At 37.6% G+C, this 241602-nt stretch overlaps 2 long non-coding RNA genes across 2 annotated transcripts, besides 2 other annotated features; both read right to left on the bottom strand.

Annotated features, from left to right (window-relative positions):
* Positions 1 to 68310: 68310 nt before the first annotated feature.
* On the bottom strand, positions 68311 to 234805 carry LOC105370476 (uncharacterized). The gene is made up of 5 exons (XR_943820.3): positions 234764 to 234805; positions 219818 to 219940; positions 70063 to 70161; positions 69575 to 69632; positions 68311 to 69188 (listed from the first exon to the last, which is right to left on the bottom strand). It is a non-coding gene; the product is annotated as an uncharacterized LOC105370476 (long non-coding RNA).
* Positions 85540 to 86322: an enhancer, noted in NCBI's record as "NANOG-H3K27ac hESC enhancer chr14:46021039-46021821 (GRCh37/hg19 assembly coordinates)". NCBI's record gives its function as "activates a minimal SCP1, AML or CMV promoter by ChIP-STARR-seq in primed H9 embryonic stem cells {active_cell/tissue: H9 hESC(primed)}" and the evidence as "EXISTENCE:reporter gene assay evidence [ECO:0000049][PMID:30033119]".
* Positions 121164 to 128907, bottom strand: LOC124903308 (uncharacterized). Its single transcript, XR_007064138.1, has 2 exons — positions 128892 to 128907; positions 121164 to 121572 (listed from the first exon to the last, which is right to left on the bottom strand). It is a non-coding gene; the product is annotated as an uncharacterized LOC124903308 (long non-coding RNA).
* Positions 142705 to 143208: an enhancer, noted in NCBI's record as "NANOG hESC enhancer chr14:45964153-45964656 (GRCh37/hg19 assembly coordinates)". NCBI's record gives its function as "activates a minimal SCP1, AML or CMV promoter by ChIP-STARR-seq in primed H9 embryonic stem cells {active_cell/tissue: H9 hESC(primed)}" and the evidence as "EXISTENCE:reporter gene assay evidence [ECO:0000049][PMID:30033119]".
* Positions 234806 to 241602: the final 6797 nt, after the last annotated feature.

Here is a 241602-nt window from a genome sequence, read left to right as displayed (position 1 = left end):
GATATTGGATTAGACTGGCCTTCCTTCAGGAAGAATTATGTTAGGTCAATTTAGCAAGAATCAACCCACCTTCTTAATAATTTTTCATCCACCAACCCCATTAATCTAATCCTTGGCTATAAATCTCCTCTTCCCTGTTGCAGTTAGAATGGACCCCAGTCCTATACTGAGGTCTCTTTTCCCCTATTGCAGTTTTTCCTCAATAGTGTAAGTTTTTAACCATTTCAACTACTGTCAAGCTCTGGTTTTTCTTTAACACTTGTTCTCCCTTACTATATGAAAAGGAGTTTCTGACATGGATTTTATTTTATTTTTTCATTTTTAGAGATGGGGTCTTGCTCTGTCACCCAGGCTTGAATGCAGTGGCACAATCACAGCTCACTGCAGCCTCAACCTCCCAGAAACAAATGATGCTGCCACCTCAGCCTCCAGAGTAGCTGGGACTACAGGCACATGCTACCATGCTTGGCTAATTTTTTTTTAATCTTTTATAGAGTCAGGGTCTCGCTGTGTTGCACAGGTTGGTCTCAAACTCATGGACTGAAGTAGTCATCCCTCTTTGGCCTCCCAAAGTGCTAGAACTCCAGATGTGAGCCACTGCACCTAGCTAGGTTGACATATTTTGAGGGAGCGATACCAGACTATCGAGGAGGCTCCTGTACAGTTGTTGATGCTGATTGCTACAGTATATAAGCAGTTGGCATTAGATAACTAAAAACAGGATGTGGAAGAAAAAGAGCAGATGTATCAGCCAGGCTTTACTCAAGATGTGCTGTGAGGCCTTGAGATTTCACTCAGACTTTGATTTGGTAAAATAAAATAATCATTGTATCTTACATTTTTAAATGTCTGTCTTATGATGAGTGTACAATAATTATTCACTGAATGACTAATGCTTTGCACTAGTCTGTTTTTAAGTTCTCACTGTTTCAAAGAGATTTAGTTTTGTTTGTCTGAATAGTGATTATTATGTATTTTATAAGCATTAATGAAAACATGAAATTCATTATTCATGCTCAATGTTTAGAAGAGGCTTCAAGGTAAGGAAAGGAAAGACATAAGACAGTAATGCAAAAGGAACTAATAGAAAGAAAGAATAAGAAACTAAGAATGTATTTCTCTGAGATTTTGGGATAAGAATGATGGTGTGAAAGGATGGAGGAATGGAGGAAACCAAGGGATATTAATGAGATTAGTTAGAAAAACTGTTTTCCACTTGGGATATAACATAACCACTTCTGAATACTAAGTTTAGGGTAAGCTTTTATTAATTTTGATTCTTTCAATTTAAAAATCATAAGCTCTTTGAGAACACAAAAACATTTTTTTTATTTCATACATTTCTCAGTTAAACCAAGGGGTTTAATACATGTTACTGAAGTATTCTGTTCTCCATGTAAAGTGCTTTATCTTTCAAATGCATTATGTCATACCAAATGAAATGAATACCAAAGCATGAATATGTCTTCATCAGGCAGGTGACATACTCACATATTTTTTTAAAGCATCATAAAGCATGGCTATATTAAGGTTGGCAGTTATCACAAAGAAAATGCCAAAATTTTTTCACCAAAGGAATTTCAAAATCTATGTGAATTTGCATTTTCATATCATGTTATAATAAATATTACATCATTTTAATATAGTGCCATTCATTTACAGTCACTTAATTATACCCAAAAATAGTTTCCTGTACTACTTTTTTTTTTTTTTTTTGTATTTATTGATCATTCTTGGGTGTTTCTCAGAGAGGGGGATGTGGCAGGGTCATAGGATAATAGTGGAGAGAAGGTCAGCAGATAAACACGTGAACAAAGGTCTCTGGTTTTCCTAGGCAGAGGTCCCTGCGGCCTTCGGCAGTGTTTGTGTCCCTGGGTACTTGAGATTAGGGAGTGGTGATGACTCTTAACGAGCATGCTGCCTTCAAGCATCTGTTTAACAAAGCACATCTTGCACCGCCCTTAATCCATTTAACCCTGAGTTGACACAGCACATGTTTCAGAGAGCACGGGGTTGGGGGTAAGGTTATAGATTAACAGCATCCCAAGGCAGAAAAATTTTTCTTAGTACAGAACAAAATGGTGTCTCCTATGTCAACTTCTTTCTACACAGACACAGTAACAATCTGATCTCTCTTTCTTTTCCCCACATTTCCCCCTTTTCTTTTCGACAAAACTGCCATCGTCATCATGGCCCATTCTCGATGGTCGCTGTCTCTTCGGAGCTGTTGGGTACACTTCCCAGACAGGGCGGCCTGGCAGAGGCGCTCCCCACCTCCCAGACGAAGGGCTGCCGGGCAGAGGCGCTCCCCACCTCCCAGACGGGGCGGCCGGGCAGAGGCGCTCCCCACCTCCCAGACGGGGCGGCCCGGCAGAGGCGCTCCCCACCTCCCAGACGGGGCGGCCGGGCAGAGGCGCTCCCCACCTCCCAGACGGGGCGGCCGGGCAGAGGCGCTCCCCACCTCCCAGACGGGGCGGCCGGGCAGAGGCGCTCCCCACCTCCCAGACGGGGCGGCCGGGCAGAGGCGCTCCCCACCTCCCAGACGGGGCGGCCGGGCAGAGGCGCTCCCCACCTCCCAGACGAAGGGCCGCCGGGCAGAGGCGCCCCCCACTTCCCAGACGGGGCGTCCAGGCAGATGCGCTCCCACCTCCCAGACGGGGCAGCCAGGCAGAGGCGCTCCCCACCTCCCAGACGAAGGGCGGCTGGGCAGAGACGCCCCTCACTTCCCAGACGGGGCGGCCAGGCAGAGGCGCTCCCCACCTCCCATACAGGGTGGCTGGGCAGAGGCACTCCCCGCCTCCCAGACGAAGGGCGGCCGGGCAGAAGTGCTCCTCACTTCCCAGGCAGAGTGGCCGGGCAGAGACGCCCCTCACCTCCCAGATGGAGTGGCCGGGCAGAGGCGCCCACTTCCCAGATGGGGCGGCCAGGCAGAGGCGCTCCCCACCTCCCAGATGGGGCAGCCAGGCAGAGGCGCTCCCCACCTCCCAGACGAAGGGCGGCTGGGCAGAGACGCCCCTCACTTCCCAGACGGGGTGGCCGGGCAGAGACGCCCCTCACTTCCCAGACGGGGCGGCCAGGCAGAGGCGCTCCCCGCCTCCCAGGCAGGGCGGCCGGGCAGAGGGGCTACCCGCTTCCCAGACGGGGCAGCCGGGCAGAGGGGCTCCCCACATCCCAGATGATGGACGGCCAGGCAGAGACGCTCCCCACTTCCCAGAAGGGGTAGCGGCCGGGCGGAGGCTGTAATCTTAGCACTTTGGGAGGCCAAGGCAGGCGGCTGGAAGATGGAGGTTGTGGCAAACCGAGATCATGCCACTGAACTCCAGCCTGGGCAACAATGAGCATTGAGTGAGCCAGACTCCGTCTGCAATCCCAGCACCCCGGGAGGCCGAGGCGGGCAGACCACTTGAGGTCAGGAGCTGGAGACCAGCCCGGTCAACAGGGCGAAACCCTGATTCCTCCAAAAATACAAAAACCAGTCAGGTGTGGCGGCGCGCACCCGCAATCCCAGGCACTCAGCAGGCTGAGGCAGGAGAACCACAGGAGCCCAGGGCAGGGAGGCTGCAGCGAGCCGAGACCATGGCAGTACAGTCCAGCCTCGGCAACAGAGGGAGACCGAAGAAAGAAGAGGGGAGAGGGAGACGGAGAGGGAGGGGGAGGGGAGGGGGAGGGGAAGGGGGAGGGAAGGAGGAGGGGAGGGGGAGGGGGAGGGGAGGGGGAGAGGGAGAGGGAGGGGGAGAGGGAGAGGGAGATGGAGAGGGCTACTTCTTTACTTTCAGCTACAAGGAGGAGGGGGACGATTGGCCAGCCATTGCAGTGGAACTAAAGAACAGTGTGTGTCAAAAAGAGACTATTTAGAATTAAAACTGTTGGTGAAATTGGAAGTGGCAGTTAAAATTGTAGGTGGAATTTCTGTGAGAAGAATGTAATTATCCAAACTGGATTTTAACCAACACACCTGAGCACTTCAAAAAAATATTTTTAATACCACAAATAAATACCTCCTTTGTCCCATCTCTCAGTGGAAAGACACCTATTCTTGGGGCAGGTTGAATTCCTGAGGTTTTGCTTTAGTTCTGGCTCAGTAGAAAAAGTGCCACCTACTGAATTGCCAATCTCCTTCCTGTGGAGATCTTTGATAGAGCAAAGAAAACCATTATTAGGTATTTTATGGTTCTTATTAGCATTTGATATCTTAGAATCTGTATTCAAATACTTTTCATTATGTAGGTCAAAAGTTTTAAGTTCAAAAACTCTACCAAGGTCACAACTAAAGATCACTGATGTCATTTGGCCTGGGGCGGGGAGTGGTTTGAAAATTATTTTCCTCTTGTATCTCAACCAAGAACATATTTCTCCAATTACACAAAACACGTTAGAACTCCTTTCCAGGATGGCAGCTAGGGCAGAACACCTACAGGGCAGAACGTTAAGGAATACTGAAAGCTGAGGTTAGAGAGCAAAGAGGCAGTGCCAAGCAGAAGTTGATGATCCCTCACGATATTATGTGAAGCACACAACAAGTATTCCTTTGAGCATTTTGGAGGAAACAAAACTCTCCTTTGAACATAATTGTGAAAAAATAAAAACTTAGACAATTAAATTTAACAGACTGAGTAAGAATGATTTACAAATCGGTCAGCCCTCAGAAGCAGAAACTGTTCAGAAAGCTCGACTCTGCAATGTGGGTAGGTAGCATTTATGAACAAAAAAGAGGTACTGAAACAGCTTGATTGGTTACAGCCCAGTGTTTGCCTTATTTGAACAAGTTCCAATCAGTTGGTAGCCTATGATTGGCTGAAGCTTAGCTGCTATGATTGGCTAAGACGTCCTAAATTAGACTCTCAGTTTATGTGTTAAATTAGGTTGCATTCCTTGCATAGGAACTCAAGGTATGAAGGCATCCTAGTGCCAAGTATAGTTTACTAGTTGTTATTCAAAACCTGTGTTTCAAGTACTTTTCACATATGAACTAAAAATGTAGTAATTTAGTTATACGGACTCTAAAACCATAAAGCCACATCTTTATGGCTAACTACTAATAAGGTAGAAAAGTTCATAGTCTCTACACTGCCCCTTACAGGATGTGTGACTCATTTTCCTCATTTGTTTTCAGGGACATTAATAACAGAGGCCATCCAACAGAATTGTTGTATTAGGTTAACTATAAAACACCTAGAAGGGGACTGGGCCATAATGAGTGCTGTATAATTATTTGGTATTATTAAAAGGAAAACTTTAGACAAATAAATTTTAACAGAGTTAAACTGAGCAAAAAATGATTCACAAATCAGGCAGGCCCCAGAACCAGAATAGGTTCAAAGTGACTCCAAGACTGTCACATGGTCAGACAACATTTACGGACAGCAAAAGAAAAGTGATGTACAGAAACAGAAGTGCAATACAAAAACAGCTGGATTGGTTACAGCTCAGCATTTATCTTATTTGAACATGGTTTGAACAGCTGGTCACCTGTGATTGGCTGAAATTCAGCTGCTGCGACTGGCTCAAACAGCTACTTGTTACTAGAGTAGGTTATAGTCTGTTTATACATCAAGGTAGGTTACAATTCACTATGAATAAGGAAGCCTTTGGAACAGTATGTACTTTCTCCATACATACCTAAAATATGTATGGAGAAAGCTTTAGAACAAACTTAATTCAATTTGAGATGACTATTATTATCTCAAAATGGACTAGCCCTTTCCAAGAAACTCAATGTACACTCAGAAGAGGATACCAGGAATTGAAGACCACAAGAAGAGAAACTCAGGGCTAGGAGAACAGAAATACTTATCTTGGTCATATCTGCCTAAAAACCTTATCAATTCCATAATGACATATATGCCAATATCAGAATTTCCCTCTATATTATGTATAGACTATAATATTAACTTCTACTTTAGCCAATAAAAAGTATGTAATTCTCATTTTGGCACATGAGTTTAGGCATTCTCAACAACGTTTCCCACTTTTTTTTTTTTTTTTTTTTTTGAGACAGAGCCTCATTCTGCTGCCAGACTGGAGTGCAATGGCGCGATCTCGGCTCACTGCAACCTCCGACTCCCTGGTTCAAGCGATTCTCCTGCCTCAGCCTCCTGAGTAGCTGGGATTACAAGCACGCACCACCATGCCCAGCTAATTTTTGTATTTTTAGTAGAGACAGGGTTTCACCGTGTTGGCCAGGATGGTCTCGAGCTTCTGGCCTCATCATCCACCCACTTCAACCTCCCAAAGTGCTGGGATTACAGGCGTGAGCCACCGCGCCCAGCCTCTTCTACTTTTTAATAAAGTTTTCTGTTTAAAAAAATCCATTCAGGTATTTTAAGGGCATAAGCTGCTGGGCAGCCAAAATGAATGGCAGACATACTGTTTGCTAAATCAATATTATCTAGCCTAGGTGGTCCTTTCATATTCTAGTGCCCAGAGTAGATAAAACCAGGTAAAAGTACGCTTTACAATGTTTTTAAATAAATGATTTATATTACAATATTATTTTTGATTACCAAAAATTAGAGAAGATAGTAAAAAGAGTTTCTATATAACTCCCTCCCAGTTTCTTCTCTTAACATCTTACATTTGTCATAATTAATAAGCCAGTATTGACATAACATTATTAACTAAAGAGTCCATACCCTGTTCGTGTTTCCTTAGTTTATGCCTAATATTCTTTTTTTCTGTTCCAAGATTCCATCTGGAGTCCTACATTAGATTTGGTAGCCATTTCTTCTTAGGCTGCTCTTGAATGTGACAGTTTTCAGACTTTCTTTGTTTTTGATGATCGTAACAGTTTTGAAAAGTTCTGGTCAGATATTTTACAGAATGTCCTTCAATTGGCATTTTCTGATATTTTTCTCATGATTCAAATGGGATTATGTGTTTTGGAAAAGAAGAAATTTATGCAGTTACTTAATCAGTAAAAACTCATGGATATTTATTTTTTACTTTAGATTGTAATCCAATACAACTTTATTTTGCTGCTCAAATTGTTCCAGCTTTCGTAATTGGGAGCTGTTTCTCTTGGCTCCTGTGTCCTTTTGAAATACCCTTGTCATTGTGAGGTTGTTATTTTGTTGGAACAGGGTGGGCTTTTTTAGTTCTCCCTTACTTTTTTGCACCATACTATGTTCCAGGCTCATCTTGTATATTTCCTACTCCAGTACTAAAATAAGCCATGAAGCCCTGGTTTATTTTATTGGACAATGGTATTAGAAACAAAGACCTGGGTGCTAGCTGTGCTTATTGCTACAAGCATGTCATTGTTTCTAGGTTCTCTCAGCTGAAGCAACAAGAAAAAAATATATATATAGGTGTATCCTAACTTTGAATCTGTATAGATAAAGTTGGGAAGAACTTCTATTTTTATCAATATTTGATTTTCCAATCCATAAACTACAAATATCTCATATTTATTTGAATTTTCCTTGATTCCTTTCATCAATGTTTTATAGTTTTCTGCATACACAACCTGTACATATTTTCTTGGATATATACCTAAGTAAAATTTTTTGTGCTATTGTATATGGTCTGTTTTTTTTTTTAATTTCAAGTTCCAATTGTTCATTGCTGCTACACAGGAAAACAACTGCCTTTTGTATATTAAGCTCGTGGCTCACAATTTTATGGGTTTTACCTGCAAACATGCCACCAGGTACTCACAAGAACCAAAAAAAATCACCATGTGTTTGACTGATGGATGGGGAAAGTGATCATTTTGGAATGCTAAAACAAAAGCCTACTCTCCAATGAAAAAGCCATTACTAAAGTTGTATCTCCCATAGGCAGGAGAGTAATACCCAACTCCAGCCCCCTCTAGCCTTTCATCTAAGTGGTGAAGAAAATGAATGTTAAGAATTACTTGTGAAGGTCACTCCAGGGACATAGGCCCATTAAAAGACTAAGATTTGATCATAAGATTATACAGCATTTTCCTCCCCAACTCTTTTTCATCACATTAACAATAAAACAGTGAATTATAGCTGAAAGAGCTGCAAAGCTCAGACTCCATGAAAGATCTTAAGAAAACCCAAAGCCAACAGAGAAAACAAAAACAAGGACACTAGTGAAATTTATTATCTGACACCAATAGCTACAACAAATATTGAACATAGTCCAACTGCTAGTCAGATTCAGATAAATCTCACACTAATGTCCTATTAACTTCAATACCTGTTACCCAATATATCATGTCCACATTACAACAAAAATTTGTAAGGCATTCTAAAAGGCATGAAAAAAATTGAATTGAATTCAAAATTTAAAAAGAAATACACTGTCAAAGAAACAAAAACTGAGGTAATTCATAGCCAGCAGACCTTCCTGAAAAGAAATGTGAAAAGAAGTTCTTCAGAGAGAAGGGAAATATGTCAGAAACTCAGATCTACACTTTCACAAAAGAAAAAGTATCAGAGAGAAAATAACTGAAGGTAAAATAAAACCTTTTATTATTATTCTTAATTGTTCTAATACATAATATTTTTTCAAAGTGATAACAGTAACTTTGTATACATTCTATCTAATTCTACTTCTTTATTAGTTCCAGGAGATTTTTGGTAAATTGTTTGGTATTTTTCTACACAGATAATCATGTCATCTGCAATTGAAGATGGTTTTACTTCTTTTCCAATCTGTATATTTTCTATTTATTTTTTCTTGTCTTATTGCATTAGCTAGAACTTTCAGTAACATATTAACAGCAGAGGTGAGAGAAGACATTCTTGCCTTGTTCCTAATCTAAGGGAAAAAGCATGCACTGTCCCAACAATAAGCATGATGTTATATGTTGGTCTTTTGTAGACTGTTTTATGAACTTAAGAAATTTTTCCTGAATCTTGTTTGCTGAGAGTTTTTATTATGAATGGGAATTGGATTTTCTCAAATGTTTGTGTTGTGTCAGTTGATATGATGCTTTACACTGATTAATTTTTAAATGTTGAACCAGCCTGGCACACCTGGAATAAATCTCCCTTTTTCAGGATTTATCATTCTGTTTATACATTGTTGGATTTTGTTTACTACTATTTTGTTGATTTTCTTGAACAGTTTTTGTCTGGCTAGGCATAGTGGCTCACGTCTGTAATTTCAACACTTTGGGAGGCCAAGACTGGCAGATCACCTGAGCTCAGGCGTCCAAGACCAACCTGGCTAACACGGTGAAACCCCGTCTCTATTAAAAATACAAAAAAACTAGCTGGGTGTAGTGTCAGGAGCCTGTAGTCCCAACTTCTCAGGAGGCTGAGGCACAAGAATCGCTTGATCCACGGAGGCAGAGGTTGCAGTAAGTGGAGATCACACCACTGTACTCCAGCCTGAGCAACAGAGCGAGAGGCTGTCTAAAAACACACACACACACACACACACACACACACACACACGCACACACACAAAAAGTAGATTTTGTGTCTGTGCTCATGAGAGATAACGGATTATAGTTTAGTTTTCAGGAGTTTTAAAATAAACTTTAAGATATTTCTTTCAAGTACATTCTACATTATTCAGTTAGCCATTTTATACAAAGATTAAGCTATGTACAGTCCTTCAACAGAGAATCCAATGGGATATGGTATAAAATGGAAGGCAGGGCAGTCTGATTATTATGACTTAGGAAGTAGTCAAACCCATATATTTATTTTTTAAATTACCATTATGATAAAAAATTAATAATCTTCCTTACATAGAAGTTGCTTTTTATTTCAGTTTAGCTCTCTAAATAATAAAGTTGATTAATCCAAAAGTGAAGAAATTTTTTAAGCCATCTTTTTTAAAATAAAAATATTTTAGCTCTTTGAGCACTTTTTGCAAGGAGATAGTGATATATCAAAATAAAAACTCTAAAATATACATTCCCTTTGAGACAGTATTTGGAACACTTGGGTCAAAGAAGGAAAAAATATAAGAATGGAACAGAATCCTGAAATTGAAATTTGGAGAAACAATTTTAGCACTAAATCTTAATTACATATATGCAAATATTTGTGTGTGCATGCACATATATACATATATCTGGGTTTTTTTCAAGGATATGTATATTCTAAACCTATTACAACAAGTTTAATAAAGTTTTCTATGAAATTAGTTACATGTGCTAAAATCTTATATATTTTATCTTTGTTCCTAAACTGATGAGTCCATCATTAATTTTCCTACCAAACAATATTTGAGAAATGATTTCTACTTTAAGTGAATTTCATCACATGTAGAAGAATTATAATCTTCCTTTTTAAAGGAAGAACTATAGTAAAATTAAAAGCTTTAGTGTGAAAATTAGTGATTCATTTCCCAGCAACTCCTATTATTGTCAGTTAGGAATAATTGAAATTCACAATGTTTTTTATGATTTATATTGATATCTTAGGTACTTAGAATGGACTTGGAAGGAAATGTTTTGAGAATAGCTAGCATTAGCTAATGTTATGTATCTCCCTATCCAGAAGAGAAAAAGAGTACAAAAATTGAATAAATTTAAGGACTCTTAGCCCTCATTTTAGTTACCTTGAGTATAATCCAGTTACAAACATCATGCAACACATGCTGTATACTTAGTATAAGATGTTTATTTGTCTTTGTCAGTCTGGTCATGCAAAAGAACTGTTAAGAATTATAGAAACAGTCAGGCACGGTGGCTCACGCCTGTAATCTCAGCACTTTGGGAGGCTGAGGTGGGAGGATCACCTGAGGTCAGAATTTTGAGACCAGCCTGGCCAACATGGTGAAACTCTGTCTCTACTAAAAATAGAAAAATTAGCCGGGCATGGTGGCAGGCACCTGTAATCCCAGCTCCTTAGGAGGCTAAGGCATGAGAATCGCTTGAACCCAGGAGGCAGAGATTGCAGTGAGCCGAGATCACGGAATTGAACTCCAGCCTGGGCGACAGAGTGAGACTGTCGAAAAAAAAAAAAAAGAATTATAGAAACAAACTCATCAATGAAGTCTCCTAACAATCTCTTCTTATGTGTTTACAACTTACTTATCATATCACATCTCCAAATAGTAATTTGTTCTAATTGTTGGTGAGGCATTCAGAAGTCTACTTTATATCTCTGTCCACCTATAAGATTCCAAATTAAGTTCATTTGTGCTATGATTACATGAGAGAGAATAAATCCCAAACAGGGATATTTTATTGGAGAGCATTTAAAAATATAAGATAGTATACTGAAATGTTAAGAATGCAAAGCATTTGATTTCAAATCAATGTTTGGCAACAATAGCACTTCAATACCACGAAATCTGCCTGCAACTAACAGCACAGATGTGTAAACAATTAGAATAGTAGTATTTCTAAGATGCTTCTTTCAATGTCAATATATTGTTTCCTTCTTCCCCTTCTATGAAAATTTCCTTTTACCTTTTTGTCTAACCTCCTGATTTCCTTTTGTGTCCATACAGAGAGACTGAATGCCAAGAATAAAATTGACATCAAATCTCACACGGCTTTCCTAACACTCGAGAATAGCCCACTATTAAAAAGAAATGGCTGCACTCCCAAATACAGTTTTACAGATATATTGCCTGACACTTCAGATATGTTCAGTTCTACAACGATTCTGCCTGCAGACTGTTCACTTTACTTCTTCTTTTTTCCCTCCTCTATAGTGTTTCTCTCCCTTTTCAACATTTCCCTCTGGCTTCATTTTAGCATGTTCTCTTGAGTTCTCACCTTTTCCCCTCTTTCCGTTCTCATTTTTTCTTTTATAGTTTGTTGCTCTCTCGTGCTCTGCTGGGATTCTTCCCAGTCACTCTTTGGCTTCATGTACATGCAATACGGCAAACTAAATCTGACAAAAGCCTGTCTATTGTTCATCACAGCACCTTTTCAACACATACCAAGTGGTGGGAGAGCTAGGGAATGGAGCTTCCTTGCATGTTAGTATGAATTATTCGGAATGTTATCATTGAAGGCTAGTGATTCCACATTTTCCATTTTAGCACTTGTTTCTGACACCTACGTCAGGCAAATTTTGTAAGCTTCAGATACAATCCTTTGATCTTCTGTAATGAAGGCAGCCATAAATAAAGAAGAAAAAGTTTGGTTCATATGTAAGATTTAGAGGGTAATAAAATATTGATATACTTATATATGTCCTACATATACAAGGAGTTGTCCTTGTGAAAACTGTATATAAAAGGTAAAGCATATAAGTATAAATATTCAATGTGGTCATAGCAAAGAAAAAAGTATCTCTCTAGATTCAAAATCCTGAAAAAAAGACAACAAAACAAAAATAAATAAATAAATAAATAAATAAATAAATAAATAAATAAATCATGGAAGAGGTGGTAGAATTAAGACCTGAATTATGATAACAGAATTAGAATGGGAATTCCAACCATACATATCAACAATAAGCTAAAATTTTACTTTTGTGCTAGTCAAAACAATAGAAATAGTCTGCTTGTGTTTCTGCAACTAGAACCTCTTAGTCATTAAAATAAATCTATTTTACTAGTCATGTGAGGGGCTTCCAAGTGCAAAGTGTACCAAAACAAGATGAAAATACTGATCATGCGTAGAGGTGACATCTCTGGTGTCCTGACCTCTGAAATTTTATGATATATTCAGGACACATACCAATGGAAATTTCTGTATCTATTTGATCTATTCTATGGTTTGCTATCTATTTTCCTAAGTGAAGAAGTTAGGGAAGTGGGTGAAAAGAATGAGGGTCAGAAAAATACACCTAAAAATAAAACTTAAATAGATCCCCTTTGTAAAGTACATGAAACAACTCACAGGGCCATGAGAATACACTATCGGTCAATCTTAACCTTACTTTATTGTGAGGTTTTGTGCTATCAGCTTCACTGACAACTAGACTAGCAATCAACAGTATCAATCTACAGTTATTTGTTTTCTTAGCAGTTTCATGAGTATCGGTTTTTAAGCAGAATACTAGCAGGAGTTATTTTTCAAGATCGCTTTAAAGCTACCAAAGGTGCCTTTTGCCAGAGTAAAGCTAATTAACTCTAAAATATCAAGTCAATATTCTTATTAATATTGTATTCATTATTTGTGGGGAAGAAATCAATGTGTCCTGATCAAAATGTAAATATGCACAGTGATGCACTCACACCGGGGAACTTACTATTTTTTCTAAGCAAGCACATTTGAATCAGTAAGACATGTATTAGGCAATTGTCTTTGAATTCACTGAAACAATGCCCTCTTTGCTATGACTATGTCTAGTAAGATTTTTTTTTTGATGTTTTAGAACTGAATTTATTCTCAGCATAGATGAGCCTGGTGCCACCTTGAATATCCACCATTCACAGACTGCCACTTTGGCCATGGGAACTCACATGTGCAACTTGTTTCCATGACAGCCTGTAAATTACAGGTCCCAAAGTCAGCTGCAAGGAAAAGAGAAAATAAATTAAAAAAAAAAAAAGACCCTCGCCCTAGTTTTTGGCAGACTTATCCCGATATTGCTGATGGTTTTTTGGTTTGGTTTCAGAAACCACCTCTGTCATAAGGGAGACACTGAGATTGTGCTTTCTCCTGCAAATTAGCAATTAGAGGCAAGCTGTCTTCTGTTAGGCAAAAATCTAATACAAGACTCAGGGAGGAAAGAAAGTATTTTCAAAAGCCATGCACTAAATGAGGGTCTCTTCAGGAACAGGCCACCCTGTCCTACTGTTATCTACTTTTAAATCTCTTCTTATGGACAACAACTGCTTCAATGAAGGCAAAAGCATCAAAACTCTAACTTTCTAATAAATAATATGAATATAAAACATTTGAATATTCAGAAAAAGTCTAAAATTCAAATAAAGTTTAAGACCTACAATCATCTTTAATTTATGTTTTGACAAACAAACATATTTCTCTGTAGGACTATCTACTCTGGCAGCAAACCAAATGTTGAAACCAAAACAATTCAAATATGGCATTTTGTAGGCAGGGCAGTTAGAAGCTGACATGAACCCAGCATCTACCTCCACCCTATATATTATCATATTTAATTTTCACACGGGTCCTAGAAGGGACCCGTTTTATTTCCATTTTCCAGTTGAGTTGAGGAAACTAAGGCTCAGAAGTGCTAAGTAAATTGTTCAGATCAATAAGTGGAACAATCAGAATTCAAAGTAAAAGAATCAACTCAAATTCATCCACTCAACCTACCATTGTCATCTTTAAATATGGAATTCAGAGGAAAAGTATTATTTACTTTTATACTTTGAAAAAAACTCTCTTCAAGGTAATTTATATATTAGGATTTCTTTTACCATACACATATACTTTGCAATAAAAGACAATATAAACAGATTAATGCACCCAGCTGCCTGGCTTATTATGGATTTCACTCATTTAAAAAAAAAGGAAAGGAAATAAATGCAGTCATTTGCCACATAGCAGGCCACTGTGCTTTTATTATCAATTCAGTTTCTGTGCATGTAGTTCAAGGACAACATAGGGCCTGATATAGAGCCCCTTCTTGATTTATACTTTATTTCCTGTAGAACAACAGATTACAGTATGCCTTTGTTTCAGATAAAATCAGGACGTATAATGCAGTGTTGTACTGACCTCCACATGATGCTAACATTTTTGCTTCAAATTTATACAGATTTTAAATTTATTGCCAAGTCTGAAAAGCCTGGCTAAGATAGTCATTGTGTCATACTAGCTTTCTGTTTGGATCCTGTGTTGATCCAAACATCACCCCTAAATAATCATAAAAGCAGTGCTTTTGCAGATGTATTTGTGCTGGTCTGAGTTCTTAGTTCATTTAAATAACAATGAGCTGAAAATGTACTGAAAATCATACCTCAGCTTTTTGTCCTTTTCAGCATGTTTCACTAAATTATACTTTAGTTTAAGTCTATGTAGGTAAGTATATCCAGTTACCATGAGCCAATTTAATTATATTTTGTACTTGCCCAATTACTGACTTGAAGCAAGTCTTTGACTAATAATAACGACTGCACATTACTAATGTTAGCAAAGGAAGTCCTGAAAGCACTATTCTTTCTCTGTCTATATGGTGGACGTTCCTTTTCTGTTGCTTAAAATATTTCTTTGAATTCTTACTGCATACACATAAAATTCAAATTCCCACTGCATTCAAGGTCTTCACAAGTAGTCTTCCCCCTGACCATTCACTCTTCTATGAATCAGAACACAAATGTTAAAGCCTATTAGATCTGAATTCAATTACTGGCTCTGCCATTTTCTATCTATATATATTTAGAAAATTTTTATTTTTGTTTTTACATTACCTGGGCTGATTCCTTTTTTGCAAAATAAGGGTAATAGTACTTGACTCACAATTTTCGTGAAGAGTAAATGTGAAAAAAACATAAAACACTGAGAACAGTGATTGGTCATTTCTGCCAATGCAAGACTTCATCCAGTCCTTCCCCACCCACCCCCAGTTCTTTACCAAATTTTCTATGTACCCTGTCCTTTAGCAACACTGAACAATTTACCTTTCCCCAAATAATAAATGTATTCCTCATCCATTCCTTGACACATAGCACACACACTGCCTGGAATAGCCTTTATACCCTTCTTTTTGCTGCACTACTCCTTTGTTTCTGGGTATCACTTCCTTTATGACACCTTTCTTGACCTCTCTCCCCATGAGTTCCGAGTTCTTATTCTGTATGAGTTCTTGTTTTGAACTCATGCAGAATTTTGTACATACTTCAATTATAACACTTAGGATTCTAATTGCATGTTTCTAATAGTACTTCCCTAATAACCTGAGCCCTTCAAGGGCAGAGTTGGCACCTAAACCATCATTGTGTCCCGAGTACCTGGTGTTTAATATTTGTTGAATAAAATAATTATGTGCTTAATAAATCATGAACACTATATTCCACTTCTTTTTAATGTGCATTCCTATCCACACCTAAAACAAGACTGCTCTATTGTTCTAGGACTTGAACTTAATAAGAACTGGACAGATATCTGTGTGATTAAACATAATGTGAACAACAGGAACTGGTGTTGTTAAGGGTGAAATATTGATCAGTGAAGACAGGAGGAGAATTAAGTGGACTTAAAAAGAGAAGGGAACATGGGAACACCACCTTCATTTATCATTCCCATTTTAATTTTACTTTTGGAAACTTGACAAATGTGTAGCAGTAATGTCTTGCAGAAGACAGATTTCATTTTCCCCTTTTAACTTTTAAAAATCAGGCTCTAGGAGGTAAAAATCCAATCGGAAAATGTGTTTTGTGTTAAAATTATGAGATGGATTGTCTTAAAAAGCCTTGGTGACGAAAAACAGCATAAGAGAAGGTAGACAGTTTGCCTGAGATAAGAACATCAACCTTCCTTCTTAAAAACAATAAGAGGAGTCCAGAGTTGAAATTAGAAAGCACTCTGGAGGGAGAGCTATATATTCCCATGTCAAAAGTCTCTTCTGGTCTGCTGACCCAGGCAGATGCTCAGGTTGATTGACTTCATCTCTATCACCAGCAAATGGAAAGGCAGTGGTGACTAATGACTTTCCCAATATCCATCTTTTTTATTTAAAGAAGTTAGAAATATACCTTGACATAGATGCTGAAGTAGGTATCATCTGTCTTTTTGGCCTGATATAAGGTTCATAGTTTCTTAAGAATCTGAAGTCAAGGGAATTGAAAAATTGAAATAGGTGTTCTCAAAGATCAGATTAAAATTTTTTGCTGACTCCTAATCGTCTTGAGATCTTGAAATTTCTTTAAGTGTGTACAAGAGATAGCAGTAACTAAGGTGGGAAATGTATATGCTTACATCTATACTATAAGTTTTATGTAGAATTGAGATATGAGATGTATTTATATATTGTGTAGTGTACTCAAAGTTATTTCTACTATCTGACCACTAGTAGTATATTTGTAAGTTGGTTTTATGAGACATGTATCTTAACACATGCCTTCTCCCTGAAATTGTCTCTCTCTCTCTCTCTCTCTCACACACACACACACACACAACACATACACACACACAAACTCTTCTGTCTCTTTCTTTCCAATTCATCCTGTACAAAAAATAAAACTTTGTAAAATACAGATCTAATAATCTCCTATCTCTGCTTAAAATTTAATGATAAAATTTAGTCCAACTTTAAAAACCATTAGCAAACACTTCCAATTAAGTTTGTCCCATTTTTCTTCTCTATTCTCAAACAATGATCTGTGCTTCAAACAAATCTGACTAGACACTAACTTCTGGTGCTTTGAAGAACTCAGTTTCTGTAATACTCTCAGCTGCTCATTTAGCTGCTCATTTACTTCTTTCTATTTCCTGTAATTGTCTGCATTTAAAACAACTTTATACAATTATTAAATGAATTCATTTTTGCATAGAATTTCAAATAAGTTAGGTGATGATAAATTTCCTCTGGACTTCTGTCCAATTCCTCTTCCCTTTCCAGATGGGCAACCACTGTTGCATACTCTTTTATATACAGTGACATAAATATGTGTAAAACATATAACCACATGTCATATATACTTATAAAATATATGACTTTTGTATGATTACATGTTTGTTTTACATAAATAATATCATACATCAATACTTTTTAAATTTTTTTCTTATCCATTTTCCTGAGGATCTTTTCACATCAGTAATAAAGATTTCCTATGATCAAAGTTTCAGTATATAAAATCAATGTATAAAAATCAGTAGCATTTCTATACACCAATAACATCCAGGCTGAGAGTCAAATAAAGAACACAATCTCACTTAGAATAGACACAAAGAAAATAAAATACCTAGGAATGCAGCTAACCAAGAAAGTGAAAGATCTTTATAAGAAGAACCATAAAACACTGCTGAAAGAAAGCAGAGATGGAACAAATACATGGAAAAACACCCCATGCTCACGGAATTAAAAGACTCGATATCATTAAAATGGTCATATTGCCCAAAGCAATTTACAGATTTGATGCTATTCCTACCAAACTACCAACATCATTCTTCACAGAATTAGAAAAAAATTATTCTAAAATTCATATGGAACCAAAAAAGAGCCTGAATAGCTAAAGCAATCCTGAGCAAAAAGAACAGAGCCAGTCATCACACTGCCTGACTGCAAACTATACTATAAAGCTACAAAATATATAGCTACATACACAAACAGCAGGGTACTGATTCAAAAATAGACGCAGAGACCAATGGAACAGAAAAGTCAGAAATAAAGCTGTGCGCCTATAACCATCTGATCGTCCATAAGGCCATCAAAAACAAGCAATGAAGGAAGAATTCCATATTCTATAAATATTGCAGGGCCAACTGGCTAGCTATGGCTATGTATGGAAGAATGAAACTAGACCCTTACCTTTTACCGTATTTAAAAACAAACCCAAGATGGATTTTAAATGTCAGACCTCAAACTATAAAAATCCTAGAAGAAACTCTAGGAAATAACCTTCTCAACATCAGCCTTGGCAAAGAATTTATGGCCAAGTCTTCAAAAGCAATTGCAACAAAAACAAAAATAGACAAATGGAACTTAATTAAATGAAAGCGCTTCTGCACTGCAAAAGAAATCATCAACAGACTAATCAGACAACCTACAGAATGGGAGAAAACATTCACAAACTATGCATCTGACAAAGGTTCACTATCCAGAATCTATAGAGAACTTAAACAAATCAACAAGCAAAACACAAATAACCCCATTAAAAATGTGCAAAAGTCATGAACAGATACTTTTCAAAAGAAGACATATAAGCAGTCAACAAACTTTTCAAAAATGATCATCATGAATCATCAGAGAAATACAAATCAAAACTACAATAAGATACCATCTCACACCAATCAGAAAGTCTATTATTAAAAAGTCAAAAAAACAACAGATGCCTACAAGGCTGCAGGGAAAAGGGGACACTTATATGCTGTTGGTGGAAATGTAAATTAGTTCAGCTACTGTGGAAAGCAGTTTGGAGATTTCTCAAAAAACTTAGTACTAATGTAAGACCCAGCAATCCCATTACTGGGTATATACACAAGGGAATACAGATCATTATACCAAAAGACACACATAATCATATGTTCATCACCATGCTATTCACAATAGCAAAGACATGGAATCAACCTAAGCACCCATCAATGGTGAATTGGATAAAGAAAATGTGGTAGATATACACCTTGGAATACCACACAGACATAAAAAAATAAGGAAATCATGTCCTTTTCAGCAACATGGATGGAGCTTGAGACTATAATCCTAAGAAAATTAGCACAGGAACAGAAAACCAAATGTCACATGCTCTCATTTATAAATGTGAGCTAAACATTTAGCACACACAGACATAAACATGGGAACATTAGACTGCAAACTACTAGAGAGAGGAAGAAGGGAGGAGGTTGTGGGTTAAAAAAACACTACCTATTGAGTACTATGCTCACTACCTGGGTCCAATATACTCAGGTAAAAATTTTATGAATGTACCCCTTGCATTTAAAATAAATGCTGAAATATTAAAAAGTGAATAAATAAATAAAAGGTTTGCTATAATCTTCCAAGTGTGACCATGCCATGCTTTATTTTACCATCCGCCCCCAATGGATAGTTGGATTACCTGCGTTTTTGCCATTGAAAAAAAATGCTACAAAAACCCAATGAACATGACTGTGCACTATGTTTTCTAAGATACTGCTATAGTTTTAATGTGTCCCCCAGAATTCATGTGTTAAATATTAGTCCCTAATGCAACAGCATTGGGAGGTGGGGCCTAGGGGAAGTGTTTAGATTATGAGGGCTCTGCCTTCATGAATAGATTAATGTAACTATAAAAAGGGCTTGTGGCAATGGGTTGTCTCCTTTTTATTACTTTTATTTTTAAGTTCTGGGGCACATGTGCAGGATGTGCAGGTTTGTTACATAGGTAAACGTGTGCCATGGTGGTTTGCTGCAGCTAACAACCCATCACCTAAGTATTAAGCCCAGCATGCGGGTTCCCTCTCTTGCACTCTTGCCCTTTTGCCTTCCGCCATGTAATGATGTAACAAAAAAGTTGTCAGATACATGTTGGTGCCTTGATTTAGACTTCTAGCCTCCAAAATTGGAGCCAGTAAGTTTCTTTTCATCATAACTTGCCCAGTCTCAGGTATCCTGTTATATCAGCACAAAACAGACTAAGACAGAAACTGGTACCAGAGAAGTGGAGTGTTGCTATAATAAATACTTGAAAATGTGGAAGCAGCTATGGAACTACATATAATGGATAAAGGCTGGAAGAATTTAGAGGAGCAGGCTAGAAAATGCCTATATTGCCGTGAACATAGCAATAATGGCACTTGTGGTGAGGGATTAGAAGAAGAGGAGAACTGTAGGGAAAGTATAAAATGTCTTAAAAATTACTTAGGTGGTTATAAACAGAATATTGGTAGAAATACGGACAGTAGAGGCCATTCTGATGAGGTCTTCGACAGAAATGAGGAAGAAAGTATTGGAAACTGGGGGAAGGCCATCCTTGTTGTAAAGTGGCAAAGTACTTGGCTGCATTATGTCTATGTCGTGGGCTTTATGGAAGGCAGAATTTAAGAGAATTGAGCTAGGATATCTGGCAGAAGAAATCTCTAAGCAGCAAATATGGAAGGGACTGTGTGGCTTCTCTTAACTGCATATAGTAAAATGTGAGAAGACAGAAATGATTTAAAGATGGAATTAATAATTAAAAGGGCAGAACATAGAGATTTGGAAAATCCCAAGCATGAACATGTAAACAATGAAAAGGCATATTTAGAAGAGAAAATCAAGGGATTGAGCAGTGACTGTTTGGTAAGGAGATTACCATAGAGAGAAGAAAGCCCGGTGCCATTCATCAAGACAATGGGAGAATTATCCTAAAAGCATTTCAGAGATCTTCAAGGCTTCCAAAACCTTTCTACCCTCAAGTCCCTTGCACTTTGAGGTTTTGAGGGAGAGACCTAGGAAACTCTTGAGAATTTGGGTTTCATTGCCCAGAGCTGTCTCAGTCCTCTGCTCCCACATTCTGGTGCTGCTATCTTCAGCCACCTCAGCTGTGGCTCAAGCAGGCCCAGGTGTAACTCTGGCCCTGTGGAGGCATGGCTGCCTCCACCTAGATTTCAAAGGATGCTTCAGAGGCCTGCTGCTTGGGCAGAGCCACTGCAAAGAGTCCTGACTAGGGTAATGCCTTGTAGAGCCATCAGATGAGGGCCACTCCTAAGACTTTAGACCTGTAGTGCCACCAGCATGCCACATCAGCCTACAGAGGTGCAGGCATGAGACTCCAACCCATGAGAGCTGCTCAGTGAGATGAGTTCAGCAAAGGCACAGGGTTAGAGCTGCCTGAGGCCTTGGGGGCCCAACTCCAGTTTTAATGTGCCTAGAAGACAGGACACAAAGTCAAAGATTATTCTCAAGCCTTAAGATTTAGTATTGTCTACCCTATTAGCTTCTGAACTTGGTTGGAACCTGTTACTCCATTCTTCTTGCCTATTTCTCCTTTCGGAATGGAAAAATCTGTCCTATGCCTGTCCCACCACTGTATTTTGAAAGCAAATAACTTGTTTTAATTTCACAGGTTTACATCTAGAACATAATTTGCATCAGGATGAATGGTACTGTGTCTCAGTCATACAATGCTTAGATTTGAGACTTTGGACTTACATTTTAAAGTTGCTGCTGAAAGACATTGAGACTTTCAGGGCTTTGAGATGGAATGAATGAATTTTTCATATGAGAAGAGCATGAATTTTGGGTACCTGGGCAGAATAGTGTGTTTTGAATGTGCGCCCCAGAATTCATCTGTTGGAAATTTGATCTCCAATGCAACAGTGTTGGGAGGTGGCGCCTAATGGGAGGTGTTTAGATTATGAGGGCTCTTCCCTCATGAATTGATTAATGCCATTATAAAAAGGGCCCTCTGGAGTGAGTTTGCTCTCTTGTGCTCTCACCCTTCCACATTTTGTCATGTGATGACATAGCAAAAACAGCCTCACCAGATGTCTGTGCCTTGACCTTCTCGGCCTCCAGAACTGTGAACCAATAAATTTTCATTCATTATAAATTACCCAATCTCAGATATTCTGTTACAGCAGCACAAAATGGACTAAAACGGAAGCTGTATTAGCTTGAGCTAACATCACAAAATACCACAAACTGTGTAGCTTAAACAAGAGAAAATTATTTTTCACAGTTCTGGAGACTGGAAGTCTGAGATCATGGTGACAGCATTGTTGGGTTCTTGGTAAGGGCCCTCTACCTGGCTTGCAGATAGCTAATTCCACCATGAGGTTCCCACTCTCATGACCTAATTATTTCCCAAAGGCACCATCTCCAAATACCATCACATTGGGGATTAGGGTTTTAACATATGAACTTTGGGGACACACATGCAGTCTATAGTAGATATATGGCTAAGAAAGGAGTTTCAGAGAGGAAAGTTCTATCAGATTGTCTCCTGAAAGACTGTCTCCATTTACATGCTCACCTAAGTGCTTGAAACTGCCCATTATCCTCTAACAACGCTACCACCTATCCTATACCAGCACTGGCACCCTGACCTGAGACTTTCAGCCTCCAGAACTGTGAAAAATAAATTTCTCTTGTTTAAGCCACCCACTGTGTGGTATTTTGTTATGTCAGCTCAAGCTAATACAGCTTGTTTTAGTCGATTTTGTGCCGTTACAACAGAATACCTGAGACTAGGTAATTTAAAATGAATGGAAATTTACTGTTTCATAGTTCTGAAGGCTGGAGAGTTCAAGATCAAGGCATTGACATCTGGGGAGGGCCTTTGTGCTGTGTTATCATATGGCAATGGTAATCTATCTTTTTCCTAATTTTTGAGAAAAATTTGCTATCTCATTTTTTAATTTGTGTCTTCCAGTTACTACTGAAGTTTTAAAAGAGGAACAATATTTATTGGCCATTTGTACTTTCTCTTTTTTTAATTACCTGCTCATTTTCTTTGCTAATTTTCCTATTGGGCTTTTGCTTTTTTTTAATTTGAAGCAGTTTTTTATATCTTCTGAACACTAATCCACTGTAATCTTTATGAAAGCAAAGGGTTTTTTTATCTGTTTTGCTCATTACCAGACCCTAGGGTCTAAAAGAGCACATGGTACATAGTATGTGCTTGATCAATGTTTACTGAAAGAATGAAAAGGCATATAAATAAATAAAGAGGTTGTAAACATTTTCCATTGTACTGCTTAACTTGACATTATTGTATCAAATTTAAATAAAAGTTTTAAATTTGAATATGATCACATTTATCAATCTCCTTACTAAATATCCTACATTTTGTGTTTAATCTTATAACCATTCCCACCATGGGTTAAAAACAGATTATCCTTCATCCACCTCAAACTATATGCTTCTGTTTTATTCATTTTCACTCAATTTAATACATTCTTCTCGATTCTGATGTCTATAGTCTCAATGAAACAGTAACTTTATCAATATTTATCAATTAAGAAGTTGGTCCATATGCAACATCATAAGACGAATTTTAGAGAATATCATATTCCAGGCCAGGCACAGTGGCTCACACCTGTAATCCCAGCACTTTGGGAGGCCAACAGAGGTGAATTTCTTGAGCTCAGGAGTTTGAGACCAATCTGGGCAACTTGGCAAAACCCCATCTCTACAAAAAAAAATTTTTTTTAATTAGCCAGGTGCAGTGGCACACCTGAGGTGAGAGGATTACTTGAGCCTGGGAGGTCAAGGCTACAGTGAGCCATGTTTGCACCATTGCACTCCAGCCTGGATGACAAAAGAATATCATACTCCAGATACACTGAATTTTTTAATTTCTGAAAGACTTAAAATACAATGTAACTACCCACTATCTTGAGTCACTGCCCTTCAAAAACACATTCAAACATGGGTCAGTAAATGAGGTAATGTTTCTGTAACAGTGTCCTCTCAGCAATCTCAAGAAAAGGGCTCTAGGAAGTATGTTTTGGAAGGCAGCACACTATTTTCATTTCTATTCAATTTATTATTTAAAATTAAATTACACAGTACAATGGGCCCTGGATAAAATATTCTAAATAAGATAGAGAATGTCAACACCACAATTCTTTGTATGCATGCTAAGCAAAACTCAGAGAAGCAAAAACCCTAGGATATGATGTCAAACAAAGCTTTCAGAAACATAGCAACAATACGTTTGGAAAATAAAAAGTAAGATGTACACACCAAAGTAACCTTGGGAGCTAAAACAAAAAAGGCCCCTGTGAATGTTTCTTATCACAGCAATATTCTCTGGAAAGGATGGACAGTCATATCTGTCTTTTTGACCACATTCCCACTCCTGAGTAGTAGCATTGTCAACATATAATATGAAAGCCATCAATTCATTCTGACAGTGTTTGCACTTCAGGTGGTAAGAAACTCTGTCGGCTAAAAGAAGGAAAAAGAAAGAAATCAGGGAGTAATATCTTGGACCAAGATTAGAAGTATAGCAAACTATGAAAGAAGACAGTTGCAAATAAAAAGTGTTCTAAATAAGAGAGAACTGAACTTTTAAAGAACAGAGGCAATAGGCCTATGCTCATTTAAATAAAAGCAAAATCCTCTATGATTTATTACTAAACTTTGCATACAAAGATGGTTGTGACAGATTATAGTACTCATTTTACTCACCCACTGAATAGGCCAGCATATGACTAAGAACATTTTCCTTGTTGAATATTCATCTACATAGTACTTTTCTTCTATAAGCAGAAATTATTAATCAAATATAGCCTCCTTAATTCTGAACTATAATTGTGCAGAAGTCAGTGGAGGAAGTCATTTCACAGAGAAGTAACTCAGACACAGGGATATAAAATGAACCCTCCAAGAAGATTCTGGACGCATACATAGTACATAACAGAGTACAAACAAAAGTTTACTAGTTGCTTGTCAGGCATTTATTGATCATGAGTCTAGCAAGCCTTTGTTGTAGATTCAAAAATTAAGACTAAAATTCTACCCTTAATATATTTAACGCTTGTTGATGACCCATAATTCACACACAGATACACACACCAAATCAAAAAGCAAAGGTAGTGTGCATTTAAGAGAGTGATTTAGCAAGTAAAGTATCATTTTCACCAGTTTTAAAATCAAGTCTGCTTCTAATTCAGCTTTACAAATGGAAAGTATATAAATTGGAGTAATCCTAAATCACCACAAAAACTTAAAAACACAAAATGTCTTACTTTGGAAAATGAAATTTAGACTCAACAAATTTTATTGGACAACTACTGTATGCTAAGTGATAAGAATACAAAACTATGTTGGAAAATGGTCCTTGTTATTAAGATGCTCTCGATCTAATGAAGTCTACTCGGAGGGAATTTAGAGAATTCAAGACCCAGTGGACCACAGAAGAGAGATATTAAACTATACTTGAACCATAGAGGATCTGAAAGAAAAACCTTCTAATATTGAGGACACCATATGCCAAAATACAGGATATGAATAGCATTTGGTAACAGTTCTAAAATGGTGGTGTAGCACGTTGAAGGAGTAGGACATTAAAACTGAGGAATTAGTTAAGGGATTTATGTGTCACATATGAGAATTCAGAATGTATTTAATAGCCTCTGGCCACACTATTTTTTCCGTGAAGCAAAAAGTTTCTCCTTCAATACTCTACACCCACAATCTTATTCTCGTGTCACCTTCCTACTTTCCAATCTTCATTGCACTGGATGACTAATCCCTTTTAGCCTCTGGCTACATTCACTATTATCACCTCCCTGACCATCACTCACCTCTCATTCTCTGGCTTCAGCTCTATTGGCAGCTTCCTCAATACTATCAATGCACTCCCATCCCTAAGAGAAAAACACATGCATATACACACAATAAAAATGATTACGATGACACCTTTGGGGCTGCCTCTCTTCTCTCTCTTCATAATGAAGAATGTCAACTCCTCAAAGAAGCAGTCTAAATTCCCTCTCACACAATACACCTCACAGTCACTCTTCAACCTACTACCACACAGTGTCTATTCCCACTCCTCCACCAACACTCTTCTGACAGTGGTCTACATTCTATTCCATTTCTTTTCTGCACTTGTCATTGCTAATCACTCCCTTGAGTTCACTCAGCCATCATGCCTGTGCCTTTCCCAAAATATCCTATTGCTTTCTCCTTTCCTTCATCTGTTTCTTTTCACTCTCCTTTGCTGACTATAATTCTTCAAACTACTACTGTGTTCCCTCCTCTAAACTAAAAGAAACCCCTCAGTTAATATTTGAAATTTTTTTAATTAGCCTTAAGTCACACTTATTAATTGTCTTCTATGGGTCACAACTATCTTTCACTCTTTGCCAAAGGAGACAGGTGGTGTTCATGATAACCCATAAGTAATTTTCTATTGCATAACAAATAAAGATTAAACCCTTGGCCAAGCATCAGAAGGCTTCTGCTCTGGGCCCCTACCATCCTTAAGTCACTGAAGCTCCTTTCCACCCACTCACCACACAGACTGATTACAATCAACTTATTATATAAAAAGTGAAAAATGAAGCAGAAAAAAAGATAGACTTGGCCTGAGTACAAACCTATTCTGTAATATCTTTAGCAAGTTAATTTATCTACCTAAACCTAAATGTTGTTACTTGTACAACTGTGATGATACCTAATTCTTAGTCTCCTGATAGAATTAGAATTCTCCTTGTAGAATGACTGGCATAAAATGTGCCCATCCAATATTTATTTTTATAATGACAGTAATATTTGTTACTATGGTCAGGCACTATATATATGTTAGCTCATTTAATCCTCTCAGAAACCTTTTCAGGGAGGTAGTCTTACTACCCTCCATTAGAAACAAGGAAACAAAGGCACAGTGAGGTTAACTAACATGCCCAGGAGCCCAAAATTAGAAAGTGGTATAGAGTCATATTTTAGAGCAACTTACAGGGAGCCTTGAGTGTATCAGTCCTTAAATAAATCATTAAACCCAAACAGAATACTGTTCTCTACTATGCCTTTGCTCGTACAGTTCCCTTATTGAAAATTCTTACTTTGTCTCTTCCCCACTTCATATTCCACTGAATATTCCCTTCTTTCACAGCCCATCTCAAATCCTCTTTGATACCCCTCCCTTACTCCAATAACATCTTACTGGTAATTTTTATATCACTTACCAAACTAACTTGCATCTCACATCTTTGCGCTTATGTCTGTTTTTGCAATTATCTTGAGAGATCTGAGGAGATACAGATCATGTTTGTTTTCTGTTTTTCATCTTTGAACCTTCTGTAGCAATTTGGCACAATGCATTGCCTTACATAAGTGTTCAATAAATCTTTGTCGAATTCACTTTTAAGATTACCAGAATAAATCTCCCAGGATTTTATCAGAATAACATATTTTTACTTTAAAAAATCATGATATCTCCCTTCAAACCCCTGTGATATTTATGCATTCTCAGACTAGGCCGGATTTTTCAAGCAGATGCAACTGGGAGACTGGTCCTGGAGGTTTACTTTTTTATGTGATTTTAGTGGTAGGTCTCTTCCCTAGTCAAAAAGAGTACTGCATCAGATTTTATTGTCCATGTGAATGCATTCATTGAAAAGCAGACCTCCAAAAGGACGGGTTGAACCATGCTGGGGTTCAATCATGCACAGATAAGTGAGCACTTATTACAAAACATCTACTTAGTTTCCTGGTATGTATGAGCCTTTCCAGTGTGCACAATGTACTAAAAGCTGCTGAACACAAAAATGTTCTTTATCCAAGTAACACCAGTGCCATCTGCAGGAAGAGCTCAAGCAGCAGTTGTGTTTTTATTTATATATTTCTCTTCAGTCTCATCAGAAGGCTTTGTCATGCTTTCACCTGATGAAAACCATTATAGAGCTCACCTACTATGGAAGGTTTCCATCCATTTTCCTTGGTGGATGGAGAAGGTATTGTTAAAATATAAGAAACCATAACATAGCTGAACTAGAACAATCTAGTTCATTCAGTTCCCCCAATAACACTAGAAATGAACAAACAACCTCAAACAGTGATAAACAAAAGGGTCAAAATCACTACTTAAAACAAAATCAAGAGCAATGAAATGATGAGAGTGAACATTCTGTGCATATGAGCACTAATGCTAAAATCATCTCAACAAGGAGGAAAAAAGAGAGGAAAAGCATCTACTGAGATAATGTCTATTTCTAAAGATAAACTGGTCATGATCCTCAAAAGCATGAATTATAATATTGAACTAGTGTTTATCAAGAATAATCTACATCATTCCACTTGATCAAATAAATCAGGTTTTTAAACTACCAATAAATTAAATAGTAATTAATGGTCATCTGTAGCAGAACCACTCTAACTGAACCTACTTATATAAGCAAAAGCAAATTTCATAAGACCATGCCAAAATGAACAAGTCATACTACATCTCATTTCTTTCATATTTCTCTTCAAATACATTCGTTACAGTTTTAGTTTTGTTTTGCGATGGATGAATATAATTGTGTACCTCAGTCTGGTGGGGTCCCCAACTGTGATCCACAAAGGAGAAAAATTAATCAAGTTTTATCACATGTGAAGCATGCCAAATCCCCAAGGGTGTGCAAGACTAGCAAACTTTCCCACTTTTTTCTCATGTTTTCTGCCACTCTTTTTAAAAGAGGCCTCTCAACTGAACTTCTACATTATGAATGCTTAACTCTGCACACAGAGTAGAAAATCATTTCTATGTCTATTGAGAAATGCTGAAAATTCTATCCTGCCCAACATATCTCTCCCATCGGCCTACCAGAAAATCTAACTGGAGAGTATGTATCTAACAATTACCATGAGGAAACAACTTTAAAGATCATAGATGCTACTTATAGTTGCTGAAGTTAACATAGCTGCAGAACTATGTAAATAGCCCTGAAAATCAAGATTGAATTGAAATAATCAAGCTTAAATTTGTAATGTAGCCTAATTACTATGACAATATAGGTAGTATTGATAATTGCTAGAATATGCCTATATTTCAAATATAACAATAAAATGAGTTACCCTATTAAAAAAATAAACAAGCAAACAAAAAACTCACTGGGCAGGTAGAAGGTAATTGCAATAGAAATAAATCAACAAAGAATAATATTTTACTAGAAATTAGTGGGAGGAAGGAAATGAAAAGTATTGTGATGATATTGTAACATTCCTGAGCCCATTCTAGAATACACTACTGAGACAGGACACAAAATAGACACAGTTGTAACGAGGAACTCTATCAGCTCTTGTGTCTCATTCAGTGCAAACAAAGCATGGGACAAGTCTTCATAGTTTGAGCACCAAGAAAGTCTAGAAACTATTTAGAGACTTAAGGTCAAAAAATGAATGGGTTGGTGAAGCAAAAGTGACATGAATTTAAGGGTTCAAGGGCCCTGTCACACAGAGGCTTACGATGACCAGCAAGGGAAAGGTTGAAGTAGACGGCTTGATATAAGTCCAGACTAGAGTAAGTCAAGAATTTGAAAGTTCAGAGAGATATTCAGGATTTTATGGCATGCAATCCTAAAAGGGAAGATAGGCTGAAAGGACTAGAGCCTCCCCAGGAATCATTCTGATTATTCAATCAAAAATTATTTTATTAGGAAAGAAGAATGTGAAGCACCAAAATAAACACAGTGGTCCAAGCAAGTCATAGACTAAGACAGTAACACATGGTTTTAATGACTACATGACAAAAATTAAAATATTATCCCAGACTAGGAACAAAGGCATAACCACCAAGGGTAAATATGAAAGCTGCAAAGCACTTTGTTTAACAAAGAGGATAAGAAGAAACAAAATTTATACAATATGTATATTAACGCTGACTGAAATGAAGATAAGGATTCCAAAGCCCCATTCCCTCCCACTACCACACAGGTGCCTGAAAGGGCTCTTGGAGCACTGTCTGAAACCGCAGGCCTAGGTCAATGTACAAGTTGCTCTGCATAGATAAAAAGACCTTTCTCCTAATGCTATCCCTCCCCGCTCCCCTCACCCCACAACAGTCCCCAGAGTGTGATGTTCCCCTTCCTGTGTCCATGTGTTCTCGTTGTTCAATTCCCACCTATGAGTGAGAACATGCAGTGTTTGGTTTTTTGTCCTTGCGATAGTTTACTGAGAATGATGATTTCCAATTTCATCCATGTCCCTACAAAGGACATGAACTCATCCTTTTTTATGGCTGCATAGTATTCCATGGTGTATATGTGCCACATTTTCTTAATCCAGTCTATCGTTGTTGGACATTTGGGTTGGTTCCAAGTCTTTGCTATTGTGAATAGTGCTGCAATAAACATACGTGTGCATGTGTCTTTATAGCAGCATGATTTATAGTCCTTTGGGTATATACCCAGTAATGGGATGGCTGGGTCAAATGGTATTTCTAGTTCTAGATCCCTGAGGAATCACCACACTGACTTCCACAATGGTTGAACTAGTTTAGAGTCCCACCAACAGTGTAAAAGTGTTCCTGTTTCTCCACATCCTCTCCAGCACCTGTTGTTTCCTTACTTTTTAATGATTGCCATTCTAACTGGTGTGAGATGGTATCTCATTGTGGTTTTGATTTGCATTTCTCTGATGGCCAGTGATGATGAGCATTTTTTCATGTGTCTTTTGGCTGCATAAATGTCTTCTTTTCAGAAGTGTCTGTTCATATCCTTTGCCCACTTTTTGATGGGGTTGTTTGTTTTTTTCTTGTAAATTTGTTTGAGTTCATTGTAGATTCTGGATATTAGCCCTTTGTCAGATGAGTAGGTTGTGAAAATGTTCTCCCATTTTGTAGGTTGCCTGTTCACTCTGATGGTAGTTTCTTTTGCTGTGCAGAAGTTCTTTAGTTTAATTAGATCCCATTTGTCAATTTTGGCTTTTGGTGTTTTAGACATGAAGTCCTTGCCCATGCCTATGTCCTGAATGGTAATGCCTAGGTTTTCTTCTAGGGTTTTTATGGTTTTAGGTCTAACGTTTAAGTCTTTAATCCATCTTGAATTAATTTTTGTATAAGGTGTAAGGAAGGGATCCAGTTTCAGCTTTCTACATATGGCTAGCCAGTTTTCCCAGCACCATTTATTAAATAGGGAATTCTTTCCCCATTGCTTGTTTTTCTCAGGTTTGTCAAAGACCAGATAGTTGTAGATATGCAGCGTTATTTCTGAGGGCTCTGTTCTGTTCCATTGATCTATATCTCTGTTTTGGTACCAGTACCATGCTGTTTTGGTTACTGTAGCTTTGTAGTATAGTTTGAAGTCAGGTAGTGTGATGCCTCCAGCTTTGTTCTTTTGGCTTAGGATTGACTTGGCAATGCGGGCTCTTTTTTGGTTCCATATGAACTTTAAAGTAGTTTTCTCCAATTCTGTGAAGAAAGGCATTGGTAGCTTGATGGGGATGGCATTGAATCTATAAATTACCTTGGGCAGTATGGCCATTTTCACGATATTGATTATTCGTACCCATGAGCATGGAATGTTCTTCCATTTCTTTGTATCCTCTTTTATTTCATTGAGCAGTGGCTTGTAGTTCTCCTTGAAGAGGTCCTTCACATCCCTTGTAAGTTGGATTCCTAAGTATTTTATTCTCTTTGAAGCAATTGTGAATGGGAGTTCACTCATGATTTGGCTCTCTGACTGTTATTGGTGTATAAGAATGCTTGTGATTTTTGTACATTGATTTTGTATCCTGAGACTTTGCTGAAGTTGCTTATCAGCTTAAGGAGATTTTGGGCTGAGACAATGGGGTTTTCTAGATATACAATCATGTCGTCTGCAAACAGGGACAATTTGACTTCCTCTTTTCCTAATTGAATACCCTTTATTTCCTTCTCCTGCCTAATTGCCCTGGCCAGAACTTCCAACAGTATGTTGAATAGGAGTGGTGGGAGAGGGCATCCCTGTCTTGTGCCAATTTTCAAAGGGAATGCTTCCAGTTTTTGCCCATTCAGTATGATATTGGCTGTGGGTTTGTCATAGACAGCTCTTATTATTTTGAGATACGTCCCATCAATACCTAATTTCTTGAGAGTTTTTAGCATGAAGGTTGTTGAATTTTGTCAAAGGCCTTTTCTGCATCTATTGAGATAATCATGTGGTTTTTGTCTTTGGTTCTGTTTATATGCTGGATTACATTTATTGATTTGCGTATATTGAACCAGCCTTGCATCCCAGGGATGAAGCCCACTTGATCATGGTGGATAAGCTTTTTGATGTGCTGCTGGATTTGGTTTGCCAGTATTTTACTGAGGATTTTTGCATCAATGTTCATCAAGGATATTGGTCTAAAATTCTCTTTTTTGGTGGTGTCTCTGCCCGGCTTTGGTATCAGGATGATGCTGGCCTCATAAAATGAGTTAGGGAGGATTCCCTCTTTTTCTATTGATTGGAATAGTTTCAGAAGGAATGGTACCAGTTCCTCCTTGTACCTCTGGTAGAATTCGGCTGTGAATCCATCTGGTCCTGGACTCTTTTTGGTTGGTAAATGACGAGTTAATGGGTGCAGCACACCAGCATGGCACATGTATACATATGTAACTAACCTGCACATTGTGCACATGTACCCTAAAACTTAAAGTATAATAATAATAAAAAAAGAAATAAGAATTAGTAAATTTTCCTAAAACTATATAATTATGTTTTCTTTCCTAGAGAACAAAATTTCTATGACTCAGATAAAGCATTGGGATTGTATTTGTTTTGTATTACTGTGTAATAAATTATCACAAATTTAATGGGAAAAAAAGTTGGCATTCTTACTTCTATTGTAGCCTTATTTGAATTTAGTACTTGACCATACATCAACATGTGTGTGAAAATTTTGGTTGATATATGAAACATTCAGAATTTGAATCAGACGAACCCAGTGAAAAGCCCTCAGGGAAAATGATTGTATTAACATTGTATAGTTGGCAATCAGGTAACAATTCGAATGAGACAGTGATATCCATTGGGGTCTGGCTTCTTAAAGAAAGCATTACCTGTTCCGTCTTCTGTAACAAGAGCATGCACTTTGAGGAACCTCCAGTATCCTTCCCGATTTAACTCAAAAGCATCTCTGTTAATAAACTTGGAGACACAGCCATCTTTCCCTAACTGAAAAGAATAATGAAAAAAAGTTATATTTTAAAAGAAGACTGTAAGAAATAGCTATAATAGGGAAAATGTGTGACCTCACTGAAGCAACTTTAAGAATATTGTGGCCGGGCGCGGTGGCTCACGCCTGTAATCCCAGCACTTTGGGAGGCCGAGACGGGCGGATCACGAGGTCAGGAGATCGAGACCATCCTGGCTAACACGGTGAAACCCCGTCTCTACTAAAAATACAAAAAAAAATTAGCCGGGCATGGTGACGCGCGCCTGTAGTCCCAGCTACACGGGAGGCTGAGGCAGGAGAATGGCGTGAACCCGGGAGGCGGAGCTTGCAGTGAGTCGAGATAACGCCACTGCACTCCAGCCTGGGCGACAGAGCAAAACTCCATCTCAAAAAAAAAAAAAAAAAAAAAAAAAGAATATTGTATTACCCGTTTTAGTTTTATAAAATAATCCATTGTTTCTATAATTATATTTTCAGTTCATGTATTTACTATAACTACATGTGAATTTTTAATAAATATTAACTCTTACAATATTGTGTTTTTAAAAAAAAAAAAAAAACACCTTTCTTATTTCATTCCTGACCCACATTTCCAGCTCTCCTGCTCCCTACACGCATACATGTGCATGCACACATGCATCACCCACACTGCCCTGCTGATTTCTGCCCTTGTGCAGTTCCTCACTTCCTCCTCTACGCTATTTTCTTTCAAGTGAATTGTATTCTCCTACAGGAAGCTGAAGACTATAAAATAAACTAGCATGAACAGAACCAGAATTTACACTTTCATGTGTAATCATTTCCCTCACAGAAAAGTCTTTCTGGTGCTTCCATTCAAACATTTTCTGACCTTATCAGTGAGGTAAAGAAGCTAGGAGAGTGTTCTCTAGTTTATGTTTGGTTGCAAACAGATGGGCAATGACAATGTATACGTCCAACATTTAATTCACTATTAAGTTTTCCAGCTGCATGATCAAACGTGGAAGTTTACCTATCTAATTAAACACTGTTGGGGTTTTCCTCCTGAAGACTCAGCCTGATGCTCTTTTTACCAAGCAGAGACAGGCACTCCAACAAGTAGCAGGCAATATAAAAGGAATGGGCTCCACAGGGCAGCATAGCTTCCAACTTTAGTGTGAACTTCTGAGTTACAGAAGAATTAGTGAGAAATGTTCTCTCATAGCATTATTAATTAATTACACTACTAATTCTTTAATTTGTTCTATATTTACAAAGACCAGAGCCACTGTGAACACATTTTCTGCCTAACTCAGAAACTCAAAGCAAGTGTTTCTCCTATGGTTCTTCTGTCTAAATTCCTTGCCTTGAATAAAACGCAAAAACTTGCAAAATTCACCTTTATCAGGTCCACAAGAGTGCTTCTCTTTTAAGGTAGTTTAACCCAAAGAGTCTTTAGAAGAGGTCCTTTCCTGATTCTGTTTCCAAAGAAGATTACTAATATGGACAGATCTAAAGCCCATAAAGAGGCTTAGAAACATATTTGAACAAAATCTTTATTGAGACCTTAATATGTAAACGTTGTGTAATCTCACAAGATCAACATTTCGAGAGATTTCAATTCTTAAAAATTTTTTAAATTATGTAGTTATGTAGAACTTTTGCTGGTAGTTACTAAAACAAAGCCAATTTATTGCCTACACTACCGAGCATACTATGTCCTAGCAATAAAGAAAACTATGCCAAAAATGCATCGATGTTGTTCTTTCATGAGACAAATTCTACAGAGACTAATAATAGGTGAGTAAAAATTAAACTATGTGAAAATTAAGAGAAGCAATGAAAGTTTCAAAAAGTGTGAAACGTCTTCGACTTTGTATTATCTAGCTAAGGTGTAGACAGTAAAACGACCAAAAATATATCAGAAAGGTTTTATATTATTAACTGAGTGAACATTTGACTATAAAGCCAAGTCAAATTAACAGATAAAATAATGGGAGGAGTAAAATGATCCACCAAATAGAGAAGGAGAAAAAAGACAAAGGCTGAAAGATAATGCAATAGTAATTAGTCAATTAAATAAACTTAGTACACTACATTTTTATGTAGATAAATGCAGAACATGAGAAGAGAATTTCAATATGCATAAATGTATTTACTCTAAACAGATCATATCAACTATGATGTATAGGCATACCTCCTTTCATTGCACTTCACAGATATTCAGCTTTTTACAAATTGAAGTTTTGTGGCAACTCAGCCTTAAGCCAAGCCGATCAGTGCCATTTTTTCAACATGTGCACACTTCCTGTCTCTGTGTCACATTCTGGTAATTCTCACAATAATTCCAACATTTTCATTACTATTATGTATAATGATCTGTGGGCAGTGATCTTTGATGACACTATTACAATTGTTTGTGGGAGCCATGAATGATGTCCATATAGAATGAGGAACTTCATAAATGTTGAGTGTGTTCTGACTGTTCCACCTACCGGCTGTTCCCCCATCTGTCTCCCTCTCCTCAGGCCTCTCTATTCCCTGGAACACAACACTATTGAAATTAGGCCACTTAATAACCCTACAATAGCCCCTAAGTGTTCAAGTGAAAGGGAGGGTTGCACATCTCTCACCTTAAATCAAAGCTAGAAATAAGCTTAATAGGGATGGCATGTCGAAAACCAAGATAAGCAGAAAGCTAGGCCTCTTGCACCAAACACCCAAGTTCAGAATGCAAAGAAAAAGTTCTTAAAATAAATTCAGGCCAGGCACGGTGGCTCACGCCTGTAATCCCAGCACTTTGGGAAGCCGAGGCAGGTGGATCACGAGGTCAGGAGTTCAAGACCAGCCTGGCCAAGATGGTGAAACCCCATCTCTACTGAAAATACAAAAATTAGCCGGGCGTGGTGGCAAACGCCTGTAATCCCAGCTACTCAGAAGGCTGAGGCAAGGAATTGCTTGAACCCGGGAGGCAGAGGTTACAGTGAGCCAAGATCACACAACTGCGCTCTAGCCTGGATGACAAAGCGAGACTCCGTCTCAAAAAAAATTAAATAAATAAAATAAAATAAATAAATTCTAAGTGCTACTCCAGTAAATACAAATAATAAGAAAGCAAAACAACCATATTACTGATATGGAGAAAGTTTTAGCGGTCTAGATGGAAAATCAAACCAGCCACATTTCCTTAAGCCAAAGTCCAATCCAGTGCAAGTCTCTAACTCTCTTCAATTCAGTCAAGGCTGAGAGAGGTGAGGAAGGTGCAAAAGAAAAGTATGAAGCTAGCACAGGTTGGTTCTTGAGGTTTAAGGAAAGAAGCCATCTTCGTATCATACAAGTGCAAGTTAAGCAACAGGTGCTGATGCAGAAGTTGCAGCAAGTTATCCCAAAAAATCTAGCTAAGATCATTGATGAAGGTGGCTACACTAAACAATAGATTTTTAATATAGACAAAACAGCCTTCGATTGGAAGAAGATGTTGTCTAGGACTTTCATAGCTAAAGAAGAGAAGTCAATGCCTGGATTTAAAGCTTCAAATAACAGGCCGACTCTCTTGATAGGGGCTAATGCAGCTTGTGACCTGAAGTTGATGCAATGCTCATTTACCATTCTGAAAATCCTAGGGCCCTTAAAAATTAACCTAAATCTACTCTGCATGTGCTCTGTAAACAGAAAAACAAAGCCTGGATGACCACACATCTGATTACAGGATGGTCTCCTGAATATTTTTAAGCCCACTATGGAGACCTACTGCTTAGAAAAAAGATTTTTTTTCAAAATGTTACTGCTCATTGACAATATACCTTGTTACCCAAGGGTTCTGATGGAGGGGTACAAGAAGATTAATGTTGTTTTCATACCTGCTAATACAATATCCATTCTTCAGCCCATGGATCCAGGAGGAATTTTGACTTTCCAATATTATAATTTAAGACATACACTTTGTAAAGCTATAGTTGCCCTAGATAGAAAACTACGGGAAAGCCTGGGTGTGAGGCTCAAATATCGGTGTTTACCAATCCCTCCAAGAGAGTCCTATGCATGCCAGTTTGCAAACCGCCACACTAGGGTAACTGGTCTCAGCCACACACAAACTGTTAGAAAACCAGTTGTCTTTCACAAACCTTTGGTCCTTTATGTTAGGCCTGTCCAACCAGGACTCTATCTTTCTTAAAGGTCATTTTATTTCTTAAGCCCTATTTCCTGCCTTTGCCGCTGAACCTTGACTGAGGCTACCCTAATATTCTCCAATTTGAAATCCTGGGGAGAAGGAATGAGAAAAATTCATTATTCAAGCAACTATTTTGTCTCCTGCAATTACTTTCTTCACACCTGGTATTTCAGGGAATAGCCACTTAAGTCCCTCACAAAATTTTTTGCAACCAAATCCTAGAACACATGCTACAAATGTCACCTATATTTGTATAACAAACAAAGCCAGGCAAGTAATCCTTTATAAATCAAAGAAAATCCAGGCAAAATTATACCCTCAAACAAATTTTTTTTTTTTGCAGTGGAAGTACATGATTCCCACTTGTCCTTCAGCTCTAGGAAAGCTTTTGTATTTTGTCAAAATGGCAGGCCGAAGGCCCAAGAGGCTGAATCTGTACATCAACCCTCTTTTTCTTACATATTTGCCCACAAATGCCACCAGCAACAAATTAGTGGTAATAGGATTATTTAATCTCATCAAATACTTTGTAAATACTTAGATATTTTCTCTATCCCTTATATACCTTCAAAGAGACAAATGTTCTACACACATGAACAATTTATTGTATAATTTCATAAGTCAGTAATAACATGTAGTCAATATCAATCCATAAAGAAAACTGAAAAACACTTACCTTATTTTAATATAAAGAGAAAAAACTCAAGAGTTTGATTATTGCTTTCTTCAAACTGCATTAGCTGGAACAATATAATAAATGAAATTCCAAATTAATTGTCAATTCAAAGTTTCCACAGAGGATAGCCAGTAAGGGCATACATTTTTTATAGCTACTAAAATAGTCAATGTTGCTTTGCCTTTATGTAAAATTTAGCAAATGACAAATTTCTTTGAAGTAGAAACTTTAGAGTATACTGCAGTATGTGTGTTACTATTAATGGTGATATAATCTTATGAATACTGCTAAGGATTTTAAGCATCAACTGTACAAATAGCCAGGTCAGCCATCAAGTGTACCAAGATGACCTTCCATTGAGACTCTGCCACACTCAGCCGTCCCAGATCGAAGACTACTATTTTGTGGCTATTGGCCCTCTTCACCTAGCAACACAGTTGGTTGCTTTAAAGATTTACAGTCATGTGTCACTTAACAACGGGGATACATTCTGAGAAATGCATTGTTAGGCAATTTCTTCATTATGCAAACATCATGGAGTATACTCACACAAACCTAGGTAGTATAATTTACACACTTAGGCTATATAGTATATATTGCTCCTAGGCTATAAATCTGTACAGCAAATTAAATACTGTAGGGAATGTTGCAGGCAATTGTGTGCAATGGTAAGTATTTGTGCATCTAAACATATCTAAACATAGAAAATGTACAGTTAAAATATGATATTATAACCTTATGGGACCACCGTCGTATGTGCGGTCAGTCCGTCATTGAATAAAATGCCATTCTGCAGCACATGACTGTACTTTATTTCTTTGTGTGACCATTAGGGTAATTATAAACCATTATAAGCAAATATAATTTAGTTTTCTTATTTGTATAAACAATCCTGTATTCATTTGCTTAAATGCGAGCAATTTCAAGGGTTTTTTTAAAACTAAGTCAATTCAAGAAATCATGGGGATGAAGAATGGTAATGTACCATTAAATGAAATTGAAAGATAACAAAGTTCATTTTAATAAGTAATTTCCATTTCCTTCCACATCAAAACTTTTGCCAAAGCAATTAATAATAAAAAAATTAATTAACTGTATTCTTTCTTCAACCATATATGAAGTAGTCAAAGAGTAGGAGCAAGAAAGAGAAGGATGTGGTATCCGGACACATCAAAACAAACCACAGTCAGTGATCCAGAGTTGTTTACAAGCAGCAATTTAGTCTTTAATATTCCTGAAGTTCTATAAAACAGATTTCTGTCATAGATAGCTCTTATTATTTTGCGATACATTCCATCAATACCCAATTGATTGAGAGTTTTTAGCATGAAGGGTTGTTGAATTTTGCCAAAGGCCTTTTCTGCATCTATTGAGATAATCATGTGGTTTTTGTCTTTGGTTCTGTTTACATGCTGGATTACATTTATTGATTTGCGTATGTTGAACCAGCCTTGCATCCCAGGGATGAAGCCCACTTGATCATGGTGGATAAGCTTTTTGATGTGCTGCTGGATTCGGTTTGCCAGTATTTTATTGAGGATTTTTGACAAACCCACAGCCAATATCATACTGAATGGGCAAAAACTGGAAGCATTCCCTTGAAAACTGGTACAACACAGGGATGCCCTCTCTCACCACTCCTATTCAACATAGTGTTGGAAGTTCTGGCCAGGGCAATTAGGCAGGAGAAGGAAAGAAAGGGTATTCAATTAGGAAAAGAGGAAGTCAAATTGTCCCTGTCTGCAGATGACATGATTGTATATCTAGAAAACCCCATTGTCTCAGCCCAAAATCTCCTTAAGCTGATAAGCAACTTCAGCAAAGTCTCAGCATACAAAATCAATGTACAAAAATCACAAGCATTCTTATACACCAACAACAGACAAACAGAGAGCCAAATCATGAGTGAACTCCCATTCACAATTGCTTCAAAGAGAATAAAATACTTAGGAATCCAACTTACAAGGGATGTGAAGGACCTCTTCAAGGAGAACTACAAACCACTGCTCAATGAGATAAGAGAGGATACAAACAAATGGAAGAACATTCCATGTTCATGGATAGGAAGAATTAATATCATGAAAATGGCCATACTGCCCAAGGTAATTTATAGATTCAATGCCATCCCCATCAAGCTACCAATGACTTTCTTCACAGAATTGGAGAAAACTACTTTAAAGTTCATATGGAACCAAAAAAGAGCCTGCATCGCCAAGTCAATCCTAAGCCAAAAGAACAAAGCTGGAGGCATCATGCTACCCGACTTCAATCTATACTACAAGGCTACAGTAACCAAAACAGCATGGTACTGGTACCAAAACAGAGATATAGATCAATGGAACAGAACAGAGCCCTCAGAAATAATGCCGCATATGTACAACCATCTGATCTTTGACAAACCTTAGAAAAACAAGCAATGGGGAAAGGATTCCCTATTTAATAAATGGTGCTGGGAAAACTGGCTAGCCATATGTAGAAAGCTGAAACTGGATCCCTTCCTTACACCTTATACAAAAATTAATTCCAGATGGATTAAAGATTTACATGTTAGACCTAAAACCATAAAAACCCTAGAAGAAAACCTAGGCATTACCATTCAGGACACAGGCATGGGCAAGGACTTCATGTCTAAAACACCAAAAGCAATGGCAACAAAAGCCAAAATTGACAAATGGGATCTAATTAAACTAAAGAGCTTCTGCACAGCAAAAGAAACTACCATCAGAGTGAACAGGCTACCTACAGAATGGGAGAACATTTTCACAATCTACTCATCTGACAAAGGGCTGATATCCAGAATCTACAATGAACTCAAACAAATTTACAAGAAATAAACAAACAACCCCATCAAAAAGTGGGCGAAGTATATGAACAGACACTTCTCAAAAGAAGACATTTACACAGCCAAAAAACACATGAAAAAATGCTCATCATCACTGGCCATCAGAGAAATGCAAATCAAAACCACAATTAGATACCATCTCACACCAGTTAGAATGGCGATCATTAAAAAGTCAGGAAACAACAGGTGCTGGAGAGGATGTGGAGAAATAGGAACACTTTTACACTGTTGGTGGGACTCTAAACTAGTTCATCCATTGTGGATGTCAGTGTGGCGATTCCTCAGGGATCTAGAACTAGAAATACCATTTGACCCAGCCATCCCATTACTGGGTATATACTCAAAGGATTATAAATCAGCTGCTGTAAAGACACACGCACACGTATGTTTATTGCGGCACTATTCACAATAGCAAAGACTTGGAACCAACCCAAATGTCCAACAACGATAGACTGGATTAAGAAAATGTGGCACATATACACCATGGAATACTATGCAGCCATAAAAAATGAAGAGTTCATGTCCTTTGTAGGGACATGGATGAAACTGGAAACCGTCATTCTCAGCAAACTATCGCAAGGACAAAAAACCAAACACCACATGTTCTCACTCATAGGTGGGAATTGAACAATGAGAACACATGGACACAGGAAGGGGAACATCATACTCTGGGGACAGTTGTGGGGTCAGGGGAGGGGGGAGGGGGGAGGGATAACATTAGGAGATATACCTAATGCTAAATGACAAGTTAATGGGTGCAGCACACCAACATGGCACATGTATACATATGTAACAAACCTGCACATTGTGCACATGTACCCTAAAACTTAAAATATAATAATAATAAAATTAAAAAAAAAGAAAAAGAAGAAAAAAACAGATTTCTGTTCAAAATATTCCAAAGCACTGAATACTTTGTCATGGAATTATAAAAATGAAAGAGCCTGCACTTTGGAGACAGATCTGTACATAAATTCCCACTGTGTGACCTTTGGCAATTCAATCAATGTCATGAACATCATCATATTTACAAATTGTGCTCTACCTCATAGGGGCTGGTACAAGGGTTGTCTCAAATGAGAGAAGTAAAGTACATCATGTGGCATCTGGCACCTAATAGGCATTCAATAAATGGTAAATATCCACCTAATTTTGAATAGACTAAGCAACCCTTTCCATTCATACCTACCCTCTCGTAATCCACTCCCAATCACACTCACAAATAAAACGATTTTATAGTCTTTTATCTCTGCAATCTATATTAATTCTGAAACAAAAACATCTACATAAGCTAATGCACACTGCTGTCTTCACTACTTGAAAATTAGCCCGGAAGTTAGCAGGTAAGTGTTCCTTTTAGGTCACCAGTTAATACAGGTGTTTTAGGTTCCCAGAAACTTTGCTCTCAGAGGAAAAATATTTCAGAGAATCTAAGAGAGCATCAGGTCAACCATAATGAGTCTGAGACCAGATGCCAGTCATAATTTTAGGCCAGCTGTTACCTCCTTTCGATTTTGAACAAAGACCTACCCTCTGAGAGAATAGTTCTCCCTCTACCTAGGAATTGTTATCAGAGAGAACTATATGAAACAGATTTTGGCAAGATTTAAAAGTCTTACTGGGCTGTAGCACAACTGTAGTAGAATGAGGTGTTGGGTAGGATAGGGATTTGTCAAAACAGTATGTGAGTGAAGACAAGCCGAGAAGCACACTTGGTCAATGATAAAGTTGTTAAACTTAGAGAAACATAGTAGCTTCAAATAAGACTCTCAGAACTTCAATTAAGTTTTATCCCCACCTGACAGCATACTGTAGTAGGTAATACCCAAGCACTAAAATCAAACAAACAAGTTTGAAGCTCATCTCTGCTACACACCAACTGTGTGATTTGGGGCAATTTATGTACATCTTCTAAGTTTCATTTTTCTCCTCTTTAAATCATAGCACCTATGGCATAGGATTGCTGTGATTATTAATTGAGCTAATAATACAAATTTCTTAGCACTGTGCCTGAAATGTGATAGGGCTCAATAAATAGTGGCTGTAGTTATCACATGGCAGATATTAGCATAGACAGAAAACCTAAATTCATTGTGACTTAAATAAAAAATAAATTTATTTTTCCTCCACATAAAACAAGTGTTGAGATAGGAAGCCCAGGGCTCTTCCTATGTTTTGTTCCATGATCCTAGCAGTTACAGTCCATCTTCAAGGGCATTTAATGGTCAAAAATGACGACAGAAGCCCCAACCATCATAGTATATTCAACTTCTTAGAGACAGAAAAAAAGGGGAAAAAACAAAGTAACTAATCCCAAATGTCTGCTCAGTTTTCAGGCTCTTTCCCATTCTGCAACAACTTTCATCCAACATCTGCTTACATCTCATTGGCCAGAACTGAGTCAAGTCTTGTTGCAAAGGGAGGATAGAGAATACAGTATTTTAGACATCCAATAAAAATTAGAGTTCTGTAAAAATGAAGTGGAAATGTGGATTTGATAGAAAACAAGCGGAATCTGCCACAATGTGCTACATTGCTTCTCATTTATCATTCCATCTTTCACTGCCTTTACTAAATTGACCATCTCTTTCTTCTATCTGGAATAATTAATGAAGTACAGACCTCTTCTCCCTTGTGTTTTTCCTCCAAGGACCCCTCTAGTATTCATCATCTCTATGAGGAGTGGTTCAAAAATGTAAATCTCTCAAGTCAGAAGTCAGATGAAGGTTTCAAGTCTCTTGCAATCTAGATAAGGTTTGTTCAATTCCCAGTTTCAAGATTCAAAGCCTTATCCAAGACTAATGCCAACTCCCATAGCTTCTATTTTCCTGATGATGTTTGATTTCAAGCTTCTGTTACCCTGTGGACCCTCTTTTCTGAACAATTCCAACCCAGTTGTAACACCCAGAACCTTTCTTGATTAAAAAAAAAGATGATTGATTGATTGATTGAGCTACTGATATTGATATAGCTCTACCTGTCTACTCTCTTATACAATGTATTTGTAAGCAAAAATAGGCATGACTAGAAATCTGCAGAAAAACCAGAAACATGACAATAATTTCAAAGGTAATATTTGACATCCACCTTCTTAAAATGTCCATTATTCACCCTACAATGATAAATCTTCACTGGCCATGTCACCATTACAGCCCCTTTTCATATAGCTCCTGTGTCTACTGCCCTTTCCTCTCCTATCTGTAACCTTTTCATCTTGGGAGAAAAATGAACTCATCACGTTTTTTACCTCGATTATTGAGACAGCCTCCTAACTGGTCTCTCTGTTTCCACTTTGCCCTCCTGCTGTCCACTTCCATCATAGCAGTCAGAAAGGTCATTTGAAAACTCATCAGTTCATGCCACTCTTCTCTCAGAATCTTTTAATAGAGTCTCATCACACTATGAGTAAATGCCAAAGTATTCACAGTTTGTCCTACATAACCTGGTCCCCTAGAAACTATTAAACGAAAGATTTAATATAATTACCATTCTTGCCTTTTTCATCAGCTCCAGCCACAAAGGCCTCCTTGCTCGAAGACATTCCTCCCCAGAGTCTTCTTCCCCTCTGCTTACAAGAGTTTTCCCTCAGTTATCAATCTGCCTAATTCTCACACTTTCTTCAGGTTTCTCCTCAATTGCCACCTCAGTGAAACCTTCCTAGATACCATTTATTTATTTTTTTTATTTTACTTTAAGTTCTGGGATACATGTGCATCTGCACAGGTTTGTTACATAGGTATACATGTGCCACGGTGGTTTCCTGCACCTGTCAACCTGTCTTCTAGGTTTTAAGCCCCACATGTATTAGGTATTTGTTTTAATGCTCTCCCTCTCCTTGCTCCCCACCCCACAACCGGTCCCAGTGTGTGTTGTTCCCCTCACTTTGTCCATGTGTTATCATTGTTCAACTCCCACTTATGAGTGAGAACAAGCAGTGTTTGGTTTTCTGTTCTTGTGTAAGTTTGCTGAGGATGACGGCTTCCAGTTTGATCCATGTCTCTGCGAAGGACATGATCTCATTCTTTTTTATGGTTGCATGGTATTCCACGGTGTATATGTAGCAGCTTTTCTTTATCCCATCTATTATCGATGGGCATTTGGGTTGGTTCCCTGTCTTTGCTTTTGTAAATAGTGCTGCAATAAACATACATGTGCATGTATCTTTATAGTAGAATGATTTATAATCCTTTGGGTATATACCCAATAATGGGATTGCTGGGTCAAATGGTATTTCTGGTTCTAGATCCTTGAGGACTCACCACACTGTCTTCCACAATGGTTGAACTAATTTACGTTCCCACCAACAGTGTAAAAGCATTCCTATTTCTTCACAGCCTCGTCAGCATCTATTGTTTCCTGACTTTTTAAATAATCACCATTCTGACTGGCGTGAGACGGTATCTCATTGTGATTTGCATTTATTTAATGATCTTTTTGATTTTAATGAATTTATTTGATGAGCTTTTTTCATGTTTGTTGGCCACATAAATGTCTTCTTTTGAGAAATGTCTGTTCATATCCTTCACCCACTTTTTCACAGGGTTATTTGTTTTATTTGTTTTTTTCTTGCAAATTCCTTGTAGATTCTGGATATTAGACATTTGTCACATGGGTAGATTGCAAAAAATTTCTCCCATTCTGTAGGTTGCCTGTTCACTCTGATGATAGTTCTTTTGCTGTACAGAAGCTCTTTGTTTTAATTAGATCTCACTTGTCAATTTTTTGCTTTTGTTGCAATTGGTTTTGGTGTTTTCATCATGAAGTCTTTGCCCATGCCTATGTACTGAATGGTTTGCCTAGGTTTTCTTCTAGAGTTTTTTATGGTTTAGGGTTTTACTTTTAAGTCTTTGATCCATCTTAAGTTAATTTTTGTATAAGGTGTAAAGAAGGGGTCTAGTTTCAGTTTTTTGCATATGGCTAGCCAGTTTTCCCAGCACCATTTACTAAATAGGCAATCCTTTCCTCATTGCTTGTTTGTGTCAGGTTTGTCGAAGATCAGATGGCTGTAGACGTGTGGTGTTATTTCTGAGGCCTCTGTTCTGTTCCATTGGTCTATGTCTGTTTTGGTATCAGTACCATGCTGTTTTGGTTACTGTAGCCTTGTAGTATAGTTTGAAGTCAGGTAGAGTGATGCCTTTAGCTTTCTTCTTTTTGCTTCGGTTTGTCTTGGCTATATGGGCTCATTTTTTGTTCCACTGGAAATTTAAAGTCGTTTTTTCTAATTTTTTGAAGAAATCAATGGTAATTTGATGGGAATAGCACTGAATCTATAAATTACTTTGGGTAGTATGGCCATTTTCATGATATTAATTCTTCCTATCCATGAGCATGGAATGTTTTTCCATTTGTTTGTGTCCTCTCTTATTTCCTTGAATAGTGGTTTGTAGTTCTCCTTGAAGAGGTCCTTCACACACCTTGTAAGCTGTATCCCTAGGTATTTTACTCTCTTTGTAGCAATTGTGAATGGGAATTCATTCAGGATTTGGCTCTCTGCTTGTCTATTGTTGGTGTATTGGAATGCTTGTGATTTTTGCACACTGATTTTGTATTCTGAGACTTTGTTGAAGTTGCTTATCAGCTTAAGGAGTTTTTGGGCTGAGATGATGGGGTTTCTACACATAGGATCATGCCATCTGCAAACAGAGACAGTTTGACTTCCTCTTTTCCTATTTGAATATGCTTCATTTCTTCCCTTGCCTGATTGCCTGTGCCAGAACTTCCAATACTTTGTTGAACAGGAGTGATAAGAGAGGGCATCCTTGTCTTGTGCCAGTTTTCAAAGGGAATGCTTCCAGCTTTTGTCTATTCAGTGTGATATTGGCTATGGGTTTGTCGTAAATAGCTCTTATTATTTTGAGATATGTTCCATCAATACCTAGTTTATTGACAGTTTTTAACATGAAGGGATGTTGAATTTTTTCAAAAGCCTTTTCTACGTCTGTTGAGATAATCATGTGGTTTTGTCATTGGTTCTGTTTATGTGATGGATTACTTTTATTGATTTGTATATGTTGAACCAGCCTTGCATCCGAAGGATGAAGCTGACTTGATCGTGGTAGATAAGCTTTTTGATGTGCTGCTGCATTCGGTTTGCCAGTATTATATTGAGGATTTTTGCATCAATGTTCATTAGAGATATTGGCCTGAAGTTTTCTTTTTTTGTCTCTGCCAGGTTTTGGTATCAGGATGATGCTGGCCTCATAGAATGAGTTAGGGAGGAGTCCCTCCTTTTCAATTTTTTGGAATAGTTTCAGAAGGAATGGTACCAGCTCTTCTTTGTACCTCTGGTAGAATTCAACTGTGAATCTGTCTGGTCCTGGGCCTTTTTTGTTGGGTAGGCTATTAATTACTGCCTCAATTTCAGAACGTGTTATTGGCCTAGACACCATTTTTACAATAGCAACCCTTCACCTCCCAATTACTCATCCACTTTCCCTGCTTTATTTCTCTACAGAATACTTAACTTCTGACAGTCTATATAACTTGTTTATATATTTGCTTACTTTCTCTCCTGTCTAGAATGTAAACCTTGTGAGGGAAAAAACTGTAGTCTGTTTTGATTATGCTTTATCTTCACAATATCTGAAATACCATAAGTTCTCAATAAATATTCATTAAGTACACCATAAAAGGAGTTTTTTCACACAGATAATCTTAGCTATCATTTGTATGTTTGTAGTGATTGGGCTTCTGCAGGGATTCTCTTTACATCGATTGGCTTATTAAATTAGTTTTCCATATCAACTCCCTAAAATGAATGCTTTGCCAGCTCTTAAGAAAACAACTTTCCCAAGTTCCACTTTAAACCAAGTTCCACATGCCTTTGTGGAGGCCATGGAGGAGTATGGCTCAGATTCCAATTCGAGTAAGAACCAGCTACAAGGAATATAGGTAGCTGATGACCTTCACCTTTAGGATCCACCACAACAGCATTCATGCAGAAGTGACATCTCTCCTGATTGCTCCCTGCCAGTGACCAAACACAATGGGAATACTAGTGACAGGACACTCATGCTCAATGCAGGACTTCTCTGGTGGACAGTCTTTTCTCTGGAGCTCTCACTGGCCTTCCCAAAATTTGTTCAAGACAGCACTATGGTCAGGCTGTTCCTACCAATCCACCTCTTTTCCCTTTCTCTTTTTACAGGTATCACATCTGCATCTGTAAGATTCCCTATGGGCTCCTGCTCCCTCCGCTTTTATCTTTCACAGGTATTGACTTAATAATTCTCTTACACTTCAAATTCTGTCTTAGTGATTGCTTCTCAGAGAACTTGGTCTGATACAGTCATTTAGATATTTCCATTTGGATACGCCCGCTAGTCAGCTTAAATCCAGTATGTTCGAAACAAACTCAAGAAGGTCTCATGAAAGTTGGCCCAAAACATTGTGGATTAAGTTGAAACCACTTTCAACAGAGACCTGTTATGGTGGGGAAAATGATACAAAAAGTACTGAAAACTATCTCCTGGGACTAAGCACAGCAGCATCCCCAGACCAGAACACCTATAGTCAGATTGAACCACTCTGGTGATTGATTAATTAGATATGAAGAACATCTTCTAGATTTTGTACAAAAGGCCCCAGACACTTGAAGTAGCCATTTTTTTTTTTTTTGGAGTATAATGACTTTAAATAATCTTTGACCCTAAAATTTACTAAAAGTAACAGTAGAAAATTAAGGTTGAAAAGACCCAGTTTGGGATAATTTTTACCCTGAAGTTTATTAAAATATAATAATAGCAAAATATTAGCTTTTTAGAGGCCCAGGCATTTCTTCTATATTTTGGTTCAAAACAGATTATACAAGTAGTAAAGTATTTAAGCTGGTGAAATTTTTGCTCTTTTTTTCTTCAGCCAGAGCTGTGAGATATGGTTGATCTGTGTACTAAGTGGTTGAAACAGCTTCAAGTTACTGTTTAAATGTTGCTAAAGTTTCAAGATAGACATTTTTACCTTTACTTTAAAAATACAGGAATTTCTGATGTTAGCTCATTCTATGTCACAACGGGACATCATTTCTAAATAAAGACATTGAAAGAGTAAAAATAAGATGTTGCTGTTTCACAGGAGCATGATAGCAATGGTATAGCTACATGTCTCCCTGATGATTAGGAGGGCTCTTTCCTTCAGATGTAAAATTTTCTTTCGGTTTTTGCTTTTTGGCTCCTGAAAGAATTATTTCATCTGGAGAGGATATACCAATTCTGCAAACACAAGGAACAAGAAAAAAACGGGCTTCAGAAAAGTCTATAATCTTAAATATAATGAACTTGGCTAATTTTGGAGATAGCCATATAACAATGTAGACTAGAAGTATGAGCAGCTGACTTGAAATAACTCTACATCAAATAGCCACATGTTAAGTATCTTCAAAACACTTGGGCACTATTTCAAAGGAAATACAATTTTTAAATGCACAAACTAGATTATGTTTTCAGCATCATTTATTCCTTGCATATATCATCCTTTTTTTTTTTTTTTTTTTTTTTTTTTGAGACCAGATTTCCCTCTGTCACTCAGGCTGGAGTACACTGGCGTGATCTTGACTCATTGCAACCTCCACCTCCCAGACTCACATGATCCTCCCACCTCAGCCTCCTGAGTACCTGGGACTACAGGTGTGTGTCACTACACCCAGCTAATTTTTTGTACTTTTTATAAAGATGGGGTTTCACCATGTTGCCCAGGCTGGTCTCAAACGCATGGACTCAAGTAATCCACCTGCCTCAGCCTCTCAAAGTTTTAGGATTACTAGAGTGAGCCACAGCTCCCAGCCACTATCCAATTTTTCTTACCTTCCCCAGTTACCTCCATTAGAATGACCAATACCAATCAAAGTGATCTGAAGAATTTTGTCATCTACGATTCATATCTTAATAATTTTATCTTAATAAAGAGTTTTCATAATGCTCCTCAAAATTTTGTGATGATTTTTTTGATGGTAGAGAAGAAAAATTAACTCAGGCTGAAGCAAAGTTATGCTGTATCATTTTAGGAACACTCTTTCTGACTCAATGAAAACAGACTTAAACAATTCACACTAAGTACAATAATAGGAAATATTTGGTCACAGCCAGTAAAGAACAAGACCAGTCCAAATGGTATAAAGGCTTAGTGCCTAAAGTAGCTACTGCTAAAGTTCACCATGGAAAAACTAAACCAACAGAATTGAAGTTGGGACTTCTTTCACTAATAACTCTACTTATAGTATTGGCAATTTTAATACTTGCAAATCCACTACCAAAAATGTTAGTGCAACAAATTTGGTGACAGAGTATAATCACTCAAATTCCTCTTTTTCCTTTCCTTTTTTTTTCCTTTGTGTGTGTGTGTGTGTGTGTGTGTGTGTTTGTGTGAGAGACAGGGTCTTGCTCTGTCACCCAGGCTGGAGTGTTAGATTGCAGTGGTATGATCATAGCTCACTGTAGCCTCAACCTCCTGGGCTCAAGCAATTCTCCCACCTCAGCCTTCCAAGTAACTGGGACTACAAGTATGTGTGTGCCACCACACCCAACTAATTTTTTTACTTGTATTTGTAGAGACAGGGACTCACTACCTTGCCCAGGCTTGTTTTGAACTCCTGCGCTCAAGCGATCATTCTGTACTTTTCAACTGCATAATGTTTACTCTTTAACCCCCTTTGAACAATGAAGTCTGATTAATATAAGGCAAACTCACAGAAATACAAAAATGTAAGCTATTTTTAGAACCAAGAATTGATTTAGGAAACCAAACAAATGTCACATCCTTCCTACATATTTGGATTTCTATAATGGACTCAAAGTGAATTGGACTTTTGAGTTTTGTGGGATGATAGAATATTCCAAATCTTGGAAAAGCATAAGAAGACTCATTCAGGCAAATTACTGCCATGTGTTATTTCTTGCAGCAAATTTATTAATATGTTACCTTGAGCTTTCTGTGGTCTGTCCTTAGCAGGACCAATCTGCAAAATAGATTTTGCTCTTAAAATCCAAAACCCATACACTGATCATTTCTCTATACGCTTTTCTGTAATGAGACAGGTGCATCCCTGATTATTTACACAGAGTGCCAGGAAAAGGGAATTGTAGACAGGGCCAGCATGCCTTCCCAGAAATTCTTCAAGAGTATCATCATTGGCTGACCCCAGGGATCTGGAAATGGGATGAGAGTGAGCAGAAGGAGAGCAATATAAACACAAGGTTAGAATCATTACTATAAAAAGAACTGAAAAGACGGCTGACTACAGGCACCTGGCATTTGTCTCTCTCACAAAACAAAAAGGCAATAAATAAACAACTAAAATTCAACTAAAGTGTCTGAGGGAGAGTGCTAGAGTAGAGCAAGGGAGTGGCAAGATCGCTGCAGAATACACAGGCCCAGGATGGCAGCACAAAGAGAGGAGTGAGGCACCCTGCCTCTGGCAACCCAGTTCTCCCAATAGAATTGGTTCAGAGCTGGGTAGGGCTTCCCTTTGTGGAGAAAAGGTAAGCAGAAGACCCTCTACCAACCCCACTACCACCGCAGACACCAGTAGTCCTTACTACAAGAGAATTCCACTGTCCTCATAAGTCCTGAGCCCAGGTTGGAGAGTTTCCTGGAATTCACACAGCTGTGTTGCTCCAAATTAGGAGTACAAATTGTGTACCCTCCACCACCCCCATGGCAAAATATGTTGCAACATGATAGACACTGCCAGAGTGCACCCTGCTCTGGGAGCCAGTAGCCACTGTGCCTCTCCACCCTTGGAGCTCCAAGGTCACTCCATGAAGCCTACATGGCTGGCTGCAATACCGTAATTCCAAATTCTTAGAGCCTGAACCCAGGAATGGCTGTGACTCTGGTCCTGAACAGTGGGGAAGCCAAATCTGGACTGGCTAAGCTGCTATGCACCCATGTTTCCAGCCAGAGAAATAGCCGCTGGAGCTGCCTAGGGTATCCAAACTTAAGTTAGCCAAGCAGCCTCATGTCTGCATCCCTAGCTGGAACCCCAGGACCTGCCCTTAGTGAACCTTCCAAGAACCCCAGCTAGAGAAAAAGCCTAGTAGTCCTGTTTCCAGAAGACCTTCCCCCAAGGTGCCAAGACATCATGTGCCCACACATAGCAGAGAAACAGCCTGGCGAAATCACCCCCGATTGACACACTCACAATGCATCTGGCCTCCAGCATGCACATGCACAACCCCAGTTTGAGAAACAGCTTGCCTAGCCCATTCCCAAAAAAGGCACATGACCACCACTACACACTTCTATAGCATAGGACACTGAGGCACTTTCAAACATTGCTAACATGATTACAGCAGAAGAAATGGTATAGAGACTACACTACTCTGTTCTACCAGGACCAAAGCCAACACACCCCACTCAATCAAGATCCTAGGACACATCAATAAAAATAAGTTTTTCCCTACAAAAATGACTTCATAAAATTGGATGAGGCAACTATTCTACCAGATGTGGAGATATTAATGTAGAAATACAATAAACATGAAAAAGAAAGGAAACATGACACCTCCAAAAGAAAACAATAATCTCTAGTAGCAGACTCCAAAGAAAATGAAATATAAAAAATGCCAAAAAAGGAATTCCAAATAATAATCTTAAGAAAACTTGGCGAGATACAAAAGAATATAGGCAAATAATTCGATAAAATCAGGAATGCAATAGATGATATGAATGAGGAATTCAACAGAGATAGCTATCAAGAAAAAAAATCAGACAGAAATCTTGGAGCTGAGGAATTTAATTTAATTAATGAAATAAAAAAATACAATTGAGAGATTCAATAACAGAACAGACCAAGCAGAAGAAAGAACACCTGAACTTGAAGACAGTTTATTTGAAATAACACAGGCAAACAAGAAAAAAAGGATGAAGAAAATATACAGAAATTATGGGACACTATTAAGAAAACAAATATTCATATTATGGGAGTTACAGAAGGAGAAGAGATGGGGAAGGTTGAAGAAATTGTATATAATAAAATCATAGCTGCAAACTTTCCGAGTCTTAGAAGAAATATGGATATCCAGATCCAGGAAGCTTAGTCTTCAAATAGATTCAACCCAAAAAAGTCCTCCTTGTGTCCCCACTATAGTCAAATTGTCAAAAGCTAAAAACAAACAGAGAATTCTAAAAACAGCAAGTTACATACAAGGAAATTACTATAAGACTAAAAACAGATTTGTTAACAGAAACCCTAAAGGCCAGGAGAAAATAGATGAAATATTCAAACTGGTAAAGGAAAGAAACCGTCAACACAGAGTATTGCACCCAACAAAACTATCCCTTGGAAATGAAGATGAAATAAAGTCTTTCCTAGAAAAGCAAAAATTAGAGAGAATACATCACCACTAGACAACCCTTACAAGAAATACTCAAGGGAGTTTTATATCTGGAAGGAAAAAGACAGTAACTACCATCATGAAAACATGTGAAGATATAAGACTCACTGGTAGAGCAGAAACATGAATAAGAAAAAGAAAGGCATCAAATTTTATCATAACAGAAAATGATCAAACTGCAAAATTAAACAATAAAAGAGGAAGATAGTAACAAAAGATAAAACAACCAGAAAGCAATTAACAAAATGACAGAAGTAAGTCCTCACCTATCAATAATAAACTACAATGTAAACAGATTAAATTCCTCAATTAAAAGATGTAGACCGATAAAGTATATTAAAAAAACTAATCCTAATTATATGCTGCCCACAAAAAAATTCATTTCACCTGTAAAGATACGCATAGACTGATAGTGAAGGGATGAAAAAAATTCCATGCAAATGCTACCCAAAAGCAAGCAGGATTAGCTATAGTTAAATAAATAAAACAGACGTTAAGTAAAAATCTGTACACAGAGAGAAAGAAAGACATTATATAATGATAAATGGATCAATTCAGCAAGGGAATATAATAATTGTAAATAAAAATGCATCCAACACTGGAGCATGCAGATATATAAATCAAATATTATTAGAGCTAAGGGGAAAGATATGCGGCAATACAATGATAGTTAAGTACCACAACACCACTCTCTCAGCATTAACAGATTATCTGGACATAAAATTAACAAAGAAGCATCTAATTTCAACTGCATCATAGAGCAAATGGACCCTACAGACATTTACAAAACATTTCACCAAACAGCTGCAGAGTACTCATTCTTTTTATTAGCTCATGGAACATTCTCTAGGATTGACCATATGTTAGGCCACAAAAACTCTCAAAAAAATTTTTTTACTCAAAATCATGTAATATATCTTCTCAGGCAACGATGGAGCAAAACTGGAAATCAATAGCAAGAGGAATGCAAAACGCTGTACAAATACATGGAAATTAAGCACCATGCTCCTGTACAACCAAGGACTCAATGAAAAATTAAGAAGAAAATTGTAAAATTTCTTGAAACAAATAAAAATAAATACAGAACATACTAAAACTTATGGGACACAGCAAAGCCAATATTAAGAGGTAAGTTTATAGCAATAAATATATAAAACAAAAACTTAGAAAGATTTCAAATAAACAATCCAATAACGCACCTCAAGGAACTAGAAAAGCAAGAGCAAACTAAAACAAAATTAGTAGATGGAAAGAAATAATAAAGGTTAGAGCAGAAAGAAATTAAATTAAAACTAAAAAAATACAAAAAAATTCCTGAAGTGAAAAGTTGTTTTTTTGAAAACATAACCAAATTCAACAAACTATTTGCTAGGCTAAGAAAAGAAAAGAGAAGATCCAAATAAATAGAATCAGAAATGAAAAAGGCGTCATCACAACTGATACCACAGAAATATAAAGGTGCCTTAGAGGCTGTTATGAACAACTATATGCCAACAGACTGGAAAGTCTAGAAAAAATGGATAAATGTCTGGATACATACAACCTACCAAGAGTAAACCAAGAATAATAGAAAATCTGAATAGGCCAATAACAAGTTACAAGATTGAGTCAGTAATAAAAAGTCTTCAATCAAAAAACAACAACAACAACAAAAAGCTCAAGACCAGAAAACTTCACTGCTGAATTCTACCAAACTTTTGAAGGAGAATTAATTCCAATTCTTTTCAAACTATTTCAGAAAATTTAAGGAGAAGAAATTGTTTCAAACCCATTTTATGAGACCAGCATTACACTCATACCAAAATCAAAGGACACCCAGAACCACGTGACCTTTAGGTATGACCAAGCACATTCTCAGCTCTGGTGGCTATCAGGACAGATGCCTTCTGCTTAAGGAATGGAGAGGGAAGAGACAAAGGGGACTCTGTCTTGCAACTTGGGTACCAGCTCAGCCACAGTGGGGTACAATACCAAGCAAGCCTGGTTTCCCCACTTCTGGGCCTTGTTTCCTAGATGGCATTTCTGGACCTACCTTGGGAAGCCCACTGTCCTGAAGGGACAGACTCAGGACTGGCAGCATTAACCACAAACTGACTGAGGAGCTCTTGGGCCTTGACTGAATATTGGCAGTAGCTAAGCAGCACTCGCCATGGGCTTGGGGTGAGGATGGCCATGGAGAGAGACTCCTCTGCCTGAGGAAAGTGGAGGGAAGAGTGGAAAGGACTTTGTCTTGCAGCCTAGGTGCCAGCTCAGATGCAGTAAAATAGAGCACCAGGTAGATTCCTAAGGTACCCAATCCCAGGCCCTGGCTCCTGGATGGAATATCTAGACACACCCAGGGCGAGGGGAAATCACTTCCCTGAAAAATACGAAACAAGTGTAACTGGATTTGCTGCCAGTTAATTTTAGAGCCATTAGGCCCTTAGTAAACATGCATGGTAGCCAGGCAGTGCTCACTGCAGGCCTTGGGAGAGACCCAGTGCTGCACTGGCTTTGGGACTGGCCCAGTGCAGTCCCAGTGGTTGTGGCCATAGGGGTGCTTGTGCCACCTCTCCCCTAGCTCCAGGCAGCTCAGCACAGGGGAAGACACTATTACTTTCAGGGAATGTAAGAGAAGAGAACAAGAGTCTCTGCCTAGAAATCCAGGAAATTCTCCCAGATCTTACCCAAGACCACCATGATGGTACCTCTACAAGTCTGCAAGAGCCACAGTGTTACTTGGCTTGAGGTGCCCCCTAAAGTGGATATGGCTACAATGACCAAAGACTTATATCAAAACACCCACATCCCTTGGAATACCAGGAAATACTTAAGAAACATGGGTACAAACAAGCACAGACTGCAAAGACTACAACAAATGCCTAACTCTTCAATGCCAAGCCACTGATGAACATCTACAAGCCTAAGAAACATTCAGGAAAACATGAGCTCACCAAACATACTAAATGAGGTACCATTGACCAATCCCAAAGAGTCAGAAATATGCGACCCTTTAGACAGATAATTCAAAATAGCTATTTTGAGGAAGCTCAATGCAATCCAAGATAACACAAAGGAGCAATTTAGAATCCTATCACAAACATTTAACAAAGAGATTAAAATAACTAAAAAGAATCAAGCAGAAATTATAGAATGGAAATATGCAATTGACATACTGAAGAATGCATCAGAGTTTCTTAATAGCAGAATTGATTAAGTAGAAAAAAAGAATTAGTGAGCTTGAAGACAGGCTATTTGAAAATACACAATTAGAGGAGAAAAAACAAAAATGAATGAAGCATGCCTGCAAGATCTAGAAAACAGCTCCAATAAAAGAAAATCTAAGATTTGTTCACCTTAAAAGAAGTTAGAGAGGAAGATCAGGGTAGACAGTTTACTCAAAGGGATAATAATAGACAACTTCCCAAACCTAGAGAAAGATATCAATATTCAAGTACAAGAAGGTTATAGAACATCAAGAATATTTAACCCAAAGAAGACTACATCCAGACGTTTAATAATCAAACTCTCAAACTTTAAGAACAAAGAAAGAATCCTAAAACTAGCAAGAGAAAAGAAACAACAACATAAAAAGAAGCTCCAATATGTCTGGCAGCAGACTTCTCAGTGGATACCCTAGAGGCCAGGAAAGAGTGGCATGACATATTTAAAGTGCTGAAAGGAAAAAACTTTTCTCCTAGAATAGTACATGCAGCAAAAATATCATTCAAACATGACAGAAAAATAAAGACCTTCCCAGACTAATAAAAGCTGAGTAATGTCATCCACACGAGACTTTCCCTACAAGAAATGCTAAAGGGAGTTCTTCAGTCTAAAAGAAAAAGATGTTGATGAGTAATAAAATATTATCTGAAGGTACAAAACTCACTGGTAATAGTAAGCAAAAAGAAAAACATAGAATATAACAGTGTAATTATGATATGTAAAGTACTCATACCATGAGTAAAAAGACTAAAAGATGAATGGATCAAAAATAATAGCTACAACTTTTCAAGAAAAAGAAAATAGAATAAAATAAATAAGACAACAAAAACTTTAAAAGTAGGTGGATAAAGCATAGAGATTTTAGTAGTTTCCTCTTTGCTTATCTGTTAGTTTGTTTATATAATTGTGTCAAGTTGCCATCAGTTGAAAATAATGTGTTATAAGCCATTATTTGCAAGTTTCATGGTAGCATTCAATCAAAAGACCTACAATAGAAAAAATAAAAGCAATAAATTAAAACATACCACCTGATACTTTGGGAGGCCGAGGCGGGCGGATCACAAGGTCAGGAGATCGAGACCATCCTGGCTAACACGGTGAAACCCCGTCTATACTGAAAATACAAAAAATTCGCCGAGCGTGGTGGCAGGCACCTGTAGTCCCAGCTACTCGGGAGGCTGAGGCAGGAGAATGGCATGAACCCGGGAGGCGGAGCTTGCAGTGAGCCAAGATCGCGCCACTGCACTCCAGCCTGGGGGAGAGAGCAAGACTCCTCTCAAAAAAAAAAAAAAGAAAACATACCACCTGAGAAAATCATCTTCACTACTAAAAAGACAGGAAACAAGGAAGAGAAAACCACAAAACAACCAGAAAACAAATAACAAAACAGAAGGAATAAGTACTTACTTATCAATAAAAACATTAAATGCAAAAGAACTACATTCTCCAATAAAAAGAGTGGTTGAATGGATTTAAAAAACACACACACACACACACAACCCCCCAATGATCTGTTACCTACAAGAAACACACTTCACCTATGAAGACAGAAGTAGTCTGAAAATAAAAGAATAAAAAAGTGTTTCATGCCAATGGAAACCAAAAAAGAGCATGAATACCTATACTTATATGAGAAAAAATAGATTTCAAGACAAAAACTATAAAAAGAGACAAAGAAGGTCATTATTTAATGATAAAGCAGTCAACTCAACATGAGGATATAACAACTGTAAATATATATGCACCCAACACTGGAGCACCCAGATATATAAGGAGAATATTATTAGAGCTAAAGAGAGATCTAGACCTAATACAATTATATCTGGAGACTTCAACAGCCTGCTTTTCACATTGTACAGATTATCCAGACAGAAAATCCACAAATAAATGATGGAGTTAATTGGTACTGTAGACCAAAGGGACCTAAGAGATATTTACAGAACATTTCATCCAATTAATGCAGAATTTACATCCTTCTCTATAGCACATGTATCATTCTCATGATATGGATATGGATATATGTACAGACTATATTTCAGGCAACAAAACAACTATTAAATTTTAAAAAAAGAAATTATATCAAGCAAATTCTCTGATCACAATGGAATAAAACTTGACATTCATAATAAAAGGAATCTTGGAAACCATGCAAACACATAAAAATTGCACATTGTGCATTTGAGTTACCAGTGGGTCAATGAAAAACAATAAGAAGGAAATTAAATACTTTCTTCAAACAAATGATAATAGAAACACAGCATATAAAAACCTATGGGATACAGAGAAAGCAGTACTAAAAGGGAAGTTTATAGCAATAAGCACTACATTAAAAAAGTAGAAAAACTTCAAATAAACAATCTATTGATATATCTTAAAGAATTAGAAAAGCAAAAGTAAATCAAACCCAAAATTAATAGAAGGAAATAAATAATAAAAATTAGAGCTGCAATAAATGAAATGAAAATTAGAAAACAATACAAAAAATCAATGAAATGAAAAGTTGGTTTTTTGAAATGAGTAACAAAGTTGACAAGTCTGTAGCCAGAGGAACTAAGAAAAAAAGAGAAAAGACCCAAAAAAACAAAATTAGAGATGAATAAAGAGACATTACAACTGATATTGCAGAAATTAAAAGAATCATTAGAGACTACTAAGAGCAAATTAGTTGGAAGCACTAGAAGAAATAGATAAATCTCTAGACACATACAACATATCAAGACTGAACCATGAAGAAATCTAAAATCTGAACAGACCAGTAACAAGTAATAAGATCAAAGCCATAATAAAAATTTTCCCAGCAAAGAAAAACTCAGGACCTGAAGGCTTCAGTGCTGAATTTTATCAAACATTTAAAGAAGAACTAATACTAATACTACTCGACCTATTCCAAAAAATCAAGGACAGGGAACACCTCCAAACTGATTCTGAGACCAGTATTATCCTGATACCAAAACTAGACAAAGACACATGAAAAAAGGAAACTACAGGCCAGTACTCATGATGAACATTGATGCGAAAATTGACAACAAAATACTAGCAAGCCAAATTCAACAATGCCTTAAAAAATCATTCATTATGACCAAGTGGGATTTATCCCTGGGATGAAAGGGTGGTTCAATATATGCAGATCAATCAGTGTGATCCATTATATAAACAGAATGAAGGAGAAAAAGCATATGATTATTTCAATTGATGCTGAAGAAGCATTTGATAAAATTCAACACCACTTAATAACAACACTCAAAAAACTGCATATATAAGGAACATACCTCAACACAATAAAAGCAGTAGTATCATATTGAATGGGGAAAAACTGAAAGCCTTTCTTCTAAGATCTTGAATAAGACAATGATGCCCAGTTTCACCAATTTTATTCAACATAGTACCAGAAGTCCTAGCTAGAGCAATCAGACAAGAGAAATAAATAAATGACATCCAAACTGGAAAGGAAGAAGTCAAATTATTTTTGTTTGTAGATGATATAATCTTGTATTTGGAAAAACCAAACAACTCCACCAGAAATGTGTTGGAGCTGATGAATTCAATAAAGTTGCAGGATACAAAATCAACATACAAAACTCACAAACACATCTACATGGCAATAGCAATCTGAGAAAGAAATCAAGAAAGTAATCCCATTTACAACAGCTACAAATAAATACCTAGGAATTAACTTAGCCAAAGATGGGTAAGATCTCTACAATGAAAATATAAAACATTGGTGAAAGAAATTGAAGATAACACCAAAAAAAAAAGGAAAGATAGTCCATGTTCATGGATTGAAAGAATTGATATTGTTAAAATGTCTATACTACCCAAAGCAATCTACAGGTTCAATGCAATCCCTTTCAAAATACCAACATTCTTCACAGAAATAGAATAAATAATCCTAAAATTTATATAGAACCACAAAAGACCCAGAATAGCCAAAACTATCTTAAGCAAAAAGAACACAACTGGATAAATCACATTACCTGACTTCAAATTATGCTACAGAGCTACAGTAACCAAAACAGCATGATACTGGCATAAAAAAATATAGACCAATGGAACAGAAGAGAGAACACAGAAACAAATCTACTCACTTACAGTGAACTCATTTTTGACAAAGTTGCTAAGAATATAAACTGGGGAAAAGATAGTATATTCAATACCTGGTGCTGGGAAAATTGAATATCCATATGCAGAAGAATAAAAGTAGACCCCGATCACTCACCATACACAAAAATCAAATCAAAATAAGTTAAAGACTTAAATCTAAGACCTCAAACTATGAACTACTCAAAGAAAACGCTGGAGAAACTCTCCAAAACATTGGACTGGGTGAAGATTTCTCGAGTAATACTTTACAAGTACAGGCAACCAAAACAAAAATGGGCAAATGGGATCACATCAAGTTAAAAAGCTTCTGTACAGTGAGAAAAACAATAAACAAAGTGAAGAAACAAGCCATAGAATGGCAGAAAATACTTGGACACTATCCAACTGACGAGAGATCAAAAACCAGAATATATAAGCTCAAACAACTCTATAGGAAAAAAAAATCTAATAATGCAATTTAAAAATGGGCAAAAGGTCAGAAGAGATATTTCTCAAAAAGAGACAAACAAATGGTGAACAGGTATCTATATGAAAGGTGCTCAACATCATTGATCATCAGAGAAATGCAAATCAAAACTACAATGGGTTATCATCTCATGCCAGTTAAAATGGCTTTTATCCAAAATCAGGCAATAACAAATGCTGGTGAGTATGTGGAGAAAAGAGAATCCTCATACGCTGTTGGTGGAGATGTAAATTGGTACAACCACTGTGGAGAACAGTATAGAAGTTCCTCAAAAAACTAAAAATAGGGCTACTATTTTATCCAGCAATCCCACTGCCAGATATATACCCAAAAGAAAGGAAATCAGTATACTGAAGAAATATCTGCTCCCCCATGTTTATTGCAGCACCATACACAATAGACAAATTTGGAAGCATCAGCAGATGAATGTATAAAGAAAGGAGATATATAGCTTTTGCAACAACGTGGATGGTATTGGAGGTCATTACGTAAAGTGAAATAAGCCAGGCACAGAAAGACAGACTTTGCATGTTTTTACTTATTTGTGGGAGCTAAAAAAAAAAATGGAAACAATTGAATCCATGGAGAGAGTAGAAGAATGATGATTACCAGAGGCTGGGAAGGGTAGTTGGGGGAAGAAGGAAGTGGGGATAGTTAATGGGTACAAAAATATAGTTAGATAGAATGAATAACATCTAGTATTTGTTAGCATAACAGGATACCTACAGTCAACAAAATAGGGTGACTACAGTCAACAATAATTTATTACACATTTTTAAATAACTAAAGGAGTATAATTGGAATGTTCATAAAAGAAATGATAAATTCCTGGGATAACAGATATCCCAGTTATCCTGTTATTATTATTATAACAGGATAATCCCAGTTATCCTGTTATTATTATTATGCACTGTATGCCCATATCAAAATATCTCATTTACCCCATAAATATATATACCAACTATGTACCCACATAAATTAAAAATAATTTAAAAACTTAAAAAAAGTTTCCGAAATAATAACTTGACACTAACAAACTTAAGTTTGTAACTCTTTTATTAGCTTCTAAATAGATCAAGAAACAACATCTTCATTCTAAAACCTTAAAAATAAACACAATGTTTTGTTTTCTATTTCCTATGAAAAGAGAAACATGGTTTGAATGTTTAGGCTCATTTGAATAAAAATACAACCATGACTTTTGAATTCTAAGACTCAGCATATTTAATTGGCTGAAGTCTAAGCAAATACTTCCTTTAAACTACTTACTTTAAACTCCTGCTTGAGGAAACAAGCAAGTTTGAATTATTCTGAGGTGCAGCCAGAAACAGAACATTTTCAACAGCATATTTTATTTGCATTTGGCAATTTGCTGTCTGCGCCATCCAGAATTCTCACTAACAGAAGAGTTAGTGCAACTGGTAGGTTTCCTGCTCTGGAGATTTAAGTGAAAATAAAACGTAGATCACAAGTGAAGTCAATATGATGGATTCTTTCAAACTAAGTCTAAACCCATCTATCTTTACTGAAAAATAATGGCCTATAGAGGAATGAAAAGACAAAGCTTACGTATATTTTCCAGGTGGAAAAATAGAACACTATCTGGAAAACCAAAATATATAAGACTAGTGGTAAAGATTGAGTCCATAAGGTATTAAGAAAATTTTACACAGATGAGTTTCCTAATACAGATAAACTTACAAGCATTCAGAATTAGAATCATTATTGTTTATATTTTGACAATCACAAGTTAATAGTTATGTAGACATATGCAGAAACAAAATGACCTCTGTTCTTTAGACTTTTTGTCATAAGTTAGCACAACACATCCTTCAGATACAGTCATTTTCCCTTGCCCAGTTTCTAACACACAACAATAGTTTGAGGATGGCAATGATAATATTTATTGACTGAGATTCTTTCAGCTACAAAGTGCAGAGACTGAACTCAAACTGACCTAAGTCTTCTTCCTCTTCTAGTATTCCTTTACATTGGCTTCATTTTTATGAACACTTTGTCTGCATGAAGGCAAAGATGGCTTCCAGACAATCCAGGCTTACTTATTTCAGGAGAGAGTGCCTCCTTTCCAGTAATTCTAGCAAAAATAGCAAGGGGGAGGAAAGATTCTGATCCTGAGCCCACCCATAAACCAATAACTCAATCTAGGGCTATGGATACTCTGGCAGAGTCTGATTCATGTGTCAATCCCTGGAGTAGTGGGATGGGATCAGCCCCATAAATTACACATGGTGGCAGTCTGTTCTTGAAAGTAAAAAAGGAATTTCATAAAAGAAAAAAGGCAGAATCATTGCTGGATTTACCAGTTAGTATCCTAAAAAGAAACAAATGGGACATTCAAACTAGGGTAATTCAAAAAAAAATTTTTTTAAAGGGACTAATTACAAAGGTATAACTAAGGTGTAGAGAAACCACAAAAGATGGTGTAGTATAGTAACTTAGAAGCGTTGACCAAAGGGATGAGGGAAGGGAGTAGTTACTATATCCAAGAAGGAAGGAATCCTGTAGAGAAACTACCTTGAGGGGAGCAAAGATCTTCAATGAGGAGTACAACTAACCTGAAGTGACCTCACAAGAAAAGAGCCAGAAATAAACCCTCCCTCTCTCCAATCTCCTTCCAGGATTCCCCATTGATAAACCTCAACCAGGAGCCAGAGGACAAGAGAGCCCATTAACGTAAGCCTTAAAAGTCAGGCCCCCAGGGCAGACAGAAGAGTAGGTAAGGGCAGAGAATAGACCTGGAGGGGCAAATGGGAAATACACAGCACATTAAGCAAGGAAATCAACAAAATTACACTATATACCACAATCTCTGAGTGCTCATGCATTCATTCAGCAAACATCTGTTGAATTCCTCTATATATAAGATACCTTTCTAAGGAGAAAAAAATTAAAAAATGAATGAGACATACTCCCTCTTCTCAAGTAGTTCACAATGAAGAAAACAAAGGTCCACTGTGGGGGGCAGTTGATCAGTTAATATTTTATATTCTTCCCTACAGATTTTGGCAAATAAGTGTTTTTCTATATAGAAAATTACCTAATACATAATGAAGTCCATAAATGATCACAGACACACAACTCCTTTTTTGCTGTTGCAGATCTTTAGAGCAATCAAATGGTCCCAGCTCTAACAAAAGGTGTATGTATACAGTACAGAAGGATCACAGAGAAAGGGACTATTTTTAATGGTGCATTAAGGGAAGGAGTTACTAGGAAGGACTGCAATAAAGGAAGTGACCCTTCAACTGAATCTTTACAGCTAGGTAAGCAATCAAGTAGGTAAATCAGGAGAGAAAAGGGGGAGTGATGTTCTAGACAGAGGGAACATTACAGGAAAAGGCATGAATTTGTATTATAATATAGTGTTTTAAAGTAACTGTATAAAATCCAGTATGACTATAAATTTTACAGGCCAATGAGGCTATGACTTGATGAATGAGAAGGCCAGAAAATGTCAGTATTTGTGCATTAGTGAGTGTGTGTGTGTCACTTTTTTATCCTTGTATCTATGCCTTACATATATCTTTTCTGTATGCCCACATATCCCAGGATGGTAAGTAATGGTACTTAATACAATTAGATTAAGTTAGTGTTTTTTCCTTCATCAATAAATGAATACTCTTAATTGGTTGTTTTTTTATATTCAAATTAATCTTATTTTTTAAAAAATACTATGTAGAAGTTTAAGAGGAACACAAATTGTGTATATTTCTACAATTATTTTAGAACTCATTTGTCCGTACTATTCTGGACATAGGAAAAAGCAAAGATTTCATGACAAAGACACCAAAAGCAATTGCAACAAAAGCAAAAATTGACAATGGGATCTAATTAAACTTAAGAACTTCTGCACAGCAAAAAAAAAAAAAAAAAAAAAAGCCTATCAGCAGAGTAAACAGACAAACTACAGAATGGGAGAAAATGTACTATGCATCTGACTAAGGTCTAATATCTAGCATCTATAAAGAACTTAAATTTACAAAGGAAAAACAAACTACCCCCATTAAAAAGTGGGCAAAGGACATGAACAGACACATCTCAAAAAAAGACATACATGTTGCCATAAGACATATGGAAAAAAGCTCAATATCACTGACCCTTAGAGAAGCACAAATCAAAATCACAATGAGATACCATCTCACACCAGCCAAAATGGCCATTATTAAAAAGTCAAAAAAAAAAAAAAAAAACCAGATGCTGGCAAGGCTGCAGAGAAAGGGGAGCCCTTATACACTGTTTTTGGGAGTTTAAATTAGTTCAGTCATTGTGGAAAGCAGTATGGTGATTCCTCAAAGAGCTAAAAGTTGAACTACCATTCAACCTAGCAACCCCATTACTGGGTATATACCCAGAGGAATATAAAACATTCTACCATAAAGACACATGCATGTGAATGTTCATTGCAGCACTCTTTACAATAGCAAATACATGGAATCAACCTAAATGCCCATCAATGACAGACTGGATAAAGAAAATGTAGTACATATATACCATGGAATATTATGCAGCCAAAAAAAAGAACAAGATCATGTCTTTTGCATGATCCCTGCAGGTACATGGATGGAACTGGGGGCCATCATCCTTAGCAAACTAACACAGGAACAGAAAATGAAATACTGCATGTTTTCACATATAAGTAGAAGTTAAATGATAAGAACTTATGAACACAAAGAAAGAAACAACAGACACTGGGGTCTACTTGAGAGGGGAGGATGGGAGGAGGGAGAGGAGCAGAAAAGGTAACTACTGGGTACTGAGCTTAATACCTGGGTAATGTAATATGTACAAAAAAAACCTCTGTGAAACGTGTTTGTCTATGTAATAAACCTTTACATGTACCCCCAAACCTAAAATAAATATTTAAAAATAACTCACCCAACTAGACAACAAATTCTTCTAAAATAAAAGCATCCCCATATAAGATTGAAATAATAACGTTAATGAGAAGTTACTTCCGAATAAAGTAAGTCATACCAGAAGATTAAAAATTCACAATAACATTAAGGTTATTTTTGGTTTGGGGTATTTTTTTTCTTTTACATCTAGGAAGAAGTTTTTAAAAACCACTTTTTTACAAAATCATTTATACTGCCACCATTTGTAATATAGGAAATTTTTAAATCATCAAATTATAGTATAAGTAAAATGAAATTCATCATAAAATATATATAATATTTTACAGAATTCGAGGTTAAGAAAACTAAATATTAACACATTGATGATAAAAATTTACCTTGCCCTAAAAAATATTTTAAAAATTTTTTAAATAAGGACACAGTTAAACATTTATGGGTGCTCATTTTCCTTCTCTCTCTTTCTCTCTTAGTTTAAGTAAAAAATAAATTGTTTTTAACTATTTGCAGAAACTTCAAAGGACATGAGGGAAAGGTACAGACTGCTCAAGACAAGTGGAGAAGAAATGGAATCTAATTACAGCAGCAGATAATAGTGGTGCCAAGAAACCAGTTACAAAAATGCTTTGATATGCTTGCTACTAAAACTTTGTGCAGAAGCGTAGTTTTAAATGTACAAAAATTACTCTAGGATGCAAAAGACATGGTATCTCATTTTAAGTCTGTCATCAATTTAGTTTCCTTGAATAAGTTATTCAACCTTGAACAAGTCTCTCAACCTTGCTAAGCCTAAAAATATCTTCACTTCTAACAGGAGGATGTTGAACCAACCCATATTTAGTTTCCCTCTGAAGCATTCTTTTTCTATTACTACCTATTATTCTCACCATCTGAACTAAATTCCTTTATCACTCCACCAAGAGCACAAGTTATCTCTGCATCTCAAGATCCTCACAGATCTTGGGACCCTTCCCCCAAATTAAAATTCTAGGCTGGCCAGGTGCAGTAGCTCACGCCTGTAATCCCAGCACTTTGGGAGACCAAGGGGGGCAAATTGCTTGAGTCCAGAAGTTTGACGCCAGCCTGGGTGACATGGTGAAACCTTGTCTCTAAATTGAAAAAAAAAAAGTAATTAGATACCACATTACCAGTGCAATCTAAAAGGAAAAGAATCAATACTTAAATTAGAGATAATTAGAGATAATAAGATAATAAGAAAATAAGGGTTTTTCCTTTTCCCTCAGACTATAATTTTAAAAGCTTGAAAAAAAATTTATAAAAATGTAAAAAGGATAGAATTGATACTACAAAGAGAGTAAAAAGCAACAGAGTTTTCTCTTCAAAAGTAGAAGAATATTTCAAAACCTGGAACGATTCTTACAGACGTAATAGTCAAAATAATAAAGCATGGGAGTTAGAAGATGAAAAATATTAATAAAAGATAAACAGATTTGAAAATGAGGAAAACTAAGGTAAACATTATTTAATTAAACATTTATTAAATAACATAGCTTCACTAACATAAAATTTGAACATTTAATTTCAGATAAATTTAAGACTATCAAGATAAAACAATGAAGAACAGACAGGGGACTGGAAATGTACATACAAGCAATTATTATTTTTAGATTCTCTTGGGGGTGTGCATTATTTGCTTGGTGACAGCATAAATAGCAGAAGTTACAAAAATAGCCATTTTGAAATATATCAATGATAATTACTTTAAAAATTTATGGAGCATTTCTATATCAAGATTTCTAAGTATACAAAATTTACCTCCTCTCCCTAAAAATGAAAGACTATTAACAAATATATATATATATACATTTGTTAGTATATATATATATACTTTAGTATATATATATACTTTAAGTTCTGGGATACACGTGCAGAACGTGCAGGTTTGTTACACAGGTATTCATGTGCCATGGTGGTTTGCTGCAGCCATCAAACTGTCATCTACATTAGGTATTTCTCCTAATACTATCCCTCCCCTAGCCCCCCACCCCCCAACAGGCCCCCGTGTGTGACGTTCCCCTCCCTGCGTCCATGTGTTCTCATTGTTCAACTCCTACTTATGAGTGAGAACATGCAGTGTTTGGTTTTCTGTTCCTGTGTTAGTTTGCTGAGAATGATGGTTTCCAGCTTCATCCATGTCCCTGCAAAGGACATGAACTCATCATTTTTATGGCTGCATAGTATTCCATGGTGTATATGTGCCACATTTTCTTTATCCAGTGTATCACTGATGGGCATTTGGATTGGTTCCAAGTCTGCTATTGTGAATAGTGCTGCAATAAACTTATGTGTGTGTATGTCTTTATAGTAGAATGATTTATAACCCTTTGGGTATATACCCAGTAATGGGATTGCTGGGTCAAATGGTATTTCTGGTTCTAGATCCTTGAGGAATCGCCACACTGTCTTCCACAATGGTTGAACTAATTTACACTCCCATCAACAGTGTAAAAGCACTTCTATTTCTCAACATCCTCTCCAGCATCTGTTGTTTCCTGGCTTTTTAATGATAGCCATTCTAACTGGCGTGAGACGGTATCTCATTGCAATTTTGATTTGCATTTCTCTAATGAGCAGTGATGATGAGCTTTATTTCATATGTTTGTTGGCTGCATAAATGTCTTCTTCTGATAAGTGTCTGTTCTTATCCTTTGCCCCACTTTTTGATGGGGTTGTTTGTTTTTTCTTGTACATTTGTTTAAGTTCTCTGTAGATTCTGGATATTAGACCTTTGTCAGATGGATAAATTACAAAAATTTTCTCCCATTCTGTAGGTTGCCTGTTCACTCTGATGATAGTTTCTTTTGCTGTGCAGAAGCTCTTTCATTTAATTAGATCCCATTTGTCAGTTTTGGCTTTTGTTGCAATTGCTTTTGGTGTTTTAGTCATGAAGTCTTTGCCCATGCCTGTATCCTGAATGGTATTGCCTAGGCTTTCTTCCAGGGTTTTCATGGTTTTAGGTCTTATGTTTAAGTCTTTAATCCATGTTGAGTCAATTTTTGTATAAGGTGTAAAGAAGGGGTCCAGTTTCAGCTTTCTGCATATGGCTAGCCAGTTTTCCCGACATCATTTATTAAATAGGGAATCCTTTCCCCATTGCTTGTTTTTGTCAGTTTTGTCAAAGATCAGATGGCTATAGATGCATGGTGTTATTTCTGAGGACTCTGTTCTGTTCCATTGGTCTATATGTCTGTTTTGGTACTAGTAACATGTTGTTTTGGTTACTGTAACCTTGTAGTATAGTTTGAAGTCAGGTAGCGTGATGCCTCCAACTTTGTTCTTTTTGCTTAGGATTGCCCTGGTTATACAGGCTCTTTTTTGATTCCATATGAAATTTAAAGTAGTTTTTTCTAATTCTGTGAAGAAAGTCAGTGGTAGCTTGATGGGAATAGCATTGAATCTATAAATTACTTTGGGCAGTATGGCCATTTTCACGATATTGATTCTTCCCATCCATGAGCATGGAATGTTTTTTCATTTGTTTGTGACAAATATTTTATTTTAAAACACTGGAAGTAACCAAATGAATGCTAGAAAAAACAATGAAGAATTCCTGGAAAATATATAACAAATGAGAATAAATTAATGGGCAAATCCAATGACTAAAAACCCATGACTACACACAACTGACAAGAGGGAACTTCCAATTGAGGTCGTTTTCCCAGCCAACCATAGAAATTGTGAGAAGGATACAGACATGGGCTGGGGAGCTGAAGACAGGAGAGGGCCATGGGGTCCTACCAGGTAATTATTGAAGAACAGAATATTTGAGGGTAATACTAGCATTTATCCCCAGGATAATATTCTAAATAAGTTCTGAAGATAAGTTCCGATGATACATTTTGAGTAGGCACTGGTGCCAGAAAACCAGGCAATATTTTTATAGCTCTTAATGTAAGCCAGAAGCCTGCATGAACCCCCGCCAAAAAAGCTACTTACCTATTTCACCAGGCCATATGCCATCTCCCCTCCCATCCACACATCAGAAGTTCAGCTCCTATAACGAAGACAGAATCCATTGTTTTACACACAAGATAGTTTTCAGGGATTCTTAGCCAGGCAAACAAGGTTAAAGAAATACGCAAGGAAGAACTGTAACTTTCATTTAATGCTAGTGGAAGTGCCAATGGGTATATCTGCTTTGGAAACCATTTGGTGTTAACTATATGTTCTTCCCCTCCTCCAGTCTATCCTCTACACTTCTTTAAGAATCATCTTACTATTAAAAACATACTTAAGTAGAAAATAAAAGAAAGCAAAATTGAACTTCCACATTCAGAAATGATAAATGAGTGAGTTCAGATCAACTCTCTTAGGTCAATTAGAAGAGCTTCAAAATATAAAATGCATTAAAACTATCTACATGAATGCATAAGAGAGCTAACATTGTAGTGAAGAATTATAGCCATGATATATGACAGACATACCCAGAAAAGTAAACCCGTTATTGGTGGTTGCTTGACCCCTGAGGGCATTTGCCAATTCCAGAAGAGATGGATGAGAAGGGAAGCAGTACTTTTGAAAACCTGGAGTTAGAAGCCAGAATCCACAATGGGATGGAGCCCCAATATGTTTGTTTCAGTGATCCAAAAAAAAAAAAAAAAGAAAGAAAGAAAGAAAAAGAAAATTAGAGTGAATCAGAAGTAACATAAACCTTGCACAGACTGCAGTCCAACTTTCATTTCTATGCATGGCCCCAAGAAAAACAATTACTAAATATCCAAATTGCTACTGTACCCACATGCTTTGGCAGAATGAACCAGTCATCTCTAAAGAAAAATAACATCATGATAGGACTTAAATTTTTTGCAAAGGGTTTTTTCAATATGATGTCTGACAAACAATAAAAAATGGCAAATGAAAATACCAAGACAACATAAACAAGAATGAATAGAATTGGCAGACCATAAAAACAAAGCCACCAAGGCTATAGATATGAGAATTACCAGGCATAGATTTTAAAATAACTATGCTTATCAAATAAATAAAAGATTCACTTTTAAGCAAAGAATGAGAAACTATAAAAATGACATAGTTATGAAGCAAAACTAAATAGCAATTTTAACACTGAGAAATACAATTAAAATTAAGAACATAGAGGATGCATTTTAAAACAAAACAGACACTGGTGAAATGAGAATTAGTTAACTGGAAGATATACTGGAATATCTTGAACATAATGAAGGAGAGAGGAAAAGCATGAAAAATATAGAAGAGAGGATAAGAGAGAAGGCATTGTAACAAGTTATAATATACATTATAATTAATTGTAGGACCATGAGCAGAGAACAAAGACAATGGAGTAGAATTAATATTTGAAAAGACAATGACCAAGAATTTTCTAAAAATTTTTCTAAAACTGTTGAAAAGACATCAATACACATGCTTTTGTCTCTTTGGGCTAGATAGATCATAAACAACAGAAATTTATTTCTCAGAGTTCCAGAGGCTAGGAAGTCCAAGTTTAAAGTTGCTGGCAGATCAAGTGTCTGGTGAGGGCCAAACATCAATCCAGTGTCATAGAAGGCTGTATTCTTCTTGTGTCCTCACATAGTGGAGGAACAATAAAGCTCTCTGAAGTTCCTTTTGTAAGAGCACCAATCCCATATTGAGGGCTGTACCTTATTACTTAGTTATTTCCCAAAGTCCCCACCTACTAATACCATCACAATGGAGATTTGGTTTCAACACATGAATTTGGGGGCAATACAGACATTCAGTCTACAGAAGAAATAGAGGCGACATGTAATTATGTTGGGGACTCTTGGGAAGCATACCTAGGAACATCTGGCAGAAAATACATAGAAAAATACCCACAATTGTTCAGGGTGTCAAGCATAATCTTGCAGGAGAAGGGTTTTCTAAGCAGAGCTCTAAAGGATAAGGATAATTTAGCAAGGTGAAAGGTGAGGAGAGATGAATAGGGAAAAGAGTATTTTGAGGCAAGGAGAACAATATGTTATCTTTTCCAAAGAAAGAGGATGCAATGACTTCCAGGAACTGAAGGCAACTCAGTATTGCTGAAATATAGAATATGGGGTGGGAAAGTGGTGAGTGATAAGAAAAGGTCAGTGACAGCATCATGATGGTGGGCCCTATAAACCATAAGTTATTTGATTATTTGATAATTATTTTTTCATATATTAAAAGTCTCTGTTGGTATTAATAAATAAATAGATTGGGACAAGATTAGAGTTAGGATGCTAGTTAGAAGGCTATTACAGTAACTCAGTCAAGAGACGGTGGTGGCACAAGATAGTAGAGCAGAAATGGAGAACATTAGGTGGATTTGGAAGTATAAATTTGAGGTTTATAACAAGTGGATTTGGGTGATAAAAGAGAACAAAGTCTTAAAGATGATCCCCCAACTTCTGGATTAGGCAACTGTGAGGAAAGTGGTATGAATCACTGAGATAGAGGTAAACTGAAGCTGCAGCAGGTTTTTGGGGAGATGATTTTATGTGGGACATCCTGTATGTGAGGTGCAAATAGCCCAGTGAAATGTAGATGTATATGGTATATGGGTCTGAGCACAAGAGCAAGATGTGGGTAGAGCTGTAGAGGAAGAATAGCTACATAGATAGCTACTGAAGTCATAGAAGGGAGCTTCGGACACGTGTCTGAGGAAATGTCAACATTCAGGAGAGATGCAGAGGCTGAGAATCCAGTAAAGCAGATGGAGCTGAAATGATTTGAGAAGTTTAGCTCTGAAGAAAAGGAAGAGATTCATTTATCATACTGTTAAATATACCAGGAGCTAAGATCATATTATTAATACCTGTGTTTTAATGTGGGTTCTGCCACTTACTAGTTTTACAAAGCTGGTCAAATCAGTCTCTCCAAGACTCATTTTTCCTCACCTATAAAATAGGGATGACAATATACCTACTGAATAGGGTGGTTTGAGAATTATATGAAACATACTATACTTTCAATTATTATGAATACACTTAGCAGAAAGCAGGATAGTTATAGGAAGTGTGAGAGGCAGTCAGCATTGGTTGGGTGGGAGCTCAGATCTAGACTCAGGTCCTTTGCTCACTTGCTGGGTAAGCTTGTAAGTTACCTGACTTCTTTCCCAAACTGGGTCACAGTAGGACCTATGTCACTGAACAGTTGTAAGGATTAAATAAATAATATTTAAAAGGGGGTTAGGACAGTGTGGTGTTTTCTGCATGTTTAATGCATGTAAAAGTCTTATTGTTTTACATATAATATGCATGCAATAAATATTAATAGTTATAATTATTATCATCATCATTATTGACCAAACAGTGTCAACATGGGCATGGGTTCATGTCAAAGAGACATTAAAATTGAACTACATGATGGGAGTAGGGCTTTAAGGACCACCATGGAGTATGTGAGCCGTCAGAAACTCTATCAGATAAAGGAATCTAATTGAGTGAAGTATTTATTATCAAAGATTCTTTTGATATAATTTTAGTCAAAAGAAAAATGATTCAATTAAAACCTTCTTTGGGCCAGGTGTTGGCGGCTTATGCCTTTATCCCAGCACTTTGGAAAGCTGAGGCAGGAAGATCCCTTGAAGCCAGGAGTTCAAGACCAGCCTGGGCTGGTGAGACCCCCATCTCCACAAAAACAATTTAAAAATTAGCCAGACGTGATGGCACACACATGTATTCCTAGTTACTCAGTAGGTAAGATGGGAGGATTACTTGAACCCGGGAATTTGAGGTTGCAATGAGCTGTGATTGAACCACTGTATGTACTCCAGCCAGCCTGGGTGACAGAGTGAGACCCTATCTCAAAAAAAAAAAAAAAAAAGAAAAGAAAAAAAACCACACAAACAACAACAAAAATCTTCTTAGAATCTCCATTTTAAGGGAAAAAGTCTTAAGCCTTTTGTGGTGTTAAAGCGGGCTAACTATCAAATCTAGAAGCCTAAGAGAGGCCAGAGGGGCTTGTAAGATTTATGCTGAGAACATATAGCACATATAGCAGCTGGCAGGAAAACAAAACAAAAACGAGAATCAGTTAAGAAAGTGAGAGATGAACCATGAAAAATTCAAGAGCTAAGAAAACTAGTGGGAGAAAGAGCAGGGAGGGTAGGAGTTTAGAGGAAACAAATTTGAGATATTTTAAACCTTACTATGTGCCAGATACAATTCTAAAAATTTATGTATATTAACTTTTTACTCACTATAACAAGGCCATGAGGAAGGTAAAAGTAAAGAAATCAATGCATAGAGAGTCTATATTACAACTCATTTAAGTACATAAAAAGAGAGTTGGGGAAAGCAGGATGCATGAAGTTATAAATGGTATTCTACTTTGGTGTTATTTTAGTGACTTTGTTAAATACTTAAATTGTCTTGTTCTAATTTTGTGTGAAATGAAGTTTCTTTGCTGCCGAAAGTGAGTCATACAATGGCTGTCACATATGCATTAGTGGTTCTCAAACCTTGTCATCTATTAGAATTACCTGGAAATTGACTTGGCAAAATCCAGAGGTATGTGCCCTATTCTACCTCAGTAAGCCTCATTTTTATGTCTGGATTAGCTCTCCAAGTGACTCTGAATCACATCAAAGTTTGAGAACCACTGGGTTACATAGTATTTGCTGTTGTCATTCACACCATTTGCCTGTTTGCCCCCAGATTGTCACAAGGAGTTCTGGTAAACCCTGCTGACCCTCTATTGTCCACAGGCTAAAGCTCAAGTTTCTTTAATGACACAGGATCTCTCACAGCCTATGAATCCAGTCTCATTCCCCACAGTTCCCAAACTTTTCACTGTTCCTCCATGTATGTCAGGGTTGTCCAGAGAAACAGAACCAATAAGATAAATAGAGATATATAGGAGGAAAGTTATTAAAGAAATTTGCTCATGCAACTATGGAAGCCAAGAAGTCCCACAATATGCTGTCTGCAAACTGGAGAACCAGGGAAGAAGATGGTATAATTTAGTCTGATTCCAAGTCCAAAGGCCTGAGAACCAGGAAAGCCAACGATATAACTCTCAGTCCAAGGCCACGAGAAACTGATGGGTCACTGTTGTCAAGTCCAAGAGTCTGAAGACCTGAGAACCTGGCGTTCTGATGTCCAAGAGTAGGAGAAAATGGATGTCTCATCTCCAGAAGAAAGAGAACAAATTTACTCTTCCTCCACTTTTTTGTTCTATCTGGGGCCTCAGTAGATTAGATGATACCCACCCACGTTGCTGAGGGTGACCTTTACTTCATCTACTGATTCAAACGCTAATCTCTTCTAGAAACACCTTCACAGACACACCCAGCAATAATATTTTACCACCTATCTGGGCATCCCTTAGTCCAGTTAAATTGACACAGAAAATTAACCACCACAAGACCCACCTGAAAAGACATTTTCCTTTGTCTTACATTTTTTTTGTCTTTTATTTTACTATGTTATATTTCTTTGCTATCACACCTCCTCTAGGAACCAAAAGAACAGATATTTTTCACATCTGTTATGGCACTTGGCATTTTGCATCAAGTATTTGTTTTCTATCTTACATGTATATTCCCCTACCCTCATTAATCATACTAAGAACTGCAAGCAAGAATTATACTTCATTTACATCTATAACCTTAGTGACTAGGCACAGATGGTGTTCAGCAATTGCTTATTGGATGAAAGAAACAAGTATTATAACATTTCTTCTATGCACCAATCCAATTCTTCTTTGCACACTGTGACTTAAAGATATTATCCAAAAACAAAGAAAAAATCAACTTCTCCAATGAGTGTTAGCTACATCCCTATTCTTTGACATATGGATCATTTTCAACATTTTTTTTAAAGTTATAAATTTTTTTAAATGTTGAAAATGATCCATGTCAAAGAACAGGGTTATGGCTAACACACACACACCATGGAATACTAAAGACTTATTAAAAATAAATATTTCAGGGGATTTGCAGAGCAGTGAAATTATTCTAATATGACATTATAATGCTGAATGCATGTCATTATACATTTGTCAAAACCTATACGGTGGCTCACACCTGTAATTCCAGCACTTTGGGAGGCCAAGGCGGGCAGATCATGAGGTCAGGAGATCAAGACCATCCTGGCCAACATGGGCCCTATCTCTACTAAAAATACAAAAATTAGCCAGGCTTGGCAGCACTTGCCTGTAGTCCCAGCTACTCGGGAGGCTGAAGCAGGAAAATTGCTTGAACCTGGGAGGTGGAGGCTGCAGCGAGCCAAGATCATGCCATTGCACTCCAGCCTGGGCGACAGAGTGAGACTTCATCTCAAAAAAAAAAAAAAAAAAAAAAAAAAACAACCTATAGAATTACAACATCAAGAGTGAACCAATGTAAACAATGGATTTTGGGTGATAATTTATTCTGGTGTGAGATGTTGATAGTGAAGGGGATTGTGCAAGCGTGGAGGCAGAGGTATGTAGGAACTCTCTGTGCTTTCTCCTCAATGTTGATGTGAACTTAAAACTCCTCTAAAAATAGTCTTTTTAAAAAATAAATAAATAAACATTTTAAATATGTATGTTGGAAGTATGTGTACAAATCACACTGATTTTATGGGATACAAATTGGTTCTTACACTGGAATTTATATACCATACAGTTACTTAGAAAATAAATTAATGTAAACTAAGGAAAATAAAGTTTAAATTTTACTTTTTACATTTTCATCAGAGTTGCTTAACCTCACCAAACGCAGGGAAAGAAAGGAGGAATATAGGACAGAGGAGGGGAGGAGGATGGAAAAGCAATTATGCCATATTTCTATATGTGAAAAATTCACATCAAAACCCTAAGAATCACTTTTTTAGGGAGCAGTTCTCAACCTTCATTCCATTGTTAATATGATGAAGGGCTGAAATATACTTTTTGAAGAATGTTCTGATTATTTTTGTCCATAAGGAGGGCTGTGTTTTGGGCCTAACTGGAAAAGTCACTCTTCTCAAGTAAAGAAATACAAACTTCAATATTCATTTCAATCTGGTGCTCACAGAAACCACCCATGTCCATTACATGAATAAAAGCCAAGAAAATAATTATAAGCTAGGTTGAGCCGGCTCTAAAATGCAATTGCAAAATTTACAATCTGCTCTGCAGGCCTCCAATCCTACTTAAGTAACAATTCTACGTTCACATAAGTTTTTCAGTATATTCAGAGACAATTAACAGAAATGTTACTAACATATGCTTGATAAAACATTTTAAAGATGCAAAGAGCAAAGAGTTGTCTGGATTTAACATTGAAAAAGTGACTCTTATCCAAGATCAAACTACAGACAAGATGAATATTAGAAACTAGGTGAGTGGATATGTTAGATCTTAATTTTTCTTAACATGCAATACTGGTATAAGTTATTTTTTATTTTTGGTTTACTTTTTCTCAAAACAATATAGATATTGTTAGTAGCATTTTTAATCAACCATGTGCCTCAAATATCTATATAATATATGGTAGAGAGAATCCATAGATCTGTTTATTCCTAGTTTATTTTCCTACTTGGACTGAATGGGAGAAACTATAATATTTCAAAGAGAAATAGTAACATACATGTGCACACCATTTAGAATGTACATTATAAGTGATTACATTTTCTTTCTTGCACCAATTTATAATCGCCAGTGTTTAAAATCATTTCTGTGCAGTATAGAACTGAGATAAAGCAACAAGGGGTTAGTATTTGAACTGACTTTTACTATAAGGATTTCTAAACTAGTCATTTGCTTCAAAACACAGACTGACGAACAGATTGACAAGCTTTCATCATGTCCCTCTACAAGATTCTGGCCAACTGTCTGGATGACACAGCTGTCCCACCTGGGGCAAGAGGACAAAGAAATGACCTCTCTACATGGACCTTCTTCACCCACAATGCTACAAGCAAGCTAAAATAATGAGAGAAAATGATGAAAAGTCAAGATTGAAACTTTGAGAAGATATATTAGCTTACACATAAAAGCCAAAACTGTTTAACCCAAAATTGATATTTCAGCGAAGAAATTTTAAAAAATAGAAATGTAAGATTAAAAATGCCTATTCTCAGGAAATCAATCACATTGTCTCTTATGCCACACATATAAAAATAAAGACACGATCATTCAGGTTATTTAATTGCAGATATGTACAAAATAATGCCTTCAAAGAATAATTATCTGAGCTTAGGAACAGATCCTGGAAACAGCATCTTCAACAACACCATCTGGGATACTACTACATAGTCCACACGTGGTTCTTTGCCTCCCCTCAAAACCTCTGTCACCTGCCCCAAAATTTTCTCTACTAGTCTTCCCACCATAGACAGCATGTTCTTGCAACATGTTAATACTGGGTTGATTACCTACAAGGTTCCAAGTGATGTGCAAAGTGCTAGTAATTCAAAATAAAGAGAGCATGGGCCTTCTCTGAAGGAGTTTCAAGAATGGTGGGAACATAGGAGTAGACAGTTCAGTCTGTACAAAATCAGACCCAAATGTTTAAAGCCCTGTGATAGAAGAGTGTGCATGGTTCTCTGCCACATAAATCACGTATAACTGACCCAGCACAGTGTCAGGAAAGATGTGTAGGCTAGGTACTGACAATTAGACCAGGACAAGAAAGGTGTTCCTGATAGATAGAGCGGAAAGCAAAAACAAAGACTGGCAGAGGAAGTTAGTGCCCATAGAGAGCTACCTGTGTGGCTACCAGGATGTGAAAACTTTCTATGAACTGCTCTTCCTCTGAGACCCAGTAGGGGCTTAAGGCCGCCTTGAGGACACTGCTTAGCAACAGGCGAGCATGGTAACTTAGATTTTAGTCCTCTCTGATAACATGCTAATACACATAGTCCATGAATTTGTCTGACATTTTTCAACAGGGCTCAGGAGAGGTCTTAGCACAAAAAGGTTCAGTGAAGTGAGCTGCGGGCCTGCCGCTCAGGAGGATGCCAGACATTGAGTCAGAGCATCGTGAGATGGATCTTCACTGCCAGGCTGGGATGGGGTGTGGTGGCAAAGGTCTAAACAGCCAGAGTCAGACAGCAGCTCACTAGGACCACTGCGAACCAGGGGAAGCAGGTCAGGTAAATGGTCTCCCTACATGAAAAATAAATGGTCCTGTGATGGAGCAAATCTGAACTCTGGGAGTGCAACAGTAATTTATCAGCTAAATAAATATAAAATTATAAAATAAAGACAAACAGGGGAGAGGCTCTTCCAGAGATTTTACCTCCTTTTTTTCTGATCTCATTCTGTCCCTTTTCTTCTATGTTCTTGATGAAAAGAAAAAGAAAAAAAAGAGAGAAACAAAAATCAGCCTAATTAGAAATAGTGAATTATAATACACAAATCATCTCAAACAAATAGAAGATTAAACATGTTTATGTCCAAGAAATGCACAGCAAAAGCCGGAGTTGAGGATTCAGTGCATAAGCCAGATATATTTAATGTGTCTCTTAGGACCACCTCTCCCTTTTTGCTACATTTTGCTCTTTTCCTTCTCTCTCCTTACTTCTGGCCCAAGCTAACATTTCCCATTTCTCTCTTCAATATGAAGAAAAGATAGGCAGGATTCAGAGAAAGGAGGACACAGATTAAGATGATGAGAAAGTATAGGATCTAAGAAGGCAGTCGAGGAGCAAGGACAACAGGAAAGGTTTGAAGAAGGAATAAAAGGAGGACAGTAAATAGGGAGCAGATGATAACTAGTATATCATGGTTTTATTTTTAAATATTTTAGAGATTTTTTAAAAAGGAAATGAGAAAGATGAGGGATTGAGTATAGGTAGGATCAACAAATCTCACCTTTTGTTATTTTATCTAAGCCTAAATTCAAAGAAATCACAGCCTCTTGTGGGATCAACACTCATATCCTGTAGTAAGACAGGAACAAGTATAAGCCTCCTCTACATATCAATCCTGAACAAAGCTTCACATTCCCTGATTCACTGAACTTGAGTTTGTAAAATTAGCAAGGCATAATCTGAATGTTTTTATTTCATAAAATATTTTAAGGTGGGGGGCCATTAACTATAGTTTCTACAGAAAATAAAACAATAGCAGCACTACCAGCCTTTCATCTGACCACTATTAAATTTATGTCACCTCTCAAGGCTGTAAGAGAGACCTCTTTCTCCTCCCTGGTTTATTGTACCAGACTTACACTGTACTAGTGCATGCACCTGAGCAGACACAGGAAGTCTAAGGTCTTTTTGCAGTTAATGTTTACTTTTTGCTTACTATATGCCAGGCACTCCTCTATGCATTACATATTATCTCATTTAATCCTCATCACTGACTCCATGAAGTAGGTATAATATTTATCCCTTTTAAACAAAAAGGATTCAAGAAGCTTGTCCAAGGGCACACAGCCAGTAATTGGAGGAGCCAGGATAGGACCCCCAGCAATCTATGGTCAGAGTCTTTTTCTAACTTGTAAGCTATATTGCCTCTGTCTCTGCCTAGCCTGTGAGAAGCAGTTTGTAAAAGTAATACAGCAGGAAGCATAATGGAAATTTAATCACAATTCTTTGACAATAAATTGAAGTTTATACAGCATGAAATGTTTTTCAGTTTTTTAAAAAAGAACATATTCTACTTTCTGACATATTTTAAAATAGTCCTGCCCAAAAGTAGACTAGACTCTGTAGGTACAATGTGGCAGATTTGGCCTGAGACAAACACCATTTAGCCTGCCTGTTTTTTCTGCAAATTTAAGTCTGTGGGCAAATTAGAATCTATACCTAAATGTTCAAGCTTTGAAAATCCTGGTTCATATTTTGTGATGTCTTCCCTGACTTCAGTTAAAAAAAATACAAAAAAGATAATTCCCACTCCTCCTTGTATAATTTCTTCTATTTTCATCTTTTCCTGGAAAGCTTTTTACATTTCATTCTTGTGAAACAGTCCAATTTAAATCCCAGTTTTTCATGATTCTTTGGAAGCAAGCAAATTTTCATGATCTTCAATGTTTGGCATAAGAGAAGAAAAGGCAGTGAAAATAACATTTTTTTTTATTTTTCTCAATCTGTTAAGTAAAAAGAACCTAAAAAAATCTTAACAACAAATTTAATATCTGAAGAGAAAGAATCTCTGCAGGTAGAGTGGTGAAGGTGGCAATACTTGACTTTTGGTGGCTCTCACTCACTGGCCTCTGCCTAGAATTTTTAGTCCCTTGACCTGATCCCACTTCCCTCCACTTCAAGGCCTTTCCTCAAGGGCTCCTCCCACTTAGCCCATTTTTCTTTTGTAATTATCTGCAGCTTTCTGCTTAAATGTAGTTTACAGAAGAAAGATTTTTCTGGGTGCCCTCACCCGCTCAGGACCACACCAAATAAAGCTAGTTCCCTTTCTTCATGTGTTCTTGTAAACTTGATACTGTATTTTAAATAATTAGTTAAAATGTCTTTCTCTCCACCCAGACTGTAAGTCTCATGAGCATAAATATCATTCCTGTCTTGATAAGCTCCTGACTGTGCTGTAGTGCCCAATACAGCACCTGGCCGTCGATTGATGCTCACTACAAAGTCCATCTGCATCTGCACCTGTTTGAGACATGACCCCATATTAGAAACATGTGAATACCTAAATAATAAATTTATCTGGGAAGTATAAAAAATAACAAATATTCAATTTGACTCCTACACTGGTAATGGGATGTGTTATCATATGACTACCAGTTTTTCAAAAAAGAGTATAATAAAAACCAGTTAAAAGTAACCATATTATTACTATTTAAGGCTGGGCAATACAGGGATTTTTATTTAATATTATTAAGTTTGCAAATAAAATGCATTAGTAAATTTATGTCATTAAAAATAGAGCTAAACTATTTTTAATGGCTGACTTTTCATCAGAAAATTGTATTTAAAAGTTTCAGTCACAAGTTTTACTCCCTTTGGTTGCTTGATCATCTCCTATCATTACTTCAATAGCCAGTTAGTATATATTTCCCAGCAGCACCTATGGCAAACTACTCTGAAGTTTGAGACATGAATCAACCAATTTAGAGTTAAATAACTTTTAAAATTATTTTCAAACTGACAAGTTGCAATCTTTCAGAATATAATCAACCAAGAGTAAGAAAAATGAGGAAAATGTTGAATGAATAAACAAAGCTAATTCAATAATAATGAATTATTAGAAAAGAAAAAATCAAGTATGTCTCATCTTGGGGAAAGGACGGTGATAACTAAAATCAATCTGTTTCATTATTTAATGCACTCCATTATAAGTTAGGCATGTGTTACATTTGCTTGTAAATAAAATAATTGATCTTTCTTGATTTTGAAATATACTCATTCATAAAATATCAACTAATTAACTAATTTATCAAGCCTATTATTAACTTCACACATCAATATATTCTTTCCTAATATTCTCTCAGTTAATCTCTCTTCAGTGAAATATTTAGAAGTACAAAACCTTTAATTTAAAATGTCATTCCACTATATTCTTTAAAAATCAAACTGCCTCAAATACATATACATCTATAGTTTATTAAATATCTGATTACTAAGCATCATCTGATGATCACTCTCATGAGCCTCTTTTCTGGCCATTCCTGTTCTTTTTTCTGCTTCCCAGCTATAATAACCTTTTCTGTTTCTTAAATAAGCCATATTCCTTTATACTTTGAGATCTTTGCCCTTTGCTGGAAAGGTCTTCCTCTGTTCTGTGCCTCTTTATTTCCTACTACTTTCTCAGTTTGAGGTTAGCTCAAGTGCCACTTTGTGAAGGAAGCCAGCTGTGGTTTTGCCCTCTCAAGGTGCTCCAGGATTCTCCTACAAAGTACACATAACCGTAACTTTTCAAATAATTGTCAATGGTTGCTTAACAGCTATCTCTAAGGAATCACTAGTTAAAATCACTAATGAAGAATCACCAAATTGCCTGTAATCCCAGCTACCTAGAAGGCTGACACTGGAGGAATGCTTGAGCCAGGAGTTTGAGGCTGCAGTGAGCTGCAATCATGCCACTGCACTCCAGCCTGGGAAACAAAGCACGACCCCCTTTCAAAATATATATATTTAATTAATAAATCACTAAATTAAGATGTTCTGCCTTCTCCTGGAGTTGCTTACTCTTACCCACACTTAATTTTATGGAAAGGAAACATGAGAAATGAAGCCTATATCAACAGTTTCCAATGGAAATGTTTCACTAAAATGTGTAATGCTCTACAAAATAAAATTTAACATTTCAAACTCTTTAGTTCTTTCATTATGCAGTTGATCTAGGACCAACAAGCAGGCCACTCCCAAATACCATGATTAGTTAAATATCCAGGCTAGCAGGCCTCTGCTGACCTCACTAATCCACTGCCCCAAGCTTTCCTTGTCCCTATCCTACAATGGCCAGAAAGAACATGTTCCCAGGCAGTCACCTGATTACCCTCCTGGAAAAGGGATAGTCCAATACTGTTTCAGAAGGCATTTTCTTCTATCCCACCAAAATCTTTTTATTTATATGAGAAGAGCATTCTACTGTTAATTTGGGTTAGTTTTGCCAGTGAAACAAAAAACTAGTTAACATTTCACCCTCATTTGAAGAACAAGGTACATGGTGATTGATATGGTTTGGATTTGTGTCCTAACCCAAATCTCATGTCAAACTGAATCCCCAATGTTGGAGGAGGGGCCTGGTGGGAGGTGGTTTGATGATGGGGGCAGATTTCCCCCTTGCTGTTCTCATGATAGTGAGTTCTCACAAGATCTGGTTGTTCAAAAGTGTGTGGCACCTCTCCCCACTCTCCCCACTCTTTCCTCCTCTTGCTCTTACCATGTAAGACATGCCCCCTTCCTCTTCACCTTCCACCATGATTGTAAGTTTCCTGTAGCCTCACTAGCCATGCTTCCTGTACAGTCTGCAGAATCCTGAGCCAATTAAACTTCTTTTTTTTAATAAATTACCTAGTTTGAGGTATTTCTTTACAGCAGAGTAAAAACAGACTGATAAAATGATTAAGATTTTATAAGAGGACAGGGAATAAGACTTTCCCCAAAATGGAGAAACAACATGTATTTTAGAACAACTATATTTACTTGAAGTCACTTTGTTGCTGAATGGGAATTATCTAGTGAAAGAAATTCTGAACAGAAGTCAAGCCTCAAATTCTAGTTCTGGTTAGGCCATTAGCTGTGAAACCTCAAGTAAGTTATTTAACCTACCTGTGCCTCTTCCTCTTTTCTCAAAAGTAAAAGGGATGAGCTAAATGACTATTTAGGCCCTTGTAGGTTTGTGGTTCTACTTTAATTCTTAAACTAAAATACAAACAATTTGCTTCCTTATTCCCTACTCATTTAGCAAAGAAGGAAGGCAGTGTCTTCAACACCACTTCTTCAGCAGCTTGTTATATCCACACTATTATATTTAGTTTGTTTGAGGTAGCTTAATTTAACAGCACAGCTTGTCAGAAGCACTTGCATATTTACATTGTAATGGCTCTTCAGAGCAATTATGATATCAACAGAACTATTATAATTGCAATGCCGCCATAACATCTTATAGGTATAGTAGCACTAGAGATCAAATTTTTATGGCACATACTCAAGCTACTGCACAAAGCAGCAGTTTTTCCAAACATAAACAGTTGAGTATTTTTTAAACATTTTGGATTTAAAAGACTAACAGCCACTGACATACACCAGACCATGTTTCCAGTGTGGAAAGAAGATATCTTACTTAATTTTTTTTAGCTGGGGGGGTGAAGCAAGATGGCTGAATAGAACCCTCCAACAGCTGTCCCCCAACAGGAACACCATATTGAACAAACATCCACACAACACCTTCATAAGAACCAAAAATCAGATGAGTTATCACATTGCCTGGTTTTAACATTATATCAAGGAAAGAGGCACTGAAGAGGTTAGGAAGGAAAGTCTTGCATTAATCTTGCATTAACTATACCACTTTTTCTACATCTCCCAGCAGCACCACACTGCATGAAAAGAGAATCTGTGTGTACAGGGGAAGTAGAGTGAACAGATTCTGGGACTTTGCACTGGAACTCAGCATAGCCCTGTCACAGCAGAACACAACACAGGGAAGAATTCTGTCAGTGCCCACAGAGGGAGCATTTAAACTAGCACCAGCTAAAAGGAATTCTCTGTCACAGCAGCAGGAATCCAAGTTCTGGCTAGCTACAACACCAACTAACTAAAGAGCTCTGAGGTCTTGAATATATTTGAAAGGTAGTGTGGCTACAAGGACTGCAATCTTGGGAAAGTCCAGTTGCTGCACTAGATTCACAGCCAGTGGAATTGGAATGCATGCAATCCAGCGAGACACCAGTTGTGTTAGCCAAGGAAGTGCTTGGATCACCTCTACCTCATCTCCAGGAAGTGCAGCTCAGGAGAGACTCCTTTCACTTGTAGAAAGGAGAGGGAAGAGTAAAGAGAACTTTGTCTTGCAACTTGGGTACCAGGTCAGCCACATTAAAGCACCAAGCAGATTCCTGAAGCCCCCAATTCCAAGCCCTAGCTCCTGGACAGCATTTCTAGACTTACCCTGGGCCAGAAGGGAACGTCCTGCATGGAAGGAAAGGATCCATTACTGGCAGGATTTACTACTGGCTTACTAAAGAGCTCTTAGGCTTTGAATAAAATCAGCAGTATCTAGGCAGTAGTCACCATGGGCCTTGGACAGGACCCAGAAATGTGCAGGCTTCAGGTGTGACCCACTGCAGTCCCAGCTATAGTGGCCATGAGGGTGCTTGGGTCACCTATCCCCCAACTTCAGGCACTCCAGCATGGAGAGAGAGACTCTTTCTCTTTGGGGGAATGCGAATGAAAAGAATGAAAGACTGCCAGGTAATGTGGGGAATTCTCCTCAATGGTATCGAAGCAACCCAAGGTGTAAGAGTCTGCAAGAGCCACAGTATTCCTGGCCTTGGAGCACTTCATACTGCAGATAGACCTGCAGTGACCAAAGACTTAGATCACAACACAAAATTCCCTTTGAATTTCTGGAAAGCATTCTTAAGAAGGATGAAGTCCAGACTTCAAAGATTAAATACCTAATTCTTTAATACCCAGACATTGACAATTATCCAAAAGCATAAAAAAATCCAGGAAAACATGACCTCACCAAATGAACTAAATAAGGCACCAACAACCAATCATGGAGAGACAGAGATATGTGACCTTTCAGACAGAGAATTCAAACTAGCCATTCTGAGAAAGCTCAATGAGCTTCAAGAAAACAAAGAGAAGGAATTTAGAATCCTATCAGAGGAATTTAACGGAGATTGAAATAACAAAAAAAATTCAAGCAGAAATTCTGGAGCTGGAAAACTCAATTGATACATTAAAAATGCATCAGGGTCTCTCATTAGCAGAAATGGTCAAGCAAAGGAAAGAATTAGTGATCTTGCAGGCAGTCTATTTGAAAATACACAGCCAGAGGAAACAAAAGAGAAAAGAATAAAAAAGAATTAAACACATTTCCAGGATTTAAAAAATAACTTCAAAAGGAAAATCCAATAGTTATTGGCCTGAAAGAGAAACTAGAGAGACAGATCAGGGTAGAAATGTATTCAAATAAATAATAACAGAAAATTCTCCCAACTTAAGAGAAAGATATCCAGCTACAAGAAGGTCATGGAACACCAAGCAATTTTAACCCAAAGAAGACTATTTCAAGGCATTTACTAATCAAACTCTCAAAAGTCATGGATAAGAAAGGATCCTGGCTGGAGCCAAGACGGCCGAATAGAAACAGCTCCGGTCTACAGCTCCCTGCATGAGCGACGCAGAAGACGGGTGATTTCTGCATTTCCATATGAGGTACCGGGTTCATCTCACTAGGGAGTGCCAGACAGTGGGCGCAGGACAGGGGGTGCAGCACACTGTGCGCGAGCTGAAGCAGGGTGAGGCATTGCCTCACTCGGGAAGCGCAAGGGGTCAGGAAGTTCCCTTTCCTAATCAAAGAAAGGGGTGGCAGACAGCACCTGGAAAATTAGGTCACTCCCAACCTAATACTGCGCTTTTCCGATGGGCTTAAAAAACGGCGCAGAAGGAGATTATATCCCACACATGGCTCTGAGGATCCTACACCCAAGGAGTCTCGCTGATTCCTAGCACAGCAGTCTGAGATCAAACTGCAAGGTGGCAGCGAGGCTGGGGGAGGGGCGCCTGCCATTGCCCAGGCTTGCTTAGGTAAACAAAGCAGCCCGGCAGCTCGAACTGGGTGGAGCCCACCACAGCTCAAGGAGGCCTGCCTGCCTCTGTAGGCTCCACCTCTGGGGGCAGGGCACAGACAAACAAAAAGACAGCAGTAAACTCTGCAGACTTTAATGTCCCTGTCTGACAGCTTTGAAGAGAGCAGTGGTTCTCCCAGCACGCAGCTGGAGATCTGACAATGGGCAGACTGCCTCCTCAAGTGGGTCCCTGACCCCTGACCCCCGAGCAGCCTAACTGGGAGGCACCCACCAGTAGGGGCAGACTGACACCTCACACGGCTGGCCGGGTACTCCTCTGAGATAAAACTTCCAGTGGAAGGATCAGACAGCAGCATTCGCGGTTCACGAAAATCCGCTGTTCTGCAGCCACCACTGCTGGTACCCAGGCAAACAGGGTCTGGAGTGGACCTCTAGCAAACTCCAACAGACCTGCAGCTGAGGGTCCTGTCTGTTAGAAGGAAAACTAACAAACAGAAAGGACATCCACACCAAAAACCCATCTGTACATCACCATCATCAGAGACCAAAAGTAGATAAAACCACAAAGATGGGGAAAAAACAGAGCGGAAAAACTGGAAACTCTAAAAAGCAGAGCGCCTCTCCTCCTCCAAAGGAAAGCAGCTCCTCATCAGCAACAGAACAAAGCTGGATGGAGAATGACTTTGACGAGTTGAGAGAAGAAGGCTTCAGACGATCAAATTACTCTGAGCTACAGGAGGAAACTCAAACCAAAGGCAAAGAATTTGAAAACTTTGAAAAAAATTTAGACGAATGTATAACTAGAATAACCAATACAGAGAAGTGCTTAAAGGAGATGATGGAGCTGAAAGCCAAGGCTCGAGAACTACGTGAAGAATGCAGAAGCCTCAGGAGCCGATGTGATCAACTGGAAGAAAGGGTATCAGTGATGGCAGGTGAAATGAATGAAATGAAGTGAGAAAGGAAGTTTAGAGAAAAAAGAATAAAAAGAAAAGAACAAAGCCTCCAAGAAATATGGGACTATGTGAAAAGACCAAATCTACATCTGATTGGTGTACCTGAAAGTGATGGGGAGAATGCAACCAAGTTGGAAAACACGCTGCAGGATATTATCCAGGAGAACTTCCCCAATCTAGCAAGGCAGGCCAACATTCAGATTCAGGAAATACACAGAATGCCACAAAGATACTCCTCGAGAAGAGCAACCCCAAGACACATAATTGTCAGATTCACCAAAGTTGAAATGAAGGAAAAAATGTTAAGGGCAGCCAGAGAGAAAGGTCGGGTTACCCACAAAGGGAAGCCCATCAGACTAACAGTGGATCTCTCGGCAGAAACTCTACAAGCAAGAAGAGAGTGGGGGCCAATATTCAACATTCTTAAAGAAAATAATTTTCAACCCAGAATTTCATATCCAGCCAAACTAAGCTTTGTAAGTGGAGGAGAAATAAAATACTTTACAGACAAGCAAATGCTGAGAGATTTTGTCATCACCAGGCCTGCCCTAAAAGAGGTCCTGAAGGAAGCACTAAACGTGGAAAGGAACAAGTGGTACCAGCCACTGAAAAATCATGCCAAATTGTAAAGACCATCGAGGCTAGGAAGAAACTGCATCACCTAACGAGCAAAATAACCAGCTAACATCATAATGACAGGATCAAATTCACACATAACAATATTAACTTTAAATGTAAATGGGTTCAATGCTCCAATTAAAAGACACAGACTGGCAAATTGGATAAAGAGTCAAGACCCATCAGTGTGCTGTATTCAGGAAACACATCTCATGTGCAGAGACACACATAGGCTCAAAATAAAAGGATGGAGGAAGATCTACCAAGCAAATGGAAAGCAAAAAAAGGTGGGGGTTGCAATCCTAGTCTCTGATAAAACAGACTTTAAACCAACAAAGATAAAAAGAGACAAAGAAGGCCATTACATAATGGTAAAGGGATCAATTCAACAAGAAGAGCTAACTATCCTAAATATATATGCACCCAATACAGGAGCACCCAGATTCACAAAGCAAGTCCTGAGTGACCTACAAAGAGACTTAGACTCCCACACAATAATAATGGGAGACTTTAACACCCCACTGTCAACATTAGACAGATCAACGAGACAGAAAATTAACAAGGATACTCAGGAATTGAACTCAGCTCTGCACCAAGCACACCTAATAGACATCTACAGAACTCTCCATCCTAAATCAAAAGAACATACATTTTTTTCAGCACCACACCATACCTATTCCAAAACTGACCACATACTTGGAAGTAAAGCTCTCCTCAGCAAATGTAAAAGAACAGAAATTATAACAAACTGTCTCTCAGACCACAGTGCAATCAAACTAGAACTTAGGATTCAGAAAATCACTCAAAACCGCTCAACTACATGGAAACTGAACAACCTGCTCCTGAATGACTACTGGGTACATAAAGAAATGAAGGCAGAAATGAAGATGTTCTTTGAAACCAATGAGAACAAAGACACAACATACCAGAATCTCTGGGACACATTTAAAGCAGTGTGTAGAGGGAAATTTATAGCACTAAATGCCCACAAGAGAAAGCAGGAAAGATCCAAAATTGACAGCCTAACATCACAATTAAAAGAACTAGAAAAGCAAGAGCAAACACGTTCAAAAGCTAGCAGAAGGCAAGAAATAACTAAAATCAGAGCAGAACTGAAGGAAATAGAGACACAAAAAACCCTTCAAAAAATTAATGAATCCAGGAGCTGGTTTTTTGAAAGGATCAACAAAATTCATAGACTGCTAGCAAGACTAATAAAGAAGAAAAGAGAAAAGAATCAAATAGACGCAATACAAAATGATAAAGGGGATATCACCACTGATCCCATAGAAATACAAACTACCATCAGAGAATACTACAAACACCTCTACGCAAATAAACTAGAAAATCTAGAAGAAACGGATAAATTCCTCGACACATACACCCTCCCAACACTAAACCAGGAAGAAGTTGAATCTCTGAATAGACCAATAACAGGATCTGAAATTGAGGCAATAATCAATAGCTTACCAACCAAAAAGAGTCCAGGACCAGATGGATTCACAGCCGAATTCTACCAGAGGTACAAGGAGGAACTGGTACCATTCCTTCTGAAACTATTCCAATCAATAGAAAAAGAGGGAATCCTCCCTAACTCATTTTATGAGGCCAGCATCATCCTGATACCAAAGCCAGGCAGAGACACAACGAAAAAAGAGAATTTTAGACCAATATCCTTGATGAACATTGATGCAAAAATCCTCAGTAAAATACTGGCAAACTGAATCCAGCAGAACATCAAAAAGCTTATCCAGCATGATCAACTCAGCTTCATCCCTGGGATGCAAGGCTGGTTCAACAAATGCAAATCAATAAATGTAATCCAGCATATAAACAGAACCAAAGACAAAAACCACATGATTATCTCAATAGATGCAGAAAAGGCCTTTGACAAAATTCAACAACCCTTCATGCTAAAAACTCTCAATAAATTAGGTATTCATGGGACGTATCTCAAAATAATAAGAGCTATCTATGACAAACCCATAGCCAATATCATACTGAATGGGCAAAAACTGGAAGCATTCCCTTTGAAAACTGGCACAAGACAGGGATGCCCTCTCTCACCACTCCTATTCAACATAGTGTTGGAAGTTCTGGCCAGGGCAATCAGGCAGGAGAAGGAAATAAAGGGTATTCAATTAGGAAAAGAGGAAGTCAAATTGTCCCTGTTTGCAGATGACATGATTGTATATCTAGAAAACCCCATTGTCTCAGCCCAAAATCTCCTTAAGCTGATAAGCAACTTCGGCAAAGTCTCAGGATACAAAATCAATGTGCAAAAATCACAAGCATTCTTATACAGCAATAACAGACAAACAGAGAGCCAAATCATGAGTGAACTCCCATTCACAATTGCTTCAAAGAGAATAAAATACTTAGGAATCCAACTTACAAGGGATGTGAAGGACCTCTTCAAGGAGAATTACAAACCACTGCTCAATGAAATAAGAGAGGATACAAAGAAATGGAAGAACATTCCATGCTCATGGGTAGGAAGAATCAATATTGTGAAAATGGCCATACTGCCCAAGGTAATTTATAGATTCAATGCCATCCCCATCAAGCTACCAATGCCTTTCTTCACAGAATTGGAAAAAGCTACTTTAAAGTTCATATGGAACCAAAAAAGAGCCCGCATCGCCAAGTCAATCCTAAGCCAAAAGAACAAAGCTGGAGGCATCACACTACCTGACTTCAAACTATACTACAAGGCTACAGTAACCAAAACAGCACGGTACTGGTACCAAAACAGAGATATAGATCAATGGAACAGAACAGAGCCCTCAGAAATAACGCTGCATATCTACAACTATCTGATCTTTGACAAACCTGAGAAAAATAAGCAATGGGGAAAGGATTCCCTATTTAATAAATGGTGCTGGGAAAACTGGCTAGCCATATGTAGAAAGCTGAAACTGGATCCCTTCCTTACACCTTATACAAAAATTAATTCAAGATGGATTAAAGACTTACATGTTAGACCTAAAACCATAAAAACCCTAGAAGAAAACCTAGGCATTACCATTCAGGACATAGGCATGGGCAAGGACTTCATGTCTAAAACACCAAAAGCAATGGCAACAAAAGCCAAAATTGAAAAATGGGATCTAATTAAACTAAAGAACTTCTGCACAGCAAAAGAAACTACCATCAAAGTGAACAGGCAACCTACAGAATGGGAGAACATTTTCGCAACCTACTCATCTGATAAAGGACTAATATCCAGAATCTACAATGAACTCAAACAAATTTACAAGAAAAAAACAAACAACCCCATCAAAAAGTGGGTGAAGGACATGAACAGACACTTCTCAAAAAGTGGTAAAAGACATTTATGCAGCCAACAGACACATGAAAAAATGCTCATCATCACTGGCCATCAGAGAAATGCAAATCAAAACCACAATGAGATACCATCTCACACCAGTTAGAATGGCAATCATTAAAAAGTCAGGAAACAACAGGTGCTGGAGAGGATGTGGAGAAATAGGAACACTTTTACACTGTTGGTGGGACTCTAAACTAGTTCAACCATTGTGGAAGTCAGTGTGGCGATTCTTCAGGGATCTAGAACTAGAAATACCATTTGACCCAGCCATCCCATTACTGGGTATATACCCAAAGGACTATAAATCATGCTGCTATAAAGACACATGCACACGTATGTTTACTGCGGCACTATTCACAATAGCAAAGACTTGGAACCAACCCAAATGTCCAACAACGATAGACTGGATTAAGAAAATGTGGCACATATACACCATGGAATACTATGCAGCCATAAAAAATGATGAGTTCATGTCCTTTGTAGAGACATGGATGAAATTGGAAATCATCATTCTCAGTAAACTATCGCAAGAACAAAAAACCAAACACCGCATATCCTCACTCATAGGTGGGAACTGAAGAATGAGAACACATGGACACAGGAAGGGGAACATCACACTCTGGGGACTGTTGTGGGGTGGGGGGAGGGACGAGGGATAGCTTTAGGCGATATGCCTAATGCTAAATGACGACTTAATGGGTGCAGCACACCAGCATGGCACATGTATACATATGTAACTAACCTGCACATTGTGCACATGTACCCTAAAACTTAAAGTATAATAATAATAATTAAAAAAATAAAAAAAGATGTAAAACATTCAAAATAAAAAAAAAAAAGAAAGGATCCTAAAGTAGCAAGAGAAAGAAACAAATAACATACAAATGAGCTTCAATATATCTGGCAGCAGACTTCTCAGCAGAAAACTTATGGTCCAGGAAAGAATGGCATGACATATTCAAAGTGCTAGAATATTCTATTTTTGTCTCCATAATTCCGATTACCAGTGAGCTTTGCACCTTCAGGTAATTTCTTATTGCTCATTAACATAATTTTCTTTCAGACTGATAAACTCTCTTTAGCATTTCTTATAGGACATGTCCTATAAGTTTGAGATATCAAAATATACCACCTGAGAAAATCATATTCACTAAAAGAAAGACAAAAAGGAGGAGAAGACCATAAAATAACCAGAAAACAAATAACAAAATGAGAGGAGTAATTCCTTACTTATCAATAACAACACTGAATGTAAATGGACTAAACTAACCAATCAAAGGACATAGAGTGGCTGGATAATTTTTTTAATAAAAGACCCAACAATCTATAGCCTACAAGAAACATAGTTTGCCTACCAAGACACACAGATTGAAATAAAGAAATAAAAAAAGATATTTCATGCCAACAGAAACCAAAAAAGAGCAGGGTTATCTATGTTTATGAGACAAAATAGATTTCACAAAGAAAACTGAGACAGAGAAGCTTATTATATAATGATAAAGCAGTCAGTTCAACAAAAGGTTGAATTTCTTTATAAATTAGGAAACACAATCATGACAAAAGGGAAAGCAGGCATCTTCTTCAAAGGCAGCAGGAGAGAGAGAGAGAGAGCACCCTCTGAAGCAACGGCCAGAGCAGTACCTTGGCCCGTTTCAGCCACAGCTGGGATGAAGGGCACCAAGCCCCAAGGCTGCACTAAGCATCAAGGGCCTAGGCCTGGATTATGAAACAGTTTTTTCCTCCTATACCTCCAGGTCAGTTTTTTCCTCCTATGCCTCCAGGTCTCTGATGGCCTGAAGACATTTTCCCCATTGTCTTGGTAATTAACATTCAATTTCTCATTACTTATGCAAATTTCTGCAGCTGGCTTAAATTTCTCCCCAGAATATAGGTTTTTCTTTTCTATCTCATCATCAGGCTGCAAATTTTCCAAACTTTTATGTTCTGTTTCCCTTTTAAACATAAGTTCCAATTTCAAACTCTTTCTCTGTGAATATGTACAACTGAATACTTTCAGAATAATCCAGGTCACGTCTTGAATACTTTGCTACTTAGAAATGTCTTCCTCCAGATACCCTAAATCATCTCACTCAAGTTGTTCAAAGTTCCACAGATTTCTAGGGCAGGGGCAAAATGCCACAAGTCACTCTACTAAAGCATAGCATAAGTGACTTTCACTCTGGTTTCCAAGAAATTCTTCATCTCCATCTGAGACCACTCAGCCTGGACTTCATTGTTCGTATCACTATCAGCATTTTGGTCAAAACCATTCAACAGGTCTTTAAGAAGCTCCAAACTTTCCCACATCTTCCTGTCTTCTTCTGAGCCATCCAAACTGTTCCAACCTCTGCCTGTTACCCAGTTCCAAAGTCACTTCCACATTTTCTTTTATTATTATTATTATTATTATTATTATACTTTAAGTTTTAGGGTACATGTGCACAACGTGCAGGTTTGTTACATATGTATACATGTGCCATGTTGGTGTGTTGCACCCATTAACTCATCATTTAGCATTAGGTATATCTCCTAATGCTATCCCTCCCCCCACCCCACAACAGTCCCCGGTGTGTGATGTTCCCCTGCCTGTGTCCATGTGTTCTCATTGTTCAATTCCCACCTATGAGTGAGAACATGCGGTGTTTGGTTTTTTGTCCTTGCGATAGTTTGCTGAGAATGATAGTTTCCAGCTTCATCCATGTCCCTACAAAGGACATGAACTCATCATTTTTTATGGCTGCATAGTATTCCATGGTGTATATGTGCCACATTTTCTTAACATTTTCAAGTATCTTCATAGCAGTGCCCACTACCTCAGTGCCAATTTACTGTATTAGTTCATTCTCACACTGCTATAAAGACACTATCCAGGACTGGGTAATTTATAAAGAAAGGATATTTAATTGACTTACAGTTTTGTCAATTCCTAGTGACAAATTTTCTTTATAAATTTGGAAACACAATCATGACAAAAGGGAAAGCAGGCATCTTCTTCAAAGGCAGCAGGAGAGAGAGTGTGAGCGAGTGAAGAAGGAACTGTCACACACTTATAAAACCAATCAGATCTTGTGAGAACTCACTCACTACCACAACAACAGCATAGGGGAAACTGCCCCCATGATCCAATCGCTTCCCACCAGGTCCCTCCCTTGACATGTGGGGATTACAGGTCTCTCCCCTTGACACATGGGGATTACAATTCAAGATGAGATTTGGATGGGGACACAGAGCCAAACCATATCAGGAATTATGGAAACTATACAAACACATGGAAATTAAACAATATGCTCTTGAATGACCAGTGGGTCGATGAAGAAATTAAGAAGAAAATTTAAAAATTTCTTGGAACAAATGAAAATAGAAATGCAGCATACCAAAACCTATAAGATACAGCAGAAGCGTAGTAAGAGGACAGTTTATATCAATAAACACCTACATTAAAAAGTAGGAAACATCAAATAAACAACCTAACAATGTATCTTGAAGAAATAAAAAAAAAAACAAAGCAAAGCAAACTCAAAATTAGTAGAAAAAAAGAAATTGTAACAAAGATGAGAGCAGAAATAAATGATATTAAAAAAATACAAAAGATCAATGAAACAAAAAGTTGATTTTAAAAAAGATAAACAAAATAAAACACTTTAGCCAGTCTTAGAAAAAAAGAAGACCCAAATAAATAAAATCAAAGATGAAAAAGGAGACACATACATATATGTTGCATATGTCTATGTATATGTACATAGACTAAGATTGAACCATAAAGAAATCCAATACCTGAACAGGCTAATAACAAGTAATGAGATTGAAGTCATAATACATGTTTTGCCAAACATTTATTGGAAAGACTAATACAAATTCTACTCAAACTATTCCAAAATACTGAAGAAGAGGTAATCATTCCAAACTTATTCACCGAGGCTAGTATTACCCTGATACCAAAACCAGACAAAGACACATTTAAAAAAAAAAGAAAACTATAGATCAGTATCCCTGATGAACATAGATGCAAATATTCTCAACAAAATACTAGTAAACCAAATTCATCAACACAGTAAAAGGACCAGTCATCATAACCAAGTGGGATTTATTCCAGGAATGCAAAAATGGTTCAACATAGACAAATCAACAAATGTGGTACTTCACATCAACAGTATGAAGGACAAAAACCATATGATTATCTTAACTAATGCTGAAAAAGCATTTGATAAAATCCAACAATCCTTCATGATAAAAACTGTCAAAAAAACCTGTTATAAAAGAAACATACCTCAACACAATAAAAGCCATATATGACAGACCCACATACTGAATGGGGAAAAACTAAAAGCCTTTTTTCTAAGATCTGAAACAAGACAAGGATGCCCTCTATCACCATTGTTATTCAGCATTGTACTGAAAGTCCTAGCTATAGCAATTGGAGAGGAGAAAGAAAAAAAAGACATCCAAATTGAAATAGAAGAAGTGAAATTATCCTTGTTTTCAGCTGACAGGATCTTTATCTAGAAAAACCTAAAGACCACCAAAAAACTATTAGAAGTGATAAACAAATCTGGTAAAGTTGGAGAATACAAAATCAACATACAAAAATCAGTAGCATTTCTATATGGCAACAGTGAACTATTAAAAAAAGAAATCCAAAAAGTAATGCCATTTGCATTAGCTACAAATAAAATCAAATTCTTAAGAATAAACTTAACCAAGGAAGTGAAAAATCTCTACAATGAAAACTATAAAACTTGAATAAAGAAATTAAAGAATACACAAAAATATGCAAAGATATTCCATGTTCATAGATTAGAAAAATTAATATTGTTAAAATATCCATACTTCCCAAAGCAATCTATAGATTCACTGCAATCTCTATCAAAATACCAATGAAATTCCTAACAGAAATAGATAAAATAAAACTAAAATTTATATGAAACCACAAAAAGCCCAGAATAGCCAGAGCCATTCTGAGCAAAAAGTATAAAATTGGATGAATCACAGTACCTGACTTCAAATTATACTACAGAGCCATAGTAGTCAAAACAGCATGGTACTGGCATTTTGTGATAGACAAATGGAACAGAATAGAGAGCCTAGAAATAAATCCACACATTTACAGTGTGCTCATTTTCAACAAAAGTGCCAAGAACATATATTGGGGTAAAACAGTGTCTTCTATCAATGGTCCTTGGAACACTGGCTATCCATATGAGAATAATGAAACTAGACACCTATGTCTTGCCATATACCAAAATCAAATTGAAATAGATTAAAGAGAAATATAAGCCCTGAAACTATGAAACTACTAGAATAAAACATTGGGAAATTTATCTAGGACATTTGACTGGGCAAAAAGTTCTTGAGTAAAACCTCAGAAGCACAGGCAACCAAAGCAAAAATGGACAAATGAGATCACATCAAGCTAAAAAGCTTCTGCACAGCAAAGGACAAATATCAGCAAAGTGAAGAGACAACACAGAATGAGAGAAAATATTTGCAAACTACTCATCTGACAAGGGATTAATAACCAGAATACATAAAGAGCTCAAACAACTCTATAGGAAAAAACTAATAATCTGATTTTAAAATGGGCTAAGATATAAATAGAAATTTCTTAAAAGAAGACATATAAATGGCAACCAGTTTTTTTTTAATTTTTAATTTCCATAGGTTTTTGGGGAACAGATGGTATTTGGTTAGATGAGTAAGTTCTTTAGCGGTGATTTGTGAGATTTTGGTGCACCCATCTCCTGAGCAATATACACTCAACCCTATTTGTAGTCTTTTATCCCTCATCCCCGTTTCACCCTTTTACCCCGAATCCCCAAAGTTCATTATGTCATTCTTATGCCTTTGCATCCACTTATATCATTATAATTATGATCATTATATCATTATATCACCCACTTGTATCATTCTTATACCTTAGCTCCCAGTTATGAGTGAGAACATATGATGTTTGGTTCTCCATTCCTGAGTTACTTCACTTCGAATAATAGTCTCCAACCCCATCCAGGTTGCTGCAAATGCCATTAATTCATTCCATCTTGTGGCTGAGTAGTATGCCATCATATATACATATACCACAGTTTATTCACTCACAACCAGGTATATTTTTTTAAATGCTCAACATCATTGATCATCAATGATCAATGATCAGTCTTCAGAAATGCAGATCAGAACTAAAATAAGAGATTATTTTATCCCAGTTAAAATCACTTTCATCCAAAAGACAGCCAATAATGAATGCTGAAAAGGATGTGAAGAAAGGGGAACCCTTGTACACTGTTGGTGGAAATGGAAAAGTACAGCTACTATGGAGAACAATAAAGAGGTTCCTCAAAAAAACTGTGAACAGTATTAACATTTCCAGCAAGCTCACTGCTAAGTACATACTAAAAAGAAAATTAAAAAGAAAGGAGGCCAGCCATGGTGGTGCATGCCTGAAATCCCACCACTTTGGGAGGCCGAGACAGGCAGATCACCTGAGGTCAGGAGTTCGAGACCAGCCTGACAAACATAGTGAAACCTCACCTCTACTAAAATATAAAAACATTAGCCGGGCATGGTGGCAGGTGCCTGTAATCCCAGCTACTTGGGAGGCTGAGGCAGGAGAATCGCTTGAACCCAGGAGACAGAGGTTGCAGTGAGCCGAGATGTGCCACTGCACTCCAACCTGGGTGACAGACAAGACTGTCAAAAAAAAAAAAAGAGAGAGAGAAGAAAGAAAGAGAGAGAGGGAGAAAGAAAGAAAGAGAGAAAAAAGGAAACAAGTATGTCAAAGCGATATCTGCACCCCCATGTTTTTTGTAGCACTATTCACAATAGCCAAGATTTGGAATCAAGCTATGTGTACATCAACAGATGAATGGGTAAAGAAACTGTAGTACGTATACACTATGGAATACTATTCAGCCATTAAATAAAATACAGTCCTGTCATTTGCAACAACATGGTAGAACTGGAGAACATTATGTTAAGTAAAATAAATGAGGCAAAGAAAGACAAATTTCTCATGTTCTCACTCATATGTGAAAGATAAAAATTAAAACAATTGATCTCACGCAGATAGAGACTAGAATGATGCTTACCAGTGGCTAGGAAGAGTAGAGGGAGGCAGGAGAAAAAAAAGTGGGGATGGTTAATGGGTCCAAAAATATAGTTAAATAGAATGAATAAGATTTAGTGTTTGATAGCATAACAAGGTGACTATAGTGAACAATAATTATTGTACGTTTTTTAATAACTAAAAGAGTTGAATTGGAATGTCCCTAATACAAAGAAATGGTAAATGCTTGAGATGATATATACCCCAATTACCATGATGTGATTATTATACATGATATGCCTTTATCAGAATACATGTACCCCATGCGTATATACACCTATTACGTACTCATAGTAATTAAAAATTTAAAAGTTATTTTAAAATAAATTTGTTTATGAAACAATCATAATACATATATCATAGCCTACTTGGCTGTTCCACAACTGCAAAATGGTTTAGCCTAGGCATACTGCTTTGGGCCAAGGTTATGAAGGTCTAAACCAAAAGAAAATTATTATATTCAATTCATTAATATTAAGTGACTGGAACAATAAACTAATTTATGTTTTAGATTTGACAATATATTTTTCTCAGATTTTCAGATATCCTAGAAATCTAACTCAAATACTCTTTCGTAAGTTTCATGCTACAGAAAACAAAGTATGTGGGGAGGTGATGGTATGGGAGAAAAAGGATGTGTGTGTCCCTTACTAAAGGAAGATTCTATCTCTATGACATGTCTTTTTTTGGCCCAAGTCAATGGAGTGAGCAAGGGAAGAACTGAGGAACTCTGACAAGTCAGAGTTACTGGGAAAAAGAATATGGAGATATAGAAGGGAGAAATCAAGAGCTGAAGAAATTTTTAGGGCATTCAGAGAGAGGGAGCTCAGAGATTTAAGGGACGGAGTTCATTCGTGTGAGAAGTGGTGGGAGTGGGAGATTTAGCTGAGATTTATTATTTCAATCCCACTTGGCATGCTTCAAGAGACTCAAGTGAATATTTTATTGCTTTTCAGAATATTTGGCAATTGATCTGGTTTTGTTCTTGACGGCTAACATCTCAAGCGTGGGCCTTAAAACTGCTTAAATTTATCTGTATTATATTTATATTTTACAAAGTAATAAAACCAGTTACTAAGAGACTAAGAGTTCTGCAATACAACAAGTTTCTGGAGGGATGGTATTATTCATCTCACCACATATTTCCAGTTCTTAGCCAGACAAGGTGTTCAATAAACATTTGTAGAATAGAAGATGGATGAGTGGAAGGTTTCCTTATACACACAGCAGATAAAGCAATTGAACAGAAAATGTAAGCAAAACAAAAAGTTCACATAATATTTTTCTCCATTATTTCAAAATTTAGGTGAAAGTTACTCTAGGTCTGAATTATTGCAGATAATTTTCTCAATTCTTTATTTCACTTTTTATGACTTAAATAAATGTTTTATTTCATTAATTTCTCTGTGTGCTAAATTTGTATTAGATAATAGAAATCACTCACAAATAACAACCTTGTTTGTCAAGTGGGACCAAATTAGTCTGCTTCTTCAGTAAATTATGAATACAAAGAATGGGTTTAATTCAAGTCACACAGTGGGTCTGTGGCAAAATAAGGATCCAAAGGACGAACTTCGATTACATCTAAACCTGGTTTGCCCCTGAGGCACAATTTTCTGCAAAAGGCAGCAGATGTTTTGTATCTTTATCACAATTTCAGAAATCACTACATGACGTGGAATTAGTATTAAGCAGTCACTTAAAAGAAAAATATCCTTGATGGCAACAATACAACACTGGTAGATTTGAAAGTCATAATTTGGAGGGGGTCAAAATGGCCAAGTGGAAGCAGTGGTGTGTGGCTCTCACAGAGAGAAACAGAAGAGGCGAGTGAATACAGCACCTTCAACTGAGATATCCAGGTATTCACATTGGGACTGACCAGGAAAACAGCTCAACCCATGGAGAATGAAGAAAAACAGGGGGAGGTGACAGCCCACCAGGGAGTGATACAGAGCCAAAGGACCCCCACTCCCAGTGAATGGAAGCTGTGAGAGAATGTGCAAGCCTGGGAAGCCACAATTCTCCCATGGATCTTCGCAACCCTCAGATCAGGAGATACCCTCATGAGTCCATGCCACCAGGGCCTTGGGTCTAACACACAGAGCTGTGTGGAGTCTCAGCAAATCAGCTGCTCATGTATGCACAGAGAGCCAGGGGCTTTACATACTCCAGCCCCAGGATCCCTGGCAAAGTGGGAGGTCCATATATGCCCCTAGGAAAGAGACTGAATCCAGGAGGCCAAGCAGCATCAGTCTGCAGGCCCCACTTCTACCACAACTCACATGATAAGACCCACTGGCTTGGAATTCCAGCCAGCCACCGGCAACAGGGTGAGGCCTGCCTGAGATGGGACAGAGTGCCTGGGGGTAGAGGCAGGCCGCCATCTCTGCTGTTTTGCCAACTCAGCCATTCCAGCCTGTGGGCTTTGGAGAGTCCAAATGGTCCAGATGAGAAAGGGTCCCCCCAGCACAGCACAGCTGCTTTGCTAGAACGTGGCTAAACTGCTTCTTTGAGTGGATCCCTGATCCATTCCTTCTCACTGAGTGGGGCCTCCCAGCCACGGCCTTCAGCTACCCCACCTGCCCATATTCTACAGATGGAGCTCTGATCTCTCTGTGAATGGAGTGTCCAGGGAGAGGGGTAGGCCACAACCTTGGTTGTTTGGACCACTCAGCTGTTCTAGCCTGTGGGCTTTGGAGAGTCCAAGCCAACCAGGGCAGAAGTGGTCACCCAGCACAGCACAGCTGCTTTGTCAAGGCATGGCCAGACTTCTTCTTTAAATGGGACCCCAATCCACTCTTCCTTATGGGGTGGGTCCTCCCAGCTGGGATAACCTCCAGCTATCCCCACCTGTATTCTACAGACACAGTTCTGATTTCTCCCTGGTACCAAGCGCCTGAGGGGAGAAGCTAGTGGCCATCTTTGGCAGCTCTGCCGTTTCAGCCTGCAGGCTTTGGAAGTCCAAGCCAACCCGGGGCAGAGGTGGTTCATCAGCTGTTTGTCAAGGTGTGGCCAGACTGCTTCTATAAATGCTACCCAGATCCATTCCTCCTGAGTCCTCCCAGCTAAGGCCCCCAGCCACCCCAACCCATGTTCTACAGCTAACAGAGATCTAATTTCTCCTTGGGACAGAGTGCCTGGGAGTGCAGGGCAGGCCACCTCCTTTGCTGTTTCAGCATCTCAGCCAGTCCATCATGTGGCCTTGGAGAGCCCAAACTGATCAGAAGCTGAAGGGATCCTCAACACTGCACAGCTGCTCTACCAAAATGCAGCCAGACTGCTCCTTTAAGCAGGTCCTAATCCTGTTCCTCCTGACTGGATGAGACCTTCCAACTGGGATCTCCAGCCACCTCCTACAGGCATGTTCAGGCCAGCAATAGGTCAATACCCCTATGGGACAGAGCTTCCAGCAGAAGGGGCAGGCTGCCAACTTTGCTGTTTCACATCCTTCACTAATGATACCTCCAGGTAATGGAAAAACTGAGGTGACTAGGGTCTGGAGGGGACTCTCAGAAAACCATAGCAGCCCCACAGAAGAGTATTAAAACAAAAACAAACAAACAACAACGACAAACACAAAAACCTCACCCAAAGGTCAGCAACCTCAAAGATCGAAGGTAGATAAGCCAAAAATATGAGAAAGGATCAGGCAAAATGCTGAAAACTTGAAAAGCCAGAGTGGTCCCTTTCCTCTAAATGACCACAACACCTCTCCAGCAAGGGTTCAGAAATGGGTTGAGGCTGAGATGGCTAAAAAGGCAGAAGTAGGCATCAGAATGTGGATAAGGAAAAACTTTGCTGAGCTAAAGGACCATATTGTAACCCAATGCAAAGAAGCTAAGAAACATGACAAAACAATGCAGGAGCTAACAATCAAAATAGCCAGTAGAGAGAGGAACATAATCTACCTGATAGAGCTGAGAAACACACTACAAGAACTTCACAATGTAATCACAAATATTAATAGCAGAATAGACCAAGCAGAGGAAAGAATATCAGAGCTTGAAGACCATATTTCTGAAATAAGACAGGAAGACAAGAATGGAGAGAAAAGAATGAAAAGGAATAAACAAAGCCTACAAGAAATATGGAATTATGTAAAACAAATTGAATCTACAATTGATTAGGGTACATGAAAGAGATGGGGAAAATGGAACAAATTTGGAAAACATATTTTCAGTACATCATCCAGGAGAACCTCCTCAACCTAGCTAGACAGGCTAACATTCAAATTTAGGAAATACAGAGAACCCCAGTAAGATACTCCATGAGATCATCCCCAACACACATAATCATCAGATTCTCTAAGGTCAAAATAGAAGAAAAAATATTAGGGACAGTCTGAGAGAAAAGCCAGGACACCTAAAAAGGGAAGCCCATCAGACTCACTGTGGCCCTTTCAGTGAAAACCCTACAAGCCAGAAGAGATTGAGGGCAAATAATAAACATTCTTAAAGAAAAGAATTTCCAGCCCAGAATTTTATATCTGGCCAAACTAAGCCTCATAAATGAAGGAGAAATAAGATCCCTTTCAGACAAGCAAATGCAGAGGGAAGTTGTTACCATCAGTCCTGCCTTATAAGAGCTCCTGAAGGAAGCACTAACTATGGAAAGGAAAAACCTTTACCAGCCACTACAAAAACACATTGAGGTACACAGACATGTGATGCTATGAAGCAACCACATAAGCCAGTCTGCAAAATAATCAATTAGCATCACGATGACAGGATCAAATCCACACATAACAATATTAACCTTAAATGTAAATGAGCTAAATGTCCCAATTAAAAGACACAGAACTGAAAGCTGAATAAAGAACCAACACCCAATGATATGCTGTCTTCTAGAGACCCATCTCACATGATAGGACACACTTAGGCTCAAAATAAAGGGATGGAAGAATATTTCCAGAGCAAAAGGAAAACAGCAAAAAGCAGGGGTTGCAGTCCTAGTTTTTGACAAACAGACTTTAAACCAACAAAGATCAAAAAAGACAAAGAAAGGTATTATGTAATAGTAAAGGGTTCAATTCAACAAAAAAAAAAGGTAACTATCCTAAATATATATGCACCCAATACGGGAGCAAGCAGATTCATAAAGCAAGTTCTTAGAAACCTTCCAAGAGAAATAGACTACCACAAAATAATAGTGGAAGACTTTAACACCCCACTGACAATAAACAAAGAAATTTAGGACCCGAACTCAGCTCTGGATCAAGTGGACTTGATAGATGATATGGTTTGGCTTTGTGTCTCCACCCAAATCTCATCTTGAATTATAATCCCCAGGTGTTGAGGAAAGAACCTGGTGGGAGTTTGTTGGATCATGGGAGTGGTTTCTCCCACGCTGTTCTCATGATAGTGAGTTTTCGTGAGATCTGATAGTTTTATAAGTGTTTGGTGAGTTTCTTCTTTGCTCGCTCTTCTCTCTCCTGTTGCCATGTGAAGAATGTCCTTCCTTCCACTTCGCTTTCTTCCATGATTGTAAGTTTCCTGAGGCCTCCCCAGCCACACAGAACTGTGAGTCAATTAAATCTCCTTTGTTTATAAATTACTCAGTCTCAGGTAGCATGTTTACAGCAGTTTGAGAATGGACTAATAAAATATATATCTACAGAACTCTCCACCCAAAAAAACAGAATATACATTCTTCTCATTGCCACATGGCACCAACTCTAAAATTAATCACATAATCAGAAGTAAAACACTCCTCAGCAAATGCAAAAGAACTGAAATCATAACAGTCTCTCAGACCTCAGTGCAATCAAATTAGAAATCAAGATTAAGAAAGTCGCTCAAAACCATACAACTACATGGAAATTGAACAACCTGCTCTTGAATGACTTTGGGGTAAAAAATGAAATTAGGAAGAAATCAGTAAGTTCTTTGAAACTAATGAGAACAAAGATATAACATACCAGAATCTCTGGGATGCAGCTAAGGCAGTGCTAAGAGAGGAATTTATAGCACTAAATGCCTACATCGAAAAGCTAGAAAGATCTCAAGTTAGCAACCTAACATCACAACTAAAGGAACTAGAGAACCAAGAGTAAACAAATCCCAAAGCTAGCTGGAGACAAGAAATAACCAATATCAGAACTGAAATGAAGGAGACAGAGACATAAAAAGCCCTTCAAAAAATCAACAAATCCAGGAGCTGATTTTTTTGGAAAAAAATAATAAAATAGACTGCTAGCTAGACTAATAAAGAAGAAAAGAGAGAAGATTCAAATAAACACAATTGGAAGTGACAAGGGGGATATCAGCACTGACCCCCAGAAATACAAATAAACATCAGAGAGTATTATGAACACTTCTATTCACTTAAATAAAAAATCTAGAAGAAATGGATAAATTACTGGACACACACACCCTCCCAAGACTGAACCAGGTAGAAATTGAATGCCATCCCTGAATAAACCAATAACAAGTTCTGAAATCGAGGGAGTATCAATAGCTTACCAACCAAAAAAAGTCCAGGACCAGATGGATTCAGAGTTGAATTCTACCAGATGTACAATGATGAGCTGGTACCATTTCTACTGAAACTGTTCCAAAAAATTAAAAAGGAGGGACTCCTCCCTAACTCACTGTACGAGGACAGCATCACCCTGATAACAAAACCTTGTAGAGTATCTTTATTCCACCTTCTACCACATCCCCCACCTAATCAACACACACAAACTTTTAGCCAAAATGCAAAACTTTACTTTCAATGTCCTCCCTTGGTGAACCTTGTATTCACCTGTTCTTTTTCCTACTTCTCTAGAGATTAGTGCCTTTCTTATTACCTGAATGCCTCTCTCTAGGTCCTATCCTCTCCCCATTTTGATGGCAATATGAGAGTAAACAAACACATGTATTAAGACATTCATTCTAGTTAACATCATTGGCTAAGAGTAGCTTGATATAGTTAGGATTATCAGAGGTATTTTGTATTTTAACCTAAAGTAGTAATGTATTACAGGGATCAACACGTTGGCAGCTGGGATGCATTTGGACACCTTCATGTCACATTATCCTTCATTTACTTACGTCTACGGTATTTCTATATATGTCCTATCTATCTCTCTGCTACCAACAAAGGATTATAGGAAGTTATTTGTTCATTTAAAACAGTCAATATATCTCAAGTGTAATTACATAACTTACCACAACCTCATAATTCAGACTGAAAAAACAATAAGAATTACTAAAATTTATTTTTAAAAATATGTTAAGTACTTGAAAGCTTATTAATATCCAGTAAAAATATAAATGGTACCACATCCAGATCTTTTAATAAAAAGTTGAAACTGATTTCTAATTCTAAAAATTATTGATATATAACTTATGCTTAAAAGTTTGGAAAAAATTAGTTATTTCACTGTGTTCATTAATAATTTCTCTAAGAAACACACTTTAGATTCAAGGACACACATGGGCTGAAAGTGGAAGGAGGGAAAAAGATATTCCATGCAAATGGTAATGAAAAGGAAGCAAGAGTGGCTGTATTTATATCAGACAAAGTAGACTTTAAGTCAAAAACTGTCTGTAGAGACAAAGAAGATATAATGATAATTATATAATGATTACATACTGATAAAAGGGTCAATTCAATAGGAAGACATGGTGATTATAAATATATGTGCAGCCAACATCAGAGCACTTAAGTATATAAAACAAATATTAACAAATCTGAAAGGAGAAATTGACAGCAATACAATGATAGTTGGCTACTCCAGTACCCCACTTTCAATAATAGACAGAACATCCAGACAACATCAATTTAAAAAACAGCAGACTTAACACTGTAGACTAAATATATCTAACAGACATATACAGAACTTTTCACAAAAAGCAAAACAGTAAACATTCTTCTCCAGCACACATGGAAAATTCTCCAGGATATATCACATGCTAGAACACAACACAAACCTTAATCAATTTTTTATTTCAACTTTTATTTTAAATACAGGGGTTACATGTGCAGAATTGTTATGTCAGACTATTGCATAATGCTGAGGTTTGGCGGACAAATCCCAACATTCTGGTGGTGAGCAAAATGCCCAATAGGTAGTTTTTAAACCCACCCTCTAGTAGTGCATAGTGTCTATTTTTCTCATATTTATGTCCATGTGTGCTGAATGCTTCACTCCTACTTACAAGTAAGAACATGTAGCATTTGGTTTTCTGTTTCTGCATTAATTTGTTTATGATTCATGGCCCCCAGCTCTATCTACGTTGCTGAAAAGGACATGACTTCATTCTTTGTTATGGCTACATAGTAGTCCATAGTATATATCTACCACATTTCCTTTATCCAATCTACCATTGATAGGAGCCTGGGTTGATTTCATGTCCTCACTATTGTGAATAGTGTAGAAATAAGCATATGAGTGCATGTGTCTTTTTAGTACAATAATTTATTTTCTTTTAGATATATACCCAGTAACGGGATTGTTGGGTCAAATGGTGACTCTGTTTTAAGTTCTTTGAGGAATCTTCAGACTGCTTTCCACAGTGAAATAACTAATTCATATTCCCATTAACCGTGTGTAAGTGTTCCCCTTTCTCCACAACCTCTCTAGGATCTGTTATTTTTCTGACTTTTTAATAGTAGCCTTCCTGACTAGTGTGAGATGGCATCTCATTGTGGTTTTGATTTGCATTTCTCTAATGATTACTGATGCTGAGCATTTTTTCATATGTTTGTTGGCCACATGTATGTCTTCTTTTGAGAAGCGTCTCTTTATATCCTTTGCTCACTTTTTAATGGGGTTATTTGTTTTTCGCTTCTTGATTTGTTTAAGTTCCTTATAGATTCTGGATACTAGGCCTTTGTCAGATTCACAGTTTGCAAATATCTTCTCTCATTCTGTAGATCATCTGTTTCTTTTGCTGTGCAGAAGCAATGTTTAATTAGGTTCTACTTGTCTACTTTTGGCTTTGTTGCAATTGCTTTTGGGGACTTAGTCAAAAATTCCTTGCCAAGGCTAACATCAAGAAGAGTATTTCCTAAATTTTCTTCTAGGATTTTTATAGCTTGAGGTCTTACACTTACAACATTAATCCATTTGAGTTAATTTTTGTATATGTTGAAATGTAGGGGTACAGCTTCAAAATTCTAAATATGGCTAGCCAGTTATCCCAGTACCATTTGTTGAATAGGGATTCCTTTTCCCCTTGCTTGGTTTTATCAACTGTGTTAAAGATCAGATTGTTGTAGGTGTGTGGCTTTATTTCTGAGTTTTCTATTCTGTTCCATTGGTATGTGTCTGTTTTTGTACCTGCACCAAGCTGTTTTGGTTTCTGTAGCTTTATGGTATGGTTTAAAATCAGGTAGTGTGATGCCTCCAGCTTTGTTCCTTTTGCTTAGGATTGCTTTGGCTGTTCTGGCTATTTTTTGGTTCTATATGAATTTTACAATAGCTTTTTTTTTAATTCTGTGAAGAATGACATTGGTAGATTGGCAAGAATAACACTGAATCTGTAAATTGCTTTGGGGAGTATGACAATTTTTACAATATAAATTCTTCCAATCAATGAGCATGGGATGTTTTTTCATTTATTTTCATCATCTCTGATTTCTTTCAACAGTGTTTTGTAGTTGTCCTTGTACAGCTCTTTCACCTTCTAGGTTAGTTGTATTCCTAGGAATTTGATTTTCTTAGTAACAGTTGTGAGTGGGATTGGGTTCTTGATTCACTCTCAGCTTAGATGTTTGTAGCGTATAGACATGCTACTGAATTTTGTACATTGATTTTGTATCCCAAAACGCTATTGAAATCATGTATTTAAATGATTAAATAATCATTTAGGAGCCATTAAATCTTCTTGGAGCCTCTTGACTGAATCTATGCGGTTTTCTAGGTATAGAATTCTATCATCTGTGAATATAGATCTTTTAACTTCCTCTATTCCTATTTGGATGCCTTTCATTTATTTTTCTTGCCTGATCGCTCTGGCTAAAATTTTCAGTGCTGTGTTGAATACAAATGGTGAAAGTGGGCATTCTTGTCTTGTTCCAGTTCTCAAGGAAAATAGTTCAAGCTTTTGCCCATTCAGTATGACGCTGGTTGGCTCTGGATTTGTCATAGATAGCTCTTATTATTTTGAGGTATGTTCCTTTGATGTCTAGTCTGTTGAGGGTTTTTATCATGGAAGAATGTTGGATTTTATCAAAGGCTTTTTCTACATCTGCTGATATGATCATATGATTTTTGCTCTTTATGTGGTGATGTTGACCCAGCCTTGCATTCCAGGAATAAAGCCTGCTTGATCATGGTGTATTAACTTTTTGATGTGCTGCTGGATTTGATTTGCTAAGGATTTTTGCATTTATGTTCATGAGGAAAACGGGTCTGAAGTTTTCTTTCTTCATTGTGTCTTTGCCAGACTTTGGTATCAAGCTGATGCTGGCTTCATAGAATGAGTTATGAGGGAACTGCTCACTTTTAATTTTTTGAACAGTTTCAGCAGGATGGGTATCAGTTCTTTGTAGGTGTGGTAGAATTTAACTATGAATCCATCCATCTGGCCCAGGGCTTTTTTTGGTTGGTACGTTCTTTGTTGCTAATTGAATTTCAAAAATAGATAATGGTCTATTCGGATTTCAATCCCTTCCTGATTCCATTTTGGGAGACTGTGCACTTCCAGGAATTTATCCATTTCTTCTAGATTTTCTATTATTGATACGTGTGCATAAACTTGTTCACAGTAGTCTCTGAGGATCTTCCGTATTTCTGTGGGATCAGTTGTAATATCATCTTTGTCATTTCTCATTGTGCTTATTTGGATTTACTCTTTCTTTTTCTTTGTTAATCTAAATAGGGTTCTATCAATTTGAATTATTTTTTCAAAGAACCAACTCTTGGTTTCACTGATCTTTTGTATGGATTTTTGCATCTCAATTTCATTAAGGTCTTCTCTAATTTTAGTTATTTCTTTTCTTCTGCTAGCTTTGGAGTTGGTTTGTTCTTTTTTTTCCATAGTTCCTTTAGGTGAAAAGTTAGATTGTTAATTTCACATGTTTCTAATGTCTTTATGAAGGCATTTAGGGCTATAAATGTTTCTCTTAACACTGCTTTGGCTCCATCTCAGAGATTCTGGTTCTCTGTATTTCTTGGATTTGCATGTTGAACTCTCTTACAAGATTATGAAAATTTTCATGGACTATATTCTCAAATATATTTTCCAAGTTGCTTATTATCTCTCCTTCTGCCTCAGGAATGCCAATGAGTTGTAGATTTGGTCTCTTTACATAATTTCAAATTTCTGGAGGTTTTATTCATTTTTCTTAATTTTTGTCTGAGTTGATTCAAAGAACCGGTCTTTGAGCTCTGAGATTCTTTCCTCAGCTTGGTCTATTCTGCTGATACTTCTGATTGTATTCTGAAATTTTTCCACTCAGGAAGTTCAATTGGGTATTTTTTTTTTTTTTTTGAGACGGAGTTTCACTCTTGTCACCCGGGCTGGAGTGCAATAACGCGATCTCGGCTCACTGCAACCTCCGACTCCCGGGTTCAAGTGATGCTCCTGCCTCAGCCTCCTGAGTAGCTGGGATTACAGGCACCTGTCACAAAGCCGGCTAATTTTTTGTATTTTTGGTAGAGATGGGGTTTCACCATGTTGGCCAGGCTGGGCCTCGAATTCCTGACCTCAGGTGATCCACCCGCCTTGGCCTCCCAAAGTGTTGGGATTACAGGCGTGAGCCACTGCACCCTGCCATTGCTAAAGTTCTTATGCTGATTATTTCTCATTTGGAGGGCTGGTATTCTTTTAATTGTGGTGTAAATTGCGTATAGTCTGTTGGCTTCATTTGTGGACGTTTTCAGGGAATTAAGACTCTGTACAGGGTCTTTGTGGTAGAATTTATGTTCTTGGTTTTGTAGGAAGGAGAATTAGTAAAGTGATTTTTTTGTGTGTGTTGTAGTTTGGGCGGCAATCCAGTAGATGGTGCTTGAGAGCAATGGACAATAGGCTCCTATTCAGCCATTTGGCTCCTCTGGTGTTTGTAGCTGTGTCATGCGGTTTGAAGGGGAGACAGATGACACCCTCGCCAGGTCTACTCTGGGACTTAAGGCGGCCACCTCCAATCACTGGCACTATGCCCGTCATGTTGCTACTGTTGTTCTTATGTCTTTGGGGTCGCTGGTCTCCCTTGGGCAGAGGTCTGGTAGGGAAATACACCACACCCTTACCATACCAACTCTGTGGAGGGAGGCATGGCTAGGTCCCATATCAGTTTGCAAACCTGTGTGACTCAGCCATCTCAGATTTCTGAAAGTGTAGTCTCCTCCCCCATTCAACTGCCAAGTGCAGATCCCAGGTTGGCACTCCTGAACCACAGGCTGCAGTTCTGAGGCTACAGGACCCACTTGGGCTCCTTCCTCCAGATGCACTGGGTTGAGTTTCAGGTGCAGTGTGGGATCTGAAGGGCTCCCATGCTGCGGGAATGCACTCAGGTGGTGCAAAGCACCAAGGCTGGGCAGGAGGCTGCGCTGTGTACATGCTTCTACCCCACAGCGAGGCAGGAGCCCTGGGAAGGGCTGGCGGGCCGTCATCGGGCCTGCAGGACAGATGTGCTCCAATCCTGCAGGGAAGCAGGCTCTGCTTTGTCCCCAGCAGTTAGCTGGAGCCATAGCCTCTCTGAGGGAGGCTGGTAGCCCTGGCGTTGGGCACGTATGTCCAGGCTTTACCAGAGCTGACCCATGTTCCAATATTCCTGGCTCTGTGCCTACTACAGCTTCATCTCTGTCTAATCTCCAGGGAGATGCCCCTGCCAGCTCACAAGTCAGTGTGGGTGTGGTGTCCCTTGCAGCTAGAACCCCAGAGGTCAATGATGGGAATGAGCAGACCCTCAGTCCCTTCACTCACCCCTTCTCCCAGGTTTCATTCAGGACAGGGGACGGGCCATAGCATTCAGGCACTCCACCTGGGATTCCCAACTTCCTCCCTCTTCAGCCTTAACAGCTGCATATTTTTTTCCATCCACATTCAGTGTTATCTCTCCAAAGATCTGTTCAAATTATGTTGGTGTAGTTGAAATTGTGTTCTCTCTCTATAGGAGCAGCACTTCCTGGCTGCATCTAGTTGGCCATTTTGGAAACAGTCAATCAAATCACTCTTAAACTAGAAACATTTCCCAGATTCTGAGGTGTCCTGACTTCATAGTATGAATCTCCCTGTACCATTTCCCAGCTTCCAGGTGTCCTATCATTCTCCCTATGGATCTTCCAGTACCTGCAGGTCACAGGGCAACAGAGGCTGCAGGAGAGTTACCTAAGGCCTCCTGGATCAGAGGACATGGAATAGTCTTAAAAATCTAAGATAATAAAATTATACCAAGTATCTTTTCCAATCACAATGGAATGAAACTAGAAATTGTAACAGCAAGAAAATTGACAAATATATGAAAATTAAGTAAGACATTCAAACAACCATTGGGTCAATTAGAAAATCAACTGGGGAATTTTTAAAATATCTGTAATCAAACCAAAACAAAAACGCAACTTTCCAAAATTTTGGGGATGCAGCAAAGGCAGTTATTAGAGAAAGATTTATACCAATAAATGCTTACATCTAAAAAGAAAAACATCTCAAAGAAACAAACTAATTGTATACCTCAAGGAACTAAAAAGCAAACAAAACATTAAACTCAAAGTAAGCAAAAGGAAGGAAATAATTATAATCAGAGAAAAAACAAATAGAGAAAACAAAGACTACAGAAAAAATTCAAAAGTGAGTTTTTTTAAAAAAAAGTATATATATATATACACACTAAATCAACAAACCATTAGGTAGACTAAAAGAAAGAAAAAAGAGAGAAGACTCAAATAAGTAAAATCAGAAATGAGAGAGGAGACATTACAACAGATGCCTCAGAAATAAAAAGGATCATAAGGGACTATTATGAACAATTATAGTCCAACAAATTGGGTAACCTATAGGAAATAGATAAATTCCTAGAAGCATACAACTCATCTAGACTAAATCAAGGAGAAACAGAAAGCCTGAACAGACCAATAACAAATAGAGATGAAGTAGTAATCAAAAGCCTTTCAACAAAGAAAAGCCCAGGGCCAGATGGCTTCACAGCTGAATTCTACCAAAATTCAAGGAAGAATTCATACCAATACTTCTTAATCTCTTCAAAAAATAGAAGTAGAGGGTATATTTCCAAATTCATTTTATGAAGGCAGCATCACCCTAAAACCAAAGCCAGGCAAAGATACCACAAGAAAAAAACCTTCAGGCCAATATCTCTAATGAACATTGACGCAAAAATCCTCAATAAAATACTAGCCAACTAAATTCAACAACACATCAAAAAGATTATATACATGATCAAATGAGACTTATCCATGGGATGCAAGGTTGGTTTAACATATGCAAATCAATCAATGTGATATACCACTTTAACAAAAAGAAAGACAAAAACCACACGATCATCTGAATAGATGCATAAAAAGCATTTGACAAAGTTCAACAAACCTTTATGATAGAAACCCTCAACAAAATAGGTATAGAAGAAAAGTGCTTCAACCTAATAAAGGTCATTAATAAGAAGCTTACATGTAATATCATAATGAATGGGAAAAACTGAAAGCTTTTACTCTAAGACCCAGTACAAGGCAAGAATGTCCCTCTTGCCACTTCTATTCAATATAGTACTGGAAGAACTAGCAAGAACAATTAGACAAGAAAAAGAAATAATATAAATCCAAATCAGAAAGGAGTAAGCTTATCCCTATTTGCAGGTGATATGATCCTATACATAGAAAAGCCCAAAGATGCCACCCACAGCAAAACTTTTGGAATAAATGAATTCAGTAGAGTAGCAGGACACAAAATTAACACCAAAAAAATTTTTACATTTCTTTACACCAGTATTATTCTACCCGAGAAAGCAATCAAGAAAACAATCCTAATTACAATAGCATCAAAAAGATTAAAGAATTTAGGAAATAAGTTTAAGCAAGGAAGTGAAAGATCTGTGTAATGAAAACTATAATACACTAATAAAAGAAATTGAAGAAGAAACAAATAAATGGAAAGCTATCTCATGTGTATAGATTGGAAGAATTAATTTTGTCAAAATGCTCATATTACCTGAAGCAATCTATAGATTCAATGCAATCCCTATACCCCATCAAAATTTCAATAACCTTTTCACAGAAATAGAAAAAAATCCTAAAACTTGTATGGAACCATAAAAGACCCCAAGTATCCAGAACAATCTTAAGAAAAACAAATTTGGAGGTATCGCACTTCCTAATTTCAAATCATATTACAAATCTATAGTAATCAAAACATTATGGTGCTGGCTTAAAAACAAATACATAGATCAATAGAATAGGATAGAGTTCAGAAATGAACCCAAGCATATACAGTCAACTAATTTTTGACAAGGCCACCAAGAAGACACAATGGGGAAAGGACAGCCTCTTCAGTAAATGGTACTGGAGAAACTGGATTTCCACATGCAAAAGAATGAAACTGGACCTTATCTTATGCTATACACAAAAATCAACTCAAAAACAGATTAAAGACCTAAACATAAGACCTGAAGCCCTAAAACTCCCAGAAGAAAGCATAATGGAAAAAGCTCCTTGATATTGGCCTTGGCAATGATTTTTTGGAAATCACACCAAAATTCCAGGCAATCATAACAAAAATAAACAAGTGAGATTATATCAAACTGAAAAGCAAAGGAAACAACAGAATGAAAAGGCAGCTTTCAGATTGTGAGAAAATATTTGCAAACCATATATCTAATAAGGGGTGAATATTCAAATTATATAAAGAATTCACACAACAGCAAAAAACAATTAATTCTATTTAAAAATGGGCTAAGGACCCAAATAGACATATCTCCAAGGAAGACACACAAATAGCCCACAGGTTTATAAAAAGTGCTCAACATCACTAATCATCAGGGAAATGTAAATAAAAACCACAGCGATGTATTACCTCACACCTGTTAGAATGGGTATCACTAAAAAGACAAGATAAGTGTCAGCAAGGGTGTGGAGAAAGTGGAACCCTTGTGTACTATTGGTGAGAATGTAAATTATTATGACCATTGTAGAAAACAGTATGGACTGTCTGCAAAAAACTAAAAATAGAACTATCATATGACCCTACAATCCCTCTGCTGGGTGTATACCCAAGAAAATGAAATCAGCATGCCATAGAGATATCTGCACTCCCATCTTTCTTGCAGTGTTACTCAAAGTAGCTAAGATATGGAAACAAGCTAAGTGTCCACCAATGAAATAGAAAAACTGATAAAGAAGTTGAGATATATGAACTGTTATTCAGCTTTTAAAAAGAAGATACTGCCATATGTAACAACATGGATGAGCCTAGAGGACATTATGCTAAGTGAAATAAGCCACATACAGAAAGAAAACTACTGCATGATCTCACTTATGTGTAGAAATTTTAAAAAGCTGGACACATAAAAACAGAGTAGAATGGTGGTTATTATGGTATAGAAAAGGAGGAAATAGGGATAAACAGGTCAAAGATACAAATTTTCAATTATGTAGGACAAATAAGTCTAGGGATTTAAGGGACAGCATGAGGACTATAGTTAATAATATTCTATTATATACTGAAAATTTGCTAAGAGAGTAGATTTTAGATGCTCTTACCACACACATAAAAGGTAACTATAGAAGGTGATAGATTGATTCGTTTGCTCAACAATAGCATTATTTCACTATGTATATCAAAACTACATGTGTACATCTTAAAATATATAATAAAAAATTCCCTACATCTTTATTTATATTATTAATTTGTTTATTCCAACTTTCACAGATAATCAAAAAATAAATTTCAGTTTGGTTTATGTCTGAATATTCCAAATTTTTTAAGCTTACAATAATCTTGTTAGTTATTAATGTGCATCTTTTTCACAGAGCAAAGTTTATATCAAAAGTGCTTATACCTTGAAACCAAATGAAATGTTTTACTGAAACTGCCTAACTTGACTCTTATCTTAACAGGAGATTAAACATTGAGTTTTCACATTCAGACTGAACTACAGCTACCTAGACTATCTATCCAGAAAAGAAATCCCCATGATAATCCAGTTTCTAAGGGGGTGTCATAGAGTCTGAGCAAGAAGGTCAGACATCAAATAACCTTGCTAAGGTTTCTTTAATTTTTTCCTTGGCTCTCCTTACACCTGCCAGATTGAGGGGAGGAAAATAGTCCTATGGTTACAAGATGATTGCCAAATTATTTGAGCTGCTCTGATAATTATGTAGCTTGACATGTCTTTTAAGTTTTTATCTTGTAGAATTAATGTTTATGTTGTATTCTTCTGAAGCCACCATCCTCTTAACTGGGGTTGGGAATGAGAGTTTTCTTGCCGGAAAAGTAAATACAAATATCTAACTAATTGACCTAGATAACTGTTTCTGAAACTTTATCCCAGTCAACTTCTAAGAGAATGAATTATGTTAGATAGCCAAATCAAATCTTCTAGCCAATTTCTCTTCATTTTAAAATCCTCTGTTCCCCACTATCTCACATTTAAGCCTATTGCTTTATCCCACAACTATGAAGGAAAATTTTATTCAACTCACAAATAAGCTCTCCACTTAAAAAAAAAAAAAAAAAAAAAACCAGAAGGAAGGCAATGCAGTGAGAAGGGAAGCTTTTGGATCCTCTGGTCAGATCCAGCCTTAATACAAGATTTTAGGATTATAGCTCATAGGCGCAACATCTCTACTAGGTGAAAACTAGGATCCTATTTTAGGAATAGGTGTTATCTGTGTTATTTTGTACAAATTCCTTAAGTGCACATAAATATTTAATCTTGTCATCTTTCTATCATTTGAACTGGCATAGTAATACCAGCCAATTTTTTATCTATCATCTCATGGAGCTATGTATAAATATTCAGAGAGACAGAGAGCCCTAATGCCATTTCAAAAAGCTCTAAGAATATTCCATTCCATAGCAGTGTTCAGAAGTAATAAAGTCATATTGAGGTACTAAATGAGACTCAAAATGCCAGATGAGTTGCATAATACCTCTTGCTACTAACCTTTGCTAGCCTAGTGAATATCCTTAAAAAGAAGATAAGTGAAAAAGTAATGTCCTTCAAACCTAGGAAATACAGCAGTAGACAGATTTAATGCAAGGAAATAATATCAAAAGCAAAACTTCTATTTGAAGCAATAAATTAAATTATTATCATTAAATTGAATAGCTAGAAATTAGCTAAAATTTCAAAATAAGGTTCTCATTTTTAAAAATGAAGTGATTAGAATATATCATTGAGAAGATTTTATCCAGTTTTTAGATTCAATGATGATGTCAGGTGTCCCACAAGACAGTATAATATGAGTAAAAGGTAAAATTTTAAATTCTACATTTATATATGGCCCTAAAAATGGTTACAGAGTACTTTTAAAATATCACAACTATGCGGTGGCTCATGCCTGTAATCCCAGCACTTTGGGAGGCTGAGGCAGGCGCATCACGAGGTCAACAGATCGAGATCATCCTGGCCAACATGGTGAAACGCTGTCTCTACTAAAAATATAAAAATTAGCTGGGTGTGGTGGCGTGCGCCTGTAGTCTCAGCTACTCGGGAGGCTGAGGCAGGAGAATTGCTTGAACCAGGGAGGTGGAGGTTGCAGTGAGCCAAGATCATGCCACTGCACTCCAGCCTTGTGACAAGAGTGAGACTCCATCTCAAAAAATAAATAAATAAATAAATAAATAAATAAATAAATAAATCACAACTATGAAGTCTCCAAAGCCAGTCATATTTCTATCAGCATGGCAGTCATTTATATGATTGTCCTGATGCACGACCCAGTTCAATTAACATGTCACTCAACCCTTAGTTCATTTCCACTATAAAAATATAAGTTGATAATATATGCACATGGTGTCTCTGGGACATTTAGTAAAACATAAAATCCTACATTCAAAAACAGCATAGAATATGCTCTATGCTTCAGTGTTTGTGCATGTAAAGAAATAATGATCTGGCCTAGTTTTTAATTTAAAATTAGCGGAGTACCTAGTGATTTAGAATGCACTTCTCCTTGTGCCTTTCACTAAGTAATTCTTTAGCTGATACCTACTTTGGGTAAATTATCCTTTATATTTATACCAGTACTTCAGAATAAATGTTTTAATCTTCAAAGAACTTTATAAAGTGAACAAAATACCTATATCAACATCCTCAAAAAGAAAGGCTTCTGTGCATAATGATTTTCATGCATCTTGCCTATCATTTTGAAGTCATAATAGCAATATTTATAGATTCAAAGCCATTCTCTTTCAAGAATTAAATGGAGACTTCAATTCCAATTGAAAACTGCTGAGGAATTTAACTTTGTTTCATTAATATTCCCTCTTAACAGAAATTCTCATTCATAGCAGAGGGCCAAGCTAAGGTCACCAATTATGACGGCAGAGTAACAGAGACTATTAATGACAGGCAATATTGTAGCTGCCTTAATGCCTGGTGACAGCAATTCATGTCTAGTTGTTAAAGAGATATAAAAGCACACAGTCTGAGGCAAGCAGCTTTCTAAAAGCATCTGCTTGAGCATTCTATTTCATAATGTAAAGACTTCATGATAAGATATGCAAAGGCCTGATGAATGGAGAAAATTTATCCTGGCTAATAAATAAACAAATAAATAAAACCCTCAAATTGCTAGGCAGTTCATTGGGATATTTTGGTTTTGAAGTGAAGAGAATATGTGGTATAAAATCAAGGTGAAATGATTAAGAGACTAAGAAGAATAGAGGTTGAGTGGAATCATTGGTATCTGAATCCAAAGAGACAGTCTTAAAAGCTTTTCCAGAAGGAGTCAAATGCATATTCAACTTAATACCATTCACCATCATTAGTACGGGGGAGTCTTTTTAATACAAAAGAGACACTGCCACATTTCTCACTTAGCAAAAAGTGAAGCAGATTCATGTCATCTTTTTGTACTTTAGTTTCCTCATCTACAAATGAAAACACTTCTCACCGTCCCAAAGTAAAAGTTAATTAAAGTAATAAACAAATATATGATACAGTAGCATCTCAATTTTCCCAAGTATTCTAAAACATTTTTACAAATCATGAACTCAGAAATATTTCCCAAAGTGTCCAAGCATAGGAAGCAACAAAAACAAATAGAAGTAAGTAAAAATGAAATAATTTAAGTAAGATGCCTGACAATTTCACTAATCAAGAAAAAAAAATCACTCCATAGCACGTTGTGATGATTTCATTTATTTAAAGTTAAGTCAAAGAGCAAAGGAACAATGTGTAGAAGGGGGAGAAACGGGATGAGGAGAAGAGAAAGGAGAAGGTAATAAGGAAGAGAAGGAGAGAATAAAGAAAAAGAAAATACAATGTATAAGTCTTAGGATAAATAAATGTAAAAAACTCCAATGAAGTTGAAGTCTAGATTATTGTCCAGCCTTAGACTGTGTCCTTAGGCTTTGTCCCCCAACACATAGGTAGGTGTGTGCTCTAGAACACGGTGTTGTGACTCAGCAAGAGAATGAGGACAGTCTAGTACAGTGAGTTTCAAATTCTTTTGATCATGAAGCATAGTTTTTTTGTTTTTTAATCTAGAATAAAACAAGAGTTTAACAAAGCAATAAAAAGCCTTACCAAATGTGATGGTCTCTAATATAATGTATTAACTTGAATAATGTGAAATTACTGGTTATTTGGTCAAATATGGTAAAATATTGGCAATTTCACATGATTCAAGTAGCTAATACTTCAGATTACTATGTTTTTCCCTTTTTAAATGCTTCTTTTCCTCTCTCCTGCATAGCAATTAGATATGCATGTCGATCTGAAGACTCTCTCCATGTTCTGTGCCTCCTTGGGCATTTTTCTTCACAGATCTTTCTCCTTGTTGCTCCTCTGCTATCTGCCCATTCCATCTCCATCCGCTTTCCTGGCTCCTCAGCCTCCGTATCTCTCCTGGATGTCAGTATTTCCTGTATTTCCTGAGACATCTGTCCAGAGCTCCCTTCTGTGACTTCAATTGCTACATATGTACTTACTCTTCCTATATTCACAACTCTACCCACATCTAGCTCTTGGGCTCAGACCCCTTTGCCATATACATCTACATTTCACTGGGCTATTTGCACTTCACATACAGAATGTCCCACATGAAATCATCTCCTCAAAAACCTGCTGCAGCTTCAGGTTACCTCGGTCTCAGTGACTCAGACCACTTTCCTTGCAGTTGCCTAGCCCAGAAACTGAGGGTGCCATCTTTCCTACCTTGTTGTCTTTCATCACCCTAATGTAGCTACGATAAATTTAAAATGACCTTCCAAATTCATCTAATGTTTTCCATTTCCACTGTTTTATCTTTATTTAAACCACCACCATCTCTTGACTGAATTGGTATGCTAATTGGTATGCTAACTCTAATCTTGCCCCAATCCAATCTATTTACTAATCAATACCAATAGTGACTTTTAATACAAAAACATGATTATCAAATAATCAAATAACTTATGCTTTATAAGGCCCATCAGGCTGTCACTGACCTTTCCTTGTCTCACCACTTTGCTACTCCACAATCTATATTTCAGCAATTCTGAGTTGTCTTCAACTCTCTGAAGTTGCTGCATTCTCCTTTGGGATTGTATACATACTGTTCTCTCTGCCTCAAAACACTCTTCTCCCTGTTCATATCCACCTTTCACCTTGCTAAACTATCTTCATCCTTTAGGCCTCGGCTTAAAAAACCTTTCTGGGCCAGGCGCAGTGGCTCACGCCTGTAATCCCAGCACTCTGGGAGGCCGAGGCAGGCCGATCACAAGGTCAGGAGATCGAGACCATCCTGGCTAAGACGGTGAAACCCCATCTCTACTAAAAATACAAAAAATTAGCTGGGCATGGTGGTGGGCGCCTGTAGTTCCAGCTACTTGGGAGGCTGAGGCAGGAGAATGGAGTGAACCCGGGAGGCGGAGCTTGCAGTGAGCCGAGATCGCGCCACTGCACTCTAGCCTGGGCAAGAGAGGGAGACTCTGTCTCAAAAAAAAAAAAAAAAAACCAAAAGAAAAAAAAACCTTTCTGCTAGAAAGCTATGCTTGACACCCTGGGCAATAGTGGGTAGTTTTCCCAAGAATTGTCTGCAAGATTTTCCTAAGTACTATTCCCAAGATTCCCCTAACATAATTATGCACGACATTTTAATTCTTTTTTTCCTATCTCCCATATTGAAGCACTATTCTAGCATGTCAAGAATCATCTCTTGCAATCTCAATACCTGGAACAGTGTCTGGAATAGTGTAAGTGCTTAACAAATATGTGTTGTGAAAATGAAAGAGATTAATCTTTACAGGACATATTACCAAAATGGAAAGATTAGAACCAGAGGGCCAAATAACCAACAGAGATCTTAAACTTTACTTTTAAAGCCACATAGATGAATTTATCCAATTCTAAATATTTTATTAAAACTCTGAGCCTTTAAATTATATTTTGCTGTTGTTGATTTATAATTACAAACATAACACACTAATTATAAAAATAAACTATTATAAAAATCTATCATGTAGAATATTTAAGTCTCCTATAATTTTCCACACATACCCCACAGATAATCACTATTTACAGATTGATGAATATTCTTTCGGTATTTTCTTTTCTGTGTAACAGGTTTGGTTGAAAAGTCTCAGTTCAGTGACAAGGGTGAAGTTGGCTTTATGTTTTTTGACAAGCTCTTCAATCCCATTCACATCAGGAAGACTGCATTCATCAGCCCAGTGAGTTTCCACATGATATTTGTCTGAGTTGTTTCACTTAAGATAATGGTCTTCAGTTTCATCCATGTCTCTGCAAAAGACATGATTTCATTTTTATGTCTAAATAGTATTTCATTGTATATATCTACCACATTTTCTTTATACATTCATCCATTGATGGACACTTCGGTTGATTCCCTTTCTTTGTCATAGTGAATAGTGCTGCAATAACAAGAAAGGCCAGGTATCAAAAAGATATAATGATTTCTTTTCCTTTGGGTTGAAACCAAGCACTGGAATTGCCAGATCAAATGGTAGTCCTATTTTCAGTTCATTGAGTAATCAATACACTATTTTCCATAGAGGTTATACTAATTTACATTCCCATCAACAGTGTATAAGTGATCCCTTTTCTACACATCCTTGCCAAAATGTTATTTTTTATCTTTTTAATAAAAGCCACCCTGACTGGTATAAGATGATATCTTATAATGGTTTTAATTTATAGTTCTTTGATGATTAGTGATGTTGAGCATTGTTTATATACTTGACCATTTGTATGTCTTCTTTTGAAAAACGTCTGTTCACGTCCTTTGTGCACTTTTTAAATTTTTGAATTTTGTGGGTACATGTTGGTGTGCTGCACCCATTAACTCGTCATTTAACATTAGGCATATCTGCTAATGCTATCCCTCCCCCCTCTCCCCACCCCACCACAGGCCCCGGTGTGTGATGTTCCCCTTCCTGTGTCCATGTGTTCTCATTGTTCAATTCCCACCTATGAGTGAGAACATGCAGTGTTTGTTTTTTTGTCCTTGCGATAGTTTGCTGAGAATGATGGTTTCCAACATGGCACATGTATACATATGTAACAAACCTGCACGTTGTGCACATGTACCCTAAAACTTAAAGTATAACAAAAAAAATTTTGTGGGTACATAGTAGGTGTATATATTTATGGGATACATGAGATATTTTGATACAGGCATACAATGTGTAATAATCACATCAGGGTACAATGGATCTTCATCATCTCAAGCATTTATCCTTTGTGTTAGAAACAACCCAAATATACTCTTTTAATTATTTTAAAATGTACAGTTAAATTATTTTTTACTATAGTCACCCTGTTACGCTATCAAATACTAGGTCTTATTCACTCTTTCTAACTTTTTTTGAACCCCTTAAACATCCCAAATTCCTCCTTCCCCCCACTACCCTTCCCAGCCTCTGGTAGCTGTCCTCCCATTCTCTATCTCCATGAGTTCAATTGTTTTAATTTTTAGCTCCCACAAATAAGTGAGAACATGCAATGTTTGTATTTCTGTGCCTGGCTTATTTCACTTTACATAATGATCTCCAGTTACTTCTATGCTGTTGCCAATGACAGAATCTCATTCTATTTTGTGGCTGAAAAATATTACATTGTTTGTAAGTACCACATTTTCTTTATTCATTCATCTGTTTATAGACACTTAGGTTGCTTCCAAATCTTAGCTATTGTGAATAATGCTGCAATAAACATGGTAATGCAGCTATCTTTTCGATATACTGATTTCCTTTCTTTTGGGTATATACCTAGGAGTGGGATTGCTGGACTGTATGGTAGCTCTATTTTTAGTTTATTTTTTAGGAACCTCCAAACTGTTCTCCATAGTGGCTGTACTAATTTACATTCCTACCAACAGTGTATGAGGGCTGCCTTTGCTCCACATCCTCTCCAGCATTTTTTATTGTCTGTCTTTGAATATAAGCCATTTTAACTGGGGTAAGAGGATATCTCATTGTAGTTTTGATTTACATTTCTCTGATGCTCAATGATTTTGTACAGCTTTTTATATACCTGTTTGCCATTTGCATGTCTTCTTTTGAGAAATGTCTATTCATATCCTCTGTCCATTTTTTAATTGAATTATTAGATTTTTTCCTATAGAGTTGGTTTGTGCTTCTTATATATTCTGGTTATTAATCTCTTGTCAGATGGGTAGTTCTCAAATATTTTCTCCAATTCTTCAGGTTGTCTCTTTACTTTGTTAATTATTTATGTTGCTGTGCAGAAGCTTTTTAGCTTGATGTGACTCCATTTGTCAATTTTTGCTTTGGTTGCTTGTGTTTGTGGGGTATTACTCAAGAAATCTTTGCCCCATCCAATTTCCTGGAGAGTTTCCTCAATGTTTTTACTTAGACATTTCATAGCTTGAGGTCTTAGATTTAGGTCTTTAACACATTTTGATTTGATTTTTGTATATGGTGAGCAATAGCAGTCTAGTTTTATTCTTCTCATATGGATATCCAGCTTCTCCAGCACCATTTATTTAAGAGACTGTCCTTTCCCCAATGTGTATTCTTGGCCTTTTTATCAAAAATGAGTTCACTGTAGGTCTATGAATTTATCTCTGAGTTCTCTATTTTGTTCAACTGATCTATGTGTCTGTTTTTATGCCAGTATAGTGCCATTTTGGTTACTATAGCTCTGTAGTATAATTTAAAGTCAGGTAATGTAATTCTTCTAGTTTTATTCCTTTTGCTCAAGATTACCTTTGGCTATTCTGGAGCTTTTGTGGTTCTGCATACATTTTAGGATTAATTTTTCTATTTTTGTGAAGAATGTCATTGCTATTTTCATATGCATTGCATTAAATTTGTAGATTGCTTTAGATGGTATGGACATTTTAACAATATTGATTTCTCCAATCCATGAACATGGAATATCTTTCCATTTTATTTTGTGCCCTCTTCAATTTCTTGCATCGATGTTTTATAGTTTTCATTATAGAGATCTTTCACTTCTTTGGGTAAGTTTATTCTTGGGTATTTTATTTTATTTTATTTTATGCTATTGTAAATGGGATTACTTTCTTGATTTTTTTTCAGATTGTTCACTGTTGGAGTATGGACATGTTATTGTTTCTCGTATGTTGATTTTGTATCCTGCAACTACTGATTTTTTTATCAGTTCTAGTAGATTTTTTGGTGGAGTCTTTAGATTTTTCCAAATGTAAGACCATACCACCTGAAAGCAAGGATAATTTGACTTTTTTCATTCCTATTTGGATGCCCTTTATTTCCTTCTCTTGTCTGATTGCTCTAGCTAGAACTTCCAGTACTATGTCAAATAACAGCGGTGAAAGTGGGCATCCTTGTTGTGGTCCTAATCTTAGAGGAAAGGCTTTCAGTTTTTCTTCATTCAATATAATACTAGCTCTGGGTCTGTCATATATGGCTTTTATTGTGTTGAGGTATGTTCCTTCTACATCCAGTTTTTTTAAGGATTTTTTTTTTATCATGAAGGGATATTGAATTTCATCAAATGCTTTCTCAGCAGCAAATAAAATGATCATATGGTTTTTGTCCTTCATTCTGTTGATATAATGTATTACATTAATTTATCTGTGAATGTTGAACCATCCTTGCATCCCTGGGACAAATCTGATGTGGCCATGATGAATAATCTTTTTAATGTGCTGTTGAATTCAGTTTACTAGTATTTGGTTGAGAATTTTACATCAATATTCATAAGGAATATTGGCCTATAGTTTTGTTTTTCTGATGTGTCTTTGTCTGGTTTTGGTATCAGGGTAATACTGGCCTTGTAGAACGAGTTTGGACGTATTCCCTCCTCCTTTATTTTTCAGAATATTAATTCTTTTTATAAAAGAAATGATTGAAACTTGAAGCTACTAAAAGAAATTAAGAGTTCTCAAATTAGCAAAAATAAAGGATAATTTTAAAAGATACTTTTTTCTTATTCTCAATCACTTTAATGGATAATAGTATTTTTGCTTTAGACAATATATTCTGAACTTAGAACATGTAAAATAAAATACATGACAACTATAGTACAAAGAATGAGAGAAACAAATGGGAAGTATACAGTTCTAAGATTTTTATACTCCTCATGAAATTGTATATTAGTCTATGATAAACTTAAAATGTGATAAATTAACAATGTATATTTTAAACTCTAGGGCATCCAACTAAAAATTAAGAATAGAGGTATAACTAGTAAGTCAATAATGGAGATAAAATGGAAGCATAAACAGTACTCAAATAATCCATGAGTAGATAGCGAAGGAGGGTAAAGAAAAGGAACAGTTGGAACAAATAGAAAACAACTAGCGAGCTCTTAGACATCATACCAAAACCACAATTCATAGAAAAAAAAGTAAAAATTTTTATCTGCAAAAGACACAATTAAGGTAATGAAAAGACAAGCAAAAGACTAGAGAATATATTTGCAAATCATATCCAACAAAGGATATATATATATATGTATGTATATTTCAGAACATATATTAAAAATTCTCACAGCTCAACTGTAAGAAAACAAATAATCCAGTCTTTAAAATGGGCAAAAAAAAAACTTGAACAGGCATGTCATGGAAAAGGACACAGAGATGGCAAATAAACACATGAAAAAATGTTCAACATCATTAGCCATTTGGAAAATGAAAATTAAACCATGCTAAGATATCATTACTTATGTATTAGAATGGCTAAAATAAAAATTACTGACAATACCAAGTGCCGAGATGGATCCAAAGCAATTGGAATTCTCATACATAGCTTTTGGGGACGTTACATGGTATAGCCACTCTTGAAACAGTTTTACGGTTTCTAATAAATAAACATTTATCATGTGCCCAACAATACTTATCTTGAGTATTTACCTTAGAGAAATGAAAACTTATGTTCACACAAAAACCTGTACCACTGGAATGCTTATAGCAATTCTATTTATAACCACAAAAATCTGGGAGCAAACCAAAAGCCCATCACAGGTGACTGGATTAAACAAAGAAACAAACAAAACACCTGTGATGTATCCATACAATGGAATACTATTCTGCAATTTAAAAAAATACTGATTCACAGAATAACTTGACTGAATCGCAAAGGCATAAGCCTAAGTGGAAGAAACCAAAGATTTCTCAAAAGGTTACATACTGCATGCTTCCATTTACTTAATATTCTCAGGAAGACAGATAGTGATCATAAATAAATCAGTGATTAGCCAGAGATTAGGGGTAGAAGGAAGATGTGACTACAAATGCATTACTCAGGAAAATTTTTTGTAGTGATGAAACTGTTCTGTATCATGAAAACATTGGTAGTTTTTATTTTCAATTTTTATTTTTTATTTCAGCAGTTTTAAAAATTGCTTTTAAAAATACTGGCTCACCAGGCATAGTGGCTCACGCCTGTAATCCCAGCACTTCAGGAGGCCAAGGCAGGTGGATCACCTGAGGTCAGCAGTTCAAGACCAGCCTGTCCAACATGGTGAAATCCTGTCTCTACTAAAAATACAAAAATTAGCCGGATGTGGTGGCGCATGCCTGTAATCCCAGCTACTCGGGAGGCTGAGGCAGGAGAATTGCTTGAACCTGGGAGGCAGAGTTGCAGTGAGCCATGATCGTGCCATTGCACTCCAGCCTAGGAAACAAGAGCGAAACTCCATCTCAAAATAAATAAATAAATAAATAAATACAATAAAAATACTGGCCCTAGAGCAGTGGTGTGATCTTCAGAGCAGCAACATCAGTGTTTCTAGGATGTGTTATATTTTCAGGTCCCATCCAGACATCCTGAATCAGAAACTCTAATTCTGACTCTAGACCCCCACATAGGAATATGTTTTAACAAACTCTCCAGGTGATTCTGATGCACACCAAAATGTAAGAGGCTCTTTCTAAAGAAGCGTTTCTCTACCTTGGTACTATTAACATTTTGGATCAGATAGCTGTTTGTTTTGGGGAGCTATCTTGTGCACTGCAGAAGGGTTAACAGCATCCCCAGCTCTACCTACTAGATGACAGTAGAAATCCATCACCTGTCATGACAATCAAAAATATCTCCACATATTGTCAAATGTCCCCTGGAAAGCACAATTTCTCCTGGTTAAGAACCATGGCCGTAAAGTAAAACCCTATTTACAAAAGTGAGCATTTTCTTTCTACCTTGATGCACATCCATTTTCTTCATTAACTTCCCACTTCCACATTTCTTCTCCTTTGGGCCGAAATACATATGAGACATTAGTTTTTCTATACCATAGTAAATTTCAGTTTCATGAGCAAATAATAAGTTCTGTTAGGAGTGGATGTTAATTAAATGGAAGCTATAATCAGAGTTTATCTCCCAGTTATTTATAGTAGGTGTTCTGTCAGTGAAAAATTTAAGAGTTAGATCCATGATAGCAGAGGATGACTTTTAAAAGCCTGTAAATATAACTCTTAGGTTTGGGGATTTTTCCTGTGCTTTCTGGGAGAAAAGCATAGTGCATAAACTCTCTGTATCCCAAAATATTGCTGGTTACTCTCACTTTGCAGGATACAATTATTCACTAAGATAAATTCAGGTATATATTTCCAAAGCCTGCTCTACTTAAGAGCTGGATTTAAATTGACACCACTCTGGCTAACCAATCTTCTGAGGACAAGCTTTCAGCTGCCTCTTAATCTTGCCTTCTCATTCAGCCTACATTTTGCTATTTTATTGGCACAAAGATCATAAGATACTTTGTCAAGTGCCCTAATAATATAAAGGTACAGTACACCTATTGTTAGGCATTCTTTATCAATCTCATAAGCATATTAATAGTGAAAAGAGAATAATACAGTGACTTACCTGTATTAAGTACTTATTAAGAATAATATACCTGTATTAAGTACTTATTAAGAATAATAAGTACAGTGACTTACCCTGTACTTATGTCTATTGATCCTCTAATTCCTAACAAAAAATCCTGAGCATAAGAACCATGTTATCAACTGTTTTTAGTCCCCAAATCTCCTAACATTGTGACTTGCATATATAACTGGGACTTACGATACTTGTAGAAAGAATTGTCTAAACTCAATGCTTTCAATTCCTTGCCTCTTATTCACTTTACAGTGAAAAGTTTTCCCCCTTACGCCATTTGAACTACTTTTATCAGGGTCTCTAATAACTTCTGCGTTCATTCATTTATTTAAAAATGTACTGCGCACCTACCAAGTACGCAATATTCTAAGAACTATTCTAAGAACTGGGAATACAGCAGTGAACAAAGGAAAGCCACTGACTTCATGGAACATACATTCTTAGAGGCGAGACAGACTTTAAGTGTAAGTAAATAATTTTGTGCAATGGTAAGTACTATGAGAAAAAATATAAAACAAAAACAGTGTGGGGCATGGACATAGGGAGGGGAATATCACACACTGGGGCCTGTCAGGGGGTGGGCGTCTAGGGGAGGGATAGCATTAGGAGAAATACCTAATGTAGGTGATGACGGGTTGATGGGTACGGCAAACCACCATGGCACGTGTATACCTATGTAACAAAACTGCACGCCCTGCACATGCACCCCAGAACTTAAAAGTATTAAAAAAACAGTGTGGGGATAGAAAGTAAATGGAAGACACTAACTTAGATTAAATGATCACAGAAATTCTCTTTGAGGAGGAAAAACTAGACCTGAGCCCAAAATGATGAGAAGGAGTTGTCCACCTGATGATCTGGAGGAAGAACATCTCAGGCAGGGAAAACAGCTAGGAAAAAAAAACAAATGTTATTAATAGAAGAAATGTAAATGTAGTGAACCACACAGGAAACTGTAAGAGGAGAGCACAGAAAGGCATGCAAGGACATATATGATCTTATGGGCCATAGTAAGAAGGGCGGGTTTTATCCTATTTGTAACGCACAGTCATTAGATGGTTTTAAGTAGGGTGACCATATATCTTATTGTCTAAAACATGATTATTTTAAGAGTGAAAAGAACACTATTGATAATTACACCAGGATAAAAGTGATAAACTGGGACTGTAGAGAGCAAACAGAACATATGATTGTCCTAGTGTTAGACCAAGAAAGTTACATGATCTGATTTTTCCTTTTAGAAGTCCAACCTGGTTACTTTGAGAGAAATAGAGAATAGTGATACAAGAGCAAAAATGATAAAACAGGAAGATATGGTCTAGGCATATGAGAACATAAGCTTAGCTTGTACAAATTTATAAAATAGAAATAATTTGTAAATGATAAAATTCAGGGAATATTTTGAAGAAGAGCCAACATACCTTACTGATGAATTGGAAATAACTCTAAAATTTTTGGCTTAATCAAAGAGATGAATGGTGGAGATTTTAATTGAAATGGGAAAGCCCAATGAAGACAAGTTTTTATGCAGATTTGGAAAGCCAGTAAGTTAAGTGCTCTGTTTTGGACATGATAATTTTGAGATAACGGTTGGAAATCTAGGTTTAAATGTTAAAGAAAATTGATTCTGGAGTTTAGCAAAAAAGTTAGGGTTAAAGATACATATTTAGTATTATAGGTGATATTTAAGGACAAACGCCCAGGATTTATCCCTTAAGCACTCCAAATTTAGAGATGAGAAAGAGGAGAAGATACCAGCAAAAGATAAAAAGAGTAAAAACCAATGAGATAGGAGAAAAACCTGGATAACATGGTATTAAGAAAGCAAAGAGAAATGTTTTAAGAAAGTACATTGAACATTGTTGCGAGTTTCACTTTAAATAAAGACAGAATTCTTCAATCTATATGCCGAAGTGTAAGTCATTTGACCATAATAATAGCCAGTTCAATAGAATAATGGGAATGAAGGACCAATTGTGCAATTAATTCTAATAAAATATGCTATAAAAAGAATCAGTGATAAATGGAAGTAGCTGAGAAGAACAAGCATTTCAGGGATATTCTTTCTTCTTGTTGGTGGCTGATATTATGGCATGTTTGAATGATTAGGATTCTGACAGAAACTCATAATGCATAAGAGAGGGCCCTGAACAGCAAAAGGAGATGAGATCCACAGCCTAAGTGGAAACAATGATGGATTTTTCCCTGTATTCTTACTCAGTATATCAGCAGCCATTGACAACTGACTATGCCTTCCTCTTGATAAACACCCTTCTCTTAGCTTCCATGCCTCCACCTTTCCTGATTTGCCTGTTCCTTTCCAGCTGTACCTTTTTAGTGTCCTCATTCCCCAACTTCTAAAAACTGGATACATCCTGAGCTCTCTTGTCTAATTTCTCACACTCATGGGTGTCCTCATTGAGTGCCATTTCCTTAAACACATCTTATATGCTCCCAAATATATGTTCCATTTGTACTCCAAATATACATCTTTAGTCTTGAACTTTCTCCTGAGTTTCAGACTCCTATATACAACTGCCCACTTGATATCTCTACCTAAATGTTTAATGGGCTACTCTAACTTAAACATTATCCAACTCTTGAGTCCTCTCTTGCCTCCTGTACCCAACAAACCTGATTCTACCTGTCTTCCTCCATCATGGGAAATGGCATCATTGTTCAACTAGTTCCTCAGGCCAAAAGACTAAGAGCTACCCTTGATTTCTTTATCTCCTATCAATCATCTGAACTTCTTTGTTCTATCTCCAATATATATGTTTAAGTCATCACTTTTTTCTCTACACTGCCATTACCTTAGTCTAAACCACCATCACTTCTCACATAAGTCTTTATAATGACCTTCTATCTAGTTTTCCTGCCTCCATTCTTCCCCAGACCTACCTTGGAATTTATTCTATACAAAATGTTATATAAATCATGTCATATCACTCTCCTACTGGAAACATTCATGGCTTCCCACACCTCTTGGAATAAAATTCAAATTCCCTTTGTCATTGCATGGTTTGCTCCTTCTCATTCTCTTAGATCAGCTCAAATTTATCTCCTTAGAAAGTGATTTCCTGGGTCAGGTGTGGTGGCTCACACCTCTAATCCCAGCACTTTGGGAGACCAAGGTGGGCAGATCGCTTGAACCCGAGAGGCAGAGGCTGCAGTGAGCCAAGATGCACCATTGCACTTCAGCCTGGACAACAGAGCAAGACTCCACCTCAAAAAAAAAAAAAAAAAAAAAGGTTCAGGACCAACCTGGCCAACATGGTGAAAACCTGTCTCTACTAAAAATACAAAAATTACCCAGGCATGGTGGTGCTCACCTGTAGTCCCAGCTACTCGGGAGGCTGAGGCAGGAGAATCGCTTGAACCCAGGAGGCAAATGTTGCAGTGAGCCGAGATTGCGCCACTGCACTCCAGCCTGGGCAACAGAGCAAGACTCTGTCTCAAAAAAAAAAAAAAAAAAAAAAAAGTCATTATCTAAACACCCTATCTTATCCTCTCACCAAGTGAATGTATTCTCTACCCAGCTTATTTTCTTCATAATATGTACCATAATATGTGATTATCTTCCTGACTCATTATTTTATCTGTTTATTGTGTTTACCCACTTGTCTCTTCCCTTCTCTCCCAACAGCATCCAAAACAATGCCTGGGACAGTCTGATATTCAGTAACCATGTGCTGAGAATAAATGAACAAAAAACTGAACAAATTTGTAAAATAAATTGTTCTTGGAAAACTCATGACTGTTCATCACTTCCTTCTAACTGTTCAAACTAATTATTTTAATATCTATTTTATCATGATAACCATCCATGTCAAGCTCACCTATCATAGATTACAAAATCCAGTGTTCACCTTTTAGAAAGCCAGGAAAACATTTATTCATAATTTGTTTCCCATTTTATTTCTCACAAAATGAAGAACAACAGAGAATTGGTAATTGGGGTGAGTCATGATCTTAAAATCCTTTCAGATCTCTAGGATGTACTTCCTCGGGGCCTACAGACCCGAACTTACTGAAAGAAAGTGTATGCTCCCTATTTCCTCACCTTCCTGAGATTTCAGTTTCTGCATGACACACTATGATCTGCCCTTTCCAATTTTAAGATTTCTCCTCTTCATGTAAAACGAAAGTTCAATTAGAATTGAATCACTCTATTCTAACTCATCTATGAGTATTACATAATGTTCGGCAGAAGGGGTGGGAGGAGGGGGGAGGGATAGCATTAGGAGATATACCTAATGTAAATGACGAGTTAATGGGTGCAGCACACCAACATGGCACATATATACATACGTAACAAACCTGCACGTTGTGCACATGTACCCTAAAACTTAAAGTATAATTAAAAAAAAGAAGTGTTGTCTTGCCCCATGCTCTTCAAAATAGAACTTAGAAGTTTAATATTTCTTTAGCAATTCTGTGAACTTTAGTTTATTCTGAGCTCTAGCTACTCTAAAAAAAAAACAACTTTTATGTTTCCTCTTTATTCATAAGCCTTTTCTTCCATGTGCACACGTGTATGTATTAGATTTGTATCAAAGATTATCTAGTACAGTTATAATAACTTCCATAGGTCTTCTCTTTTTCCCTTTCTTTATATTTTTTCAGGAATTTAAAGCAAAAATATATTTTTTGAACCTTTTATCCCTCATAGCAACGATTTGCTTTTAGAATCCTAAATCACAAGATTGTACTTATTTTTCCTACCAGTTTTTAAATTTTCCCTATACTCCAAGAAGCAAGTATATTAATCTAGCATTCCCTTGCTTTTTTCCATAACATTAAAGCCTAATCTAAGAAAATTCAGTATCTTACTGCTAACACATCTATCTCCAAAAATAATACTATTAGAACAAAGCATATATTACAAAGAGACCCATGTTGCTTTGCTGCTCAAATAAATCAGACAGCAGACACCTTGTGTTATTGGGGAATAGTTGTTACTGAAGTGTAGAAAAATAAAACAGAACATAAAAGAAAAAATCATTTTCTTCTTTCAGTCTTGCCAGAAAGCTGGTGAATTCTTGTCAGTATTTAATGCCCATGACCTGTGATGTAAATGCAATTGGGAGAAGTATCCTCTCAAGAAAGTAATTGTGACACTGGTGCTCCACATCCAAAGGGAGAAAATCCTCCTGCCATCTTTCCTCTTCTCTGGAGGAATAAAATCTAAACATTTGTATCTTATTTAAATTTTGTAGAAATTCACAATGGTGACGATAGGATTCAGGATTTACACCAAGGCTTTATTTTATCCTTTGATGTCTACTTCATATATGGACAACTTAATTTGTAAGTTATAAGTTTCTTGGCACACTAGTGGCTTCCACTCTCTGTTACAAATAGAGTACCTTCCACTTTCCTCCAAGCAAATTTCATGTCTTGCATTTCCCACAGTCTAAGTCACGTGTTTTTCTCTGTGTCATAGCCTTAGAAAGACTCCTATATCAAAAAGGCAGGTGTTATTACTTCCTGGTCTAGAAATCCTTGAGCTTACTAATTCTCATTCAAAGCAGAATGTTATCCCTGGTTCCCACATTTGTACCACTAGATAATCATCTCAAATTTCTATGTTTTTAAATCTTATGACCCCATAAGACTGTCTGTGTCTGACATCTGATATATTTTTGTCCCCAAAGTTTTTCATTAGTTCAGTTTTTAACTTATCAACATTTTTTAACCTGTACTAGTTCATTAGAAATAGAAACTCCTTTTTTTCATCTTGAAAGAGCTATTTACTTTTTTCCAAATATTATCCCAAATAGGTGTTTTACAGATAAGTGTCAACAAGAAGTCAAACATTCTATAAAAGAAAGTCATTTTTACAGACATTAAGAAAAATTTTAACAGACGAAAAAGCTCACATCTATCTAGATGTGTCTATGTTCCATGGGAAATTTTCAGCATCCAAAGTTCAAAGAAAAAATGACTATGGCTTTTCTTACCACACAAAATATTGACAATTTTCTCTTATAGCCTACTCTTTATTGTTAATTGGGATGCCAAAGGACGACATATTGACCTTTAGAAGTTTGGCTCCACTGGACAAGGTTGGGGGTATGGGAGTCAAGCATCAGAATGAATTCAATTTTAAAAGAAAAACTGGCTTTGATCCCAAATGAACCCAAAGTTCAGCCAGCAGCACATTAGAGATAAATACAAGTTGTACTTTCACATTTACAAGGTTGTGCCACTCAACACTATTAAGACCTAATCATCCAAATTAAAGCTACACACACTCCCATCACTAGTTCTGTCCTCAATGTATCCCATTTTTATGAAAGTTCCATGTTATAGCTCAGTTCATAATGGGGAATGAGAACTTCCGGTTCTTAGAAGGAGGCATCCTAAATCCTCTGGTCTAATCCTTTCTTTGCCCTGCCCTCCCACTTTCCACCGTGAGATAAGCCAATCTTATCAGATAGGTACCGTTTCTGTCACTGTCTCATGGAAATTAGTTCTAAATGAAACTAGAGAAAGACCATTCATTCCATGAGCAGCATTTGGCTTTAAGCCAAAGGGATAATAACCCCCTTCCCCAAAAAGAATCACAACCAATTCCATACTAACCCTTCTACTCCTGGAAAGATCTCTCATCTAAAAGTTCCCAACAATGACCAGCACAAGGTACTGATATTATGTGACTCAAGGAGAAGGAAGGGGAGATATATGTAGTTTTATTAAAACCCTCATGCACAATTAAAGTTGATTAAAAGCCTGGAGAACGCTAAAAGTAGTAATGAGTACAGGAGGCTGCAGAGCAGAGAGTACAGGTATGTTCTTTCTTATAGTCAGTCAATGCTGGGAAGTAATAGGCAGATGTGACTTCACTTGAGCATTGGAGAAGCAAAAGAGTTGCCTTGTTGTCCTAGGTTGGTGCAGAGTGTGGCTCAGATTTCACATACTAAAATGGATGTTGCCAATCTGGTTAAAGTCTTTGGCCCTACAGTAGTGGCCCATGCTGTGCCCAGTCCAGACCCAGTGACAATGTTACAGGACATCAAGTGTCAACTCAAGGTGATCAAGCGCCTGCTTTCCCTGCCCCTGGTGTACTGGAGTCAGTTCATGATGGTGGAGCAAGAAAACATTGACCCCAAACACCTTTTCAACACCACAGACATCAGATATTAAAGTGAGTTTACTGGGACCTGTGACCATTCCTGAACATCAGCTTCTCAAGAGTCCTTCATCTAGTCCCCTGTCACAGAGATTCCATTCCACCCTCACAAAGAACACTCCCAGATTTGGGAACAGAAACTCCTCTTTCTACCATCTTGTTTCCTGTAATAATGGAATGGATCTCCAGCCTCACACCTTTTTCTACAGTTCTATTCCTTTTAAGCAAGTTTCAACAATTTCACATGATCCTTAAGTTATACCTGTTCCCTCTCTATCCCAAGAAGTAATAATAATAATATTCATTTCTCGTTGATACTGATTTAATATCCTTTTCATTATTTCTAGCTCTCAAATTTGCTCTTTTTAACTCCATATTCTGCCTTATGGAGTCCTCCACAACAGTGAGAGATATGAAATCATAAAGTGTAAGGTATGCTATGAGCTACAATGTATTGTTCAAATACATTCTACCCTCCTTCAACTTCCTAAGCAGGATGACTCCACACAGTAAATAGCCTTCCATTAGTATAATTTGTAACCCAATGCTTTACTTGTCTATACTGGTCTTGCCCGACTCACTTTTAATATGCTTCATAATTAATGTGCATTCTCATAGAGTTGAAAATTTTATAATTTCATGGCAATGTTTCCCCCAAGAGACTTAAAAATATGTGCTTCCCTACCTGCAGTTACTGCAGTCACCCTGAAACTCATCAAATAATGTCCAAGGTTGGTGCTGAAATTTCCAGCTTAGCCATCTCAAGCCTGTCCAAATTTTCTATAATGACTAGCAAAGTCTTTCTGGTCATCAAAAGAAGACTCCCTAAATGCTCTTGTATTGACTCCCTATCTGCAACTTTCAAAAGATATTCCTTTATTTTTTCATGATCCTTGTAAACTCTGGGTCTAAGGGTGATATATTTTCTTTACCCTATGAACCTATGTACATGGACATATATCTTAATCCTTCTCCCCAAAAGAATTCCTCTCTTCCTTCAGCTAAGGGACATGTCATCCTTCCTTTTCTTTCCATATTTCTTTGTTTCTCTTATGACTGCCAGATTTATAATTATTTTTTAGCTTATTCTACTCTTCCCACGTTTCTAAGCAAATCTGAGTCTTGCAGTCACTGTGTCCCATATGTGTTTCAGATAACCTTTTTAACTTTTAATTTATAAAAATTCCATGGAGTTACTCCTCTCTACCTCAATCTAAGAAATTGACCTAGACTCTGTATAATTAAGGCTAGTATTCTTTATATGTTCCTTGATACATTACACTAAAGTTTTTGTCCCTGAAATGCCCAACTATTAAGTCCATTGGAGCAACACAAAGCTAACAACTCCTTTTAAAGAAAAATAGAAACAAACATATTAGTTTTAATAATTTTATAATAATATTTGACATTAACATTTGAATTTTGTCTGAAGATATACTCAAACAAAAATGTTTCAGCAATACGGCAATTTCTTTTTTTCAGATGGGATTGAAAGTTCGTTCATTCATCTAGCAAATCTTTATTTGCATTCCTCCTAAGGTGTACTAAGCACAGCATTAAGTGATTGTAATATAACAATGCACGAGGCACTGGCGCAGCCCTTGGGACACAGAGAAATAAATAGGCAGAAGCAATTTGCTGTGGTAAATGTTATTAAAGATAAAGTGCAGGATGCCAAAGAAGCACAGAGGAAGCACATCTCATTTGAATGAAGGTGATGGTGTTGCAGGCAAAATAAGCATTGAGCAGGAAAGTGTCTTAAAGGAGCAGAATCTCTAGAATAAGGGCTAAGACGATAAGCAGGTATCAGAAACATGAGATAACAAAAGGAAGGCAGGCAGGCAAAATGTTCCACAGCCACATAAAACACATGCAGTCCTAGAAAGAAAGGAGGAGGGAGGAGAGCAAGAGAGCTCAGGAGAACAGAACATCCTATCTGACTGGAGGACTGAGTGAACTGCAGAACAGTGATTAGATCCAGATAATGAAGGAATTTTTATTTTATCCTGAGAACATACGAGAGTCATGAACATATTTTTAGAGGGACAGTGACACAATTACACGAAGATTCCTCTCATTGCAAGAGAAATGATAGAAATCAAATTGAATTGCAGGTAGGCTGGAGGCAAGGAGGCCCATTAGGAAACTGTGGCAGGCACCCAGGTAAGCAATGAAAGCAGCCTGGACTAATTGCACAGCCACATTAATAGAGACAAGTGGATGGATTCTGTTGTGAGGTAGGTATGTCAATGGGAATTTGTGATGGGCTACAGGTGGGGAGAGAGAAGACTGTCAGTCACTAATGGCACCTTAGTTCCTAACTGAAACAACCTGGTGAAGACAGGTGGCATTCACTAAGAATATAAATACCAAAGAGAAACAGATAAGTCACAGAAGATCACTATTAGTTTCTAAAGAGGTAAAGAGGGACATTATTTTTCACTCAGTACCTATTTCTATAAACGTGATAATTATATTGGCAAGGTTGTTGTAAGAACGAAAATGAGAATACATTTAGGAAAACCACATGACACAGTGCCTTAATGGCATACAAAAACTTCTTGTTAATGTCTTAGAATCATTACTTTGATATCTGTAAAAAATATACTTTGGCCAAATGTTTGTTTTGTAATGCTTAGCATTGTTTAAGATTTCAGGACTATTTCAAACACTTCTAAACAATTTGAATTTAAGTATCTACAAAAGAAAGTATTTTCCCACCTATAAACTTTTTTAAAATACAAAATTTCTTATCAACGATCTTTAAAATAAAAGTATGGAGTTATCTACTTTGTTCCAGGAGATGCGTGGGGATATTATAAATCAGAGGTGAACAAAAGAATCCCACTGTGAAGGATGTTAAATAAAAGACAAACAGATAAAAAATAAATGTGATTATAGGCATATGCACTGGTTGGTGCAGAAGTGCAGAAAAGGACCACCTATTCCTATCTGGGAAGGGTGTGGGTGGTCAGCTGGGACCTACCAGGGAAGATGGCATTTACCTGAGCTGAGTCAAGAAGGACAAGTAGAGGTTTGCTGGAAGAGGAAGAGGGGAAATGGTATACCAGTCAAACAAAAGATCATTGCAAAAGTGAAACAAAATGAAAAAACTTTTACTTTGGTGGAGATGAAAAATGGTGAGAGAAATAGAAAAAATAATAAATAAAAAATGGCACTTACAATGTTTCCATCCTACAAGATCAAAATAATTCTTGTCGTAAAATGCGCAAACGGTCTGACGTGCCTGACGTCCAGGCATTCTTTTACACATCGGTCCCTCCCTAGTCTCTGTGCCCAATGCAACTTGTCCCAAATCTTCCTTCTTTCCCTCCCGCCTGTCCCCTCAGTCCCAACCCCAAGCGTCGCTGAGTCTAATCTTCCTTTTCTACAGACCCATCTGACCTCTCCCCTCCTCCCCAGGCTGCTCCTCGCCAGGCCGAGCTAGGTCCCAATTCTTCCTCAGCCTCTGCTCCTCCACCCTATAATCTTTTTATCACCTCCCCTCCTCACACCTGGTCCCGCTTACAGTTTCGTTCCGTGACCAGCCCTCCCCCACCTGCCCAGCAATTTCCTCTTAAAAAGGTGGCTGGAGCTAAAGGCATAGTCAAGGTTAATGCTCCTTTTTCTTTATCTGACCTCTCCCAAATCAGTTAGCATTTAGGCTCTTTTTCATCAAATATGAAAAACCCAGCCCAGTTCATGGCTCGTTTGGCAGCAACCCTGAGATGCTTTACAGCCCTAGACCCTAAAAGATCAAAAGGCCGTCTTATTCTCAATATACATTTTATTACCCAATCTGCCCCCGACATTAAATAAAACTCCAAAAATTAAATTCCGGCCCTCAAACCCCACAACAGGACTTAATTAACCTCGCCTTCAAGATGTACAATAATAGAGTAGAGGCAGCCAAGTAGCAACATATTTCTGAGTTGCAATTCCTTGCCTCCACTGTGAGACAAACCCCAGCCACATCTCCAGCACACGAACTTCCAAACGCCTAAACCGCAGTGGCCAGGCATTCCTCCAGGCCTGCCTTCCCCAGAAGCTTGCTACAAGTGCCAGAAATCTGGCCACCAGGCCAAGGAATGCCCGCAACCCAGGATTCCTCCCAAGCCTCGTCCCATCTGGGCGGGACCCCACTGGAAATCAGACTGTCCAACTCACCTGGCAGCCACTCCCAGAGCCCCTGGAACTCTGGCCCAAGGCTCTCTGACTGACTCCTTCCCAGATCTTCTCGGCTTAGCGGCTGAAGACTGACACTGCCCAATCGCCTCAGAAGCCCCTAGACCATCACGGACGCCGAGCTTTAGGTAACTCTCACAGTGGAGGGCAAGTCCATCCCCTTCTTAATCAATACGGAGGCTACCCACTCCACATTACCTTCTTTTCAAGGGCCTGTTTCCCTTGCCTCCGTAACTGTTGTGGGTATTGACAGCCAGGCTTCTAAACCTCTTAAAACTCTCCAACTCTGGTGCCAACTTAGACAATACTCTTTTAAGCACTCCTTTTTAGTTATCCCCACCTGCCCAGTTCCCTTATTAGGCTGAGACACTTTAACTAAATTATCTGCTTCCCTGACTATTCCTGGACTACAGCCACATCTCATTGCCACCCTTCTTCCCAATCCAAAGCCTCCTTTATGTCCTCCTCTTGCATCCCCCCACCTTAACCCACAAGTATAGGATACCTCTACTCCCTCCTTGGTGACCGATCATGCACCCCTTACCATCTCATTAAAACCTAATCACCCTTACCCCACTCAATGCCAATATCCCATCCCACAGCACGCTTTAAAAGGATTAAAGCCTGTTATCACTCGCCTGCTACAGCATGGCCTTTTAAAGCCTATAAACTCTCCTTACAATTCCCCCATTTTACCTGTCCTAGAACCAAACAAGCCTTACAGGTTAGTTCAGGATCTGTGCCTTATCAACCAAACTGTTTTGCCTATGCACCCCGTGGTGCCAAACCCATATACTCTCATATCCTCAATACCTCCCTCCACAATCCATTATTCTGTTCTAGAACTCAAACATGCTTTCTTTACTATTCCTTTGCACCCTTCATCCCAGCCTCTCTTTGCTTTCACTTGGACTGACCCTGACACCCATCAGGCTCAGCAAATTACCTAGGCTGTACTGCTGCAAAGCTTCACAGACAGCCCCCATTACTTCAGTCAAGCCCAAATTTCTTCCTCATCTGTTACCTATCTCAGCATAATTCTCGTAAAAACACATGTGCTCTCCCTGCTGATTGTGTCCGAATAATCTCCCAAACCTCAATCCCTTCCACAAAACAACAACTTCTTTCCTTCCTAGGCATGGTTACTGCGGTCAGAATTCTTACACAAGAGCCAGGACCGCACCCTGCAGCGTTTCTGTCCAAACAACTTGACCTTACTGTTTTAGCCTAGCCCTCATGTCTGCATGCAGTGGCTGCCACTGCTTTAATACTTTTAGAGGCCCTAAAAATCACAAACTATGCTCAACTCACTCTCTACAGTTCTTATAACTTCCAATATCTATTTTCTTCCTCATACCTGACGCATATACTTTCTGCTTCCCGGCTCCTTCAGCTATATTCACTCTTCGTTGAGTCTTCCACAATTACCATTGTTCCTGGCATGGACTTCAATCTGGCCTCCCACATTATTCTGGATACCACACCTGACCCTCATGACTGTATCTCTCTGATCCACCTGACATTCACCCCATTTCCCCATATTTCCTTATTTCCTGTTCCTCACCCTGAACACATTTAGTTTATTGATGGCAGTTCCACCAGGCCTAATCACCACTCACCAGCAAAGGCAGGCTATGCTATATTATCTTCCACATCTATCATTGAGGCCACTGCTCTGCCCACCTCCACTACCTCTCAGCAAGCCGAACTAGTTGCCTTAACTGAAGCCCTCACTCTTGCAAAAACACTACGTGTCAATATTTATACTGACTGTAAATATGTCTTTCATATTTTGCACCAACATGCTGTTACATAGGCTGAAAGAGGTTTCCTCACTATGCAAAGGTCCTCCATTATTAATGCCTCTTTAATAAAAACTCTGCTCAAGGCCACTTTACTTCCAAAGGAAGCTGGAGTCATTCACTACAAAGGCCATCAAAAGGCGTCAGATCCCATTGCTCTAAGCAACGCTTATGCTGATAAGGTGGCTAGACAAGCAGCTAGCTTTCCAAATTCTGTCCCTCACAGCCAGTTTTTCTCCTTCACATCGGTCACTCTCACCTACTCCCCCGCTGAAACTGCCACCTATCAATCTCTTCCCATACAAGTGAAATAGTTCTTAGACCAAGGAAAATATCTCCTTCCAGCCTCACAGGCCCATTCTATTCTGTCGTCATTTCATAACCTCTTCCATGTAGGTTACAAGCCACTAGCCCGTCTCGTAGAACCGCTCATTTCCTTTCCATCCTAGAAATATATCCTCAAAGAAATCACTTATCAGTGTTCCATGTGCTATTCTACTACCCCTCCCTTTCCTGCACATCAGGCTCAGGGATTTGCCCCTGCCCCGGACTGGCAAATTGACTTTACTCACATGCCCCAAGTCAGAAAACTAATACCTCTTGGTCTGGGTAAACACTTTCACTGGATAGGTAGAGGCCTTTCCTACAGGGTCTGAGAAGGCCACCACGGTCATTTCTTCCCTTCTGTCAGACATAATTCCTCAGTTTGGCCTTCCCACCTCTATACAGTCTGATAGTAGACTGGCCTTTATTAGTCAAATCAGCCAAGCATTTTTTCAGGCTCTTGGTATTCAGTGAAACCTTTATATCCCTTAAAGTCCTCAGTCTTCAGGAAAGGTAGAACAGACAAATGGTCTTTTAAAAACACACCTCACCAAGCTCAGCCACCAACTTAAAAAGGACTGGACAATACTTTTACCACTTCCCCTTCCCAGAAGTCAGACCTGTTCTCGGAATACTACAGGGTACAGCCTATTTGAGCTCCTGTATGGACGCTCCTTTTTATTAGGCCCCAGTTTCATTCCAGACACCAGACCAAATTGGACCGTGCCCCAAAAAACTTGTCATCCCTACTATCTTGTCTAGTCATACTCCTATTCACTGTTCTCAACTACTCATACTTGCCCTGCTCTTGTTTACACTGCCAGTTTACACTGTTTCTCCAAGCCATCACAGCTGATATCTCCTGGTGCTATCCCCAAACTGCCACTCTTAACTCTTAAAGTAAATAAATAATCTTTGCTGGCAGGACTATGCTGAATCTCCTTAGGCACTCTCTAATTAAATGTCCTAGGTCCTCCCCAATTCTTAGACCTTTAATACCTGTTATTCTCCTTCTCTTATTCCGTTTTTCAATTCATACAAAACCGTATCCAGGCCATCACCAATAATTCTAAATGACAAATGTTTACCACAAAATCTTCCTTCAGCTTATTCTCTCCCACTCTAGGTTCCCATGCCACCCCTATCCCGCTCGAAGCAGCCCTGAGAAACATCGCCCATTATCTCTCCATATCACCCCCAAAAATTTTTGCCGTCCCAACACCTTACCACTATTTCATTTTATTTTTCTTATTAACATAAGAAGACAGGAATGTCAGGCCTCTGAGCCCAAGCTAAGTCATCATATCCCCTGTGACCTGCATGTACACATCCAGATGGCCAGTTCTTGCCTTAGCTGATGACATTCCACCACAAAAGAAGTGAAAATGGCCTGTTCCTGCCTTAACTGATGACATTATCTTGTGAAATTCCTTCTCCTGGCTCATCCTGGCTCAAAAGCTCCCCTGCTGAGCACCTTGTGACCCCCATTCCTGCCCCCCATAGAACAACCCCCCTTTTTCCTTTACCTACCCAAATCCTATAAAACAGCTGCACCCCATCTCCCTTTGCTGACTCTCTTTTCGGACTTAGCCCACCTGTACCCAGGTGATTAAAAAGCTTTATTGTTCACACACACACACACACTCACACGCACGCACACACACACACACACACAGTGTTATTAAGAATTGCAAGTACAAATAATGAAACTTTAAAAATCCACTTGTGGCAAATTAAATGGGTAAAAATAAATCGAGCTTGATATACATAAAACATAAGGAAAAAAGTAGAGAAAGTCAAAATGTACCAGATAAAAAAAAATATGAGAAAATAAAAATTGCTTTTGAAAAAAACAACACACTGGTCAAGTAGAAACAGAAGACTAAGGAAATACCTAAGCAATAATATGTAAATAGATTGAAGAACCAGGTATATCCATAGACATATAGAAAAGAAAATAGAAATATATATATGCTTACACACTTACATATATACATTCACTTACAGTCTTATTTTTGTATCAGCTTATATTCTGTCCTAGAGTTTATTCAAATCTCAGCAGAGAGTTAAGAAAGGATTTTTATTTGCAATTCCATTTATCATATTCCTTATTTTATTTGGATTAGTATAGGCCACACTGAATTTTCAAGTGAATATCAAATCTCTGTAATTTTTAAAAGAATGTACTCTCTATTTGTAAATACAATGTTGTAGGATAAATATACTAATGCTGGTCCTTCAGAAAGAAATTTAAAATATACCAAAATCTAAAAATGCACTTACTTGAAAATCAAATGAATCCACTAAGTGTATTTACTCTCCCACCAACCCACTCCCATTTGTCTCACATAAAGCCCTTTTTTATCATATAAAATAGCATGGTTGCATTACATATATTCTACTATATCCCATAAAATGGTGCATGTGAAATTATTTTAAAAGAACACCTCTGAGCTGCTGTATTCAAGAAAGCCAAGAAATAACAGTATTTACATTTCTTTCCAGCCTAGAATGTATTTATTATAGGAAGCAATTCCTTTTCCCTCCAAAAGTAAAATTAACGTTTATATATCACTTAGTATGTACCAAGATTGTCCTAGGTACATTATATCTAACAACTCACAAAATACAAATAACCCTGAACAATAGCTATTAAAAGAATTTAAAATACTTCCATGAACTATATAGCACTACAGAAAACGCAGCACATGAAAATATAGTAAGAGCACTGCATAACACATTGTATGCAGTAAAATATTTTGGAATAAATGAATGAATCCATTAGAAAATATTTGAAGACTTCCTACAGGCCACACACTGTTCTATTAAACAAGACATACAAATGTTGCTACATTTATAATGCTAGTGAGGGGTGAGGGGAAATACATAATACTTAAAAGTAAGTAAATTATTTGGTATATTAGAAGATAATTTTGGTATGAAAAATAAACAGGAGAAGATAAAGATCAGGAGTGGGGAGGTGGAACAAGATGGTGAAATAGAAGGGTCTGCCAATCATCCCTCCTGCAAGGACACCAATTTAACAACTATCTACACACACACATACACACAAAGCACCTTCATAAGAGTCAAAAACCAGGGAACACTCACAGTACCTGATTTTAACTTCATATTGCCGAAACAGACACTGAAAAGGTAGAAAAACAGTCCTGAATCACTGACACCACCCTTTTCTCATCCCCTGACAGAAGTGCCAGAGTGGTCCAGAGAGGTTTCTGTGCACTGAGGCAGGGAAAGCACAGCAATTTGAGGCATTGAACTCAGTGCTGACCTGTTAAAACAGAAATGAAAAGTGAACCAAACTCAGCTTATGCTCACCGGTGGAGGGAGCCCTACCTGGGGGGGAAACTGTTAATCCCAGTGGACAGTACTTCAGTTCTCACAAGCCTCACCACGATGGGCTAATGTGTTCTGGCACTCTAAATAAACTTGAAAGGCAGTCTAGGCTGCAACACCTAGGCGAGTCCTAGTGATAAACTGGGCCAAGAGCCAGAGGACAGGAGGACACGTGACATACTGAGACATCAGCCAGAGAGGCTAAGGGAATGTTGGCATCACCCCTCCCCTAATTCCAGGCTGAACAGCTCATGTCTCCAAAAGAGATCCATTCCTTCTGCTTGAGGAGAGGAGTGGGAATAGTGGGGAGGACTTTGTCTTGCATCCTGAATACCAGCTCAGCCACAGCAGAATAGGGTACCAGTCAGAGTCATGAGGCCTCCTCTCCATGCCCAAACTGCTAGATAACACTCCTAGACACACCCTGGGCCAGAAAGAAACCTGCTACCTTAAACGGAAGGACTGAGTCTTGGCACCATTCATTGCCTGCTAACTGAAGAGCCCTTGGGCCCTGAATAACCAGCAGCAATACCCAGGTATTATGTTGAGGGACTTGAGTGAGATTCTGAGATTTACTGGCTTCAGGTGAGACTCAACACATTCCCAGCTGTGGTGGCTATGGGAAAAGACCCCTTCTGCTTAATAAAATTGGAGGGAAAAATAAAGGGGACTTTTTCTTGAACCTTAGGTTCCAGCTTGGCCATAGGGCGGTAGAGCACCAAGTGGATTCTTGTGTTCTCCAATTATAAGACTTTGCCCTTGGAAGACATTGCTGGACCTGCCCTGGGCCAGAGGAGTACCCGCTGCCCTGAACGGTGCGTCCCAAGCCAGGCAACATTCACCCAAAGCAGACTAAAGAGCTCTTGGGCCTTAAAGGAACATCAGTGGTAGTCTGGCAGTATTCCCTATGGGCCTGTGGAAGTGGTGGCCACAGGCTGAGGTTCCTCAGTCTTTGGAAAGGGGAGGGAAGAGTGGGAAGGACTGCACCTGGTGGTTTGACTGCCAGCTCAGCCACAGTAGAGCAGAACACCAGATAGACTTCTAAGGTTTTTTACGGTACTCCTTGTCTCCCGGAGAGTACCTCTGGACTCACCCAGGGCCTGGGTGAACGTGTGACCCTGAAGGAAAGGACACAAGCCTGGCTGGCTTTGTCACCTGCTGATTGTAAAATCTCATACCCTTGAGCAAACATAGGCAGCAGCCAGGGAGTTGGTTTGAGCAATCCTTGGGCAAGACCCAATGCTGTGCTGGCTTCAGGTCTAACCTAGCACAGTCACCATGGTGGTGGTCAAAAGGTTGCTTGTGACACTACACCCCCAGCTTCAGGTAGCTCAGAGCAAAGAAAGAAACTCCATTTGTTTGGGAGAAAGTAAGGGAAGAGAACAAGAGTCTCTGCCTGTTAATTCTGAGAATTCACCCAGATCTTGTCCAAGACCATCAAGGTGGTACCTCTATGCATCTGCAAGAACCACAGGTTTACCAGGTTTGGGGTGACCCTTAAAGTAGATACAGCTTAGATTACAACACACAAGTCCTTCTGAATATCTGGGAAAGTCTTCCCAAGAAGGACAGGCACAAACAAGCCCAGACAGTGATGACTACAATAAATACTTAACTCTTCAATTTCCAGACACAGACAAACATCTACAAGCATTAAGACAACCCAGGAAAACATGACCTCACCAAAGAAGGCAATAGGGACTAATTTTGGCAACACAGAGATATGTGACTTTTCAGACAGAGAATTCCAAATAGCTGTTTTGAGGAAACTCAAAGAAATTCAGAATAACATGGAGAAGGAATGCCTCCAGCTTTGTTCTCTTTGCTTAGGATTATCTTGGCTATTTGGGCTCTTTTTGGTTTCATATAAATTTTAAAATCGTTTTTTTTTCTAGTAGTGTGAAGAATGTCATAGGTAGTTTGCTAAAAACAGAATTGAATCTATAAATTCCTTTGGGCAGTATGGCCATTTTAACAATATTGATTCTTCCTATCCTTGAGCATGTAATGTTTTTCTATTTGTTTGTGTCATCTCTGATTTCTTTGAGTAGTGTTCTATAGTTCTCATGGTAAAGATCTTTCACCTCCCTGATTAGCTGTATTCCTAGGTATTTTATTCTTTTTGTGGAAACTATAAATAGGATCGCATTCTTGATTTGGCTCTCGGATTCACTGTTGTTGGTGTATAGAAATGCTAGTGATTTTTCTAGGTTGACTTTGTAAGGGATTTTCACTTTTACCACTGTTATTCAACATAGTAGTGGAAGTCCTAGCTAGAGCAATCAGACAAAGAAATAATAAAGTGCATCCAAATTGGAAAGAAAGAAATCAAATTATCCTTATTTGCAGATGATATGATCTTATATTTGGAAAAACCTGAAGACTCCACCAGAAAACTGACATGAGTATCAGTTTATGAGAATTAAAAAACAAATTCAGGAAAGTTGCAGGATACAAAATGAACATATAAAAATCAGTAGCATTTCTATATGGCAACAGCAAACAATCTGAAAAAGAAATCCTAAAAGTAATCTCATTTAAAATGCCACAAATAAAATTAAATACTTAGGAATTAACCAAAGAAGTGAATGATATCTATAGGGAAAACTAAAAAACACTGATAAAAGAAATGGAAGAGGATATCAAAAAATGAAAATATATTCCATGTTCATGGATTGGGAGAATCGATATTGTTAAAATCTCCATACTACCCAATGCAATCTACAGATTTAATTCAATCCCTGTCAAAATACCAAGGACGTTCTTCACAGAAATAGGGGAAAAAAATCCTAAAATTTATATGGAATCACAAAAGACCCAGAATAGCCAAAGCTATCCAGAGCAAAAGAATAAAACTGGGGGAATCACATTACCTAACTTCAAATTATACTACAGAGCTATATTAAATAAAAGACCTTGGTTCTGGCATAAAAACAGACACAAAGACCAATGGAACAGAATAGAGAGCTCAGAAACAGATCCATATACCTATAGTAAATTCATTTTCTTTTTCTTTTAAGTTCTGGGGTACATATGCAGGATGTGCAGGTTTGTTACATAGGTAAACGTGTGCCATGGAGGTTTGCTGCACCTATCAACCAACCACCTAGGTAATACGCCCAACATGCATTAGCTATTTTTCCTAATGCCTTCCCTCCTCCCACCCCAGCCCCAACAGGCCCTGGTGTGTGTAGTTTCCCTCCCTGTGCCCATGTGATCAGCTCCCACTTATAAGTGAGAACATGTGGTGTTTGGGGTTTTTTTTTTCTTGCATCAGTTTGTTGAGGATAATGGCTTCCAGCTCCATCCATGTCCCTGCAAAAGACATGATCTTGTTAATTTTTATGGCGGCATAGTATTCCACAGTGTGGTGTATATATACCACATTTTCTTTATCCAGTCTATCACTGATAGGCATTCGGGTTGATCCCATGTCTTTGCTATTGTAAATAGTGCTGCAATGAATATCCGAGTGCATGTATCTTTGTGATGGAATGATTTATATTCCTTTGGGTATATACCTAGTAGTGGGATTGCTGGGTCAAATGGTATTTCTGGTTCTAGATCACTGAGGAATCACCACACCGCCTTCCACAATGGTTGAACTAATTTACATTCCCACCAACAGTGTAAAAGCATTCCTATTTCTCCGCAACCTCACCAACATCTGTTGTTTAGTAAATTCATTTTCAACAAACGTGCCAAGAACATACACTGGAGAAAAGGTTGTCTCTCAATAAATGGTGCTGGGAAAACTGGATATCTATATGTAGAAGAATGGAACTAGACCCTCATCTCTCACCATATACAACAATTAAATATAAATGGACTACAGATTTAAAGCTAAGACCTCAAACTATAAAACTACTACAAGAAAACGTTAGTGGAAATCTCCAGGACATTGGTCTGGGCAAAAATATCTTGGGTAATACCCCATAAGCACAGGCAACCAAAGCAAAAATAAACAAATGGGATTACATGAAGTTAAAAAGCTTCTGCACAGCACGGAAAACAATCAACAAAGTGAAGAGATAACCCACAGAATGGGGGACAATATTTGCAAACTACCAATCTAACAAGGGATTTATATTCAATACCTATAAAGAACTCAAACAACTCTATAGGAAAGAACTCAATTACAAGAACTCTGATTAAAAAATGGCCAAAATACCTGACTAGATATTTCTTAAAAGAAGACATACAAATGGCAAACAGGCATATGATCAACATCAACATCAACATCATTGATCATCAGAGAACTGCAAATCAAAATCACAATGAGATATTGTCTCACCCCAGTTAAAATGGCTTATATCCAATGACAGGCAATAACAAAGGCTGGTGAGGATGTGGAGAACAAAGGCTGACGGGATGTGAGGATGTGTATGCTGTTGGCGGAATGTAAATTAGTACAACCACTATGGAGAGCAATTTGGAGGTTTCTCAAAAAACTAAAAATAGTGTGACCATATGATCCAGTAATCCCACTGCTGGGTATATACCCAACATAAAGGAAATCAGTAAGTATATCAAAGAGATATCTCCATTCTCATGTTTGTTCCAGCACTGTTCACAACAGCCAAGATCTGGAAGCAACCTAAGTGCCCATCAACATGTTACTGGATAAAGAAAATACGGTACATATACAAAATTGAGTACTATTCAGCCATAAAAATGAATGAGATTCTGTCATTTGCAACAACATGGATGGAACTAGAGATTGTTATATTAACCGAAATAAGCCAGGCACACAAAGACAAAAATCACATGTTCTCACTTACATGTGTGATTTAAAAATCAAAATAATTGAACTCACAGAGATAGTTGAAGCAGAAGGATGGTTACCAGAGGCTGGGAAGGGTAGTGGGCAGTTGAATCAGGCGAAGGTGGGGATGGTTAATGGGTACAAAAAAAATAGTTAGAAAGGATGAATAAGATCTACTGTTTGATAATACAACAGGGTGACTATAGTCAATAATAATTTAACTGAACATTTTTAAATAACTAAAAGAGTATAATTGGATTTTTTTTTAACACAAAAGATAAATATTTGAGGGATGGATACTTCATGCTCCATGATGCGATTATTGCACATTATCATGCTCCATGATGTGATTAGTACACATTTCATGCCTGTACCAAAACATGTCATTTACTCTATAAATATACACACCTACTATGTACCCACAGAAATTAAAAATAAATAACTTTTGGCCTGGTGCAGTGGCTCACTCCTGTAATCCCAGCACTTTGGGAGGCCAAGACGGTTGTATCACAAGGTCAGGAGATCAAGACCATCCTGGCTAACATGATGAAACCCTGTCTCTACTAAAAATACAAAAAATTAGCCAGGCGTGGTGGTGGGCGCCTGTAGTCCCAGCTACTCAGGAGGCTGAGGCAGGAGAATGGTGTGAACCCAGGAGGCGGAGCTTGCAGTGAGCTGAGATTGCACCATTGCACTCCAGCCAGGGTGACAGTGCGAGACTCGGTCTCAAAAAATAAATAAATAAATAAATAAATAAATAAATAAATAAATAAATAAAATAACTTTTAAAAAAAGACCAGGAGTGGGGTCAGAGCAGGGAGCAGGTTATGATTTTAAATATGGTGGTCAGGCTGGGCCTCATTAAGAAGATGACATTTGTGCAATGACTGTAAAGGAATGAGAGAGATAACACTTCTGCCATCTGGCTGCTCTACGAAAATCAGACATAGTGAGTGTATTAATCTCCTAGGGCTTTCATAATAAAGTACCACAAACTGGGTGACTTAAACAATAGAAATTCATTCTCTCATAGTTCTGGAGACTAGAAGTACAAAATCAGTGTTGGTAGGGACACTCTCTCTGCAAACTCAAGAAGATTCATCCTTGACTCTTCCAGCTTATAGTGCTAATGGCAGTCCTTGGCAGTCCTTTGCTTATAATAGATAGAGGTTCTTTTCACCTCCATTCTCCCACAGCTTTCTCACTCTCTGTGTGTCTCTGCTTACTTATCTTATAAGGACACCAGCCATTGGATTCTAACCCATTTTAATCCAGTAAGACCTCATCTTAATTAATTATCTCGGCAAAGACCCTATTTCCAAATAAGGTCACATTCTGAGGTTCCAGGTGGATATGAATTTTTTGGGGGGGGAACACAATTCAACCCAGTACACTAAGTCAAGGATATAAGCAAGAAGACCTGTTAGGAAATGATAGCAATAATTCATTAGTAAAAATTAATTGTGCTTCAAAATGGTTTGTTAGCAGTAGAGGTAGTAAGGAATGTTAGATTTTTATTACATCTTAAAGGTAAACTAACAAGATTTGTGAGTAGACTAAAAGTAAAACATGGAAGACAGAAGTCAAAGATCAGTTCAAGCTTTTGGCCTGAACAATCTAGAAGGAATGAGTTGCCATCAACTAAGCAAAACAAATAAACAAACAAAACTGCTGACAAATCATGTTTCAGTATCTTTGCTGTAAGAATTAGGAGGGGGACATTCCAACATAGCCAAATAGGAACAGCTCAGTCTACAGCTCCCAGAGTGAGTGATGCAGAAGACGGGTGATTTCTGCATTTCCAACTAAGGTACTGGGCTCATCTCACTGGGGCTTGTTGGACAGTGGGTGTGGGACAGTGGGTGCAGTCCATGGACCGTGAGCTGAAGCAGGGTGAGGTAGTGCCTCGCCCAGGAAGCAGAAGGGGTCGGGGAATTCCCTTTCCTAGCCAAGGGAAGCTGTGACAGACAGCACCTGGAAATTCGGGTCACTCCCACCCTAATACTGGGCTTTTCCAATGGTCTTAGCAAACGGCACACCAGGAGATTATATCCCATGCCTGGCTCAGAGGGTCCCACACCCATGGAGCCTCACTCATTGTTAGCACAGTGGTCTGAGATAGAACTGCAAGGTGGCAGCGAGGCTGGGGAAGGGGTGCCCATCATTGCTCAGGCTTGAGTAGGTAAACAAAGCAGCCAGGAAGCTCGAACTGGGTGGAGCCCACCACAGCTCAAGGAGGCCTGCCTGCCTCTGTAGACTCCACCTCTGTGGGCACGGCACAGCTGAATAAAAGGCAGCAGAAACTTCTGCAGACTTAAACATCCCTGTCTGACAGCTTTGAAGAGAGTAGTGGTTCTCCCAGCACGGACAAACTGCCTCCTCAAGTGGGTCCCTGACCCCTGAGTAGCCTAACTGGGAGGCACCTCCCAGTAGGGGCCAACTGACACCTCATACGGACAGGTCCCCCTCTGAGATGAAGCTTCCAGAGGAACGATCAGGCAGCAACATTTGCTGTTCTGCAATATTTGTGGTCCTACAGTGATGCCCAGGCAAACAGGGTCAGGAGTGGACCTTCAGCAAACTCCAACAGACCTGCAGCTGAGGGTCCTGACTGTTAGAAGGAAAATTAACAAACAGAAAGGACATCCACACCAAAACCCCATCATATGTTACCATCATCAAAGACCAACAGTAGATAAAACCACAAAGATGGGGAGAAACCAGATGAGAAAAGCTGAAAATTCTAAAAATCAGAGTGCCTCTTCTCCTCCAAAGGAATGCAGCCCCTCACCAGCAACAGAACAAAGCTGGATGGAGAATGACTTTGATGAGTTGAGAGAAGAAGGTTTCAGAAGATCGGTAATAACAAACTTCTCCAAGCTAAAGCAAGATGTTTGAACCCATTGCAAAGAAGCTAAAAACCTTGATAAAACATTAGACAAATGGCTAACTAGAATAAACAGTGTAGAGAAGATCTTAAATGACCTGATGGAGCTGAAAACCATGGCATGAGAACTACGCGACACATGCACAAGCTTCAGTAGCCAATTAGATCAAATGGAAGAAAGGGTATCAGCGATGGAAGATCAAATGAATGAAATGAAGCAAGAAGTTTAGAGAAAAAAAGAGTAAAAAGAAATCAACAAAGCCTCCAACAAATATGGGACTATGTGAAAAGACCAAATCTACGTCTGATTGGTGTACCTGAAAGTGACGGGGAGAATGCAACCAAGTTGGAATACACTCTACAGGATATTATCCAGGAGAACATCCCCAACCTAGCAAGGCAGGCTAACATTCAAATTCAGCAAATACAGAGAATGTGACAAAGATACTCCTTGAGAAGAGCAACCCCAAGACACATAATTGTCAGACTCACCAAAGTTGAAATGAAGGAAAAAATGTTAAGGGCAGCCAGAGAGAAAGGTCAGGTTACCCACAAAGGGAAGCCCATCAGACTAGCAGCAGATCTCTCAGCAGAAACTCTACAAGCCAGAAGAGAGTGGGGGCCAATATGCAACATTCTTAAAGAAAAGAATTTTCAACCCAGAATTTCATATCCAGCCAAACTAGCTTCACAAGTAAAAGAGAAATAAAATCCTTTACAGACAAGCAAATGCTGAGAGATTTTGTCATCACCAGGCCAGCCTTACCAGAGCTCCTGAAAGAAGCACTAAACATGTAAAGGAACAACCAGTACCAGCCACTGCAACAACATGCCAAATTGTAAAGACCATCAATGCTAGGAAGAAACTGCATCAACTAACGAGCAAAATAACCAGCTAACATCATAATGACAGGATCAAATTCACACATAACAATATTAACCTTAAATGTAAATGGGATAAATGCTCCAAATAAAAGACACAGACTGGAAAATTGGATAAAGAGTCAGGACCCATCAGTGTGCTGTATTCAGGAGACCCATCTCACATGCAGAGTCACACATAGGCTCAAAATAAAGGGATGGAGGAAGATCTACCAAGAAAATGGAAAACAAATAAAAGCAGGGGTTGCAATCCTCATCTCTGATAAACAGACTTTAAACCAACAAAGATCAAAAGAACAAAGAGAGCCATCACATAATGGTAAAGGGATCAATTCAACAAGAAGAGCTAACTATCCTAAATATATATTCACCCAATACAGGAGCACCAAGATTCATAAAGCAAGTCCTTAGAGACCTACAAAGAGACTTAGACTCCCACACAATAATAATGGGAGACTTTAACACGCCACTGGCAACATTAGACAGATCCATGAGATGGAAAGTTAACAAGGACATCGAGGAATGAACTCAACTCTGCACCAAGCAGACCTAATACACAGCTCCAGAACTCTCCACCCCAGATCAACAGAATATATATTCTTCTCGGCACCACATCGCACTTATTCCAAAATTGACCACATAGTTGGAAGTAAAGCATTCCTCAGCAAATGTAAAAGAACAGAAATTATAACAAACTGTCTCTCAGACCACAGTGCAATCAAACTAGAACTCAGGATTAAGAAATCAGTCAAAACTGCTCAAATACATGGAAAATGAACAACCTGCTCCTGAATGACTACTGGGTACATAACAAAATGAACATAGAAATAAAGATGTTCTTTGAAACCAGTGAGAACAAAGACACAACATACCAGAATCTCTGGGACACATTTAAAGCAGTGTGTAGAGGGAAATTTATAGCACTAAATGCCCACAAGAGAAAGCAGGAAAGATCTAAAATTGACACCCTAACATCACAATTAAAAGAACTAGAGAAGCAAGAGAAAACACATTCAAAAGCTAGCAGAAGGCAAGAAATAACTAAGATCAGAGCAGAAAGGAAGGAAATAGAGACACAAAAAAACCCTTCAAAAAAATCATTGAATCCAGGAGCTGTTTTTTTGAAAAGATCAACAAAATTGATAAAGCACTAGCAAGACTAATAAAGAAGAAAAGAGAAAAGAATCAAATAGATGCAATAAAAAATGATAAAGGGGATATCACCACTGATCCCACAGAGATACAAACTACCATCAGAGAATACCATAAACACCTCTACGCAAATAAACTAGAAAATCTACAAGAAATGGATGGATTCCTGGACACATACACCCTACCAAGACTAAACCAGGAAGAACTGGATAGACCAATAACGGGCTCTGAAATTGAGGCAATAATTAAGAGCCTAACAACCAAAAAAAGTCCAGGACCAGATGGATTCACAGCCGAATTCTACCAGAGGTGCAAAGAGGAGCTGGTACCATTCCTCCTGAAACTATTCCAATCAATAGAAAAAGAGGGAATCCGAGAGGGAGGAGCCAAGATGGCCGAATAGGAACAGCTCCGGTCTACAGCTCCCAGCGTGAGCGACGCAGAAGATGGGTGATTTCTGCATTTCCATCTGAGGTACCGGGTTCATCTCACTAGGGAGTGCCAGACAGTGGGCGCAGGCCAGTGTGTGTGCGCACCGTGTGCGAGCCGAAGCAGGGCGAGGCATTGCCTCACCTGGGAAGTGCAAGGGGTCAGGGAGTTCCCTTTCCGAGTCAAAGAAAGGGGTGGCAGACAGCACCTGGAAAATTAGGTCACTCCCACCCGAATATTGCGCTTTTCAGACCAGCTTAAGAAACGGCGCACCACGAGACTATATCCCACACCTGGCTCAGAGGGTCCTACGCCCACGGAATCTCGCTGATTGCTAGCACAGCAGTCTGAGATCAAACTGCAAGGCGGCAACGAGGCTGGGGGAGGGGCGCCCGCCATTGCCCAGGCTTGCTTAGGTAAACAAAGCAGCCAGGAAGCTCGAACTGGGTGGAGCCCACCACAGCTCAAGGAGGCCTGCCTGCCTCTGTAGGCTCCACCTCTGGGGGCAGGGCACAGACAAACAAAAAGACAGCAGTAACCTCTGCAGACTTAAGTGTCCCTGTCTGACAGCTTTGAAGAGAGTAGTGGTTCTCCCAGCACGCAGCTGGAGATCTGAGAACTGGCAGACTGCCTCCTCAAGTGGGTCCCTGACCCCTGACCCCCGAGCAGCCTAACTGGGAGGCACCCCCCAGCAGGGGCACACTGACACCTCACACGGCAGGGTATTCCAACAGACCTGCAGCTGAGGGTGCTGTCTGTTAGAAGGAAAACTAACAACCAGAAAGGACATCTACACCGAAAACCCATCTGTACATCACCATCATCAAAGACCAAAAGTAGATAAAACCACAAAGATGGGGAAAAAACAGAACAGAAAAACTGGAAACTCTAAAACGCACAGCACCTCTCCTCCTCCAAAGGAACGCAGTTCCTCACCAGCAACAGAACAAAGCTGGATGGAGAATGATTTTGACGAGCTGAGAGAAGAAGGCTTCAGACGATCAAATTACTCTGAGCTACGGGAGGACATTCAAACCAAAGGCAAAGAAGTTGAAAACTTTGAAAAAAATTTAGAAGAATGTATAACTAGAATAACCAATACAGAGAAGTGCTTAAAGGAGCTGATGGAGCTGAAAACCAAGGCTCGAGAACTACGTGAAGAATGCAGAAGCCTCAGGAGCCGATGCGATCAACTGGAAGAAAGGGTATCAGCAATGGAAGATGAAATGAATGAAATGAAGCGAGAAGGGAAGTTTAGAGAAAAAAGAATAAAAAGAAATGAGCAAAGCCTCCAAGAAATATGGGACTATGTGAAAAGAGCAAATCTACGTCTGATTGGTGTACCTGAAAGTGATGTGGAGAATGAAACCAAGTTGGAAAACACTCTGCAGGATATTATCCAGGAGAACTTCCCCAATCTAGCAAGGCAGGCCAACGTTCAGATTCAGGAAATACAGAGAACGCCACAAAGATACTCCTTGAGAAGAGCAACTCCAAGACACATAATTGTCAGATTCACCAAAGTTGAAATGAAGGAAAAAATGTTAAGGGCAGCCAGAGAGAAAGGTCGGGTTACCCTCAAAGGAAAGCCCATCAGACTAACAGCGGATCTCTCGGCAGAAACCCTACAAGCCAGAAGAGAGTGGGGGCCAATATTCAACATTCTTAAAGAAAAGAATTTTCAACCCAGAATTTCATATCCAGCCAAACTAAGCTTCATAAGTGAAGGAGAAATAAAATACTTTATAGACAAGCAAATGCTGAGAGATTTTGTCACCACCAGGCCTGCCTTACAAGAGCTCCTGAAGGAAGCGATAAACATGGAAAGGAACAACCGGTACCAGCCACTGCAAAATCATGCTTAAATGTAAAGACCATCGAGACTAGGAAGAAACTGCATCAACTAATGAGCAAAATCACCAGCTAACATCATAATGACAGGATCAAATTCACACATAACAATATTAACTTTAAATATAAATGGAATAAATTCTGCAATTAAAAGACACAGACTGGCAAGTTGGATAAAGAGTCAAGACCCATCAGTGTGCTGTATTCAGGAAACCCATCTCATGTGCAGAGACACACATAGGCTCAAAATAAAAGGATGGAGGAAGATCTACCAAGCCAATGGAAAACAAAAAAAGGCAGGGGTTGCAATCCTAGTCTCTGATAAAACAGACTTTAAACCAACAAAGATCAAAAGAGACAAAGAAGGCCATTACATAATGGTAAAGGGATCAATTCAACAAGAGGACCTAACTATCCTAAATATTTATGCACCCAATACAGGAGCACCCAGATTCATAAAGCAAGTCCTCAGTGACCTACAAAGAGACTTAGACTCCCACACATTAATAATGGGAGACTTTAACACCCCACTGTCAACATTAGACAGATCAACGAGACAGAAAGTCAACAAGGATACCCAGGAATTGAACTCAGCTCTGCACCAAGCAGACCTAATAGACATCTACAGAACTCTCCACCCCAAATCAACAGAATATACATTTTTTTCAGCACCACACCACACCTATTCCAAAATTGACCACATAGTTGGAAGTAAAGCTCTCCTCAGCAAGTGTAAAAGAACAGAAATTATAACAAACTATCTCTCAGACCACAGTGCAATCAAACTAGAACTCCGGATTAAGAATCTCACTCAAAGCCGCTCAACTACATGGAAACTGAACAACCTGCTCCTGAATGACTACTGGGTACATAACGAAATGAAGGCAGAAGTAAAGATGTTCTTTGAAACCAACGAGAACAAAGACACCACATACCAGAATCTCTGGGACGCATTCAAAGCAGTGTGTAGAGGGAAATTTATAGCACTAAATGCCTACAAGAGAAAGCAGGAAAGATCCAAAATTGACACCCTAACATCACAATTAAAAGAACTAGAAAAGCAAGAGCAAACACATTCAAAAGCTAGCAGAAGGCAAGAAATAACTAAAATCAGAGCAGAACTGAAGGAAATAGAGACACAAAAAACCCTTCAAAAAATCAATGAATCCAGGAGCTGGTTTTTTGAAAGGATCAACAAAATTGATAGACCGCTAGCAAGACTAATAAAGAAAAAAAGAGAGAAGAATCAAATAGACACAATAAAAAATGATAAAGGGGATATCACCACCGATCCCACAGAAATACAAACTACCATCAGAGAATACTACAAACACCTCTACGCAAATAAACTAGAAAATCTAGAAGAAATGGATACATTCCTCGACACATACACTCTCCCAAGACTAAACCAGGAAGAAGTTGAATCTCTGAATAGACCAATAACAGGCTCTGAAATTGTGTCAATAATCAATAGTTTACCAACCAAAAAGAGTCCAGGACCAGATGGATTCACAGCCGAATTCTACCAGAGGTACAAGGAGGAACTGGTACCATTCCTTCTAAAACTATTCCAATCAATAGAAAAAGAGGGAATCCTCCCTAACTCATTTTATGAGGCCAGCATCATTCTGATACCAAAGCCGGGCAGAGACACAACCAAAAAAGAGAATTTTAGACCAATATCCTTGATGAACATTGATGCAAAAATCCTCAATAAAATACTGGCAAACCGAATCCAGCAGCACATCAAAAAGCTTACCCACCATGATCAAGTGGGCTTCATCCCTGGGATGCAAGGCTGGTTCAATATACGAAAATCAATAAATGTAATCCAGCATATAAACAGAGCCAAAGACAAAAACCACATGATTATCTCAATAGATGCAGAAAAAGCCTTTGACAAAATTCAACAACGCTTCATGCTAAAAACTCTCAATAAATTAGGTATTGATGGGACGTATTTCAAAATAATAAGAGCTATCTATGACAAACCCACAGCCAATATCATACTGAATGGGCAAAAACTGGAAGCATTCCCTTTGAAAACTGGCACAAGACAGGGATGCCCTCACTCACCGCTCCTATTCAACATAGTGTTGGAAGTTCTGGCCAGGGCAATCAGGCAGGAGAAGGAAATAAAGGGTATTCAATTAGGAAAAGAGGAAGTCAAATTGTCCCTGTTTGCAGACGACATGATTGTTTATCTAGAAAACCCCATTGTCTCAGCCCAAAATCTCCTTAAGCTGATAAGCAACTTCAGCAAAGTCTCAGGATACAAAATCAATGTACAAAAATCACAAGCATTCTTATACACCAACAACAGACAAACAGAGAGCCAAATCATGGGTGAACTCCCATTCACAATTGCTTCAAAGAGAATAAAATACCTAGGAATCCAACTTACAAGGGATGTGAAGGACCTCTTCAAGGAGAACTACAAACCACTGCTCAAGGAAATAATAGAGGACACAAACAAATGGAAGAACATTCCATGCTCATGGGTAGGAAGAATCAATATCGTGAAAATGGCCATACTGCCCAAGGTAATTTACAGATTCAATGCCATCCCCATCAAGCTACCAATGACTTTCTTCACAGAATTGGAAAAAACTACTTTAAAGTTCATATGGAACCAAAAAAGAGCCCGCATTGCCAAGTCAATCCTAAGCCAAAAGAACAAAGCTGGAGGCATCACACTACCTGACTTCAAACTATACTACAAGGCTACAGTAACCAAAACAGCATGGTACTGGTACCAAAACAGAGATATAGATCAATGGAACAGAACAGAGCCCTCAGAAATAATGCCGCATATCTACAACTATCTGATCTTTGACAAACCTGAGAAAAACAAGCAATGGGGAAAGGATTCCCTATTTAATAAATGGTGCTGGGAAAACTGGCTAGCCATATGTAGAAAGCTGAAACTGGATCCCTTCCTTACACCTTATACAAAAATCAATTCAAGATGGATTAAAGATTTAAACGTTAAACCTGAAACCATAAAAACCCTAGAAGAAAACCTAGGCATTACCATTCAGGACATAGGCGGGGCAAGGACTTCATGTCCAAAACACCAAAAGCAATGGCAACAAAAGACAAAATTGACAAATGGGATCTAATTAAACTAAAGAGCTTCTGCACAGCAAAAGAAACTACCATCAGAGTGAACAGGCAACCTACAACATGGGAGAACATTTTCGCAACCTACTCATCTGACAAAGGGCTAATATCCAGAATCTACAATGAACTCAAACAAATTTACAAGAAAAAAACAAACAACCCCATCAAAAAGTGGGCGAAGGACATGAACAGACACTTCTCAAAAGAAGACATTTATGCAGCCAAAAAACACATGAAAAAATGCTCATCATCACTGGCCATCAGAGAAATGCAAATCAAAACCACTATGAGATATCATCTCACACCAGTTAGAATGGCAATCATTAAAAAGTCAGGAAACAACAGGTGCTGGAGAGGATGCGGAGAAATAGGAACACTTTTACACTGTTGGTGGGACTGTAAACTAGTTCAACCATTGTGGAAGTCAGTGTGGCGATTCCTCAGGGATCTAGAACTAGAAATACCATTTGACCCAGCCATCCCATTACTGGGTATATACCCAAATGAGTATAAATCATGCTGCTATAAAAACACATGCACATGTATGTTTATTGTGGCACTATTCACAATAGCAAAGACTTGGAACCAACCCAAATGTCCAACAATGATAGACTGGATTAAGAAAATGTGGCACATATACACCATGGAATACTATGCAGCCATAAAAAATGATGAGTTCATATCCTTTGTAGGGACATGGATGAAATTGGAAACCATCATTCTCAGTAAACTATCGCAAGAACAAAAAACCAAACACCGCATATTCTCACTCATAGGTGGGAATTGAACAATGAGATCACATGGACACAGGAAGGGGAATATCACACTCTGGGGACTGTGGTGGGGTCGGGGGAGGGGGGAGGGATAGCATTGGGAGATATACCTAATGCTAGATGACACATTAGTGGGTGCAGCGCACCAGCATGGCACATGTATACATATGTAACTAACCTGCACAATGTGCACATGTACCCTAAAACTTAGAGTATAATAAAAAAAAAAAAAAAAGAAAGAAAAAAAAAAAAAGAAAAAGAGGGAATCCTCCCTAACTCATTTTATGAGGCCAGCATCATCCTGATACCAAAGCCTGGCAGAGACACAACCAAAAAAGAGAATTTTAGACCAATATCCCTGATGAACATTGATGCAAAAATCCTCAATAAAATACTGGCAAACCGAATCCAGCAGAACATCAAAAAACTTATCCACCATGATCAAGTGGGCTTCATCCTTGGGATGCAAGGCTGGTTCAAAATATGCAAATCAATAAACGTAATCCAGCATATAAACAGAACCAAAGACAAAAACTACATGATTATCTCAATAGTTGCAGAAAAGGCCTTCGACAAAATTCAGCAGCAGAAAAGGCCTTCGACAAAATTCAGCAGCCCCTCGTGCTAAAAACTCTCAATAAACTAGGTATTGATGGGACGTATCTCAAAATAATAAGAGCTATCTATGACAAACCCATAGCCAATACCATACCGAATGGGCCAAAACTGGAAGCATTCCCTTTGAAAACTGGCACAAGATAGGGATGCCCTCTCTCACCACTCCTATTCAACATAGTGTTGGAAGTTCTGGCCAGGGCAATCAGGCAGGAGAAAGAAATAAAGGGTATTTAATTAGGAAAACAGGAAGTCAAATTGTCCCTGTTTGCAGATGACATGATTGTATATTTAGAAAACTGCATCATCTCAGCTCAAAATCTCCTTAAGCTGATAAGCAACTTCAGCAAAGTCTCAGGATACAAAATCAATGTGCAAAAATCACAAGCATTCTTATACACCAATAACAGACAAACAGAGAGCCAAATCATGAGTGAACTCCCATTCACAATTGCTTCAAAGAGAATAAAATATCTCGGAATCCAATTTACAAGGGATGTGAAGGACCTCTTCAAGGAGAATTACAAACCACTGCTCAATGAAATAAAAGTGGACACAAACAAATGGAAGAACATTCCATGCTCATGGGTAGGAAGAATCAATATCGTGAAAATGGCCACACTGCCCAAGGTAATTTATAGATTCAATGCCATCCCCATCAAGCTACCAATGACTTTCTTCACAGAATTGGAAAAAACTACTTTAAAATTCATATGGAACCAAAAAAAGAGCACGCATTGTCACGACAATCCTAAGCCAAAAGAACAAAGCTGGAGGCATCACGCTACCTGACTTCAAACTATACTACAAAGGTACAGTAACCAAAACAGCATGGTACTGGCACCAAAACAGAGATAGACCAATGGAACAGAACAGAGCCCTCAGAAATAATACCATACATCTACAACCATCTGATCTTTGACAAATCTGACAAAAACAAGAAATGGAGAAAGGATTCCCTATTTAATAAATGGTGCTGGGAAAACTGGCTAGCTATATTTAGAAAGCTGAAACTGGATCCCTTCCTTACACCTTATACAAAAATTAATTCAAGATGGATTAAAGACTTAAATATCAGACCTAAAACCATAAAAATCCTAGAAGAAAACCTAGGCAATACCATGCAGGACATAGGCATGGGCAAGGACTTCATGTCTAAAACACCAAAAGCAATGGTAACAAAAGCCAAAATTGACAAATGGGATCTAATTAAACTAAAAAGCTTCCACACAGCAAAAGAAACTACCATCAGAGTGAACAGGCAACCTACAGAATGGGAGAAAATTTTTGCAATCTACCCATCTGACAAAGGGCTAATATCCAGAATCTACAAAGAACTTAAACAAATTTACAAGAAAAAATCAAACAACCCCATAAAAAAGTGGTCAAAGGATATGAACAGACACTTCTCAAAAGAAGACATTTATACAGCCAAAAGACACATGAAAAAATGCTCATCATCACTGGCCATCAGAGAAATGCAAATCAAAACCACAATTAGATACCATCTCACACCAGTTAGAATGGCGATCATTAAAAAGTCAGGAAACAACAGGTGCTGGAGAGGATGTGGAGAAATAGGAACACTTTTATACTGTTGGTGGGACTGTAAACTAGTTCAACCGTTGTGGAAGACAGTGTGGCGATTACTCAAGGATCTAGAACTAGAAATACCATTTGACCCAGCCATCCCATTACTGGGTATATACCCAAAGGATTATAATTCATGCTGCTATAAAGACACGTGCACATGTATGTTTATTGCAGCAGTATTCATAATAGCAAAGACTTGGAACCAACCCAAATGTTCATCAATGATAGACTGGATTAAGGAAATGTGGCACATATACACCATGGAATACTATGCTGCCATAGAAAAGGATGAGTTCATGTCCTTTGTAGGGACATGGATGAAGCTGCAAACCATCATTCTCAGCAAACTATCGCAAGGACAGAAAACCAAACACTGCATGTTCTCACTCATAGGTGGGAATTGAACAATGAAGACACTTGGACACAGGGTGGGGAACATCATACACTGGGGCCTGTCGTGGGGTGAGGGGAGGGGGGAGGGATAGCATTAGGAGCTATATGTAATGTAAATGACAAGTTAATGGGTGGATAACACCAACATGGCACATGTATACATATGTAACAAACCTGCACGTTGTGCACATGTACCCTAGAACTTAAAATATAATAATAATAAAAAACAGAATTAAGAATAGGGAGGTTAGAAGTTCAGTTTTACATATATGAAGTTTAAGATGCTCATTCAACATCTCAGTGAAAACATCAATTAAGCAGCTGGATATACAAATATGAAGTGGGGAGAGAGCCTGGCAAATCTGGAGTTGGGGGAGACCTGGAAAGGAGTTGAAAATTTGGGAGTTATTGGCTAGCATTTAAATAAATGCAATATTTAAAACAGTAGCTAGAGATAACCATTCAGAATGTGAGCAGGTGAGTTACCGGGCAATAAGAAAATGAATAAGACACAGAGAGAGAGCAGGAAGAAGCAATTCCCAAGGAATGAGTAAAGCATGCTACCAAAAACATAATGGCAAAAGCAACACTTCTTATCTAATGTGTCAACAAACATCTATGACTTTAAGAAATTTTTTGGTATTTAGAAATAACAAAAACAAGAAATTCTTGCAAATAGTAAGAAGAATCCTTCAATAATAAAAGGACCAAGTGCTGAGAGGGAGTTAGGAAAGAGGATGGAACATGCAAAAGAGTATTTTGGTCTTTGGACAGGGAAATTTTAGAGAGAGCTCACACTGAAAGAGCAACCATTCTCTTGGCATAATAAACAAAGGATGTTTCCTGATTCCTTAGACAGTAACAACTGGAAATGGATATTACAACAATATTTATAGTATTCATGGTTTTTATATTTAATATGTGCTTAAATTAATTACAGAGTAAATGTACTATCACTCATTTGTATGCTGGTAAGGGCAGTCTTTCTTGTTTCATCATAAAGTTTCAAATAAAAATATCTCAGACAGATAATCATAAATATATGTTAAAGTACATTTATATCTAATAGATGCTTCCTAACAAGCATAGTCACAATCTTGACATCACTACCAGTAATTGCTTCATATGTATACCATATGCTGCTACAGTGGAAAGCACTTTGGAAATACACATTAAGAACTTTAAAATGTTCATTTAAAAAAATTTTTTTGAGATGGGGTCTTGGGGGTCTTGTTATGTTTCCCAGGCTGGTCTCAAACTAAGCTCAAGCAATTGTTCCACCTCAGCCTCCTGAATAAATGGGATTACAGGCATGTGCCACTTCACCCAGCTCTGACAAATTTTCATCTGGTAATTTTATTTCAGGAAATATATCCTAAGAATGAATGCCAACACACAACAACAACAACAAAAAATTCAAGGATGCTCATATTACATAATGCTAGAAAATTATAGTATCTTCATACACTGGAATATATTAGGTAATGTGTTAGATGGTATTGATCAGAGATATCAATACTGGAGGATAAGTTGTTATTAAGTATTGTTACAAACAAAAGAAGTCATCAGTCAGTAAATTCAGGGTAGAATAGAGTAATAAGTGTAACCCTATACAAAATCAGATGAAACAAGAAAAACTCAACAGAAAATTTACAGTGTTAAAATTATAGAAGTGAGGTCAGCCAAGACCTCTGTGGGAGTTTAACCTAGTAGGGTAAGATGTAAGCAAAAATGGAGTTGAAAATGTACCTTTTTCTGTTGTCCTAAGATTGGTTCCTTCTTTTATGCCTTCTATATTTTGATAAAATTCCATATATAAATGTGGTAATTGTTAACTAGAAATAAAGCAAAATGTCCTAGTTAGTTTCATCTTAAGGAAAGTTCTGAGAGGGGCCCATTGAATTAGTCAAGTAAAAGGTTCTAAATGACAAAGAGAATAAATTTGGGTTTTATATTTCAGGAATTTCACTGCAGCTGGATGCTTGGGAATGTCTTAGGTATGGTAGACCCGTTGTTCCTATTGCTGAATTTGGTGATAACCTGTATAAACAAAAGGAGTTTTGTGCATTCATAAAATGTATTATACTCTTCTGCATCATTACCAGAAAGAGACTTTTAGCTGGAAAAACACAAAGCTCATTTTCCTGATGGCCTGGGTAAATTGGCTTGGGATTGGATCAATTGCAGCAGCCTGCCATTTAGAATGCTTACTCCATTGCTTGCTAATACCCAGAAGGGTCAACTCTGCTCAAAGTAGGTTGTGGGCATTAAATCAGGAACCAACAGATTACGTAAGCATTAAACATGTTCATGAAGAATTTGCAATAAACCTGGAAAATGCTTATATTAAAAGCAGGAAAATTTTATATATTCAGTAGTATCTCAATAATGTAAAAATTATGAATGAGAAAAAACATTGAGTAGTTCTATCTAGAGTGGCAATGTAAGGATTTTTGTTTTCTTTGTATTTAAAAAAATTACATAAAGAGTACATAGTACTTGTACAAATAGGGAGTGTGGAGAGTTTCTGGGGCTCAGAGTGAAAAATAGCCATTAAGCAGTTTCCTTTAACAAGGTTCATTTCTTTCTGACTATGCTTTATCACTGTTAAACACTAAACTAATTGAGGTCCACAACAAAGAAAATAATTAACAAATTAGTGAATTGTGCTTCTGCTTATACTTCATTCCCCAAATGCCTAATCAACCTTATTAAAAGTAGCTTTTTTTATTAACAGTAAGCAAAAAGCTAACTTGTAAATTTTATTATTGTCCTTCCTTGATACAAATGTTTCCTGGCCCATGGGAAACTATGACAAGTTTTTCTTCTTCCTTTCTTAATCTTTGCTCACTGTGAACCTCTCATTTCAAGTAGAATGCATGACATAGAACTCTCTAAAATTTCATTCAGAACATAGAAAGATGCTGCCACCTGCCTTTCCCTATGTTCATAGATACCCAGCCAACAAAGAAGCAGAGGATGACCACCACTGACACTACCAACTAGAACATATATGTGTGCTCCAGAATCCACCCTTTTTCTAATGACTTGGAGCTGCATACTTTTGAAATGTATGTGATTCTCAAAGACACATTGTTGTATCTCCGCTGTTTCTTTCATAAACCAAGGGATGTTTAATTATAAAAAAGAATCAACAGACCCAATTCACTTTACCTTTGAGCAACCAAGTCCTCAGATGTAGAAGCCACAGAGCATGTTGTGCCAACCTCTCTCTGCTCATGTCCCTACACTTTAGAATTAAGCTATGCATCCATTATCGATTGCCCTGTAGGCATTCACTGACTGATATCTTTGAAAAGTTTTCTAAATCACCTGATTAAAATTGGTTTCTGAGCCCATCAGCATATATCATTAGGTTCCTGAACTTATTCCAAGAACAGTTGTGGCACAGACATCTTGAACAGTCTTCCTGTGTGGGGTCTAAAAAGAGAACACCTTCTGGGTCAACCATTACTTCTAGTGCTCAAAGGTAAGGTTAATTAGGAGCCACAGAACTGGTAAAGTCAAAGGTCCTTTAAAAAAGTGATTAATTACTAAAACCTCTCGAACCCTTTATCACAGCCTCAAAATAGTAGAATGTGAAAATTTTTTATAGGATCAAAAATATTATGTTGACCTGGAGACCTGGAAGAAGGCAACTTCTGCGATAGAATAAAATCTTGAGAAGCAGAAACTGAAGGATCATCATGTATAATCAAAAATCTAGAGCAAATTAAAACTTACATTGGAGGGTTTTACTCTTTCTTAAAACTACTAAGCAAGAGAGCACTCTCAGATGATTAGTTCTGTATAATGGTGTCTTCACTGTTTGTTTATTTGAATGTTCTCTGACAACATTTATCTACAGTTTCACATATTTTTCCATATTCAAATCTTCCTTGCTACTTTATGCTACTCCCAAAAGATGAAATGGAGAACTTAGAAACTTTTACCCCAATCTTCTACTGTAGATTTCAGGATTGAGTAAGGATGATGAAGAGGAAATAAATGGTATTATTGTCAGCCCAGAAGATACTGCAGGAGTATCACATTTTATCAGGACTACCCTGTCTTCATGTAACCTGTACCCTATCTTCGTGTAACCTGAAAATCCACCTAGGCAATTAACCTTAAAACATTCTTCTGCATCTCCTTAGCATATTTCTAATTCTTTGAGAATTTCTTTTTATCCATTGCTAAGGAATCTCCCTTAAAGCTTTCCTTATTTGAACATGATCATGGATTTAGGAAAAATAAAAGCATCAACTAATTTATGGGAAAGATTTTAGGTTTTACTTTTCCCTGAAGAAACTTTATTAGACATAAAACATGATCAAAAGCTTTAAAAGAATCTAAATCCACCTAATAATAAAGATTTTTTATTGGCACATTCTGAGAGCCTTGTTTATCCCACAAATAAAGCTATTCATTTTGTGCTTTTGTTTCCCAGTATCTCATTAGCTTACCTTGCACAAGCACATCTAAAATAATCTCTTCTGCTCTTTCTTTACAATTCAAAATTATCCTTGATAATGGCTTTTAAATGCCAATATCAGATATCTACCACACTTTGTGATCAAAGTGAAATATTGAAAATATAAATATGGTCTCAGGAAGTACCAGGAAAATAATCTCTCCCCTGTGTTTACCACTATATTATTGCTACACAATATAAAATACACAGCATGCCTCCTATCTTCAAGAACTTGTATTATCACCAAGCTGAGGAGAAAAGAAACATATAAAACAACAGTGAGCAATACAAATAGCATAGACTAAAGCTCTATTGATACACTATTGATATTATAGTGGATAATATCATGATTCGGAGAGGAAAGTCAGCATGTATCAGAGTCCACAATAAATTTCAAGAAAATAAATGTGCCTCAAGAGAGCTAATATGTGGAGAGAGTGACTCAAGACATAGGGATCCACCTCAGAGAGGACCAACAGTGTGTTTGTAGAACAGTGAGATTTTTCTGCTCAGAGCCAAGGGTACTACAGAAAGTCCAGGAGTACCTTGAAACAGATAAATGCAAAAATAGAAAGCTCAGTATTCCCATTACTATTACTGTATAACAAATTTCCCTAAAACTTAATGGCTTAAAAAAAACCATTTTATTATGCTCATGGATTTGGTGGGTCAGAAAATTTAGAAAGGGTCATGCAGGGATGGCTCATCTTTGCTCCACAGTGACACTGCTCTCAACTGGGAAGACTTAAAGGCTACATATTGGGGTCATCTAAAGGCTTGTTCACTCACATACATCTACTCTGAGATGACTTGAAGACTAGGACTGCTGACCAGAACACCAGCATGTGACCTGTAATATCTGTGGCTTTGCTTCTTCATGGCATGATGGTCCCAGGGTCATTAGATTTCCTATGTGGCAGCTCAGGGCTCCAAACAGGAGTGCCCCAGAAACAAGGCAAAAGCTACATCATCTATTGACTCAGCCTTGTAAATCACACAGCATCACCTCCATCATACTCTATTGTTCAAAGAAGCCATAGGCCCACTCAGATTCAAGGGGTGGTGTCATAGAGAAAATAATACCCCACCTCTCAATGGGTTAAGTAACAAAGAATTTTGAGGCCATGTTTTAGTATCAACTAACACAGGTTTGCTGATTATTTTCTCCCACATTTAAAATACTTCACAATCTCACAAATACCCATAATACCCATGAAAGGAAAAAGAGTAGAAAATAAGTGTTCAGTGTTGAGATGACCACATGTCTCAGTTCTCTCAGGAATAATCCCAGTTTATACATTATACATTATACATTTTATCCCAATGTAATTATCAATAGCTTTCCCTTTGACTCTCAAAAGTGTCCTGTTGCATGACAAGTTATATGATCATCCTATTTGATCTAATTCAAAGACCTATCTCTACATAAAAAGGGAAAGTAACACCCTCACCTCTCTCCAAATAATTCATCTTAATCTAAAATATCCAAACTAATCAGCTCTATCACATATTCCAAATGCATTTGCTTTTTGAGCAACATGCCAGTTACCTTATCAGTATGTGAAGACACCAACCAGTAGTCGATAGTAAGAACAAGGCAGAACTGGAACCACACAACTTCAAGATTCCCCCTTAATTTAGGTCCTACCTCTGGTAACAGGGCAGTGTATAAATCCAGTTTTGTTTGTTCATGTAAGAAATCATTACCTTCACTGTTAGTTTTCATAGAGTTCTAAATGTAGCAGAGTAGCAGCTATCCATGCTTTCATAAACCTTTTGAGTGTCAAAACACCAAAAAGGGCTATATAAATAAACTGCATATAAAAAATAAACAGTTTCAAAGGCATATTTTCCTACTTCAGTTTGAGAATGAATAGACAAAACAAAAGTCAAATATTCTTTTAAATAGTCTTTGAAAAGATTGAAATTTTTTTGTTGCAACTTTTTTAAGCAAAGGGATTTATTTCCCCAAATGGAGGCTTTGTCCCACTTGGACACATTGTACAAGCCAGACTATGTCCTAACACTAAATTGTATGCATTTACAATTCAGTTAGCACTTTCTTTTAGATGTAAGGGCATTTTTCCTTGGATTTCTAACAGAGTTTGCTGTCCAACTCTAACATTTAAAAATGTTCAGCAAAGAAGAAAGGCGAAAGGAACTTGGTTTGCATTTAACTAAGAAAAATTTATCATATTAACTATGGATGCTTAACACCAGGCCATAAAATTCTTGTCATGCTGTCAGTGGGGCTCTCTCCCTTTATTTGTGCCTGCACTGCTAGAACTAGGAGTTTTCTACCAAAAGGTCCATTTAGGGATTTTCCATTAACAGATTATTAACTACTCTTCTAGTAGATTAAATTCACAAGACTCCATTTATATTGAGAGCAGGGGAAGATTATATGGGCTCCACTTCCCTTAATCTGATTTTATTGTTCTTATGTTAGAAGGACCTCAGTCCACATGTGCTAATTTCTGGATACAGTTGTCAAGAGTTAAAATGCTAGTAAAGAGTTATTTCAAACATCCCTAGTTTAAGTTCCAGAATGTACCATATCCCACATTACAACTTTTATTTCACCTGTAAGTCTATTCCAGTTATGGTTCTGTGCCTGGAGTCCCCAAGTCCATCCCCAGATTTGGTGATGTGCTAGGCAGACTCACAGAACTCACAGTTATGATATACTACAGCCAAAGGGTACAAGCAAAATCAGTAAAGGGAAAAAATACATGGGACAGAGTCTGAGGAAAACCAAGTACACATTTCTAAACATCTTGTCCCTGTAGAGTCATATAGGGCAACTTAAATTGCTTCAGCATTGAACTATGACACTTGTAAAATGTTGCCTCCTAGGACATCTCATTAGAGACTTAGTGCCCAAGGTTTTACTGGGAGCTGGCCATATAAGAACCTCTGCCTAGGACATACCTAAATTCTAGATTCTCAGAATGAAGGCAGGTGCTTAACGTAAGCCACATTGTTTGCACAAATAGTTTAGGCACAATAAACTACTCTTATAAGTCAGAGAATGGTGGGAAACATGCCCAAAATCTAAGTACCAAGATGCCAGCCAAAGGCCAACCCTGCAGCCAGGCCTTTCTAAAAATAGTCTCAGCCCAGCTATGTTAGCTCTTTTCCCTGCCACCTGAGATCTAGATAAGTTTGACTTGAACCCCTTTGCCAATCTTATACACTCTGGAAGATTAAGCCCTCTTAAAGTTTTTTAAACTTCCTGGGGCCATGTCTTAAGGTCTTTAGCTGGATTTTTCAGTTTTTGTGTGTTTTTTGGTTTTGTTTTGTTTTGTTTGTTTTGTTTTGTTTTGTTTGTTTTGTTTTGTTTTGCCTTAGCTGCCTGACCTCACCTACTTGGTAAACAAAGAAGGGCAGTCTTGTGCTCCTTCTTTTATCAGTATTCAAAGTACAATGATGGCAGTGAGCAAGTACACAAGAGCCTCCCCACATTTGTGACAGTACTGTTCATTTCCCCTAGCTCTTTTCTAGGGCTGCTGTCCCTCTCATCACTTTCTACTCTCACTTCTAGCAGTGCTTTTCCCATTGAAATAGAGGTGCCAAGCCAGACAGGATGATTTTAAGATTCAAACCATGCCCAAGTGATTCCCATCAGTGAACCAACAGCCATACTATATATACTGGTTTGCTTATGCAATTCCCTAAAAATACATATCTAAAACAAGGAAAGTTCACCTATTTAATGTTACTTATGAGCCCTTATGTGTTGTCCTTCCCTTATGAGTTCTGGTCAGCCTCCCAGAAGGTGAAAAAAGATTGGAATATTTTAATACATTCTACATAAAATTATCCTTCAAGGAATTTCCTAGATGCTCCTAAATTTGAAAGCAAGAAATGAACCTTCCATAGGGCTCTGCGCCACTGGAAAGAAACCTTCAGCATTAAGTTTTCTGCCCTGTGAAGCACTATTTGACATTGTAATTTTGCACAAATATAACATTTAGGAATATCTACATCAGTGTGTCTCAAAATTCCATCCTTGCAATGTTAGATCTTTGTAACACATCTCTGATTCCTCTCATTTTCATGAAACTCTAGTTGTGCTTTAGAAACTGTTTCCCCCATAGATCATTTTTAATTCAATTTAAATTAAGCAAATGCTCACTTGAGCAGCTAAAGCGCCTTAAGGACACTTAAATTAATGATAATTATTTAAACATTCATATTCTCATATGCAGTTCTCCTGATTTACCCTCTAATCAACATAATTCAAAATTACATCCATGGAGAGAGAGTTAATTCACATATTTTATAGGAGGAAAAAAGTATTTATTTTGAGGGTTATTATTTTAAAGGAAAATGAAACAATTTTAATTGACTTGTGAATTCATTACCTCTATATCATTCAGTTGCAAGATAGTCTATGCAACCTTAAGTAAAATTTTAAAACCTAAGATCCTTGCTAAAACAAAACATATTCATGTAAAGCCTCTTGGTAAAGTCTCATAAATGCCACATTCAAAGCCTTGGGTTTTTCTTTGAACTCTGTCTCCACATGTCCAAGCTTCACTGTCTTAATCTATAAAGAAGAATCATAAATATTAAATAAGAATATCTATGTAAGCTGTGAACGCATTCTGCAAACTATAGCAGGTGACACAGTCATTAGACTAATACTACAAGACAGAAACTTAAGGTCAAGAAATCTTCATGATCCTTTCAGGTTTCCATTAGCCTTATCAGTATCTTGCATTAGATAAGATAACCCTGTCTTATGTTTGCTGTTAGAACATGTTCCTTGAAGGCCAACTCATCTCCATGGCCATCACAACATTTGGCATGGTGACTTACATAACATAAGTGCTCAATAAATACTTATTGAATTAATATAGAAATTGAAGTGCTATTCACCCTTCTCTTCATAAAAACTCAGGCTCATAGTTTAAAAGAAAAGGTGCATATTCCTCAGTCAAATACATCACAGTACTACACAGATTTTAGTTTTAAACCCTCACTGGCCAGTGAATTTAAATGGGCTTTGATGCGGTGGATACACAATAACAAAAAGGAGAATTGAGTTAAATGTGGGTAGGTCTCAAGGTCACTATAGGCCGTACAAGAGGAAACCAGTGAGGCAACTTACATACCTACAATCAAACATAGTAAGAGGATCAGTAATTGAAAACCTGTAAAGCAAATTGAGGCCAAGCAATACATAAAGAATATATCCTTTTTTTGTTTTAATAAAACCAACCACTTGCATCAAGAAAAAAAAACCTTATAAGCTTCCTGGTTCAACAGGAGGCAATTCACAAATTTGACCTACGTGAGGTTTACAGCAGAAGATAAGTGGTGACACTTGGTTAGAGTCGAGAATAAGCAGCCAAGAGAAAAACTATTTGAGATTCATCCATAAGATATAAAAGATAAACATGACATTTCTCGTGACTGTCTGTCTTTGTTTCTTTTGTAAAACTGAACCACGCTTGCTTACATAGCAACACCTCTTAAAATTCAAGACAATGTACATGGGATGAAAGCATTTTTTCTCCTGCAAAGGACTGTATCTCATCCAGTTACAGGAAATACCATGGCAGCATCATCTGAAACACCGTCAGTGAGATCAAGCATAAAATGGAAGTGTAGGTTTCCTACTATCATATACTTACATGGTGTAACCAAAAAGAAACTTAAGATCATACCTTTCCCTAAAATCCTCTAGTCTTTATCAACTTATGTTCTCAACATTAAATTCTCTACTTTTGAATTAGGACATTGACTGCTGGTAGCCATTATTAAAATGCACATATTTCTTAAGAGGCGTAAAATATCAACCCATTCAATGGTTAATCAAACTGTAGTACACCCAAAACATGGAATGGTACTCAGCAATAAAAAGGACTGGAGTATTGACAGATGCATCTTGAATGAATCTCTACAGAATTATGATGAATGGGGAGGGGGAAGGCAATCCCAAAGATATATACTGTATGATCCCATGTATATAATATTTTTGAAATAACAAAATTATAGAAATGGAGAACAGATTAGTGATTGCCAGGTGTTAAGAATGCAAGGCATTTGGAGGCAGGGAGAAATGAGTGTAGTTGTAAAAAAGCAACATGAAGGATTTTTATGTGATGGGACTGTTCTGTATCTTGACTGTGCTGATAGATACACAAACCTGTACATGTGATAAAATTGCACAGAACTAAACACATATACACATGTGCATGCACACACACATACACACACACAAGTACAGGTAAAACAAAGGAAATTGGAACGAGATCAATGAATTGTGTCAATGTTAAATCCTTGTATTATGTTATAGTTGTGTGCAATGGTTAGGACTTGCCTCAATTCTTCTCTTCCTAATTGTACCATAGTTTTTCAAGATGTTATCATTATGAAAAGTAGGATAAAGGATACACAAGATCTCCTCTGTATTTTTCCTTGCAATTACATGTGAATCTACAATTATCTCAAAATAAAACATTTAAATTAAAAAAATATCCATTTTGGGTATTAGATACACATGCTCTTACCTGAAAGCAAGGTTGTAGGACATAGATAAGCCAAATTAATATTCAGAAACCATGTAAAATGAAAAAAAAATGAGCTTCATAATTATAAAGCCTCCATTCAATGCCAAGATCTGCCACTGCTACCAAATTATGTGAACTCTTGGGCACTCATTTTTCTCATTTTCAAAATGGAGCTAGCAAAGCCTATTTTGCATAGTTGTTGTGAGAATTAAATTAAATAACCCGCATCTGGGGACTTGGTTGGAACTGAGTAAATGAGAGATACTATTCTTAACAGGTAAGCAACGAAGAGGAACATCACTGGAGTTTTTCCAAGAAGACAGAAAGTTGGGATATATTGGTAAGGTCCTAGAAGCTCAAGGCAGCTTGCTGGCAAACAGATACTGAGGTACTATGGGGACCAAGTTTGCAGCAGCTACCTCTTCATTTCCCTCTGGAATGCTCTCACCAGATATCTACTGTGCCACGTTCCTCACTTCATTCAGTTCTGTTCAAATATAAGCCTATTTCAAGGTTTAACCTGACTATCATAGGTAGCCATTTTTCCTAGTATGTAGCAAGGTAGAAAGGGAGGTAATCTAAAAAACAGACAAAATGATTATGGCCACTGCCCTCTAAAACAAAATAATTTTCTGCATTCACCTTCTTCTCCTAGTCTCTTCTTTCTACATACCATTTCATTCATTCATTCAGTATAGTATCTACTGTGTGAAAGGCACTCAGGATATGAAGTGCCTTTCATAAACATCTCAATGTTTAAAGCTGCCTCTTCTGATTGGCTTTGGTCCTCAGTAGAATCTAGGATGTTACTCCTTATTTTCTGGTTCTTAGTGAAAGCAAATGGACAAGTCAAACACTTGTGCAAAATTATAAAGCAGGTCCTATTTTATCTTTGATATTATTCTACCTCCATTCCCACCCCATCACTACAAAATGATCATCAAACCATTCCTTGGCTGCCTAAACCAGCATAACATCTTATCCATGTCTGATCATTCATAAAGGTTACCCCATGCCCATAACTTTCCTAAATTTTACAATTACATTAATTTTAGTATCCTTCAAATTACACCAATAAGGAGGTCACATATTTCCCCCTTTTATATAATGTTAAGCCTCTTACTAAATCTTTTCTACTTAAGCTTACCTAAGTACAGCACAAGTATTCTGACAAAAAGTAACTCAGAATACTGTTTAAAAAAAAAGGATGTAGGAAATTAGGAAATTACCATTTCAATTTCAGATTAACTTCCATTCTGATTTGCAACAACTGTATTTCTCTAGTAGAACACAGTAATTTTTAATGTCTTTCACTGTTACATTTATACCACAGTCTGTCTTGTAAAAATGCAAATATCAAATGAAACTTTCAAATCTAGTGAAACACTGTACCATCATTTTTGGGAAAGCATACCTGATTCCATTTCAAAAAGTAAAATATTAGAGAAGTAACATCAAGTTGAAATTATCTATAACAAACCCATGGATGCAATTTCTGTGCAATTAATCCTGCCAATACAATTTTAGATGCTAGCTAAAGTTCTTAATAAGATAAAGCAATATCCACTAAAACAATCTCCGGAGCTAATTGAAGTGGGAAACAAATCTGGACATGTTACACAGAAAGAATGCTTTACTCTAACATTTATCTTTAAACATTTCTAAGAAAACAAAAGCCCTTTTACAAATTTACTAAGAATAGGGGTATGAGGAATTGGTAAGGTTTTTGTTGTGCATTAAAGGTTGAAACTTGGTATGCCAAGGAAAGAGAAATATTAAGATCGTAGACAGAAAAACAGTCGGGCATGCTATGTTTTTAAATTCATTCTTAGTGAACTGAATTATTGAAAGCATGAGAAATGAGTAAGTCAGAGCCCAAAATGGAAAGCTAGAATTTTTCCGATCTGATTTGTTTTACACAAATGCTATATCTCAACAGATTAGGTAACAGATTAGAATATTCAACAAGGTACTTGTTGCATAAACCACCATAAAGCATCAAAAAAGTAAGGGAAAGTAGGAAAACCACCCAACTAGCTCGTCTGCTAAACAAAGGCACTTCATTTTCCTTGGAGAGCTTTGGCAATTAACTTTTGGGAGATTTAGAAGGTTGAGTCTGAATGGGCACAGTTTTTTTTTTTTTTACATAGCCGTAAGTGAATTAAGTGCTTGATTTAATGCTTTCAATGCTGCCTTTCTTTCAGTTTACTTAAAAATGACATAATAATGCAGCATGTACTCATGAATATTCTACCTACAGGGGACCAAGAGCAGCCCACTACGTTACTGTTTTCATCTAAAAGAGTCCTAAAGAACTTTTTGCAATTCATTCATTCCACCTTCTCAAATAAATACTATTAGTGGGTGATAGAATGGGTTCCAATCTTAGCTCTGCTACTTACTAGCTGCATATCCACGACTCAAGTTACATAACTTCTCTGTGCTTCAAGTTTCATATTTGTACAGTAGGGATAGTAACGTTACCTACTTCATAAGTTTGTTTTAAGAATTAAGTAAGTTAATATACCTGATATACTTACAACAATCAGTGGCACATAGTAGTAACTAGTAAGCTTTTCTTGTTGTTTGCCAGGCTAATACTAAGTGCTAAAAATATTATGGCAACCAAAAGCAGAAAAGATTCTGGCTCACGTTGTATTTTCAACCATTAATTTAATACATATATAATTTGCAACTGAAATAGTGGTTCCTGAAGGAACCATTATTTGGTACCAATACTGGTACCAAAACAGATATATAGACCAATGGAACAGAACAGAGCCCTCAGAAATAACACCACACATCTACAACCATCTGATCTTTGACAAACCTGACCAAAACAAGCAATGGAGAAAGGATTCTTGATTTAATAAATGGTGTTCGGAAAACTGGCTAGCCATATGCAGAAAACTGAAACTGGACCCCTTCCTAACACCCTATACAAAAATTAACTCAAGATGGGTTAAAGACTTAAACGTAAGACCTAAAACCATAAAAACCCTAGCAGAAAACCTAAGCAATGCCATTCAGAACACAGGCATGGGCAAAGACTTCATGACTAAAACACCAAAAGCAATGGCAACAAATGCCAAAATTGACAAATGGGATCTAATTAAACTAAAGAGCTTCTGCACAGTAAAAGAAACTATCAGCAGAGTGAACAGGCAACCTACAGAATGGGAGAAAATTTTTGCAGTCTATCCATCTGACAAAGGTCTAATATCCAGAATCTACAAAGAACTTAAACAAATTTGTAAGAAAAAGAACAAACAACTCCATCAAAAAGTGGGTGAAGGATACGAACAGACACTTATCAAAAGAAGACAATTATGCAGCCAACAAACATATGAAATAAAGCTCCTCATCACTGGTCATTAGAGAAATGCAAATCAAAACCACAATGAGATACCATCTCACGCCAGTTAGAATGGCGATCATTAAAAAGTCAGGAAACAACAGATGCTGGAGAGGATGTGGAGAGATAGGAACGCTTTTACACTGTTGGTGGGAGTGTAAATTAGTTCAACCATTGTGGAAGACAGTGTGGTGATTCCTCAAGGATCTAGAACTAGAAATACCATTTGACCCAGCAATCCCATTACTGGGTATATACCCAAAGCATTATAAATCATTCTACTATAAAAACACATGCACACATATGTTTATTGCAGCACTACTCACAATAGCGAAGACTTGGAACCAACCCAAATGCCCATCAATGATAGACTGGATTAAGAAAATGTGGCAAATATACACCATGGAATACTATTAAGCCATCAAAAAGAATGAGTTCATGTCCTTTGCAGGGACATGGATGAAGCTGGAAACCATCATTCTCAGCAAACTACCACAGGAACAGAAAAAACAAACACTGCATGTTCTCACTCATAAGTGGGAGTGGAACAATGAGAACACAGGGACACAGGGAGGGGAACATCACACACTGGGGCCTGTTGGGGGGTGGGGAACTACGGGAGGGATAGTTTTAGGAGAAATACCTAATGTAGATGATGGTTTGATGGCTGCAGCAAACTACTATGGCACATGTATACCTATGTAACAAACCTGCACGTTCTGCACATGTATCCCAGAACTTAAAGTATAATAAAAAATAACATTTAATTTAATTTAATTTTTTAAAAAAGAGGCCATGTGCAGTGGCTCATGCCTGTAATCCCAGCACTTTGGGAGGCAGAGGCGGGTGGACCACGAGGTCAGGAGTTCCAGACCAGCCTGACCAACACGGTGAAACCCCGTCTCTACTAAAAATACAAAAATTAGCCTGATGTGGTGGTGTGCGCCTGTAATCCCAGCTACTCAGGAGGCTGAGGCAGAAGAATCACTTGAACTTGGGAGGCAGAGGTTGCAGTGAGCCAAGATCACACCACTGCACTCCCACCTGGGCAACAGAGCAAGACTCCGTCTCAAAAAAAAAAAGAAAAGAAAAAAAGAAGCCTGGAAGGCTTCTTGAAGACAATCATGTACAGAGACTTTGTAGTAAAAAGCTTCAGGATGAGTAAGTAATAAAACACATCACAAAAAAGGATAATCAACTTGGCTAGTTGCGGTGGCTCACCCCTGTAATCCCAGCACTTTTGGAAGCCAAGGCAGGCAGATCACTTGAAGTCAGGAGTTCGAGACCAGCCAGGCCAACATGACAAAACTCTGTCTCTATTAAAAAATTAAAAAATTAGCCAGGTGTGGTGGTGCACGCCTGTAGTCCCAGCAACTAGGGAGCCTGAAGCATGAGAATTGCTTGAACCCAGGAGACAGAGCTTGCAGTGAGCCAAGATTGCACCACTGCACTCCAGCCTGGGTGACAAAGACAGACTCTGTCTCAAAAAAAAGATAATTAATTCCAGGGAGAATTAAGTTTTTTAAGAAAAAAATGTAACCATAGTACACTACTTGGCTCAGTTGTTAATAATATTTACAAAGCTATAATAATATAAACACTGAATAAATGACCAAAGCTTATGTATGTATGGTAAGAAAATCAAGGAGGAAAACTTGTTGTAGAAAAGGGGTGGTTGGGGAATATGTAAATGAGTTAAAACTTTATCTTCCATAATAGGATAACAGAGGCTAAATGTACAGTGAACAAAATCTAGAAATAGCGGCATATGTCATTTAAAAATATGTAAATCCCAGAAGAATTAGCTAAAGGACTTAAAAGTGCTTGACTATGGGGAAAAGAATTAGATAAGGGTAGGAATAGGCATAGGACAGCTTTTTTCATTGTAAGATTGTAGTACCATTTTATTTTTAAACTGTGTGCATGCAATAGCATGGCAGTCATGGAGGTATACCACTGAGATCTCTTTTAAGAGAACCTGCTATGAAAAGTGTAGTTGACTGACAGCACTAGCTGCTGCTCCCAGGAGCCTAGTGGGGTTCTAGTGCCAGCCAATCCTGCCTAAAACACAACTCCTCTAATGGGCAGTTTTGACTCAGGGATTCCCACTGGCCTAGCTGAAACGTCATAAGAACTGCGCTTAGCTCTGAGGCTCTTCCTACCCAATCTTTTCTTCCTTCTTTCCTTTTGCAGGTGTCCAATCTATATCACATTCTGAATGCTTTCCCTGTCTACTCCTGTTCCTTCCCCTTTATGCTTCACAGGAATCTCCCTGAAGAAATCTCTTGCTTATTGAATCCCATCTTGGTTCCTGCTTCTGAGAGAAGTAACACTGGCAAAATAATTTTGATAAAATTGTTTAAACTTAAAAGTGTAAAAAAGACCTATGAAAAAATCTTTAATGTTCAAATAGAGCTTTGCCACTTAAAAAAAAAAAAAAAAAGAAAAAATTTGACAATATGTGATACCTGAGTTCAAAATCATTTCATTAGATGAAACAGCATGAACTTTGGAGTCAGAGAGGCCAAGCTCAGGTCAACTGTGTAAAAGCCTGGTTTTTTAACTTATGTAGTCTATGATCTTGGGCACAATCAAGACTCTCATTATTTGTAAAAAGTACCTCCTTTTTAAGTTGTTGTTGCATATTAAGTAAAATAACTCAGGTCAAATGTTGCAAAATAACAATAATAATAGCATGAACCACTTAAGGAACTGAAAATAGGCCAATATAGGTGAGAGTTAAATTGGTAGTGTAGTTTTGTTTTATATATATATATATATATATATATATATATATATATATATATCCTCATTATGTTTAGAACTTTTGTCCCTGCAATTCCATTTATAGGTATCTAAACCAAGAATGTAAACAGAAATGCAGCAAAGTTTATAAACAAGTATGTTTATTATCGAATAATCACAATCTAAAAAATGTTAGAAACAACTAAAATATACAAAAATAAGAGGTTATATTCAAATATATGAGTGAAATATATTTCTCAACTATTAGAAAATATTTATAATTTGGGAGTGACAGGAAAGTGGCCACAACATAATACTAAATGAAAAAAGTCAGGTTTATAACTATACATTACATAATTATACAAATATTATGTTTATTTTACATATTATACAGCATGTTAAACAATATCAAATTATTTCTTGTCGGGATATATGTATATGTGGGGGAAGGAGAGAGAGACAGAGAAAGAGAATTTTTTAAATGGCAAATGTTAACAGTACATAACTGAGCAGTAAGATTATGGGTCATCTTTCTTTTCTTAAATGAGGAAATCTGAAAACCATCAGAATAGTATGACAATGCAATAATGCCATCATCCAAAAGCTTAGCACTGAATAGACACTGAGCATACAAAGGGTAAATCTCACTAAGTGACAGTGATGAATACCTACTCTTGAATAAATCATTCAAAATTTAAAAAACAAAAAAACAAAAAACCTAGTTCTCCACCAGTGAATCTATCATATAGAAGAAGCTTACAAGCAGTTGTCAAGAGCATCAAATGTCATAATTGAAAATTGGAATTTACTATGATTGAGAAAAAGAAAAGAGAAATTAAAGTAGAAAATGAGAGTTTTATAATCTGTCATAGGGTTACAGAAAATTTAAAAAGAGTTTTAAGACAGTAGATTAAAGTGATGTACATGCATTCCCTCATAAATTCTACTTCTGCACTTAGGTAAGTAATTTACACTCCACTCAATATAGCATCAGAGTTAATTAAATTTCTGCCTCTCTGACAGTTAAATAGACATACTTAGTTTTCATCAAAGCTAACAAGTTAGAGCACTGAGTATTATTTTATTGAAATAATTAGCAACTGTCATGGATAATGTTCCCCAAACTTCTTTTTCTACCAGACATGAATGGAAAGTGGCAAGAATAAGAAGAAGTTAAAAAAAATCCTGAATGGAGTCCTTTAAAACCCAGCTCACGGAGGCTATTATTCTTAGCAAACTGACACAGGAACAGAAAACCAAATACCATATGATTCACTTATAAGCAGGAGCTAAATGATAAGAACTTATGAACACAAAGAAGGAAACAACAGACACTGGAGTCTACTTGAGGGGTTGGGTGGGAGCAGAGAGACAAGCAGAAAAGAAAACTATTGGGTATTGGGCTTAATACCTGGGCGATAAAATAGTATGTACAATAAACCCCCATGACACGGGTTTACATATGTAGAAACCTTTACATGTACCCCCAAACCTGAAATAAAAGCTTTTAAAAAGCTCAAAATAGCTAATTCCTTTCAGCTATATGTACAGAGATTCTCCCGATTTGTTCTCTATTTTCCTTTTTCAAATTTACAATCTATAGCTGGATTAAAGCATTCAAGCAACAACCCAGGATTCCAGTCTACAAAGAGTGCTAAAATGACACAGGTGTCCTTCCTATAAATCGAAGAGCAAATTTTCTTTCTTCAGTACTTTCTTGTGTAAAGTTTCTTTATGTGGAGGTCTCAAAGAAGCAGATGAAAGGAAAACAGGCATATACATTAAAAATAAAGAGCTATACAATATTTACTTAGTATATAAAATATGATTTTTAATTATGCATAATTTATAAAGAAAATAGGGAATCCAATTGCTTTGGTCTAAATCCTTCTCTCCCTTCTCCCACTTGCTAATCGACCTAGGCAAGTCATTTAACCACTCCATGCCCTCAATTTCTTCATCAATAAAATGAGAATGATAATGCTACCTGTCTCATTGACTTGACATGAGAATTAAATGAGTAAATACCATAAAGAGCCTATAACAATAATGCCCGGAATTATTGTTACTTCTGTTAGTAATAAAAAATATTTATACTCTGCTTCAAAAAATAAATGTTAAAACAAATATTTAAAGAACGTTGGTTTAAAAGGCATTGACTATTTTCTTCTGTTTAAAATGTGCAGTCTCTCAGTTGTCCCAAAACTTTTATCTCCTCCCCCATTGCTGCCCCTCCCCACTTTTCAGTTTCAGCTAATTCAGCTTTGATTGTTAAAAAGCACACTCAGACTGGTTTTCTTCAATGATGCTTTCCCTTAACCTATCACCAGTCCTTGCACGTGCCCTCCCTGTTAGGAATTCTGGATCCCATTTTTGAAAAGGCTTTCCTTGATGTAATATCAGTATGTATTTGGAAAACTTTTACTTTCCATGACCCAAGACCTCCACAGCTGCACTTGAACCAAAGCACACAGAGGCAGTCAAATATATGACTCGAACCTACCTTTCCTCCATGTTATAGAAATTGTAATAACTACATCTAATGCCTCAAATTTTTGCCTGCTCTTTTCCCATTGTTGCAATTTTTATCTTTAGCCCTTTGGGTTTTAGTAGTCCATCCACAGGTTGCAGCAACTACATTCATTGGCGCCATGGTAAACACTAAGTCAAAATGCATTACACAACAAGGAGATAATATATGCCTTAATCTAAAATAATGAGCAAATAAAAACAATCTGAATTATTTACTGGCAATTGTGTCATACGTACTGTATACTTTGTTTTTTATTGATTTAAACCTATACTATTAAAAAGGTATTTATACTGACATTTTCTATTCAATGTCCTCTTTAAAATTAACGGTAAAACTTTTGTTCATCAGCAAATGAATGGATAAACAAAATGTGACATATACATGCAAAGGAATAATATATTTAAAAAGAAAGGAAATTCTGATACATACTACAACACGGATAAAACTTGAAGAGATTATTCTAAGTAAAATAAGCCAGTCTCAAACAAAAAACAAAAACTGTATGATTCTACTTATATGAGGCACCCAGAGTAGTCAAATTCAGAGAGACAGAACATGGAATGGTGGTTGCCAGGGCCCAAAAGGAGTGGGGAATGGAGAGTTGTTTGATGAGGACAGAGTTTCAGTTTTGCCAGATGAAAAGAGTTCTGGAGACTGACTGCACAACAATGTGAATGTAATTTGGGGTATAACTGAACTTTACACTAAAAAAACGTTTAAGATGGAAAATTGTACGTTATGTGTATGCTACAACAATTAAATATTTTTAAGTAAAACAAAATAAATTTTTTAAAATGCCTATGCTCCCAAATGGACAATCCCAACCTTGAAGTTTATCCTAAAGAAATAGTAAGAAATTCCAAACAAGATTTATGGGAAAGAATGTTCACAACAGTATTATTTACAATATGAAAAATTGGAAGGAACTTCAGTACCCAAGAGTAAGAACATAATAACATAAGTGATAATATGGCAATATGATGTAATTTAATTGACATAGAAGCTTAGTCATTAAAGAAAATTTAATGCCAGAAAATACTAATAATATAATTCTAAATGAGAAAAAAAGCAATCTAACATTACTTATACTATATTTCCATTTTTAAAAAATAAAATATATCTTTTAAAGTAAGCATGTAATCTTGTGGTGAGAAATACTTTCTAACTATACTAGTAAAAGCATAACCCAAAAGGAGAGACCGATCCATCTGAGAACATAAATATGTAATAGTTTAGTACCTCAAAATATATCATAAGCAAAATTTAAAGGAAAATTGCAAACTGGGAAAATGTTTACAACATATATGTGATAAAGGATTAATATAATTTACATATAAAGAGCTTTTACAACAAATAAAAATAAACATGACTACTGTTACCTCCATAAAAATGCCACAGCACCTCAACAGGCAATTTGAAGAATCATAACGAAAAATAAGCTTTAAAATATATTCTGTTTACAGTGGCTTTCAAGATGGCTGAATAGAAGCATTTCATGCTGGCCTCCTCCACTTAGAAGAACCAGGTAGTGTATAGACAGTCATACTTCAAGTACATTTCCGAGAGAGAACACTGGAATTGAACAGAGAAATGAACAGAGGACACCAAAAGCAGAGAAAAGGAAGCAGGAGAGGAAGCCTCCCTGGTCAGGATTGACAGAGAGCCAGTAGTGACTTCCCAGCACAGAGAAAGGGTGAGTGAGAGACTTGCAAGAGCCCACATCTCCACTTAGAATTATGCTGTCCTGGCCATGGGAGAATCCTTCATCCCTCCTCACCCCTGAAACTAACCTAGGGAGCTGCTGGGAGACTGTGGGATGTACCTGCTCCATAGAGGGTGCTCATGCTGGGTCCCACACCCTTTCTGAGACCTAAGCAGCTACAGAAAGGTGCTATTTTCAAACCTAGCCTTCAGCAAACTGCACACTGTCCTGGGATCCAGCAGCACCAGGACTGGGTACCTCAGAAACTCAGGCTGTCACTGCTGGGACAGGGGAGTGAGCCAGAAGCAGTCTGACAGCCAGAGCTAGGAAGTGAGTAAGGCCTAGGCAGCAACAGCTGATCTCAAAAAGTGAGCACTACCTTGCCAAGACCTCAGACGGGGACATGAGCAGAGCATGAGCTGCCAATGAGACTTGGTCATGAGCTGGGCGTCTGTTCTTGTAGCTAGGGAAGGTGGTGAGCACCACCAAGACTGGGTCATGAAGGGTACATGCATTTCCCACGCACCAGCCCAGACTGTAACCACTGAGGAAGGACCCACCCTCTCTGGTGGCAGGTCCTTAGCACAGCTGCTACTTCCCCTCCAAACACTCTGTCTATGACCTGAGGATTGCCCCACACCTGCCCTTCACAGTTGATGCCCACTCTTAGCATTGCGGGGCCTAAGCACAATCCCACCTAGCCCAGCTTTGCCCCGCAACTCTGAGACAGAGCACATAGCTCAGAGTCCTGGGGATTTCCCAACCCAATCCACCATCTTGGGCACCTAATTACTCCTCTCAAAGGCCTAAGTTTGTGCCTAAACTCTCACCTGTTAACCATCGTAGCTAGCACCTACCTGCAAGCACCACCTGTGGGTCTGGAGACTGGCCTGCCCAGCCATCACAGGCACTGCCAACACCAATGCACACTGCTTGGGACCCAAGAATCATCTGACATTCCTGCTCTCTTTAGCTATAACACACCATCTGCCCATGTGCCCAAGAACCTACCTACCCTCCAGTCGACAGCTGCCACTACTGGCATCTGAGCAAGCCACCTGGAGGTCCAAGAATCAACCTGCTAATAACCACCAACACAGGTGCCAGGGTATACCACCATGAGTCACAAATATAGGCATACTCAGTCCACTGCTGCCATTACTGTGGCCTAAAGAATGGTGCACCTGGGATCCCAGTCCTGAGCACAAACTCACCAGAGCCTCCACTAAAAACTGCACTCTAATCCACTAAGGAAAGCACAGATACCACTAATGCTATATATAGCCAACAAAATCATACAGAGGCTACAATATTGCATGCACCCAGAATCAAAGCCAAGTACCCTATCCAGCCAAAACCAAAGATAGATCTTTAGGAAAATATCCTTCCCTATGAAAGTAAATTCCAAAAGAGGAAGAAGCAATTATTACACCAGATGCAAACATATCAACATAAGGACATAGGAAACATGAAAAAGCAAGGAAATGGGACACCTCCAAAGGAACAGAATAAATCTCCAGCAATAAAACTTAAAGAGAAATTTTCAAAATCCCAGATAAAGAATTCAAAATATTGATTTTAAAGAAATTCATTGCAATACAATAAAATTCTAACAAACGATACAAAGATATCAGAAAATTCAGAATATGAATGATATATATACCAAAAACACAGATTTTTTTTTAAAGAACCAAATAGAAATTGTGGAACTGAACAATTCATTGAAGAAAATACAAAAGACATTTGAAAGCTGCAACGGACTAGATTAGGCAGAAGAATAATCTCAGAACTTGAAGACAGAAATTTTGAAATAATCCAGTCAGACAAAAACAAAGAAAAGAGAATTTTTTAAAAAATAAGCAAAGCCTTTTAGACATTTGGAAAAACATAAAGTGACTGAATTAACAAATTATTGGTATCCCTGAGGGCAAAGGAATAAATAAATAAATAATTGTAAAACCTATTTAACAAAATAATAGATGAAAACTTTCCAAGTCCAGCAAGAGATTTAGACATTCACATACGGGAGGCTCAACGATTCCCAGGCAGATGTAATGCATAAAGGTCTCCTCCACAACACATTGTAATCAGATTGTCTAAAGACAAAGTTAAAGAGGAAATCCTAAAAACAGCAAGAGAAAAGCATCCAGTCACCTACAAAGAACACCTCATTAAACTAACAGCAGATTTCTCACAGAAATTGTACAGGCCAGGAAAGAATGAAATAATATATTCAAAGTGCTAAAAGAAAAAACTGTCACCCAAGAATATTATATCTAGCAAAATTATCCTTCATTAAAAAAAAAGGGAAGTAAAGTCATTCCTAGACAGAGAAGGGCTGAGGGAATTTGTTACCACTAGGCCAGTACTACAATAAATACTCAAAGGAGTCTAAATCTGGAAGTAAAAGGGTAGGATGACATTTACCATTATGAAACGTATGAAAGTATAAAACTCACTGGTAAAGCAATCATGCAAAGAAGAAAGAAAAAGGACTTAAATAGTACCACTACAGAAATTCACCATTCACAATGACAAACTATGAGAGAAAAAGAAAGGAACAAGAAATAGATAAAACAACCAGAAAATAATTACAATATACCAGAAACAAAGCCTCATATATCAATAATAACCTTGAATGTAAATGGATTAAATTCTCTTCTTAAAAGATACAGAATGGCTGAATGAATTTAAAAACATAATCCAGGTATATACTACTTAAAAGAAACTGACCTTACCAACAAAGTCACAAATAGACTGAAAGTAAAGGTATAGAAAAAGATATTCCATGCAAATGAATACCAAAAGCAAGCAGGAGTAGCTATAATTATATCAGATAAAACAGACTGTAAGTCATAAATAGTAAAAACACACAAAAAAAGGTCACTATATAATGATAAAGGGATCATTCCAGCAAGAGAATATAACAATTCTAAATGCATGTACACCCAACACTGAAGCACCTAGATTCATAAAGCAAACATTACTAGATCTAAAGAAAGAGATGACAATAAAACAATAGTGGAGGATTTCAACACCCCACTCAGCATTAGACAGATTATCCAGACAGAAAATCAACAAAAAAACACTAGACTTAAATTATACATTAGACCAAATGGATCTAGCAGACATTACAGAACATTCTATCCAACAACCACAGAATATACATTCTTTTCATCAGCATATGCAACATTCTCCAGGATAGACCGTATGTTAGGCCACAAAATAAGTTTCAAGAAATTTTGAAAAATCAAATTATATCAATTATCTTCTCATACCATAATGGAATAAAACTAGAAATCAACACCAAGACAAACTCTGGAAAGCATACAAATACATGAAAATTAAACAACATGTTCCTGAATTGCCATTGTGTCAATAAGGAAGTTAACATGAATATCAAAAAATTCCTTGAAATAAATGAAAATGGAAACACAGCATAACAAAACCTGTGGAACACAGTAAAAGCAGTGCTAACAGGAAAGTTTATAGCAATAAATGCCTATGTCAAAAAAGTAAAAAGATTACAAACTACAACTTAACAATGAACCTCATGAAACTAGAAAAGTAAGATCAAACCAAACCCCAAATTAGTAGAAAAACAAGAAATAATTAAGATCACAGCAGAACTAGATGAAATAGAAACTAAAACACACAAAAGATCAGCAAAATGAAAAATTGGTTCTTCAAAGACATAAAGAAAATTGACAAACTTCTAGCTAAAATAACCAAGAAGAGAGAAGACCCAAATAAAAAAATTCAGAAATGAAAAAGTAGACATTATAACTTATATCGTAGAATACAAAAGACCATTAGAGACTATTACAAACAACTATATGCTGACAAACTGGAAAACCTTGAGGAAAGGTGAATATATAATGAATGAATGAATATGCAAACCTCTTAAGATTAACCAAAAAACTAATCACACAGAAATAGAAAACCTGCAGATCAACAATGAGTAGTGAGATTTAAGCAATAATAAAAAGTCTCCCAACAAAGAAAAATTCAGGACTGGATAGACTCACAGCCAAATTCTACCAAACATACATACAAAGAAGAACTAATATCAATCTTCCTGAAACTATTCTTAAAAAAAAATGGAAGAGAAAGATTTTTTCCTATTTTATTCTTTGAGGTCAGCATTACTCTGATACCAAAACCAGACAAAGACACATACACACATACCCACACACAAGAAAACTAAAGACCAACATACCTGATGAACATATATGTAAATATCCTCAACAAAATAATGGTAACCCAAATCCAACAGCACATCAAAAAGATAGCATACCACAATCAGGTGAGATTTATCCCAAGGATGCAAGAATGTTTCAACAAATGCAAATCAATAAATGTGATACATCACATCATCAGAATGAAAAGCAGAAACCATATGATCATCTCAATTGAGGCAGAAAAAACATTTTATAAAATTCAACATCCCTTCATCATAACAACTCTCAACAAACCAGACACAGAAGGAATATATCTGGAAATAATAAAGGCCACATATGACAAACCCACAGCTAACATCATTCTAGCTGGCAAAAAGTTGAAAGCTTTTTCTCTAAGAACTGGAACAAGGCAAGGATACTCACTTTCACCACACTCATTTAACATAGTACTGGAAGTCCCACCCAGAGCAATCAGGAAAGATAAAGAAATAAAAGGAATCCAAAATGGAAAAAAGGAAGTTAAATTGTCCCTCTTTGCTAATGATATGATCTTATACCTAGAAAAGTGTGAAGACTCTACCAAAAAACTCTTAGATTTGATCAATGAATTCAATGATGTTTCAGAATACAAAATAAATGTACAAATCAGTAGCATTTCTATACGCCAATAATGATACAGCCAAGACGGAAATCAAGAAGGCAATTTGACTTTCAATTCCTACCAAAAAATACCTAGAAATAAATTTAACCAAGGAGGTGAAGTACCTCTACAAGGAAAACCTCAAAATACTAATGAGAGAAATGATCGATGATACAAACAAGTGGAAAAACTTCCCATACTAATACATTGGAAGAATTAATATTGTTAAAATGATCATACTGGGCCAGGTGCGGTGGTTCACGCCTATAATCCCAACACTTTGGGAGGCCGAGGTGAGCGGATCACCTGAGATCAAGAGTTCGAGACCAGCCTGGCCAATATGGTGAAACCCTGTCTCTACTAATAATACAAAAGTTAGCTGGGTGTGGTGGCACATGCCTATAATCCCAGGTACTCGGGAGGCTGATGCAGGAGAATAGCTTGATCCCGGGAGGCAGAAGTTGCAGTGAGCCAAAACCACACCATTGCACTCCAGCCTGGGCAATAAGAGCAAAACTCCATCTAGAAAAACAACAACAACAACAAAACAACAACAACAAAAAACCATACTGCTGCCCAAAGCCGTCTACAGATTCAATGTAATTTCACCAAAATAGCAACATCGTTCTTCACAGAATTAGAACAAACAATCCTAAAATTCATACAGAACCAAAAAGAGTCCAAATAGCCAAAGCAATTATGAGCAAAAAGAACAAAGCTTTAGGTATCACATTATCTGACTTAAAAATATCTTAAAAGTCTATAGTAAACAAAGCAGCATGGTATTGATATGAAAATAGGCATGTGAACCAATGGAACAGAATAGAGAACCCAGAAATACAGCCACATATTTACAGCCAACTGATCTTCCACAAAGTTGACATGAAGTTACATTAGGGAAAAGATGCCTTCTTTAATAAATGATGCTGAGAAAATTGGACAGCTACATGCAGAAGAATGAAACTAGACCGCTGTCTCACACCACATACAAAAATCAATCCCAAATAAATTAAAGACTTAATTATAAGGCCCTAAACTATAAAAATACTGGAAGAAAATCTAAGAAAAACTCTTGCACATTAGTCTAGGCAAAGAATTTATCACTGAGATCTCAAAAGCATACACAACAACAGCAAAAATAAACAAATGAGACAATTAGACCTAAAAGCTTGTGCAGAGCAAACAAAATAATCAACAGAGTAAAGAGACAACCTGTTGAATGGGAGAAAATATTTGCAAACTATTCATCTGATAGGTGACTAATATCCAGAATATACAAGGAACACAACTCAGCAGGAACAAAACAAGTAGTCCCATTTAAAAGTGGGCAAAGTACATGAGTAGGCATTTCTTAAAATAAGACATATAAATGACCAACAGGTATATGAAAAAATGCTCAACATTACTAATCATCAGAGATGTGCAAGACAAAACCACAATGAAATATCATCTTACCCCAGTTAAAATGGCTATTATTTAAAGACAAAAAATTAACAGATGTTGGTAAGGATGCAGAGAAATTCCTAACTGTTGTTAGGAATGTAAACTAGTACAGCCACTACTGAAAAAAGGATGGAGATTTCTCAAAAAACTAAAAATAGAATTACCATTTGATTCAGCAATCCCACTACTGGCTATCTACCTAAAGGAAAAAAATATTTCAAAGAGACACCTGAACTCACATGTTTATTGTATTAGGTTGGTGCAAATGTAATTGTAAATGTAAAAAAAAAAAAACACCATTACTTTCACACCAACCTAATAGCACTATTCACAATAGCAAAAATATGGAATCTACGTAAGTGTCCTTCAACAAAAGAATGAATAAAGAAAATGTGATGTATATATATGCAATGGAATACTATTCAACCATAAAAAAGAATGAAAACATGTCATTTGCAGCAATATGGATGGAACGGGAGGTCATTGTCTTAAGTGAAATAAGCCAGGCACAAAAACATAAGTATTGCAAGTTCTCACCTATATGTAAGAGCTAAAAAATTTGAATCCATGGAGGTAGAGAGTGGATAAATAGATAACAGAGACTGGGGAAGGTGCATGGGGGAAAGGAAGAAGGATGCAGAGAAATGGGTTAGAGGGTACAAACATACAGTAAAATAGAAGGAATAAATTCAATGTTTGATAGTAGAGCAGGATGACTATACTTAAATGTGTCATACTCAGGTGATGGACACCCACAGCTATCAAAGATGGAAAACAAAAGGTAAATACATATAGCTTAGGACAGTGTAGCATTACGGATCAAGAGCCCCCAAAAATATGCATTCCTTTTACCCACTAATTATACCATTAGAAATTAAAGCTAAAGAAATATTAAGGGTATACAAAATAACATAAATAAAAAGGATGCTCATCCTAAAGTTCAACAAATGTATACAGTTTAAACGACTTGAAAATATGTTTTTGTTAAATTTTGAATGACATAGTAGAATCTTCTGTGCTCTTGGAGGAGGGTAGGCTTTCACCCAGGGAGTAAAGGAAAGATTACTCTTCTATTCACTTTCCATCTTGATTATCTCTCCCCACTCATGCCCTTAGGACTTGCTAATTAGTTTAATCAGATTCCTGGATGCTTCTTGGGTATATGAAAGGCCATCATACTTGAATTTTTTTTATATCTCCTACTTTTATTCCAAGCTGCTAGATTTATAAATGGAGCCAGGCCCACTTGGTATCTGGCCAGTATACTCCCTCTACTTTGCCCACTCAAGCACCTGACTGAGTTATTGTTTCAGGCTTGGCAGCTAACTGGGGTTAATATGGAACTTAAGGCTGGAAAGAGAAGCTCCATTTAAATCCGAAGGATAAATCCTATGCACAACTTACCAGGCATTTGCTTAGATAAAAATATAAATTTTTTCCCACTTAACCCTGTCTTCTTTGTGTATACTTTAAGATGCTGTCCAAGGAGAGGTGATTATGCCTGTCTGGAATTCATGCCTTTTTGTATTAACTTTCATGATATAGATGTTAAGTAAGAAAAAGTTTCTATAAAACAGTGAGAACTGTGACCACCTATATTAAGATGACCTTAGGACTAAGAAGTAAGACTACATGATCAACATGACTCAGTTATTTGCCCAGGAAAATTAAGACTGTAAACCAACAAGTAATTTTCCTGCCATGGAAATCCCTGAAAATTGATTTCTGAGGCAACACTCTCCTCACCTGAGCAGACCACTCACTTATCAAATACAGTTTACTTATCAAATCTCCATTCAAGACTTATGCCATGCTCTGTTAATCAATCCAAAGCTATTATGTTATAAAACTTGCCTAATTAATGTTTCCACTTTGCAAGGCCCATCTTAAAATCATCTAGTCTACCTTTATAAAACTGACTTTAAAAAATTAAAACTCACTTATCCCAAGAACTGATGTAGTGTGTCTACAAACTACGATTCAATTGACACTTATTTTTCCTTTGGTTTGCTTGACATCCTTAAATATACAATTCTGTTAGCCCATTTTCAGAGTGCTATAAAGAACTACCTGAGACTGGGTAATTTATAAAGAAAAGAAGTTTAATTGACTCAAAGTTCCACATGGCTGGGGAGGCCTCAAGAAACTAACAAGCATGGCAGAAGACAAAGGAGAAGCAGGCATCTTCTTCAAAAGGCAACAGGTGAGAGAAAGAGAATGGGCAAGGAAGTGCCACACTTCTAAACCATCAGATCTCATGAGAAGTCACTCACTATCACAAGAACAGCATGGGGGAAACTGCTCCCATGATCCAATCACCTCCCACCAGGTCCCTCCCTCAACATGTGGGGATTACAATTCAAGATGAGATCTGGGTGGGAACACAGCACCAAACCATATCATAACCCCTTTGGCCCCTCCAAAATCTCATGTCCTTCTCACATTTCAAAACACAGTCATGCTTTCCCAACAGTCCCCCAAAGTCTTAACTCATTCCAGCATTAACCCAAAAGTCCAAGTCCAAAGTCTCATCTGAGACAAGGTAAGTTCCTCCCACCTGAGAGCCTGTAAAATCCAAAACAAGTTAGTTACTTCCAAGATACAATGAAAGTACAGGCATTGAGTAAATGTTCCCATTTCAAAAGAAGAAATTCACCAAAATCAAGGGGCTACAGGCCCCGTGCAAGTCTGAAACCCAGCGGGACAGTCGTTAAATCTTAAAGCTCCAAAATGATGTCCTTTGACACCATGTCTCACAACAGGGCATGTTGATGCAAGGGGTGGGCTCCCATGGTCTTGGGCAGCTCTGCTTCTGTGGTTCTGCAGGGTACACCCCCCACAGCTTTCACAGGCTGGCGTTGAGTACCTGTGGCTTTTCCAGGTGCATGGTGTAAGATGTCAGTGGATCTACCAATTCGGGGGTCTGAATGACAGTGGTCCTTTTCTCACAGATCCATTAGGCAGTGCCCCAGTGTGGGGACTCTTTGGGTGGGTTCCAACCTTCCAACCCCATATTTTCCTTTGCATTGCCCAAGTCAAGGGTCACCATGAAGGCCCCATCCCTGCCGCAGACTTCTGCCTGGACATCTAGGCATGTCCATACATCCTCTGAAATCTAGGTGGAGGTTCCCAATCTTCAACTCTTCTCTTCTGCATACCCACAGACCCAACACCACATGGAAACCACCAATACTTGGGACTGGCACCCTCTGGAGCAACAGCCTGAGCTGTACCTTGGCTCCTTTTAGCCATGGCTAGAGCTGGAGTGGCTGAGATGCAAGGAGCAATGTCCCAAGGCTGCACAAAGTGGTAAGGCTCTGGGATCCACCAAAAAAACCATTCTTTCCTGCTAGGCCTCCAGGCCTGTGATCGGAGGAGCTGCCATGAAGATCCCTGAAATGCTCTGGAGGTATATTCTACATTTTCTTGGCTATTAACATTCAGCTCCTTGTTACTTGTGCAAATTTCTGCAGCTGGCTTGAATTTCTCTCCAGAAAATGGGTTTTTCTTTTCAACCACATGGTCAGGCAACAAGTTTTTCAAACTTTCATGTTCTTCTTCCCTTTTAAACATAAGTTTCCATTTCAAATCATCTCTTTGTGAACACATATGACTATACACTTCCAGGAAAAAACAAGTCACCTCTTGAATGCTTTGCTGCTTAGAAATTTCTTCTGCCAAATACCCTAAATCACCTCTCTCAAGTTCAAAGTTCCACAGAACTCTAGGGCAGAGGCAAAATGCCACCAGTCTCTTTACTAAAGCATAGCAAGAGTGACCTTTGCTCCAGTTCCCAATAAGTTCCTTATGTCCATCTGAGACCACCTCACCCTGGACTTCATTGTCCATATCACTATTAGCATTTTGGTCAAAACCATTCAACAAGTCTCTAGGAAGTTTCAAACTTTCCCATATCTTTCTGTCTTCTTCCAAGCCCTACAAACTGTTCCATCCTCTGCCTGTTACCCAGTTCCAAAGTCATATCCACATTTTTAGGTATCTTTATAGCAATACCCTACTCTTGGTAGCAATTTTCTGTATTAGTCCATTTTCAGACTGCTATAAAGAACTTCGTGACACTGAGTGCTTTATAAAGAAAAGGGGTTTAATTGACTCACAGTTCTGCATGGCTGGGGAGGCCTCAGGAAACTTACAGTCATGGCAGAAGGCACAAAAGAAGTAAGCACCTTCTTCACAAGGCAGTAGGAGAGAGAAAGAGTGTGCGCAAGGGAGTGCCACACTTAAATCAACAGATCTCATGAGAACTCATTCATTATCATGAGAACAGCATGGGGGAAACCACCTCCATGATCCAATCACCTCTCACCAGGTCCCTCCCTCAACACGTGGGGATTACAATTCAAGATTAGATTCTGGTGGGGACAGAGAGCCAACCATATCAACAATCAGTTAGAATAAGAATGCTTCAATCAAAAGTATTGAGTAAACTAGTCAAAGTTATGAGAACTATTAAAATGTTCTGTCTTTTTAATTATAAAAACAGAGAGCCCAAGTATTGCAAGTGTGCCGACATTCTGTTGACAGTGAAATAAAATAAAACAAAGCTCTTTCCTACAGACAAACATTTATAACCCTGCAATGTATTTCTACATTATTTTGCATCTCACCAGAATTGTCATTTTGAAATGAACTTGTTTCTTAAAACCTGTAAATGTTGAACATTTTTTATTGCTACTGTTTATGAGGTGTAGTTTGCTTAGTTAGTACATAGTCTTTATATACACATAAACAAAAAACAAAGTATTTTAACACAACTGCAAAATATATCTGATTTCCTAGTGCACTGTAGTCAGCCTACAAACAGGGAGAATTATTACCACGATGTAGCTAAGGAAAGAAAAAGTGCTTAGGGGTAGGGTTTATCAACATCATTTCTGAGGTTGCCTTTTATTCATATAAGCATAATATAGCTGATACCAGGATTAAATTTCTTTGACCTTCCCTTTTGAGAGGTAAGTGTTCACAATTCATTTACTTGTTAATCAAGCTGCCATATTGAGATTGCCCCTAAGAATGTAGTAAGAATAGTGAAGTTTATTCACAATCCAGTGACAATCAGATTGAAAAAAAATTATTTAAACATCTGGCAGACTTATCATTAGGAAAAACTGGTTTAAATAGAGGTAAATATAAAATTTTCACTAAAAATTACTTTCTAATTTGTCTGTGTAAAGTACCAAAAATAGATAAGAGCAATAATAATATATGTGTTCGTAAACATAAAAAACTCAATACAAAAATATCTAATTCTAATAGTTATAAATGCTAAATGACAAAATATATATCTCATCTCAGGTCTAAAAACTCTTTAAATACCCTTCTCTAATTTCTCCATTTTGAGCCACTTCAAAGTCTCTGTCAAAGTGGTGACTTTCTTACCAAAAGGAGTTCTAGTTAAGCTTTACTATATTAACAGGTTTTCTGATGATACATTGAGAGTTCAACAATAGTTACACATGTTACGACTCCACATATGAATAGTATTTGAGTATCTAGAAGTATAAATAAGGATTATATCAGGTAATTGTGAGATTATTTTCTTTTTTTTTTTCTTTTGAGACGGAGTCTCACTCTTTCGCCCAGGCTGGAGTGTAGTGGCATGATCTTGGCTCACTGCAACCTCCGCCTCCCGGGTTCAAGCAATACTCTACCTCAGTCTCCCGAGGAGCTGGGATTACAGGCACCCACCACCATGCCAGGCTAATTTTTGTATTTTTAGTAGAGACGGGGTTTCACCATCCTGGCCAGGCTGGTCTTGAACTCCTGACCTTGTGATCCACCCGCCTCGGCCTCCCAAAGTGCTGGGATTACAGGCGTGAGCCACCGTGCCTGCCCTTATTTTCTTTTTTCTATGATCTGTTATTTTCAAATGTTCCATAATAACTATTCTTACTTTTAATAGAAAATATTTCTTTTAAAATTTTAAGTCTACCTACCTAGTAACTTTTAAAATTAACCTTGATTTTAATCTTTAAGCTAGCCAATGTCATTGACATTGAACTGAAATTACTGAAACAACACTTCTAGTTAATGTTAGTTCCATAAAATTAGCTCTCAGTTTTGGGAGTGAGTTATCTTGTTATAATCTGAAGCTTTCTCTAGCATTCTGGAAAGTAAACGGCATGAGGATCTTTTGGTCTCCCTTTCAAAATTTAAATAAAAATTACTAATATAAACTAATGGTGGCAATATATGTATTTACCCAAATTGTGTGTAGAGACAAGCAAAAAAATTGAAAATAATTTCAAAACTGAGTTACTGCTATACCAACGATTCACAGTAACATACACTTAAATAATTACCCAAAGTAATGTATCAGACAAAGAAAGCATCTGTCACACACTGACAAGTTACCCCTTAAGTTCAGAGGGAGTCTCTTTGGATTTATTAAGTTTTTCTTTTGTTTTGTTTATTTTTCTTACATGAGTTAAGTTGTTTTTTAAAAAGTATTTTGCACACACATCATTTGTATTGAAATTCACTATGTTTTTACTACTTTTAAGCACATTAATGAAATAAAATCTTTTTCAAAAGACTCGCTTAAGCCAATCCAGAAGGAATTATTAAGCTCACTAGGACATTTTCCCAAATTGACCTAATGAGGAAATAGGTTCTTCTGAGTTTCATATTGGAGGAAGAATAAAATAAATAAGATCAAATTCTAAGCCTGATATTTTAGCAGCAACTCAATTCTATGTAAAACACATCAGTGTTACTTTAAGGTACCCAAACCCCTTCAAAGAGTTTCAAGACTGACTCCAGAATGAAGATTCTCAAAATGTGTCCAAGCATGTGAGACAGCCTGGCATCAAACCTTTCAAGGAAATTTGTCAACCTGTCTTTTAGAGTCTCACAATATACCAACTGACAAAAGTAAGTAAGTTGCATATTTGAGCAAAAAGATATTGAGTTTCTGGAGGTAAATTTTTAATTATTTAAATGTAATCATGATGCTAAATATGATATGTCATTAAAGATTTATCAAAGAGCAAAACTGATCCTTATCCAATAAAACTAAAGTTCTAAGAACAACACAAATATTTGTTACGAATCCTCACTATATCCATTATTTATGGTGCAGAAAATCATATTTCTAAGGGTCTTAAATGGTAAAAAAATGATTTTAAATACTTAAAGATATATTTACAAATTATGTTTTTAAAACTTTCAACTTTTAAACTGAAAAGAAACTTCAAACTCTTGACTGATACTGGATATCTCTGAAAAGAGGCTGTTTCTTTCTTTTTAGTTTCCTATAGTTTCCAAGTTCTCCTTATTAAGTATTTATCAACTTTATAATTGGAAGACATAAGTTGAGGGTGGAAGAATTGTAAGAAAGAAAATAAAACCATACATTCAGGATCTGCAGTTAAATTCTCCCAAATCTCTGCCTTGCCTATTAATCATTAGACCACATTGGCACTTTGATATTGTTGAATTTAAATTCAAAAGCGTAAACAGAATTTCCAGACTTGTGAGTCAAAGAATTATAAATCATAGAATTCTGTCTCACAGGAAAAAGATGCGAAAAATAAACAAATTATATGCAGGATCATATCATGCCAAAATGCAGAACACTTTCTCGTTATTCACATTAAGCCATGCTGAATATGTTCAGCCTTATGCATTTCAGACTTATGTATTTTGGTTACATAGCCATCTTTTATTTTTTAAGAAAAGTACAAAAATGCAATAAAGCCAGTTTTAACAAGGCAATGCTAAAATTCAATGAAAGCTTTATTATCCCCACTTAGTACATTACTCTTGAGATCAAAGTTAATTATCTTTCCTAAGATGACACCTATCTGCCCCATAGTTCTCTTGTTCAGTAACTTCCATTTAAAATTTTCTCTGCTTCCAAATCAAAGGAAATGTTAAGGTACATGAGGTGTCTCTGAAGATCTAAGACTCCAAATGCTTTTGGTCTTTAGAAGTGCAACTACAGAGAAACCACAAAGGACTACAAAGCAGGATGAAATATTAGCCATGGCCCTTGTGTAGATTACAGCCAAAGGAGTATACTTGGCTTGAGGGATTCAATGATTTATTACTGTTCAACTAACCTCCAATGGAAGTATTGCAATGTCTCTGGAACAGACTTTAGAAACATCTCTAGGTATCAAGCACAAGAGAGAGGGAGAGACGGACTTAGCATATAGACTGAGTCTATCACTGTCAATAATACTATAAAAGCATAGTATAAAATATTTCCAAGTCCCCTCTGGCTAGTAAGAAAGACCAAGCTCTGAGCTCAAAAGCTCATAAGGTCTTGATTTACTGCCACTGTTTTCAACACATTTGCTCACTTGCTCTTAATAAAGTTGAAATCATGATACTCCTTTTATATTTAGAAATAGTCATTCTACTTGCATGCTTCCTGGTTCAGGAATCAAAAAATAGCTAAGGAAACATGGTGTTGGGTGTATGGCTGTGTGATAGGAATACAAATGTAGAGAATGTAGCAATGATGAATTGCTCATACTACAAACCCTGCAATCGATAGAACGTAACTGCTTTCATACTAGTTAGTTTCTTACTCATGAAAATTCCTACTGCTGGTAAGAATTACATCATAACTACTTCTTTAGGAACATATGTTACCATAAGACTTAACACTTGATTTCAATTTCTTTATTGGTTTTTTATGTTGCTTAATTTTTGGACATTATACTAATAATTATTGTCTTCCAAACTCACTGGGGAAAGACTAATCAAAAGGACTTAAGGGATTGACTTTGATTTCTCTATGATAATTCTATTAAAGTGCACACTATTAAGACAACCATACTTCAATATCATTAAACAGACCTTTTAAAATTCATTCAGCCATATCCATTCCTCATATATTTATAAAACAACTATTATATGCCAGTTCTGTTGTAGGCCTCAGAGATGAAAGAAACAACAGAGAAGAAAGTTCTGAATTTAGATTAGTCAGTTGTAAGACAGTATCCTGGGCTATACCTTAAAATTTTAAGATTCTTATTATAATTTTAAACTACTCAGAATTTGTAATAATTCCATTAGCCTGATTAAGATTTTAAAATATTCTGAAGATAGAAATATTCATCTTTGGTCCTTGATAAAGAAAAGGCTTTATTTCATATTGCTGCATGTTAAATTCTAATAAAGGATAATTTATTTAAAAGAAGAAAATATTGCTCTAAGTTTAAGGAATTAAGTTTTCTTTTGGTAGGTAACATAAAATAGCATAAGTAATAGATGCCCCCAAACAGTCATGATTTTTTTTCATTTCACAGAAAATGCCTACATCTTAATGCCTTAAACTACAGACCACAGAGGTAATTTATTCCCAAGTCAACACCTCCACTTCTATCCCCCAGAATAGAAAACAATTGCTAAAACTATAAGAATAAAAACAAACGTTGATTTGCAAAAAGCTGTTTATTACATTCACAGCTGGAAAGCTAGTAAACTTTGGAAAGGTATTTTCCACTCTACTCCAACTCAAATGATAGTGTCTACATCTTCATTCAACAGAAAATAAGTCTGAAAGAAAGAGATTAATCTCTAAATCCCAGCCATTCATCATCAAAGGCAAATTAGGTAACTGCTTGCTGCTGCTTCTACCATTTCAATAATTCATAAGATTCTCCTGCAAAGGTTGCATCAGTTAAATCTCTGGGAGTAAAGTGTCTTTACAGCTGAATTCATGTGGGGTGGTTTAAATAACTGACTTTGACATTTCATGAACTAAGTTGCAGCCAGTCTGAATGGGGTTGAAACGTCATTCGACTACCAAGTTCAGTCCTGACCAAAACTGAGAAAAAAGGAGCTTGCCTTTGGAATTGTCTTATGTCCTTGTCTCTGCCCTTCACTCACTTCTATACTCCCCTTCATTTCAGCTGCCTGGTGCCTGGGCCATCCTCTGAATGTCCAGTGACTGCACTCCAGGATCCAGATTATTAGAAAAGGAGCTGATTGGACTGATTTCCACTAAAATGTGACTGTCATTTTGTTTACTCTCCCAGGAGTATCTGTCTTTTAAGAGCAAATGGAAAAAAGAGAAACTGTTGTTAATGTTTGGTAAACAGTCTTATGCTGTGGTAATTCAGGATGTGTTAACACATCAAAATGAAGAACTTCAAGCAGTTTGTGTAGGGCAGAAAACATTGGGCTGGAAGACTTCCTAGGCCACCCCTCATTCCAACAGCATTGGTCCTGTTTCAGGTTAATAAATAAGTAGAGTTAATCATTCCCTCTATTTCTTTGACACCCTATAAATATGTTTCTTTACCCACCAGTTGTAAAGTACTTCATTTATTCATTCAACACTCAAATGTCTGTCAAATGCATAGCCTGTTCTCGATATTATTTTGGGCCCTAACAGTGCAGCGGTGAAAGAAGAACACTGAGCTTCCCCTTGCAGAACCCACAGTCTGGCGGTAAAAACCCTGTGGTATAAAGTGAAGAAATAAGTAAACAAGATAATTTCATATTATAAAAATATTTATAAGGAAATAAACAAGGTGTTAAGATAGGTTTTGCCTGGGAGAGCTCTTTGAGAATAAGTGGTCAATGAAGGTCTCTCTGAAAAGCTGACTTTGACCTGAGATCTAAAAGGTGAGAATGAGCCATCCAGGCAAACTGCTGGGGAAAGAGCATTTCAGGCAGAGGGAACAGCAATGTGCATAGTCCCCACACCAGGAAGGGGCTTGCATGTTCCAGGAACAGAAGAGAGGCCATTGTGTTGAAACACTGCAAGAGGATGAGTGGTAGGAGGTGAGGTTGGAAAGACAAGCAGGAGCCAAACCTTGCAAGTCTGAATTTTCTTCTCTGTGCCAGTGTAAAGTCAGGGAGAAATTTAATGAGCTGGGGAAGGAAGGGAAGATCTGATTTATATTTTATCACTCATTAAAGATCATTTGAGGTCACCGTCCCACAACCAAAGTATCTTTTTTTATCTTAGTGTCTAAGAGAGCAGCCTCTAAAATTGGACTGCCTAGGGTCAAATCCTGCCTCTACCATTTATAGACCTGTGACTTTTGGCAAGTTTTATAACCTCTTTCAACCACAGCATCCTAATTTTTTAAATGTAGAAAATAATAGTACTTATGAAATCTGTACTTCCTAGTACAAAACAGTTCTTGATTCCCCCTTCTTGTCTCTTGCTAAAACTGTACCTCTCTGTCTTCAATGAATGACACCAACATCCATCCAGTTGTTCTGACCAAATTCTACCTTATAATTTTCCCTCACATGCTACATTTAATTATGTCATTTCTACCTTCAAAAAAGTGTATTCTAAATCTGATCTCCATTGTTAAAACAGTACAGGTTCCCATTACCTCTTTTCTAGCTACTGCAACCACTCTGTCACCCAAGCTGGAGTGAGGTGGTATGATCTTTGCTTAAGTCTCCCAAGTAGCTGGGACTACAGGTGTGGGCCACCATAGTCACTTTTAATCATGTTTTAGGCAGTCTCCTTGGACTGGCTAGTTTTTGTATTTTTTGTAGAGATGAGGTTTTGCCATGTTGCCCAGGCATGTCTTGAGCTAGTGGACTCAAGCAATACACTTGTTTCAGCCACTCAAAGTACTAGGATTACAAGTGTGAGCCACGGCACCCAGCCTGCAACTGCTTTTTAACACTTAAACATGTCTTCTACTCTCAACACCTACAGTCTAGTTTTTATATGGTAAAAAAAGAAAACGTGATCTTTTAAAGACAAAAGTCAGATCTTATTGCAACCCTACCTATAACTCTCAAATAGAATCCCATTACATATTCAGTCTTATTGTGATTTATAAGACCCTGATGACCTGATCCTGGCCCAACACTCTCACCTGATGTCCTACTGGCTTCTTTATTCCTGGAAACACTCAAAACTCTTTCTCTCCTCAGAGTTTTTTCACTGCCTGCTCCCCACCTCCACTCATTGCCTGGAATGCTCTTCTCCTAAATCTTTACCTTGCTTCTTTCTCATAATTCAATTCTCAACTCAAATGTCACCTCCACAGACAAGCCTTTCCTGATAACCCAGTTAAGTTTCATCTCTCTCCATCTCAGTTGTCCCAAACTGTATGGTTTCAGGACCCTTTTGTACTCTTAATAACTATTGAGAACTTTAAAAATCTTTTGTTTATGTAGATTATATGTATTAATATGTAATTTAGAAATGAACACAAGGATGTTTTGAAATTATATGTTTATTGAGTCATTTTAAATAATAATTTACTTACAGCAAAGTAATAACATATTTTTATGAGAAATAACTTTATTTTCCAAAACAAATATATTGAGTGAAAGCAGTGGCATTTGTTTCACATTTTCAAAAACGTCTTTAACATGTGGCTTCATAAAAAACAGCTGGATTCTCATACTTGCTTCTGCATTCAATCAGTTATAAACTGTTGTTTAATGTTAAAGCATATGAATAAAATCTAGCCTATAAATCTAGCCTATATGAATAAAATCCATATAGTTGGAAAAGGGCAGAGTATTCTAAAAGCCTTTCCAGATAATTGTACACCAAGACTCAACAAATAGAAGTTCCTTAAATATTAATTACAATATATAATCTGAAACCATAACAATACACTTCTCTGTTATACTAAAATCTATTGGTCTATCTTGCATTTTGAATTTGTAACATTGTTAGAGAAGGCACACAGCCAGAAATAAACAGACAGGAGAAGCCCTGAGGAAGAGTCTTGGAGACACCTCCCACTGACAGTCAGTGCTGCTCAACTGACAGTCAACGAAAAAGACAATGGCTACACTAACTACTTGTGACCTTGTGTTTGGGCTCCTCTGGATCTGAAGGGAAATTATCAGGCCCTAGCCAGAGATAACCATGGTAGAGACTTTTCTTGCTCATGAGTACACTCACTCCCCCAGTAACTCACCCTAGAGTAAGTAGCCTTTTACTGATAATCATAGTAAAAAACAAACCCTGGGTGGAGATTTTAAATACAAATGAGACATACAACATGTGTACTACCATGTACAATCACAAAACATGCAGGTCCAAGGAAACCACCTAAAACATGATTACAAGTGATACCCCCTCATGCCCCTTCATAAATAATCATGTAAGATTCTCATAAAGAGTCCCCCAGCACTAACTGCTCCTGGCTCACTCTCTCAAGCAGCCCAATCTGCCTCATCTTTCAGAGTGTACTGCCTCTTTAAACCCTGCTGCTGCTGCTGCTGCCGCTACTTTTCAGTCAGGCCAGCCCACTTCTCTCTTGAAATCCACATAAAACAACACTAACCTTAAATGTAAATGAGCTAACTGCCACAGTTAAAAGACACAGAATGGCAATCTGGAGAAAGAACCAAGACCCATTGGTATGCCATCTTCAAGAGACCCATCTCACATGCAAAGACACCCATAGGCTCAAAATAAAGGGATGAGGGAAAACCTACCAAGCAAATGGAAAACAAAAAAGCAGAGGTTTCAGTCCTGGTTTCTGACAAAACAGACTTTAAACCAACAAAGATCAAAAAAGACAAAGAAGGGCATTACATAATGGTAAAGGGTTCCATTCAACAAGAAGAGCTAACTATCCAAAATACATATGCACCCAGTAGAGGAGCACCCAGACTCATAAAGCAAGTTCTTAGAGACTGTCTAAGAGACTTCAACTCCCACATAATAATAGTGGGAGACTTTAACATCCCACTGACAATATTAGGCAGATCATCAAGGCAGAAAATTAACAAAGATATTCAGGACCTGAACTCAGCTCTGGATCAAGTGGACCTAATCAATATCTACAGAACCTCTCCACCCAAAAACAACAGAATATACATTCCTCGCACTGCCACATGGCACTTACTCTAAAATTGATCGCATAATAAGAAGTAAAACACTCCTCAACAATTGCGAAAGAACTGAAATCATAACACTCTCAGACCACAGCACAATCAAATTAGAACTCAAGATTAAGAAATTCACTCAAAACCATACAACTACATGGAAACTGAACAACCTGCTCCTGAGTCACTTTGGGGTTAAATAATGAAATAGAAGCAGAAATCAAGAAGTTTTTTTTGAAACTAATGAGAACAAAGATACAACATACCAGAATCTCTGGGATGCAGCTAAAGCAGTATTAAGAGGGAAACTTATAGGACTAAATGCCAACATCAAGAAGTTAGAAAGATCTCAAGTTAACAACCTAACATCAAAATGAAAAGAACTAGAGAACCAAGAGCAAACAAAGCCCAAAGCTAGCAGAAGACAAGAAATAGTCAACATCAGAGCTGAACTGAAAGAGATAGAGACACAAAAAACCCTTTAAAAAATCAACAAATCCAGGAGCTGCTTTTTTAAAAAATAATAATAAAATAGATAGACTGCTAGCTAGACTAATAAAGAAGAGAGAAGATTCAAATAAATGCAATCAAAATGATAAGGATATCAGCACTGATCCCACAGAAATATGAACAACCATCAGAGAATATTACAAACACATCTATGTATATAAACTAGAAAATACTGCATACACCCTCCCAAGATTGAACTAGGAAGAAATTAAATCCCTGAATAGACCAATAATTAATTCTGAAATTGAGGCTGTAATCAATAGCCTACCAACCAAAAAAAGCCCAAGACCAGAGACAGGTACAGCTGAATTCTACCAGAGGTACAAAGAAGAGCTAATACTATTTCTACTGAAACTGTTCCAAAAAACTGAAAAACAGGAACTCTTCCATAACTCATTCTATGAGACCAGCATCAGCCTGCTACCAAAACCTAGCAGAGATACAAAAAAGAAAGGAAACTTCAGGCCAATATCCCTGACAAACACCGATGCAAAAAATGTCAATAAAATACTGGCAAATTGAATCCAGCAGCACATCCGAAAGCTTATCCACATGACCAAGTTGGTTTCATCCCCAGGATGCAAGGTTGGTTCAACATACACAAACCAATAAATGTGATTCATTACATAAGCAGAACTAAAGACAAAAACCATATGATTATCTCAATAGATACAGAAAAGGCCTTTGATAAAATTTAACATCCCTTCATTTTAAAAACTCCCAATAAACTAGATATTGAAGAAATATTCCTAAAAATAGTAAGAGCCATGTATGCCAAACCCACAGCCAATATCATACTGAATGGGCAAAAGTTGGAAGCATTCCCCTTGAAAACAAGCACAAGACAAGAATGCCCTCTCTCACCACTCCTATTTAACATAGTATTGGAAGTTCTGGCCAGGAAAATCAGGCAAGAGAAAGAAATAAAGGGTATTCAAATAGGAAGAGAGGAAGTCAAATTATCTTTGTTTGCAGATAACATGATCCTATATCTAGAAAACCCCATAGTCTCAGCCCGAAAGCTTCTTAAGCTGATAAGCAACTTCAGCAAAGTCTCAGGGTACAAAAGTCAATAGGCAAAAATCACTAGCTTTCCTATACAACAACAGGCAAGCAGAGAGCCGAATCATGAATGAACTCCCATTCACAATTGCTACAAAAAGAATAAAATACTTAGGAATACAGATAACAAGGAAAGTGAAGGACCTCTTCAAGGATAACTACAAACCACTGCTCAAAGAAATCAGAAGGACACAAACAAATGGAAAAACATTCTGTGCTTATGGATAGAAAGAATCAGTATCGTTAAAATGGCCATACTGCCCAAAGTAATGTATAGATTCAATGCTATTCCCACTAAACTACCACAGATATTCTTCACAGAATTAGAAAAAACTATTTTAGGATTCATATGGAAACAAAAAAGAGCACAAATAGCCAAGACAATTCTAAACAATCATGCTACCCGACTTCAAACTATACTAAAACGTTACAGTGGTTACAGTGGTTTTGGTTAAAACATCATGGTACTGGTACAACAACAGACACATAGACCAATGGAACAAAATAGAGAACTCAGAAATAAGACCACACACCTACAACTATTTGATCTTCAACAAACCAGACAAAAGCAATGGGAAAAGGATTCCCTATTTCATAAATGGTGCTGGGAAAACTGGCTAGCTATATGCAGAAAACTGAAGTTGGACCTCTTCCTTACATCTTATATAAAAATTAACTCAATATGGATTAAAGACTTAAATGTAAAACCTCAAACTACAAAAACCCTAGAAGAAAACCTAGGCAATACCATTCAGGATATAGGCATGGACAAAGATTTTATGACCAAGACACCAAAGCAATTGCAACAAAAGCAAAAATTGATGAACGGGATCTAATTACACTTCTAAAGAGCTTCTGCACAGCAAAAGAAACTATCAACAGAGTAAACAGCCTACAGAGTGGGAGAAAAATTTTGCAAAGAATGCATCTGGCAAAAGTCTAACATCCAGCATCTATAAAGAACGTAAACTCAATTATAAGAAAAAATACAAACCCAATTAAAAGTAGGCAAAGGACACAAACAGGCACGTTTTAAAAGAAGACATACATGTGGCCAACAATCATATGAAAAAAAGCTCACCATCACTGATCATTAGATAAATGCAAATCAAAACCACAATGAGATACCATTTCACACCAGTCAGAGTGGCTATTACTAGAAAATCAAAAAACAGATGCTGGCGAGGTTGTGGAGAAAAAGGAATGGTTATACATTGTTGTTGTGAGTGTAAATTAGTTCAACCATTGTGGAAGACAGTGTGGCAATTCCTCAAAGATCTAGAGGCAAAAATACCATTCAACCCAGCAATCTCATTATTGGACATATACGTAAAACAATATAAACCATTCTGGCAGGGATCAGTGGCTCATGCCTGTAATCCCAGCACTTTGGGAGGCCAAGGCAGGCGGATCACCTGACGTCAGGAGTTCAAGACTAGCCTGGCCAACATGGTGAAACCCTGTCTCTATTAAAAATACAAAAATCAGCTGGGCGTAGTGGTTGGCATATGTAATCCCAGCTACTTGGGAGGCTGAGACAGGAGAATCGCTTGAACTCAGAAGACAGAGGTTGCAGTGAGCTGAGATCATGCCATTGCACCCCAGCCTGGGCAATAAGAGTTTAACTCCATCTCAAAAAAAAAAAAAAGAATATAAACCACTCTATTATAAAGATACATGTACATGTATGTTCATTGCAGCACTGTTCACAATAGCAAACTCATGGAATCAACTTAAATGGCCATCAGTGATAAACTGGATTAAAAAAATGTGGCACATAAATGAGACCATGTCATTTGCAGGGACATGGATGGAGCTGGAGACCATTATCAACAAACTAATGCGAGAACAGAAAACCAAATACATGTGTTCTTACTTATAAGTGGGAGCTGAATGATGAGAACACATGGACATGTGGGAGAAAACAACACACACTGGGGCCTGTCAGAGGGTGGGGGGTGGGAGGAGGGAAAGCATCAAGAAAAATAGCTAATGGACGCTGAGCTTAATACCTAGGTGATGAGATGATCTGTGCAGCAAATCACCATGGTACACATTTACCTATGTAACAAACCTGCACATGTAACCCTGAACTTAAAATAAAAGTTGGAAATTTAAAATAAAAAGAAATGTACTTTACCTTCCTTCAATAAACTCTGCTACTTAATCAGATTAGGTTTGTAGCATTCATTAGACACTGAAAGGGGCTCTGATCTTCTCCCAAAAAAAGGCTGCAAATTATGTATCCTCTACCCAGAAAAATCTGTTTTCTTGTTATTATTATTATCATTAGTATTTTTAAAATGTAATATTTTTCTGCTCTGTTCAAAATGTGTGATGTATTTCAAATTTAAAATAGAAAACAATTTTAAAGTGATGCAAACAAAAAAACAGTAAAGTGAATGATAACATGCAGAGATCACAAAGAGCAAATAGGTCCTTTAAGTTGGGATAAACTTCAATGACTGCTACATACAGTAATTCAAAAAGTGCTGTAAATGAAACAACTTTGATCTTTTAAAAAAGATTATTTGTGCAGGAGATGTATGATCAATGACTCAAAATAGACCTCTCAAAACAACAGTGAAGTAGTTTTATAAAATTAGGAAAAGAATAATTTAAAAATAATAGATTTCAAGTTTGTGTGTAACTAATTCAATATTTTTTAAATAAACTGAAATATTTCATTTGGATCCTTAAAAGTTTATATATGTATATTTATATTTGAGGTTAACTTGTATTTGTGCACATATTGGGATCTACCAAGGTAATCTAGTTAGTGTGTAGCCTATGAAAAGGACATGACTTAAATAAATCAGAGTACTTATATATGATGAAAAACTATGCAGTCTTTAAAAGTTATTTAGAAATTCCTATTTATTGACATAGAAAGGCATATATTGATAAGTAGAAAAAAGCAGTTACCTCATAACATGTATGACACAGCCTTATTTATGTGAAATAATTATATATGTAAATATATAAATGGAGAGAGAGAGATGGAAGGGCCCCCATAAATGTTAATAGTAATTGCCTTCTTTTGAAATGGTATCAGGTGATTTTTACATTTCTTGCTATACTTCTCTATATTACAATTTTTTTCAACAATCCTGCATCATTTTATAAAATTGATCAACATTTTTTAAAGAAACGAAAATTATATGTCTTTCAGATATTACATAGATTCCTATGCAACCATAATTTCTCAATGATAACAGAGCATGACATCATGGTAAATATTCCTGACCTTAATTGCAGTGGCATTTATATTAGTAGTTAGAACATCAAAGAGAAGAAAGAAAAAGAAAATCTCCCAGAACCTAACAATCCACTGAAGAATATTTAAATGCATGAGATTTTAGCCCGATGTAGCTCCATGTGAATCTGCTGCTTCACTTCAAACTACTATTAATATGACTATACTACTGTACTTACTCCCTGACATTAGCAAATATCAATTCACTACATATTATATTAAATGTGATGGCAATTTAAACCATGCATATACTATGATCCTTGCTGTGATGCCATGTTCTTGAATAACCACAATTCGAATTAGGATGGAGAAGTATCCTGTAAGGCAACTGACATGTTTCAAAAGTTCCAAAGAAAAGATCACTTTCAACCCCACTGAGCAAAAGCATTCAAAGGAGGTGGTGGTGTCTCAGCCATGCTGGGAAAAATTAGAATTCCAGGATACTAAACTAAACAGAGAAAAGACCTCCCAGAAGAGGAAGAATAAAACCCAGTCCACATATTCAGATGTATAAGAAAAATACATTTCTTTTCTACAACAACTTTTATCCCAAGCCCCCAGGATATGGAGTAATAGAAAATACTTGATGCTAGTCTTACCCTTTCCCAAATTTATATGAAGTGCCAAGGCACTGGAGTTTGTGGGGGAAGTGATTAATAAGGAATGGCCCAGTCCACACGGGTGGTTTGTTACTGTGACATTCATTATCTCTGATGACTTGGCCTCTTCAGTTTTTATGGCTCTCTGCCATTTCCATAAACAACTTTGGGAGAGAAATGTTATATAATGCCAGAGGATTCCCACTCCCTCTGTAGGGTTTTGCAGCCACCCTAATGGCACTGGAAGCAAGCCCTAGGTCCTTCTTGCCCCAGGTCCCTCTTTTCCCTGGTCCCATGGGCCTCTATCCCTTTTTACTTCCCATCCTGAAGAAAGTTCTTTCTAGTCTGGGACATGGTATATAACCTTGATGTCTTCCCAGCTTCTGATCAGCACTTGTTCTATTCCCATAAATCCTCTTCATATTAAGATTTAGAATTTTGAAACACAATACTCAGAGAGATTCACAACATGCATCTATTTCCTGTCCTGCTACATTCCTCCTCTGAAGCAATGAGCCCAAAATTGACTGCTTGCTTGAGTAGGCGGTGATAAAAAATATAGAAATATTGTTTCAAAGATAATGCCAGCCATAATGCCTTAAAAGGTTTTCAGTCAAGTCCTTGTACCATAAGTATAATTAAAAATCAACTAAATACCAAGAAATCTGCCCCTGAGGGATTAATCTAAGAGATTCTCTTCTTCTCCTGTGGAGATACTGCAGGAAAAAAAAAATCCTTCTACAATACTTGTCCATCTGAAAGCACATACAAAAAAAGCAAGTTGCTCACAGACCAATCTTGACTTAAAGTTATGTTATTATTTTACAAATATAGGGGAAGTGTGCTCAATAAATTTTTAAGTCACATTCTCTAGGAAGACTCAGAATAAAAGTCATTTCCTCTAAGAACACACGGGTTATATTAGTATTAAATCATTTACTCATGGTATAGCCAGGAGGTACTAGAACTAGGATCCCCTACTGTGACCCCAGAGCAAATTCAGCAACAGGAAAGAGATCCTTCAAGTTAATAGCAGCTTTATATAGAGAATGTACCATTAGTGCCACCTAGTGGTTGTATTGAAAAAATCCTGAGGTTTGAGTTTGTGAGTGAAATCTGAGCAGTAAGGAGGTTCCTGAGTATATTTCCACGTGTTTCAATCAGGGAAATGCACCCTGGTACATTCCCACATGTTTCAATCAGAGAAACATAGCTGCTTCTGGAAAATACTACAGCTTGGCAGCCAGGCACCAAGTCTGATTTTCATCCTGTTCAAGTCTTAGAATCTATCTCCCCATAAGTTTCCTCTGTCTTCTTTTAACATTGTATCATTTATATTCCTCAATTTTATTTTATTCCTAACATTCTTTCACCTTCAGTATCCAAATTATCAGTAAGAATCTTCTCCTCCTCCTATTATGAACAACTATAAGCTCACAAACTAGAAAATCTAGATGAAATAGATAAATTCCTGGAAACACACAACCTACCAAGATTGAAACAGGAAGAAATAGAACTAACTCCTGAACAGACCAATAACGAATAGCGAGATTTAATCAGGAATATAAAAACCTCTCAACCAAAAAAAACAGCCGAGGACCAGATGAATTCACAGCCAAATTCTATCAAATATACAAAGAATTAATACCAATCCTCTTGAAACTATTCCAAAAAATCAAGGAGGAATGAATTTTCTTTAACTCATTCCACAATGTCAGTACCTCCCTCATGCCAAAATCAGATAAGGATAAAATAAAAAAAAGAAAACTACAGACCAATATCCCTGATGAACACAGATGTAAAATTCCTCAACAGAATACTAGCAAACCAAATTCAACAGCACATCAAAAAGATAATATACCATGAATAGGTGGGATTCATCACAGGAATGCAAGGATGGTTCAACATATGCAGATCAATAAATATGATATATCATATTAACAGAATTAAAAACAAAAACCATATGATCATCTCAATACAGAAAAAGGATTTGATTAAATTCAGCACACCCTTCATGATAAAAATTTTCAACAAGCTAGGCATAGAAGGAATGTACCTCAACACAATACAGGTCATGTATGACAAAACCACAACCAACATCATACTTAATGGGGAAAAATTGAAAGCATTCCCTTGTTAAAAGAAAAACTTCAGCTGAATTAAATTTAAAGGAGTTTAATTGAGCAAAGAACGATCTGTGAATCAGGTAGCCCCCAGAATCACAGCAGATTTGGAGAGACTACAGAGATGCCTCGTGGTAAAAACAAATTTATAGACAAAAAAAAAAAGGAAAGTGACATACAGAAATCAGAAGTGAGATACAGAAACAACTGGATTGGTTACAGCTCGGCATTTGCCTTATTTGAACACAGTTTGAACACTCAGCAGTGTATGAGTGGTTGAAGTATGGCTGCTGGAATTGGCCAAGACTCAGCTATTGTTGCATACGCCAAAGTTAGGTTTTCAATCTTGTCTACCTATCAAGCTAGTTTGCAGTTCATCCACAAGGACTCAAATATAGAAGTATATTCTCAGGCCACATTTAGTTTGCTTTAACAATTCTCCCCTTTTGGTCATTTTCTCAATTTTGAGAGATTGACCAAAACTTCAATTATTGATGTCATATTACCATCATTAATATACTTTTTGGTTTTGAAACCCACTTGGAAACAGTAGAACAGTGAATTTTTCAAAGGTAGGAACAAGGACTGAGTAGAGGGTACCTCTTTATGCTGCAGCATCCTGTTTACAGGAGAAAAACAAAACCTGGTTCATTCTAGGATCTATGAGTTTACTTAAAGTGTCAGTTTGATTATGTCACATTTAGCAAAAGCAACTCCATTTTTGTTTGGTTTGGTTTCTTGGGGCCTAGTGCATAAGCTCAATCCAAAACAATGGACATCCATAATTTTGTTTTAAAAAAAAAATCTGGCCGGGCATGGTGGCTCACCCCTGTAATCCCAGCACTCTGGGAGGCCAAAGCAGAAGGATCACCTGAGGTCAGGGATTCAAGACCAGCCTGGTCAACATGGTGAAAGCCCACCTCTGCTAAAAATACAAAAATTAGCTGAGTGTGGCAGCACATCCCTGGAGTCCCAACTACTCAGGAGGCTGAGGCAGGATAATCACTTGAACCCAGGAGGCAGAGGTTACATTGAGCGGAGATCATGCCACTGCACTCCAGCCTGGGCGACAGAGTGAGATTCCATCTCAAAAAAAAAAAGACAAAAAAAAAACCAAAAACTTTTTCATCAGGTTCTCACTTAGGTGAGAGTGTTACCAAAATTTAGTCACTCAGTGCCACTCTCAGTTACCATCATTTTGGGTTTCTGGTCTCAGGTTGTCATTCATAAGCTACAGTGTCCTCATGGTCACACATTTCTTTCAGTTCTTGTCATTCCAGTTGAAGAGAGACCATTTGGCATTCTAGACATGGCTGCATGCAAACACTTAAAACATTTGAGAGAATACAGTGCACCAGAGAATATTATGACTATTGAGAGGATAATACCAAGAGTTTGGAGTATGCTCCTTACCATGGGTTCCCATAAACCAAACCACCTAAAATCAAATAGATCAAAGAATGAGCTAGATAAAGAGTCTAGTTGCTTAACTAACTAGTCTTTTCATTAATCCCCTACAACTGAATCTCTATAATACCCAGTGTCTTCTCCATAGGCCATAAGTGCCAGCAGCTGCACATATACTTCTCTATTTAGCCAATTCTATTATTTAGCATCATTTTCACATGAGAATTTAAAGTCTGTTGTGTAACTATAGCCTGTACAGTAGAATCTACTGTAGTTCCTCTCATAAGGGAGACATTTCTAATCATTGCCTCTTTTACTCCAACTATGGGAAAAAAAAAAAAAACGTACTATGCCCTTCTAGAAGAGTAAAGGCCTCCTGGCAATGTTCCCTTTAACCATAATATGGGTTAAGAGAAGTGAACCAATGTTCTGTTTCTGACTGATTATGAGGCAATGTATGTACCATTAAAGTTTCTCACCTACATTGGGTCTTCATCTTTATCAAAGTATAAGGTTATCCATGTATTAAGGCTGGCTGCAAAATAATTCATAAATAAAAGTAAATACATGCACATAACAGACTCCCTTTTCACTTCTATTGTTCATAAAGGCATAAGCAAGGAAAAAAATATCCAAAGATAAGAGTCTCGTAATAGTAAAAGTCTTGACCCATGATCTTGGAAAAAGCTGTTCACATCAAGGATGCCATCCTCTTCTGGGCAGAAATTTCTGTGGTTAGCTTTACCTTAAGGGTTCCAATGAGTGTACTGTTCCAAGAGTATGCAGGGACCCCCTTTTCAGTTGTGAGATTATGAACCCATGGTTCAAGGCCCAAAGTTTTGCTGTAGTATAGACATCAAGGGCAGTCTTTCTCTGATGTTATCGGAAGAGTCAATCTTTGAGTTCTAGATTGTGAAGGGGTTGATTGTCCTCAATCAGTGAATCATAAAAAGCTTTCTTTACCTGATGAAAATACACTGTAGTATAATAATTCACTTTATAATATCAGCCCTCTTGCATGGGAAAGCTTTTAAACAACCAGAAAAAATGCATTGAAAATGACAATTGAATGAAATCCCTTTATAAATATTTAAAGAGTCCATTAGGTAGCCAAATGTACCTGAAGCTTTGATTGTCTTCCCAGGAATATGAGTTTGACAAACCAAACATTGGTCATAAACTATTTTAGCAATTTAGAAGTCACCACACCAATATATATTTAATTTGGACCTTTAATTTTATCTTTTCCATGATGAGTCATGGAATGCAGAACCTTTAATAACAAAAGCTTTAAGGACTCGGGAAGAACACGGTGGCCATCCTGGTTCTCCATATGTCCATGCTTAATTAACATTAGACTTACATCCTCTTGAATACTGGTTGCTTCTCCAAATTAGGTGCATAGCACTGAAAACTGATGGGTTATCGTAAATAAATTGACTTAGACCATGAGTTCATTCAAATTGTATATCTAAATAATTTTAGTATCAGCTAATTTAGCATGAAAATCTGGCAAGGCATTTTCTTGGTATTTAATTAATTTTTGTTCTACTTGGTTTAGCAGTTTTATAACCCAGTCAGTCTTTTCATTACCCAGTTCAAATAATATGATTCTAAAATTATTAGAAACCTGTATTCAAGAGTGCTTTTCAGGAGCATTTCTAGCCTTTCATGAATCTCCTAAAAGACACCATATTCAAGGATTTTGTGTGCTTGTGAAGTTTTCAGAAACTGCAACAGCATTAAGCAATTAACTGTGGAAATGACTTTAAATAGTAATAGTCAAAAACACAATTGATAAGGAAATTTGGTTATTTCTATGGTTTATGGTAACAACCTAATAACCATAATTATGACTGATAACATATACTCAGACATATTAAAATTTTAGAAATCCCATACAGTTTTGGAACATATCGATGACATACACGAAAATACAACCTGAAGAAGGTTAATCATTATCTTTTATTTTGACAATGCTTCCCATGGAACTTAACATGTCAAATAGCCCTATTTATCTCTCTTTTGGATGCTTCAGGGGCCCTCTGTAGGATCTCAAAGTTAGAGGTCAGAAAATACAATTTTGAAGCTGAAATTTTATTTTGGAAAGCCTATCAAATATGTTAAAGGTTTAAAACACTTGATTCTATGAAACAGAATTCCAGGTTACCATAAGTCATTCATTTCGCCAAAATGATGACTTGAACATTGTTAAAAAGGCAAAAACCTTTACTCATTGATAGAGGGAGGACTTAGCTTTCCAAACAATCTGTGTCTTTTCTTTCCCTTCTTTTTTCAGTAGTTTATTCAAAAGGCAAACAATAATCTTTCATTATCCTAATATTACATGAAAATCTTGTTCAAGAGAAAGCTAAATTTCACCCTTGCATCAGTGTATCACTAATGTCAACCCTAATTCTTAATAAAACCTTATAAACAAATTGATTCAATCTTAATCAGTTTGACCACAATGTAAAGTTCTCATACATCTTTTATAACCCTTTATAAATTTTTGTTAAAGAGATTAGTGTTCTAGAAAAACCCATTGTGCTTTTATTTTAATGTTTAATTTACAGAAAAACCTTTAAATTTAGTCAATATGTTCACAGTTTCTTTACAAGAATGATCTTTACAAACCTTTCACAATTTGTTTAAACCTTTAGCTTTATCTCATCCAGTTTAAAACAATCCTTTAACCCTCTGAACTAGGCAAAAATGTATATTCCCATGCCTTCTTATAATTTTTACCAAAAAAACACATTTCACTCTCCTCACACACCTTGCATATAGAACAATTTTTTTGGTGGTCTCATTTGTTATAATGGTAACTCTTAGCAATTTTTAATATTGGTGAAAAATCTTGGTAAGTGAAGGATTTTAATTGTGTACTAGGTGTGGAGCCTAGGACACCAGACAAGGTCTGACTCTTTCCAGCGTAGCTAGGACCATGGCTTTCCACACATCTCAAAGCCTTATCTAGAATCAAATGCTCCAAACTAGGTAAATTAGGGAACAATTTTTAAAAGTCAAAGAAGCAGTTTATGATCTTAAAGCACTTAGCAAACTTAATATCTGACCTGCCTAATTTAGACCAAATGTCTTTATTTTTGCCAATAATCTTTAAAATTTTTATTTCCCAAAGATTACTAAAGTCACATAAACTAAAAGTCATTACAGTTTTTATTTTTCTTTCTTTTTTTTTTTTTTTTTTTGTGAGACAGAGTCTTGCTCTGTGGCCTAGGCTGGAGTGCAATGGCATAATCTTGGCTCACTGCAACCTCTGCCTCCCAGGTTCAAGTGACTCTCCTGGCTCAGCCGCCCAAGTAGCTGGGATTACAGGCACACACCACCACTCCTGGCTAATTTTTTGTATTTTAGTAGAGACAGGGTTTCACTGTGTTGCCAGGGCTGGTCTCCAACTCCTGAGCTCAGGCAATCCACCCACCTTGGCCTCCCAAAGCGCTAGGATTACAGGCGTGAGCCACCACGCCCAGCCTAGTTTTTATTTTTCTTATAAAATATTTGATCTAAGCACTTATTTTTCTTTAATACAGTTAATTAGAGCTCTTTTATATAAACATTACACACATGACACATATATAACTACTCAGATAGACAGAAGAAGATCCAGTAACTGTAAGATTTTTTCATTTGCCAGTTTCTAAGTTTCTCTTTAAAGCATGCAGTTTTTATGGCCTAATAAGCAGGCACAGGTGGAAGACAAAAACAAATCTCAAAAATTAAAGGTCCCATTTTTACATCACATCCTGGATCCCAAAAAGGAAGGAAATGCTATGCGACAAGACAGTGCAATGCTTTTACTGTGCATTTTATCACATAGCATCCCAAAGCCAATTAGCACATTCTGCAATCAGCCTATCCTTAAAAGTATATCTCCTACTTAGTTGTTACACACCAAAGCTCTCTCATAATGCAAAGTAATTTGTGATACGCCCAAAAGTCAAAAACATCAGATAATGCAATGCAAAACAGAGCAGAGTCTTAGATTTTGAGGAAGATATATCCACTTTTAATTCCTAAGTTTTCATGACAAAAACAGAGGGTTTTTTTCAAAACAGGATCTATGGTGCCTCCTTTGCTTTTCCCAAGGAGTCCCAAATTGTTAGAGCTTGAATATCCACTATTAATTAAGGTGACTTTTAAAAATAACCCTCTTTATAAAAGTATTTTTAAATCTCTTATTACCCGACTTAAGCCACACCAAGTGGACAATATTTCTGGCTTTTAAACTTTACCAAAAGTAACCTCACAAGTGAAACCAAAAAGCTTCAATTAAGGTTATGACTTAATCATGAGTGCACGAGGTATTTTCAAAGAAGTGGTAAGCAGTTTTTACAATCTAGAATCTTTAAACATAGCTCAGAGAAAGGAAGGTATAAGAAGGGAAACTAGAAGTTGTTCGTGGAGGGGAATCAGCAAATGGTAAAGGTCACACAGATATCAACCAGAGTACTCATTCCCTAAGCCAGAATTGAACCTGGGCCACCATTGTAAAATGGCAGAGACCAAAAGAAAGTACTGCCACATGGTAACAAAGTCAAGCTCCCAAGCACGTAAAACAAAATGGAGACCTATCCAGTTTTGGGGGGTGTGTGGGTGTGGGTGTGTTTTCAGAGACGTGTAGCAAAGTTTGTAACTGATCAGTTTGCCAGGCTGGCTTGAACAGCGGGGTTATGGGGTCCTAAGCCCATGTTCTAGCTTAAGATATTCCTCCTTATGACAGAACCATACAGAAAGACATAAAAAGCACACCAGATTGGCTACAGCTTGAGACTAGCCTCACAAATGCTTTTTTTCAATTAATCAAAATTTTACAGAGGATATAAACAGGAATCTTTATTATTCATTCAACAGGTTTGCACAGAGACAGAGAGGCCAGAAGTCTAACTGGTAAGCAATTCTTACCTTTTTGCCAACATGTCAGGTTTTGGAGTTCCTCTTCCCTGAGTGGCCCTAGCAACCACTGAGAGGCAAGCTGCATCACAATGGAAAATCACAGAACCACAAGCAAAATCCTCTTACTTTTGCAAGATGCTACCCAGGGGGTGGCATGGGGTAACCAAATTAACATTTTCCATTCTGGCCAGAGCAAAATATGTGTGCTTTAAATAAAAATATTGAAATCTGGCCGGGCGCGGTGGCTCACGCTTGTAATCCCAGCACTTTGGGAGGCCGAGGCGGGCGGATCACGAGGTCAGGAGATCGAGACCATCCTGGCTAACACGGTGAAACCCCGTCTCTACTAAAAATACAAAAAAAATTAGCCGGGCGTGATGGTGGGCGCCTGTAGTCCCAGCTACTCGGGAGGCTGAGGCAGGAGAATGGCGTGAACCCGGGAGGCGGAGCTTGCAGTGAGCCGAGATTGCGCCACTGCACTCCCGCCTGGGCCACAGAGCGAGACTCCGTCTCAAAAAAAAAAAAAAAAAAAAAAAATATTGAAATCTTTTTAGAAGCTTCTGCATATCAATTGGCATCCCTAGATGAGACTAATTTGGGAGCCATCTTTCCTTTTTTACTTTTTTTTTTTTAATGCACTTCAATGCACTGTTGTTCATTTGGAATGTTCCACTGTAAGTTACCTTTAGTAATGTTTTGCCATTTCCGTAAGACTTTGCTCCCTCCCAGGCCTAACATATAAGCCAGAAGGAACTCAGTTTTCCAGAAATTAAGAATTCTATTTTTAACTAAAATATCGGCTTTGCTTTCAGGTTCCGTTAGTGAACTTAGCCAATGATTTTTTTTCTACCTAAGCATGCAAGAAAAATGAAACAAAGGGGTAGAACACAAAAATCCCTGTGAATTTTCAAAAGCCAAATTTTACAGCCCCTGCAATATTACCATTTACTACCAGTTTATCTCCAACCCAGTCAGATGTAAGTGGCCTGTTACTGGATCCAAATCAGTTAATTACTGGATCAAATCCCATCCTGAACCCAGTCTAATATCTGTCGCAACTTCCAAACCCAGTTTGGAACAGAAATTTGCTCAAAGAAACTTAGAGAGCTCAAAACACAAATCCATGGAGCTCTGAAATCTGAGAGAGAACTTACCATGATCTCCAGCTGCTGAGAGATCAAAGGACACAAGTAGCTCCAGCAGATACCTTGCTTGTTCACTCAGCACTCCTGGGGTTCTTATAGAGGCTCTACTTCAGACCCCACTTCTAACACCATCTGTTAAAAAAAAAAAAAAACTTCAGCTGAATTAAATTTAAAGGAGTTTAATTGAGCAAAGAACAATTCGTAAATCAAGCAGCCCCCAGCATCACAGCAGATTCAGAGAGATTGCAGGGATGCCTCGTGGTAAGAACAAATTTATAGACAAAAAAAGGGAAGGAACATACAGAAATCAGAAGAGAGGTACAGAAACAACTGAATTGGTTACAGCTCCGAATTTGCCTTATTTGAACACAGTTTGAACACTCAGCAGTGTATGAGTGGTTGAAGTATGGCGGCTGAGATTGGCCAAGACTCAGCTATTGTTACAGATGCATACTCCTAAACTAGGTTTTCTTTTTATTATTATTATTATACTTTAACTTCTAGGGTACATGTGCACAACGTGCAGGTTTGATACATAGGTATACATGTGCCATGCTGATTTGCTGCACCCATCAACTCGTCATTTACATTAGGTATTTCTCCTAATGCTATCCTTGCCTCAGCACTCCAACTCCCAGATAGGCCCCTGTGTGTGATGTTCCCCACCCTGTGTCCAAGCGTTCTCATTGTTCAATTCCTACCTATGAGGGAGAACATGCTGTGTTTGGCTTCCTGTCTTTGTGATAGTTTGCTGAGAATGATGGTTTCCAGCTTCATCCATGTCCCTGCAAAGGACACGAACTCATCCTTTTTTTTTTTGGCTGCATAGTACTCCATGGTGTATATGTGCCACATTTTCTTAATCCAGTCTATAATTGATGGACATTTGGGTTGGTTCCAAGTCTTTGCTATTGTGAATAGTGCCACAATAAACATACGTGTGTATGTGTCTTTATAGTAGCATGCTTTATAATCCTTTGGGTATATACCAAGTAATGGGATTGCTGGGTCAAATGGCACTTCTAGCTCTAGATCCTTGAGGAATCGCCACACTGTCTTCCACAATGGTTGAACTAGTTTACAGTCCCACCAACAGTGTAAAAGCATTCCTATTTCTCCACATCCTCTCCAGCAGCTGTTATTCCCTGACTTTTTTTTTTTTTCTTTTGAGATGGAGTCTCGCTCTGTCGCCCAGGCTGGGGTGCAGTGGTGCCATCTCAGCTCACTGCAAGCTCCGCTTCCCGGGTTCACACCATTCTCCTGCCTCAGCCTCCCAAGTAGCTGGGACTATAGGTGCCCTACCACACCCAGCTAATTTTTTGTATTTTTAGTAGAGATGGGGTTTTACCATGTTAGTCAGGATGGTCTTGATCTCCTGACCTCATGATACACACGCCTCAGCCTCCCAAAGTGTGGGGATTACAGGCATGAGCCACCCTGCCCAGCTGTTTCCTGACTTTTTAATGATCACCATTCTAACTGGTGTGAGATGGTACCTCATTGTGGTTTTGATATGCTCTTCTCTGATGACCAGAGATGATAAGCATTTTTTCATGTATCAATTGGCTGCATAAATGTCTCCTTTTGAGAAGTGTCTGTTCATATCCTTCGCCCACTTTTGATGGGGTTGTTTTTTGTTTTCTTTTTCTTGTAAATCTGTTTGAGTTCTTTGTACATTCTGGATATTAGCCCTTTGTCAGATGGGTAGATTGCAAAAATTTTCTCCCATTCTGTAGGCTGCCTGTTCACTCTGATGGTAGTTTCTTTTGCCATGCAGAAGATCTTTAGTTTAATTAGATCCCATTTGTCAATTTTGGCTTTTGTTGCCATTGCTTTTCGTGTTTTAGTTATGAAGTCCTTGCCCATGGCTATGTCCTGAATGGTATTGCCTAGGTTTTCTTCTAGGGTTTTTATGGTTTTAGATCTAACATTTAAGTCTTTAATCCATCTTGAATTAATTTTTGTATAAGGTGTAAGGAAGGGATCCAGTTTCAGCTTTCTACATATGGCTAGCCAGTTTTCCCAGCACCATTTGTTAAATAGGGAATCCTTTCCTCAATCTGCTTGTTTTTGCCATATTTGTCAAAGATCACATGGTTGTAGATGTGTGGTATTATTTCTGAGGCCTCTGTTCTCTTCCATTGGTCTATATCTCTGTTTTGGAACCAGTACCATGCTGTTTTGGTTACAGTAGCCTTGTAGTATAGTTGAAATTCAGGTAGTGTGATGCCTCCAGCTTTGTTCTTTTTGCTTAGGATTGTCTTGGCAATGTGGGCTCTTTTTTGGTTCCATATGAACTTTAAAGTAGTTTTTTCCAATTCTGTGAAGAAAGTCATTGGTAGCTCAATGGGGATGGCATTGAATCTATAAATTACCTTGGGCAGTATGGCTATTTTCACTATATTGATTCTTTCCGTCCATGAGCATGGAATGTTCTTCCATTTCTTTGTGTCCTGTTCTATTTTGTTGAGCAGTGCGCTGTAGTTCTCCTTGAAGAGGTCCTTTCCATCCCTTGTTAGTTGGATTCCTAGGTATTTTATTCTCCTTGAAGCAATTGTGAATGGGAGTTCACTCATGATTTGGCTCTCTATTTGTCTGTCATTGGTGTATATGAATACTTGTGATTTTTGCACATTGATTTTGTATCCTGAGACTTTGCTGAAGTTGCTTATCAGCTTAAGGAGACTTTGAGCTGAAATGATGTGGTTTTCTAAATATACAATCATGTCATCTGCAAACAGGGACAATTTGACTTCCTCTTGTCCTAACTGAATACCCTTTATTTCTTTCTCTTGCCTGATTGCCCCGGCCAGAACGTCCAACACTATGTTGAATAGGAGTGGTGAGAGAGGGCATCCTTGTCTTGTGCCAGTTTTCAAAGGGAATGCTTCCAGTTTTTGCCCATTCAGTATGTTGTTGGCTGTGGGTTTGTCATAAACAGCTCTTATTATTTTGAGATGCGTTCCATCAATACCTAGTTTATTGAGAGTTTTTAGCATGAAGGGCTGTTGAATTTTGTCGAAGGCCTTTTCTGCATCTATTGAGATAATCATGCGATTTTGTCATTGGTTCTGTTTATGTGATGGATTATGTTTATTGATTTGTGTATGTTGAACCAGCTTTGCATCCCAGAGATGAAGCTGAGTTGATCATGCTGGATAAGCTTTTTGATGTGTTGCTGGATTCAGTTTGCCAGCATTTTACTGAAGATTTTCACATCGATGTTCATCAGGGATATTGGTCTAAAATTCTCTTTTTTTGTTGTGTCTCTGCCAGGCTTTGGTAGCAGGATGGTGCTGGCCTCATAAAATGAGTTAGGGAGGATTCCCTCTTTTTCTATTGATTAGAATAGTTTCAGAAGGAATGGTACCAGCTACTCTTTGTACTTCTGGTAGAATTCGGCTGTGAATCCGTCTGGTCCTGGACTTTTTTTGATTGGTAGGTTCTTAATTATTGCCTCAGTATCAGAGCTTGTTATTGGTCTAGTCAGAGATTCCACTTCTTCCTGGTTTTGTCTTGGGAGGGTGTATGTGTCCAGGAATTTATCCATTTCCTCTAGATTTTCTAGTTTAATTGTGCATAATTGTTTATAGTATTCTCTGATGGTAGTTTGTATTTCTGTGGGATCAGTGGTGATATCCCCTTTATCATTTTTTATTGAGTCTATTTGATTCTTCTCTCTTTTCTTCTTTATTGGTCTTGCTAGTGGTCTATCAATTTTGTTGATCTTTTCAGAAAACCAGCTCCTGGATTCATTGATTTTTTGAAGGGTTTTTTATGTCTCTATCTCTCAGTTCTGCTCTGATCTTAGTTATTTCTTGCCTTCTGCTAGCTTTTGAATGTGTTTGCTCTTGCTTCTCTAGTTCTTTTAATTGTGATGTTAGGGTGTCCATTTTAGATCTTTCCTGCTTTCTCTTGTGGGCGTTAATTTCCCGCTACACACTGCTTTAAATGTGTCCCAGAGATTCTGGTACGTTGTGTCTTTGTTCTCATTGGTTTCAAAGAACATCTTTATTTCCGCCTTCATTTCATTATTTACCCAGTAGTCATTCAGGAGCAGGTTGTTCAGTTCCCATGTAGTTGTGCAGTTTTGAGTGAGTTTCTTAATCCTGAGTTCTAGTTTGATTGCACTGTGGTCTGAGAGACAGTTTGTTATAATTTCTGTTCTTTTACATTCGCTGAGGAGTGCTTTACTTCCAACTATGTGGTCAATTTTGGAATAAGTGTGATGTGGTGCTAAGAATGTACATTCTATTGATTTGGGGTGGAGAGTTCTGTAGATGTCTATTAGGTCTGCTTGGTGCAGAGCTGAGTTCAAGTCCTGGATATCCTTGTTAACCTTCTGTCTCATTGATCTGTCTAATATTGACAGTGGGGTGTTAAAGTCTCCCACTATTACTGTGTGGGAGTCTAAGTCTCTTTGTAGGTCTCTAAGCACTTTCTTTATGAATCTGGGTGCTCCTGTATTGGTGGCATATATATTTAGGATAGTTAGCTCTTCTTGTCGAATTGATCCCTTTACCATTAGGTAATGGCCTTCTTTGTCTCTTTTGATCTTTGTTGGTTTAAAGTCAGTTTTATCAGAGACTAGGATTGCAACCCCTGTTTTTTTTTTTGTTTTTTTTTTTTTGTTTTTTTTTGCTTTCCATTTGCTTGGTAGATCTTCCTCCATCCATTTATTTTGAGCCTGTGTGTCTCTGCACGTGAGATGGGTCTCCTGAATACAGCACATTGATGGGTCTTGACTCTTTATCCAATTTGCCAGTTCAATTGGGGCATTTAGCCTATTTACATATAAGGTTAATTTTGTTATGTGTGAATTTGATCCTGTCATTATGATGTTAGCTGGTTATTTTGCTTCATACTTGATGCAGTTTCTTCATAGCATTGATGGTTTTTACAATTTGGCATGTTTTTGCAATGGCTGGTACTGGTTGTTTCTTTCTATGTTTCCTTCAGGAGCTCTTGTAAGGCAGGCCTGGTGGTGACAAAATCTCTCTGCATTTGCTTGTCTGTAAAGGATTTTATGTCTCCTTCACTTATGAAGCTTAGTTTGACAGGATATGAAATTCTGGGTTGAAAATTCTTTTCTTTAAGAATGTTAAATATTGGCCCCCACTCTCTTCTGGCTTGTAGGGTTTCTGCCAAGAGATCAGCTGATAGTCTGATGGGCCTCCCTTTGTGCGTAACCCGTCCTTTCTCTCTGACTGCCCTTAACAGTTTTTCCCTCATTTCAACCTTGGTGAATTTGACAATTATGTGTCCTGGGGTTGCTCTTCTCGAGGAGTATCTTTGTGGTGTTCTCTATATTTCCTGAATCTGAATGTTGGCCTGCCTTGCTAGGTTGGGGAAGTTCTGGATAATATCCTGAAGAGTGTTTTCCAATTTGGTTCCATTCTCCCCATCACTTTCAGGTACACCTATCAAACATAGATTTGGTCTTTTCACATAGTCCCACGTCTTGGAGGCTTTGTTCATTCATTTTTACTCTTTTTTCTCTAACCTTGTCTTCTCGCTTTATTTCATTCATTTGATCTTCAATCACTGATAACCTTTCTTCCGCTTGATTGAATCGGCTATTGAAGCTTGTGCATGCATCATGAAGTTCTTGTGCCACGGTTTTCAGCTCCATCAGATCATTTAAGGTCTTCTCTACACTGTTTATTCTAGTTAGTGATTAATCTAATCTTTTTTCAAGGTTTTTAGCTTCCTTGCGACGGGTTTGAACATGTTTCTTTAGCTCGGAGAAGTCTGTTATTACCTACCTTCTGAAGCCTACTTCTGTCAACTCATCAAAGTCATTCTCCATCCAGCTTTGTTCTGTTGCTGGCGAGGAGCTGAGATCCTTTGGAGGAGAAGAGGTGCTCTGGTTTTTAGAATTTTCAGCTTTTTTGCTCTGGTTTCTCCCCATCTTTGTGGTTTTATCTACCTTTGGTCTTTGATGCTGGTGACCTACAGATGGGGTTTTGGTGTGAATGTCCTTTTTGTTGATGTTGATGCTATTCCTGTTTTTTAGTTTTCCTTCTAACAGTCAGGTCCCTCAGCTGCATGTCTGTTGGAGTTTGCTGGAGGTCCACTCCAGATGCTGTTTACCTGGGTATCACCAGCAGAGGCTGCAGAACAGCAAACATTGCAGAACAGCAAATATTGCTGCCTGATCCTTCCTCTGGAAGCTTCGTCCCAGAAGGTCACCTGCCTATATGAGGTGTCTGTCGGTCCCTACTGGGAAGTGTCTCCCAGTTAGACTACACGGGGGTCAAGGATTCACTTGAGGAAGCAGTCTGTCCATTCTCAGAGCTCAAACGCCGTACTGGGAGAACAACTGATCTTTTCAGAGCTATCAGACAGGGACGTTTAAGTCTGCAGAAATTGTCTGCTGCCTTCTGTTCAGCTATGCCCTGCCCACAGAGGTGGAGTCTATAGAGGCAGTAGGCCTTGCTAAGCTGCAGTGGGCTCTGCCCAGATCAAGTGTCCTGGACACTTTGTTTACCTACTCAAGCCTGAGCAATGGTGGATGCCCCTCCTGCAGCCAGGCTGCTGCCTCGCAGTTCCATCTCAGACTGCTGCGCTAGCAGTGAGCAAGGCTCCATGGGTGTAGGAGCCGCCAAGCCAGGCACAGGAGAGGATCTCCTTGTCTACTGGTTGCTAAGACCTTTGGAAATGTGCAGTATTTGGGCGAGAGTGTCCCATTTTTCCAGGTACAGTCTGTCATGGCTTCCCTTGGCTAGGAAAGGGAAATCCCTGACCCCTTGTGCTTCCCAGGTGAGGCAATGCCCTGCCCTGCTTCGATTCACCCTCTGTGGGCTGCACCCAATGTCCAACCAGTCCCAGTGAGATGAACCAGGCACCTCAGTTGGAAATGCAGGAATCACCCATCTTCTGCGTTGATCATGCTGGGAGCTGCAGACCGGAGCTGTTTCTATTTGGCCATCTTGGAACAGCTAAGTTAGGTTTTCAATCTTGTCTACCTATTAAGTTAGGTTGCAGTTTGTCCACAAGGACTTAAATACAGTACGGAGTCCTTCTCAGGCCATAGTTAGTTTGCTTTAACACCCTCTAAGAACTGCAAAAATATAAGGATGTTCACTTTCACCACTCTTATTCAACAAATACAAGAAGTTCTTGCCAGAACAGTTAGGGAAGAGAAAAAATAAGTCATTCAAATTGGAAAAGCAGAAGTTAAATTTTCTCTGTTCCTCAATAATATAATCTTATATCTAGAAAAACCTGAAGACTATACCAAAAAACTCAGAGTTGATAGATGAATTCAATAAAGTTTTAGGATATAAAATTATATGAAGAGAAATCAATAGCATTTCTATACACCAATAACAATCTAGCCAACAACCAAATCAAGAAAGCAAACCCATTTATAATAGGTACCAAAAAAAATTAAATACTTAGGAGTAAATTTAACCAAAGAGGTGAAAGATCTATACAGAAAGAACTACAAAACACTGATGAAACAAATTGAAGATGATACAAACAAATGGATAAACATTCCATACTCATGGATTGGAAGAATCAATATTTTTAAAATAAACATACTGCCCAAAGCAATCTACAGACTCAATGCAATTCCTATCAAATTACCAACAACAGTTTTCATAGAATTAGAAAAAAAATCCTAAAATTCATACAGAACCAAAAAAGAGCCCAAAAAGCTAAATCAATTCTAAGCAAAAAGAACAAAGCTGGAGACATCACATTACTTGACTTCAAATAATGTTACAGGGTTATAATAACCAAAACAACATCATACTGGTATAAAAATAGATACACAGATCAATGTAACAGAATAGAGTGTCCAAAGATAAAGTCACATACCTACAACCAATAAATCTTCCACAAAGTCAATAAAAATATACACTGGGGAAATGTCACTGCACTCAATAAATGGTGCTAGGGAAATTGGATACATGTATTAGTCTGTTTTCACACTGTTGATAAAGACATACCCAAGACTCAGAAGAAAGAGAGGTTTAATGTACTTACAGTCCCATGTGGCTGCAGAGGCCTCACAATCATGGCAGAAGCCAAGGAGGAGCAAGTCACATCTTACATGGATGGCGGCAGGCAAAGAGAGAGAGAGCTTGTGCAGGAGAACTCCTCTTTTCAGAACCATCAGATCTCGTGAGAATTATTCACTATTAGAAGAAAGAACCACCCCCATGGTTTAATTACTTCCCACTGTGTCCCTCCCACAACACGTGGGAATTGTAGGAGTTACAATTCAAAATGAGATTTGGGTAGGGACACAGCCAAACTCTATCAATACCCATATACAGAAGAATGAAACTGAACCCTTACCTTTCATCATATACAAAAATTAACTCAAGATGGATTAAAGACCTAAACATGAGACCTGCAAAAATAAAAAGCCTAGAAAGAAACCTAGGACAAACTCTTCTGGACATCAGCCTAAGCAAAGAATTTATGACCAAATTCTCAAAAGCAAACATGACAAAAACAAAAATAGACAAATGGGACTTAACTAAACTAAAAAGCTTCTGCACAGCAAAAGAAACAATCAACAGAGTAAACAATCTACAGAATAGGAGTAAATATTTGCAAACTATGCATCCTAAAAAGGACTAATATTCAGAATCTACAAAGAACTCAAACAACTCAAAAGGGAAAAAAACAAGTAATCCCATTAAAAAGTGAGCAAAGAATATGGGCATTTTTTAAAAGAAGACATACAAGGAGCCAACAAACACCAGAAAAAATGCTCAAAATTACTAATTAGAAAAATGCAAATTAAAATCACAATGAGATACCATCTTACACTAGTCAGAATGGTCATTAGTATAAAGTCTAAAAACAATAGATGTTACCAAGAATGCAGAGGAAAGGGAATGCTTATACACCATTGGTGGGAATTTGTATTAGTACAACCTTTATGGAAAACAGTGTGGAGATTTCCCAAAGAATTAAAAATTCACCCAGCAATTCCACCATTGGTATCCACCCAAAGGTAAAGAAATCATATCAAGAAGATTCCTGCTCTCATATGTTTATCACAGCACTATTTGCAATAGCAAAGATATGGAACCAACCTAAGTTTCCATCATCATATGTATACACACTTTGGAATACTACTGAGCCATAAAAAGGAATGAAATCATGTCTTTTGCAGCAACGTAGATGGAACTGGAGACCATTATCCTAAGTGAATTAATTCCAAAACAGAAAATCAAAAAACACATGTTCTCACTTATAAGTGAGAGCTAAACGATGGGTATACATGGACATAAAGAAGGGAATAATAGACATTGAAGACTACAAAGGGTGGGAAGATGAGACAATGTGAGGGGCATGAGGGTTGAAAAGTTATCCATTGGGTAAAATGTTCACTATTCAGTGATGGGTACACTAAAAGCCCAGGCTTCACCAGTACACAGTATATGCATATAAGAATCCTGCACTTATACCCACCAAATATGTTAAAATAAAATAACCTCTTTCCCCTTCCTCACCAATACCAATAATATCACAGATAAAGAAAGTAGCTCATAGGGTAGCTCTGAGCTATGAGAAGGTAGCTCATAGTACTGGACCCTGAGGCAAAGTTTTCATGTTAGCAGGGCTCAGATGCTTCTCCTCCCCTTGCACCAAGATTCGAGAGACTACAGGCAATCATCTCACAATTTTACTGCTGGAAGGATACGGATCACTTTACCATTTAGTAAACTGAAACACAAAGGAATGTTTATATGTCCAGCTTTACATACCTAGTTAGTAACACATTGAAAACTGGAAGACAAGCTTTTTAAATTTTCGGCCCAGTATCCTTTCCATGTAATGCTGCTGTACCTACCTTCCCTCTGGAACATTTTCAACAGAAAAAGAAGATTGGCCTAGTGCAGTGAGACCAAGTTTCAAAGAAAATTACTGTGACTCTTGGCCAAGGTCCTAAACTTAAGTTTGCAGAATGGGATAACACTTAATTTGTAATCAACAAAGCTTGACTTCTAATGAAGTTTTCATCATTAGGCAATGTTTCACACTGTTTTTGAGCCCTGCAGTTACTGGACCATGCACTGCCAAATCACATTTGCTATTGTTTTATTCATTTTACGAAGTGCTGAGCACCCAGGCATGCTCCCACATGTATTCCCATTCCCATTCTGTTCTGAACACATCCTAACTTCGTATATGCTATTATTTTGTTCTTACAAGCTTATGACTACAATCCTAGGTGTACTTTTCGTAATAAGTCACACTTCTTGCTTCAGAGAAAAAAAATTGTTCAAACACAACTATTGATTTGCATCTTGCAAATGGCATAATTATAAACTCTTTCCTAGAGAAAGCATCAAAAGAATAAAATTTTGCTAATATCTATATATTGTACACACAAAGCTTAGGCAAAATCTCAGAAATAGCTCACTGATATTTTCTGATATTTGTTGGTCATCCTCTTCTGAAATGAGAGTCTGCACACAACAGGAAAATAATATTATTATATATTTCTAAATCAGCCTCCCATAAATATGGATGGCTTTCTAATATATGAGACTGGTTGCTTCTTAGTCTTTTGGCTAAGAGCAAATATAGTATCTAATGTATGAGAATAAAGTTGATTTCTTTATGCTTTAATTAAAAATAATTAATGTCTGAAATCCAGTTGTCCTTTTGCTCTTGATCTTAGCTTTTCAGCTTCTAATCACTTTTTCTAAGCTAACTACTGCTTTACTTTACCAATTTTGCGTCAGGTAAAGCTCATTCAACCTTCTCCTCTTCTTTATTTTTGTATCTAGTTACACAGTCAGAAGAACAGACATAGTTCAAAAGAAAAATATTGAGTCCAATATTCCAATCGCTTAAACCTTCTGGAAAATAAATGATTTCCTGTGCTCTTTGTAACCATGAGTATGTGGCCTTTTACATGAAGGTGAAGGGTGAAAATTTACAAGTCACAGTCTTGACAGCCGTGAAGCTAATGAAGGCAAACATCCATGCTGATGTAAGCTGGTCAGCATGGTATTTTACTATAGAAAAGTTCCAAGTCATTATTAAATCTCAAATGTTATAGCTGGAGACTTAATAGCCTCACCCCAAGCCATTATTATTTATTTGCTTAAACACCGTTTGCTAGAATTCCCTCTGCTGTGAAAATAAATTGCTGATTAGCCAAATGGGACTTAAGCCTCCCTTCACTGGTCTAGTAAATAGGGTTCCCAAGCTATGTGCCACTCACTGCCTCAAGTACTTTTGAGCGCAATTTCTTTCACAGGAAGCATCACCTCTCTACAGCCCTATACCAAGAAATCAAGATGATGAAAGGCTGAGCCATTAATTTGTAACTCTTTCATAATTGGGGTCACATTCAAGAATGAGAAAATACTTGGCAAAGAAAAATAAACCAGCTTTCAACATACCCTGTTCTTTGCAGCACATGCTGTCTATTCCCAGATTAAGATGAATAAATACTCTTTTCATGAAGATCATACACAGCCTAAAGCAGATTTAAAAGCATTTCTTGCCCTTCTTCACCTCACTATCCCCTGCCACCACCACAACTGTGTAAAATTCTGAAAGACTGCAATTTGGGCCCTTATGAAAAAACATTTCACATGATGAAATTTACTAAATTTCTAGCTCCTGTTCAGTTTCCATATGGACAAAAATAACTGCCTGGAAGGCCCACAAATTTGGAAGTCAACATTTAGAAATTTCTTAGAAAGAGAGGTGGATGATGGAAGAAAGTGAAAACATTGCTGGCATTTCATCTCTTGTCTTCGTGGCAAAAAGAGAATAGTTTCTGAATCAGCGGTAGAGGTGGAGGAAGCCGAGCACGAAATTTCTTGTGCATCTGATTCACCTGTGGAGTCAAAACATTGAGTACAGCTGATAACAAGAAGCACAAGAAGAGAAGGGACACATGGTTCCAAACTAAGAATGTTACCTCCGGTTTCTGGTAAGAAGAGAATTGCAAGATATTTTTTGGCACAAAATCAGAACACAGTTTGAATGCAAAGTAAAAATGTTCAAAAGAAAGATGCTTTAGGCTTTACCTAGGAAACTCTTCACAGGTAAGCATATGTTTGTAGTTAACGTTATCTGTCCAAACAAGAGAGCCATGTTTCATCAAACAAGTGTCTGTTCTGATGACCCAGGTACTAAGCTAGCAGGGAACATCTTTGCTGAAAACAGGGGGAGAAAGCCTTACACCTGCTTAGAAAATATATTCTCCTATGGATGGAAAGGAAAAGAATATGACAAGAAGAAAAGTGTAATTACTGAGCCTCTGACTATCACTACAAATACTCTCTTCCCCTCTTTGCTTCTCTTGGTTTCTCACTGCCCCTCTGTGTTTTTAGACTTTGTCATCTCTTTGAACTTTTGATGAATATTCATGTCTCCGTAGTGATGTGGATGTACTATCATTAAGAACAGACTGAAGTACTTAATATAGCCGCTTCTGATAAAGGAAACAGTTGGGTAGCAAGTCACCCATGTTAATGAGGGACATTTTACTATGACTAGCTAATGAGTAAAACTGTAGGGTCTAGACCTACAGAGAAAATTCGATTGCCTTATCACAACATCAACATTCCCTAAATGTATTTGGGAGATACCACCAAGTAACAATTCTTCTAACCCATTTGTCAGCTAATCAGTCACATTTACAGATCAAATATTTATTGAGCTGTGTTTTATCCTAGGCACAAGGTAAAAGAGGAAAAAGCAGACATAAAAACCTTATACCTGGGCCGGGCGTGGTGGCTCATGCCTGTAATCCGAGCACTTTGGGAGGCCAAGGCGGGCGGATCATGAAGTCAGGAGATCGAGACCATCCTGGCTAACATAGTGAAACCCCCATCTCTACTAAAAATACAAAAAAAAAAAAAAATTAGCCAGGCGTGGTGGCAGGCACCTGTAGTCCCAGCTACTTGGGAGGCTGAGGCAGCAGAATGGCGTGAACCTGGGAGGCGGAGCTTGCAGTGAGCCAAGATTGCACCACTGCACTCCAGCCTGGGCAACAGAGTGAGACTCCATTAAAAAAAAAAAAAAAAAAAAAAAACACCTTATACATAAAACTTAACTAGGGCAGATGCTTTCTGCAGATCATCTGCAGCTACTATGGAAGCTTCTCTTCACAGCCTCTTAAAACATCAGCCACTCAAGCAGCATTACCAACCAGGTAAGGTTGACGGGATGAGTAAGGGGTGAAATTCAACTTGTACTCTGCTCTCCAAAATCTGCCCTACTCAGAGGAGACATCTTTTAAAAAGTCACACAAAGGCAGCACCAGAAGCCACAGCCCTGTTTTAAAGCAGAGGGTCCCCTTCCACATGAATTATTGCACCTTTCCTTCCCTGGGTGTTTCCCAGTAATGCAGAGGCCATACCCACTTGTCAGACCTCAGCCATGGACCTACAAGCTAGAGCTGAAGTAAATAATGTAACTTGGAGCAGAAAACAAAAATCTATATACTAGTGGGACCATAACAGCACAGCCGATCTCAGATTCCTTAGAGGTTTTGACTTAAACCACATAGTTAGTTGTCATTTTATTTTAAAGTTCCAGTCCAGCTTTTCTGAGTTAGTAAGCACCCTGAAGTCCAGAGTCCTTTGTCCAGAGTACATCCACTTTTATCATACAAATTTCTCACATAATAAGGAAGGCAAGAGCCTTTCTCCAACTGACTTACTACGTTCCTATACTTGTTATTAGTAAATATGCAAAAAAACAAAACATGAAAAAGGGCTTTGAAGGAAGACAGGTTTGAGTGAATTATTTGCTGATAGAGATATACAATTTCATTCATACAGTTGATTTGCTGCTAGCAAGTTTCTCAGATTATAGGAAATGGAAACGGCATGTTTTTGTTGTGTGTCTGCTGCCTCTGTTGCAAAGATAAACCCTTAATTGGCAAGCCTTTGACATCTAATGGCATTTCATGTTATGGTCTTATAGAAATAATCTGTCTGGGCTTCGTGACAAAGTTGTTTTGTCATAATGGAGGAAAAGCTGTGATAATGCATGCGTTCTTGTTTGGTACTAAAAATTTACACTAGCTTTAGTCAAAACAAATTTGGATTCTATTACTTGAAAATGTACTTTTTATTCCTTTGATTATAAAAAATTTGGGTTAAAAGCTTATAAAAGCTAATTTTATATGAAGTTCTCTAGCAGGTTATTTATAATGTGATCCTTCCATGAATTATTTGAAATCTGTTTAGCCCGCAAAGATAGCCCATCCAAAAAAAGTCAGAGTATTTTGTATTTTAACTCAAGTCCTAGATTGCCTCTCACTGCCCATGATTCAAGAGCAACTAGAAACTATAGCCAAATCCTGTTTTTATCTATGATTAAAGACTGGTTTCAAATAGACAAGCAAGCAGCAGTCAACATATGCATTAAATGGTGCCTAATAATCGTTAATCTTTCTGACTGCCTCATCAAATAAATTAGCTGTGTCATTTTTTCAACACAATTTTTCCTCACTGCCATGATAGGCTTCAAGTTATGTCATATGAAATAGTTCTTTTTGAAATAAATCAAAAACCATGCAAAAAAAAAAACCCTTTGTCTTTAATACAAGGAAGAGAATCCTGAGAAGGATATAAACTAATGGCCTAGGTCAAAGCCAAATGTATTCATATTAGATAGCCTCCAGAGAAGCTCCCTCAAAGGTAAGACCTGCTATAGTTTGAACATTTGTCCCCTCCAAAATTCATGTGAAATTTAATCACCAATGTACCAGTATTGAGAGGTGAAGCCTTTAAGAGGTGATTGGATCATGAGGGTTCTGCCTTCATCAATGGATTAATCCAATAATGAATTAATGGGCTAATGGTTTAATGGTTTATCATGGGAATGGGACTGGTGGCTTTAAAAGCAGAGCAAGAGGCCTGATCTAGCATGCTCAGCCCCCTCACCATGTGATGTCCCACACTACCTCAGGACTCTGCAGAGAATCCCCACCAGCAAGAATGGTCTTACCAGTTGCATCCACTTGACCTTGGACTTTCAAGCCTCCAGAACTGTAAGGAAACAAATTTCATGTCTTACAAATTACCCAGTTTTAGGTATTCCGTTATAAGTAACATAAAACAGACTAAGACAGACCCCTTCCTCATAAACCAATAGAAATACATCTCACAACTCTTCTTCAACCCCAACCTAAGTTCCAAGGAGCAACAAAGTGGAGAAAAGCCTAGACCCAAATTCCTGAAATGCCTGATTCCTCTTCCTCAGCAGACTATATGTCTCTGGTCCTTTAAGATGTGTCTGATATATTTTCTTCTCTCAAACCCTTTATCTGACTCCAAACATCTCCTTCAGCCTGACTTAGGTATGGCTCCATCTTAGCACTTATCACAGTAACATAAATATCTGTTAATATGTCTTTCATTCCACGACAATATTAGTTTCTTGAGGTCAACAACTGTGTATCTCTGTATTCCTAGTACCAGCCATGATACTTGGAACATAATAAATGCTCAGTAAAAATTTGCTGAATGTAAGAACCAGGAACATAAAGATGAAGCAGTACATTTCCTCCAGCAAATGACTGCTTGGGAATATCTGTTTTACCCATTAACTCCCTGAACAACTAGATGGATCACTACAAAAGGTGGGTTCTTTTCAAAGTTTCAATCATTTTGAACAACTCCCATAGTTTAGTCATCTCCATTTCAAGGATGATCATATGTAAATGTGGTGAGCTTTTTTATTAATAGTTCATTCAACACCTCTCACGTGTCTGGCCAGTCCAGAAGAGCCAATATGGTATAGAATGCTACCTGTAGGTTTCCTTACGGAAGAAGCTAGCAGCAGGAATAGTTACCAATTAACTACTTAACTGTGAATTTCTCCAATTTTCCAAATCAATTTCTTTTTATCTCAGCCTCTAACCTCTTTATGTCCTAAGAAGCTTGCTTATTTGACACACAGGCAGAATTGTCATTTCTACTCCTCATTTACTCATGTTAGCTGAAAGAATAACATGTTTCAAAAATATTGTTCTCCACTATTTGCTTTCATTTAACCAAATGTAGCTTTACTTTGTTAAGCTCTTGAATAAGTTTGCAATTCCATTTCTGAGCACAAATCTACATTCATGAAAATGAATAGTCTTTATGCTCCTGAAAATTACATTCTGTTACTTTTTTAATGGAAAAGGATGCATATATTGCCTTTGACTAGGCTGCCTTTGTGTAGATTTATGAAAAATTAGCAATTCTATATGATTGGATCTTGATATATCTGTCTTATAAACCCATGAAGTTCTTTGATCTCCAGTTTGAATCACTAAGGTAAGCTTTTCATGAGCTGAAACAGCAGGCTTCATTTCTCCATCTGCTGCACAGCACTCCAGAGATGCCACAGGCCTAAGGAAAGTAAAAAACAAGAATATAAAGAAAATTTCTCCGTTTTTTTTTTAAGTGCCTGGAGCAAATCAAACCCAAGAGTCTAGCTGCTAAGGGAATAGGCAAAATCTATCAGCATTTCCAAGGGAAAAGATGGGTCAGTTACCCAAACACAGGAAAATGCCCTCATGCAAAAGAGAAGATAAAATAAAGTACAAAGAAATTCTAAATTGCTGTAATGTTAAAAACTTAAAATAATAAGTTAATCACTAGGAAGACTTCTTTTTAAGGGGTCTCTCTCCCTTACTTTGCTATAAAAATCACACTTTATGAAAGTGGAACAAGAAAATATGCCCCCAAACACTGAGAAAACATTATTTTCAATTTCATGAATGTGAACACACTACTTGATATTTGGTTCCTCGACCAGGTCATTAGCCATGCAAAGAAATGAAATCCTGGATGTCATATGCCCAAATTAAACAGAAATCAGCCTACTGACTCCTTAACCAAGGTTGACAAGCTCTCCAGAAGGAAGGCTGTGTCCATTAAAACTGCCAACTGTCTATTATTATCTCTTCTCTGTGTTATTATTCTATTCTTAGCTGGCAGAGTTACTCTATCCACATGAAAGCATCAGTCAAACTTCTGATTGACCACAAGAGCATTGATTAATATGGACATGAGAGGAGTCCTGCTAAAACTGCAGGATCTTCCTCCAAACAGCTCAGCCACACAAAGCCAAACTTGCTACTGTTGTAACCAGAATACACAGCTTGTTATTTTTAATTATATCCCATCCATAGTTAGGTCTTTTCTTTAGAACAGTGGATTATTATTCAGCAACATTTGAATGACAGGGGTGTGCTTACTATCCAGCAGGGACTCAAGAGGATGCCTCCTATGTTAGATTTGCTCATCAATTCACGGTAGCTAAAATGAAAGTCAAAGCACACAGTGGGTATTAAGATCTTAATTTTAGTCAAACAGCATTACCCCTGCAACACAATACATCACAAATTTAAATATATGGATCCTAAGACCTACATTTCAAAGCCTACGGACTCGTAAGAAATTTTACAATTCAAAGTGAATTCTAAATGCTTTTGACATGTTGGTGGACATTTGGAGAGCTTTTGTGCCTCTGGTTTTTGTTTGTTTTTAATGTTAGTATTGTGTAGATTCAAATCAGTGGTTCCCAAACCAGGGGTCAATTTTATCCCCCAGGGGATTTGACAGTGTCTAGAGAGATTTTTAGTTGTTATTAATGTAAATGGATGGAGGAGAGAGGTGCCACTGAATCAACCCCTAGTGACCAGGAATGCTGCTAAACATCCTCCAACACACAGGACGGCCCTCACAACAAAGAAATATCTGGTTCAACATGTCAATAGTGCCATGCATGGGTGAGAAAAACAGGGTAAGAGGAAAATAGCAATAAGAAATTTTTATTTTTTTAAAGTTATTATTTTATACAATTAATGCATTACCTAACATTAAAAGTTAAATAGCACTAATAGAACCTCTCATGAAAAAAATAGCCATCCTCTGCCTGCTTTTTCCTGTCTTGAGTTTTCCTTCTCAAACATTACATTATTTCCTCTGGCTACCCTTTATTTCTGAAGTATATACTTATACCAAAAATTCTTGATTTAAGCAAGTTTAGATATTATTGTTATTGACACTTTATTTTGCAACGAGATGATTTAGCACTCTTTTAACATCTCACTTTTTCACTTTCTTCTCTAACTTTACCTTCATTTTTCCCTGTTTTCCATTTCTCTCTGGAAGATTTTTCTAACTTTATTTCCAACCCTTTTACTGAAGTTTAATTTCAGCTGCTTTTCTTTAATTTTATTCCCAAATGTTCTTCTTGATCTCTTTTCACTTATTATTCCTTTTTTTTATTATTAGCAACTTGTTTTTGTTTCAGGAATAAAATATCTCCTCACATTTCTTTAATGTTATAAGCTAGATCCTTTTGGAAATTTTCCTTTGCTCACTGCTTTGTTTCTATTTCCTTTGAGATCTGTTTTTGTTTGCTTTTGATAGTCAATCTGTCTAATATGAGGACATTTACTTAACAGTAATATTTTGCTGTCCATTTATGTTTAAAAGTTAGAAATTGAAAGGCTGTGCATGCATGGGTAGGGTTTGCCTACTAGGGATGTCACAGAGCTCAATCTAGTGGTAATTGGCCATACTGATGGTCATCCCAACTGCCAGATGGACTGCCAACTGCCAGTCCCATCCTGCCTATTCATCAGGATAGGCTATGCCCAAAACAAACAAACAAACAAACAAAAAAATTAGTGGTTCAACATACTGGGGCAGTGTGTTCACTACAAATCAAAGTGGCTCTTAAGGGCAGGTATACTTCTCATGGTAGCTCAGCCATCTAGGCTGCTTCCAGGTTGTAGTTCCTTCACACCAGAACACAGCTTCTATGGTCACCACAGAACAGTGACCATATCACTTTCCTTCACATCCCATTGGCCACAAACAGCTACATGACTTCATCTAACTGCAAGAGGGTGGGGGGGGACATTCGAATATTTAGCAGGGAGCCATTCCGCCACTCCATTGGCTTGCCTCACATCTTTACAAGGGATATATCTCTTTTTGTGTTTAGTTTTTTTTGTGTGTGTATGGGTACATAGTAAGTGTATATATGGGCTACATGAGATATTTTGATACAGGCACGCAATGGTAATAATCACACCAGGGTAAATGGGGTATCTATCACTTCAAGCATTTATCCTTTGTGTGACAAACAATCAAATTATAATCGTTATTTTTAAATGTACAATTAAATTGTCTTTGACTATACTCACCCTGTTCTGCTAGCAAATACTAGGTGTTACTCATTCTTTCTATTTTTTTTGTACCCATTAACCATCCTCACTTACCCCAATGCTTCTACTACCCTTCCCAGCCTCTGGTAACCATCTTTCTACTCTCTATCTCCACGAGTACAATTATTTTAATTTTTAGCTCCCACAAATAAGTGAGCATATGCAGTTTGTCTTTCTGTGCCTGGCTTATTTTACTTAACATAATGACCTCCAGTTCCATTCATGTTGTAACAAATGACAGAATCTCATTCTTTTTATGGCAGAATAATGTTTCATTGTGTATATGTACCACATTTTCTTTATCCATTCATCTGTTGCTGGACACTTAGGTTGATTCCAAGTCTTGACTATTGTGCATAGTACTGCAATAAACATGGGAGTGCAGATATCTCTTTGATATACAGATTTTCTTTCTTTTTGGTATATCGCTAGCAGTGAGATTGCTAGATCCTATGTAACTCTATTTTTAGTTTTCTGAGGAACATCCAAACTATTAGTGCACTAATTTACATTCCCACCAACAGTGTGCAAAGGTTGCCTTTTCTCCACGTCCTTGCCAGCATTTCTCATTACCTAACTTTTGGATATAAGCCATTTTAACTAGGGTGAGAGAACATCTTATTGCAGTTTTGATTTGCATTTCTCTGGTGATTAATGATGTTGGGCATTTTCTCATATACCTGTTTGTCATCAGTTTGTCTTCTTTTAAAAAGTGTCTATACAAATTTTTTGCCCATTTAAAAATCAGATTATCATATTTTTTTCCCCATAGAGTTGAGCTCTTGATACATTCTGGCTATTAATCCCTTGTCAGATGGTTAGTTTGCAAATATTTCCTCCCACTCTGTGGGCTCTCTCTTCACTTTGTTGATTGTTTCCTTTGCTATGCAGAAACTTTTTGACTTGATGTGATCCCATTTCTCCATTTTTGCTTTGGTCACCTGTGCTTTTGGGGTATTACTCAAGAAATCTTTGCCCAGTCTAGTGTTCTGGAGAGATTCTCCAATGTTTTGTTGTTTGTTTGTTTGTTTGTTTGTTTGTTTTGAGATGGAGTCTCACTCTGTCACCCAGGCTGGAGTGCAGTGGCGCCATCTCAGCTCACTGCAACCTCTGCCCCTCGGGTTCAAGCAATTCTTCTGCCTCAGCCTCCCGAGTAGCTGGGATAACAGGCACACACCACCACACCCGGCTAATTTTTTGTATTTTTAGTAGAGACGGGGTTTCGCCACATTGGACAGGCTGGTCTCGAACTCCTGACCTCAGGTGATCCACCTGCCTCGCCTCCCAAAGTGCTGGGGTTACAGGTGTGAGCCAACTGTGCCCAGCCAGTATTTTCTCTTAGTAGTTTCATAGTTTAAGGTCTTAGATTTAAGTCTTTAATTCATTTTAATTTGATTTTTGTATATGGTGAGAGATAGGAGTCCAGTTTCATTCTTTTGGATATGGATATCCAGTTTTCCCAGCACCATTTATTGAAAAGACTGTCCTTTTCCCCCCATATATGCTATTGGCACCTTTGTCAAAAATAAGTTCACTATAGATGTATGGATTTATCTCTGGGTTTTCTGTTCTGTTTCACTAATCTATATGTCTGCTTTTATGCTAGTACCATGCTGCTTTGGTTATTATAGCTCTGTAGTATTTCTTTTTTTTCTTCTTTTTTTTTTTTTTTTTGAGACAAAGTCTCCCTCTGTCGCCCAGGCTGGAGTGCAATGGCACGATCTTGGTTCACTGCAACCTCCCACTCCCAGGTTAAAGTGATTCTCCTGCCTCAGCCTCCTGAGTAGCTGGGACTACAGGCCCACACCACCACCCCTAGCTAATTTTTGTATTTTTAGCAGAAACGGGGTTGCACCATGTTGACCAGGCTGGTCTTAAATTCCTGACCTCAAGTGATCCACCCACCTCAGCCTCCCAAAGTGCTAGGATTACAGGGGTGAGCCACTACACTCTGCCATCTCTGCAGTATAATTTAAAGTCAGGTAATGCAATTCCTCCAGTTTTGTTCTTTTTACTTAGGATAGCTTTGGCTGTTCTAGGTCTTTTGTTTGTTCCTACAATTTTTTTTTGTAAGGATTTTTTTTTTCTATTTCTGTGAAGAATGTCATTGGTATTTTGATAGTGATTGCATTAAATCTGTAGATTGCTTAGGGTAGTATGGACATTTTGACAATATTGATTCTTCCAACCTATGAACATGAAATATTTTTCCATTTTTTTGTATCTTCTTCAATCTCTTGCATAAACGTTTTATAGTTTCATTGTAGAGATCTTTTACTTCTTTAAGTTAATTCCTAGGTATTTTATTTTGTTTGTAGCTATTGTAAATGGGATTACTTTCTTGATTTGTTTTTCAGATTGTTCACTGTTGGCATATAAAAATGTTACTGATTTCTGTATGTTGATTTTGCATCATGCAACTTTACTGAATTGGTTTACCAATTACAACAGTTTTTTTGTGGAATCTTTAGGTTTTTCCAAATATAAGATTATATAACCTCTAAGCCAGGATAATTTGACTTCTTCCTTTCCAGTTTTGTTGCTCTTTATGTCTTTCTCTTATCTGATTGCTCTAGCTAGGACTTCTAGTACTGTGTTGAATAACAGTGGTGAA

The sequence above is a fragment of the Homo sapiens genome, chromosome 14 (assembly GCF_000001405.40).
Source record: "Homo sapiens chromosome 14, GRCh38.p14 Primary Assembly".
Taxonomy (NCBI): domain Eukaryota; kingdom Metazoa; phylum Chordata; class Mammalia; order Primates; family Hominidae; genus Homo; species Homo sapiens.
Note: the sequence above shows the minus strand (reverse complement) of the source record. Positions and strands in the feature narration are given on the sequence as shown.